This window comes from Prionailurus viverrinus, chromosome A2, assembly GCF_022837055.1.
Source record: "Prionailurus viverrinus isolate Anna chromosome A2, UM_Priviv_1.0, whole genome shotgun sequence".
Classification (NCBI taxonomy): domain Eukaryota; kingdom Metazoa; phylum Chordata; class Mammalia; order Carnivora; family Felidae; genus Prionailurus; species Prionailurus viverrinus.
In genome coordinates, this window is record NC_062562.1 from 101,072,435 (window position 1) to 101,333,306 (window position 260,872).

General features: G+C 39.3%; 2 protein-coding genes and 1 long non-coding RNA gene across 21 annotated transcripts; 2 read left to right on the top strand and 1 right to left on the bottom strand.

Moving 5' to 3' along the window:
- Nucleotides 1–28,993: 28,993 nt before the first annotated feature.
- ASNS (asparagine synthetase (glutamine-hydrolyzing)) lies at nucleotides 28,994–189,450 on the bottom strand. Of its 16 annotated transcripts, XM_047825348.1 has the most exons (24): nucleotides 188,661–189,450; nucleotides 188,450–188,515; nucleotides 184,855–184,956; nucleotides 167,452–167,564; nucleotides 164,064–164,140; nucleotides 159,656–159,726; nucleotides 114,442–114,729; nucleotides 68,563–68,752; nucleotides 59,586–59,714; nucleotides 53,034–53,205; nucleotides 50,662–52,098; nucleotides 47,166–47,241; nucleotides 45,507–45,604; nucleotides 42,300–42,571; nucleotides 38,228–38,465; nucleotides 37,127–37,312; nucleotides 36,765–36,866; nucleotides 35,981–36,108; nucleotides 34,799–34,925; nucleotides 32,224–32,330; nucleotides 31,670–31,770; nucleotides 30,301–30,382; nucleotides 30,058–30,213; nucleotides 28,994–29,339 (listed from the first exon to the last, which is right to left on the bottom strand). In XM_047825348.1, the coding sequence occupies exons 14-24, from the start codon at nucleotides 42,546–42,548 to the stop codon at nucleotides 29,130–29,132; spliced, it is 1,686 nt and encodes a 561-aa protein (XP_047681304.1). In that variant the 5' UTR covers nucleotides 42,549–42,571; nucleotides 45,507–45,604; nucleotides 47,166–47,241; nucleotides 50,662–52,098; nucleotides 53,034–53,205; nucleotides 59,586–59,714; nucleotides 68,563–68,752; nucleotides 114,442–114,729; nucleotides 159,656–159,726; nucleotides 164,064–164,140; nucleotides 167,452–167,564; nucleotides 184,855–184,956; nucleotides 188,450–188,515; nucleotides 188,661–189,450; the 3' UTR covers nucleotides 28,994–29,129. The 16 variants fall into 16 exon arrangements, with proteins under 16 accessions (XP_047681304.1, XP_047681312.1, XP_047681241.1 ...); XM_047825356.1 differs by lacking the exons at nucleotides 159,656–159,726; nucleotides 164,064–164,140; nucleotides 167,452–167,564; nucleotides 184,855–184,956 and adding an exon at nucleotides 116,538–116,681 and having other exon boundaries at nucleotides 188,665–189,450; XM_047825285.1 differs by lacking the exons at nucleotides 159,656–159,726; nucleotides 164,064–164,140; nucleotides 167,452–167,564; nucleotides 184,855–184,956 and adding an exon at nucleotides 116,538–116,681.
- On the top strand, nucleotides 45,456–53,043 carry LOC125147935 (uncharacterized). The gene is made up of 3 exons (XR_007145348.1): nucleotides 45,456–45,541; nucleotides 46,016–46,108; nucleotides 52,958–53,043. It is a non-coding gene; the product is annotated as an uncharacterized LOC125147935 (long non-coding RNA).
- Nucleotides 189,451–189,667: 217 nt separating the features above from the next.
- C1GALT1 (core 1 synthase, glycoprotein-N-acetylgalactosamine 3-beta-galactosyltransferase 1) lies at nucleotides 189,668–230,582 on the top strand. Of its 4 annotated transcripts, XM_047825425.1 has the most exons (5): nucleotides 189,668–189,920; nucleotides 215,587–215,823; nucleotides 219,241–219,908; nucleotides 226,784–227,006; nucleotides 229,218–230,582. In XM_047825425.1, the coding sequence occupies exons 1-4, from the start codon at nucleotides 189,914–189,916 to the stop codon at nucleotides 226,973–226,975; spliced, it is 1,104 nt and encodes a 367-aa protein (XP_047681381.1). In that variant the 5' UTR covers nucleotides 189,668–189,913; the 3' UTR covers nucleotides 226,976–227,006; nucleotides 229,218–230,582. The 4 variants fall into 4 exon arrangements, with proteins under 4 accessions (XP_047681381.1, XP_047681371.1, XP_047681403.1 ...); XM_047825415.1 differs by having other exon boundaries at nucleotides 226,784–230,582; XM_047825447.1 differs by having other exon boundaries at nucleotides 215,750–215,823; nucleotides 226,784–230,582.
- The last annotated feature ends 30,290 nt before the right edge of the window (nucleotides 230,583–260,872 follow it).

The window sequence follows — 260,872 nt, forward strand, 5'->3', positions numbered from 1 at the left end:
CGTGTTTAAAGGAAACCCAACACAAGTTTACCAAGTTTACAGTCAGTGTGTTGCTGGAGAATAAAATGGCAGTTTTCTCAGATGAGTATCACTTTTGTACAGCTCATTGGAGACTTGTAGATATCAGTGTGGCAAAATACAGCATTGCTGTTAGCACTGCATCCAGCTCATCTTCTTAATCAGATGGGCACACCACATTCCCCAGCTGCTGTGAAAACTGGCCACTAACAGCTCATAGCTGCAGCCTTCTGCACAGAATTGCCTTCAGCTGATGGAGCTCCCTCACCTGAAAGTGCCTAGAAGGTTTTGCCTTCCTTCCAGGGTATCAGACGCCAAGGGCTTACTGATGCAGGCAGACAACAGTCTGGCCCCCTTGTCTCAAGGTGGGATAACTTTGTGGTGCCATTCACTTTCCCCATGGGACCAATCTGAAACTAGACATTAGGAGAAAATTTGTCTTTGTTTAGCTTTCCTCCTGTGCTAATCTCTGCTTTCCTCACTTCTTGATATGTGCCAGAACTGTGGAAATTTGGAATTGCTTAGGCATGAAATGTAAGGCATGCATTTAGGCTAATCATGTCAGCACTTCTCACGTGCTGGGCAATGGGAATTTGAACTTTACCTACTATAACCATGGTCTTAAGATGTCTGATTGTCCAGACCATCAGCAAAAAAAAATGTAGAACATACTATGTGGATATATTTAATTATAAGTGTAACAATATGTCATACATTTTGCAAATGATGTAAAAGAACAGAAATTTTAAAGAGAAAGTTTTTAGATAGAAGTTTTCTTTTCCTTGTACCCCAATAGATCATCTTGTACCCTACTTTCAGATGGCATGCACTTCTTTGGGGACCATGGAGGCAGAGAGGAAGGTTGGTCAACTTTGCATTTCAGACCTGTGATCCCATTACGGTTCTCCTCTCTAGGCCAATGATGTGTAGCTGTTTGCTGAATGAGTCTTCAATGCCAGCTATTGAGGAAGGAGGGAACAGAGATTATAGGACTACTCTAGTCCCTCTTCTAATTGGCACCTTGCCTGAGACACACACACATGCACACACACACACACGTGCCCACACGCACAAAGTCAAGCAGCTCTTGACCAGAATCTCCAGTGACAAAATGTGAACAGTAGAGATGTAGGAGATGAGGATGGAAAAATCAGTTTCCTTGCCTCCCATCTGCTGAAACACATATCCTCTCTAGGTTTTCCATCCCTTCCACATTAAGGAAGCACTGATTTAACTAAAGCACTGATGTGACCTTCTGGCTGTGACCATGTGGACATCCCCGAGGCCATTGAAAAACACCCTGTTTGCATTCACTTTCTGTGCCTCCTGTTCCTCTTTTCTCCCCACCACCTCCAGGTCTTCCCAATGCCTCCATTTTGCTAAACTGCTACTCTTTTCTCAAAAAGTAAGCAAGTCCCAAACTTCTCTTGGGTCATATACACTTTGACAGTCCCCTATTCTGTGGGAGAAGATATTTGCAAACAACATATCAAATAAAGGGTTAGTATCCAAAATCTATAAATAACTTATCAAACTCAACACCCAAAAAACCAAATAATCCAGTGAAGAAATGGGCAAAAGACGTGAATAGACACTTCTCCAAAGAAGACGTCCAGATGGCCAACAGACACACGAAAAAATGCTCCACATCACTCATCATCAGGGAAATAGAAATTAAAACCACAATGAGATACCACCTTATACCTGTCAGAATCGCTAACATCAACAACTCAGGCAATAAGAGATGTTGGCGAGGATGCAGAGAAAGATGATCTCTTTTGCATTGTTGATGGGAATGCAAGCTGGTGCAGCCACTCTGGAGGACAGTCTGGAGGTTCCTCAAAAAGCTAAAAATAGAACTACCCTATGACCCAGCAATTACACTACTAGGTATTTATTCAAGGGACACTGTCTCCTATTCTGTGTGTGACTCTGTCCTAGCCATCCTCACTCCTCTGCTTGATTTTGCCACTGAGCAGAGGGTTATGGGAAGCCTTTGAACTTAAGAGGGAGCAGAGAGGAGGATTGTTCAGGCAATCCTATTCTTATTAATGTCTGCTTTTGGTTTTCTCTGGTTATCCCCTAGAATCTGGAAAAGAAAGGCTCAGACATCTCTCACAAGCATGAATCTCCTCTTCATAGTGCCACAGGTTTCAAGGAGGAAATGGTCATTTCCACACATAACATCACTTTTACCTAACTAAAATGTATGGGGATTGGGACGAGAGTCCACATGGAGGCCCTCATACCATATATCTACATGATCAAAAGTTATAAATCAAATAGTTACAACTCCAAAGCATACTCTGTCTGCCTACCTTGAGGAATACCCCATTGTAATGTCACAACTGAACAACTGAGTGACTCGTGTGTGCCTGCCAGTCATCGTGGTCCTAGGCGGTGCTGTCTGTGTCTTTCTCACACCTTGGGTTATGCTGGAAAGCCAACTTCTACCATCAGCCTGACATTGATATACATCATGCCTGTTGCTACTTCCTAATTCTGTGACTCACTAGGGCTGGTAGTGAGGAAAGGCACTCTTCCCAACTCAGACCCACAGCTGAGACAGGGAATAAGAGAGAAAGCAGGTGGGGGCAACATAAGTTGTGCTTTGGTCACAGAGTTGGTGCTGACAGCAGAGGACATATGGAGATGCCCAATAGTTAGGTGGGAGCTTGAGACGTGACATTTTTAGCATTATCATGTGAAAAGTCATACCATCTGCTGAGCCTCTAAGTCTAGGAGCAAATAACAATGGATGGACAAGAGAATGAGATTGACTCTTCCTTTTACTCTAGCCAGTTATTCCATGGAATGAAAATGTTTTCATGTCTCTACAAAGTAGAGACATGGTAGATGTCTTTTGAATGAGCACAAAATGATAAGCAAATCAATCAACAGTGTGTGAGGAGTGTGCTATTTCCATCATCCCAAAGCAGGCTCTATACCATGTTTAAAACTGAAGAGCTGTGATGTCTGACCATTGGGAATTTAAAATTTATAGGTAGAGGCAACAGAAACAAGACACCCATATATGACAGGTCAGATATTCATCGAACCTTTATTCTCTACTGAGTAGGGGAGGAAAAACTTCCTTCTACCCTTCTAGGTTCTGTGACTGGCCTAGAAATTAATCTGATAGATGAACAGAGAAAAACATACAGATTTTATTCTACTTGTACTAGACAGTCTCCACAGGAAAATGAAGACCCGTAGAGCAGAAAGGCCCAAGTACTTACATACTAGGTTGAACAAAGAGTAGTAATTGTGAAAAAGAAACAAAGATGTAATGGTCAGATTAAAGGAAGACAAGAGTTATTTTAGCAAAGTCTGTGTAGATTTCTATCATCCTCAACTCTTCTGTCTCTAGTAATCAGAATATTTCTTCCCTCCTGGCATAGAGAGGACGTCTTTCACATAGGAGTTTTATCTCCTGCTTTCAGAAAGAAAAGGGGAAGGTCAGAGTGTTTTTGCACCTGGTGTTTTTCAAGTGCATTTAGCTCAAGATAATCCTTATGTTAAAATGGCATATTTTGGGGTGGGATGATCTGACACCCCTCTTCCCTCCCTTTGACTCTTCCCCAAGGAGTTTCACAGTCCAGAAGCTGAGCTGGTAGATTGTTTCATATCTCACTGAACTGGTCTCACAGTCCTGAGAATAGATCAATTCAGTTAAACAGCTGTATCTTATTTAAGAAGGCCCATCTAATGAGGCCTGGATATGGTATGAGTAATCAGGCATTTTATGAGGGGCATTTCTATGTAAACAAAGGCAAAGGTTAGTGATTAGAAAAAACTATAACCTCAGTTTTGATTTCAGAGGGCAGTACGTCGAGAAGATTTTTAGATCTTGGGCTCAAAACCTCTTTAGATGGTCGAATGAGGATAGGCAGTGGCAATCTGATGAATTTTCTTTGGTTTGCAGTTTGCGTGTTTCTGGTGATGGCATCAGGTGTTCTCCTGAACCTTCTGAGTGGCCTACACAGCAGCAGGTTTGAAGGTTGTTCATATGTGATCTGTTGTGGTGATTTCTTTGAAGTTCATATCAAGTCACCCAGCTGAAGTTTGCAGACTTTGGAAAAAAGGCATCAAGCGCTATCAAGTCAGGAGAATAGGAGAAAAACTGGAAATGTTACCTACTGACAAAATGCACAAAATGGCGGGAGACCATTTACAGAGAGGAAGAAAAGCTCAAAGTTGGTGAACAGTGCACCATTCAGCAACCCACAGTGTAGCCGGATTCTTGCACAGAGAGTCGTGACAATGAGGCTTTTCTTTCCAGGAAGCAACTTTATTCCTGCCTGCACCACTCAGTTGGGTTCATACCTGAAGAACTGAGCCCCGAATGCCACGTGACATAGTTTTTTTTTTTTTAGTATTTTTTACTTCTTTGTCTCCCATATATGGTAACATACAAACATGCGGTCTGATGAAGTGGTCTCATGTTTCAAGGTGGTGAGGGATGTTGTCACAGACGCACACACATATAACCAGGTTGCCTTGAGGTTTGTTTTTTGTTTTTTTTTCCCTTAGGGAGGGACCCTACCACCACAAGTGTATGCTATAGTTTTTATTGAAACACAGAATATTTGCCCTATAATCACTCCCATTTTTATCAGAGATAATGCAAGACCAATTTGTTTGCAACATAAGTCTAGTCTCCTTAAAGTTGGCCTGATGATTCATATAAGTGCAGCAAAAATAGTGATTTATCTGTCAGGTAAGCTCTTTTTAAGTCTGCTTTATTGGAACTTTAAATGCGGAAGCTCAGATTGGACTTTTAAAAGACTTTTTGAGGCTAAGAAGCTACATCAGCAACATGCCACCAGACTTCACTTTCATTATTTACAGATTGGGGTGAATTCTCGAGGCTTGCAAGGTATCTTGAGGTGCCTGGGCCTGCCAGGAAGTGATGATCTTTACAAACCCATAAGGCTGGAAACCATGTAAGTCAGGTCCAAGTCCAGTATTCCAAGAGGGTTTTGTAAGCATTGCCTCCATAAAGTCAAAATTAGTTTCTTAAATCTGTCTGGTCATATCTGATTCTATGCACATTGTTTTCAAATATGACATTCCCATCAAAGCCTTGGTAATAACAACTGATGTTTCCAATTGTGTCCTGTTATAAAGAAAACAGATTCTTATTGAACGTATGCAAATTACTCTATTTTCATGAAAATAAGATTATTCAATAAGAGTCTCTGAATTCTAGAGGGATCAGCTAGGAAGAAAACTAAATGCTGCATTTTGTTTACAAAGGTATAATCTACTAAATTGGTGCAAGTTACAGATAGCTTAAGTGAAAAGAGAAGAAAAGGTTTCCTGGAATCTGAAACGAAACACTAAAGAACCAGCAGTGTTTCAAGCAAAAAGTCCTAGAAGTTAGAATCATCTTCATCAGTTCACCTAGTCCCATGTCATCAACCCTTGTTCTGCCTGTTCTTGGGTTAGCAACTTTATGAATTCATCAGTCTCTCTTTAATTTTTTAAAGTTTATTTATTTATTTTGAGGGAGAGACAGAGTGAGCAGGGGAGGAGCAGAGAGAAAGAGAGAGAATCTCAAGCAGGCTGTGCACCGTCAGCTCAAACTCACAAACTGTGAGATCGTGACCTGAGCGGAAATCAAGAGTCAGACGCTCAACTGGCTGAGCTACCCAGGCGCCCTTGAATTTATCAGTTTCTTTATTAGAGTTCTGGAAGTTCTTATCCAGTTCAGCGGTATGATTTTGAAGTTAGCAGAAGTCTGGACACTACTGTACTCGTCAGATTCTTTTCCATGAATTTCTGTGAAGGTGGAGCTTTTTTGCCTGTAGCTGACTGCAAAAGCGTTCAGAAAAGCATCTGACTAAAACAAAAGCTTTGGATGACAAGACTCAAAAATAGCCATGGTTAAAGATCTGGTGAGAGTTCATTATAATGCAGTTGGCAAATAAATATGGTTATTTCTTTGGCATACAACATTCTCAGATAATAATTGGAATTATGATTGATTACAGAGAGTAAGGGCTTCGACATATTTCTAGGAATTTGGATATGATTCAGTTTGTATACAACATAATTTCGGAAACATTTATATTGGTAACATGCCCACACAAATATAATCTGAAGATTTAACATTACTTCATATTTGACAATGTTTCTCATGTATTTTAACATATTAAATAAACCTAATTAGTTTAGTATTTCTCTTTTTTACAAGGTCAGAGAACAAATTCTTTTGAGATTTTCCAGGGACCCTCTGGGCAATCTCAAAGTCAGTTTGAAGTAAAAAAAAAGATTTTACTTAAAATTTGATTTGGGAAGTTTGTCAAAATGCCAAAGGTTTGAACGCTTGACCAAATAAGATCACAGATCACCGTGAAATAATACTTAGTTGTCTATTTAACCAAAGTAATGGGAAAAGATTTCAAAGATAAATATAGAAGATTACATGATTGTAAAGAAAACCTTAGCTCTTTTACTGTTGAGAAGATTCCTTTCTCTCCAGTAATCAGAGACCTGATAAAGACGATATGAAACACAGGAAATTATTTTGATAAAACAGATTCTGTGTTTTCTAGGCAGATTATTCAACAGGTAAAGAAAGTTCTTTTACAATAATCCAGGAAAACTTTGTTCTTTTAACTGAGAAAGGAAATTAAATTCTAGTGTTGCATAGGCACAGTGTTGATATTGAAGCTCATTTTTCTCTTTTATTTAAAAAAAGGTTTTTTTTAATGTTTATTTTTGAGACACAGAGCACAAGCAGGGGAGGGGCAGAGAGAGAGGGAAACACAGAATCTGAAGCAGGCCTCAGACCCTGAGCTGTCAGTACAGAGCCTGTCGCAGGGCTCGAACCCATGAACCTTCCCTTACCACAAACATATCTTATTTTTCTTGAAATTTGCAGTTTTTCCCTAGCTTCATTATTCCTAGTAGTTTTATTTACATATATTTATTAGAATTCTTAACCCTTAGTAACCCTAATTTCCAGTGAAAATGAGGAATGAAGCATTTGTGAACTATTTCTTACATACCAACATTCTATATTAGATTATCAAATTTGTGAATAAACCATTCATAATTTCCAGAGGCATATGCTTCCTCATAGTAGAAGTTTTCAGTGAGGCAAAAAACATGTTTACTGACAGACCCAAATATCTTTCCTCTTTCAAATAAGAAGCTAAAGGTAGGTAAACTTAGTTTAGCAATTAATATTTCAGTATTTTATCTTTTTTGGAAACGATCTAGATATTCAGTGAACATCCATCATTTAATTTAACTTAGTATAACTATAAGGTTTCAAGTTACTAAAAATGTTTGAGAAAATATTTTTAAGTAAACACATTGTGAAACATAATTATTATTGAAAAGTTCACTTACAAACCTTACCCTACTTACATTTATTTAACTTACTTGTTTTTAACCATTTTGCTTGGGTTACTCATGAAAGTTTCATAAGACATTAAAGTTAGTCATGATCTTGAGTTAATTTTCTTATTGACAAATGAAGCACGTATCAGGAAAAATGAGAGAAGCAAAGAACCTAAAAATTAAAATACACAACTGCTCTGCATTGGGCGCCTGAGTGGTTTAGTCAGTTAAGCGCCCGACATCAGCTCAGGTCATGATCTCATAGGTACGTGGTTCAAGCCCCGAGTCGGGCTCTGTGCTGACAGCTCAAAGTCTGGATCCTGTGTCGGATTCCGTGTCTCCCTCTCCCTCTGCCCCTCCGCTGCTCATGCTGTCTCTCTCAAAAATGAATAAACATTTAAAAAAATTTTTTAAATAATAAAATCTACAGCTGTCCCCAACCTTTTTTTTTTTTTTTTAACTGCTGTGCTTGGTATACACCAAACAATTTATTTTTATTGTACATGTTGTTCTTAGGTTGAAAATTTAAACTTCTGGAGGCACCTGGGTGGCTCCGTTGGTTAAGCCTCTGACTCTTGACTTTGGCTCATGTCATGATCTCACAGTTGCTGGGTTCTAGCCCCAAATCAGGCTCTGTGCTGACAGTACGGAGCCTGCTTGGGATTCTGTCTCCCTCTATCTCTTCCCTCCTTGTGGTTGCTCTCTCTTTCTCTCTCTCTTAAAATTAAAAAATAAACTTATGAAGAAAATTTAAACTTCTGTAAGTTAAACATCTAGTAGAGATAACATAAGCTTATTTAACTGATGAACCCTGGTAGAAACAGTTGTATGTCTGTATTATATTTGATGTTGACAACTCTAAAGACACCTGTTTTTATTAAACCAACAAACTTCAACTAGCTTTTATTTACTGAAGACTATCCCAGACCACATGAACCTGAAAACCATTCGGGCTAGTTTCTGTATTTCTGAGAGTTTTTAAAAAATAGTTAATTTATATAAACACTATTTTTAAAACCAGTTAAAGCAGAGCTCTTTTTTGAATTTTGGCAATAACAGGTAGAGGTATTATGTACATATACATACATTTGTATACACATATACATATATATGTAATAGACATACGTAAACATATAGACAGATGCAAATAGAGATCTTATAGTTTTCATTTTAAATCTTAGCCACGAGTTAGTAAATTCTGTGTGTGTATTTATACCTAACTTACAAGAATTGATCTCATCTTTGCATTATTACCGTGATGATGATAACTATTAATTTGAATTCTGTTTTTTAGACAGAACAAGTTAAGGTTACCTGCCCAATGATGGCTAAAGCTTCTTACCAGTATTTATGGGGAAGACTTTTAAGATTTTTATTTGCCTTTGATAGGTAGTTTTACAGAGGCTGTGGACTAAATTTGGGGTGGGGAACCCTGTGGAAATACCAAATAGCAGTTTGGGTTTTTTAGAAGACTCTTTCCCCCTTTTTTCTTTTTGTCCCAGAGCTTATGTTAGCCACGAGTTATCTTCTGGAATATTTATATTTACATCTCCAAGGGTTTGAGAAAGGATGTAGGTTTTCTCTTAGAAGGAATTCAGAGGCACATTTGCCTATTATCAGAAACCTAGGGTTATTATTACCATTTAATTTTTTTCTTTAAGTGTAGGGTAGTCCACTGACTTGTGTGTGTCAGAGGCAGGAGGGATAAAATATGCAAAGGCCTGGAGTCGGTGGGGTTTGGTTAGAGTCAGGGACATAAGTTCGCCCTTCTGCATGTTTCGCCCCCACTTTTGTGCATTTACATAGGTTTCACGCTTACTTGAGTGTCTTTTACATTTCTTAATTTTTGTTCTAAATCAGATCTCTACCACCTAATCTTGTCAAGGGAGTCTTGAATCAGCCAAGGCATTCTCTTGTATCTTTTTCTTTATTTTCCCCCTTTCTCAATCTGATCTTCCCATAGGTATTAACAGGATATTTGTTTGTGTCTAAAATTCCTTTTAGGTCTAAAAGCCAAAGTCTTCAAAGGTATATGTATTTCAATGTTACTCGAAAGCAATAAGCTTTCCTGTGACTTAACTGTGGACACAGGAGACTTCCTTAAAGAATGAGCAAAAGATGCAGCCCCATCCAGAACTGCTGTTAAAAACAGCTTAAGAAAATAAAGAACTTCATTGTCACAGGCAGTAAGACTAGTGTTTGTGAAAACTTATCTCTGGTTCTCCCATGAATGTGACAGTCTGGTCACAGACCTCCCAATCTGTGATCCTATGTAGGCAATACTAGGATGAGACCTTGTAAGAGCTAACAAGGCAACTAAGATTGAGAGGATAAAGGCCCCTTATGGACCGAGACCCTTCACTTAAGACAAACTTCCCTGAGAACTGGAATGGTCAGGCAAAGAGACTTCTGCCTGTCATTTTGTGTTCAGGGTCCCTAACCAGCTAGCTAACCACCTGATACAAGCCCTATGACCTGTGCCACCCAGCTGATGGAAACCAGAGAGAATATTCTCATTAGTCACAAAACCAAGCTCCTAGGGCATTCCAATTCTGACATCAATTCCAGCATGATGGTTTTCTCCCCATATAGCCAAGCAATTCTCTAATTCTTTGTAGACACTGACCAGGTGTCCCCCAAATTTCACGCAACTCTGACACTTTCCACCTGAAGGATAGCATCCGATTCCACTGTGTAAGAGCTCAGTCCCACAAGACTTCCCCCCACTTCAGATTCCAGTTCCAAATTCAGATTGTCACCTGTACTCTGATCAGCTATAAATCAGACCCCATGACTCCCTCCTTGAGTTTGATTAAGTTGGTAGAATGGCTCATAGAACCCAGGAAACCAGTTTATTTACTAGATTACCAGTTTATTACAGAGGATATTAATGGATATGAATCAACTGCCAGATAAAGAAATATATAGGACAAGTTCCCAAACTCAGAAGCTTCTGTCCCCATGGAGTTTGGGGCACAACACATGGATGCATTCTGGTTCACCAATCTGGAAACTGTCTGAACCCTGTCTTTTTGGATTTTTCTAGAGGCATCACTACATAGGCACAGTTGATTAAATCATGGACCATGGGCAATTGATTCAACCTCCAGCCCTGTTCCCTTCCCTTGGTGTGGGGGAGGGGTAGGACTGAAAGTTCCCACCCTCTAATCACGTGGAGGCAACCAGCCTCCATCCTTAGGTGTGTTTTCTGAAAGTCCCCTCACTAACATAAACTCAGTTGTGCTTGAAAGGAGTTTGCTATAAATATCAAGATCCCTTTATTGCTCTTACTAGGAAATTTCAAGGGTTTTAGGACATCTGTGACAAAAACACAGTCAAAGAGCAAATATATGTTTATTACAAATCATATTATCACAGACATAAGAACAAGGCAAAAGGAGAATCTCATGATATTCTTCTTTATGACAAATGACACAAAAGCCAGCAGCAAAGGAAAATAATGACTATTTCTGGAAAGCTAAATATCAATAATCAGTGGGTAGGTAGCCCAAACCAAATTCCCAAGAGCCATAATCCAAAGATTAATTCCCAGAACTATTTTTCTCCTGTCAATCTGAATTTGGAAAGGAAGAGGCAAGGAGAAGGTTAACTTCCTCTTTTGCAGAGATACAGGAGACTGACATGGCAAGAATTCTTACCTTCTGCCAGTTTATTTAGGTCCTAGAATCTCTGGCAGCCCTAGCCCCCAGAGTCAGCAGGGTTCCAGCCAATGCTATCCCCTCTTGTCCCCAGAACTGTAGAAGAGGAAAAACTTCCTTCTACTCTTCTACCCACAGGTTCTGTGCTGGCCTAGGAAATAAACTGACATAAGACAGATGAACGAGAGGAAAACAGACAAATTTTATCTTATGTACACATAGCAGTTTTCACAGGAAAATGAAGACCCAGAAAGCAGAAAGACCCCAATGCTTATAAACTAGGTTGAACAAAGAGTAGTAATTATGAAAGAGGAACAAAGATGTAATGGGGAGACTAACAGATCATTTTAACAAACTGTTTGCACAGATATCTCTGGACCTCAACTCTCTCTCTCTCATGATAAAAATGTTTCTTTCCTCCAAGTACAAGGAGGGAAGCTTCTATCCTGGAGTATCCTCTCCTGCTTTCAGGAAGAAAAAGGAGAGGTCAGTGTGTGTCCTTCTTATACCTACTGTTTCTCAAGTACCTTAGCTCAAAATAACCCTTGTGCCAAAGCGACATATTTTGAGGTTGCTTGTCCTGTCACTCATCAGTAACACATTGTCACAGGTCTTTAACATAGACTTTAATATTGAAGGCATGACTCAATGAGTAAAATGAAACTGAAAAAAAAAAATTCCTTCTTGTAGTTAACAATGTGCTGGGCTTTGTATTAAGAAAAGTAGTCAGATGGGGTGCCTGGATGGTTCGGTTGGGCATCTGACTTCGGTTCAGATCATGATCTCATAGTCTGTGAGTATGAGCCCCACATCAGGCTCTGTGCTGACAGCTCAGACCCTGGAGCCTACTTCAGATTCTGTGTCTCCCTCTCTCTTTGTCCCTCCCCTGCTTGTGCTCTCTCTTTCTCTCAAAAATAAATAAGCATTAAAAAAAAAAAATAGAGGGCCACTGATCTTTGTGTTGAGGTGTTTTATATAGATTATATATTTATTTATAAATAAATATAAATATATAAATAAACAAATAAAACAAGTAAATATAAATATATATTTATATTTAATATATATTTAGTTATCTTATATAGATGAGTTATATTGTATAGATTAGATCTAGAATCTATATAGATTATATAGATTAATTTATACAAGATTAATATTAGTATATGGGACATGTCTTGTTTGGCTTGAAATTATTAAACATTTTAATCTACATTTAAAAATCGAGATTTTTCACCCATTTTATTGAGATATAATTGACATGTAACATATTTATCATTGTACAATTGTAATTAAGTTGTACAGTATACAATTATGTACCACTGTATATTATATTTATAGTATACAACATAATTATAGTCACCATGCTATACATCATATCCCTGGAGCTTCATTTTATAACTGGAAGTTTGTACCTTTTGACCACCTTCATTCATTTCCTCCACCCCCCCTCCCACCTCCTGCCTTTGGCAACTACCAATCTGTTCTGTTTCTATGAATTCAATTTTCATTAGATTCCACATGTAAATGAGATCATACAGCATTTTTTATTTCTGTTTTGTTTCAGTTAACATAGTGCCTTCAAAGTCCATCCATGTTGTCAAAAATAATAGAATTTCCTTCTTTCTTGTGGATGAATATATTCCATTGTATATATATAAACACCACAGTTTCTTTTGCATTTATCTATTGTTAGACTCTTAGGTTGTTTCCATGTCTTGGCTATTGTAAATAATGCTATAATGACCATGGGAGTGAAGATACTTCTTCCAGACAGTGATTTTGTTTCTATTATATGTATTAAACCAGAGGTAGAATTGCTGGATTATGGTAGTTCTATTTTTAAGTTTTTGATAAACCTCCACAGTTTTCCACAGTGGTTGCAACAATTTACATTCCCAACAACATTGCATACAAGAGTTCCTTTTTTTCCACATCTTCATCAGCACTTAGTATCTCATCTTTTGATGATAGCCATTCTAAGAGGTGTGAGGTGATAACTTATTATAGTTTTGCTTTGCATTTCCTTAATGATTAGTGATATTCAACACTTTTTCAAGTACCTGTTGGGGCCATTTGTATATCTTCTTTGGAAAACCCTATTCAGATCCTCTGCCCAATTTTTCATCAGATTGCTTGCTATTGAGTTGTATGAATTCCTTATATATTTTAGATATTAATCCCTTATCAGGCAAATGACTTGTAAATACTTTCTCCCATTACACAGATTGACTTTTAATTTTGTTGATAGTTTCCTTTGCTGTGCAGAAGACTTTTAGTTTGATACATTCCTAGTTGTTTGTTGCTGCTATTGTTGTCTCTGCTTTGGGTATCTTACCCAAGAAATCTTTGCCAAAATCGATGTCAAGAATTTTCTTTTTGTTTATTTTTCTAGGAGTTTTATGGTTTCAGGTCTTACATTTAAGTCTTTGGTCCATTTCAAGTTAATTTTTGTGAGTGGTATAAGACACTCTTCATTCTTTTGTATGTGGATATCCAGTTTTCCCAGCACCATTTATTGAAGAAACTATTCTTTACTCATTTTGTGTTCTTGACTTCCTCATCAAAACTTAGTTGATTATATATGCATGGGTTTATGTGTAATCTATTTGTTCCACTGGTCTACATGCCTGTTTTTATGCCAGTACCATACTGTTTTGATCACTTTACCTTCGTAAGATAGTTTGAATTCAGAAAGTGTGATGCATCCAACCTTGTTTTTTCTCAAGATCCCAATGGCTGTTCAGAGTCTTTGATGAATCCAAAAAAAATTTATGAAAGTTTTCTCTATTTCTGTGAAAAATACCATTGGGGTTTTGACTTGGATTGCATTGAATTTGTAGATCACTTTGGATAGTGTGGACATTTTCACAATATTAATTTGTCCAAACTAAGAACATGGGTTATGTTTTCATTTATTTGTGTCTTCTTCAATCTCTTTCATCATGGTGTTCTGTGTACAGGTCTTTCACATTGTTACTTACATTTATTCCTAAGTGCTTTATTGTTTTTAATGCTATTGTAAATGGAATTGGTTTCTTAATTATTCTTTTAGATTGTTTGATTTGGCATATGCAAATGCAACTGATTTGGATAAGGTAATCAGTGTGCCATTTGCTTGTCACCTATTTTCCGTTCTGCACCATTACCTCCATCCTTCAGAGGATGGACATTAGTTCCACAGTGCACCTTCTGCTTAGTCTAATGTGGATAACTGGAAATAAGCAAAATAATCGTCTGGTGATTTTTGCAAGATAGGACAATTTTCCTGAAATTCTCCGTAGTGAATTAATGATGGAGAAAAGCTCTTGAAGGCCTAGCAATGCATGTCTTTTGATCTATGCCACGATTTTCAGGTCAGTGTACTAGGAATTCTTTTAGGAACAGACCTGAGATTGTAGAATAAAATTGGATACCAAAATAAAATTCTATCACATTAAAAAAAAAATGCAACCAATTTCTGTATGCTGGTTTTGTATACTACAACTTTGTTAAATTTATTTATTCTAACTAAATGTATTCTATTTATTTATTTAGTGAAGTCTTTAGGGTTTTATATACATAAGCATGCCATCTGCAGAGACTTATTTTTCTTTCTGATATGTATGCTTTTATTTATATTTCTTGCCTAATTGCTGTGGCTAGAATTTTCAGTACTATGTTAAATAGAAATGGTGAAAGTGGGCATCCTTGCCTTATTCCTAATCTAGAGGAAAGGATTTTCATTTTTCACTGTTGAGCATGATGTTAGCTGTGTGCTTATTGTATATGGCCTTTATTATGCCGAGGAACATTACTTCTTACTCATCTTGCTGAGTGTTTTTATCATAAAGTTATGTTATATTTTGTCAACTATTTTTCTGCATTTATTGAAATGCTCATATGGCTTTTATCCTTCAGTTTCTAATGTGGCCTCAACCACATTGATTGATTTGAGGATGTTGAATTTTCTTGGCATTCCAGGGATAATTCCCACTTAATCATGGTGAATGATCATTTTAATGTGTTGTTGAATGAAGTTTGCTGATATTTTCTTGAGGAATTTTGCATCTATGTTCATCAGTGATATCAGCCAGTAACTATCTTTTCTTGTATCAGTCTTATCTGGCTTTGGTATGAGGGTAATGCTGGCCTTGTAAAATGAGTTTGGGAGGGCTTTCTTCTCTTCAATTTTTTGGAAGAATTTGAAAAGGGTTGATGTTAATTATTCTTTAAATGTTTGGTAGAATTTATCAGTGAAACCACCCAGGCCTCAGCTTTTCTTTCTTGGGAAGTTTTGGTTACTGATTCAATATCCTTATTAGTAATTTGTTCAGACTTTCTATTTCTTCATTATACAGTCTTGATAGATTGTATGTTTCTAAGAAGTTATCCACTTATTCTAGGGTATCCAGTTTGATAGTGTATAATTATTTATAGTAGTTTCTCATAATCCTTCGTAATTTTGTGGTATCAGTTGTAACATATTCTCCTTCATTTCTGGTTTTGAGTCCTCTCTCTTTTGTTTTGAGCTGATCTAGCTAAAGGTTTGTTAACTTTTTTGACTTTCAGAAAACCAGCTCTTACTTTCATTGCCATTTTTTGGTCTCTGTTTCATGTTTTTATGCTCTTATCTTTGTTATTTTCTTCCTTCTGCTAACATTAAGCTTAGTTTATTCTTCTTTTATTTAGTTTCTTAAAGTATAAGGTTTTTTATTTGAGATCTTTATTGTTTCTCAGTGTAGTTGGTCATTACTATAAACTTCCCTCTTAGGAATACTTTTGCAGTATCTTATAGGTTTTGATATATTGTGCCTCCATTTTCATTTGTTTTTGGGTTTTTGTTGATTTCCATTTTGATTTCTTCTTTGACTCATTAGTGGTGTGATAACATGTTAAATCTCACACATCCATGAATTTTCTAGCTTCTGTCCTACTATTGATTTCTACTTTCATACCATTGTCATAAGAGAAGATACTTGATATGGTATCAATTCTAATTTTATTAAGAATTGTTTTGTAGCCTATCACGTAATCTATTCTGGAAAATGTTCTGTGTGCACTTGAGAATAACGTGTCTTTTACTGCTATTGGATGAAATGTTCTGGTATATGTCTGTTAGGTCCATTTGATCTAAAGTGTCATTCAAATCCACTATTTTTTTAAAGTTTACTTATTTATTTAGAGAGGGAAGGAGAGAGAGACAGAGAGAGAGAGTGAGCACAAACAGAGGAGAGGCAGAGAGAGAGAATCTAAGCAGGCTCACACTTATCAGCACAGAGCCTGCATGGGGCTCAATCCCACAAAATGTAAGATCATGACCTGAGCTGAAATTAAGAGTTGGACACTTAACCAATTGAACCACCAAGGCACCCCCACATCCACTATTTCTTTATTGATTTCCTGTCTGGCTGATCTATCCATTGTTGAAAATAGAGTATTGAAGTGCCTTATTATTATTTCATTGCTGTTTTATCCTTCAGATCTATTAATAGTTGTTTTATATAATTTGACACTCTAATATTGGGTGCCTATATGTTTACAATTATTATATATTCCTGATGAACTGACTTCTTTATCATTATATCATGACCTTTTTTGACTCCTGTTAGTTTTTGACCTAAAGTCTAATTTTTTTTGAGTAGCCTCCACACTTTGTGAGGAGCCCAACACAGGGCTTGAACTCATGACCCTGAGATGAGATCAACAGTCAGATGCTTAACTGACTGAGCCACTCAGATACCCCAACCTATTGTCTATTTTAAGTGTATTATATGTATATTTACCTCTGCTTTCATATGATTTCCATTTGCATGGAATACCTTTTTCAGTCCTTTCACTTTGAGCTACTGAATGTCCTGAAAGCTTAAGGGAGTCTGTTATAGACAGCATATAATTCATTCAGGCACTCTGTCTTTTAATTGGAGAATTTAATCCATTTATATTTAGAATAATTGTTGATAGGTAAGAACTTTTCATTGCCATTTTGTTAATTGCTTTCTGAGCATTTTGTAGTTCCTTTGTTCCTTTCTTCCTATCTTGCTGTTTTTCTTTGTGAGTTGATGATTATTTGTACTAGTATGCTTTGGCTCTTTTTCTTTACCATTTGTGTCTCTTACAGGTTTTTGCTCTATGGTCACCATGAAGCTTTTATAATATATCTTATAGTAACAACCATCCATTTTAAGCTAATAACTTTAGTTGCATTAAAAATTTCACTTATTTACATGCCCCCACAATTTACGTTGATGTACCAATTTGTATCTTTTTATATTGTGTATCTATTTATATAAAATTGTAATAATAGTTATTTTTAATACCTGTGTCTCTTAACCCATATTTTAGAGTTTGAAGTGATTTACACACCACCACTGCAGTATTAGAGTATTTTAAATTTGACTATATATTTGCCTTTACCAGTGAATTTTATGTTTTCATATATTTTCATGCTGCTATTTAGTGTCCTTTCATTTCAGCTTGAAGCCCCTCTAGTATTTTTTTGTATGGAAGGTCTGTTGGTGATTACCTCAGCTTTAATTTGTTTGGAATTGTGTTTATCTCTCCTTCATTTCTGAATGACAACTTTGCTGGGCCTTTGATAACAAGTTTTTTTTTCTTTGAGCATTTTGAATATATCATTTCACTCTTTCCTGGCCTGTCAGATTTCTGCAGATAAATCCGCTGATTGCCTTACCAGGATACCCTTGTATTTAATAATTCTTTTTTCTCTTGCTCTTTTCAAAATCCTGTCCTTGATATTTGAGCGCTTAATTATAATGTGTCTTGGTGAATATATATTTGTGTTTAGTCTGTTTGGAGATCTTTGACCTTCATGTACCTAGATGACCATATTGCTTTCTATATTTGGGTAATTCAGCCATTTTTTTTTTTCTTTAAACATGGTTTCTGTCCCTTTCTCCCTCTCTCCTTTAAGATTCTGATAATCTGGACATTGCTTTACTTGCTGGTTTCCCATAATACATGTAGGCTTTCTTCATTCTTTTCCTTCTAATTTCTTGAATTTCTTCCAACTAAGTAATATCAAGAGATCTGTCTTCAAAGTCACAGATCCTTTTTCTGCCTAATTGTGCCTGCTGTTGAAGGTCTCTATTGCATTTTTTTTCATCACATTTGTTGTATTCTTCAGCTCCAGAATTTGTTTTGTTTTGCTTTAATAATTTCTGTCTCTTTGTTTCTATCTCATTTTGTTCATATATTGTTTTCCTGAGTTCACTGAGTTATCTATGTTCTCATGAATCTCGCCGAGGTGTCTTAAAATAATTATTTTGAATTCTTTTTCAGATAACTCACAGATCTCCATTTTGGGGAGATCAGGTCAGTAACTGGAAAATTGTGTTCCTTTGGTAGTGTTATGTTTCCTTGCTTTTTTTATCTTTCTGATGGCTTTGCATTGATACCTGTGCATTTGATGGTGCAGTTATTTCCTCTAGCCTTTTCACACTGTCTTTGGTGGGAAAAGACTTTCACTTGGAGGTGGCTATGAGGGTGTTGGCTGGGTGGGATGCAGTGTTTTTGGTTCCTGAGAAGGCATAGGGGGTATAGTCTTCATGCAGTTCCTCAGCTGAGAATAGCATTGGTCAGACTACAGAAATCTTCTGTGGCCAATACTGGAGAGGTCCTACAGGTGTCAGTGGCAGAGTGGAGAATTACGAGATCTGCAGAAGCAAAAGCTCCTGGGGTCTTTCTCTTCTTCTTCTTTTTTTCCCCCTGGAAGGGCATTCTAGTCAAGGGGATCCCTCTCGGCACCTGGACTGTCATGTTGGCACCCAGAGCACTATCAGAACCAGAGCCCTGGGATCAGGCAACATGGAACTTCCATAGCACCTCAGTCACAGAGCACAGGTGTACTTGTTATAGTTGTGGCACAGGTGGCTAAGGTGTGGCACATGTTGATCTCGCATGAAACCAGGACTTGGGACTCGGGGACTCACTGCAGTCATTCTGGCCAAAGGACGATGGGATGCGGTAGCAGCATGTGTCTTGGGATGACAAGGTGCAGCAGTGGCTTGGAGTGCACTTGCAGTAGCAGTGCAGCCTGGAGATAATGGGTCAAAGTCTCAACTCTGGTCCCAGGGACAGTCAAAGGACAGCATCACAAAAAACCTGGTGGTTATTTACTGTAGCCACATATTGAAGCCTGGGGAGTTGAGCTCAGAGCAGTGGCAGCACAGCTCTTGCAATGAGAGTTCAGAGCCAGAACCTGGGACCTAGGGGGTGGGGTTCAGGGCAACAGAAGCACCCCTGGAAATTAAGGGTCATAACCATGACCTGGGACCCTGGTGGTGAGGCTCAGGAAGGCAGTGGCCCAGTCCCAACAAGGAAGGTTCAGAGCCATGGACTGGGATGGGGCACAGGTCTCAGGACAGCAGCCGCACCACTGGCAGTGTCAGTTGGATTGCACCCTAGGTTGGGAAGATGGGGTTCACAACTTTGGTAGCCCATTTCCAGAAATGAAGGTCCAGAGCCATGACCTGGGACTGGGGGGTGGGGGTGGGGTGTGGAGGTAGCCTCAGGGCAATAATGTAAGTAACAGTATGACTTGGGACCCAGGGGGTGGGGCTGAGAGCAACAGAAGTTGCTCTGGTAATGATGGGACAAAGCCACAGCCTGGGTTCAGGAGTGGGATGCAAAGCAATAGCAGTTCTGGTCCTCTATATGGTGTGGTGCTATGGCTCCCCAATCCTGGGAGTAAATGCAGTAGAGTGGAGGGCGGATTCTAGGCAGCTCTCTTAGCTGGGATCAGCATTGGTGAAGACTCTGGGAGACTTTTTGTAGCTTAGTGATGAGGCTTGCTGGGGTTCTCTCTTCTCTTCAGTGGGGTAAAATTCTTCTGAAAGGATCTTTCCAGGTGTCAAGCTGCTCTTAACTATGACACAGGTAATATGCTTCCTGTACTTTACTATGCAGCCACATTTTTATTTTAATTTTATTTTTATTTATTTTATTTTATTTATATCTGTGCAGAGTTTTGGCTGCTGTTTTGTAGTCCAGAGCTTTCCCTGAACTATTTTGTTTGTTTTACCGTGTGTGTGTGTGTGTGTGTGTGTGTGTGTGTAAGGGAAGACAATAATTGAACCCTCTTAACCTCCATCTTCCTGATGTCACCTCTTGTCTTGAACTATGAACAGTTGAATTGCAATGTTTCTTGAGGTGGGTCTTTTTCAGTTCATCCCATTTGGAAGTTGGGGCTTCCTAGATCTGGATGTCTGTTCCTTTCCACAATTTGGAGGAGTCGTCAGACATTATTTCCTTGAATAAGCTTTTTTCCCTTTCTGTCTTTCTCTCCGCCTTCTGGGACCCCTATAATATGAATATTGGTCCACTTGATGATGTCCTAAGCTATTTTCCCTCCTTTTCATCCTTTATTTTCTTGTTGCTCCTCTGATTATATAAATCCTACTACCCTGACTTCCAGTTTGCTAATCCTTTCTTCCACTTCATATAGTCTATTGTTGGTCCTTTCTATTAAATTTTTCACTGTAAAATTCTTCAGCTCTGTGATTTGTTTGGTACTTGTATTTTCTCTTTGTTGAGGTAGAAAATTTTCACTTTTTCGTGTGTTGTTCTCCTCACCTCAGTGTATTTATGACCATTATTCTTAACTATTTATTAGGGAAATTACTTAGATAAGTAATTTGGTTTGGTTCTGTTATTTCATTTGGTTCTGTTCCTGGAGTTTTGTTCTTTTGTTGGGATCATATTTCTCAGTTGCTTAATTTTCTTGGCTTTCTATGTTAATTTTTAAATTATTTTGATATATTTTAGAGACAATGAGCAGGAGACAGGGGCAGAGAGAGAGAGCAAGCATCCTAAGCAGGCCCCACACTCAGAGTGGAGCCCAACACAAAGCTCCATCCCTTGACCCTGGGATCCTGACTGAGCTGAAATCAAGAGTCAGTGGCTCAACCGACTGAGCTACCCAGGCACCTCTCTGTGTTGATTTCTGTGCATTAGCTATAACATCTCCCTCTCCTAGTCTTAGAGTGTTCTCATGTAGGAGATGATCCTTCTTCACCAGCCCAGACTAAGCTCTTGGTTGTTTCTCAAACTTTTGGGATTGTCCAAACAGACTTCTTTGCTCTTTGTGGCTCCTAGTAGTTGCGGGAATGCTAAGAAGGGAAAGATCTCAGCACCTAGCTGTAGGCTGATTAGAAGTTAGTCCCTCAGGCAGCATCCTATAAAATATGCAAATATACCTCTTTCAGGGGAAGACTGGGAAATCTGCTTCTGCACTGAGGGGGCCAGGCAGTAATGGCTGGGTTAAGACATTTCTTTTTTATAGTTCCATTGAATCTGTGCATATAAGCCCCACTGGCCACGAGATCCAGGCAATCAAAGGGTGCATCATCGAGGTAACAGTGGCAAAAGCCAGGGCACCATACAAGTGCACAAGTTCTTTTCAAGTAGACATTGGCCACCTGGAGCAGGTCAGAGGGAGAAGGGGAGATGGCCTTCTCCATAGCATCCTCTTTAGATAAGTGCTAAATTAGGGGCACCGACCTTCAGCCTGTAGCTTTTTTTAAGATATGCAAATATACCTCTTTTAGGAAAAGACTGGGAGTTGAGTGTCTGCTTTTTTGTGTGCTGAGCCCTGTGGGGATAGCCTTGATGAGTCTTAACAAGCTCTTTAAAAACTGCTTAATTTCCTATAATCTTGTGGGTCTCAGGGACACAAGACCTGTTGACTTTCAGAGCTAGGTGGAAATCTTAAAAGTTGAGGGGCTAGATGTTGGGCCCAAAGCCTCTACCTCTCAAGAAAAAACAGTTGTGAGTTGCTTCTCAATTTATGTCACTGTGCTGGGGTGGGGTTTATGACAATAGCATGTGTCAGCCTTTCCTACCATTTCAGTGTGGGTTTTTGTCCCTCTTATTTGACTGACATGTAGGAGTCCCTCAGCTAGTTTCTGGCTTTCTTTGAGAGGGACTCATTCTTTGTATAACAATAGATTCAGTGGGAGGTGAGTTCACAACCCTTCTGTGTCACCACCTTAGATCAAAACTGCCAACATCAAAGAGATTTAAAAAATTTTTTTAATGTTTATTTATTTTTGAGAGAGAGAGAGAGAGAGAGAGAGAGCGAGCGAGCATGAGGAGGGAAGGTTGAGAGAGAGAGGAAGACAGAATCCGGAGCAGGTTCCAGGCTCCAAGCTGTCAGCACAGAGCCTAATGCGGGGCTCCAACTACAGAACGGTGAGATCGTGACCTGAGCCAAAGTTGGACGCTTACCCGACTGATCCACCCAGGCCTCCTGAGAGATTTAAAAACTAATACTTAAAAATCTAGATTTCTGGGGCACCTGGGTGCCTCAGTCCATTAAACATCTGACTTTGGCTCAGGCCATGATCTCACAGTTCATGAGTTCGAGCCCTGCATTGGGCTCTCTGCTGTCAGCGCAGAGCCCACATCAGATACTCTGTCTCCTCTCTCTCTGTCCCTCCTCCCCATGCATTTTCTCTCTCTCTCTCTTTCTTTCTCTCCCATAAATATTTTTTTAAAAATCTAGATTTCTGGATTCTTTTCTAGAAAAAAACAGTAATATTGCCCAAAGCATTGAAGGGTTGCACGTGAGGAACAGCTGTGCCCTATACACGAGCCTAGTCTTTCTTTGCCATTGGGCACAGCAATCCAGTCCCTGCCCAGGCTGGCTTCACCATTAGCACCTGCCTGACTCCTTAGCTATTGTTTTCACTTATACTGAGATATAATTGACACACAACATTGTATAAGTTTAACCACGTATGGCATAATGGTCTGACATACATGTATTGAAAATGATTACCACAGTAAGGTTAGTTAACATCCATCATCTTATAGAGTTACAAAGAAAACAATTCTTTGTGATGACAACTTTGAGGTTCTACTTTCTTAGCAACTTGTCCTCTCAGCTGCTGAGTGCATAATTTTGGTGATGGGGTATGACAGACATATCACGTGGTACAATATGACAAAGATGTTTACAAGGTTATTACCTGGGGGGTGTGGTTTTATTCTATGACCACGATAGTGCTAATCACAAATGTGCACGCACACCAATATATATAGTTCAGAGTTAAAACTGAACAAAAAACAACCCCCCCCACCCACCCCAATCTTGTGGAACATTATTTGGCAGAGTATTATCTTGCTCCACCTTGTGGTCATTTGAGAGACACACAACCTAGACCCAGCCCTGAGCCCAGTTAAACAGAATGGGGCCTCATCTAGGGGTAATGTAATAGGATTGAGATACTATTGTGTTTGGTGAGTTTTAGCAAAGATCCCAAACCAAGAGTTTGTAAACTTTGATCTGATCAGTTGATGCGTACCCCTAGAAACCCTGCCACTTTACCCAGTCGTGAATCCTTCTTTTCAACTGTGTTTTCGTCTCACTCCCTGAAACAGATAAACACAAATCCAGGGTTCTTCCCTAACTTTCCACTTTGAAAATCCTTGCTCCAGAATTTCTAACATTCTCACTAATACCTCTACTGGTGTAAAAGTATTAAGTATAAAGTTAGTGAACAGAAGTTACTATTTTGTTAGTAAGAACTAAAGAAAGAATCTCCATAGAAGTCACTGTATGAGGGCTCACCAAGTTTCTAGAAGTTATCTACCCACAAATACAAATCATTTGTTAATCTAGAACTCTTTTTTGTCGTATTCATTATAACTGACAGATAATTCCATTGGCCATGAGTTCACCATCTCTTTCAATGTCTAGGCCGCCTGTACATTCCATTTTATTTTTTTTTTTTGGTTCATTAAATAGGGATGACAGGTTCATTAAATAGGATTCATTAAATAGGATTCATAGGGTTCATTAAATAGGATTATTTTAGAGACCACACCAGGTCTCTAAAATAAGTGTCTGGCTGACAGTAAGTTATCAGTACATGTTAGTGTTCAGTACAGGTTTGTTTTTTGGTTGACTTAGAATAAACTGAAATGAGTCAGGGGTAGCGACAGTGGGCAATTATGAAAAAGACGGTTTACGTGTGGATTTGATTGCATTCAAAAGGCAAATAAAAACAGATTTGGCGTTGTCCACATTCCCTCTTATCTTTCAGAGCATAAAAGATCTTTTCTTTTAAGGACATACTTTTTACAAGTGTGTTTAGGGATGATCGATCAAAGGAGGGATATGAAAGATTCAGAAGAAAATACAGGTACTCATACTGGCCTGTACAACAGTCATATGCTATTAGCCAATTAAAACTGCTCACTAATTAGAACTGAGGCGCTTCCCCGCTAGGATTTATTCTATGAAAGCAACATATTATCTAATTTGGCATAAAATAATCTGTTCCCACCACTAAGCTGGAGAAATGTGTTCAAATTGCCTGGAGAGAAAAATTAGTGTCTTGTGACTGCCACCTTGTGGTTTTATGGATTATATTCGTCCTCAGAAATCAAACAAACATTTTACACTGCAACAACCAATTTCTAAAGTATACCAACAGTGTAAGTATAGTTTTCTTCTAGATTAAAAATTCTCCAAGTTGCAGAAGGGACTATGAACTAATTTCTGGGCCTCCTTGTACTGGCTAGCTAGGGTTGAAATCAGGTAAGAATTCACATGAGATCTAAGTCCTATAGGCTCTCAATCACATAAAATCTAAATTATGTAAATGATATGTGCTTATATGTGTTCATTAAACACTTAAATTTTTTTAAATATTTGGAGAGAGAGAGAGAGAGAGAGAGAAAGAGAGAGAGAGAGAACGAACACACAAGGGGCAGAGAGAGAGAGGAGAGAGAGAATCCCAAGCAGGCTCCATGTTGAGCATGAGATCATGACCTGAGCCAAAATCAAGAGTCAGACGCTTAACCCACTGAGCCACGGAGGCACCCCTAAACATTTTTAAAATTAACAAAATTGTCTCATGCTTAAATTAGATGTGCTAAATAACATAAGAACTAGCTACAAAATGAATATATAATCTCACGAAAAATACAGAATTACCGGAAAAACATTGGAATTATTTTTTCCATTCAAATAATTCTATAATCTTGTGAAAGGTAATACAGAGTAGGGATTAAGTACAACCCTGGAACCTGGGATCTAGAATCCCACTTTGATTACTTGTTAGTTATATGAACTTGGGTATATGACAGAATACCTGTGTATCACTTTACTCATCCATAAAATGTGGATGAGCTCCATAGTGCAGCCCTCACAGGAATGTTGTCAAGATTGATTGTAGCTTTTAGAGCAGTATTGGTCAGACTCAGGAAGAGGGATCAATATTCTGGGTGACCATGATTACGATGGCATGAGTCAAATTAGTTTTATTGCTCGACATCAGCCTTCCCCCTTCAAAGTATTCCCCATCTCTCACTTCATGCTCAGGCACTGATTTCCTCAGCTCTTTCACTCTTGCCTGATTGCTGAGGGGCAATTTTCTGCTGCACACCCAAGATGAGGGTCCTCAAAATAACCGGTGAGCAGGGTGTCAGAATTGCTACTGATTAAAGTTTGCTGTATGCCTCTCATTCTATCCTTTTCGAAAAGCAGTACGTGTTTTGTTGTCATTCTGCTCCTGCCCTATTATATATTGCACAGGTGGGGAGGAGATAACTTTTCTTGTCAGTTCACAAAAGGGGTCACCTGAAACAGACTCCCGTATCAGTACATCACCCAGAAATCTTCAACTCTGGGCTTATGGCCATGGCAAAGTGGAATTGGGGGGTTGTCACTCTTGAAAAGGGGAGGAGTATATTTTGTACGTAGGGGAGAGAGGTGAATAGTTGGTGACTGGAGGGTGGATTTGAGGGGTCATTGGTACTGTTCTCTACATATTTCATCTTCCTTTCTGGTACATGCAGCTTTCACGTTAAGAGTGGTCACATGACTTGCTTTGGCCCATAAAATAGAAGAAAAAGTAATATGTCACTTCAGGGTGGGAGCTCTAAGTTTTGGCACATGGTTGACCATTTTCTCCATCCCCTGCCTTGCTGGTCATGGAAGCATGTGTCAGGATCAGGCTTTCATCAGCTTCGGTCCCAGAGTGATTACAACCTTTTCAATGATGAGCTGAGCTCTGTAGACCCAGAGGAACATACAGTGTGATCAAGAAATGGCTTCAGTTGTGGTAATACACTAAAAATTTGGAATTTTCTCCTGGTCCTCTCACCGATCCCATTCTAGAAAATGCTTAGGATCGCTGTCATCTCCTGGGAGCTAACTTAACTCAAGGTGACAGGGGGTCCTTCTCTTAGTCCAAGTTACAGCAGAGACCAGGCCTGTAGTTTCATGCTGACAGGGGAAGGGATAGTCAGGAAAGAACGACACAAAGGCTCTGGAGCCAATCTGTCAGGTCACTTGGAATTCTACTTAGTAATTCAGCTGAATGACCTTGAACAACTGATTTAACCTGTATAAGATAGGGGTCATAGGGCTTAGCTGTTCCAGTTACTGTACCTGTGTAAGAAACCACGTAAAAGGTAATGGTGTCCATTTACTATACTCAAGGAATTTTGAATCAGGAGTTTAGACATAGCACAGCAGGGACAGTTTATCTATGCTGGCTGTGACTGGGGCCCCAGCTGAAGACTCCAAGTAGGCACTGGAACTGTCTGGAAGTTTATTCACACATCCGGTGATGGATGCTGACTGTTGACTGAGACCTTTGCTAGAGAAGTCAGCCCTAATTCTTACACGTGGCCTCTCCTTGTGACCTGGGCTTCCTTACCACATGCATCGAGAGAAAAGGAAGCACAAGCTGAATCACCTTTTGCAACCTAGCGTCTGCAAATCACAGTGTCACTTCTACTGGATTCACCTTGTCAAGGCAATCTTGAAATCCTGCCCAGACACAAGAAGAGGGGAAATAGACTGCCTCTTCAGAGTAGCAGCTAGGGTCTGGACGAGTCCGTGGGACCATTTTTAGAAAACAGTATCTGCCATACTTCCTCAGAGTGAGGGTAAACCCACTGAATGAGTTAATGCAACAAAGTACTTAGAACATTCGGTACATAATGCTGGGTGTTAGTGTCTGATCCACTGTACAGGTTTAAAACCATGTGGAACTGCCTTCCTGTGGCCAGCTTTCCCCTCTCATGGGGACCCAGCCCAAGGATCTGTTATCTCAGACTACAGACCACACTACAGCAACCCCAAGACAGGAGGAATTGAGGGGCATGCGTTGACCCCATGGCCTCACTCAACAAGATATTCACACAACAGTCTGACATCAGAAGGCTCACGGTTCTCTGACCGTTTCCTTGTAAAGGGTTCCAGAAACTTTGCAGCCTATTTAACCGAGATCAACAGTTGCATATGTGTAATTGTGCCTTTAAAGCAAGATACTTGCAAGAAAATGTTAAAACTATTTGAAGCAGTGGTAGTATTTAGGTGGTTAATTTTTCTTTTACTGTGGAACATATCCTGTCCCAAACTATAAGGTTCCTTTTTTAGTTATGTCTGAAGGCAAGGTAAAATAAACCTCTGAAGGGGTGTATCATCGCATAGGGTACGTGGAAGAGGATGAAAAGCCAGGACAACATCAGCTAAAAATCTTTTAGTTTATGGTGGGGGACCGAATGATCTGTTAGCAGTGCTGTGTGGATTGGAAACCACAGGCCTCTTTAGCACTGAGTCACCAAGATCAGAGTAGGCCAGGAAAACAGGCTTGGCCAGTACGGAGCTGTGGAGTCACGTGTGTATATGCTTCAGTGGCTACCATTTCTTTAAACTTCTAGAATTTCAGTTGCAAAAGAAGAGGTTAATTTTATACCATGTGCCAAGAACCTCTGATAGATCTCATGTGCTGCTTGCCATTTACCAAGTTGCTGTAGTTAGGGTTGACCTGCAGGACTGAATTCACTGCTATGAACTTGGCTGAGCTGAGTACATCTACTGTTGAACTCTTGAGTGGTACCTGAGTATGCCAGCTCTGATAGTCACTCAAGTTAAACAGCTCATACCCTCAAAAACTAACAGTTGTGATTTATAATCCTACCATGCACGCTGCCCAACCACCACCACCTAGTTTCTCGTGCCTTCTCGGTGTCACCTAGGTTGGCTGGATGAGGCTATACCATGACTAGGTTTGCCTGGAACCAAGTCATGCCAAGTTGAGGCCCTTCAAGCACCTACAAATACAGGATTATCATTGAATCTTCCAATATTAACTCACAGCATTGCCTCGGCTGTCTAGAGACATTTTACATTTTTCAGTGAGGGCCTCTAGCCTCAGACGGTCCCTATCTTCTAACTTCCTAGCTGAAATCCAGCCCACTCATTCTTCCCATCAAACATTCATATGTTGACTGCACAGGAACAGTTTCCTCTTCAAAACTTCCTACTACATTCATCTTTATAGGGTATTTCAAAATGTGGTCCCTACACAACCAATGCATTCAAACAAGAATCTTGTTCATTGACTGCTTCCTTGTTCTACTTTCTCTTTTCCCTCTTGGGTTTAGAATGCTTCTTCCTTTTATCAGAAATGCTTGGCTTGAGTTGTTTCTGTAGAACAGGGCTCTATAAACTATGGCCCACTGGCCAAATCCAGCCCGTTTCTATAAACTCTGAGCAGAGCACAGCCCTGGCCACTTGATCGCATACTGTCTATGGCTGCTTTTACACAGTTCCAACAGAGGTCTGCAAGGCCTATGATACTTACTGACTGCCCCTAACAATCTGCTGATCTCAGATCTAGAACAGTAGTTCCAGAAGAGGGGTTGGCTCCACCAGAAAAATGAAAATATGAATTACTGTCTTACAAGAGAGAGCTGTCAGGGATGTCCACGACGGACTCAGCACCACAGAGCCTGCCTCGCCAGCTGCTGTGAATACAGAAAGAACAGAGAGGGAAGCTATGAAAAGGCCACGCTAAGAGGAGGCAAGGACTCCTGCAAATGACAGGCTGCTTCCTCCTTTCCTAAGCTCACTCTCTACCTTCCTGGGATACAGTAAAAGCTGCTCAGTTGCTAGCTCCCTCTAAGGAAGGGGCTGTATGAATATAAATGACTATAGCACTGTGTCAGATTCAAGACTTTTATTTTTTTCCATGCCCAACAAGCCGGAATGGTTGATGCTCACTGCTCCCCCTCCTGCCCCCAAGCCCCCTACTCATCACAGGAGGAATGTTTCCTTTCACTGGATAGCTCAGATGGTGCCTAGGCTTTGGCGGCTGACTTGTAATGGGCCAGAGTGCGGGCAGAAGGGTCCGTGGCATTGATCCACTTGGGCATCCAGTAATGGGTCAGCCAGTCTGCCCGGCCTGGGTAGTGGCGTTCAAAGATTTGACGGTAGTAATAGCCTTCCTTAGTTTTAGGAGTATTGAAGGGAAATTTTTGGGCTGCAGTCGCCATCATTGTATCATCAACCTGTAAGAATATAAATTCAAAATGGCTTTGTTAAATGGCATAGAAACACTTGTATTTAATGTGGCTTCCCAACAACAAAAGATATAAAAAGGCATGACTGTAAGTTGTGCAAGAGACCCTTTGAATCACCCATCACTTAGAAAATGCTAAAATACAATAATAGACACAGCTGCAGCAACTTTCAAGGAACATTTCTGCAAATAATTTTAATACATGGTGGCTCTGAGTGTTTTATGACTAATAATGTCTGGCACCTGGCAGGTGTTAAATGTTAAATGAAGGTCAGTGATGATTGGTAAGTCTCTTCTCTTGCTCTTTGAATTTTAGATGCTACTATATAATCCTTCATGCTACTTAAATCTTATGAAATTCTTTTTTTGTTTGTTTGCTTATTTTGAGAGACAGAGCACATGAGCAGGGGAGAGGCAGAGAGAGAGAAGACAGAATCCCAAGCAGGTTCTGCACTGTCGGGACAAAGCCTGATGCGGGGCTTGAACTCACAAACCATGAGATCATGACCTGCACTGAAACCAAGAGTCAGATCCTTAACTGACTGAGCCACCCAGGTGCCCCAAATCTTATGAAATTCTTATAAAACTCTTGTTTACAGGGAATTTCTCCTACAGCCACAAAACATTTAAATGAAATACAAAATGAACAGTGATTGTTCATCATCCAAATTGTCCTATGCCAGAAAATATTTTTAAAGACCTTATACCTGATGTTCAACATATTCCTGTAAAATCCTAAACCAGGAATTCTTAACCGAGGTTATTCCATCACTGAATGCTTCTTTTGGCCGCCAGAGAATGTCTTTAGGTATTAGATTGGAGTCCTCAAATGTCTCTCTCAGGAGATGTTTTTCTATCCCATTCTGACATGAAAACAAAGGAATGGCAGTAAAAATTCCAAATACATTTAATAGCAATAGACAGTTTTCATCATGCATCGATTCACCTACCTTGGGAGTTCTCATATCTGGGGGCAGAGACAAGTAATAGGAAGAAAATCGATGATCCAGGAAAGGGACACGCAATTCAAGGCTTAAAGGGGAAAAGAAAAATCCAAATCAAAATGGATATTTAGTGCCTGTCCTTTTAGATTCTCCTTGAGAGTTTCTTAGCAATTCAACTAGCCTCTACGTAATGTTAAGGCTAAAAGTCATTTTTAGGGTCCTCCTGACTGTCCTTTACTACTGCATGAGTAGCAAAAATCTTCATTCCCAACAAGATGTATTACCTCATCTAGAGAGTGAAACAAACGGACAATAATTTTACTTTCCCTTCTGTAAACAATTAAATGCACATCTCAAAGAGCAGAAAATGGTAAGAAACATGAGTGATCTGATCATTAAGAAAGTACTTGTCCTATACCTTTCTGACTCAAAGTTTTTTCTTGGTGAGGCCATCTCTTGTCCTATGGAAAACTAAAGAATTCAGAATTGTTTACTACTAAATGATTTACATACAACATGCAGTATATACCCCTGTTCCACAGTGTTTCATCAAAGGCCACGTCGTGTTTCCTGAATCCTGGTAACTCTGGTTAAGGCAAATGGATAATAACCATGGATTCAGTTCCTTCCCCACACCGTATCTATTTTCTAATCTAAGTGTGATTTCGTAGACGCAACTAAAATATTTAATGTAGTTTATCACCTACAGTAAGAGTTCTGAATTCTCCAACGTGACTAGCTAAAAAGTGAAAACTTCAGGCAACCAGAAATAGAGAAACCTGTTTATAATCTAATCAAACCTCCCGGCTCTTCATTGCCCTGTGCCCGTGCAGGGTCACCACAGTATCAAACAGGTGTGGTAGGCACTCAACACTTGTTACAGGGGCTGTGTCAGTTTTAACTTCTCTTAAAAAGTCTTAAAAAGAGCAGCACCTGCCTTCCCTTTTGGTTGTTCTGATGGTAGCAGAGTGTGGCTGTGCTTTAAAGACGAAGTCCATCTAAAACAACCTACAGTCTCCTCACCAATGCCAGAACAGTGCTTTGAGACAAGCTTCGTTTTCTCTATCGAAGTCGTACTTTGTGGGGCACCTGGGTGGCCCAGGGGGTTAAGTGTCTGACTCCTGATTTCGGCTCAGGTCATGATCTCACGGCTGTGAGATCGAGCCCCAAGTTGGGCTCTGTGCTGGCCGTGGAGCCTGCTTAAGATTCTCTTTCTCCCCCCTGCTCACGTGTGCATGTAAACTCATGCTCTCTTTCAAAAAACAAAAAGTCATACTTTGCACAAACGTATAATCAACTGAAAAAAGTAATTGGCCATTGAGCTTTTTGATTTTTGAGGCTGTCTTAACGATTGCTTCTCAAACTACCGAGTTACCCGTGGGCAGCAGTAGTGCGATCTGCCCGGAGAACGTCGAACAAGTAGAGTTCCTTCAGAAGCCTCTCGCTCTCCTCCTCGGCTTTTTCAGGAGAAGGAGCCTGTTTTATAAACAGGTGGAGTTACAAATACACCAACAGCTTTGCTTGTGCACACAGAACAATGTTCATTTCTCTTTCCCGTATTCCAGCTCTAGTGGGAGTAAGACAGAAAGCTAAACAAAGTTTGGGGAAGGGGGGTCCCTACTTGCTAAAACAGGCCTTCCTGCACACCAAACAGGTAGCTGTCAGGCGATAAAATGGACGCCCGGGGCAGTAACCAGGCTGCCACAGGGGATTCAGAAAAGTCAGACTCCCGATTCTCCTTCACCAGTTCTGAAAAATGGAGATTATCTCACATTAAGACTTCTTCCCCCCCCCCCAAAGAAATACAAAGCAGACACTATCAGTTTTCGTCACATACGTCACAAGATACTCGAGTGTTAAGACAGACGAGAGCAAACAAACCACTTTTCTTCACCCAGCACCAATATCCCTCCATGTCAGAAAACTTACCTTGTGAAAATATATGTAACCCTGCGTAAGCTCATCTGAACCTTCTCCAGAGAAGATCACCACACTATCTGTGTTCTTCCGAATATACTTGGAGACTAAGTACATACCTTAGTAGACAGACAGAAATTGTTGATGTCAACATAACTGGCCACCAAAAATGTCTCGTATTTAGCTTTTGGAAACAATGATGTTTTACTTAGACTTGAACTCTGTATTAATAATGTTCCCAAAATAATGACCTTTTATCTATAAGCTAATTCTTATATACTTTACCCAGAAGTTGTACTGTTGCAATGAAACAGCCCAAAATCATTCCACAATTTTACCTATTTATTAAAAAAATTTTAATGTTTGTTTATTTTTGAGATGGGCAGAGAGAGAGAGAGGGAGACACAGAATCTGAAACAGGCTCCAGGTTCCAAGCTGTCAGCACAGAGCCCAATGCAGGGCTCACACCCAAGAATCAAAAGATCATGACCTAAGCCAAAGTCAGACGCTCAACCGACTGAGCCACAGCCACTGTGCCCCTTATTCCACAATTTTATATATGGGTTTTAAAATTGTAATGCTTTTAGACCAAGAATATCCACCTTAGAACTCTGACAAACTGAACAATGACAAATATCTAAAACAAATTCATAACTTTCATACCAATATTATCATACAAAAATAATAAAAGTTGGGAGTTTTGGTAGTTTAGGCTTTTCTTTCCTAACACCAAATTTCACAGGTGGTTAAGAATACTATGTAAATTACTAAAAGAGAGCCATTGGTTCTGGCTGCAAATCTACGTAAACCAGTATTTGTTCTTTATCATTTTTTTCATGATCACCGATCTAGGAAGACTTTTTAGACATTTTTTCCTAATTGCCTTCTCAATGAAATATGAGTACTGGATATACTATAAATCTATTTATATAGTGTGGCCCTTTGGAAGCCCACAGGCCACTGTATACAGAAAATTCTTTTTTACACTCCAAGAACCAATTTAGTTCTCTTGTGGGCAATATCACCCCTGTGGTAATATTCTCATGCCCTAAACTTTGCAATGGAGTCTTCTCAGATAGATTCTGAGTCTCTTAAAAGAGAGACATATCTCAGCCAGTAGCACATTAGAGGCTCAACGACACTGGAGTATACTTCTGATCTTGCCATATATCCACAGGACAAAACTAGCATTGCTTGCTGGGCAGTAATAGTTATTGATTGATAAGTCATATGATAGAATAGTTACCAAAGTATATATGAGTATTCCTTACATAAATTAGTTACAACACAGACCTATTTCCTTATACAGCCCAAGAAACTATATGCAGAGAAATTGGGGAGTGAGGAGTGCAGAAATGTGCATCTATTCTTTGGAGAAATATAAATACAGATCTTCCTCGACTTACATCCTGATAAACCCACTTAAGTTGAAAACATCATCAAATCCACCTAACCTACTGAACATCATAGCTTAGCCTAGCCTACCCCAAATGTACTCAGAACACTGACATTAGCCTACTGTTGGGCAGGATCACAGACCACAAAGCCTACTTGGTAATGAATGGTGCACTGAGCATCTTATGTAATTTACTGACCCTGTACTAAGAGTGAAAACCAGAATGGGTGTGGGTACAGAATGGTTATAAGTGTTTCAGTTGTTCAACCTTGTGCTCACTTGGCTGACTGGGAACTGCAGCTCAAATGCCCAGTATCGAGAGAGAGAGAGAGAGAGAGAGACGGACAGAGAGAAAGAGAGAATCCTTTGCATGGCGTTAGCCCAGGAAAAGATCCAAATTCAAAAGTCAAAGTAAGGGTTCTGCTGAATGTGTATTGCTTTCACACCCTCATAAAGTCGAAAATTGTTTAGGTCAAACCATGGTAAGTAAAGGACTGTCTGTAGGGACACCACAAATGGGGGAGTTTATGTGTTTATTTCCTCTCACTCCAAAAGAGATTGGGGGAGGGGTGCCTGGGTGGCTCAGTCAGTTAAATGTCCAACATCGGCTCTGGTCATGACCTCACAGTTTGTGAGTTCAAGCCCCACGCTGGGCTCTGTGCTGACAGCTCAGGGCCTGGAGCCTGCTTCGGATTCTGTGTCTCCTCCTCTCTCTGCCCCTCCCCTGCTCACACTCTGTGTTTGTCTCTCAAAAAATGAATAAACATTAAAAAATAAATAAAAAAAAAAGATTGGGGGAATTCTTAAATGGTCTGGTCTTAAAATAGTGCTGACCTAAGAATTTTATTTGCATTCATTCTTAAGTATTGTTTTTTAAACTGTTGTTCGAAATAATCTTTTATACCTTATACTCTTTTCAGGATTAAAAATCTTTTAGAGGCGCGCCTGGGTGGCTCGGTCGGTTGAGCATCCGACTTTGGCTCAGGTCACGATCTTACGGCTCATGAGTTCGAGCCCCGCGTTGGGCTCTGTGCTGACAGCTTGGAGCCTGGAGCCTGCTTTGGATTCTGTGTCTCCCTCTCTCTCTGCCCGTCCCTCGCTTGCACTCAGTCTCTCTCTATCTCTCTTAAAATAAATAAACATTAAAAAAAATAAAAAAAAAAATCTTTTAGATACTGTAAAATACCTTACCTACTGAAGCACGTACTGTTGTAATATCATAAGTTTCCAAGGAAAATATGACTTCATCCAGGACCTGAATGCCTTCCTCAGAATTAAAGAGGACTTCATGGTGTTCACTTCCAATGTGATTTGCCACCTGATTATTTAAGAAATATCCATATACTTGTTATAAGCACTGCCCTTGAAAATGAAACATGAATACTGTCATGTCACAACACGTTATAAGTTAATAATAGTGAAAAACAAATCAGGCAAAATATGAGGAAATGATTCTCTAGTCACCACATACACAGCCCAGTTAGGTTTCCTGGCCTCCCCCAGTCTCTGCCCTGACTTGACCAAGAGGTAGACAGCCCATCAGCTCTTCCCACTCCAAGACTTCAACCTAACTGTCCACAGGCTTCCAGTGAGTTGTGTCCCCCCCACCCCCCACTTAAGTTACCTCACCCACTTCCTCCCTCTCTAGTCCAACATGGCCCCACTCTAACCTCGGCCCCCTATTGGCCCTCCATCAATGGTTTATGTTACATTCAGGATGTTATTCCTAAGGGAAATGCCTTCCCCTCATTCTTTTTTCTGTGGCTGTTTTGGATTCTTTTAGCCTTGATCAACTTGCTTTGACACTGCACTCATCCATTCCCTGTAAATTCTGCCAGAGTAGGAACAAAGTCTCCCAAACACGGAATATGTATGTACAAGGTCCTCTCTGCCCATAATCCTAAACACGGTGCTTTATAAGAAATGAAAACAGCTAACATTTACAAAGTACTTACTACAGGCTATGCTCTATCCTATGCACTTCATGAATTCTATCATTTTCACCTTGACATTATCCCATAGTAGATACTGTCATTCCCATTACATAAGTGAGGAATCGTATGTTGGAGGCAGGATTTGAGACCAGCAGTCTGCTCCAAAGCATGCAGTCACAACCACTGTACCATTACTTTCAAAACGACAGAATTATTATCACAGGGTTTTTATGAGGATTGCATGAGCCTTAGTAGAAGTACCCAGAGGACAGTGTATGACACACTTGATACTCAACAACGCATTTCATTTTATTTTAATACATTTAACTTAAAACAATTACCTGAGTCAATACAGCATAAGTATAGAATCATTAATTAGTGGCTAGATTTTTATCCTTATGTCTGTCCCAATTACATAATGGGCAGGACGGTGTCTTACCTTTCTAGCAGCGAGTAAATCAGTACTGTCTTCCATGCCAATTGCAAATGTCTGGAGAGGGTACTGTACTTGAGCCTCTTTTAGCTGCTTCAACAGGGTGGCAGCAACCAAACTGGAATCTAAGCCCCCTATGAGCAAGACAGGAAGTACACTGGCTATACGCCATGCTTACGAGAAACAGATATGATTTACAATCCCATGAAGCACCAAGATTAGAGTTTTGCTATTTAAAATCCCCAACTTTTAGGGGCGCCTGGGTGGCTTAGGCAGTTACGCGTCCAACTCCTGATTTCGGCTCAGGTCATGATCTCACGAGTTGTGAGATTGAGCCTGTGCTTTGGGCTCTGTGCTTGACAGCATGGAGGCTGCTTGGGATTCTCTCTCTACCCCTCTCTCTGCCCCTCCCCCACTTGCACACGCTATCTCTCAAAATAAAATTAAAAAAAAAAAATTTAAAAATCCCCAAGTTTTATAAACCGAAAATCAACATTATGAAAAATCTAACACATAACCTGACATAATGATTACAGTACTTGAATTGGTCAAAAGTCACCATACACAATTCTAAAAAATGTTTATTAGCTCACTCATACCAATAATTAGAATGTAACCTGAAGCTGCTCTATTGCCATGAATATTAAATGCAGCTTACAGAAAACATTTTTGTCCTATAATGGAGGGAAAATTAAATCATAAATATTTTATAGTCAAAATCTCAGGGATAGCTACAAATCATTCACTTAAATATGTGCTAAATATAATTGGGCTTTTTAATAGACTTCACCCGATAAAAGGCAGCCAATCCTTCTGTCTGTCATTAAGCGTTTCTTTATGGCGTTGTCAAAAAGGATCCGGAGGTTGTTCTTCACAGTTTCTAGCTCAAAACCTATAAACACGTAAAGCAAGTCAACAGTTCCAGAAAATCTTGGGCTGAATTATTTACTGAAACAAGGCAGACAATCATCTATCAATCACGATGACACCTGCTCCAGGGTGGAATTTGCCAAATCCCCATGTGCCACCTCCAAATTAAATAGGAAAGAGCTCTTCTGATTTGAACCATTCCAATGACAAGAAAGTAGCACTTTTTTTTTCCCTTTGGGAGAGACAGGCGGAGGATAGGCGGGTGGGCGTTTGCTTCGTTACCTGGGAAGAGTTTCTCCACATTGTCATAGAGCGCATGCAGGGGCTCATCTCTACAGTGATGATATTTGACCATTTCCACTGATGCAACTTTGCCATTCGGCTTTAAATCCAAAACTTCATAGTGTCCTGGGAGAAAAGGCTCCACTTTTAAAAAAGGAGTTGTGGAGTGCTTCAAGTTAACAAGACCTACAAATTCAAAACGATAATTTTACTCAAGATACAATTCACCATTACTTACTATCCTCTCAATTCCTGTTTATACCCCCTTTTTGATATAAACACATGTCCATTATATAAGCAAAATAGGGAAGAATGAACCCAAATGCTACCACCTACTTACTAGAGAGAGAACAGTGGTACAGAGATGTACCCTAAGGTTACACTGATTTCTAGTAGTTCAAAGTAATAAAAAGATCCCCAACATTCAATTTCTTCTCCCTGGCTGGAATTTCAGATCAAGAAAATCTATTTTCTATAAGAAAAGACACATTAAGCAAGAAGATGGACTTGAAATTGCTACTGTTATGATACCCTGGCAGTCATTTCTTTGTCATCCCTGAGGTATGTTAAGAAAACAGCCATGATTCCTGGTCCTTGAACAAGCAAAATGATCCACTATGAGGTAATGGCAGAACTAGTTATTATATACTGTGTGTTAAACAGTATAATCTAAATTTCTTCAAAAGTTTTCACAGGGAGTAAACAACCTGGCATCACCATGATCTCTGATTAAAAACCAGTGTCTTATTGTAAATGGGAACAGCCTATCTAAATGTTCATTACAACTCACAATTTGAGTTTGTCAGCCCAGTCATCTTCTGTGTCAGACTGAATTCAAAGATCAGATCGGACCCAGATTCCTGCCTAGCAAGCAGACCTCAAGAGAGCCACACAACCCCTATGGGGGATGAGGATTAATTAAAAAGTTTCAAGCAGGGAGGACCATCAACAGATTAGTTTTTGATACGCTATTCTAAAAGCATTGAGAAACAGTCACTCGAAAACTTCTGGACTGCCCAGCATAGGATTTGCAAATATGATCAAGAGGAAAACACAAAACCAGAGTAATAACGAATACCTACAGACAAATTCTATCATTACCTTTAGCTTCTGAACACACAGCCAAAAATCCATCTTCCGTCATGGCTTTAAACAAAGGCCTGACGCCATAAGTATCTCTGCCCAGGAACACTTTCTTATTGGCAGTATCCAGCAAAATAAATGCAAACACCCCATCCAACATGCAAACTGTTTGCTCAATTCCTCCTTTGTCGTAAAGATGAAGGATTATCTCACCATCCACTTTGGTCTGGTATTCAAATTCAAAATGGTGTTGCATCTTGTAAAAGCAATAGCAAAATAAAAATGTTAATGTTACAGTCCTTGTGCATCCATTAATAACTTTTGTTGCAAAGTTGCTTCATTTCTACGTTCTATAATCACGTACCTTAGTTATTTAGAAGAATCATGGCATTATCAAAATACAACTCGTTTGAACTCACAATTCTGCTCATTCTTTACAGCATAAAGCTAAACGTGCACATTTTAGTTGCCTTCTGATAAATGAAAAGCAGAGGCAATGTAGCAAAAACAGTCATACATATCAGGAAGGATAGGAATGCCCATTATACATGTCCTATAATACATGTATGTTTACAGCTGTATGTCAGTTAAGCAAAGAGGTTGCAATGATACTAAAAATGAGTCTTCCCCAACTGTAATATTTTGGTTTGGGAATATAGGATCAGCTGAGGTTTTTCCATTTCAGTCTCAAAGACCTGCCTATGAAAATGGAAAGTAAAAGGACACACACAGTTGGTACTATTCCCTGACGAATGGCTCCATCACAATGATGAAGATACACGGTCCAGATAAAGCTGATGGCCCCCGGGGGAAGCCTAGAATATTCAGTCTTCCCACCATTGCAGTGGCATTAAACTACTTCTCACTGATAGAGAAAATGACAGGAGAGCTTTAGTAGTCCACATGCCCCAAGGGCTCAGCAAAGTGACCATTATGACCACTCAGCACAGAGGGTGAGGGCCTGATTACATTACACCGGGCTCTGGCTCTCCATCACCACTGGCCAACTGTGAGGGGGAGAAATCCTTGGAGTTGCTCTTTCTTTGTGCTTACTCCTATTTTTGGCTGACCATGGAGAGAGAAAAGGTTCCTATAAACAAAATCACGGGGAAATCCTGGTTAAGTTTAAACATTCAGAACATGTTTTTAAAATTCACAAAGTAAATCTATATGTCTGTATATGGATGACCTATAAACATGCTTCACAATCACACTCGCTCTATCACTTGTGAAACTTCTGTCTATAAGCACTCACAGAATGACCCAAACCATGGGCTCTGGCTGCCTTGAGTGACTATAAAGCCACTTCCTGTTGACCTCTCCCTCCTCTGAGAGAGATCAGGGGAGATCCTGTCACTAGCAGGTGGGGTTTGGAAGCAGTCTTTTGCTTGCCTTTTTGCACTTATGTATTGGAAGAATAAATATACCCTCCAAAGCATTCAGTGATTTCAGTAAGCAACAGCTTCCCAAATCTATCCTCCACTACTGTCATCACTGCTCTTTGGCTAAACCTTGCAGGTAACTTACTGGTTAATGATTCCCAAGTTCCACTTTGCACTCTCCTGAAACCACACTTAGGTAAAAGCTGCACTTAGAGGGCATCTGGGTGGTTCAGTCAGTTAAGTGTCCAACTTTTGATTTCAGCTCAAGTCATGATCTCAGAGTTTGTGAGTTCGAGCCCCACATTGGTCTCTGCACTGACACTGCAGAGCCTGCTTGGAATTCTCTCTCTCTCTCTACCCCTCCCTCCCCTCTCAAAATAAATAAACTTAAAAAAAAAAGCTGTACTTAGATAAAAGTCCCTGTATCCTGCCACCATCCAGAAATCACACTGCCACTTGACCTGCTGGTTGCAAACCCCTGATGATCCCTGTAGAGAGAGAGCCTCCTCTCTGCCCCAGCCTTTACTCAGATTCCTCCTCTCCTTCATTTATTCTTCCTCCACACCCAGCACATCTCTAGCTGGATTTTATTAGAGGTAAATTTTTTTTCACCCAAAAAAAAAAAAAAAAAAAGGAGGGGCTTTGGAGCTTATGTTGTAGTGTCCTTTATACAGATGTAAAATGGCCATCCTCCTCATCAACAGATTTCTGGCTGCTCACGCAACAGAAGCTTAGATGATTGGTAGATGCAATGGAATTTCTATGCTTTTGAAAATACAATATATTTGGTAATTTAGAATAAAAATACTTGTGAAATATTTGCTATTTTGTAACTTTTCAACAAAATATATAAAAGCAGCAATGTTGTTCAAGTTACACAAGGTATGTCCTATCTGATTTAAGGTGAAAGGTTAATATTGCCATAATACAACCTAGCATTCTCGTGTGTATGGCACTAACTTGGCTTGGTAAGAAAGAAGTCTTACCTCCTGTAAGTACCTCCTGTACTCTCACTAGCTTGAAATTCCATTCTTACTTTTCGTGTTCACCATTTCATCTCCAAGCACCTAGAAAAATCATGCCTATATACTCTTAATAAATGTCTGAAAGGAATCTGCTGAATAACCATAAAAACTTTTCAAATGAGAAGCCTATTATTAAAAGTAATCTTATGAGGAGATGACACACAATGGTAAAAGCTATTGTCCAGAGATAAAAATATCCTAATGGTGGCTAGAATATAAATACCTCCCCATGAATGACAGATGTATATCAAGACTCAAAAAATACCAAGGAACCTAACAACTAAATGTATGAAGTATGAATGCTATCAGGCTTCAACAAAACAAAGCAGCTATAAAGACATTTTTGTGACACTTGCAGAAATTTAATTTGAACTCAATATTAGATGATCTTATTGATTCTTGGGTTTAATAGTATTGGTATTAGGTAGAGGATGGCCCTAATTTTTAAGAGATAAGTGCTTGCATATTTAGGAGTAAAGTGTCACGATATCTGCAGTATACTCTAAAATGATTCAGCCCAAAATTAAATGCCTAGGTGTATATACAGAAAGAGAACAATAGAGCAAATACGGCAAAACATTAACAATTAAATAACCTAGGTTCTATTCTATTTTTTTTTGGTTTGTTCTTCTTTTTTGTTCTTTTTTATATGTTTTAAATTTTCAAAATTACAAGTTGGGGAGGAGGGTGGCAAACAAAAAATAACTTGGAAATTTTGCATTAAAAAATTTATGAAACACTAGCCAAATAATTCCAGATTGGAAGGTTCTTAGCCAGTTTGGCTCCCTGGGGTCAGAATTTCCACCCCCTCACCACTCTCATCCTGAGTAAGCTTTCACCAGATTAGAAAGCTGTTCCAATTTTAATGCTGCTAAAAAAATCACTCCTTTCACTCTTCTGTCCTGTGGCTCTGTTTAAGTGCAGTCAGTACACAGTAGCAATAAATGTCATAAGGGCAGCATTATATAAAAGCTACCAGTATGATTACCTCCAAACTATTAAATTCCATACCTGCCCTAAAGTCCTCCGGTCTCCCCACTCTTAGAATGATATTCCAACTCCTTGCCAAGTCCTGCTTGATCTGGTCGTGCCCTGCCCACCTACCTACCCCTTGATCACGTCTGACAATCCCAGGGCTGCTTCCTACCTCGGGGCTTCTACACATGCTATTCCCCCAGTATGAAATGCTGTTACCAGCCCCACTAGTTGATCATTATCCATTAGGTCTCAGTTCAAGTGTCAGTTCCTCAAGAGACCTTCTCTGACCACCCTTGCTGACATTGGATCTCCCATATTATTTTTTTTGTGTGTGTGTCCAGAATATCTATCCTATGTACAAGGATTTTTTGTCTTTTTTTATTTTTAATGGAATAAACTCCATCAGAGTGCAGACCTATGTCTCATACTTACTACTGTATCCCCAGTACCAAACACAGGCTCTAACTAATATTCAAATTCATGACAGGAAAAAAAATTCTAAGAGTTAAAGAATTATAATCTTCATTTTGTCTTTTTTTTGGGACCAGGCCATTTGAACTCCTTGTTCTTTAGAATTGGAGCAAATGAGGTAATGAACATGGAAACTGTGTGAAAAGTAAAAAGCTTTATACAAAATATATAAAATTATTACAACCAACTAGCCCTGAGGTTTAATCACATCCAGATATCTTCTGGTTTATTTACCTTCTTGTGGTTGTAGATTTCACCGTTGTAACAAAGCCACAAATAAGGATATTTCTTCACTCGGATTGGCTGCATTCCAAACAGCTGGTCAACCACTGCCAACCGATGAAATCCAAAGCAGCAGTTGGTGTATCCATTGACATTCTCAAAGCGAAATGCATCTGGACCCCTGTGTGCAATCTTCATAGCACTCAGGCACTGAACAGAAAGGCAGTCATCACTGCCAAAGAGGGCCCAAATCCCACACATGGTGCAATGGAGCTAGGGGCTCTCTATGGAGAGAAAAGCAGACCAGTTGAATATTCAATATCCAAGTCTGTATTAAATCTTGATTCCAAAAACTGGCATAAACTACTTCAAAGACTGATATTTAAACCATCTGATCTATAGCATTAGGCTGGCAGGCACACAGGAGTTGAGACTGATTTAATTGATTTACAAGTATTCAGAAAAGATGCATGACCTTCACATCCAGCCAGCTAAAGCAGTTAGCACCCCGTCAATGCCTGCATCTCTCTCACCTTGGACCTTGGCTCACCTGAGCCAGGGTAGTCAGGCCACATTCTAGGTTTACTTCCAAGATACAGATACACATGCAGGCTGGCTCCAACCTAGTGAGAGATCCCTGTCCCATTCTCTCCATCCCAGAATGTCAGAAGCCCTCAAAAATCCAATAGACTCCCCAGATTACTACTACAGTCCCCTCTCGGGACTCCTGACAATTAAATGTCCTCTCTTTACCTGTACTAACTGCACATAGAGTATAGCAGGTAAGAAAGATCACACATACTGCTCGTGTAATGTTAAGATACATAGCTATTACAAGCATTTCACAACTTCTAGTTTACCTCTAAATGATTTATTCAAATGTGATAAAAGAAATTCTAAAGAGACAAAAGGCATGTTATCTGACATTAGATACCCTGGATCGATTACAAAAAAAAATTTTTAAGTTGACAGACATACATAATGTTCACCATCAAAATGTCCTTAATGACAAAAATGTCCTCAAATACTTTTGTCTCAAAGCTGCTTTGGTCCATAAGAAAGCAAAATAGGTGGGATATAAACAGCAAGAACATCTCTGAAAAACAACCTGGCCATCCCTACAGGCCAAGAAGCAAACAAATAATTCCTGTGAATGTTACTTTGCAATTTTATATTCTCAATTGTGAAATAAAGGCTTTTTATTTAGATGCTGCCAACTCAAAACAGCTATTTTACCAAAATAACTTGGAACTATTTGGGTTTTTTTAAATGCAAATTTGCAGTGGATGCCTAATTTGAAACAAAAATCATATATAAATATATATAATATAAATATATATAATATATATAATATAAATATACTATATAAAATATACATAGAATACATATGTTGTTTCAAGTTACATCAATCACTTTGAGCAATCCTCTGAGGACATGCACAGCTAAATGAACCAAACCTTTGTTTGGCCTTTTAATGAGACCATATCAAATTAATAAAAAATGATAGTGATTCCAACAACTTGGAAATGAAGTAGCACATGTCCTATGCAGTCCCTTCCATGAACCTGGCAAATAGCCTCTAATGAGATATTTGAGATTTAGGGGGAAATTCACTTAGATTGAGGTGAGACGACTACTGATAAGCCATCTATCTTTGACTCCATACCAATGAAAAATGGGCTGAGACAGTACTTTGAAAATCACAAGAGGTCGTCATTAGTGAATCATTTCCCTAAGTCTTCCTAATGCTGCTTAGTGAATCCCATTATTAAGCCTGTTATAGGAAACACACACTAAGCACTAAATCAGAGGGGAAAGACGGGCAACACACTTCTCCAGCAGGAAATAGCAAGTTAAAACTGTTATCTATTTTTGTTGGAATCAGTCTCACTTGCAAAGGTCCTATTTGCAATGCTTTTTCCAACTGCTGTTACCGCTCCCAGTAATTTTCCCTATTTCCTCATAAACTTCTAGGGCAGTGCTGTCCAGTAGAAATATGAGCTACATATGTAATTTTCAATATGCTGGTGGCTCCATTAAAAAAGTCATGAGAAAATGGGAAGTTTTTAAATCTATTTTAACACAATGTACTAAAAGATAGTATTTTGACAGGTAATCAGGCATAAAAGTTATCGACAAGATATCTTATATTGCTTTTCTCTACTGAAGTTAACATCTGGCATATTTTATACTTACCCAGACCTTGATTCGGACTAGTCTGCCTTCGAAGTTCTCAAAACAGTTACATGTGTACTGAATTTGTGCTGATCCAATGCATTTAATTTCTATGCTATTTACCAACCACTTCAATTTCACCATCTCGTTTTATTTTTACCTTAAGATATCAGCAACCAACTCCTGGACAGGTTCAAGACCTAAATTACTTCTAAGTAATCTTATAGGAACGTGGCCAATCAATGGGGAAAAAAAAGAGTTAGGAGTCCTGTTAAATTGTTACTCAAGTACCCAGGAAGAAGAAATAATGTAGGCCAAGGGTCCAGAAGAAAACTGTCCTTTTATTCAAAATAGTAACATTAATCTGAAACCAGCCCTACAGAACAGACAGATATCCACTGAGAAAGGCATGTTCATTCATTTGCTTTTTCGCATACCGTGCCGCCTGTCGCCCTGAACAGTTGTCTTCTAGGCAGGATTTGCTCATTAAGTCACTTGTTGAGACTTGCAGTCTGGCTGGGGGGTGGGGCAGGGAGAGGGAGATGGTGGGACCAGTGGTGAGGGGCTAAGTACAGACCCTTAGGCTTGGACCTACAGCCTTGAGACCAGGACCAAGCGATTGTGTGTCCCGAAACTCCGACTGCACCCCAGCCACGTGCACCCTCTGGCCAGTCCGCAGCAGGGCCCCCGGACTGCAAAATTTTCCACAGGCTTCGATGCAATGTAATTTTTAAAAACAGTAAGATTTACAAGGGCCAACGTGGGCTGCAACCCGGCCTCCCCTCTGCCTTCCACTTGATCCCAACCTCTGCAGGGCCAGACTGGGGTCTTTACCCCGCAGCTGGCTCCCAGGTGCGCAACAATCGGCCCCGCCCCCTTTACGGGTGGGAGCCGCAGAGCCCTCCGGCGCCCGGATCAGCCTCTGCCCACCAGTGTGCTAGCCAGACTGCCGCGCATCCTCCTCCTTCTCCTTCCCCTCCCCCTTCCGGAGCGGCCCAGGGTACCCTGGAAGGACTCTGCACCCCGCAGCAGGGCCTGGCTTACCTGGGATCCACTGGGTGGAGTGACCAAGGTGCCAGGTAGGGGCTGCAGCTGGCGGGCGGGGCCGCCGGGCGTCTTCTCACTTTATACTGGCCTAGCTCCTGTAATGCGTGCGGGAAGTTTCATCATGTTTGTGAGGACCAACCAGCGCGTAGGGGCGTGGCCCACAATGCGAGACCTTGGAGGCAAGGAGAGGGGAGGGCGGAGGAGGAGCAGAGAACTAGAGGAGGAATTGCTGCGTTCCTGCTCCTTAAAGTGTTAGTGCACCTGCTGAAGGATTGCCTCAGAGGTCTAGCCAGGTGCCCCACTGACACTGAGGGTTATCTTACCCGCTGTTCTGACAATTAGGGGGCCTTCTGCACTTGGTTTGTTCTTGGGGAAATCAACACCAAATTGATGGCCGTGTCCCCCCTACAGCACATCTCCCTGCAGATCCTTAACTGCAAAATTTTTAGGAGTACAGGTATCCCCCGCTTTTCGAAAGTTCATGTTATGCCACTTTGCTTTTACAGAAGACCCACATTAGACCCTCATGTGGTACTAATTCAGTTAGTTTTTGCTAACTGAAAGAAATCCGAAGAGGATGTTTGCTTTTAGGGGAAAAGGTGAGAAATGAAAATAGCGTTCTGTATTGATTTCGTAGCTGGCCATTTAAGGAGGCAGCAAGCGAGTGGCACTGCCAAGTTCCTTCCCCAGGACTACACTCTGTGTCGAGGCGCCATGGCTTTGAACACTGTCTCTGAGTATCTGCGCTTTGTCTGTATTTTGTGCATGCATTAGCAGGATGTGCCCTAGGTATCAGAAAGGCCTAGCAGAGGTTATTTTTTGCGTCTGAGAAAACTCAGATTTTTCATGTAAATTAATGGTAACTGCTTCTTCATTTTATGTCATTTCAGCTTATGAAATGTTTCCTAGGAACACTCTACTTTGAAATAACAGGGAAACCTGTACTTTAGTTTCTCCGTAACTACAAAGAGAGCATCTAGTACATAAGATGGATACAGAAATATTTGCTCTATTAATAAATAATGGGGCAGGTAGGAAGAGCTGGAAGGATACGATCTTTTTATTAACTACAAGGTAGATTTCATTATGTCTTCTACCTCAGACATAACTAAATTTCTCCCATCTCTGGATCTATAGCTCGGTGTATTTGTGTTCTGTGTTGGATCATCATCAAACTTTGTGATGTGGTTATATTCTCCTTCGACTAGATTGGCATCTTCCTGGTTGTGTTGACTTCACCTTTTGAGCCTCACTATCAGCTCAGTGGATACCACTAGCTAGATTCTCAAAACCTGCATTCAATTCAATTCAATTCCTCATCACATTTTGTTGTTGACCAATTTCACTTTCAGGCAGGAAAGGATGGAGTTCCAGTCTGAATTTTACCACTAACCACTTCTATGACCATGGGCATGTTTTATAATCTCTTTAGGTTTACCTCTTTGAAAAGAAAGTGGAGATTACCAGGGGTCCTTCCAGCCTTGAAATTGTAAGCACTAAAGTGATGAGAGTTCTTAGAGCCATAGCACCCAAGGAGGAAAATGTTTTTTCCATCCCCATAATATCAATCTGTCTTGCTGAAGCTCAGAATAATTTTTCAATGTGTATATTTTTAGATTAGGCCCAGTTAGAAGTAAATTGCCCAAATTCACTCACCTGATACTTATAGATCCAGGATGTGAAATCAGGTTTGTCTGGGTCCACAGGGCATCCTCTTTTGATCAAATTCTGCCTGTAGAATAGATAGACAAGAAGAGCCAGCTGGGTCATACCAGAGATACTGACAGAGAGCAAGGAGCTGGCATAGCCTCTCTTATTTTTGCTAAACATGAAAGATTTGCATTCAGGATTAAATAAATTTTATTCTCCAGATTTCATCCCCGTTCCTATATTGGAGCATTACCCTAAAATTTGTATTATCTGCACTAAGAGTTTGAAAGGGGAGACTCTCCATTTGAATTTTTTTAATGTTTATTTATTTTTAAGAGAGAGACAGAGCACTATGAGCAGGAGAAGGGAGGAGAGAGAGGGAGACACAGAATCCAAAGCAGGCCCCAGATTCAGAGCCTGATGCGGGGCTTAACTCATGAATGGTGAGATCGTGACCTGAGCTGAAGTCAGATGCTTAACCAACTCAGGTGCCACTCAGGTGCCCCTGAGACTCTCCACTTTAAAGGCATTGTTGAACTGGTACCACTAGGTTCTTCAGTTTGTTACAGGGAAAGACTTGTCCTCAGAAACCAATTTTTTCCTTTTTTTTTTTTTCATTTTAATTCCAGTTAGTTAACCTACAGTGTTATATTTGTTTCAGGTATATAATATAATGATTCAACACTACCGTATATCACTCTGTGCTCATCATGACAAGTGCACTCCTTCATCTCCCTCACCTACTTCAACTATCTTCCCATCCACCTTCCCTCTGGTAACCACCAAATTGTCCTCTATAATTAGGAATCTGTTTGGGGGCACCTGGATGGTTCAGTCAGTTAAGCATCTGACTCCTGATTTTGGCTCAGGTCATGATCTTGCAGTTTGTAGGATCGAGCCCCATGTCGGGCTCCGCACTGACAATGTGGAGCCTGCTTGGGATACTTTCTCTCCATCTCTCTCTCTCTCTGCCCCTCCCCTACCAATGCTCTGTCTCTCTCAAAATAAATAAATAAATGTAAAAAGAATTTTTTAAAGAATCTGTTTCTTGTTTTGTCTTATTTTCTTCTCTTTGCTCATTTGTGTTCTTAAAATTCCACATATGATTTAAATCATATGGTATTTGTCTTTCTCTGACTTATTTTGCTTAGCATTATTCTAACTCCATCTGTGTTGGTGCAGATGGCAACATTTCACTTTTTTATGGCTGAATAGTAATCCATTATATATCAACATCTTCCTTATCCATTCATCAGTTGATGGACACATGGGCTGCTTCCATATCTTGGCTATTGTAAACAATGCTGCTATAAACATAGGAGTGCATGTGTTTCTTTGAGTTAATGCTCTTATATTTTTGAGTAACTACTCAGTAATGTATTGCTGGATCATAAGGTAGTTCCGTTTTTAACATTTTGAGGAACCTCCATACTGTTCTACACAGTGGCTGCACCAGTTTGCATTCCAACCAACAGTGCACGAGTGTTCCATTTTTTCCACATCCTCACCAACACCTTTATTTCTTGTGTTGTTGATTTTAGCCATTCTGACAGGTGTGAGGTACTATCTCACTCTAATTTTGATTTGCATTTCCCTGATGGTAAGTAATGGTGAGCATCTTTTCATGTGTCTGTGGCCATATGGATGTCTTCTTTGGAGAACTGTCTGTTCATGTCTTCTGCCCATTTTTATCAGATTATTTGTTTTTTGGCATTATATAATTTCTTTACATATTTTGCATACTAACCCTTTACTAAATATGTCATTTGCAAATATCTTCTCCCATTCTGTAGGATGGCTTTTAATTTTGTTGATTGTTTCCTTTGTTGTGCAGAAGTTTTTTATTTTGATGTAGTCCCAATAGTTCATTTTGCTTTTGTTTCCCTTGCCTCAGGAGACCTATCTTGAAAGAAGTTGCTATGGCTGATATCAAAGAAGTTACTGCTTGTGTTCTTGTCTAGGATTTTTATGGTTTCATGTCTCACATTTAGGTCTTTAGTCCATTTTAAATTTATTTTTGTATATGGTGTAAGAAACTGGTCTAGGTTCATTCCTCTGCATGTTGTTATCCAGTTTTCCCATCACCATTTGTTAAGAGACTGTCCTTTTCCCACTGAATATTCTTTCCTGCTATGTTTAAGATTAGTTTATTATATAGTTGTGGGTCCGTTTCTGGGTTTTATATTGTTTTCCATTGATCTATATGTCCATTTTTGTGCCAATACCATACTGCCTTGATCACTACAGCTTTGAAATATAACTTGAAGTCCAGAATTGTGATCCCTCTAGCTTTGCTTTTCTTTTTCAAGACTGCTTTGGCTATTTGGGGTCTTTTGTGGTTCCATACAAATTGTACGATTTTTTGTTCTAGCTCTGTGAAAAATGCTGCTGGTATTTTGATAAGATTGTATTAAATGTGTAGATTGCTTTGGGTAGTATAGACATTTTAACAATATTTGTTCTTCCTATCCAGGAGAATGGAATGTCTTTCCATTTCTTTGTGTTGTCTTCAATTTTATCAGTGTTTTATAGTGTTCAGAACACAGGTCTTTTACATCTTTGGTTAGGTTTATTCCTATGTATCTTACTATTTTGTTTCATTTTTTTTTAACGTTTATTTATTTTTGAGACAGAGGGAGACAGAGCATGAACGGGGGAGGGTCAGAGAGAGAGAGAGACACAGAATTGGAAGCAGGCTCCAGTCTCTGAACCATCAGCCCAGAGCCTGACACGGGGCTCGAACTCACGGACCATGAGATCGTGACCTGAGCTGAAGTGGACGCTTAACCGACTAAGCCACCCAGGCGCCCTTCTTACTATTTTAAGTACAAGATTCCTTTTAGAATCACAAAAAAAAAGGCTCCCTTGACCTCACCCCACCAAATAGTGTGTTTTTAGTATTCCTTTGATAGAGAAAACATAGCACCATGATAAAAATAAAACAAAACACCCAAGAAGTTATCAAGGCTTCATACCACTCTTAAATAAATTTCTATTTTACTGGTCACATCAGCACCAAGATAAATAAATAGTAAAATGTGTAAGACATACTAAGAACAGACTACAGTCAATGCTCGTAGACTACACAGGTTCAATATCCCCCTAAGTTACATTCCCAACTAGTTTACAAACTGCCAAGAATATAAATTCCACACAGAACATGTAGTGAACACTTAGTAATTGATAGGCAAAAGCAAAGATGACAGCTGACTCAGTTCAAAGGTTCCTTAGTGCCCTAAAGTCTTTAGCAAACTGACTTTGCTGCATCCTAATCTACATAAAATGTCTGAAACCTGAGAACAACCTAGGAAAGGAGATCTTCTATCCACATTGTACAGATGTAAAACAAAGACTCAGATAAGTTGAAGGATTTAGCCAGTCTGAATTAAGTCATCACAACTGCACATAATCATAAACTGAATCATAATCATAATCATATAAAACCCAGAGACGATTTCCCTTACCCCCTACCCCCACGATTTATGTAGTAAAAGACAGATACCTGATATGTTACGTAGTGTTGGTTGTACTGAGTATCTTCCACTTGTCCCTCCAGAGTCACTCCATCCTTCCTCCCTTCACTTTGTGTCCTGGCTCCCTTGCCCTCCTCTTGTCATGGAAGTGTCCAAAGGGAGACGCAGAGGTTAGAAGGGAGAGGTCTCAGGGTGTTTCTTCCCCAGGCTCCTGCACCCCCACAGAACTCCTCTCCTAAAGCCCACAGCTCCTGCCACATGGCCTTCTCTACAGCACAGTCTCCTCAGATTCCAGGAACTGATCCTTCCTCTTCCCCTTTAGGCTTAGCCCGAGGCACCAAACCATCTTGCTTTTCTTGAATCCTGTCCACACTTCTGTAATTAGTGTCAATTCGAGTGTGACATCTGCTTCCCATCAGAACCCTGCCCAATACATTGATCTAGGATATAACAGAGGACGCAACGGATTTAACTAGAGTAGAAAATGATTCATATGTTCTCTTAATTATTAGACACAAATGAAAACTAAATTATGTGGCCTATTTTCCCACATCTTACCCACCCCTCTATTGAAACCTCACTCTAAAAGCAGCCCGGAAGCATTTAACATTCTGTGACCTGAGTCACTGAGGAATCAAATAAAATCTTCCTCTGTCAAGTAAAACCTTTAGGCTGGTTCCCCATCCCAAAAGTATAATTGACAACACAAGATTGCATTTGTTCAGCCCTGAGAGCATTAGTTAAAGTCTTTAAAATTCTTTTAAATACTAAATTCATTTTTCTCAATGTTTTTTTTTTTGTAGATTGATCCATTTTCTAGAATTAAAAAAAATATATAGTAATAAAATAACCAGCCACATAATGATAGCTACCCTTTGGGATTCATTGATTTTAAAATGTACATAATAATAAAAAAGCTTCATTGATATTAAAACACTATAAAATGAAGTCGCATTTTATTCAACCCAATGTACCTTTGTAAAAGTTTGTTGATGAGTTTGACATATTTATGGTCTATGGAAAATGCTATCAAACCATTCAGATTTGCCAACCCCTGTCATAACTCCAAAGCTACCCAGGAGACCATGACTCACATGTTAGGTAACAGTGACTTAGGATTCCAACGAATTTATAAGCCCATCCTCTCACCCGCCAAAACAGAAAATGTTTCCAAAGCAGGCCACATGGTTAGCCCTTAACCTAAACACCAGATGAATTATCAGCAATAGTGTCACCTTTAGATCCCAGTAACCAGAACCATTGAGCTTTTCACTGGACATGAACTTACCCACTCAGGGAGGAGTTTAGGATGCCACCATGGGGGAGCTCTCAAGGCACAGGACGGAGTCGGAGTGAGACAAAAAATAGCTGGAGCCTCCATTTGATCTCTTGTTCTGTCCCATAAATGTTAGCCACAGGTCTTCTCAGCAGCTTATGATTCCATTTCTCTGCTGTTCTACCTATTTCTTATGATTTTTTAAAATCAGGTGTTGAAATGCAATTTGAGATAGGACTTCTGATCTTTACTTCTATATCCTCTACTTTTCTTCTCATGTCATTGAAATTTCCCTGGTACCTACATTTAACTCAGCAGGTTAAACAGTAATATGGAGGGGCACCTGGGTGGCTCAGTCGGTTAAGCATCCGACTTCAGCTCAGGTCATGATCTCATGGTTTGTGGGTTCAAGCCCCACATCAGGCTTTGTGCTGACAGCTTAGAGCTTGGAGCCTGCTTCGGATTCTGTGTCTCCCTCTCTCTCTGCCCCTCCCTCACTTATGCTCTGTGTCTCTCTATCTCAAAAATAAATAAACATTAAAAAAAAAACCAACAGTAATATGGAAAATTCTGAAAATTCCAGATTCCAGAAAAATTAGATACTTTTGCATTTGTTACCTAGGATCTGTTACTTAGCCTTAGTGCAACAAAAGAGGGAATATTAACATGGGTTATGTGCATATGTGTTTTGTGGAACCAGACTTCATAAAACTGGGAATGAACTATATTTCAACAAACCATTTGTGTAGTCCTAAATACAAGAAGAGTGGTATAAAAAGGAATAAGAAAAGACTGGAAAAGCTGAAAGAAAAATGGGAGTCTCTCCTCTGAAAGATGAAAAACTTACTGGGAAGTTCCACTAATTTAGAATCAGAATAATAATTGCTTTAAAGAAGAATAGAGTGAAATGAGCATAAATAACACTATTCAAAGTTGACCTTGCACAGCAGATGACATGGGAGCACAGACTGATATTTAAGATCATAATATTAACAGTTATTTATTGAGTACCTTCTAGATGCAATTTTAATTTTTTTTCTATTCTGTAGGCTAACCATGGGAAAGAACAATTATTCTTATCTTTTGACTGTCAAAGAAGAGTCTCAAGAATATAAAGTAACATACCCAACACCAAACAGTTATCAGCTGGCTGAGCCACGGGCCTCAAACGTAGCATGACGACATGAGAGCTTCCATGTCTGTTCCAGAAGTTGCTCAGCAAGCAGACCAGGTAGAGAGAGCCCCTCGAAGAAATGGCAGTGAGACATGAAAGGTCCCAGCGTGTCCCTAAAAACAGCTAGAGAAAGTACAGTTGATCCTTGAACAGCACTGGTTTATAATGTGTGGATCCAACTATAAATGAATTTTTTACAATACAGTACATAAATGTATTTTCTCTTCCTTATGATTTCCTTAACATTTTCTTCAGTAAAAGGCGAAAAGATTTATACGATCTGAGGAGAAACCAGAGTATTAACATTTTCTTTTATCAAGCTTACTTTATTGTAAGAATACAGTATAAAACACATATAACATAAAAACTATGTGCTAATCAAATACTTATGCTATTGGTGAGGTCAACAGCTGGCTACTAGTAGGTAAGTTTTCGTGGAGTTAAAACTTACACCGGATTTTCAACTACATGGGGCAGTCGATGGAGCCCCTAAGGCCCACATTATTCAAGAGTCGGCAGTACATAGAACAAGTGGGTAAAGCCAATGAAGAGGAAGAGATTCCATTTGAAGAGAGCAAGAAGAGTAAATGGAGAAGGGCAGCCACAGGAAATGGGCAGAATGCATGCATTTGGAGAAGAAAGATTACTTTTAATTTAGGACAGGAGAGGGGGAAAGAATGGTAGTGGGATATAGGTAAGCCTAGAGGAAAAGGAAAGAGAAACAGAGAGAAAACAAACAAGACACATTAAGTATATCAATGATGATAAGTAAGTGCTTTAGAGGAAAACAGAGAGAGAAGAAAAGGAATGGGGGGATTACAATTTTTAGAAGAATTTGTGCTTACAGGCCTCCTTTTTCTCTAAGAAATAGAAGGTATATTGACTGTGGTACTGAAACCCTTGGGAAGCTGTGAGGGTGAACTTTGAAATACCAGACAGATGTCAACAAAAGTTGATAAGGGGAAAAAACAAGAGATGGTTGGGAAACGTGGAGGTCCAGTACAGGAGGACATGAACGTGACTGGGGCAATGAGGGAGCGCGTATTCTCCAACCACATGGGACAATCCAAGATTTAGGGTCCAGACATGGAGGGGAATGGATCCAGGCTCTGGGTTTGGCAGAGCACGTGTAGAACACAGGTAAGCTGGCATGGGAACGTGCACCAAGTGTGCCTCAGCAGAGACAGCACTTTCAGTAAACTATGTTATTGTTCAAAAATATTCAGCACTCCTCGCCAGGGGGAGAATTATACCATCTCTAGCCTGCCGACATCTGGTTTAGCCATGTGACTTGCTATCGCCAGTGATATATGAGCAGAAGTGACAGGTGTCTCTTGTGAACAGAAACTTTAGGAGCCATGGTTATGGTTCACCATGTCCTCCTTGCCCTCTGCCATGAGTCTGGCAGTGCTCTGGAGGCAGGTGGCTCCACCAACCCAGAATGAAACATGAGAGGGACTACAGCCCACCCATGATCAGTCTGTAGTTTTCTGGTTACAAGGGTCTGAGATTAGGTGGTCATTTGTAACTGCAGTATAACCTAGTCTAACTTCAAGAGTAGAGTTTGAACGCTTTAAATTAGAATGGAAAGAAGTCAAGTTAGAAGTTACTTAATTTATTAAAAGACTAAAAGGGGCTAATGGATTAGAGGCTTGGTTGTAGGCTAAGGAAGTATACGAATAGAAGAAATAGATGAACAGGGTATGTTTATGGGAAAGGAATATGTAATTTTTTTTAACGTTTATTTATTTTTGAGACAGAGAGAGACAGAGCATGAACAGGGGAGAGGCAGAGAGAGAGGGAGACACAGAATCTGAAATGGGCTCCAGGCTCTGAGCTGTCAGCACAGAGCCCGACACGGGGCTCAAACTCACAGGCTGTGAGATCATGACCGAAGTTGGACGCTTAACCGACTGAGCCACCCAGGCGCCCCAGGAATGTATAATTTTAAAGTGCTAAATAAAATAGTGAATGTAAGATGACCTACCCCAGGTCCCTTAACACAATAAGCATTAAGTAAGCAAAGGTCCTCCCCAAACAGAATTTTCCTGTGCCTTACCAGGCTAAGTCCTATCCAGTCAAGAGGTTTACGAGGCTAGGAATTAGCAGCCCTGGAATAAAAGACCCCCCCAAAACAGTCATATAGCAAGTCCTGAAGCTTGACAAAAACATCCATTCTTCTCCAAACACATCTCCTACTGCATTGCACCCCAGACCACTGGTCTCCTTTTTCTTAAACACAACAGGCAGAGGTGAATAGGGTTTTCAGCTGCTGAAAGTTGGGCTTGGGACTAGAAACCAGATTTATCCCTTTTCCTTCCTGTGGAAGTTATGCATACTGAGGTTGTCAGGGCAGAAAAGCATGGTTTCATTTCTTCATTAAACTAACAATATATAAGGAGAATCTACGATATCGGGACATGGAGCTTACAGTCACAGGGGAAATCAACAAGATACCTAAGTGCGATACACAGAGAAGGGTAAATAACTGCTACGGAGAAAACTAGAGCAGAAAAGGAAGCACACCATACTGCGCCCCTGTTGTTGCATTATATAGTATCACTCTACGACATTCGTCTTGTTTGGTTTGCACATTTAGTAAAATATTACAAGCATCTCTCCAGGATGAAGCTGAGCCAGAATTCACATCTCTTAATGAAAGGTACCCAGTAAAGAGTCATCCGATAGTCCCTGAGGCTTGTCCGATATGCTCAATTCTTCCACCACATTCAGCCCTTACTACTCTAAACCATGCCCACCCAATAGGGAAGAGTTTGCTGGATTCCAGCCATGAACACAGCATTGCGGCAGCTGAAGACCCATTACACTCCTACTCCAATTGTGGCCACCGTGAAAGGACCCAACCCAATGCTTCAAAGCAAGGTCTTTAACACCCTAGTGGAGACCAGTGTTTCCCACAATGATGCAGGTACAAATGATATTCGCTACTACATCTACAGCCCAGAAAGGTGACAACAAAAATTATTAGCACTTGAAGTTGCTATTGTGGCTGGGAAGCAGGACCATTAAGAAACTAACACCTAATAACAACTACACTGAGACTATCCAGACCAATTGTGGCAGATCAAATGACAATAGTAGTTGCTGCTCATGAGGACCTTTTAGGCCACCTTTTCAAAGTAACTTATTTTTACCTACTGCTAAGTATCCAGGCAGACACTGTGGCTTGGATGCTGGACTACCAGGGAAGCCCCACTCTCAGGAAATGCTCCAGACTGAGCCTATCTCAGCCATCAGGCCCCAGCACAGGCAGAAAAATGCACCTTCCCGTGGCATCTGGCCACGATCCAAGACATCTGGTGGGAACACATAGGTTTCCACTTATGTGGAAAGGGGATAATTGGGGCAAGAAAGTAACACCCTAAAATATAGGCTTACCTATGAGGTCACCTCTGTCCATTTGTGTCTCTGAACATAGTATGCAAAAGACTTGGTGTAGTGGGTTGAATGGTGGCACCCTAAATATCTCCTTAAATCCCAGAACCTGTGAATGTGACCTTTTCTGGGAAAAGGGCCTTTGCAGATGTACATAAGTTAAGGACCTTGACACATGATCATCTTAGATTATCCATGTGGGCCTTAAATCAAATGACAAGCCTTCTTATAAAAGACACAGAGGGGAAAAACAGAGGACAAGGCCATGTGAAGATGGAGACTGAGATGGCAGTTATACAGCTACAAACCAAGGAACACCCGGAGCCACTAGAAGATGGAAGAGGCAAGAAAGGATTCTCCCCTAGAGACTTGGAGGCAGTTCGGTCCTGCCAACATGCTGACATCAGATTTCTGGTCTCCAGAACCACGAGAGAATAAATTTCTGTTATTTTAAGGCATCCAGTATATGGTAATACATTTTATCAGCCCTTAGGAAATTAATACACTCGGTAACTTTAACTTGACCCTACTCTTGATGTCTGCCTCCAAGGTAAGGAGAAGCCAGGCAGCAGGACCATTCCCAATCCTAAATTCCTCTGTAATTAACATTGTCTCTACTTCAGGTGTGCTCCCTACCACATTCAAAGTAAGTTGTCTGTCTCCCTGCACCCACCCCCACTCACCCTACAACTACCCAAATTTGGAGCAAAGTACCTGATCATGAAAGAGGGTCTCCATCTTCATGGACTATTTAACCAATTAATCTCCAATCTTCCATTCTAACACATGCTCCAACTTGGCAAGACACCATTCAAAACTATTCATGCAACTGTTCTCCCACTTTCCCTCCCACCTGTGCCCAGACACATGCAGGTGATTCAGCAGGTGCCCTTCTGATGCACCCCCTCCAGACACCATGGTTCTTCCACTTGCTCAGCCTCCAGAGATATGTCATACAGCAAATTGCTCTCTTCCTCCTACAGAATAGCCATTTCCCTAAAAATTATCATTTCTCCCTCTACCTTCTCAAAGCTCCACTCCTTTTGACACAGTCCAGTCCGGAGCTAAGCACAATGCCTGGCACATAGACAGCACTCAATAAATACTTGCTGATTGAATGATTAAGATGGCTTTGGAACATCCAGGAAGATATTCTAGAGACTAACCACTGCATGAAAGAATGTTTTAAAGACTTTCCCACTGGCATTGCTGTCATTGGCCTCCTTAATACACTTGACAACTCTCTTTAGCTTGACCTTATCCTTTTTTTTTTTTAATTTTTTTTTTCAACGTTTATTTATTTTTGGGACAGAGAGAGAGCATGAACGGGGGAAGGGCAGAGAGAGGGAGACACAGAATCGGAAACAGGCTCCAGGCTCTGAGCCATCAGCCCAGAGCCCGACGCGGGGCTCGAACTCACGGACCGCAAGATCGTGACCTGGCTGAAGTCGGACGCTTAACCGACTGCGCCACCCAGGCGCCCCAGCTTGACCTTATCCTTAAAGGCTGTCACCTAGTGATGGTGAAAGCCTGTTATGGCCTCTTCCCATTGGTCACACAGGTACATGTTGTAACTTGCTTCTAGTGAATCCTTTCTGCCAAAGAGAGAGGAGTCCATGAGGTGAACAAGCAAAGATTCAAGCACAGCCCCTACCTTATACTTAGTCTTCTGCCCCATTTCTTCTTCCTCCATTTTGGCCTCCCTGCTTACATATCTTAGGTTCAGAAACTCAGAACTGTTTTTATTTAATGTTTGAACCAGCTTCTCCACCTAATGTTGCTTTCACAAGCTCTCATGCTGTGCCGTGGAAGAGAGCATCTGGATAATGCAATCCTACAGAAACAATATAGAATTCCAGCTACAACACCTTCAAGCTGTGTGACCTTGAGCGAGTTCTTTCTTTCACCTGCCAAATGGGAAAAAAGTATGAACTTTGCAGGTTCGTTAGGAGGTTTAGAAATATTAAGAGGATTAGGGAACCGGCAAAGTAGCTGGAACACAATAAAAGTTCAAAATATGTCAGCCATTGTTACTATTGGATCTACCTTGATACTCACATTGTAGATCACAGAAAAGAAGAGTGGCAGAGCCCTGGGCAGCCTTGCCCACTCTTCCAGCCATGAAGAGATGAACAGGACACTTCAACTATCCCCAGATATTTCTATAATTCTACCTCACTAGACTGGGAGTGGAAATAACTGAAATCATGAGACAAGTTTGAAAAAAACTAGTTTGAAACATAGTTTAAAAAAATAACTTTCTCAGCCTTTAATTGTATCTGTTAGAAATGTAACTTTCTAGTTTTACTTATCAGATGTTATTCAAAATGCTTTGTAAAAATACATCAGTTGCACAACATTGTGAAAGTGCTAAGCAGCACTGAACTGTACACTTTAAAACGGTGAATTTTATGTGAATTTAACCAAAAAATTAATTTTTTTTAAAAAGTGGGTGGCTCAGTCGGTCGAGCTTCCGACTTCAGCTCAGGTCATGATCTCACGTTTGTGAGTTCCGGCCCCGCATCAGGCTCTGTGCTGACAGCTCGGAGCCTGGAGCCTGCTTCCGATTCTGTGTCTCCCTCTCTCTACCCCTCCCCCACCCATGCTCTGTCTCTCTCTGCCTCTCAAAAATAAACTAATTAAAAAAATAAATAATAAATAGAGGCAGAAACTGCTGTTGTCTTCAACATCAGAATGTTGACCTGGAGATTACTTTAACCAACACAGATTCCAATTTTGTAGGTCAAGGTGGGCATCAACACCTTTTAAAAACCCCGATAGTGATTCAGATGATCCAGAATTGAGAAGCATTTTAGCCATATTAAAATATCTCAGAGTAGACAAAGGAGATGAATACAGTAGAAATTGCACTTTTTACAAAAAGACAATTATCTGGATAACATGGTATGGTTCTGGGGACATTCTTTCTATAATTTGCATTACTGGGGTTCCAATAAAGTTTGAACAACGCATTTACCCACGTAAATCACACTTTCCTGTGGATTTTCATTCATTTCAATTTTAGGAAGAAACATCTGCTTGGAGCAAACAAAAGGTAGGAGCAAACATAGGAGCCATGAGGGGAGGAAAAATAATCCCTGTGGCACCTCTTGGATTCTCTTCATCCAGTTCCATTCAAAAGGGTCCCAAAGCACAGTCCAATGTCCCGTTGTGTCTTGATGGGAGGTGGGCAGTGGGGACATGTGTTTCTTCAGTTCATCAGAGTGCTGCGAGATCTGGAGAAGAGAGGGGTACAGAGGCAGCAAGGGTACTGCAGGCAGCACTCAGCTTCCTCAACCTTCCTTTCATCTTCCCCCACGTCATTCCCTGCCCACCTCCATGTCTGTGTGTCTGGCAAATGAATGCAGACTGGACATTTCTGAAAGTGGTTGCTGCTACCAGGAAGATTCCACAAGAGGCTGAGACAAAGGGGAGTGGATGGCAGGAAGGGACGGTAAAGGGAGGAAACTATTAAAGCTACATCTGTGAGACGGACAGAAAAAAATAACTCTAGATTTAAAAAACAAACAAAAACAAAAAAGTGACTGGCTTCTTTATTTCTCAGATTGGGGGAAGGAACCTCATCCCTGCTATTAAGAGGCTGCCCAATTTGCTGTTATGTAAAAGAAGGTGCTTCTGTATTGTTTGCATTTCTTTTAGGGACATGATTACTACTTGGTATTACTATCCTCTTCCACCATTTCATTTCTCCCTCATCCTTTAATTGTAAACTTTCTGACTTTTCAGATCAACTCAAATAGTACCTGGCAGACTTGTTATTGCATGAATACTTATTGAATTATGAAACGGTGAGTTGGAGTGGAATAAATGAGAAGACTAGAATGTTCTCTTTTCACTGTAACAGGTTTGAAGCATTCCTTGTGGTGCATAGGAAAATGAATCCTCATACATTATGTTCTTACATTTCATGTAAGAGAAATGTTTCCCACTTTTCTCAGAGCTGATGTCCCAGCCTTATGATAATGATAATTGAGTTGGGGCAGGAGTCTGGTACCAACCAAGTTGTGATGTCTGTTCCCAGATATACAAATAGTTTATGATGTGTCTCTTGCTAATTCATATAATCTTCTTGGGTTTCCACATTTGTAAAAAATGGGGCTGAAATACATAAATTTCCTGGTCCCTTCTAGTAAATGGATGTGACATAATGTCAGAAGAGAAATTAACACTTAATGATCTTTGGCCCCAAGCATCCTCTCATTGACATTGCAGATAGGATTTTCCTCCATTTAAAGATAATTGAGAATCAGAGATAAGATAGGCCTTGCTCATGATCACACAGTTATCCAGGAATATATCCAGGGTTTGAACCCAAGTGGATCCGAACCCAGATTCTATTCCCTGCCACTCCACATGACTTCTTACCTGGGAGACTGAACTGTATGAGTATAATCATTTTTATTTCAGGACACAAAAAGTCCACGTCATGCTACATTAAAACAGAGTATATTAGGCACCTGGGTGGCTCAGGCAGTTAAGGATCGAGCTCTTGATTTCAGCTCAGATCGTGACCTCATGGTTTGGGAGTTCAAGCCCAGAATGGAGCTCTGTGCTGACAGGGCAGAGCCTGCTTGGGATTCTCTGTCTCCTCCTCTCTCTCTGCTCCTCCCCCACTTTCTCTCTCAAAAAATATTTTTTTTAAAAAAAGAAAGAAAATACAGTATATAATTAAGTATAATTTTTTCCAGTCTTCACTGGAATTTTTTAAATTGGAAGCTTACAAAGGAGCAGATACATTTTATTATTATTTTAAATGAGCTATTAAGAACATAGAATTCATCCCATTCCTGTTTCAAAATGATCCTGGTGTTAGTATCCTCTTCCCCTCCCCATCCTTATGTATGCACCTCCACTCTGTCACTCATGTTACTCAAGTTTATTATATAAAATTAATGTCCCCTGGTGCAGGGTCTACAGCCAGAGAATAACCAGAGAATATTAGTTAAAACCAGAGCTTTTACATGAAAATAACCTAGTTGGCATGTAGTTATGAATGTCTTTTTTTCATGTCGAAAAACTGAGCAGACTCATGTGACAATAGCTGTACATTTAATTTCCCCACCGATTGAGAAGAGTAAGTGATTAGCCACTTAAATGTAGTAAAAGTTCTGAAACCCATTTTGTTTTCTTCAGCATAACAGCATCTACACATACCTTAAAATACAATTCTTCCCATATGTTCATGTTGTCTCTGATAGGCAAGGCAGGCAAGGCCAGAGTGATAAGGAGAATGGAAAGGACAGTGGAGGTGATGAGGGCTACAAGTTTTTTAAGTGGAACAGAATGATCAGATGGACTTTTTCAAAAGCTAACCTTGCCAGCTGTAATGAGAACCAACTACAGTGGGAGCCCAGCAGCAGGAAGGAGAGGTCAACAGCACTGGGGTACAGAGACACCCCTACAGTTACCTGGAGATGAGAACAAGGGACATGGACAGGAGGGTGAGAGAAGGGCAAATCCAGAACATTGCAGACTGGGGGGATGGGCTGAAGGAGAAACCATGATAAGAAATAAGGAATATCAGAGGATATTAAAATAGAGACATTTGGGAAGTAGGGTAGGGGTTGAAATGAGGGGCACAGAATACTGAGTTTAGTTTAACATCTATTAAGATAGACATGCCTGAGCTACATACATTAGGTATTTGGACAGATGTACCAATCTCAAACTAAGGAGATCTCAGAGTTTTAAAAGACAATAAAACACTGTAGTTATAACATCAGCTTTCAGTTGGTTAAGCATATGACTTCGGCCCAGGTCATGATCTCATGGTTCATGAGTTCAGGCCCTGCGTCGGACTCTGTGCTGACAGCTCGGAGCCTGGAGCCTGCTTTGGATTTTGTGTCTCCCTCTCTCTCTGCCCCTCCCCACCTCTCAAAAATAAAAAAAAAATAAAAAAAATCAGCTTTAGAGTCAAATAGACAATGGATTCATTAAAAGCTCTGCCATGACTAATTCTGTGGGATTGGACAAGATTTGGAGACTTTCTGAGCATTAACTTCCTCATTTGAAAATGATTACTCATTTTCAAATGATTTGGAAAATACTCAAATGATTACTTGATGTGGACTTAATGAGACAAGGCAGATACATCAATGAGCAAAGTGCCTGGCATATAGTAGTAATTGTTCCATAAATGTTATTGAACCATGAATAAAGGTAGGAATTGAAGTCAGAGGTTTGGAGCTGATAACCCTGAAAGTATAGGAGGGAAGATCATTAAAGGCAGGGCCTTGGGGATGCCAACTCTTGAGGGTCAGGCATAGCAGGGGCAGGCAAAAACAGACTGAGAAGACGTAGAAGCAGAAAGGATAATCAGGAGAGTGCTGTGGCCTGGAAGCCAGTGGGAGTGGGCAACAGGAGAATGAATCAGAATCATTGTATTAAGCACTTACGGATCAGAAAATTAACCATTACATCTGTTAATGAGGATATCTTTGTTCTGACCTGAACAAAGGGTACTTTGATGAGAGAACAAGTAGAAGCAGTACATAGAGATAGCATTCAGCTTTCCTACAAGTTTGAAAGCTTAATTATTAGAAATATATAATTCTAAGATAGAGAATATAATCTAGTTTAAAAACATGAAGGGGTTAATTAATAGTATTAACACAGCTGAAATGGATCTCTTCAGGATCTTTCCCCTCAGCTTGTGATCTTTGTTGTTTCTCTCATCTTAGCAAAAACCACCACCACCACCACCAACAACACATTCTTGACTCTATGACTGTACCTCTTTCTCTACCTCTTGCTCCATTTCTTTACCTTTGATAGTGAAACTCTTCTAGTAGTCAATCTAAATTCCCCATTTTGAATTTTTTTTCTGTACTCTCCTGAACTCGCCCCTAGAGGATTTTCTCTCCCACCTTCTACCAAAATTACCAGTAACCCCCACATGGCAAAATCCAAAGGTTGTTTCTCAGCTCTCATCTCAGTTGACCTATCAGCAACACTTGATACGGTTAATCAGTCTCCGCTTTAAACATTTGGCCTTTAGGACACAAATTCTCTTGATTTTCCTCTTTTTCTGCTAGCCGTTCTATCTGCTTTGCTGGCTCCTTACTATAATGTTAATATTGGAAAGCCCTACAGCTCAGTCCTGGACTATTATTATTATTATTATTATTATTTTAAATTTACACTCACCACTCAATCTAATCTAGTATCATGACCTAAAAAAATTGACATGATCCACAACTTTAAATCTTAACCTTGGATTGCTCCAGCAATTCCAGAATACTATATCAATCTTCATTTCAACATATCTACTTGAAGTTATTTTAAAAACTATAAATTTTTGAAATTCCCATCAACTAAATGAATGCTTATTAAAATTTTCAACTCTGTGGAGCTCTTTGCTAACATCAAAAAATTAAACCATTCACATGAGAGTAGTTGTAATTGGGTACCACTGATAACAAAATTTATAATGCAACCACCTACTGTTCACTTGGTCCCACTTTAAATTTATATTTTATCATAACATTTACTTGAAAATTATTTTTATAGATTTATCAGTTACATTATTTTCAATGTACAGACAATGAGGCAGCAACATCCAGGTTCACCAATTCCTTGCTATAAAATCCCCCAAACTATCCAGGCTCTATGCTCCACAAATTGAAAAACACAACTGGAGGAGTGCCTGGGTGGCTCAGTTGGTTAGGTGTCCCACTTCAGCTCAGGTAATTATCTCACAGTCTGCAGGTTCAAGCCCCACATAGGGTTCTGTACTGTCATAACAGCTCAGAGCCTGGAGTCTGCTTTGCATCCTCTTTTTCTCCTCTCTCTCTGCCCCTCCACAGCTTGTGCACTCTCTCTCTCAAAAACTAAATAAGAATTTAAAAATTAAAAAAAAAACACAACTGGCTTCCTAATGAATTTATTTGCATACAAAAATGATTATGCCTTCAAGGCAGAGCCCACGATTTAACTTTTGCATAGGTTAACACTCAGACTCCTCATTTCTGTTCAATATATTACTTCCCAAGCAAAAATTCAGAATGGCAAAGACATGAACCCTCATGTTAAGCCCTCCAGTTATCAGTCTTCCCTCATGTTTCCTAAAGGGACTGCATGCACCTCTTCACATCCTAAACAAGTTCAAAAGGTTGAACTGCAGAAAGTAAAATTTGAGGATACTCAATACACTGTAAAATTGTCATGATGTTTTGCTTTGTGATATTTTGACAAGCTATTAAACCTCATTTCTCTTTGTGCAAAAAAAAAAAAAAAGAACTATTAACATGGTCCCCAAAAGACACTTCTTAGAAAAAATAATATGGCAGTGCAACATAGGATGCAACTGAAGTATAAGAAACTAAAAGCAAGAAGTATTTTTTTTAAAAGTCTAAAAGCAACGAGACTAGTTAGGAGGTGAAAGAGGATAGAATTAATGGTAGAGATATACAGACATCTCTGAGGTAAATTCTGTAGGACTTGGAGACAAACAGATAAGGAGAAAGAGTAAGCAGGATTCTAGAACGACTTCCAAATATCCATTTGTGTGTCATTGGTGATAGATTAACAATATGAGAAATAAAGTAAGGGGAAATTTGAAAGAATGTAGGTTCAGGTTTGTTCAAGTTAAAGTTTCTGGGAGGCATCTAGGTAATAATCCATTAAGTGGCAATTTGAACATAAGGATTGAGCTCTCACTACCTGGTATGCATCCATAGCATGCATCAAAAGCATTTGCCAAGATTTTTTTTTCAGGAAGAAAAAGGAGGGACAGAAGCATCTATCTGTATCTATATCTATATCTATATCTATATCTATATCTATATCTATATCTATATCTATATCTATATCTATCTGTATCTATATCTATATCTATATCTGTATCTATTAATGTTCATTTATTTTTGAGAGAGAAAGAGAGACAGACTGCACGAGCAGGAGAGGGGCAAAGAGAGGGGGAGAGATACAGAATCTCAAACAGGCTCCAGGCTCTGAGCTGTCAGCACAGAATCCTACGCAGGGCTCGAACTCTGAATGGCAAGATCAGGACCTGAGCGGAAGTCAGATGCTTAACCGACTCAGCCACCCAGGCTCCCCAAGGCATCTATATTTAAAATAATTTTCAATCATGTCTCTCTAGTGCCCCAAAGGTATGAAACCCTGGTTTCAGGTTCAAGTCAGACATTGAGATTCACAATGAACTGAGCAGCATATGTTAAGTTTAAAACAATGGTATTGCAGTGAGATCTGGTATCTTGTCCCAGATGTGATTTGAACAAGGTATGCAACTTTTTCATCCTCATGCCAAACAGGAATACTGATTTTAAGATTGTTATAAGAATTAAATGAGGTCAAATATAGTGAGATAAACACAGTTACCAGCATATAATAATGTCCCCTCCCCATGGTATATTTGGAAAATCATAGGAATATTTGGAGAATGGAATCGATCATCCTGAAAAAGCAGAAGAGGTAGGAATTAAAGGCCAGGCCTTGCAAATGCCAACATTTTAGGAATAACAAGAGAATGATTTAAGCAAATACACTATAAAAGTATAGACAAACAAAGAAAAACTGAGAGCTTTCCCCCTAAGGTCAGGAACATGACAAGGATGTCCACTGTCACCACTGTTATTCAACACAATGTTGGAAGTCCACACACAATGTTGTGTGTCAGCAATCAGACAACACATATAAATAAAAGGCATCCAAATCAGCAAGGAGGAAGTCAAACTTTCACTCTTCACAGATGACATGATACTCTATGTGGAAAACCCAAGACTCCACCAAAAAACTGCTAGAACTGATCCATGAATTCAGCAGAGTTGCAGGATATAAAATCAATGTACAGAAATTGGTTGCATTTACATACACCAATAATGAAGCAGCAGAAAGAGAAATCAAGCAATCAATCCCATTTATAACTGCACCAAAAACCATAAAATATCTAGGAATAAGCCTAACCCAAGAGGTGAAAAATCTATACATTGAAAACTATAGAAAACTTAGGAAAGAAATTAAAGAAGACACCAAAAAATGGAAAAGATTCCATGCTCCTGCATAGGAAGAACAAATATCATTAAAATGTCGATACTACCCAAAGCAATCTATATACTCAATACAACCCCTATCAAAATAACACAAGCATTCCTCACAGAGCTAGAACAAACAATCCTAAAATTTGTATGGAATCAGAAAAGACCTCGAATAGCCAAAGCAATCCTGAAAAAGAAAACCAAAGCTGTAGACATCACAATTCTGGACTTCAAGCTATATCACAAAGCTATAATTATCAAGACAGTATGGTACTGGCACAAAAACAGACACATAGATCAATGAAACAGAATAGAGAACCCAAAAATGGACCCACAAAGGTAAACTAATCTTTGACAAAGCAGGAAAGAATATCCAATGGAAAAAATTCAAAAAAGTCAAAAAATTATATAGTTTAAATGGTTAAACTTTATGGTACATAAATTATTTTTCAATAAATAATGCTTTTACCAAAAAACAAAAACCATGGAGTTATAGTACTGGAGATTATGTGAAAATACAGCTTCCTTGTCATTGTTCCTGCAACGGTGATATTCCTTCCCTACTCTTCTCCCCTGAAGTTGCAAAAACAAATAGCTTCTTTATCCTAGAGGGCAGAAAGAATATATCCTGTGGCATCTCCATGAAACCGAGTGAAGACCTCAAGGAAACATCTATGCTCCTCAGGGAGACTTAGGACAAGTAATATCAGGACTTGGGCATGTACTTGGTACACCACCAAGCCAATACCCCTGTGGAAGGCCCCTCCCACTCTGCTTCTAATCACATCCCTCTCCCTCAAGTGTCTCTGGAAGTGATAGTCAATATCTATACTCCCTAGATAGATTCATAAACATATAGATATACATGTCTGGATGACAAGCTACAAAGTGGGGAAGTTGATTATGAAGAAAAAAAACCATGCATAATAAACAGAACTTCTTGACATATATCCTGACAGATAAAATCTCAAGGTTTCCTTAGGCTACTGCTCTGGGGATAAACATTGTGATTCTTTTATAGAGTGAGTACGTTTTCCTTTCCTAGACAAATACTGTAAATTATTTTTAAATCTTAAATATTTTATTAGATAAATAGCATAACTTCCTTCATTTATAGCAAGTCCCCTTTAAAAAGTCTTCTTCAAGTTTGTCAACTTGGGACTACAAGCTCTGCCCTCTATCAATCCTCCCTCTACCCCATCCCCCCATATCACACAGTCCGGTTGTATCACAATGACCTGGATTTCTGCTTAAAGTTGTACATGTTGTGATATGCAAAAGACTTAAGGTAGAAAGGAAAGAAAATAAACCATATGTATGTTAGTGGAGGGGAAGAATGTGGAAGGGTAGAAGCTAATATAGTCTCGAATAGCTGGATGATTTGAGGTAGTATGTCAGAGGGTGCTAATCACCTAAATCATGTGTTTGTGGAGAATTACATGATTTGTGTAGATACATATATGTAAAATTTTAACGACTTTATGGCATATGGCAAATTTACTAAGTTGTTGCTAGGTATTGAGGAAAGGGAGACGGAAGGGTAGGGACTGGCAGGGCCTCCATCTACCCTAAGTTGCTCTCAGCCTTCCTTCTGCTCCTGCCTGCTTGTCCCGATATTTCACTGCTGTTGGGGACATTACCTCATTTCTTCAAAGGACAGACCAGGTCTCCAAATGAGGTAGGGCCTCCGTTGCAGCTGTCAGGCTAACTACTGAGAAGAAAAAGGGTCTGAGGAAGGAAGCAACAGTTGGCAGGAAGGATGAGGGGAGGGGAGAAAAGCCTGCAGCTGTGTCTTTGGGCCAAACTGTCAGAATGCAAATGAAAATCAGAATAATAAAAATCCAGGGCTTATCTGGATCTTTTTTCCAAATATCTGCCTCAGCCGCTACTTGGAAGTTGCCTGGTGTGTTGCTCTATGAAACAGGGAACTTCTGCTATTGTTTACATCTCTTTGGAAAGTAATTATAAATTCTTATTTTTATTCGACTTGCAGTCTTATTCCCCACACCCCTTAACTGTAAATTGTTTGACTCATTTCTTTTTCCACAGATGATGTCAAACACAATACCTGAAAAGAGACACTTTGTTCCAGACATATTTGCTGAATTGATGATGGGTGAGATCAGTTGGAATTACTCTTCCGCAGGTTTCCCAAAGCTGTCTTTTTAATCCCCAGGCAAGTCCCTTCCTCTGTGTTCCCAAGCTCTTCTCACTTCCATCATAGTTGTGTTCCCAAGCTCTTCTCACTTCCATCATAGCTGTCATTCAATAATAAATAGTATTAAGTATTCAGTTGTGTTGATGTCTAATACCTAGATTGCACCCTAGACTGAAAGAATTCTGAAATTCTGAATTTAAAGCTCTGGGTGAGGTCCAGTCATGAATAAGTTTTAAGACTTCTCCCAGGTGAAATACAAATCAAAGACACACTGAGATACCACTGGTCAGAGTGGCTAAAATGAACAACTCAAGAAACAGATGTTGGCAAGAATGTGGAGAAACGGGAACCCTCTTGCACTGTTGGTGGGAATGAAAACTGGTGCAGCTGATCTGGAAAACAGCGTGGAGGTTCCTCAAAAAATTAAAAATAGAACTACCCTACGACCCAGCAATAGCACTACTAGGAATTTACCCAAGGGATACAGGAGTGCTAATGCATACGGGCACATGTACCCCAATGTTTATAGCAGCGCTTTCAACAGTAGCCAAATTATGGAAAGATCCCAAAAGTCCATCAACTGATAAATGAATAAAGAAGATGTGGTTTTTAAATACAATGGAATACTATTTGTCAATGAGAAATAATGAAATCCTGCCATCTGCAGCAGTGTGGATGGAACTGGAAGGTATTATGCTGAGTGAAATAAGTCAGAGAAGGACAGATATATGTTTTCACTCATATGTGGATCTTATGAAACTTATCAGAAGTCCATGCGGGAAGGAAAGGGGAAAAATAGTTACAGAGAGGGAGGGAGGCAAACCACAAGAGACTCTTAAATACAGAGAACAAGCTGAGGGTGGATGGGAGGGAGAGGGAGAGGGAAAATGGGTGATGGGCATTGAGGAGGGCACTTGTTAGGATGAGCACTGGGTGTTGTATATAAGCCAATTTGGCAATAAATTATATTTGAAAAAAAAAAGACTTCTCCCAGGTGATTCTAGCATGCAGGCAGTGTTATGAATTTGTAGGAGCCATTTCAGATAGAGGAAATATTTGTATCCATCACTGTACCCAGCAGCAACAGCTGAGTGCCTAGGATTAAGAAGATCCTCACTTCTTTGTTTCATTCAATCCAGTTAATATCTCATTAGCATTTGATTGAAGATCAGTTTGCCATCACTAGGCATGGACAATCCTAGGCTAGAAGAAGACTTCTCAGCCTATTCTCAATTATATAGCAATTTCATAAGGTGATCAAGAGATCTCACATGGCCTCTTGGTATTTTCACATTTATGAAATATGGGTCTAGGCTAATTAGGGGTTAAATTTCCTCCAGCCTTAGAGTTTTAAGTACTAAATGGATGTGAGCTATTTGGGTACATAGTACCATAGAAAGAGAAATCAAGATTTATTACTCTTTTTAAGTTCAACTCTATCTTATTTAAACTCCCAATAACAAAGTAGACTTTTTTCCTATATTGAAGATAAGGAAACTAAAGTGTAGTATTTGGTGACTTTGTATTTAAGTTTTAACCCAAACATGTCCAACTCCAGAGCCTAATCTTCTCTCTGACCACACAGGGCCTTTGTACCAGGGAAATGACCTAAATAAGCTCTTTGCTCTGGAGATGCTGTCAAATCAACAGGTGGCTACACTGGGATAGAAAACAATGTCCATCAATCCCCTGCTTTCAATATAGGACACAACTGAAGACCAAACAACATTGATACAGTATTATAACTAAATATCATTTTTTCCCTTTTTATTTCATTCCCATTTCTATATTGAAGCCTACCATTAGGGATGGATACATTTAAAATTTTCTTTATAATAAGCTATTAAGAATGAAAATTAAATTCTTCCCTACTTTGTTAAGATCTTAGGGCTTATAACCCCATGCACACCTAGGTTCACACCCCAAAAAATTATTCCATTATTCAGCCCAGGAATGACTTTCACTACAAGGTCCACAACCTTGGAACTACAATAGCTAATCATGTTCATTAAAAATTTTAAGCTCCTGAGGCGCCTGGGTGGCGCAGTCGGTTGAGCGTCCGACTTCAACCAGGTCACGATCTCGCGGTCCGTGAGTTCGAGCCCCGCATCAGGCTCTGGGCTGATGGCTCAGAGCCTGGAGCCTGTTTCTGATTCTGTGTCTCCCTCTCTCTCTGCCCCTCCCCCGTTCATGCTCTCTCTCTGTCCCCAAGAAAATAAATAAACGTTGAAAAAAAAAATTTAAGCTCCAAAATCCCATAGAAAGGTTTTATGAAATGATGATCAATCAAAAAGAAGAACCAATCAGCAGATATCAGCCTTTTTCACTTCTGAGACACTCTTAAGTATCCTATATGAAAGTAGTTGTATGTTTAATATTTCATTGATTGAGATATTCACAATGATAAAAATCCACTATATCTTTAGCAATACCTTGAAATTATTTTGTATGTTTTTCCTCATGTGCATACATTTAAGAAAGCAATCATTCACATACATGTGAGATAAATCTGATCAGAAAATACAGGTGGGGTCAATTGTGAAGGACCTTGGATGAATTCTATGGATATTAGTAGGCAACAAGGACTCAAGAAGCCAAGAGAGATTTTTAAGCAAAGTGACAGAATCACATTGATTGGAAAGTTGGGGCACCTGGGTGACTCAGTCAGTTAAGCACCCAACTTCAGCTCAGGACATGATCTCACAGTTTGTGGGTTCAAGTCCCGCATCGGGCTTTGTGCTGACAGCTCAGAGCCTGGAGCCTGTTTTGAATTCTGTGTCTCCCTCTCTCTCTGCTCTTCCTTCGTTTATTCTCTGTCTCTCAAAGATAAATGAAAGTTCAAACAAGTTAAGAAAGAAAAGTATCTGTTAACTGCGCAGGACTACCGGACTGTGTAAAGACCAGCCCAGAAAATCAATTAGGAGGCAGGAGATGTCACCAACATAGATTTGCCATGACATCTGTGAACTAAGTGCTGCTAGAAATAAAGAACAATTTGATAGGGGATAGTGGAGAGGGCAGAGTCCAGGATATTTCCAGATTTGGACACCATATGAAAGATCAAATCATAAAGCAAAATAAAGACAACAAAAAGAAGGGGTTTTGTCTTGTTGGGTTTGGGGGGAAGGATAGAATTAGAATGAACGTGAATTTTGAAAGACAGTAGACTTCAGTTGTTATGATACTTTAGGATTCATATGGGTCTGTGTTCAAAATCAAGGTCTGCCATTTGCTAACTATGTGAGCTTGAGCAAAATCGTTAAACATGAATCTGTTCCCTCATTTAAAAAATAGGGATAGTGATACGATACCACAGTATAAATAAAGTGATGTAACATATACATAGGGCTTAGAAATGTGCTGGTGCATAACAATCTTACAATCAATTTAAGTACAATTATTATTATATAGATTTTCAAACCATCAGAAATGTCTGGGAGTTGAAGCCACGCAAGTTCAACTGGAGAAGCGATTTTCTACCCTAAGAGAAAAATCAAAGCAGGACTCTATGGATATCAAGACTAGAGAAGTAGTCAAATGAGAGGGAAAAGTGAGAGAACCTCAGGAAGGCTGGTGACCTGAAGCCAACAAAGTAAGAGTTTTAACAAGCAAGGCAAGAGGTGAATATCATTCCAATTTTACTGAGTCTTGGGGACAGGCACTAAAAATCTACCTTGGATTTGTCAGTGGGTCAGTATCAGTGTCCTGAAAAACATCACTGTGAAAAGAGACATGAGGGTAGCAGCAGTATACAGGAGGTGACTTTTTATCAATTTATAAGATAAGAAATTATAAGATAAATCCCAAACAGGAAGACCCTAATGCAAAGTAAGGAATGATCTGGTTCAAAAACAAAAAGGCAGAGAATCATTCTACATACCTTTTTTCTTTCCCCTCTCAGATCTACTCCATTAATAAATTATGTTAGTTAATACTATCGAAATAAATCCCAAGTCTCTATACCCCTTCTCTGGTTTATGTCCAGGCTGGGTATTATCACCTTCCTGAACTACTAGTCTCTTAATTAGTGTCCTGGTTTCATTTCACTCCTCTGAGAAACAATTCTCTGTAGAGTTATCCAAGGAATCTTGTAAGTGTGAATTAGATAATATTCCCGGGCTTCAAACCATCCATTGTTTCCCACTGCATTTAAAATATAATCCCTGCTATTTACCCTGGGTCTAGGAGGCTCAAGTGAATAGACCCCCAACAATCTCTTGTACTTCATCTTCCTTTATATCCCCCACCTTGGGTACCAAATCTAGCACAATGGCCACCTTACTTTCCTCTGGCAATGCAATTCATTCCCATCTTAAACCCTTTGCCCTTGCTGTTCCCTCTCTCTGGAGTGTTTTTTCTCAGGATCTTCCCATTCCTCCTGTTATTCTCATCTCAGCTACTATGTCATCTCCTTGGTGAGGCCTTTGACGACCTTGTCAATCGAAGTAACTCTTCTTCCCTCCTACAGTCAATTTCCATCTCTTAGCCTTTGCAGGTCTACAGCTATGTGAATTATCTTCCCAGACCAGTAGGTACCAATTCCCGGATTCTCCATTTCTCCTGGACACAGTAACACTCTGGCAGCCAGCCCACTTAAGCCCTCCCCAAATAACCTTCTGATGCACCAAAGAATGGTATAAAAGCCATGTCTAGTAGGAGCCCAGGCAATCAGAGTGGGAAACCCTGGCTGTCTTCCTTCCCAGTGTCTATATTGGAGACTAATATGCTTTTCTCCCAGCAAACCTGAGGAAGCCACAGTTGTGCCACGTCCAGGATGGGTATTCAAGCCAAACAGGTAAAGGCCTAGTCATGACAGCCGTCTGTCTCTGGCACTCTTGCTAACCAGCCACTCACTCCAAGTTTAGAACTATGGTGTTGACCAAATGTCTCCCCAGCTTGATTCTCAGAGTAAGCTCTCTGGGCAGAGAAGCCATACTGTATAGTAGAGAGGATGCAGGGTTAAATAAGCTACATTAACCCTCTTCTGTAAAATAGCTACACTGATGGGTTTTGTTGAGAATTTGAAAATAATGTTTATAACACACAAAATGCAGTCCCCAGAATCAGATAGAAGTTTGATAAATGGCCATTACTATAACCAAATAAGATTTACTATTTACTCTTTGAATGTATACGTTTCAGTGGCGGATCAGTCTTTGTATCTAGATCTCAAAGACCTGGAGACACCCTAGCTTCCCTCCACCCCACTTCGGACTTGAGACAACTTCAGACCAGACACTTTCCTGCTCCCCAGAGAGGTCACCCACTGTTCTGCCTCATAGAACTGTATGTGGATGAGGGATATAAAAAGAAGGGCAGTTACTAAGAAGATTATAAAACAAAACTTGTAAAAATATTTCTATCATCCCTTACCAAGGTAATTTGTAAATTTTAGGTAATGGACCTACAACTTGGAAGTGAAGGAAAAAAATTCTTTATTCTCTTGGGGTCATAGTTCTGGCTAAGGATGAATAGGACTTGAAAACCATAAAACAGCAGATTCTGGAATCTTAGTCCACAGACAGTGAGTTCATAGCTCTGGAGAGAAACCCAGATATGGGTATGTTTCACATTTTCCCTGATGACACATATGGGTATTTAAAGTATAAATCGCTACAGATCTACTCTCAGAACATTTAGGAGTAAGGGCTTGGAAAGCACCTGAAAAATGACAGCAGTTGCTCAAGAGGATAGATTTTGCACACTCTCTCCTTTTTGTTTCCATACATTTCATTACAACACTGTTTATAAGCTACATTTAGAGAATATTTTAATTGTTGTTTACAGAAAAAACAAAGCCTTCTGAATGTACACCAGGTAGCAAGAGAGATGGTGCCTGGACAGAAATGGTGAGGGAGAGGTGATGGATACAGACAAAGAAATGGCATCCCAAGGGAGCCTTCAATCCTGCTACCATGGCCTGCAGCTCTGCCCAGTTGGAGACAACAGCCAAGCATTCATCCTGGTACCTGTTGAGGAAGTGCCATGGGGTGTAGATTCTGCAAGGGCAAGTGTGTTCCTCATTGACACTGAGAAGTGCAGGCACTGAGAAGTCTAGATCAGGCGGAATTTAGGGATGACTACTCACTGCTTCTCCTTCTGGAACTCCCATCTCATTTAAGCTGCCTACTAAGCAAAATCAACGTTTTTTATTAAGGTGAGGATATGGAAAAATTAGAACCCTCAGACATTGGTGGGAGTGTGAAATGGTTTAGCCCCCGTGGAAAACATTTTGGCAGTTCCTCAAAAAGTTAAAAAGGAGTTACCACGTGACCCAGGAATACACCCAAAAGAATTTGAAAACATGTACTCAAAGTAGTACGTATACAAGAACGTTGGTAGCAACACTTGATAACAGCCAGAAGGTGGAAACAGATCAAAAGTCCTTCAGTGGATGAATGAACAAACAAAACTGGGGTATACACATACAATAGAATGTATGTATGTAAATACAAATTTAGGCATAAAAAGAAATGAAGTACTAATACATGTTACAACATAAACGAACTTCAAAAACATGCTAAGTGAACAAAGCCAGACACAAAGGTCACATATTTATAATTCCATTTATATGAAATATTCTAAATAGGTAAATCCATAGAGACAGAATGCATGCAGACTGATGATTTTCAGGGAATGGGTAATGCAGAGAATGGGGAGAAACTAATTAAAGATAAAGGGTAAGGGGTTTTACTTTGGAATGATGTAAGTATTTTAGAACCAGATAGGAATGGTGGTTGCAGTGCAAATACTGTGAAGAAAAAAACTTTTAATTTTAAAAAACAAATGGAAGTCCACATCACCGTAATGGCTGTGGGGAAGAAACAGGATGAAAATACAAAACCTTATAGCAAGTATGAATTGCAAGATATTTGATTGATTAATTTGGCTATTATAAATATAATGATAATTTGTAAAGAATCAGTATTTAGTTTACAAACAAAACTGTTAACTTTTCTGTAGAGTTAACATGCAATTTAAAATGTTTTTGCAGGTTTCTGGACAAAATTGTACTCACTCTCTCACCTCTGAATCCTGTATTTGACAAAACAAGAGGACACCAAACCCAGAAGATGGTTCAGTAAGGATGGAAACATGTCGGGGGAGAGGGATTTTACAAGGATAAAAACGACTGCCATTCGAGAGAAGTTATGTGATTTTCGAAGTACCCATAACCAGAAGAAGTTCACTAAAAATTTCAACTTTGGTTTTTCCAAATCTGGAATCCATTCTCCTACCACAAGAATTTTCTAAAATGGTAGAAGACTAGTATTTTACCTATAACACTACTAACCTAGAAGAACTGAGTAAAGACAGAATGGATTTAACTAGGATGACAAAATAAATATCCTCTCTTTTAAACATTAAATATAAAACAAAAGGAAATCATATATGCCTATCTTTTCCAGAGTGAACTCCATTCACAATTTAGAGATCCATTATACAGGCTGGGAGAGTTTATCAAACTTTTTCTTTTTTTTAAATATTTATGTATGTATGTATGTATGTATATATTTATTTATTTTAAATATATGAAATTTATTGTCAAATTGGTTTCCATATAACACCCAGTGCTCATCCCAAAAGATGCCCTCTTCAATACCCATCACCCACCCTCCCCTCCCTCCCACACCCCCATCAGCCCTGAGCCAAAGAAGATCCAGAATAAAATCCTCCCCTTCCAAGATAAGGCTTGGGCCAGTTGTCATCTCTCAGATTTACCCTATAGGAGATGTATACTCTTGGCCTAAATGAACGCATCTTGGCTTAGCCCAGAAAATATTATAGTAATTAAGACGTTTTAAGATGTTGATATAGTTTGCAAATAAGTCTACTAGATCAATGCTTCTTAGCCATTCCAGTTTATGGATTACTTTTCTAACATTACAAAATTATGTGGATGCTTTCCAGGCACACATCATAGTAACTATTCTCTTGGTAATCATTGCTGACAATATATATGAAAGAATGACTTTAGAAACACTTCAAAGTAAATTCCTATCTTATTGATCACAAAGTTACACAACTGTTATCGGAGATTATTCAGTCTGCAAACAAAACTACAAGACCATTAACTCTGAGAGTCCACGGCCTACTGATTAGAAAACACTAAACTAGATTCCCAACTTAGGTCTGAGCCTCTGGACCCTGGGCCACATTATGGCTTTCACGGGCCCTGCACAATTTTGCCTTTGTGAATCCTTTCTCTATAAAAAATGTTAAAATTTATATTTTATAATTGAAAGGTTATACAGAAAAATATATTAATATTATATGTTAAAATATTTCTTGACCTAAATGTTCATTTTTTCCTTCTTATTTTAAAAGAAATAAAAACATGTTCATTGTGGGTCCTCAGCACTTTCCCTAATAGAGAAGCCAGCAATGCCCAGGTGTAAGCACTTCAGGGTGGTGTATATACCAAGTACTCACTAATTATTCAGTTGCTTGTTCATCAATAACTCAAATGATAGTGCTATTTTTCTCCTATCTTCAATCTGTAGTCTAAAAGGACTTCTTTGCAGTATTTGAAATGCAAGTTTGAGACAGCAAAATTCTCTCATTCATTCCCATCCTGTCAGATGTCTCCCACGATTCCTTAGGTGTACTGCTTCCAAACCATAATTCAACAGGATAAAAAACAGGATGAAAAATTCAAGAAGAGAATTTCCAACTTTCAGATAGAGTATTATATGGCCATGCTCATTTGCAGTCCTTTGAGACCAGCTAGTGCTATACCCTTTGGTCTAATGTGTATCCTATATAAATCCACAGAGGAATTCTTGACATAGGGCATCCATATATGCATTTTTGACTTAAGAAAAGTGTCTCTAGAAGTAGGGGAAGGAGGGCTGGAATGTGAACCGCTAAGAAGCAGGAGACCAATGAGGAGCAGAAGAGGATGATGCAGCTGTGGAGATGTCCAGGGCAAGCTCAGCAGGACATGGTACAAACCGAGCAGAAGGTGAGGTGGTGGTGGGGAGGGGGAGGAATCAGCCTGGGATGGTGCCCGAGCACCAGTTAGCCATTTATAACCATGCGGCTTCAAATTCACCCCAAGCCTGCTCTGTGAAATGGACCTGGGCCCTTTAAGTATTTTTCCTTTGCCGATTGGCACAATGTTAAGCTTTGTCAGTAGAGGGCACAGGAGGAAAGGATTTTGTTTCCCTGTTCTGATGAAATGTGTGTGTGTGTTCATATGTGTCTTTTCCCAGCACCTGCTCCTGTGTCATGCACAGCTTCCCCATGGCTGGTGGCCAGCAGCCAGCAGCTTCCCCAGTTATCCCCTTCAGAAGGTTTGGCAGAATGCCTCTGGTGAGACACCTCCCTTATCAACAGCTCTCCTTGGCACATTAGAGGGCTGATTTCTGGCAAGTTCCACCAGCACTGCACCACAATGATTTCTCTGCCATCCAGTGAACTGGCCATGCCCAGTCCCACATAGTCTGGGTCTCATGCTAAAAGGGGTGGGGACTTCTTTGTGCACTCTGTGTCAGCCCTGGGGACAGTGGCTGCTTCTTATATCTGCTATAGCAATTCCTTTTTCTTCTTCCAAGACTATCTTTTGATACTTCTATTCCTTTTTCTAGATAATAGTTTTTATATTAATCCTACCCATCCCTGTGTTGTTTCTCTTTCCTGATTGGGCCCAAACTAATATACTTGGTTTTTAAATTCGTAAGGATTGTGATATTATTAATAAATGGGAAAAGAAGGAAAAGAAGAGGTTTAGAAGGAAAATAATTTGCTCTCTTTTGTACAGATTTAAGTAAGCCTTTTGACAGACATTCAGGACATAGTCAAGAACAGCGTTTTACATTATTTGGTGCTTTTCCAAAATACGTAAGTCCTAACACCACCCACTGAGATGTCTGAGATGGAGTACTAGCTTAGGGCACAGACACCTGTATTTTTTTTTAATTTCCACAGATGATTCTTATTTGCAATTACACTACTTGGCTGTATAGAATGCTAATTAAGAAAAAAGTTTTGGGGGCGCCTGGGTGGCGCAGTCGGTTGGGCGTCCGACTTCAGCCAGGTCACGATCTCGCGGTCCGGGAGTTCGAGCCCCGCGTCGGGCTCTGGGCTGACGGCTCGGAGCCTGGAGCCTGTTTCCGATTCTGTGTCTCCCTCTCTCTCTGCCCCTCCCCCGTTCATGCTCTGTCTCTCTCTGTCCCAAAAATAAATAAACGTTGAAAAAAAAATTAAAAAAAAAAATCAATCCCATTTACAATTATACCAAAAACCATAAAATACCTAGGAATAAATCTAACCAAAGAGGTGAAAAATCTATACACTGAAAACTATAGAAGGCTTAGGAAAGAAATTGAAGAAGACACACACAAACAATGGAAAAATATTCCATGCTCCTGGATTGGAAGAACAAATATTGCTAAAATGTCAACACTACCTAAAGCAATCTACATATTTAATGCAATCCCTATCAAAATAACACTAGCATTCCTCCCAGAGCTAGAACAAACAATCCTAAAATTTGTATGGAACCAGAAAAGACTCTGAATAGCCAAAGCAATCTTGAAAAAGAAAACCCAAACAGGAGGATCAAAATCCCAGACTTCAAGCTGTATTACAAAGCTGTCATCATCAAGACGGTATGGTACTGGCACAAGAACAGACACTCAGATCAATGGAACAGAATAGAACACCCATAAATGAACCCACAAACGTATGGCCAACTAATTTTGACAAAGCAAGAAAGAATACGTGATGGAATACAGTCTCTTCAAGTGGTGCTGGGAAAACTGGACAGCAACATGCAGAAAAATGAGTATCTGGACCACTTTCTTACACCATATACAAAAATAAACTCAGAATGGATGAAGCACCTAAATGTGAGACAGGAAGCCATCAAAATCCTCGAGGAGAAAGCAAGCAAAAACCTCTCTGACCTTGGCTGCAGCAACTTGTTACACAACATGTCTTCGGAGGCAAGGGAAACAAATGCAAAAATGAACTATTCGGACCTCATCAAAATAAAAAGCTTCTGCACAGAGAAAGAAACAATCAGCAAAACAAAAAGGCAACAACTGGAATGGGAGAAGATATTTGCAAATGACATATCAGATAAAGGGTTAGTATCCAAAATCTATAAAGAACTTATCAAACTCAACACCCAAAAAACAAATAATCCAGTGAAGAAATGGGCAAAAGACATGAATACACACTTCTCCGAAGACGACATCCAGATGGCCAACTGACACATGAATAAATGCTCCACATCACTCATCATCAGGGAAATACAAATCAAAACCACCATGAGATATCACCTCACACCTGTCAGAATGGCTAACATTAACGACTCAAGCAACAACAGATGTTGGCGAAGATGCGGAGAAACAGGATCTCTTGCACTGCTGGTGGGAATGCAAGCTGGTGCAGCTACTCTGGAAAACAGTACGGAGGTTCCTCAAAAAAATTAAAAATAGAGCTACCCTATGACCCAGCAATTACACTACTAGGTTTTTATCCAAGGGATACAGGTATGCTGTTTTGAAGGGGCACATGCACCCCAGTGTTTATAGCAGCATTATCAACAATAGCCAAAGTATGGTAAGAGCCCAGATGTCCATCAATGGATGAATGGATAAAAAAATGTATGTATATACTACATACACACACACACACACACACACACACACACACACACACACACACACTGGAGTATTATTCGGCAATCAAAAAGAATGAAATCTTGCCATTTGCAACTATGTGGACTGAGCTAGAGGGTATTATGCTAAGCGAAATTAGTCAGAGAAAGACAAATATCCTATGCCTTCATTCATATGAGGACTTTAAGAGACAAAATAGATGAACATAAGGGAAGGGAAGCAAAAATAATATAAAAATAGGGAAGGGACAAAAACATAAGAGACTCTTAAATATGGAGAACATACAGAGGGTTACTGGAGGGATTGTGGGAGGGGGAGGGGCTAAATGGGTAAGGGGCATTAAGGAATCTACTCCTGAAATCATTGTTGCACTATATGCTAACTAACTTGGATGTAAAATAAAAAAATAAAAATAAAAATTAATTAAAAAAATAATAAAGTCCTGTATAGCTCCCCCCTCCCCCCACCACCAAGAAAACATAGCCTGTATTTGAAAAGTAGGAGGAAGATTAGCAAAGACATTGTAGGGAAAAAAGAAATTCTGTACCCTTTTAGTTTCTTTTAATAAGATCTGTGAATTAAACTGATAAAGGATGGATTAACAGAAGAAAGGGCATACAAATTCTGTCTGATGTTGATTTTTACACTTACACAGAGGCCTTCATAAAAAATGAGTGAAGACCCAAAGAAACATTTAGACCTGAGCTCTCATATTCCATTTCAACAAAGGGTGATAAATTCTATAGACCTAACTATGTGGGGGACACTAATGGAAGTTAAGGATTACTTAGTAAAGGTTTGTTTATTCAGACTCTACCTACAGTGGTAAAGTCTATTCTTCTCTCCTTGATATGAAAGAGGGAGACATCTTCATTAAGGGATATTTCTGCTCTGTTTTTAGGCAGGTAGAAGAAAGGTAAAAAGCTCTCTGATCTCTGCTCTTTCTCAATCATCTTCAGCTCAAAATAATCATTATGCCAAAGTGGCATATTCTCATCCTCTTCAACATGAAAGGAGGACAAGTCAGAGAGGCAAGAAGAAAATCAGGAGAGGGTAGAGCAAGAAGCCAAAGAAATAACATGATAGAACAACCAGGGAGCTGGTTACCATCTTTAAGGAGTATTGGGAGTAAAAGTTGACCCGTGGATTTGGCAATAAGGAAGTCACTGATGACCTGACCTGCTGTAGTAGAGGCAGTACCTCTGAAATCCTGGAGCTCAGAATGCCTGATTAGTAAAATCACAATGTAATTCTAACAAGCACAGCATTGTCAAAACTAAGTGAGAAGAAAAGATATCACTCTAGTTCACTGATGGTCTTTAAGTATATAAAGGAAGATGAAATGGTGAACATGAAAACTATGAATCTGCTCAAGGAAACAAAATTTATTTGTACAGCATAATCCTAGGCTTCTGAGGACTCTGAGTTACCAACTCAGGTGTCCAAACCCTCTGAATATCAATGCTCTAAAAATAGTTACCTCTATGTGTGATCAGTTGAAACCATTAACGATTAAAATACCAAGTTCTTTTTTTTTTAAGGTTTATTTATTTTTGAGACACAGAGAGACAGAGCATGAACTGGGGAGGGTCAGAGAGAGAGAGAGGGAGACACAGAATCTGAAACAGGCTCCAGGCTCTGAGCTGTCAGCACAAAGCCTGACACGGGGCTTGAACTCACGAACTGCGAGATCATGACCTGAGCTGAAGTCGGACGCTTAACCGACTGAGCCACCCAGGCGCCCCTAAAATAACAAGTTCTTAAGTCATCAAGCTCATTGCTTAAAATGCAATGTCACAACTTTATATAATTTGTCTTCTTGTGTACTTTTACAACTGGGAAAGAATTCTTGTCCGAAAGAGTAGAAATATTTTTTACTTTTAAAAGTGTATGTTTGATTCTGTTTTAACTCAGGCCATTATGAGTTTGATCACCATGAGTCTATCTATCTAGATCTTACCACTTCTGGGAATGTTGGAAAACTTCACTTGTGGGTGGAAAAGCTGAGGTTCAAAGCCCAGCCTGACATGACTGGAAAATAAAATATTCCCATGAGATTATCTGATGGTGAGGCTGTCCACCTGCCTAGTCACCTCCATTATATTTTGTCATTCCCTTTAAACAGGAAAAGACACTAAAACATATTATAGCAGTGATACAGACTGAGGAAGTAAACACAGCATGCAAATGCTTTTCTTCCTCAAAGTTCACTGGGCAAGAACTGGAAAAACACAGATGATAGCCTACTGTGAGGTTATAGTCAAAGTCAGGCTTAGAGGACGGACCATGTGAAAAGTGAGAGTTGCTCGTTAAAGGCAGAGGTGACAATGCAACAAGAACCTTCAGGGAGGGGAGATGAAGAAATAAGGTGGCAGTTATAATGCAGTATCCAGGACAAGGGGTTGATCTCTAAGAAGATGGCCTGTTCTTTCAGAATAGGAAAGAAGAGGTAAGAATGGGTACAGTTATAAGTAAACCTAGAGAAGAGTAAGAGAGAAGTTGGAAGAGCTTGTACTTCAAAGACTCCATTTTTTTCCCTAAGAAATATGCTAAGAGTGAGAGGGTTGAGGGAGGGGCTTACAAATATTGGAAAGGCTGGAAATGATTCATTTTTAGTGGTGCAAATACTTGCCAGCCTGGATCAGAAGTGAAGAAAGCAGGTAACTGGTTAATACAGATTAGTTTGGTCCAAAGTATAGCAAAGATAGAAGGATAAAAAGCTAAGGGAAATAAGACTTTTGGCGAAAGAGTCATTAATATGATGGAATGTAGATTTGGGGCTGAGAAGGGAAATATGTTAACCATAAAGAGATTTGCAGAGAAGGAGAATATGGAGGGGCAGAAAAAGTAGACAAATTTAAAAACTAGCAATATTAGGGGTGATAAGGCAATAAATGTATATAAAAATGGAAGATGATGGTGGAAGCATGGATTATAACATTAAAGGGATCCATGGAGCCAATGCTAGGGTCTCATATCAGTGAGTCAATCAAACTTCCCAGAAGATGGGGCAGTAGGAGGAACTCAAGTTCACCTCTTTCCCTGGTTATTCCTAGACAACACTGATATCATTGTAAATAACCCAGAGAATGACCCGAAGACTGGCACTACAGACTGCCCACAGCTAAATGTAGAGAAGAGGCAGAGACACTATCAGGAAACAAACTGACCTACAAGAGTATCTTTGGAAGGTACAGTATGGATGTGGAGAAGGGAGAGGAATAGATCCCACACCAGGCATTCCAAGCATGGGGGATCTGCATGGGGAAGAGGAGTCCCCATAAATTTGGCTTTGAAAACCAAAGGGGCTTAACTTCCTGAGTTCTTACAATAAGTGCGGTTTAAAACCTGGAACTTTAAAAATCAGCAGGCTCAGTTCTGGGAGAGCCTGAAGGTGACAGAAAATTGAGTCCCAGCCCTTAAAGAGACAGCATAACAAACAGCCCCACTGAGATACAGAGTAGAAGTAGCAGTTTGAAAAACATCTGGGGTATATGGGAAAAGAAAACAGTTACATACAAAGGAAACCCCATAGGGCAATCAGCTGATTTTTCAGCAGAAACTCTGCATACCAGAGGGAGTGGCATAATATAATCAGAGTGATGAAAGGGAAAATCTGCAACCAAGAATACTCTAACCAGTAAGGTTATCATTCAGAATAGAAAAAGAGATAAAGCCTCTCCAGACAAACAAAAGTTAAAAAAAACTCATCACCATGAAGCCAGACATACAAGAAATGTTAAAGGGTACTCTTTGGATGGAAAGAAAAAACCATAAGCAGGAATAAGAAAATAGGAAGCACAAAAGCAGAAAAACTAAGTATATCTATAAAACTCAGTGAAGAGGGGTGCCTGGGTGGCTCAGTCGGTTAAGTATCTGACTTTGGCTCAGATTATCATTTCACAATTTGGAAATTTGAGCCCTGCGTTGGGCTCTGCACTGACAGCTTGGAGCCTCGACCCTATTTTGGATTCTCTGTCTCCCTCTCTTTCTGACCCTCCCCACTTGCGCTCTCTCTCTCTCTCTCTCAAAAATAAAATAAACATTAAAAAAAGTCAGTGAAGGGGTGCCTAGATGGCTCAGTCGGTTAAGCATCCAGCTCTTGGTTTCAGCTCAGGTCATGATCACAGTTTCATAAGTTCGAGCCCCGCATCCAGTTCTGCTCTCACAGCATGGAGCCTGCTTGGGATTCTCCGTCTTCATCTCTCTCTGCCCCTCACCCATGCATGCTGTCTCTCTCAAAATAAATAAACTTTAAGAAATTACTAAAATTAGTGAAGAGATTCATGAAATAAAAGGATCTAAAGTATGATATCATATACCTAAAATACAAGTGCAAGAGGAGTAAAAATTTAGTGCTTTTAGATTGGGTTCAAACTTCAGTGATCATCAACTTAATATAGACTCCTATATGCATAAAATTTATGTATACACCTAATTATAGTCACAAATAAAAAGTCAGTAATAGATATGCAAAAAATAATGAGAAAGGAATCCTAATATATCAGTAAAGAATGCCAGCAAACTGTGGGAGAAGAGAACAACAAAGAAAAAGAGAAGAACTACACAAACAATAACAACAAGTAACTAAATAGCAGTAAGTATATACCGATCAATAATTAATTTGAATATACATGGACTAAAAGCTCCAATCAATTGGGGTACCGGGGTGACTCAATCAATTGAGGGTCCGACTCTTGGTTTTGGCTCAGGTCATGATCTCACAGTTCCTGGGTTTGAGCCCCATATTAGAGAGAATCTCTCTCTCTCCCTCCCTCTCCCCCCCTCTCTGCCCCTACCCTATGCATGCTCTCTCTCTCTCTCTCTCTCTCTCTCTCTCTCAAAATAAATACAAATAAGCTTATTAAAAAAAAAGACACACAGTGACTGAGTACATTTAAAAAGCAAGGGGTGCCTGGGTGACTCAGTCAAATTTCCAATTCTTGATTTCAGCTCAGGTCATAATTTCATAGTCTGGAGATCAAGCCCCAAGTCCATTCCCAGCATCAAACCTGCCTAAGATTCTTTCTCTCCCTTATTTTCAGAAAAAGAAAAAAAAAAGTAAGACCTGTCCATATGTTGCATACAAGAGACTCATTTCAGACCTAGAGACACATGCAGATTGAAAGTGAAGAGATGGAGAAGGATTTATCATGCAAATGGATGTGAAAAGAAAGCCAGAGTAGCAATACCTATATCAGACAAAATAGACTTAAAAACAAAGACTGTAACAAGAGGCAAGGACAGTACATAATGCACCCAACATGAAAGCACCAAAAACATAAAGCAGCTAATAATAAACATAAAGGAAATAGTCAACAGTAATACAATAATCGAGGTGACTTTAACACCCCAGTTACATCAATGAGTATCTCATCCAAACAGAAAATTGATATGGAAACAGTGGCTTTGAATGACCAGATGTTCATTGGACCAGATGGACCTAACAGATATATTCACAACATTCCATCCTAAAACAGCAAAATACACATTATTCTCAAGTACACATGGAACATTCTCCAGAATGGATCATATATTAGGCCACAAATCAAGTCTTAATACATGAAAAAAGATGAAAAAGGTCATACCATGCATCTTTTTCTGACTACAGTGCTATGAAACCAGAAATCAATCACAAAAAAAATCTGGAAAGAACGCAACTACATGGAAGTTCCGTATCATGCTACTAAACAAGGAATGGGTCAATCAACAAATCAAGGAGAAAATAAAAAATTGCTTACAGACAGTGAAAATGATAACACAACAGTCCAAAATCTTTGGGATGCAGCAAAAGCTGTTCTAAAAGGGAAGTTTATAGCAATACAGGCCTACCTCAAGAAGCAAGAAAAGTCTCAAATATACAATCTAACCTTACACCTAAAGGAGTTAGAAAAAGAACAACAAACTAAACCCCAAACAGTATAAAAAAGGAAATATTAAAAATTAGAACAAATATAAATGAAATAAAAACTAAAAGAACAGTAGCACAAATCAATGACACCAGGAGCTGATTCCGTGAAACAGATCAACAAAATTGATAAACCTTTAGCTAGACTCCTAAAGAAAGAGGATGCCAATAAAATCAGGAAAAAAATGAAAGAGAAGAAATAACAACTGGCAAGACAGAAATACAAAGAATTATAAGAGAATATTATGAAAAATTATATGCTAACAAATTGAACAGCCTAGAAGAATGCGTGAATTCCTAGAAACCTATAACCTCCCAAAATTGAATCAGGAAGAAACAGAAAATTTGAACAGACCAAGTATCAGCAATGATGATGTATTAGTAATCAAAAAATTCCCAAGAAACAAAATTCCAGGACCAGGTGGCTTCACAGGTAAATTCTACCAAACATTTAAAGAAGAGTTAATACCTATTCTTCTCAAAATATTCCAAAAAATAAGAGAGTAAGGCAAATTTCCAAATTCATTCCACGAAGCCTGCATTACCCAGACACCAAAACTAAAGACATTACACAAAAAGGGAACTACAGGCCAGTATCTCTGATGAACATAGATATCAAAATACTATCAAACTGAATCCAACAATGCATTAAAAAAATTATTCGTGACAATAAAGTGGAATTTATTCCTGGGATACAAGGATAGTTCAATATTCGCAAATCAATTACATGACACATCATATCAATAAGAGAAAGGATTAAAACCATGTGATCATATAAACAGATGTAGAAAAAGCATTTGACCAAGTACAACATCCATTCATGATAAAAACCTCAACAAAGTAGGTGTAGAGGGAATGTACCTTAACATAATAAAGCGCTTATATGAAAAACCCACAGCTAATATCATATTCCATAGAGAAGAACTGAGAGCTTTCCCCCTAATATCAGAAACAAGGATGTCCTTGCTTACCACTTTTATTCAACACAGTACTGGAAGTTCTAGCCACAGAAATCAGACAACAAAAAGAAATAAAAGGCATCCAAATTGCTAAAGAAGAAGTAAGATTTCCACTACTTGCAGATGACACGATACTCTATACAGAGAACCCTAAAGACTCCACCAAGAAACTGCTAGAACTGATGAATGAATTCAGTAAGGTCATAGGATACAAAACCAATGTTTTCCAGACACTAACAAGAATAGAAATGAAGCAACAGGAATAGAAATTAAGAAAATGATCCCATTTATAATTGCATTAAAAATTATAAAACACCTAGGAATAAGCTTAACAAAGGAGATGAAAGACCTATAGTTTGTAAACTATAAAACACTGACGAAAGAAATTGAAGATGACACAAATGGTTATCCCATGCTCACAGACTGGAAGAACAAATATCATTAAAATGCCCATTCTGCTGAAAGCAATCCATACATTTAAGGCAATCCCTATCAAACTACCAACAGCAGTTTTCACAGAACTGGAACAAATAATCCTAAAATTTGTTTTGAACCACAAAAGACTCCATGTAGCCAAAACAATCTGGAAGAAGAAGAATAAAACTGGAGGTATTCTAATTCCAGATTTTCAATTATACTACAAAATTGTAGTAATCAAAACTGTATGCTACTGGCACAAATATAGACACATATATCAGTAAAATAGAATAGAAATCCCAGAAACAAAACCCCTAATTATATGGTCAATTAGTCTTCAACAAAAGAGGCAAGGATATTTAATGGGAAAGACATCTCTCCAACAAAGGGTGTTGGGAAAACTGGACAGCAACATGTGAAAGAAAGAAACTGGACCACTTTCTTACACCATACACAAAAATAAACTCAAAATGATTAAACACTTAAATGTGCCACCTGAAACCATAAAAATCCTAGAAGAGAGCACAAGCAGTAATTTTTCTGACATAGGCTGTAGCATCATCTTTTTTTATATATGTCTCCTGAGTCAGGGGAAGCAAAAGCAGAAGCATACCTTTGGGACTGCATGAAAATAAAAAGCTTCTGCACAGCGAAGGAAACAATCAACAAAACAAAAAGGCAACCTACTTAATGGGAGAAGATAGTTGCCAATGACATATCTAAAAAGGTCTAGTATCCAAAATATATAAAAACAAGTCTACAACCCAACACAAAAACAAAAAAACAAAAACCACAAATAATCTGCTTAAAAGTGGGCAGAAGACATGAGCAGATATTTCTCCAAAGAAGACATCCAGATGGCCAACATAAACATGAAAATATACTAAACATCACTCATCATCAGGGAAATGTAAATTAAAACTATCATACGATTTCACCTCACACCTGTCAGAATGGCTAAAATCAGAAACACAAGAAACAACAAATGTTGGTAAGTATATGGAGAAAAAAGAATCCTTGTGCATTGTTGGTAGAAATGCAAACTGGTGCAGCCATTATGGAAGACGGTATGGAGGTTACTCAAAAAATTAAAAATAAAACTATGCTACAATCCATTAATTACACTACTGGTATTCACCCCCAAAATAAAAAAAAAACAATTCAAAAGGATATAATGCACCCCTAGGTTTATTACAACATTATTTACAATAGCCAAATTATGGAAGCAGCCCAAGCATCCATCAATAGATGAATGAATAAAGTGTGGTGTGTGTACACACACACACACACACACACACACACACACACACACACACACTGATATATTAGCCATTAAAAGAATGAAATCTTGACGTTTACAATGACATGGATAGAGCTATAGAGTGTAATGCTAAGCAAAATAAGTCAGTCAGAGAAAGACAAATGGCATATAATTTCACTCATATGTGGAATTTAAGAAAGAAAACAAATGAACAAATGGGAAAAAAAGAGACAAACCAAGACACAGACTCTTCCTGTTAGAGAACAAACTGGTGGTTACCAGAGGGGAGGTGGGTGGGGGGATGGGTGGAAGAGGTGAAGGGGATTAAGTACTCTTATGTACACTTGATAAGTACACTTATCATGATGAGCATTGCATAATGTATAGAATTGTTGATTTAGTATACTGTGAACCTGAAACTAAGATTGTATGTTAACTATACTGGAATTAAAATTAAAAAAAAAAACTCATGAAAATAAATAAGCTACATACTGGGGAAAAGTAGTGATGGAAATGGGCATGTTAAGCTAGTTATGTGAGTCAGGCTCTCAGAAAAGACCTGCAATTCTGAATCACTGAGGAATTTTGGCTGCTAGTTTCTCACTTCCCCCAGAGAAGAAGGAGGGACTGCCTTTTTCTACCATTTAGTAATTGCCTAGCTTAATCTTCTGCAAATGTCAGTATCTTTTGTATTTGTTTCTATCTCTTTTGAGGATACTCATTCATTCAACAACTACTTATTCAGACCCCACCATGTGTCCAGAACTGTTCTGAGCCTTGGGGACACAATGAACACATGAAAAGCTCTGCCCACTGGAGCCAACATGCTAATAAGGAAATTGTCACCTATTCTGGTAGTAATTCCCCTTATCTCACCACCAGCCCCTCTTGGTTGTTAACTGTTTGACGCATTATTTGCCTTCTTTTCCTCTGACCAAATTAAACACAGTATCTGGAAAAGATTTGTTCCTTAAACATTTGTCGAAGTGATGAATAACTCCAAAGGAACAGCTAGAACAGTAGAGCACTTCCAGTATGCACACAATGGGTTGAGTGGAGCTTTCTCTTTTGTCTCCAGGCAAAATTAATACCTCCCTTCCTCTGTAGTCTCAAGCTTTTATTTCAGCTGCTATTCCAGCCCAACTGTAGCAAGATTTGATTTAGTTAATACCTTTGCCTCCACCCCATTAGGAGTATCTTCTAATAGAGAAACTAACTGAAGTACCACTGTATTCACCAGCACTAAGAGCCAAATTTATTCAGTTAACGTCAATGTTGACTTTTCATTATATTTAATTGCTAGATAACCTCTCTACCCATTGAATAGAAACTACAGCTAGGAAATTAGGGAAGACCCTGGGCTCAAGCCCCAGTCACATAGGTGACTTAGGATGTGACCATAAGAAACTTGCATTCCCTCCTGAGATTTCCATATTTGCCAAACTTTGAGTCCTAATTAATACACTGTTAAGATCCCTTCTAGCCCAAGAATTCTAAGCATTGAATAGGTGTGAGCTAGTAAAATATGGCATTCTTAAGTGGAAAAATACTACTTGTTAATCTTAAAAAGACCAAATTTATAGAAACCCCATATTGTCTCATTTTAAGTATTTTATTCCTTTTAAAAATTATTTTTAGTGAGGGACTTGAGGTTCAAAGATACAACCTATCCAAAATCACAGGGTTGCTCACTGTTTATCCAACATTTGAACCCAAATCTATTTGATTCCAAGCCCAACGTATCATCTATGTAGTATGAGACTGACTTACATAGATGGTTTCACTAGGATAAAAACTGGTTTCGTCATCCCTTTTTTACTACAGGACATAATAGAAGAACAAATTGTCAGGTATTAACAGTATTAAATTATCACTAAAATATTATCACTAAATATTTTTTTCCTGAGTCCTGCTCCATTCACTTACTGGAAGTTATAGGTGCTAGAGACATTTTAAAATTCTTTAAATTTTGCTATTGAGAATGAACTCAGTTCCTACTAATGAAGGGCACTTGACCTGGCATTACCTCCTTCCCCACCTAATGCCTCCACATACTCACACACAAATCCAAATTATTATGCAAAATGATCTGTCTTTGGCCTCAGGATTTGCTGCCATGGAATAATGGTAGCTGAGGAAGTTCTCTAAGCTCTGAAACCAAAAGAAGTTTTTTTCTCTTGGGGTGCTTGCCTTAGGAGTTGACACAGAAGTCTGGCTACTCTGAAACGATCAATGCTAGACAGATTTCATGTAGAGGACACATCAAGATAGAACTGCCCAAGAAACCCCAGATATGGTTGCCCTACCTATTTGAGTCTTCCTAGCATCAACTGCCAGATATGTGAGTAAATGAACCTTCAGAGGATTTCAGCCTCAGCCTTCAAGCTGCCCCAGACAACATCACATAGAGCAAGCATGCGCACTGCACACATTGCATATTTATGAGCAAAACAGATATTAAACTAGTAAATTTCAGGATGATTTGTTATGCAGCCATGCTAATTACAGCAATACTTGTGCCTCTGAACAGACCCTGCTGCACTGTATCTAAGAAACTTTTTTTCTAGAGTCTAAATGCCTGAGGCACCTACATTACAAAGATATTCCCAGGCATCCAAAGTTCTGCCGCTCTTATCTTGACTCCTGATCGCCTTTGGGACCCACTGATCCTTATTGCAGCTATCACCCAGCCACACTCACTCCAGCATTTCTCCTACTTTGTCTATTTCAGAACTCATTACCACAACATGTACATGAAAGATATTTTCTATCCTTAAGTTCTAACCAACCACCCAATCTTCACTGTTCAACCTCAATGTCTATTCCAGTTTTGGAGGGCAGTTCAAATATGCTCTTATCAAATCACATAATAGTCCAGACAGATTCTCTACTGGTATACCTCCAAAATCAAATATCACTGGTTCATCTACTCAGGTTCCATGGACTCTCCAGAGAAAAACATTGCTGTGTCCAATGTAGACCTCCCTGCTTCCACCAATGCTGGTGACTACCCGATTCATCCTCTGTGAATCCTTCAGGTCCCCATTACTCCTAGACCTGTTGTCATTCAGCCAGTTTAGAGACAAAACCTCTCACGTCTCTACTTGCCTTCACCTCTAAAATTTTAGAAAAAGCAATCTATACAGGTCTCTGCTTCATCATTCCTTTTTTACTGCTGAAAGTGGTACTTAGTTCAAAGGGTACAGCTAAGTAGAGAGGTGAGGTCTAGGCAAGGCTGACTGGACAGCCACCCAAACATGGCCTCAGGGAATGTGTTATTTCTTAAAGATATCACAATCTGAAATTTGGATCTTTGCTTATGCATCCAAAAATCACATTTTTCCAGAACAGAGTTGATATGATCCATAAGAAGGCTTGTGGTAGTCAAAATAACTCTGCTAAGTAAACTGGAATTCCAGTATCATAATTTACAGTAAGAAATCATACCTGCTTTGTGAACCAGAATGCTTGTGCCCATAAGATTTACTATTGCTTTTTTCCACTCAATTGACAGCAGAAGTCAAATTTTTATATCCTTTTACATCAATCCTAAAAGACACTTTCCCCCCAAATTTAACCTCTCCAAAATCAGAATGCTTCTTACAATTAACTGTTTTACAGACACTGTCAGCCAGATGGCAGTCATGACATAGTGGATTTAAAACCTTCTGTTGATCTGGCAGTTCCTCACAAAGTTATATATAAAATTATCATTCCCCAACAATTTCACTTCTAGATAAATATCCAAGAGGCTCAAAAACACAATACGTGTCTACAAAATAACTGGTACGTGAATGTTCATAGCATCATTATTCATACAAATCAAAAAACTGAAAACCGACCCAGCAATTGCACTACTAGGTATTTATCCAAGGGATACAGGTGTGCTGTTTCAAAAGGACACATGCACCCCAATGTTTATAGCAGCGCTATCAACAATAGCCAAAGTATGGAAAGAGCCTCAATGTCCATCGATGGATGAATGGATGTGGTATATACATACAATGGAGTATTACTCAGAAATCAAAAAGAATGAAATCTTGCCATTTGCAAATATGTGGAAGGAACTCGAGGGTATTATGCTAAGTGAAATTAGTCAGAGAAAGACAAAGATCATATGACTTCAGTCATATGAGGACTTTAAGAGACAAAACAGATGAACATAAAGGAATGGAAACAAAAATAATATGAAAACAAGGAGGGGGACAAAGCTCAAGAGACTCATAAATATGGAGAACAAACAGAGGGTTACTGGAGGGGGCATGGGAGAGGGGAATGGGCTAAAAGGGTAAGGGGCATTAAGGAATCTACTCCTGAAATGATTATTGTACTATATGCTAACTAATTTGGATGCAAATTAAAAAAATAAAATTAATTAAAAAAAAACCTGAAAACAGCCACATATCCCTCAACTAATGCATGGATAAACAAATTGTGTTACATCTATGTGAGGAAATAGTATTCAGCCATAAAAAGCAATGAAGTACAGACTCATGTTACAACACAGATGAAGAGTAAAAACATGAATGAAAGAAGCCAGACACAAAAGATTATAAATTGTATGATCTCATTTACTCATTTACATGAAATGTCCAGAATAGACAAACCCATAGAGACATAGACATAGTGGGTTAGTGGTCGCCAGGGGTTGGGAAAAGTGGGTACTGGGAAGTGACTGGTAATGGTATTGGGGTTTCTCCTTGGGGTGATGAAAATGTTCTGGAGTTAGATGGTGACAGTTGCACAATGTTGTACATTGACCAAAAAAATCAGCAAACTGTGTACTTCTAGAGGGTAAATATTATATGTGAATCTTATCATAATAAAAAGGGGGAGGTTAACAACAAAAATCTTTATAAAAAATAGGAAAAAAACAAGATTAAGAAAGTGCCATCATCAACGTGTCTGAGATTCAACGATACGCAATATGTGACAAAACACGTTTGCCAAGAGCTGCAAGGCCACTGAATGAGATGGATATTAAAGTGACCAAGGACTTCAAGGCATCACAAGTAAAGAGTAAAGGTACATCTGCCTTCATTTCTGTATCAGAGGTTAGTAAACTACCGCCTTTGAGCCAAATCTGACCCCTACCTAATTTTGTATAGCCTACAAATTAAGGGTGGTTTTTACATTTTTACATGGTTGAAAAATAACAAAAGAAGGTTAGTGTTTAATTACAAATTAAAATTATGTGAAATTCAAATTTGTATCCATAAATAAAGTTTTGCAGGATCACAGCCTTGCCCATTTTGTAGGACAATGGCAGATTTAAATAGCTATGGCAAGGACTATTGGGTAAGTGATTTTGCTAATAACAGCATCCTGGGTCCAGAGCAATGCATCTTCTCCAGACAGGTGTTTCTCTGATGACTACTCCAACTTCTCCTAAACTCATTAGCCCAGTAAGTTGGGCTACAGTAACATTTCCCCATCCTGTCCAATTAAGATTGCATTGTTTCTATGTTTCCTATTGATTTTAATATTTAAACTCTTAAAGTCTAGGGGTACCTTTCTGCTGCCTGTGTAATCTCTTCCCTGAGGACAGTGAGTAGCAGACACCATCAGTGCCCTCTCATGTTCTTCAGACCTTTTGGTGGGCTCTTCATTACTTCAACTGCTGGTAGCTGCCTCTTGGTGACTGAGAACTTTTATTTCAAAAACACAATAGGCCTTCCTGCCTAAGCTTCTGGCAGGTATAAAGTGCAGAGGAACCCCTAGTAATCCTCAACTATAACTCTTGGAAGTTGGCATATACATACTATCTAATCCCTTGGGCATGTATTTTCCATCATTTCCAAGAAGGTCCTTGTAGGATGAAGCCCTTGTCTCACACTAATATTAAGGTGGCACACTTAATAACACCTTTCATTAGTTTTCTTCCCCATTTCACTTCTCCTTGTTAGTCTCTTCTTCCAAGAGAATCCAGGTTGACTTTCCAACTAAAATCACCCCTCCTGCAGCCCTTTCAGGCTCATAACCTGTGGGGAGTTGTACATACGGAGTCCCCAGAAATGTCCAGTCTTTCAACAAGGGCCACGATGGGTATTGACTAGAAGAAAGTTTGCTCTCTCCCCAAGAGGGGTTAGGAATACACCTTTGCATTAAGAATATAACCAAGCTTTTCTTACGTCTCTACTTATGCCATCAGGGGGATAGTTTCCTGTTATCTGAAGCTCTAGCTCATATTGCCTCAGTTTAGGTCCATATGTACAGCTGCCTAATGCACGTCATTGGGTTGTAGTCAATCTTTATGCATGTGTGTGTATGTAGGTATGTATATACACTTATATATATCTCAATACTATATATATTTATATATATATACACACACACAGAACGAGTATATACAAAATCCAACTCAATTATCTATATCTCGCCCTTTTCCAACCCCTCCCTCATAAATAAATAAAAAGCCTCTTTCTCTGATATTCCTTATTCCTTTCATGGTCTCGTCTTCCAACACAGGTTTCAAGTTTAGAAATACTCTTGGGGCACCTGATTGGCTCAGTTGGTTAAACGTCTGGCTCAGGTCATGATCTCACAGTTCTTGGGTTCGAGCCCCATGTCAGGGTCTGTGATGACAGCTCAGAGCCTGGAACCTGCTTCTGATCCTCTATCTCCCTCTCTCTCTACCCCTCCCCACTCATGCTGTGTCTCTCTGTCTCAAAAATGAACAAACATTTTTTTAAAAAGTTTTTTAATAAAAAAAATACTCTTGACCATGTCCTCTCTGGCATGACCCACATCCAACTGGTTACCCAGCCTCCAGTGCTAGGGCCAGAGTTATCTCTGCATCACTGTGGCTCTTGACATCATCTTCTGCCTTTTAGCTGACCTTCTACTACTGGTGTCTCTACTGCCAAAATGATCTTTCAGAAAAACAATCAACTGAATTTTGCCACTTTGCTTTGAAGATTCTTTGACTCTATTTTTCCTACAGAATAAATTTCAGTCTTCTTGTAGGTCTCCTAAGGCCCTTAACAATTGGTCCAAATCCCTTTAAGTTAGTTATTTTTCACACACATGAGTGATTACTTTTCAGATGGATATAGGTGCTATTGAGATGAAAAAAATATAAACTCATTTTAAAGCTTTACTGAAACTCATACTGGTTTTATTTATGTATTTTTCAATCAATGGAATACAAAAAAGTAGAGCTATTATCATGGGGAGTTGCAATTTTCTGATGTTAAAAAGGGATTCTCATACTTTTAAAGTTGGAAGCTGACTGGATTTATATTTCTAAAATACTCTTCCAACTTTCAGCACTTATTCATGCTAAGTAACTTTTTAAGGCAGGGTCATTCCAGTGATAAAGACTTTGAGAACAGTGGTGTGTCAGTGGGCTGAAAAATAAGCTTAGTTTTGGATTAGTGTGTGCACGTATGTATATAGTGTAGGTGGCAGTGGGTGGTGTGAAAGAGATTAGCCCAGGGCTTATATAAATAGGGCAGGATGTTCTTCCTTTTTCACAATTCAATTAAAACAACTCTGGCTTCTTTGGTAGACTTCAATAAGGGAAGTAGAGGAAAGTCCTATCAATAATAGCCTAATTTATAACAATTTAGTCTTCCATAATATCCTCTCATAAAAAAAGGTCTTCCACTCTACTGAAGCCACTAGTCTTTCAGGCAGCATCACCAGAACACCACCTTATATCAGACAGTATCCCATTATAGAATCTATGGTCACTGGAGGAAGCAAACCCTGGATTCAAATGTATTCAGTGTTAAATCCTTGGAACACTCTTGGATCTCTGTGAACTTGAACAAATCACTCTAAGTCTCAATTTCTTTATCTATTATATGAGTAGCAGATACATTGTATGACACTGTGAAGACTTTAAGAGAAATTAAGTTGCTCTTGCAGGTATTAATGTATTTTTTTTTCTTTCTCTATTACTATTATTAAAATCACTATGCCCCTGAATACCTCATATGTTTAAAGCTTCAAACTCAGTGTCTGGAAAGAACCTTGGAGCTTATTTAGATCACTTCACTTACTCTTCAGATATGGAAACCAAAAAAGATCATATAGGTTGCCTCTCATTACATCATGAACTAGTTAGTAATATTTAGAATAACCATAAAAGCAAATGGGGGGTGGGGGAAGCTAATGAGGGTTGCTGAAAACCATCAACATCAACAGAGGTAAAAAACAAAAACAAAAACAAAAACTCACAAATGTGCATGAGGGAAGGGTTTTGTTTTGCTTTGTTTTGTTTTTTCCCCAAATCTACTTGACAGTGAGAATCAGAAATGAAAAGCAAATACCAAAGATCCCCCTGCTCCTACACTTACTGTTGGGAAACAATTCTCCATAGGTTTCTCATGTTTTGCTTATCTTGCAAACAGAGGCACATACTGCCTTTGTACTCAGCAACCTTTTTGACAATTTTTGTATAGTGAATAGTCTTGGGAAATAAATACAGTGTCTCCCTCCAGAGCAAAGGGAGGTTTTGCTTACTGCCAATTATAAAAGATGCAGGTTCTCTAAGCTCAGGGTTCCTCTCTGTAATGCCACCAACTCATTGCATATGCAGCTGTCACCCAGCCCTCTTCATATTGTCCTGTGGGAACCATTACAAGAAAGCCAGTAGTCTGGCTATTGCTAATATTGTAATTCAATTCTTTGTCTCTGACCCAGGCATCCCATTTCTTCTGCCAGCATCCATGAAACTGTCAGGCTAACTTGTTAGTTTCCAAATAGTGGGGAAAAATCTCAGACCTTCCACAGTTCTTGACATTTGCTAAGTATTATTAGCTATCAAAGCTGCCTTTAAATCCTTGAAGCAGAAACCTTATATAACAAGCTCCCCTGATGGCTTCATGCAGACCACTAGCAATTGAAGCAGATTCAGAAAGAGCAATAATAACCACTTATTTAGTGTATGTCACATCTCCCCCCCCCCCACCTTAAATCTCTTCTAGCAGCTCTGTTCTTTAATCTCCCAGCTTCTGAGCACTTTGCTGCTAACTGCTCTCACCTGAGACCTTCAGAGGCTACCCTCGGGCACCAGAGCTACCTTGCCTGTACAGAGTATAAGAAGTAGCTGGGAGTTGACATTTCTCCCTATGAGGCTTAATGACAGACTGAAATAGGAATAGAGGAGCTCTGCTCCTTTTCTTCAAGGCCAGACAAACTCTGGAGGCATAATTTACAATTCAGAACTTCCTGTGGGAACAGGCTAAGCCTGGGCCTTGCTCTGAAATGCCCCCTTTGGCCTAGCTCTTTCCCTCTCCTGTCCTGCTTCCCCATTCTTACTCGTTTCTCTTTGGAACATAGCATTAATAAATAAATGACAGATAATTGGCCTGGGGTCTTTTTCAAAGAGAACCTGAGTAATCAAAGATAACCAGTGATTCTCAAGCCTGGTTGTACATTGGATTCAACTGGGGAACTTTTTTTTTTTAAGTTTATTTATTTTGAGAGAGAGAACATAAGTCTGGGAAAGCGGCAGAGAGGGAGAGAAAGAGAGAAAGAGAGAAAGAGAGAGAGAGAGAGAGAGAGAATTCCATGAAGGTTCCTCACTGTCAGCACAAAGCCCAATGCAGGGCTTAAACCCACAAACCATGAGATCATGACCTGAGAGGAAACCAAGAGTTGGACTCTTAACCAACTGAGCCACCCAGGCATCCCAACTAGGGAACTTTTTAAAAATTATATTATCCCAGCCTAGGACAATTAAATCAGAATCTCAGGCAGTAGGGCCAAGATATGTATAATTATGCCCAGATGGTACTAATGTTCAGCCCTGGTTTAGGCCATTTGAGTGCCATCATCTTTAGGTAGTTTAATTTCACCATTTGCTATATTCCCAGCATTCAAACAGGCCTAGCAGAAATCCTAGCTAGGATATTGCCCAGCCCGGGAAATCTTTCAGTCTGGCGACTTGGCAGCAACATGGCCCCACTTAGGCAGAAGAATGCTTTTCCTGGGCAGTCTGGAGATGGCGAGAGCCTAGGGAAAGTTATAAACAGCTGGCAAGCAAGAGCAGGCCACTAGTACTCCCCACCACCCTGAAAAGACCACTGCCATTTATGTATGGCTCCAAATCCAGCTTACTGGGATATTTGGTGACACCACATCTATAATGAGTCCCATCTCAACAGTACCCCTTGACCCTTACCTCCAAGCTTAAGGGTGTTGTGATGGTTATATTTTATGTATCAACTTGCCTAGGCCACAATATCTAGCTGTTTGGTCAAACATTGATCTAGATGTTGCTCTGAAAGAATTTTGTAGATGTGATTAATTTCTACCATCAGCTGACTTAAGAAGATTACATGTGACAATGTGAGCAGGCCTCATTCAATTAACTGAAGACCTTAAAAGGGAAAACTGACTCTTCCTGGAGAATTCCATGTCAAGAAATATAGCATAGAGATCCTACCTAGGTTTCCAGCATACTAACTGGCCCTACAGATTTCATACTTGTCAGCTCCACATAATCCACAAGCTAATTGTTTAGACTAAATCTCTTTACACACACACACACACACACACACACACACTCCTATTCTATTTCTCTGGAGAACCCTGACTGATAACAGGTGTAATTCACCATTCCCAGTCTCAAGGGTTCCTGGAAAATGTGATATGGCTTTCATTTTAATCACTTCCTAAGGGATATTCAACTAATTGAATTTGACCTAACCAGCTTCCTAACCTTCCACTTTCAGCTGACAAGTATATCTCCCTAATTATCTGTCCATCCAGTGCCCAAATACAGCCAGGTGTTCTGCACACTCTTTTTAGACAGGTAGCCAGTTCCATGACTTGGCTACCTATCCAGTCCCCAAGCTTAGAGCCAATCACCACCTTCTTTCACACATAACACCATGTACCCCCAAACTACACTTTCCCCTTTACCATCTCTCAGGTTTCCATTCCTTCTGGAAACACTGTCACAATCCAATGCTTTGCATACTTCCTGGCATATAGAGGTGCTGCATAAAAGTCTAATGAAGGAAAGGTAATCACTTAGCAAGCTTAGAAGCAACAAGAGGACTTTTGAGAAATCTGATGGGGCCAAGGAAAGTTAGAAAGTCCATGCCAAGTGTAGACCACTGGCATTTCAGTGGAATGCTATACTGTGAGGGTCAACTTTCTCTACCTGAGTGTACTCATTGGAGTGCAGGTCAAGATTCTATCATCTCTACCAAAGGGAGGGGGGGTCTTAAATGGGAGCAGGTAAATGGCCAAGTACAACTCTATCTTGTCCTGACAATCATCCTGTCCACCTCCTGTCCCACTGTTCTAGCCTCCTCAATGCCAGCCTTATCTTTGACCTATATACTCAAGCATCCTAGATTTTACCCTATGTTTGGCTAGTGCTCTCCACTCAGTTCCATGTTCTCACAAACTGTCATATTGAGAATCTGGACTTTAGAATCAGAGATATTAATTTTTAAATCCTGGCATTATTACTTACAAGCTGGGTGACATTAAGTCCAAGCACCTTTACCTGTCAGGTGAAAACCATGTAACAACCCTCCATGACTGTTGTGGGGTGTAGATGCACTCAGAGCACGAGTGAGATCTAACAGTACATTTGGCACATAGTGGGTGTTTTTAAATGTTGGCAATTATCATTTTTGAGTTAAAGTTAATATTTGACATCCAGACATCACCACAATTATTTACAGAAAGAAAGAAAGAAAAGATCTAACACCTGGACCAGGATGCCCTATCCATACCTCCAGACATGAGGAGAATCTGAGCAGAAAACTCCCAACTACTCCCATAAGTTTCCCATGAACTCAAGGGTAAGATCAAAAACTGTTAAAATTTTTTTATATTTTGAAATTTCAATTTTCTTCATCATTTACAATCTTTAAGCTTAACTTTTTTCTTTTAATTTTTTAAGTTTATTTATTTTGAGAGAGAGAGAGACAGATAGACGGAATCCCAAGCAGGCTCCTCACCATTGAGCAGGGCTCAAACTCACAAACTGTGAGATAATGACCTCAGCCGAAACCAAGAGCCAGATGCTTAACCAACTGAGCCACCCAGGCACCCCTAAGCTTTATTTTTCTACATGTGAAAGGAGTTGCCTTGTCAGCCTTCCATAATGGTAGCTCCCAAAAAATAAGTTTTCAAGGAAAACTACAAAATTGAATTAATTCCTGTGATTCTCAGCTCTAACTACACATCATAAGAAACACCTGTCCAGCTTTACAAAACATGCTCAGACTTGCTCTCCAACCAAAAGAGTTCTGCTATGGGTCTGTTTGTGGCCTGGATGATCACATCTTTTGAAAGCCCCCTTTAAGACTCTGCTCACCAACCAAGGTTGAGCACCCCTGGCCTACTCTGATTACAAATAAGTCAAAATTGTACAGAAGATATGATGCAAAATCAGAAGCAGACCTGTGCCAACAGGGCTGTGGGCAGCCATTGGCTGTTTCAGCCATCTTTCTGCCCCCCTCCTCCATGTTCTGTTTGTCCATATATATGAGTGTAGACTGAAGTCCCCAGTCTCCTCCTTCTTGTGGGGAGCCAGTGGGGCTTCAAAGGGTGAAGCCTCTACTGCTGCTTGGCAGATGCTACCTCAGATCAGAAGCCCCGAGGCAGGGAGGGTGGTGGGGGGGACGAGATAGGAGGCAGATGTGTGTAGAGTGGAACAAAGGGCAGAGAAGCCCGGAGAGGGCAAGGAGTAAAGCTGTACCTATGTGCCTGGCTGTCAGCAAAGCAATGTGACTGAACAGAGATGTTCCCACAGACAAAACCGAGCCCCATCCCAGCTGTTCAGGGAGGGCTTGCCTAGTTTCCTGCACTGAAAATAATGCTGCTTCTGTTTGGTTCATATCTCTTTTAGAGAAAATTATCGCCTAGCATTGTTTTTGTTTTCCTCTGTGTCTTATTCCTGTCCCCACTCTGTGCACATTATTTGGTAGGTTATTTCTCCTCCTATTCTCAAATCTAGCATCATAACACAGTAGTTGACTGACACAGATTTATCGCAGATTTGTGTTGAATTAATGAATGGTGAGCTGGTAGGCTGCCCTCCCCCACCCCCCAACACTGCCACGGACATTAGATGCCAATTCTATGTTGTTCCACACAAAATTCATCCCTCTTTCCTCCGGGTCCACAGCACTTGACATTTCACTTACAATTATTTCTGCTTATCCTGCCCTACAGATCTTGGGTTACATCTATGTTTCTACCAGGCTCTGAGCACCTCAGGTAAGGGGATTGCTTTACCCTACCAGCTCCCAAGGCAGCACTGGCATTGCGTAGGCTCTTGAATGTTTGCTCCATTCAAGATAATTTTCTATCAGTGTTATTTGTCCGGTGTCTGATTTCTTCATCGCTAAGAATGAAATCGATGCTAAAAAGGGAAAAAGCACAGAGTAGGGTCTTGGACTTATAACTCCTTTTTGATGTAACTGCAGATAACCTGCTAAGACCTCTTTGTGTTTCCATATCTATAAACCAAATGGACTAAATCAGCTCTAAGGATAGTTCTAGTCAGAGACTGAAGCACCAAACATAAAGAAGGTATTGGGAGGCATAATGCAGTAAAAAGGTAAATGAACCTGGATAAGTTTCCTGCAGACCAACTTGACTTCATATAAACCTCACTACAACTTCAAAGTTTTTATTTTATTCCCCTTTGAAGGGAAAAAAAAAATGGAGTCTCAGAGCTTTGATTTGTGGAAGGTCAGACAGTATGCCTAGGATCTGAATCCAAATGTTTGAATCCACAGCCCACCCCTCTCTAACCTTCACAGACACTACTTCTCCAGTGGGAGACTGGCCACACAAGACAGTGTGCTAGAGGATGCTGCTGAAAAACTAGTGGCTTCTTGAGAATGAAAATAGCTATACTCCCTCTTTGACCACAGGACACAAAGTCAGAGTTTCATAGCATGACATTACAGTATTAAATGATGTATTTTTCCTTCCTCTGCCTTTATTCCCTGATTGTAGTCTATTAAAAGAGTGAGGGGCATTTTAAAAGTATTTTATTTGAATTAAGAAAGAATAAAGTAATACCCTGCTTTTTATGGATCTCTGGGCTAATATCGTTCCATCATCCTATCATGCAAACCTCCTCTGTTCCTCTCCACAAATATACATTAAAAAATTCATCAGGGGTGCCTGGGTGGCTCAGTCAGTCGAGCGTCCGACTTCGGCTCAGGTCATGATCTCGCAGTTTGTGAGTTCGAGCCCCACGTTGGGCTCTGTGCTGACAGCTCAGAGCCTGGGGCCTGCTTCAGATTCTGTGTCTCTCTCTCTTTCTCTGCCCCTCCCCCGTTCATGTTCTGTCTGTCTCAGAAATAAATAAAAACATTAAAAAATTTTTTTAAAAACCAAATTTATCAGCTATACCCTTGAACTTAAGAGTCCATAGCCCACTAATAGCTTTGGCTAAGAAAGTTACTTGAAATAATTAAATTCTAAAACCTGGAAGAAATATTTCATGAAAATATGATCTAGTTGGTTCCCAGTATTTACATTAGAAGAATCCTTTTCCTACCAAACATAAAATTACAACTCCACATGATAGTAGTTGTGCTTTTTAGTACCCATTGATTGAGAAAGTGTGTGATAAAAAAATCAAAATGAATTCAAGTTTTGAAATGCTTGTATATTCTGCACCTCTATGGCGTCTCTATCCATATGAAAAATAATCACTTGTGTATGTCTGAAAAATAGCTGACTACAAGACAGGCTAGATCAATTGTCAAGGGCCTTGAGGGGCATACCAAGGAGACTAAAATTTATTCTGGAGGCAAAAGGGTATCAAAAGAGGTTTTAAAGCAAACTGACAGGACTGGATTGATTTTTTTTTTCCTGAAAATAATTTTGGCGGCAGTGTAAAAAGCCAACTGTTAAATGGAAAGAACAGTGGCAGGAGTCCAGGAAGGAGGTAGGAGAGAGTATCAGGAACCACAGTGAAACAGAGATACCTCTGACCCCAGTCCTGGAGGACATGGGGAGCAATCAGATGAAGTAGTATGGGAGATTGAGTGCCCAAAGAGGCTTCCAGCTTCAGAAACTTTCACAGACTGTTACCTTGAAAAGAATGGGAATGCCTGAGGAGGTATGTATACTTTGGATGAGGCTGGAGTGGTGGAATGATATGTGAGACTGGTAATACTGACATGGATTTATAGATATTAAGTTTGAAATTCAGGTGGTATCTCTCAGCATGCCAGGGGATATATAAGTCTGACAATGAGGAGATTGGAGCTGGATCTTTAGTTGGCAGTAAACCTTAGTTGTTATGACAATAGCTTACAAGTTAGACAGGCCTTGGTTCCAACCCACACACTAACAGACTCAATCAAAATTCCTAAATTTTACCAAGTCTCAGTTTCCCCATTTGAAAATGAAGATCCTTAATACCTGCTTCAAGGGTTACTTACAAAAGATTATAGTTTTTTTTAAATTAAAGGTTTATATTAATAAAATGAATGGCATAGGGTAGTTACTCAAAAAATAGCAGGTGCTTTTATGCAGATTACAAGCCACCAGAGTATTGGTACCATCCCCTGAGATAGTGGAACATATCCCTCTTGAAGAGCAAAAGAAAAATAAAAGGCAGGGCCTTGAGGATGAAATGCTAGAGAAACAACTGAAGGAAGGGCAGGCAACAAAAGCTGAGAAGGAAAGAAATGAATCAGAAAAAGAGGATGATCTGGCAGTCACTGGAAAAAAGAGCTTCAACAAGCAAGAGGTGGGTTTGATTTCTGAAAGTGAGAACTACGCATTAATCTTGACTTGATAAGGGAGCAAGAGGCCTGAAGTATGATGTGAGGATAATGGCCACCTACTGAGGCAGTATTCAGGCACTCTAGGACTATGAAAAGCTATTTATCAAAATCAATACATAGGTCTAAGACAGAGAACATAATCCAGATTAAAAAGCAGAGCATAACTGGGGCACCAGGGTGGTTGAATTGGTTGCCCACTTGACTCTTGATTTTAGCTCAGGACATGATCCCAGGGTGGTGGGACTGAGCACCACATGGGGCTCCACACTCAGTGTGGAGCCTGGTTGGGATTCTCTCTCTCTCTCTCTCTGCCCCTCTCCCCTGCTTGCACTCAAGTGGCCTCTCACTCTCTCTTGCTGTCTCTAAAAATTTTAAAAAAGCGTAACCAACATTACTGACATTGATAAAAACATTAATGCACATATGTAACCCACTTGTAGCAGATAGTATCTGTTAAAGTTTCCACTACAGATGCAAGAAAACATGTCCTCGTGTTTTCTGTCTGTGGCAGCCAAGATTGAATGTTGGAAAACAGGAATTACAAAAACAGTGACAGGGAGGTAGATCATTTCTTATAACTCAGAAATAAGCTTGTAAAGAGAAAAGAGCCTGTTTTACTCCAAAAAAGGAACAGAAACTTTTGAGTTAAAAAAAAAAAAGTATTCCAGGGGCACCTGGGTGGCTCAGTCAGTTAAGAGTCCGACTTCAGAAAAAAAGAGGAAGATGGCAGCGTAGGAGGACACTGGGCTCACCGTGTCCTGCTGGTCACTTAGATTCAACCTACACCTGCCTAAATAACCCAGAAAACCGCCAGAAGACTAGCAGAACAGAGTCTCCGGAGCCAAGCCAAACGAGAGGCCCACGGAAGAGGGTAGGAAGGGCGGAGAGGCGGTGCGCGCTACTCGCACTGGCGGGAGGGAGCCGGGGAGGAGGGGCGGCCCCCTGGCCAAGCAGAGACCCTGAGTCTGGCTTGCAAAAGTGGAGGGGCCCGACCGAGTGTGTTCTGACAGCAAGCGGGACTTGACATCTGGAAGTTTATAAGCAAACAGCTCTGCTCGGAGAGCGGAAGGCTGGAGGACAAGGGGAGGGAGAGTTGTTGAGCCCCGGATGACAGAGCTCAGCTTGGCGGGAAACAAAGGCACTCGCCAGTGCCATCTCCCTCGCCCATCCCCCAGCCAAAATCCCAAAGGGAACCGGTTCCTGCCAGGGAACTTGCTTGCACCGCGCAAACACCCAAAGCTGTGCTTCTGCAGATCCATCCCTCTGGCGGGTCTGACTTCCTCCCAGTGCCACAGGGGCCTCCCAAAGCGCACCTGCAAAGGAAAAGCGAGCTGAGCCTGCCCCTCCCGCCCCTGTGCACCTTGCCGATCCACCCCAGCTAATACGCCAGATCCCCAGCACCACAAGCCTGGCAGTGTGCAAGCAGCCCAAACGGGCCACACCACCCCACAGTGAATCCTGCTCCTAGGAGAGGGGGAGAGAAGGCACACACCAGTCTGACTGTGGCCCCAGCGGTGGGCTGGGGGCAGACATCAGGTCTGACTGCAGCCCCGCCCACCATCGCAAGTTATTCAAGACAGCACAGGAGAAGTTCCCTGCAGGTCCTCACCACTCCAGGGACTATCCAAAATGACCAAACGGAAGAATTCCCCTCAAAAGAATCTCCAGGATATAACAACAGCTAACGAACTGATCAAAAGGATTTAAACAATATAACAGAAAGTGAATTTAGAAAAATAGTCATAAAATTAATTGCTGGGCTTGAAAACAGTATAGAGGACAGCAGAGAATCTCTTGCTACAGAGATCAAGGGACTAAGGAATAGTCAGGAGGAGCTAAAAAATGCTATAAACAAGCTGCAAAATAAAATGGAAACGACCACGGCTCGGATTGAAGAGGCAGAGGAGAGAATAGGTGAACTAGAAGATAAAGTTATGGAAAAAGAGGAAGCTGAGAAAAAGATAAAAAAAAATCCAGGAGTATGAGAGGAAAATTAGAGAACTAAGTGATGCACTAAAGAGAAATAATATACACATAATTGGTATTCCAGAGGAGGAAGAGAGAGGGAAAGGTGCTGAAGGTGCACTTGAAGAAATAATAGCTGAGAAATTCCCTGAACTGGGGAAGGAAAAAGGCATTGAAATCCAAGAGGCACAGAGAACTCCCTTCAGACGTAACTTGAATCGATCTTCTGCATGACATATCATAGTGAAACTGGCAAAATACAAGGATAAAGAGAAAATTCTGAAAGCAGCAAGGGATAAACGTGCCCTAACATATAAAGGGAGACCTATAAGACTCGTGACCGATCTCTCTACTGAAACTTGGCAGGCCAGAAAGGATTGGCAGGAGATCTTCAATGTGATGAACGGAAAAAATATGTAGCTGAGAATCCTTTATCCAGCAAGTCTGTCATTTAGAATAGAAGGAGAGATCAAGGTCTTCCCAAACAAACAAAAACTGAAGGAATTTGTCACCACTAAACCAGCCCTACAAGAGATCCTAAGGGGGACCCTGTGAGACAAAGTCCCAGAGACATCACTACAAGCATAAAACATACAGACATCACAATGACGCTAAACCCATATCTTACTATAATAACACTGAATGTAAATGGACTAAATGCGCCAACCAAAAGACATAGGGTATCAGAATGTGTAAAAAAACAAGACCCATCTATTTGCTGTCTACAAGAGACTCATTTTAGACCTGAGGACACCTTCAGATTGAGAGTGAGGGGATGGAGAACTATTTACCATGCTACTGGAAGTCAAAAGAAAGCTGGAGTAGCCATACTTATATCAGACAAACTAGACTTTAAATTAAAGGCTGTAACAAGAGATGAAGAAGGACATTATATAATAGTTACAGGGTCTATCCATCAGGAAGAGCTAACAATTATAAATGTCTATGCGCCGAATACCGGAGCCCCCAAATATATAAAACAATTACTCATAAACATAAGCAACCTTATTGATAAGAATGTGGTAATTGCAGGGGACTTTAACACTCCACTTACAGAAATGGATAGATCATCTAGACACACGGTTGATAAAGAAACAAGGGCCCTGAATGAGACATTGGATCAGATGGACTTGACAGATAAATTTAGAACTCTGCATCCGAAAGCCACAGAATATACTTTCTTCTCGAGTGCACATGGAACATTCTCCAAGACAGATCATATACTGGGTCACAAAACAGCCCTTCATAAGTATACAAGAATTGAGATCATACCATGCATACTTTCAGACCACAATGTTATGAAGCTTGAAATCAACCACAGGAAAAAGTCTGGAAAACCTCCAAAAGTATGGAGGTTAAAGAACACCCTACTAAAGAATGAGTGAGTCAACCAGGCAATTAGAGAAGAAATTAAAAAATATATGGAAACAAACGAAAATGAAAATACAACAATCCAAACGCTTTGGGATGCAGCGAAGGCAGTCCTGAGAGGAAAATACATTACAATCCAGCCCTATCTCAAGAAACAAGAAAAATCCCAAATCAAAATCTAACAGCACACCTAAAGGAAATAGAAGCAGAACAGCAAAGGCAGCCTAAACCCAGCAGAAGAAGAGAAATAATAAAGATCAGAGCAGAAATAAACAATATAGAATCTAAAAAAACTGTAGAGCAGATCAACGAAACCAAGAGTTGGTTTTTTGAAAAAATAAACAAAATTGATAAACCTCTAGCCAGGCTTCTCAAAAAGAAAAGGGAGATGACCCAAATAGATAAAATCATGAATGAAAATGGAATTATTACAACCAATCCCTCAGAGATACAAGCAATTATCAGGGAATACTATGAAAAATTATATGCCAACAAATTGGACAAGCTGGAAGAAATGGACAAATTCCTAAACACCCACACACTTCCAAAACTCAATCAGGAGGAAATAGAAAGCTTAAACAGACCCATAACCAGCGAAGAAATTGAATCAGTTATCAAAAATCTCCCAACAAATAAGAGTCCAGGACCAGATGGCTTCCAAGGGGAGTTCTACCAGACGTTTAAAGCAGAGATAATGCCTATCCTTCTCAAGCTATTCCAAGAAATAGAAAGGGAAGGAACACTTCCAGACTCATTCTATGAAGCCAGTATTACTTTGATTCCTAAACCAGACAGAGACCCAGTAAAAAAAGAGAACAACAGGCCAATATCCCTGATGAATATGGATGCAAAAATTCTCAATAAGATACTAGCAAATCGAATTCAACGGCATATAAAAAGAATTATTCACCATGATCAAGTGGGATTCATTCCTGGGATGCAGGGCTGGTTCAACATTCGCAAATCAATCAACGTGATACATCACATTAACAAAAAAAAAAGAGAAGAACCATATGATCCTGTCAATCGATGCAGAAAAGGCCTTTGACAAAATCCAGCACCCTTTCTTAATAAAAACCCTTGAGAAAGTCGGGATAGAAGGAACATACTTAAAGATCATCAAAGCCATTTATGAAAAGCCCACAGCTAACATCATCCTCAGTGGGGAAAAACTGAGAGCTTTTCCCTGAGATCAGGAACATGACAGGGATGTCCACTCTCACTGCTGTTGTTTAACATAGTGTTGGAAGTTCTAGCATCAGCAATCAGACAACAAAAGGAAATCAAAGGCATCCAAATTGGCAAAGATGAAGTAAAGCTTTCGCTTTTTGCAGATGACATGATATTATACATGGAAAATCCAATAGACTCCACCAAAAGTCTGCTAGAACTGATACATGAATTCAGCAAAGTTGCAGGATACAAAATCAATGTACAGAAATCAGTTGCATTCTTATACGCTAACAACGAAGCAACAGAAAGACATTCACAATTGCACCAAGAAGCATAAAATACCTAGGGATAAATCTAACCAAAGATGTAAAAGATCTGTATGCTGAAAACTATAGAAAGCTTATGAAGGAAATTGAAGAAGATATAAAGAAATGGAAAAAACATTCTGTGCTCATGGATTGGAAGAATAATTATTGTCAAAATGTCAATACTACCCAAAGCTATCTACACATTCAATGCAATCCCAATCAAAATTGCACCAGCATTCTTCTCGAAACTAGAACAAGCCATCCTAAAATTCATATGGAACCACAAAAGGCCCCAAATAGCCAAAGTAATTTTGAAGAAGAAGCCCAAAGCAGGAAGCATCACAATCCCAGACTTTACCCTTTGTCATCATCAAGACAGCATGGTATTGGCACAAAAACAGACACATAGACCAATGGAATAGAATAGAAACCCCAGAACTAGACCCACAAACGTATGGCCAACTCATCTTTGACAAAGCAGGAAAGAACATCCAATGGAGAAAACACAGTCTCTTTAACAAATGGTGCTGGGAGAACTGGACAGCAACATGCAGAAGATTGAAACTAGACCACTTTCTCACACCATTCACAAAAATAAACTCAAAATGGATAAAGGACCTGAATGTGAGACAGGAAACCATCAAAACCCTAGAGAGGAGAAAGCAGGAAAAGACCTCTCTGACCTCAGCCGTAGCAATCTCTTACTCGACACATCCCCAAAGGCAAGGGAATTAAAAGCAAAAATGAACTACTGGGACCTTATGAAGATAAAAAGCTTCTGCACAGCAAAGGAAACAACCAACAAAACTAAAAGGCAACCAACGGAATGGGAAAAGATATTTGCAAATGACATATCAGACAATTGGCTAGTATCCAAAATCTATAAAGAGCTCACCAAACTCCACACCCGAAAAACAATAACCCAGTGAAGAAATGGGCAGAAAACATGAATAGACACTTCTCTAAAGAAGACAGCTGAATGGCCAACAGGCACATGAAGAGATGCTCAACGTCACTCCTCATCAGGTAAATACACATCAAAACCACACTCAGATGTCACCTCACGCCAGTCAGAGTGGCCAAAATGAACAAATCAGGAGGCTATAGATGCTGGCGAGGATGTGGAGAAACGAGAACCCTCTTGCACTGTTGGTGGGAATGCAAACTGGTGCAGCCACTCTGGAAAAGTGTGGAGGTTCCTCAAAAAATTAAAGATAGACCTACCCTATGACCCAGCAATAGCACTGCTAGGGATTTACCCAAGGGATACAGGAGTACTGATGCATAGGGGAACTTGTACCCCAACGTTTATAGCAGCACTCTCAACAATAGCCAAATAATGGAAATAGCCTAAATGTGCATCAACTGATGAATGGATAAAGAAATTGTGGTTTATATACACAATGGAGTACTACGTGGCAATGAGAAAGAATGAAATATGACCCTTTGTAGCAACACGGATGGAACTGGAGAGTGTTATCCTAAGTGAAATAAGCCATACAGAGAAAGACAGATACCATATGGTTTCACTTTTATGTGGATCCTGAGAAACTTAACAGAAACTCATGGAGGAGGGGAAGAAAAAAAAAAGAGGTTAGAGTGGGAGAGAGCCAAAGCATAAGAGACTGTTAAAAACTGAGAACAAACTGAGGGTTGATGGGGGGTGGGAGGGAAAGGAGGGTGGGTGATGGGTATTGAGGAGGGCACCTTTTGGGATGAGCACTGGGTGTTCTATGGAAACCAATTTGACAATAAATTTCATATAATGAAAAAAAAAAAAAGAGTCCAACTTCAGGTCAGGTCATGATCTTACGGTTGGTGAATTTGGCCCCGCGTCGGGCTTTGTGCTGACAGCTCAGAGCCTGGAGCCTGTTTCAGATTCTGTCTCCCTCTTCCTCTGCCCCTCCCCTGCTCACATTCTGTCTTTGAAAAATGAATAAACCTTAAAAAAATAATCAATAAGAAAAAGTATTCCAACAAAAATTAACAGGTAATTCTGCATCCTTAATCTACCAAATCCAATCCATCAACAACTGCTGTCAGCTCTAGTCTCAGAATCAAGCTCAAATACAACCCCGTCTATGGTAGCTTTCTACTGTGTTAATTAAGCTAAATTGGAACTTTATTTCCCAGAATTCCCTTCCTGTGTAGTGGTGGGTTATAGTGGGATGTAAGAAAAGCTTGCATGAAATTTCAACTTCCAAAAAAAGCAGCAGCTATTAAGATCTAGCGGTCAGTGCAGGGTACCCGGTGGCAGTTCACTTGTATTGCTACAAATGTGTTGGCTCACCTTGTAGGCAGGGGGCAGTAGTGTGCCCTTGGCTTCTCCAGCTCCCTCTGTATATCCTCCTTCAGCTTCTCCAAGTCCTGGGTCAGGTGCTGGAGGGGGTGGGGGAGGGGAGCATGGTCCTGTACATGATCAAGCTGGAGGCACAAGTGGTTCCAGTTCATCACCACTCTCCCCTGATTCACACTCAGCTTTTCTTCCCAATTCCTGGACCTACTGACTGCATGGACCTCAGGCCTACCACTAGGCATACCGGACACAGCTTTCTATAGACTTCTTCATCACCTCCCACAATTGTGGAAGATCTAAATCCAGCAAGATCATGTATTTCATATCACTCTTATTGAACTCTGACTGATACAGAATTGATGCTGTATCAGTTATGGTTCCAGGGGAACAGAACCTTAAGGATGGCACTCTAAATTAGTTTGGGGCTATCTGGAATTGATTTTCTGATATAATTAGAGAGGCAATAGTAGAGGAGACACTGGTAGTTTATGACATGCAAGAGAGTACTTGAAGTATCACCTGTAGACACCTGTAATCAAGTGTCAATAAAAGGGAAGGATTTGAGTGAACTAATTGTTACCAAAGATTTCACCAAGAATAAAAAAGTAGTTTGGGATTGAGTGGCTGCTACTAAGTGCACTGAAGAACACGAGGAAAGAAATTGATGAGCTTAAGGATATATCATTGTCCTCAAAGATAGAGATATCCTGTTCTAGAGTCAAGATTTCTGAAAAGCAAACCTGAAATTCAATTCTGTGGGGAGCTGAATTACAACGCAAATTGAATTCTGAACTTTGCAGGGTTTCTCATGTTAAGGTCAGAACATAGATTGAGTAGGAATAGGACTTAAAATTGAGGATAGGAACATATGAGCAGAATCCAATAAAGCTGAGGACGTTGAACCCCTAAATTCTACTGATCCTCCTTTGCCAACAGAAGCAGCCCTTCCACCTCTGAAGAGATTGGTCTTCCCTAGTAGGAAGAAGCTATAACATCTTCTCCTAAAGGAATTACCTTGCAGGAAACCACTGTTCTTCCTCAAGAACTACCCTCATGCCTCTCATTTCCTCTATACCTGTTCAAGTCCCAGAAGGTCCCAGGAGGGAAGCTATAAAGTATAACTCATAAGAAGTTCAATGCACACACACACACACACACACGCAAGATTTTGTCAATTAATATTGACAGAACCTCAGTATTGTGCATGAGGATGGATCCTAAGTTGTACTGGATCAGAGAAGAAATATAATGTTGGACCTCCTGAAATCAGTTGTTTTTGGTGCACTAGGCTGAGTTTCTGGAATAAATGTGTTGGCTCTAGGGGCTGTGAATGTCTTGGAAAGTTTGGTTGGTTGGTTACTAAAACCTGGAGTTAGAGACACTCTGTCCTAAATGGATTTGAAGTTTCATAACCGTCTTGGTATACTGATGAAAGGATCCTAAGGATTAGGGAAAATGATATCCTTAAGGAGATTTATTATGTAATACCCTCTATGTTCCTCAGAATAGCCCAGAGGATACACCTTTTACTAAGGCTTTAAGAAACACATTAGGGAAAGAAGCCTAGCATAAATCAAGAACTCTGTGGTGGCTCTTGTCTAAATGTTAGAAATGAAAGGAAGTAATGCTGCCATCAAACTGGGGTCCCTGATTTCAATGGGAATGATGAGATCCTGGGGTGGCAGGGGTTTGTTTGTTTGTTTTTTTAATAACAAAAGATGAGGAAGATGTTACCAAAACAGACAGCAAAACCGAAAGTCATCACCAAAGTCTGACCCATAGGACATCCAATAGTTGATCATGATGTTCCTAGAACAGAAATAAATATCCCCCTACTAATGTCTTGTTGATTTGTAGAAGCAGTGTGGTGAAAAGAAGTCATACCTTACTTAGCAATAAAGAATTGTGGACCCTCAGCCAACTGCCAGATGTAAATCAGTTCAAAGACCCAAAGCACCTTGAATGAAAGGAAGGCAGAGTCCCCTTGAGGAACAATCCTACTAACTAACCAAAAACTTACACTGCAATTCCTCCTCCCAGCTCTGGTTGAGCTGTTTTTGACCTGGGACAATCTAACCCTCTAGATCATAGCTGTTAACATCTGGAGACATTTTGGGTGGTCACAACTGGGAAGGTGCTACAGGAATTGAATGAGTAGAGGCCAGGGATGCTACGAAACATCCTGCAATGTATAGGATAGTCCCCACAACAGAGAAGTAATTATGGAGCCCAAAGTATCAAGAGTGCTAAGGCTGAGAAACCCTGCTTTTTCCAAGAGAACTGCAACGCCTGTTTCAACAAGCACAAAGTGGGCCAATACTGAACACTAAGCTTGGATTTGGCACATATAGTAAATCTGAGAGTCACAACACAGATCGAAGAGTGATGTGAGAACAGTGTTCAGATACTCCTAGGGCTCTGAAAGTTTAATTATCCAAAGCATTATATAATTGTGTGTGTGTGAGAGAGGGAAATCTGGATTAAAAATAGAAAGGATAGGGGTGCGTGGGTGGCTCAGTTGGTTAAGCATCCAACTTTGGCTCAGGTCATGATCTTGTGGTTTGTGAGTTTGAGCCCTGTGTTGGGTTCTGACAGCTCAGAGCCTGGAGCCTGCTTCAGATTCTGTGTCTCTTGGTGCTCTGTCTCTTTCTCTCTCTCAAAAATAAATAAACATTAAAAAAAAATTTTAAAGGATATAATTAACCATATTAACAGGTTTTTTAAAGCCTGGTTTAAATTAAAAATGCCAAGGAATCCTCTTCTGACTTACCAAATCCAGTTCCATCAGCAACTGTGGTCCAAAAAATCAGTCAAAATACAACTCTTCTGGTCTCTTCTGCTACCCACCCTAGATGAAGCCACCATCATGTTTCTCCTGGAAAGCCACTTTAGCAACTTCTTTAGTTCCTCCCTTGTTCCTGGGGATTCCACTCTTGATATGCTGCTGCCAAGTGACCTTCTTAAAATGTAGATTACTTGCAATGCTCCTGTGCAGCACAGAGTCCAGGTGAGGATGTGGGCCATAATATGGTAAGTGAAGTTGCGATCTTTTTCCTACCTTGAAGGGAAGCCGAGAGGTATAAGTAAAACAAAACAAAACAAAACAAAACAAAAAAACACTGATCTTGTTTTTTCCCGGCTTGACAGAGCATATATGGAAGGTCTCCCTGCTTCCATTCCTGGTCCAGTCCCACTTCCATACACACATTCACAGACTACCCCTCAGAGCAGCAGAGTGATCTATTCAGACCATAAATCAGGTCACTCAGCATAAAACATCCACCCACAAGAGCCTACCTGAGCAGGCTCCTAATCTATATAGTCCTGAGTTGGGCCTGAGGGTCTTAAAGTTGTCAGTCTCTCCAGGTGATTCTAATTGTTGCCAGTGCTGAGAACCACTAGCCTAAAGTTGTGCTTCTCAAAAATCTAATGTGCATACAAATCACCTGGGAGTCTTGTGAACTTCACTTCCTGACTCCGTAGGGCTGAAGTGGGGCCAGAGATGAGGCCAGAGATGCCGCAGTTCTAACAAGCTCCCAGGTGGTGCTAATGCTGCCGTTTGAGGACCACACTTTGCATAACCAGACCCTAGCAGGGTAAATCAGTGCTAAACTGCCTTGCTCATAAGCACTTGCAATCCTATTTTTCACCCTCTACCAGTCCTCCAGTTTCCTAACCTCCTAGACCCACTAATAACTCTGCAGCTAGCTAGCTCAGGAATGCCCAACAGGATCTTCAGGACAGACTTGTGGACAAAAGAATGACATAATGATGGTGCTCACTATAAGCAGGCCCAGATTATTTGAATGGGAAACGCTGTATTTCTTCCCAAGGTACAGTAAGGCTTTCTTCCAGGTAAAATTATGCAAAATTCAGCCCTGTCATGTCCCACTGGAAAATGGATTTTCAGTGACAGGCTAAAACCTAATTATCGTACCCTCCTCTCTCTAATATGTAGCTACAGCAGTGTTTCTTAAATTTTATCACCTCCCTAAACAGCATTATGAGACTTTTCCCCCCTAATCACAACCCCCTTCTCCATTAAATGTTAATACCACAACTCCTTCACCTGTCAAATAGCAGGGAAAAAACACCTCCAGGGCTATCAGGAGGGTTGGGACAATTAACATCCAGAAGAGAACCTGGCTCCCATTTGGGGCCTCTGTAGTGAGAGACTGTCTTAAAAGATGGTTGCCCTGGTGATGTCCCTTGAGGAATAGGTGGCTTCCCTGGGAAGGGAAATAGTTTCCAGTCTCCTTTTTTTTTTTTTTTTTTAATTTCAGGATTCAGCTGAGGACCAAGTTATATTATATTACAGTACAAACTTATTACTAAAGGATTATCATTACTTTTTCTTGACTTTGATCCCTTTCCAAATTAGATCCTACCATCAGTGCCAAAGACCTCTTAAGATTCTACCACGTAAGAAAAAAATTCTTTAAAATATTTAGTATTTCAACAAATTAAAAAAATAAGTATTTTATAAATAAATAAGTTTTAGCCATTTTCATCATTTAACCTTATTTCTTTAAAAGGAGAAAGGTAATGGCTTATGATTTTCCTATCATATTAGGAAATCAGCACACAAAAAGAAATTAAATCACTACACAAGAAGAAATTTTAAATTTAAGTTCTATCGGAAGTGCATCTGACATTGTCATGGTTCTCAATCCTGACTGGTCCTCAAAATCACCTGTAGGGAATCTTAAAAAGAAAGATGGTTTTTAGGGGCCACAGCAAATGTGCTGCTAAGAACATCTTGTATTCATCTTTTTGGGGGTATAGATATAGATAGATATAGATATAGATATAGATATAGATATAAATATAGATATAGATATTTGTAGATACTCTCAAATAGCTTACCAAAGTGGTTATACAAATTAACAATCACATCAGCAGTGTCTGAGAATCCCCATTGCTCCATATCTTCACCATCTGTTGGTATTCTGTTCTTTCTATTTCAACCATTTCAGTGATTTTTTTTAGTTTGCATATCCTGAAACACAACTGAAGTTGAATGTATGTTTATTGGTCATTTTGTATATTTTCTATTGATATGTGTCAAGTATTTTTTAATTGAGTTGGATTCTCTGACTTATTAATATGTTATAATATGTATCATATTCAAGGCACAAGTTCTTTGTTTTATATATATATATATATATAGAGAGAGAGAGAGAGAGAGAGAGAGAGAGAGAGAGGAAATATTTTCCTTTACATCTTACTCTTTTAGTGGTGACTTCTGTTGAACAGAAGTTCTTAATATATCTCAGTTATCAGTTGTTAACCATCTAGATGCCCATCAATAGTAAAGTGAAAAAATAAATTGTAGTTTACTTACAGAATGAAATACTATATAGCAATAATAATGAACAAATCACAACTGTCTGCAATAATATGGATAAATCTCATATAAGTTGAGAGACCTAGCCTCAACAATCAGACAACAAAAGAAATAAAAGGCATATAAATTGGAAGGAAGAAGTCAAACTTTCACTCTTGGCAGACAACATAATACTCTACATGGAAAACCTGAAAGACTCCATCAGAAACTGCTAGAACTGATACATGAATTCAACAGAGTCGCAGGATATAAAATCAATGTACAGGAATCAGTTGCATTTCTATATACCAATAATGAAGCAGCAGAAAGAAAAATCAAGGAATTGATCTCATTAACAACTGCACCAAAAACCATAAGATACCTAGGAATAAATCTAGCCAAAGAGGTAAAAGATCTGTACACTGAGAACTATAAAAAGCTTATGAAATAAATTGAAGAAGACACCAAAAAAAGGAAAAACATTTCATTTTCCTGGATAGGAAGAACAAATATTGTTAAAATGTTGATACCACCCAAAGCAATCTACACATGCAATGCAATATCTATCAAAATAACACCAGCATTGTTCACAGAGCTAGAACAAACAATTTTAAAACTTGTATGGAGGGGCACCTGGGTGGCTCAGTCAGTTAAGCGGCCAACTTCGGCTCAGGTCACGAACTCACAGTCCGTGAGTTCGAGCCCCGTGTCGGGCTCTGTGCTGACCGCTCAGAGCCTGGAGCCTGTTTCCGATTCTGTGTCTCCCTCTCTCTCTGCCCCTCCCCCGTTCATGCTCTGTCTCTCTCTGTCTCAAAAATAAATAAACGTTAAAAAAAAAATTAAAAAAAAAAACTTGTATGGAACCAGAAAAGACCCCCAAATAGCCAAAGTAATGTTGAAAGAGAAAACCAAAGCTGAAGGCATCATAATTCCAGACTTCAAGCTGTATCCCAAAGCTGTAATCATCAAGACACTATGGTACTTTCACAAAAACACATAGATCAATGGAATAGAATAGAGAACCCAGAAATAGACCCACAAATGTATGGCCAACTCACCTTCAACAAAGGAGGAAAGAATATCCAATGGGAAAAAGACAGTCTCTTCAGCAAATGTTGTTGGGAAAACTGGACAGCAACATGCAGAAGAATGAACCTGGACCACTTTCTTATATCATACATAAAAATAAACTCAAATTGGATGAAAGACCTAAATGTAAGATAGGAAACCATCAAAATCCTAGAGGAGAAAATTGGCAGCAACCTCTTTGGACTCGGCCTTAGCAACTTCTCACTAGACATGTCTCTGGAGGAAGGGAAACAAAAGCAAAAATGAACTATCGTGACCTCATCAAGATGAAAAGCTCCTGCACAGCGAAGGAAACAATCAACAAAACTAAAAGGCCAAATACATAATGGGATAAGATATATGCAAATGACATATCAGATAAAGGGTTAGTATCCAAAATCTATAAAGAACTAATCAAACTCAACTCCCAAAAACCCCCAAATAATCCAATGAAAAAATGGGCAGAAGACATGATTGGACACTTTTCCAAAGAAGACATCCACATGGCCAACAAACACATGAAAAGTTCTCAACATCACTCATCATCAGGGAAATACAAATCAAAACCACAATGAGATACCACTTCACACCTGTCAGAATGGCTAAAATTAACAACTCAGGCAACAACAGATGTTGGTGAGGATGCAGGGAAAGGGGAACCCTTTTGCACCGCTGGCAGGAATGCAAACTGGTGCACCCACTCTGGAAAACAGTATGGAGGTTCCTCAAGAGATTAAAAATAGAACTACCCTATGATCCAGCAATTGCACTACTAGGTATTTATCCGAGGGATACAGGGATGCTGTTTCAAAGGGGCACATGCACCACAATGTTTATAGCGGTGCTATCCACAATAGCCAAATTATGGAAAGAGTCCATCAACTGACGAATGGGTAAAGAAGATGTGGTGTATACACACACACACACACACACACACACACACACACACTCACACACACAATGGAATATTACTCAGCGATCAAAAAGAATGAAATCTTGCCATCTACAATAATGTGGATGGAACCAGAGTGTATTATGCTAAGTGAAACAAGTCAGTCAGAGAAAGACAAATATAATATGATTTCCCTCATATGTGGAATTTAAGAAACAAAACAAATGAACATAGGGGAAGAGAAGGAAAAATAAGAAAAAAAGAGAGAGGGAGGCAAACCTTAAGAGACTCTTTTTTTTTTTAATTTTTTTTTCAACGTTTATTTATTTTTGGAACAGAGAGAGACAGAGCATGAACGGGGGAGGGGCAGAGAGAGAGGGAGACACAGAATCGGAAACAGGCTCCAGGCTCTGAGCCATCAGCCCAGAGCCTGAGGCGGGGCTCGAACTCACGGACCGCGAGATCGTGACCTGGCTGAAGTCAGATGCTTAACCGACTGCGCCACCCAGGCGCCCCAAGAGACTCTTAAATACAGAGCACAAACTGAGGGTTGCTGGAGGGGAGGTGGGCATGAGGATGGGCTAAATTGGTGATGGGCATTAAGGAGGGCACTTTTTATGATGCATACTGGGTGTCATTAGGAAGTGATGAATCACTAAATTCTACTCCGGAAACCATTACTACACTATACGTTAACTAAGTTGGATTTAAAGTTTTTTTTAAAAAGTGGGGCACCTGGGTGGCTTCGTCAGTTAAGCATCCAACTCTTGGTTTTGGCTCAGGTAATGATCTCACTGTTTTGTGGGTTTGAGCCCCACATTGGACTCCTCTGCGCTGACAGTGCGGATCCTGTTTGGGATTCTCTGTCTCCTTCTCTCTCTGCTCCTCCTCCATTTGTGCTGTCTCTGTCTCTCTCAAAATAAATAAATAAACTAAAAAAATTTTTAAAAAGAAAAAAATTTAAAAAATGTCGAGGGAAAGTAGGTACAAAAGTATACGCTGTTTTAATTCTGTTTGTTTTTTGTTTTTTTAGCTCTCCAAACTACGTTAATCCATGATGTTAGAAGTGAGGATGTTGACAACTTCTGCTGGGCAGTAGTAACTGGAAAGGGGTTCAAATGGCTCTCTTGAGATGCTGGGGATAATCTGTTTCTTAATCTGTAGCTTGTTCAGTTTGTAAAAATTTATCTAGGTTCACATTTATTATATGTTTACTTCAATAAAAAGTTAACAAAAATAGAGGTACATAAGCCTTAGCCCCATCCCGGGAGGGCCCAGGAGTCCATGCTTCCTTGTGATTCAGATGGGCAGCCAGGGCTGAGAACTTTTCTTTCTTTCGTTTTTTTTTTTCCTTAAGTTTATTTATTTACCTTGAGAGAGAGAGAGAGGGAGAAAGAACAAGCTGGGGAGGGGCAGGGAGAGAGAGGGAGACAGAGGATCCAAAGCAGGCTCTGTGCTGATAGTGGACAGCCTGAAACGGCACTTGATCTCAGGAACTGAGAGATCATGACCTGAGCCAAATTCAGATGCTTAACTAACTAAGCTACCCAGGCACCTCAGGGCTGAGGACTTTTGAACAACACTCTGATTACAAATATACACAGATATAAGGGCTGGGAGCCTCATTCCTGAAAAAAAATGTCTGTAGTTTATTGGACACAGTAACATGGTGGGATTATGGAGTTGTCCTTTTCCTTAATCATTCTCACTTTGTATTCTTAAAATGTTGTTTTGTGCAAATATTAAAATCCTGTGACTTATACTTCTCTGTCCTCTCACTCATTTTTTTCATTGTTGTTGTTGATTATCTGCAAAGACGTACTTGCTTGTAGGTCCAGAAATGTGGCAAGAGGGAAGAGAGACAGAAGCCAGGAGGAAGTGAAAAGATAAACACGATCCTCATGGCACTAGCTTTCTCCATCTTTTGTACCTCTGGTTAGTTCCAACCCATAGCCAAGCATCCTCCTCAGACCAAGTATGGGAGGACAGTGGTGATGTACAACTCTTAGGAGGGCAGGGCCCAAAATGTATGGGGCTCTACAAATTACTGGAGCAGAGTGAGGTCCTGAAGGACGGGAGACACAGAGGCAGCCACAGCTGCTGGGCACAGCTTTCTCCTTGGCTTTCTCTCTGCCCTTTCATGCCCTGTTGGGCAGTTTGAATGCAGGCTAGTCATTTCATCATTTTTTTTGCAAGGGCCTGTGAAAAGGGGAGTGGACTCTGATGCTGCTAGGCAGATTCTAATTTAGACTAGAGGCTGGAGAATGGGGCAAGAGACATGAGAGGGATGACGTGTTAACACTGCATTTGTGAGCCTGGAAAGAAATGTGACTCGGGGTAATGGAGATATTGGCTAATGGGCTCAGTTTTTCATTCCCAGGCATTTGGTGGTTGACTGGTGTTTTCCTCCTGTAATAAGCCCTCCTTGTTATTCCCAGGCCAAACAAATCCCTCCTTCTCTGTGCTTCTGCTGCACTTGGCACTTCTGTACATCCCAGCTCACCTGCCCTGTGCTTAGTGGGTTGAGATCCGTGACTTGCTCTAGACCACTGGTTCTCTGAGCGTGATTCCTGGAGCATTTTTAGACATGCAGAATATCGGAACCCAGCCCAAACCCACTGAATCAGAAACTCTGGGTATTGGATGCAGGGTCCGGAGATCTGGAGAAACAAGCCAGCCATGTGATCCTAATGCAGGCTGAAGTGTGGCTTTCAGGCTCTAGGAATGGGACTTCCTTTTCAGAAGAGCACCTGTGAAGTATATCCTGAGGGACTTGGAAATCAACTAAATGTAGGAAGGCAGAGAAACAGTAAAAGACAAAGACGTTCCTAGTTTGGGCAACTGGGTTGGTTGTACCATGAAACCAAATAAAGAATACAAGGAAAGGAGATATTTTAGTCTGTTCCTTTTTGTTTGTTCGTGGGGTTCCCAGAAGGTAAAGAGTAGGTGATAAGTTTGCTTCATGCCCATTTCAGATGTGTGAGTTACACACATGTGTTGTTCACAAGGTGGCTCAAAGTATAGATCTGGAAATGTGAGGTCTGAGCTGGGACTCCAGACAGCAGTAGGCACTGGCTTTAAAAACAGTTGCAGAGCTGCATGGGCCTGGATTTCAGTCCAAGCCCTGCCACTTCTCATTCTTTGAGCTTGGGCAGGTCTTAACACCTTCCAGAACCTTCGCTCCTTCATCTGACAATTAGAAAAGTCACACCTGCCCCCACAGAGTCAGGGAAGAATTAAATGAGATAACGTTTTTAACTCAATTAGCAAAGTCCCTGGCTTATAGAAACAGCTGGTGCTATTATTTTATAGGTTTGCGAGACGCAGAATAGAGATGGGAAATGCAGACGGCAGGGTGGATCTAATGACCCAGGTTGTGCAAGAGCGAAGAAACAAGACTGAGCACTGGGAGGGCAGCTCGGGAGCAGGCAGAGGCTGAGGAGAAGGTGATGAGGGAAGCTGATGGGTGGTGAACATATCCTCCCCTGGGTGGGATATGTGTGACATTCCTGGGATACTCCTGGAGGCTGAAGAACAAAGGGAAGGGGAAAACAATCTCTGATAGAGATCCACTCATGCAGGACATTAGTTCCCATCCGTATACAAATATCTTAGTAAATCACAAGAAAAAAGCACTTTTATCAATAGCCTAATCTCTAGAAACCTATATAGTCAGTTTCCTGGAGCCCCAAGATCACCCCCCCTCTCCACAGTGATGTGGGAAACAAAAGCAAGAAGGAAATGGCAGATAAAATTAAATTTCCTTATAACCTGCAGCCCATTGACAAATACTTAAGGCAGGCAGAGTAAAACATTTCTCCAGGAACTCCCTACTGTCTTAATGTTAATACTTTGCTAGAGAGAAAACTAACCTTAGCTCAACAATAGGTAGGCCTCTAGTAATCTGTGAGTCTTCTTTAGCATATAAAAATCCCAGTGGAAACTTCCCTTAATTTTACCTCCCCCAACTCCCAAGTATATAACTAGTCTCTCCTCATGGTTCCCTGGCATTTCTTTCTGCCCGCGGGTCCTTCCCTGTGCTTTCATAAAATCACCTTTTTTGCCCAACAGACATCTCAAGAATTCTTGCTTAGCTGTCAGCTCCAAACCCCAACATCACTCCAAAAACCCATCATATTTGAGTGCCCAAATACAGGGCTTTGAGTCTTTTCATCTGGACTCTAAGCAGTGCAAAGTTCATGAGTGCTTTCTCTTTTCTTCCTTTACTCTCATTTCAGGGCTTTTCAAGGAGTACGGTCTTATTGGAACATTTCCATGTCAATTGCTCAGACTGCAATCCTCTAGCCCATGACTACTCTACAGGGAGGGGAAAGCCTGCCTTTTGGCTGGAAGTTAGTACCCTGGCCAGAATAGTAATAAGATCCAGAAAGTTGACGCCTTCTCTTTATTCCTGTCCTTACACAAAGTTGTCTATCTTGGGCACGGGACAGCCACTTAAGTCACCAGAACAACTACCAATCTTAAGACTCCTGTATGAGGATCCTCCTCATTGGTCTAATGTGATCCCCTTCACATCTCTGGTCTGGCCACTTCTGGCCAGAAGACCTCCTCTCGGAGCCAGCTGAAACCAGTACCCGATTGAATTAAAACCCAATGGGGGCGGGGAGCCTGCATGGCTCAGTCAGTTAAGTGTTCAACTTCAGCTCAGGTCATGATCTCAAAGTCCTTGAGTTCAGAGTCCCGCATCAGGCTCTGGGCTGATAGCTCAGAGCCTGAAGTCTGCTTTGGTTTCTGTGTCTCCATCTCTCTCTGCCCCTCCTCCACTCACCCTCTGTCTTTCTCTCTCTCTCTCTCAAAAATAAATAAACATAACAACAACAACAACAACCAAGGACTGTTTCCTAGGAAGTTGGCTCTAAGGACTACATGTGTTGGAATGTTGCTTAGATCATGATGGGATTTCTAACTTTACTGTTTTCCATCATTGTCCTCAACTAAAGAATTGGGTAGTTTTGCAAAACTTTTCCAGTGTTTCACATGGGTTAAAAACGGCAGCATGGCGGCCAATGGCGCAGCACAGCAAGGCCTTCTCAGCAAGGCAAACTTGGTCCATAAGTCAGTACCTACTGTAGTCTAGAATGCAATGCAGAAGGCGGGGGGGGGAGGGGCGGGGGTTGGGTCAGCCTCCCTTCTACAGGGGCCTTTAATGGCAGCAGTGATCAGAGCAATTTTTTTCCAAGGATGCCTTGGGTCGCTTTGACACCTCAGGAACCCTTGATATATCCTGTGCAAGGGATGCCACCCAGCAGTCAGGGTGTAGGGGATTTTCTTGGTAATGGACTTTCTCTCTTCAGTCCCCAAGTACTCTCTCTTGGGATGATTTGTTAACCCACTGGAAAGAATTCGAATTGCAAAATTTGGGAAAGGACTGATCTTCTGTAACACTGCATAGCTTCAATAGGATCTGGCAGTTAGATCTCTTCTGCAGAAAACAGGGCAAATAGACAAAGGTACCCTAGGTTCAGGCCTTTATGACTCTAAATCAGTACCCAGACCTAAGGGGCCTCTTATTATCTAAATAGGCCTCCTCCGAATAAACCCAAATTGCTGGAGGAAGCACAGGCCATGCCTGAAAAAGGGGACATTGATTCTTTCTCTCTTACTGTTCCTAATAGTGGGGACTTTTCCCTCATTCATTTCCGGGGGTTAATGGCTATAATTGGAGCCAACTGTGGTTAGTCCACATCCTGGGGACTTTAAGGAATATTCCCAAGCAGAGCAGCTGCTATAACTCCCTTTGTTTCAGGGAAATTCCCTGCCTTCTCCTGCCTGACATGGACTGTATATTTCCACTTTGAAAAAAAAAAAAGGCATCTGCTCATCTGTTCCAGCTGACAAGGTTTAGAACCACAAACCCTCTTTCTCTACCTGTTGGGAGCATCTCGCCTCTTCTGCCTCCTACTATTTCTACACCATCTTGGGTATAGCCTACAAACTGGTTCCTATACCTTCCTTGGTGTCTCAGGCATCACTGGCTCCACCCACCTTCGATGTCAAGGAGTGAAGACCACCCACTTGGACCGCCCACTTGAGATTTCCCTACTGGTCTCCCAGGTAAAAGTTTATAATGGAGAACAGATTGTCTTAAGTAGATGCAAGTGGAACGTATTCTGTGTTTAAGCTGATTTTAGTTTGCTGGTTTAATTAAGATAGACCTGTCTTCAAAGTTATCGGCTCCAAACCCCACCATCACTACAAAATCCCATCAAAGGTAAAGGTTGAGAGGCAGGAAGAGGCTCAAGAGAGAGTGGGTGGAGGGAGTACACAGACAACTGCATGTGTTGCAGGGCTGGGACAAAGTCTTAGCCATTTTATTTGGCACTAAGAAAGTCAGTGGTGACCCGGAAACAGCAACGTCGACAGAGCCGGTGAAGTTAGACGCAGAACCCACCAGTAGCATCAAGCAATCTTAAATGCTCTAAGTTTGGTCATTAAAATGAATCCATAATTGGAAGAGAGAAAGGGAATGTAATCCCCCTTAAAAATGGGGAAAGCCTAATAGCCTTTGGAATGGAATAAGTTTGTTCAAATCAAAAAGGATGTAGGCATCATCCTTGGTTCCTTTCTTTCCTTCACATCTCACGTCTAAGTCTTCGGTTACTTCTGTTGGACCTATCCCCCAAATAAATCTGGAATCCATTCACTTCTCTGCTTCCCTGCTGCTACCCTACTCCAACATCCTCATCTACCCTTCTCCTGCTATCTTTATCTCCCTCCCAGGCAACTGCAAGGGCTATAACTGGTCTCCCTGCTGTCTCTCTTGCCTCTCCAGATTGCCTTTCCACTCTGCCCTCTTCACAGCAGCCTGAGATCTTTTCACACGTAAATCACTCACCATAGTCTCTTGCTCCTAACTCTCCAGTGGCTTCTCACCACACTCAGCAAACAATCCAAACTACTTACCTTAGTGGGCAAAGACCCCCCTGAGCTGTTTTTGCTTCTCCTCTGACCCGGTACTGACCGATAGCCACGAGCCACACGTGGCTCTTGAGTCTTTGAAATGCTAGTGATAGTTACAAAATACATACTTAAAAAAATATTTATATTTATATTCATGGAGCCACATGTGGCTAGTGTGATTGAAGAGCTGAATTTTAGATTTTATTTAATTTATAGAACTTAAATAGCACATGTGGCTAGTGGTTAACATAGTGTAGAGCACAGAGGTAGAATATTGATGTCATCACAGAAAGTTCTACTGGATGGCGCTGCTCTGGCTTTATCACCCACTATGTTCCCCCTTGCTTACTGGACTTCAGCATCACTGGCCCACCTTCTGTTCCTCACCCAGATTAAGCTCCTTCCCACCGAATATTTTTGCAGATTGTTCTCTCCATCTAGACTTTGTGGCTCTTTGATCTTCATATGACAGCCTATCTCAGCTTTGATGTTACCTCCTCAGAAAGGCTTTCCCTTTCCACACAAATGGTCTCTCTACTGTGTTAGCCTCAAAGCACTTCGGGCCAGTTTAAAAACATTTTCTAGATGGGTTGTCTATTTGTTTATTGGCATATGCCCCTTTTGGCATGTTATTTTCCCCAAGGGCAGGGATCTTGACTCTCTAATGCAGATGGAGGACCCAAACTTGAACAGGTAGAATTTCTACTTCTCTAGAACAAGAGAACATGAAGTGAGCATGGGTTCTTTCCTTGGAAGAAGAAAAATGCATCAAATATCATATCTCATGATCTCTAAGCTCTCTAAAAATTAAAAGCCAAAGTCATCTGCTGAAAGTGAGCCTCCTGGGAATGAAGCAATTTGAGAATCTGGGAAATCTAGTGAGGAAGTGCTGAAAAGGACTTAACTAGCTACAACCAAGGGGGACACTGAGCATCACTGAGGATCCAGAAGAACATGGAAGGTATAAGCAGTTTGCAGTACCATCTGTCGTATGATTTTTCTCCAAAACAGGAACAGCCCAGATGTGCTTATCACATTTAATCCTTGTAACAACCTCTGAGATACATGCTGAAGTATCCCTTCTTTACAGATCATTAAACGAAAAGAGAAGTTAAACAACCTATCTAAGACCAGGAAGCTAATAAGTAGAGGAGCTAGAATTTGAGCCCTGGAATTCAGAACCCAGGGCCAGAGCTCTCAGCCACAATTCCCTCCTTTATTACAGTCACACAGAGTAGGTATTTCATTAAAAATGTAACAAATGTCCATTACAGGGTTCTGAGGCTTCCCATTCTTTCCAAAATGGCACACCAGGCATAAGAACCTAGATGAGATAGATGACTTAACAATATTTGCATAAGTTTATATAAACCAAAACTTTTGCACACAAAAAATACCCATTATGCAAGAATGCATACACACAGACATTAGATGTTGTAGAATGACTACATACAGGGAAATTTGGAATAAACAGGAAACTGATCAATAGGCAGGGTTCCTATTAATAAATCAATAAAACAAGAGAAGGGCCTTGCGTGGACATACAGTGACATTGTACCATGAGCTGAGAAATGGAATTCAGCACTCTGCTCCCAAGATCAGGTAGCCATGGGATTGCTCTGCCCATTTCTCCTGATGTGAGGACCAGGGTCAGATGCTTTCCTTCCCCCACATAGGTCTCCCACCATTCTAAACTCACAGGACTTGGGGTAAAATAGGGAAGATTTCAATGCCTACAGAACTACTTATAAATATGTATTTTTTTTACTCTTCTTAGCTTTTGTCACTCAAAAATGTGAATACTTAATTTTAGGTGAGGCAAAAAGTGTGTCTTCAAATCAAAAGCCTCTAAGTATTAATGTTATATACTTTTGTGGTTCTTATCCTTAGAAATGACTCTCAAATATGCTTCCATATACAGTATTAGGAATCCACAACTCTGCAGCATGGCCCCGTGATCTGGAGTGTGTGTGTGTGTGTGTGTGTGTGTGTGTGTGTGTCTTTTAAAAGTAACTTCCAGGGGCGCCTGGGTGGCTCAGTCGGTTAAGCGCCGACTTTGGCTCAGGTTCATGGGTTTGAGCCACTCACCAGCTCTATGCTGACAGCTTGGAGCCTGGAGCCTGCTTCGAATTCTGTCTCTCTCTCTCTCTCTCTGTTCCTCCCCCATTCATGCTCTGTCTTTCTCTCTCCTTCAAAAATAAATAAAAACATTAAAATTTTTTTTAAAAAATGCAACTTCCAGGGGCGCCTGGGTGGCTCAGTCGGTTAAGCATCCAACTTCGGCTCAGGTCATGATCTCGAGGTTCGTGGGTTCCAACCTGTGTTGGGCTCTGCACTGACAGTGTGGAGCCTGCTTCTGATTATGTGTCTTCCTCTCTCTCTGCCCCTCCGCCTGCTTGTGCTCTATCTGTCTCTCTCATTCTCTCTCTCTCAAAAATAAATAAACATGGAAAAAAAAAGAAAAAAGAAAGCAACTTCCAGATGACTGCCATGACCAGCCACTCTTGGGAAGAACTGCACTGCCACTCAGTAAATACCAGTTTTCTAGCCAGACACAGAAGAAAGGGACGTTCCAGGCACCAACAAGGACACTATAGCATTGGAAAGCCCTGTGGGGCTCTGGAAAATGCATCTGCTAGAGCTGGGGTTTGTGGAGATCAGTGGTAGGCTGATGCAACGGGGCCTGACTCTAGAGGTTCCAGGGAGCAAACTGAGAGCCCTGCACCTCACTCTGAAGGTCTGCCCAGGTTTTTAAGCAGGAGGTGACATGATCAGACGTGGTGGTTGTTAGCATAACTGGTAGCCATGTGGAGTGGACTGCAGGGTGGCCGGACTGGTACACGTGCCAAGTAAAAAGAGAAGAGGGAAGGCAGCAGCATGGCCTTTCTGCCTAATAGACGAGGGGGGTTAAGGATGATTCTGATATTTCTATCATTAGAGATGGAGTGGAAGGTGGTTCTAGTTAACGTTGAGTCTGCCGCCTAACTTACAAGTAGTACATAGATACAATCAGGAGGGACCAGGCAGCTGAGCCACCCTAGAAATAAATCCTCTTACCTTTTTGAGTCATGTAAACAAGAATGTTTGTGTTTAAACTATTGTGTTCATTTAATCTTGACTCTACCCCTAAAGTAGAAGCCTGGGAGGCATAACTATTACAGTTTACATATTCCAAATGATGTGCCCAAGCAGCTCGGCTTACTTGGTGTCTTATGTTTGATAATCTAATTTAGACTTCTGGCTCCCAGAGCCTGTCTGGCCTCCCTGTAATTGTTTAGCAAATCTGCCACCTCTTTAAGCCTTTGGTGCATTTGGTAAATATCACTGACCTACCAGACTGCATTGTTTGTCATGCTGATTTTGAGCATCCGTGTCCCTTTATGTCTTAGTATCTTTTCCCTTCTGCTCAGATCATTCCCATTTCACCTGCCTTGTTAGACTCTTTCATTTTCTCTCTGCTTCAGTCTTGCTGGATGATTATAAAAGCAACAGTTAGAATTTCTTATATAAAGTACAGTTCTAGTAAGCATGTTACAGTTCAGCTTAGATCCTCCGCAGCAGTGGCTGAGGAAGTCTCAGTGAGAGACTGTGCAATAATCCAGCAAAGAGACGATGAGGTTACGGACGAGGAGGGGTCAGAGAAATGAGAAAAAGGGAAGAGGCCAAAGAATTCACATGGAAACTGCAGATAAATTTGTTGAGGGGAGAGACAAAGGATATGTAAAAGATTAGGGATCATGATCCATGAAAAAAGAGGTAACAAAACATAAGATTAAAACATAACCACTGGGACCCAAGATGTAAGTAGGTAAAGCAGGTATTCTCTACCCCCCATCCCCACCCATTCTAGTGTGACAGAAACAGGCAGCATCCCTGAAAACTTAGAAAGATTTGAAAAGAAACAGCTTTGTGGGCCTGGATGTCTCAGTTGGTTAGGTGTCCAGCTCTCGATTTCAGCTCAGGTCATGATGTCACAGTTTGTAGGTTCAAGCCCCACATCAGATCCTGCACTGATGGCACAGAGCCTGCTTGGGATTCTCTCTCTCTGCCCGTCCCTGGTTTGTGTTCGCTCTCTTCCTCTCTCTCAAAATAAATAAGCAAAACTTAAGAAAGAAAGAAAGAAAGAAAGAAAGAAAGAAAGAAAGAAAGAAAGTATTTCCTAACAGTAGCAATTTGGCCTATGTTAACTTCTGTAAAGAACTGCAGCCGCTGTAGTGACACATACCAGACTCCAGATAAGCTGCCCCCTGCTCTTACCTTTAGGGTCTCAAACTGCCTGCCTTCCCCCACTGCTAAGACATCTACCTCCCTGTTGCTTGCACCCCTTGTGGTTTCTAAAGACAACTCCTCTCCCTTTCACATCCTCAAACTCGTTCATAATTGAACTTCTCTTAAACTTTTTCAGAATACTGTATCATGTTAACTCATTTTTTTGAGAGTTTCCCATGTGCTGCGCAAAGCATGTTACAGAACTTTTCTTATTTAGTAAACACAACTTAGAGGGATGGGCTGTTGAACAAGATGGGACCATATTCGTGGGTTAGTACTTGGCAAAGGTATATGCCCACCATTAGAGAGGGCTTTGAACAGTCGTAGAGACTGGGTGCTTTATTTAGTAAACATTGTATAAGAACTTTGTCAGAGAACTAAGTTCACAGAATTGAGAGCAGGTGACCTTGACTATAAATGTAGAAAACATAAATCTTTTAAACATCAGATAGGATCTGAATTTTTCAGGAATGCAGTCACATATTTTGCTATTATGACAGGTTGACAGGAAACCACCAGTCCTCCGAAGGAAGTTAAGCAATTTAATGATCAAATAAGAGGTAAAAGGACAAGCCAACTAGGAAGTCCACGACAGGGCTTTGAGAAAATGCTCTCTAGTTGATCACAGCTATGTGAGTTTGGAGGTTGTTTCATTGCTTTCCTATAGCTCACTCTATACATCTCTCAAATGACAAGAACAGGACAAACCAATAGAGTATTAATTTGCATTATATGCAAAACAAAACAAAACAAAAAACAAAAAACAAAAAAAAACAAAGTCTGGAATATGGCAACGGAAGAAGGAAAATGAAGTCAATGAGGGTTAATGTCATTAGGGTTAACATCAGATTCACAGAATTGTGTCCAAATGTAGCATTGTTTTCTGCCACATTTTATTAAAAAGGTCTTAATGTATGTATCCATTTCCCCACCTAGGTAATGGGCGCTCACAGACATACACTGCTTTCTATGTAATCGTTGTATCCCTAGCAACTGATGGTGTACCCAGCACAGAAAAGACTCTCAAAATGTATCTGATAAATGAATGTGGTTTATTTCCTTGACAAAATGATAATGAAAGGAATTTCCCAGCTAGAAAAAAAAAATTCATTCGAAGAATCATCACCATAGAGACTTAAAGAAATAGGGGTCTGTAAACTGTGTTCCTATCTCTTTAAACAGAGTGGGCCCACACAAATATCCTACTACATTTTGCCTGTAAGATCCAGTTGCAGGGAAAATTATTCCAGGAAATTTCCTTGGTGCATGCCTCACTCATATGCATATCCACTACTTCTGCTGCCATGCTTGGGCTTTCCAGACTCAGGGTTCAGCACCTCTGACTTTGATAGATGGATGCTTTGGGCTCCTTCAGGTTTGATGACACGAAATGTCCCCTCTGGTTCACAAAACCTCTGCTTTCCACCTGGCTCTTGTTTCTACTTGCTCCCTAAATGATTATGATTTTATTAGACTCCAGAAATACCCTCAGGATAATCACATCACCCCTCAGAGTGCTAAGTGAAAATGGCAGTGAATACACCACGAATTGAATTAATAGAGATACCTGTCATCACTTGGGTAAATGACACTCTTCAGTGGTTCTCTGTCTTGGCTGTTCCTGGAAATCACTTGGGGAAATCTAAAACCATTGACTCCTGGTTCCCACTCCCATGGATCCTAATGTGACTGGGCTGTGGTGTGGTGTGGGTATTAGAATTTTTTAAAGACTCCAGAGGCACCTGGGTGGCTCAGTCAATGAAGCATCCAACTCTTGATTTTGGATCAGGTCATGACCTCATGGTTTGTGGGTTCAAGCTCTGAGTCGGGCACTGCACTGACAGCTCAGAGGCTGCTTGGGATTCTTTCTCTGCCCCTCCCTAACCCATGCTTGCTCTCTCTCTCTCTCTCTCTCAAAATAAATAAATAAGCATGTTTTAAAAAGTAACTGTTTAAATGCTCCAGGTGATACCTATGTAAAATTTTCAAATCATTGCTTTGGGTTGAAAACCAAACTGGTATCGTTTTTCCCCCATATCGCAGAGAATAGACATTACTAAATGACAATGAAACAGTTTCTTAGCTTTGTATTCTATTCTCTTGTCTGAGTATACCATAATACATATACGTGTATATATATTATATACACGTATATGTATATATATATATGTATATAATATATATGTATATATATTTCTAGATGAATGCAGATTGATTTAAATGACATATTTAAAGTTACCCTGCAAGAAAAAATGAGCTATATTGGGTGGATAGGTTTCAGAGTTCTTAAAAAAACCAAAAAATTCCAAAATATTAATACCATAAGGATTGATCTTCCATCTAAAGTGAGAACTAGGGTTGAATGTTTTCCTCACTCCCTATTTTCACTGAACACTGAAAGCTGCCAATCCCCTCAGGATGTGGGCCGATTCGCCCCGACCCCACAAAGTTAAGAATTGGCATTCCCGGGGCACCTGGGTGGCTCAGCCAGTTAAGTGTCTGACTCCAGCTCAGGTCATGATCTCATGGTTTGTGAGTTTGAGCCCCGTGTTGGGCTCTGTGCTGCCAGTTCAGATCCTGGAGCCTGCTTCGGATTCTGTGTCTCATTTTCTCTCTGCTCCTCCCCCACTTGTGCTCTGCCTCTCTCTGTCTCTCAAAAATAAATGTAAAAAAAATTTTTTTAAAAAGAAAAGAATTGGCATTCTTTAGGTGGACCCTCCCACCTGCTGGTCACTTGCCCAGGCACTGGCTGTTTTTAGAGATGCTAGTCTGGAGAGACATGGGTCTTAGCTCTTAATTGAGGGGACAAATGCCAGCCTTTAGGTGTGACTCATGCCTAAGATAAGCAAAGGGAGACCAGGAGCATGCAGGTCTCCTTCATTAGCTGTTCTTTAAAGAGCTGGTGAGAATGCTCCCCTTCCAGACTCAACAGCTGAGGAATTGTGCCAACTCAGCTTCTGTTTCTAAGGCTTCAGAGATAAGGGCATCATCTCACCCTGAGTGCTGGCATCTTCAGCCTTACTCCTGTGTGCTGTTTGCCCTCTCTCTGGACATAAGGGCCAGCTCATACTTGGTACCAAAAGCAAATTTTCAATTTCTGGGAGAAAAGGGAGGGTTTATTAAGTTGAGCAGAGTTGTTAACAAATGAAACAACATAGTATAATGAAAATTATACTATGTGTAGTTTTTTTATTTTTTATTTTAATTAATTAATTAATTAATTAATTGAAAAAATTTTTTCTTTAATATTTATTTATTTTTTGAGAGACAGAGACAGAGCATTAGCAGGGGAGGGGCAGAGAGAGGAGGAGTCACAGATTCCAAAGCAGGCTCCAGGTTCAGAGCTGTCAGCACAGAGCCTGACTCGGGACTTGAATTCACGAACTGTGAGATCATGACCTGAGCCGAAGTCAGACGCTTAACCAACTGAGCTACCCAGGTGCCCCACTATGGGTAGTTTAAATAAGCCACACATATTTGTCTTCTTGTATTAGGCCCAGTGTTCTAGCTCTCTTACCACACTGCTCAGAATCCCCCACCCGGACAGTCCGGTCCGAGGCCTGTCTCAGGATGGCACTGGGAGAAGAGTGGTCACTAACTGCTCACTACTTGCATCATCCCTAACAGAGATTCCAAGTGGATTCTGCCACAGCCCAATTCGCACAGCCCCCACAGGGTGTGGCACTGTCATTTAGACTCTTCTCCAAGGACACATTTGGACAGATGTGATCGCCTGTCGACTTGCTGGTGGAAGAGAGAAGGAATAGGAAATCCATTATTGGTTGCAGCTACAACTTGAACAGAATGAGATGGACAAAGAGAAGCAGGCAGGCAGAGAAGGCCCATATATTCTCCACTGACGGGACTCTCCCAGAAGAGCAAGTGGAAGCTCAAGGCCGGGCTTGCGTGGATTAAGGAGAGGGTTAGCATAAAGAGCAACTCCTCCTCAGTATCTTAAACAACAGGCCCCAGCCTGCCTTGTCTGTGGAGGCAGAGACGAACGGGTCTCCTTGGCAACAGAGGCACTTGCTCAGCAGGACTAGCAGGCAGGCGTCTGCAAGCCTGGAAGGAGAGCTACTGCGCCTGCCTTTCTTGTCAATGCTCACACGGTCCAGACCTGCATCCTCCCCCTCCTCTTCATTGCCCTCATCTAACGCCTCCGGGCCATGCCCTGTCATTGAGAAAAATCCCCTCCACTCCAAAACCTGAGAGATTTCAACCCCTATGAAGACAGCCAGTGAGCAGTTTCGCTTCCCAATTCCTGAATCTCCTTTGCTGCATTGCACTTTGGTCCCCTGAAGTCCCCAGATCTTATCCTGGATCTGAACATCCTAGAAATGCCCCAACACAGAAATTCTAAACTCCAACTGTCCATGTGCAGGTCGCCTCCCACCCTGTCTGCTTTTTCTATCTTCATACCCACAGTGTTTGTTCCCCCAAACTCTCTAATCCTTGACAGTTCCTTCCTTGCAGGTTAGCGGGACCCTCTTGGCCTCTCCTCTCCACCACTCGGCCCCTTTGCTCTAAATTACCATCTTTCCAGGAAAAGCAACACCCGTGATCAGTGCTACCAGCTGCCCTTCTCTGGTGCTAAACTCTGACACTGCTCCAGCCTGTGCACAAGGGTACACAGTGACTATGGAATCGCTTGCGGTTTCTGCCCTCTGCCGAGCCCTGAGCACCGTTTATCAGCCTGTTTGTTTTTGACAAGCTTCTCCATCCCATCTTCTTAGCTGCTCTCAGTTGATGGCTTCACTTCTGCCTTTATCCACAAAACTGGCAGCAGCAGCAGCATGGTCAATGTCCTACCCCATTTCACCTGTGCACACTTCAGACTTGCTCTCCAGCTCTGCCCGTGTCTCAGTGGGCAAGGTCTCCCCCTCTCTCCACCAGCCCTGAGGGCCTTGCCCCATCTCCTACCTGCGCCCCCTGGAAGTGGCTTCATCCGTTTCTTCTTGTTTGTCTTTACTTTCAACATTCCCCTCTCCGCTGGCTCCTGCTCTTGTGCCTACAGACCTGCTCATGTTCCTCTCCATCTAACATTCCTAACATGCTTGGACCCAGCATATACCCTCGGGGATTTGGTGAGCTGTGGCCCACAGGAAGCCTACATTCCTGAATAAAATTTGCCTGGAATATAACCACGCTCATATGTTTATGTATTGTCTACAGCTGCTTTTGTGCTACGACAGCAGAGTAGTTAAGTTGTGATAGAGATCATACCGCCCATGGAAAAAAAAAAATCTGCTCTATGGCCCTTTACAGGAAGAATTGTTCGCCCCTCCACATTCACCACCCTTTTCCTTCCTCACCACTCCTTAATCCACAGCCATTGTGATCTTATTTCTGTGCCTTACCATCTTCATAATCTTTCCTTACTTGGGTCACTCAGATGACTCCTCATTTCCTAATTCTCCTAATTCAAAGGCAGGGGAGACTTTTTCATTCTTCTTCTTCTTTTTCTTCTTCTTTTTTTAAGAGTTTATTTATATTGAGAGAGAGAAAGAGGGAGAACAAGCAAAGGAGGGTCAGAAAGAGAGAATCCCAAGCAGGCTCTGTGGAGTCAGGAGCCCAGAGCGTGGAGCGCAGAGCCTAATGAGGGGCTTGATCCGAAGACCATGAGATCATGACCTCTTGCAGAAAGCAAGAGTCGGAAGCTTAACCTACTGAGCCACCACATACTCCTCTCATTCTTTATGCATTCCTCTGCCACACTGGACATTTGTCAATTATACCCTTCTTGAAATTCTACAGAAAGTTTCCAAATTCAAATGCCCAGAGGAGCTAGGCAGACCATGTCAATGAATGAAGAAGGCCTCACTGAGATATGAGTATGTGGGGACCTGGAGACCTGTCCCCATAGCAAAAGAGCAGCCCCATCCGCTATTGTGGGTCCCATAATAAGAAACTTTTCCAATGTTTCAAGGGAGGCTAGAAACACAGATTTTATGCAACATCTCTCAACTTTAAAATGTTGGCAACTATTTTAAAAAATATTATAAACCACGATGAACCAAAGAAAACAAAACTTTTGGCCAACTTGTCCTAAAAGCTATGGATTCCAAGTCTATGATGGAAGTTCCCTGGTTCTCTTGGAGAATCTCTGATTTTTGCTGCTAGAGACAGCAAAGGATTTAGCTCTGTGAGATAAACTGCTTCTACCTTCCCAGGAGTTCATCCCCAGCCCATGGGGCTTTTTCTTGCTACACAGTCTCTCCAGGTGAAATCCCAAATTTATATCTTACTCTCTAACCTATGCCCCTGCTTCTGACTCTCATTTCCAGTACCTGCGGGACTTCTCCACCTGGAAATCCCACATCAAAATCCACATCAGCCCTCCACTATCCTCAACCCCTACCTTTTGCCAAACCAACACCTATTTATAATTTAAGACTCTGTTTCCCCCCACCCCATGAAGACTGCCCTCCCTTCTATCATTCCATGGAAGGATTGGGGTCCCTTTCTCTATGCCTTTATAATATTTTTTATAACTACACTTTCTACACAATATTATAATTATCTGTCTTTATGTGTCTCTTACCCTCCTAGAGTATGGCCTTTCAGTGGGCAGGGACTGTGTTTCATTATCTCTGTATTTCCAGCCTCTAACAGAGGGTAGGCATTTAATCATTTCCTTATAAATGTTCGGAAAATTAATATATGCACAAATAAATAAGAGAAAGATTCACTTAAAATTACATTGCCAAATTTTTGACGTCTACAGAACACTTTTTACTGTGTTATTTTATTTTATGGTATCTTTGGTACATAATTAGCATGGCTGTTAACATTTTAGAATGTATCAGAAAAAAAATGTAATTTCCTCTTATGATTGTTAATAAGCATTTGTTTTCATGCTCCAGTAAAACTTTATTATGTCCAGCAATATAAAATGGCAAAACTTAATAAATGGAAGTCAGTGAATAAAGTAGGATTTGCCAAATAAATATATCATTAAGGAAAGCAGAGTGAGAACACATATCTTCTAATAAGTGTGAGATATAGTAGGAGAATTTACTACTGTACAGAACAGAAAAAGTAGTTATTTGATCTTCAAATCTTGTGATGTGGAATGATAGTTAACAATGAAACAAGTTTCTGGGGCGTCTGGGTGGTTCAGTTGGTTAAGTGTCGGACTTTGGCTCAGGTCATGATCTCAGGGTTTGTGAGTTAGAGCCTGACCTTGGGCTCTGTGCTGACAGCTCAGAGCCTGGAGCCTGCTTCGGATTCTGTGTCTCCCTCTCTCTCTGCCCCTCCCCTGCTCTCACTCTGCCTCTCTATCTCTGTCAAAAATAAATAAACATTAAATTTAAAAAAACCAAACCAACAACAATGAAACAAGTTTCTCTCAAGAAAACCAGGGCAGTGATTCCAGCCTTCTGGAGGGACTTACAATGCCCTATCATGTATTTGATATTGTGGCATACTTTTAAGAATCCTGTGAGCTTTATTTCTGGGGTGAGGTTGTGGGAGAGAGCAGGGTGAAAATGTTGAATTAACATTAGTTTTATTTTTGTCCATGGTTAATTGCCTGGAACTCCCCTTCATTACCACTTGCAGATTAACATTAAGATAAAGTTCTCTTTCCACCAATAGGTGGCAGTATTGCTTTGGCACAAACAGTAACATTGACACACTATCATTTTTAAAAGACTTCCTAGATCTGTTGTATCTTTATTTCATTCCTAAACTCTAGGCCTCAGAGTGCCCAGTACAAATAACAATGGAATAAATATGGCACTAGCATGATATTTGAAGAAAATTGAAGAAGGCTTACCAAAATCACCCCTTCATTCATAGCCTTGCTTTTGAAAGAAATGCACACTAATTTCTCTCCTCCCAAGAAGGCTTCTTTCCCATCAGGTAAACCTAGAGTGATGATTAAGGCAGAAAAAACAGGTTCCATGTTGCAAGCAGTAAATTTGCTTCTCTGAGAACCTCCAGGTTGGGTTATATCCAATTCACTAATCTAGTCCCCAGCCTGGCAAGAACCTACTCTGAATATGTACTCACATAAGTCTCATTGATTGTTAGGATAGGACTGGAGTCAGACTCACCAATTTGTTGATTCTCTCTTAATTATTTTTAAATTTATGCACATATATATGCCCATGTAACCATCACACCGATAAGAGATTAGAACATTTCCAACATCTCAGAAGGTTCCCTAGGCCCTCTTAATTTTTTAGAATTGGGAAAACATTTTATTTCTCAACTAGTGTGTTTAGAACAAAAAGAAAGAAATATGTCATGTGACAGAAAAGTTTGGGAGAAGAATTGGCCTATTTTATACATTGGTCAGGGTCTCTGCGTAGGCTTGAATGGGAACTCTGTGACAGATGCTTGGTGGGGGGGGGGGGTTGCTCAATGCAACAACGGGATGGAAGATCCCAAGTTATAGTGAGGAGGTAGGGCAACTGGAACTCTTGAGTATCAATGGTAGTTGATAAATAGGTACAATCACTGGGGACAACGGTTTGGTAGTATCTACATATGCATACCCTATGACCCCAAACTCCACTCCCACGTACATATGCAACAAAAAATGCAAACGTACTTTCACCAAAAGACATTTACTAGAATGTTCCAAGAGCAAATGGCGGTAGAATGCATCAGTGTTCATGATCATGCTATAGTCACACAATGTAACACCATAGAACTAAGATATGTAAACCATCCACAAATACATAGAACAATATGGGTGAATCTCGCCAACATAATAGCAGGGGAAAGAAGCCAGATACAAAAAGTACATATGTTATGATTCCACTTTTATGAAGCTCAGTATTAATGTATCTTCTGAAGTATGGATTGCAGTTACCCCGGGGTAGGAGTAAGGTTGGGAGAAACATGCTGGTAATATTCTGATTCTTGGTTACACAGTGTGTTTCGTTTGTGAAACTTCTTCAGCCCGTACATTTATATATATATATATATATATATATATATATATATATATATATATATTTTTTTTTTTTTTTTTTTTTTTTTTTTTGAGAGAGAGCAATTTGGGGAGGGGCAGAGAGAGAGAGAGGGGTAGGAAGAGAGTCTTAAGCAGGCTCCATGCCCAGTGCAGAACTCTTTGCAGGGCTCTGTAAGAGCACGACCTGAGCTGAAATCAAGAGTCGGAGGCTTGGGGCGCCTGGGTGGCACAGTCGGTTAAGCGTCCCACTTCAGCCAGGTCACGATCTCGCGGTCCGTGAGTTCGAGCCCCGCGTCAGGCTCTGGGCTGATGGCTCAGAACCTGGAGCCTGTTTCCGATTCTGTGTCTCCCTCTCTCTCTCTGACCCTCCCCTGTTCATGCTCTGTCTCTCTCTGTCCCAAAAATAAATAAACGTTGAAAAAAAAATTTTTTTAAAAAGAGTCATAGGCTTAACCGACTGAGTCACCCAGGTGTCCCTTTATATTTACAGGTAAGTATGCTAAGTATGAAAGGAAGTAGATACAAATTATATGTCAATTAAAGTTTTAAAAATTAAACTTTTTAAATTATAAATTATATATAATAAGTAATAAAGTAAATAATAAATATAATATAATAAATAAATTATATATAATAAATTATACTCTAGCCAAGTATAGATACAAGTCACTGCTACATGGAATGACAGCACAAGTGGATGAAGGAACTCGCATTTCAGTTAGACCCTCATAGATGGGCCAGCCTCCCTAGGTGGAGGTGGAGAATGGGCATTCTATAAACAAGCAGTGTATAAAAAAGCAAAGGCGTAGAAGGTGGGTAGAGTAAGGAACATTCGGAAAAAGACAAAATTGACCAAAGAATAAGGTTCATATGAAAAAGAAGCAGGAGAAAGATCTCAAAACTAGACTTAAAGAGTCTAAAGAATTCAGTCTTTATTTATTGGGCAACCTGGAACTAGTGAAGTCTTTGTTTTATTTTAAGTGAGAAGCAAATGATCAAATCTCTACTTTGGGAAGAATGATGTGCAGGACGCAGTGGAGGAAGGAGCCTACAGATTGGGCGGGGGTCACGTACAAGTGTATAAACCTCCATAATCTGGCCCCTGCCTTCCCACCCCTTCAACCCAGTCCTTCACCTAGACCCACCCAGCTACAAGCCAGTCATCTAACCACTTGCAGGTCGTCGACCAAACCAAGCCCTCCTGGCTTGGGACATGAGGCTCCACGCCCTGGGAAGACCCTTTCTCTGCTCCCTCATTAGGCTTACACTGGAAAAGAGCCTTCTCCCTTCCAGCAGCATACCAAGAAGCTTTTTCACAAAATCAAAGTCTAAAAGTTCAAAACTTGTCTTCAGAACCAAAGAGTATGTACATAAACCAAATAAGGAACATAGGATACAAGCAGTTTCTATGCTTAAATCACCTGCAAATTCTGAAGGAAAAAAAAATCTATTGATTTTTAACATATTAATTGATAACAGCCAAGCTTCAATCAGTAGTTTCTTAGCACTTCTGAGTCTTATTATTCCCAGTAGTGTAACTGGGGTCTTGATAACCACAGAAACTGGTAGTAATGTCCATAATATAAATCACCAGGGATCACCCCAGAATATAACTGCAGCCCAATTTTGTTTCGGTGTACAACGTGCTGTGACTCCCCCTTGCCACACTACCAACCAGAAAAATGCACCTTGCTTATTGGCAAGAAATTAGAAATTGGGTATTGAGTCACTGGATTTACCCGAATGGGTTCAAATTGTGAAATGTTTGAAGAAAATGTATAAGGGCAAGAGAAAATCATCTGGACATTTGCCAAGGTTCAAAAGGAAATAGGAAAACTTAAATAATTCATATCCTGTACACTTACTAAGCAAAACACACCATTAAGCATTAAGGGCAGTCCTTTACAAATGCAAATATTGGCTACAGAGACACACATGCCAGGCAGAGGAAAATGTGAGGCCCAGATATGTGTGTGAGTGTGTGTGTGTGTGTGTGGGGGGGGGGGGGGGTTCGGTTCCAGGACCCAATTCTGGTCAAGAGGAAGAATGGAAGCCAGCTGATGCTTCTTGGAACAGGACAGGCAGCAGTGAGCTGCTGGCTGAATGAAATGAAGGGGCAGGAAGGGAATTGTTCATCTTAGGAAAAAGGTCTTAACTGAAGATCAGGACATTAAAAGCTTTAAAAGACTCACACCCAGCCCCTATCCTTAGATTCCATCTGTCTAGGTAGGGTCCCAGATATGGGAATTTTCCAGGTGATTCTAAGGTGTAGCAAAGATCAAGAACCACTGCGAAAGCAGGAAGGCAAGAGACTCACACCTGTGGGATGAGTTCAGGTTCCAGTACTTCCTTGATGAGAGCTCATTCTCTGTTACTCACTCACCCCGCCCCTTTCCACCCACTCTACCTCACCTCACCTCACCTCACCTCACCTCACCTCACCTCACCTCACCTCACCCACACTCACCCTACAACCACCAGCTGGGTTTTGACCTCTCTCAAGTCAGGTCCCTGGAAGTTTCCATCTTTCTCTCCCTAACCCCCAACCCTCATCCAGCACACCTTTCTCAATCAATCACCAGTTCTGTCTTTTTCTGCATCTTGATTCTCAAATCTGCGCTTTCTTCTCTTCCCCATCTCTTTAGTTTCTACCTTATTCTGGGCATTATTTGTTCAACAAGTGCCTACTACTCTTTAAGTGTAGGAATTTACACTATTTTGGTGAGTGAAGCATGCCCCTGCCCTGAAAGTTTTACAGTACAATGGAGGAGAAAAAACATAAACAAGTACGTGAACACATTAATTTAAGATTATAAATGTAAGTAGTGAGGAGGAAACAAGCAGGATGTGGTGGAGAATAGGGGAGGAAGAGGGAATCTGATTAGACAGGGAGGGCAGGGAGGCCTTCCAGGAGTCACCTAATTTCCTTCTAAACTCTCAGCATCACACATAATCCCTTTCTCATTCTCTTCCAATCCACCTCCTGAACAACCACCAGAGGGATTTTTGTAAAAGTCCAGTCACTTTCATAGGGCTCCCCAGCCTCTTGAGACCTGGCTCCCAGCCACCAACCCAGGATCACATGCCCCTGGGGCTCCGACTGCTTCAGGCCACCAGCATATACACCACTGCCCTGCCTACAATGCCCTTTTCAGGTCCTCTGTCTGGCTTATTCTTATTTGACTTTCAGAACATATCTTATGTTGCCTCCTATGAGAAGCCTCATTGGACCCTCCCTAGTTTGAGGGGCACTGTCACTTTTCTAGGGTTCCAGGGCATTCCATATTTACACAAAGGACAGCTCTTGCCGTTCTGTGATGTGACTACAATTTTCCTGGTCTGCTCCTCTTCTGACTTGGAGCATCTTCAGGACAGAGTCTGTATCTTGTTCCTCTCAGTTTTTCATGCCTGGCACAGCGCTGGGCACAGTAAGGCACAGCAAAATTGAGTGTACGCCTGGAAGGCCCTTTGAATACTTTTAGCCTTTTAGCTGATCCTGGTAGGTCTTAGAGAAAAATAGGGTGACCGACTGTCCCAGTTTGCTTTACAAGTACCAAAGCCAGGAGTCAAAGCCATCTTCTATCAACAAAGCCCTTGTGTCTTTCCCATAATGATGTCACAATTTCTCTACATTGTTTTAAAAGTCACTGAACTATCTAAATCACATAGCTAATTAATACATGGTCACATTATAAAACTTTGAAAAATACACATAAATGAAAAGAAAAAAAAAGTCACTCAAATGTCATCTCTAACCACAATCACTATTAACCTCATGCTCGGTAACTCTCCAGACATTTTCCCACACAAAGCACCATAAACAAACATGTCCAGATTGTGATCAGGCTTATAGGTGTGTGTGCACAGGCACTGTTCTCTCCTACACAGTTTCAAGGCCATGACTGCCTTTTTTTTTACTCAAAAGAGAATATTCCTCCAAACAGTTCAAAAACTGTGGTTCAAAAACAGTTGCTGGTTGGTTGCTTTTTTTTTTTTTTTTAACATTTCAACAGTCGCTTAGAACAGGACATGTTGCTTTTTGTCCATGGGTTCTATGCCTTTCTTATATCCTCAGATTTTTCGAGGTCCAAGCCACTGCAGTCTTTCTATCTGGGGTTCTCCATCCTGCTCCAGTGACAGCGGGGTGCACTGCAACCTGCTGCTCCCCAGTCATCCTGCGACTTCACTTCCCTGCTCCCTGTGCCCCACACCCCCCTCTCTTAGATCACTTTCTCTTATTGGTGAAATCCATCCTCAAGTAATTTTTTTAAAAAACTTGGAAAGAAAAATTATAATCCTTAAATATTTGAAAATCACCCCTTCCCCCACCCTTTCACCAACTTCATTAATAGTTTGGCTGAGCACAGCAAGCTAGATCTAAAATTATTTCCCCCAGAATTTTGAAAGCCTCCATATTTTTCTTAGCATCTCATGATGCTAAGTTTGATGCAATTAATAGTAATTGTCCTTGTAAATCTTCTGTTTTCTGTCTCTTTCTCTCTTAGATTTTAAGGTGTGGGAGTTGTGTTTATGTGTGTAACTGCTGGGTGAAAGGAAATGTATGTTTTACTGAGACAGGCAGAATCATGCTCCCCACACCCTCAAAGATTCTATGCTCTAATCCTCAGAACCTATGAATCTTTTCTTTCCCATAGCAAAAGACAGTTGGCATACATGATTAAATTTACCGACTTGGGGCTGGGGAGATTATTCTGGATTATCTGGGTGGACCCAACCTAATCATGTGAGTTTTCAAAAGCTCTCTTTTCTGACTGGATCAGAGCTGACACAAGATAAGGAAGAGATGTGAAGTATGAGAGAGATTTAAGCTGTCACTGCTGGCTTTGAAGATGGAAGAAGGGGACCATGAGCCAAAGATTGCAGGTGGACTCTAGGAACTGGGTCTGCCCCCAGCTGACAGCCAGCGAGAAAATGAGGAGCTCAGATTTAACATCTGCAAGGAACTGAATCTGCCAACAAGGGGAATAAGCTAGAAACAGATTGTCCCCTAGAGTCTCCAGAAAGGGACACAGCCCTGATGAGGCCTTGATTTTAATCAAGACCCATATTAGACCATGACCTTCAGAATTTAAGTTAATAAATGTGTGTGTGTGTGTATGTGTGTGTATTTTAAATATGTATTGTTGAAAGCCACTGAAGTTTGTGGTAATTTGTTACAGCAGCAAAAGAAAACCAATACATTTATATTTTGATAAATGCTGCCAAAATTTCATCCCAAAAGGCTGGATTTACTTATATGTATACCAATAGTTGTTGAGCAAACTTTCTCAAAACCTTCACTAATATGGGATATTTTTAATAACTTAATTTTTCAAAGCTGATCCTAAAAAATACTTCATTTTGTTTTCATCAGCTGTCTTCTAATTTTTTAAACAAGGTCAAGCACCTTTTATGTATTTGTTAAACATGTTTTGCTTTGTTTGAAATTATACTTTTTTATCCCTCGATTTCTAACATTTCAAATAGTTATGACCATGTGTATAAAAATGTATCCTGTTAGATATTTGCTAGGTCCTTTTAATTTAATAATTTGGATCTCCTTTCTGCTCTAGAAGCTACATTGCATATTAAACCATGTGCAGAATCTTCTAGCTTCCTAATTCAAAGTATCCTGGTCTTTATCTTATCATATCGCTGCGCAGAATGAAGGACTACATGTCTTACCTTTCCTTGCAACTATGTTTGACAGAAGAGATGTAAGTAGAATTATGGGAGAGCTGCTTAAAAATAGTTGCCACAGCTTGGAAGAACTTTTCTTTTACTCTTTCTTTCTTTCTTTCTTTCTTTCTTTCTTTCTTTCTTTCTTTCTTTCCCCTTTTGGCTTTGCTCCTTTTTTGGACTGGATTCAGACAAAATGGCTGCAGTTCCAGCAGCCATCCTGGACTATAACATGGCCTTGACAATGGAAACCATTTACTAGATAGAATTGGAAGGTAACAGCCTGGTTACTTTCCTGGTGACTCACCGAAGTCACCAAACCAATTCAGAAATACCTACTTGTTTTATGTGAATGAGAGACTTCTGTCTTGTCAATCTCTGATTCTTCTATTACTTCCTATTATATAATGCAGCTAAATCTGACCGTAATACAGAATCCCAGCATTGATCTGTTATGTCTTTTATCTCTTATATTCCCCATCTCTCTCTTCCTGTTCTATTTTCTAGGTGAGTTTCTTGACTTCATCTTTAAATCTTACTATTTTTTTTTAATTTCTGCAATTACAGTTTTATTTTCCAAGAGTTATTCTTCTTCTTCACAGCACACACTTTTGTTTTATATATGCCATAGCTTTTACATCTCAGAAGCTACCAATTGGAAAGTATCTCCTATTTTGAAGTATACTTCTGGTCTCTGAATTCTTTTTCTTTCTTTCTTTCTTTCTTCCTTTCTTTCTTTCTTTCTTTCTCTTTTCTTTCCTTTCCCCCTTCCTTCTCTCCCTTCTTCCTTTCTTCCCTTCTTTCTTCTGTTAATTTATCTTGAGTTTTCCTTTTCATATTGGAGAATTTCATCTGATATCTATTAATTCTTGGTTGCTGTTCACATTAAGAATGAGGCAATAATGAGACAAATTAACATCATATGCCTCCTGATAAGATACACTCAGAAAAACACCTACTTCTGTGGTATTCGGCCAAAAGTGTATAACCTGAATTTAATCACAAGGAAACAGTAGACAAACCTAAACTCACTGATATTCTACAATATAATTGAAGAGTAGTCTTAAATGTCAATATCACGAAACACAAATAGTGTTTGGTGATTGGTTCCCATTAAAAAAGATAAGAAGAGACTTGGCAACTGAATGCAACATGATCTGGAAATTTCTCTTGCTAAAAAGAATATGTTAAACAATAACTGGCAAAATATGAATAAGATCTACAATTAGATAATTATATTATATCAATGTTAATTTTCTGATTTTTGATAATTTTTCTTTGTGTAAGAGCATGTTTAAAAAATATATATACACTTAAGTATTTAAGTATAATGAGGCATCATGTCTACAACTGACTCTCAAATGGTTCAGCAAAAAATAAAATACACACACACACATACACACACACACACACCTGTTTGTTAAGAAAGAGAAAAGGATAAAATAAATATGTTAAAATGTTAGTATTACAGGAATTTAGGCATAGTGTATATGGAAATTCTTTGCACTTCTCCAACTTTTCTATAAATCTAAAATTATGCCAAAATAAGAATAAAATAAGATTGTGCCAAAATAAGGGGAAAAAAAGCTTTTTAAAAAAAGAGAATATGGTGTTTTCACTCATATGTGGAATTTGAGGAACTTAACAGAAGACCATGGGGGAAGAGAGGTAAAAATAAGTTACAAACAGAGAGGGAGGCAAACCACAAGAGACTCTTAAATAGAGAGAACAAACTGAGGGTTGATGGGGGTGGGGGGGAACAGGAAAAATGGGTGTTGGGCATTGAGGAGGGCATTTGTTGGAATGGGCTCTGGGTGTTGTATGTAAGTGATGAATCACGGGAATCTATTCCCAAAGCCAAGACTACACCATATACACTATATGTTAGCTAACTTGACTATAAATTATTTTTAAAATTAATTAATTAATTAAAAGAACAAACAAAAATCAAAAAGAGAATATGGCAGTAGAAAGACCCTCTGGGAACTGCATGCACATGGGCTGGTTGATGGTAGGCTTCAACAGAGTTCAGGCAGGCATGAAGCCAGCTATAACCCTGGGAACCTTTATATGCCAGAATAAGGAGGCATTTACCCTGGGAGTGTTTTCTGTAGTCATCTGCTCAATTTCTTCCTAGGCAGTTTCTTAAGATTATTTAAACTTTCCGATTTTTGCCCAGGGCTAAAGGGCTGTCTGCAGATTCTTTCAGTCCATTGTCTCAGGCCCATCCCCTATTGTACTGTATTGTATTTGCTATGTCAAAATCTAGGGCCTGCCTGGGGCTCAGTCAGCTGGAGGGGAGTTCTTGGCTAGACTTCCTCCACTCTGCTTCATCAAACAAAACTCATTAATCTGTTTTGTATCTTCCAGAAATTTGTTGAAATCTTTTGTCTACCAATAAACCTTCTTACTCCCTCTTACTCCTTTCATTGTGTTATTTTGTTTTCATTTTTTATATATTTTTATTCCTGAGCATACGCTTCCTCAGCCATCTTAAGCTAGAATTCTTTAGACAATTTAATGTTAATTTTAATCTGTAACTTATTACTCAAGGAACACATTCTTTTCCTACTTTTATTTTTTTTTCTTTGGCATATCTGACAATCCTTCAGCTTTCTAATATTCCATGTTATCATAAGCTTTCTCAGCTTACTATAGCTCATACTGAATTTTTAGACCTTTGTACTCTTTTGCCATACTATTTATTTCACTATTCACTTAGTGAAGTTATATTATTTATTTTCATAGGTATTATCTTCTATAGCTTCGCTTTATAAATTTGGGCTTGTTAAGGCCACCCTCAATTTATTCCTTTCTTTATACTTTATCTGAAGTAAGAATATGCCCAGAAGAATAGGGTAGCCCAGCACATCACATACTACCTTTCCTCCTCCCAGCCTTGGCTGATTAAACCAGGTATCTCCCCCAAATGGGCAGCCAACCCATTGATTGATCAGAGACCTTTGATTGGTGTGGCTTGACTAGAACAGATACCTAGACTAATCAGATTCCCTCCATTATGAGTTCAAATTATAAAATACAGAGATTGTTGCTGGTCATTGGTGGGCATTGAAATGGCAAAGTCATGTCAACTTCGTGGTTGAGGCAGCCATTTGGAAGATGATGGGTAAACAAATGAAACTTATCTTCAGAGAGATGAAAATGATATAAATGTGGAAAAGAGGCTGAGATTGAGAAAGAATTTATCTTGGTTCTGAAGAGCTGTCTGATTTGTGTGAGGCCCAATTGCACAGAATCTGTGAAATATCTGTAACAGTGAAACAAAATTTCCTTCCTAATAATGAAGGTAATTTGAGTGGGTATTTATTTCTTGCAACCAAAAAATAAAAAAACCTTAACTTTATTATCTTCATTTCCTGGGGTTTGTTTCTTAAAACACAAAGAACTATCTATTAACAAAGCTATGCATAAAAATATACATCTATATCAATCAGTACACAAATTAAAATGTCATAAGAATTAGGAGGTTTTTTTTTTAATCCTCTGATAGAATGTAGGATCTTTTTCCCCAATCCTTGACTCTTTAGTCAATTTAATCTAATCGCACCACTAGAGTAAAAATTTCTTGGGGGCGATTTCAGTTTTGTTGTTTCAAAAGTCAAGGACTAGACTTGAATTTTCCATTGTGAACTCTCCTATAAGATTTCCTGCCAAAAACACATTAAGGAAACCTAATGCTTCCACTGCTCCCTTCGTTTGTCCTTCATCTTTCTCCAGAAGTCTTAAGAAAAAGACTCAATGACTTCAATGTGTTTCCATATTTGCTACTGTGAATTCATGTCTTACTCCAGTACTATCCTCTCTCTGCATCTTGATCTTTGAAGCTAGAATTTCTCCTTGGTTTTATATCAAATGGATCAGATATATCATGGGTTTTGGAATGAATATAGAGAGTTATAAGAATATCCAGCCAGAAAAAAACTATTTAACTATACTTGAGTCCTAATTTTAAAAGAGTTATAAAAGAATTCTACAACAGTCTTTTTTCCCACATTCTGCTCTCATTTTTTTAATTTATTCTAAATATTTGAGTGGCAAACAGTTGATTTTATGATATTACTGATGAACTACAAGCATAAAGACAAAAGAAAACAAGCATACGTGGAATAAGTGAGTCAGTCACAATAAATCATTAGGCTTTTGTTTCTCTTTCTTTCTTTCTTTCTTTCTTTCTTTTTTTCTTTCTTTTTGGGGGGGTGGGGGGTTTGGAATATGTTCAACAGTGAATCCTCCAGCTTTGCTTTGCTTTTTCAGGATTACTTTGGCTCTTTGGGGTCTTTTGTGTTTCCATACAAATTTTAGGATTGTTTGTTCTACCTGTGTAAAAAATGCTGGTGTAAAAAAATAATTTTTTATTATTAAATATAATTTATTGTCAAATTGGTTTCCATACAATACCCAGTGCTCATCCCAACAGGTACCTTCCTCAATGCCCATCACCCACTTTCCCCTCTCCCCCACCCCCCATCAACCCTCTACAATAGTCTTCTAAAGTGAGCTCCTGAATTCAGGAACCATGTTCTTTAATCTCTTCTACATTCCCTCCAAAAAAAAAAAAAAAAAGATTCAGAACTATGTAACTTTCAGCTATCCAATTAATGTAGTTGAATTGAATCATTTCAATTACCAGAAGAAAATTTTATTAAACTTTAGTGCCAAGTTTCAAAATGAAAATACATTTAAAACAAACTTAGGAAATAATATTAAAATTTTTAAATTGCAAAAGTCAGCAGTTAAGAGTAATGTTCCAAAATAAGCACTGCCCATCTTTGGTGAATAAGCAGTTTATTTTGGCAAGTGCAGAAGTTTGTCTTGGGTGGAATCATAATGATCCATGCCATTGCCGTTCTCTTCCAGGCCACTTAGAGATTTGCTTCTATTCAGCTATCTGATTGCTAGAACTAAAAAAAAAAAAAAAAAAAATGCTTCATACCATCTTCAAACAATTTTTTTCCACTTTAGTTTGTTCATAAAAGAAAATTCTGAAGAAGAATGACAAAATTGGAAAAATAAATTATCCAGAGTTCCACCATCCAAACAGATTTGCTCTTAATATATTATTCTAGTTACTTTCTACTCATAGACCAAAGAAATATATGTTAATCACTTTTTGCATAGGATAATAAGCTAATCTACATGGCATGCTGAGGAATTTATGATCTAAATTGTAATGTACCATTTGTCCATGAATTCTCCAAGATTTACTCTTGTGCTCTAGGTCAAAGTTGCCCTGCTGGAGGAAATGCTTTGGCCCCAATGACAGTATATTCAGGTTCATGAGCACTGAGAAAGGAGAAGGAAGCATTAAAAAACACTTCTTCTCAAACTTGACCATGCATAGGAATCATTTGTTGATCTTGTTAAAATGTAGAGTCACTCAGCATTTATAACAAGCTCCCAGGTGATGCAGGAGTTTCCTAGGGCACAAACACAGTTTTAGTAGCAAAATCCTAGTAAAACTGGAACATAAGAGAATTTGATAGAAGAAATCTTTGCCTTCACACATCTATCTACCATTAAGCTATTGCTACATCTCTGACCCATTTCTGGGAAGACATGGGACTATTTCTCATACTTGGAAAGTTTCCCACAGGCTGAGGGTGGAGTAGGACTTATTTATTGCAATAACAAGTGAAAATATTGAGCAACTATACTGAGTCTGTCCTCTGCATGGGAGGCCATGCAGAATTCACAAAGTTTCTGTGAAGTTTGTGGCAATATCTATGACATCTCGACATAGGGGCTCCTAGGAAAAGGGTACCTTCCCCATCCCACTTGCAGTTGAATGTGGTCATGTTACCAACTTCCAGCCAATGGGATCTAAGCAGAAATATATATGCAAGCCATGTTTTGACGGTGACAATTACGTTAAATTATTTTATTTGTCCTAGTTAGGATAAACTGCAACCCAGGTGCTGTCAGCTAGAAGTTTAACTGAAAGTGTACACCCTGATATTCCAGTCAAAAAACCCATATCCTACAAGGGAGTACTCTAAGTGTTTCTGTCATCAATATCTGGATCAACACCAGACTCACTGCTAATGTTCACAGTGAATTTCAGAAATGGGGTTTTAAGGGTGAAATTAGCAGTCTGCCAACTAGTATAATGAATGTGAAAAAGGAACTCTCACTGGTTAACTTAAAGATATGTATGACATAACATTGACTAAAATCTTCTAGAAACACTTCCCACTCGTGGATGAATAGAGTAAGAGAATCCAGTGAGGCCTGCAGCCCATACTTTTAGGAATGGTACCTGAGGCTTGATCTCTAATGACCCTGGGTCAAGCCTTTGGTTTTGGGCTACCTGGGGTATTCCTGTTTTTGGAATGTTGTCATGCTTGCCTCGATTGGATTTTTTACTCCAGGTAAGACTGGAGGTTGGAAGAGATTGGAATTGAGACCTCACTGAATTGAAAGAGCAGATACTATATTCTTATGCTTGCTTACAAATAAATGTTTTATTAATAAATATTCACTTTTGTGGCAGAATCTGTTCTGAGACTTGGTTAGCACCTAGGAGCAAGGTTGGAGAAGTACTTTGAATCTATTGTTCTCTACCAAAAAACCCTACGAATTGTGTGGGACCTCATTGGCTTGTGTCAGCTCACAGTAAAGAGAAAGAGGGATAGAAAGAACTGGATTTCCTGAAATCCATGGAGCAAACATAAAACTCTGGACCTTTCTCCTCCAGATGTGTTTTCATCTCAGAGAGAAATAGATGTCCAAACTGTGTCAGACATTATTATCTTATATTTTTTGTTACTCATAGCAGAATCTACCCTGATAGTCCTGTATGCCCCCGTCATCATCCCAGGAAAAACCATTCCACGAACAGCTTTTGAGATTTCACCTCCCTCTCCTCATTCTTATTCTCTTCTTCTGTATTTAGGATTCTCTTCACTGCCACCCTCCTTCCTCTACTTTCAGATACTTTGGAATCCCCTTCAATCCCTTCTAATCAGAAATATCTGCTCTCCCAAGGAAGGCTCATCTATGACATTGCTGCCTCGATGGGGACTTAATCATCCCCCCCTTACTATTTCAAGGAAGAAAGTTTATAACTTAACTATGTTCTAATGACAGATATATCACAAGTCAGGCATTTTACCCTTAGACTTCACATCTTAGCATAGATAATTTTAAAAATAAAAATGATCAATGGTTCAGGATCAAATATAACCCAAAGCCTATATAACATGGTATGGAACTTCTGGCCATTTTGTATTTATTTTCTTCATCTCATCCTTTGCATTCATTTCACAGATTTTTTTAAAGTGGTTTTTCAAGATTACAAATACCTCAAGACGATATAATGTTCAAGATTACATAACATGGCCTTGACAGTTAGTATACCTTTCAGGCTTATTATCGTTCTTTATCCTTCTCTTCATGCTTCCTTTCCCACTTCTTCAATAACACAGAAAATGGAAATAAAAAAAAAAGGCTTCACATTCCTAAGACGTCTCTTTTTGCACAGCAGAGTACCATAATTTGGATTTTTGGAGATTTCCTCTTTATGCAAAGTGCAGTCCATAAAGAAAGCAGTAGAGTGTAATGATTTAGCATATGTTCTAGAGTCAGTCTGAGTTCAAATCCTGCCATTAGCTATGTGCCCTTAGGCAGGTAACTTTATTACTCTGGGCCTTAGTTTCCTCATCTAAAACATGTAAATAATAATAATGCCTCCCTCCCAGGATTGTTGTAAGGACTAAAGAAGATAATCAATGTAAAGAATTTAGTATAGTGTTTGCCATGCAGTAAACATTTAATAGCATTCACTTATTCAACAAATAATTATTCAATATGTGCTATAAATAAAGTACTGCTTAACATTGTAGGGAATTAGAAACTGAGGTGGACAGTGTTTCTTCCCTTAAGAAATTTATAGTCCAGTGGGAGAAATAAAAGAACAAAGTGTATGACTACAATAGAAATGGATAATGCTAACATATTCAGATAAATTATTTATTTCACTATATTAAAGATAGTTGCAAATTCTTTGTTATTCTTGATCTGGCGTCCAATTCCTTCCCTTTGAATCTAGGTTGGCCTTTGGAACTTACTTAACTAACCATGTAACAGAAGTGATGTTCCAGGACTTTCACCCAGGTCTGCTGTAGAACATTTGCTCTGAGGGAAGCCAGCCATCACACAAGAAGTCCACGTATGTGGAATCGTCACGCTGTAAGGAAGTCCAAGATATCTATATGGCAAATCTGCATAGAAAGAGCACTAGACCTGACTGTTCCAGCCATCCCAGCCCAGGAATCAAAGTGAATAAACTGTCCTCGCAGCATCTTGGCACCTCCAGGAAATGTAATGTGGAGAAGAACTGAGAACCCAAATAACAGCCGAGATTGAGTCCTCAGATAAGTCGAGCCATCCCAGCCAACTAACTCAGTAGGACTTTAGATAAGCCATGTAAACCATCCTTACTACAGGCTACTTATTTCAAATGGGGTTATGATAGCTGTCTTTCTTATGTCTTGATGTATACTGGAATAAAGAAAATAGTATATGCAGAAAAGAGTTAGCAGAGTAGACCTGAGACTGCTAGTCTTTGAAAGGTTTACTTGCAAAAGTGGCCCTTGGCTGGCATTGGGGAACATGGCTGCGAAACAGTTCCCTACACAGACATAAAACTTTCCCTAAATGACAAGGTGGCTCCCTATGGCTAGACTGCTTCTACAAACAGTCTGGCTTATGCTGAACATGTGCTTTCCTTCTAGGAGCCTGGGATTTGGGTATGTGATGAGCAAAGGGTGCCTATGTGACCACCTTTGATAAAAACCTTGAGCACCAAGTCACTAATGAGCTGCCCCAGTAGACAACACTTTGCATGTGTTATCACCGCTCATTGCTGAAGGAATTAAGCCACCCCACTGAGAGAGGCTCTTCCAACCTGGAACCTGATATTTCCTCCAACTTCACCTGATGCATCTTTTCCTTTTTTGATTTCACTTCGTATGTTTTCACTGGTAATAAATTTTAACCATGAGCACAAATAGATGCTAAGTTCTGTGAGACCCTTTCTATCAAACCACTGGACCTGGGGGGTGATCTTGGGGACCCTCGATGTACAACACTTAAAAAATTGTGAAAGATCTTGGGGAGTTCTTCGACTTTTTTTTTTCTTAAAAGGAGGTCCCTCTTAATTTTCTCATGTTCTTGCTCTCACCCCTCCTTCCCAGAATATGCATATTGAACTTCCTTGTCACCTAAAGCCAAGTGGCATGGGGACATCAAGACACTATTGGAGATTACACTTAGTTCTTCAGGACTTGAGCAGCTGTGTAACTGCCATCTGGCAAACATATATAACATATATAACAAGCAATCATGCCTGCATTTTATTCTTTACCCAGTTGTGTTTGCCTTGTGGGTATAGTATAGGAGCTTTTACTTTACTGGGCTAAAGATACTGAAATTCTTTTTTAAATATTTACCATAAGACCAAACTGGCGATAGGAAGTATTTTCTTTGCAATTAGATAGCAAGACTTCATAAATGCATGGCTATCCAAAAAAGAACTGGCACCACAGCATCAGCAAGAGTTCACATCCACCTCATAAAACCTGTGCAGCACATCCTGCCGTACAGCATATCCGTCTCACACTGTGTAATACGCATGACTTACTTTCAGATGGTTTTCCTGATAAACTTTGTGATTTTACTTTGACAGGGCTGAATATCATTTTTTAAATCTCAGAGAATGACAAGAGCTTACCTACTATGGCAAGCAAAGTCCTTGGATTTGGCTCTAGAAATCAACTGAGCACAGTATATTTTAGGAATTCATGCAATAAGCCAGTAACTGAATATTGTGTGCTAAGCACTTTAAATCATGCTGTGGACACAAGACTGAGACTTAGGAGACCAAGTCCTAACCCAATCTGTTCTAAAGATACGATTTTGATAAATAATTTATTCTTAGTGGATCTCTATCACATCAGCTGTAAAAGGAAAGCATTCACATGAACCATTTTTTTCAATCTCAAACATTCTATGATTCAACGGTAATATAAAGTATGGGAAGATAAGTGCCAAATAAGAGGGTACACGGTTATTTTGTAGGAGGGAGAGGTTCTTGGGGGTGAGAATGAGAAAATTTAATTGGCCAGAAAAGAAAGAGAAGGGCACTTCTTTCAGAGGAAGGAGCTTAGATAAAGGTGTGGAGACAGAAACATTTCAATATAAAGATAATAATAGCTAACCATTGTTGAGTATTTACTAAGGTAATATATATTACCTTATTTAACTTGTGTAGCAATCCTAGGTATTGTTATTATTTCTGTTTTACAGAAGAGAAAACTGAAGCACAGAAAAATTCAGAATTTTCACAAGGTCACGTAGTGAATGGTAGAATCCAGGTGTGAAGCAATCTGATACTCTAGAGAATAATTCTAATTGTCATTACAGCAGTCATGTGTGAAAGTCAGCAATAAAACTCTTCTCCCAAGCACTGTAGTTTAGATACAATTGACTGGAAAACCAGCATAAACAGGAAACAACAGGCCATCATCAAGAAGAATCATGATGGTTACCTTTCATGGAGTGCCATTTGTGTGCTTTTCATTTATTAGCTCTAACCTTTGCAGATGTTTTTTGTTTTTATTTTTGTTTTAAATTACCATTTTACAGTTAAGAAATTTGAGCCCAGCAAGTTCAACTTGTTAGGTCAAGAGCTGTTAGGTGGGAGAGTTGGGATCCAACCCTGCGTTTGTCTGGCTTCATAGTATTCTACTATGCCGTGCTGGATACTTGGTAAGAAAAAAATAAAAAAACACAACTATTTGTAAATATTAAAAACAGCTGTTTCCTACTGCATGCTTTTATTTACATGACATTCTAGAACAGAGAAAAGTAGTCTATAGAGACAGAAAGCAGATCAGTGGTTGCTTGGACAAAGGGGAATGAGGGGGCTGACTAAAAAGAAATACAAAGGAAATTGTTTTGAAAGATGGAAAAATTTTATGTTTTGATTATGGGGTTGACTATGTTTGCACTATATTTGTCAAAATTCATTGAACTGTATGCTTAAAATAGGTGCGGTTTATTACATGCAAATTATACTTCAATAAAGTTGATTTTTTAAAAATCCAACTGAATCCAGTATTTGGTCCTCTAGCTAGAAGCTGGGGCCACTGGCATTGTATGTCTTTTCATAGGCCTGGAGCATCATGGTGGATGTGAAATACCACCTCTTAGCAACCATTCTGAATTCTTCTGTGGTTTCTTCTTATACTGCAAAGGCTCAAAAGCTCCAAAGCACATTTCTCTGACTCTTTCACAGCTAATGTTCAGATTGTGAGTTAAATACACTCAAGAGACTTGAAAAGAAGGGGCGAGATCAGGGCCACCTGCCTGTCATTTGTTGCTCCTGGCAAGTAAGACCATGCAGACATTGGAGTTCTTTTGCAACCACATCCTAAATGTTCACTGTCTAGCTCCATGAGGGTTAGAAGTTAGTGACTGCAAGGGTGACAGTGTTTTCACGATCCTCAGATTGCAATGACAGCAGTGTCTGCAAGATTCAAAAGTTTCCCCAAAAGACTCTTGACTGTATTCACTTACGACTGTGGCAGGGGCAAGAGCTCCCCTAGGAAACCAGATGAATAGTTATCTCCTGGGAGTTATTTCTGGCGTTTCGGTTTAGATGCTGCTCCTCCAGCTCGCCAATGATTCTGCAAGCACCTAACTGCTTGTATTAAATCTCTTTTCTGCTTAAAATTTGCTGGAATGGTTTCTATTCCCCTGGAACTACACACTGACATCGCTATGAAAGATGGTGTGGGTTTCTTCAGTCATAATGGAAACTAAAATAATTAGCAGCAGCATCAGAGTAACAGCAACTTTTTCTGAGTACTTTCTCTCAGAACTCACGGGGGTCCACGCAGAGGATGGTTTTATTCTTTTCTCTATCCTACTCAAACTCTGTGGGTAGATTCATCCACTCCTCCATGAATGAAATTAAAGTCTTACTTTTTCAGTCACTCGCAGATCATAAAAATCCTCCAATTCATTGCAGTCCTCCAAATCAACTCATTTCAGTCCTTGAAATGTCCAGTCTAGGGCCATTAGCATATAACCCAATGCCTCATCTAGTTTAAAGCTTATTTATGCCCTCAGCTTGAGCTTCCTTTGGGCTGGAAGGCCTGTCATTTTGGGGGAGAGAATACGGTTGGTTTCTGCTCCATTTCTGTGTAAAATATTTCTTCCCCATGTCCCTTCCCCTAACTAGGCTGCTTCAGGATCTTCTGCGGTTGGAATGTGGTCAGGAAGAGGTAAAACTAGTCCCTAAAAAAGTCTCTAAACTGGTCTGAATATAATCTGGCATTTGAGCCCTCTGGGTATGGCAGATTTCCAACGCCGCTACTTTCTCTGCTGGCTTGCTGACATTGCTTCCTCCAAGAAATCCCACCACAGCCTTCCAGCCTCCAACCCGCATCTTTCCAGACTGCACAGTAATGAGTCCTCCTCAGTTTCTGTATATGATGGTATACTCCAACTTCTTTTTGCTGAGGTCCAGTTTGGCACAAAGCCTTCTTGGGCAGCCTTTTCAAACTCCATCCTGCCAGCCCACCGGGCACACGAGAAAACTCCCCAGCTCGTTGCTCTGCTCTCAGTGAGGAGGATCTGGGCCCCTGCAGCCACCAGGCAGGCAACATTACCCAGAGCCTTCCACATTTAATTTCCCAAGGCACAAGTCAAACATCAGTTCCTACTTCCCCTGAAGCTCCGAAGGGTCCTTGTCACCTGACTTGAGGTGAGAGGGAATCACTCCTCTCCCCTCCCACATGAGGAGTAGGAGAACAACTCTCAAAACAAAACAAAACAAAACCAAAACAAAACAGAATTCTCTTGTCAGCCGTGGCTCCATTATCAGTAGAAGATGGGTGATTGCATATGCCAGCCCAAGTCGTTTCATACTGTATGAGCATGTCTCACATAGGTGGTTTAGCAACTCAGTTTAGAATGTGGAGGTACTTTGTTTTTGGTCTTGAAGCCATGAAACTTTGGTCATTAAGGCCAAAATTGAGACAGAATGTTATTTGATTATCACAACAACCCTAAAAAGTAATGATTAATGCTCCCATTTTAGAGACAAAGAAACTGAGGTTCAAACGGCAGAAAATGAGATTCCAGCACAAATGAGTATGACTTTAAGGCTTTTGCTGTTAACCACTATGATTATATGTTTGACAATGCAAACACTGATAACTGTTTTGGGTTAGATTATGTCCCCCCAGATTCATTTTTTTTAAATGTTTATTTTATTTTTGACCATGGGGGAGGGGCAGAGACAGAGGGGGCAGAGGATCTGAAACTCTGATCCTGAAGCTCAGGCTCCACGCTGAGAGCAGCAAGCCAGATGTGGGGCTTGAACTCACAAACCTTGAGATCATGACCCGAGTCGAAGTGGGACACTCAACCAACTGAGCCACCCAAGCACCACCACCCCCAATTTAAATATAGAGAAGTCTTAACTTCTGGTACCTCGAAATGTGACCTTATTTGGACATAGGGTTGTTGGCGGTGTAATTCATTCAAAGAGGTCATATTGGAGTAGGGTAGGCCTCTACTCCAAAATGACTGGTGTGAAAAGGAGAAAATCTGGATACAAACACGCACACAGGGAGAAAGCCATGTTTAGATGAATTAAGCTCCCATAAGCCAAGGGACTACAAGGAGCTAGGAGAGAGGCCTAGAACAATCCTCCTCTGGTGCCTTCAAAGGGAACATGGCCCTGCTAATACCTTGATCATGGATTATAAGCCACCAGGCTGTGCAGCAATAAATTCCTGTTTTTCAAGCCATTCAATTTGTAGTACTTTGGGTTTAAAAAAAAATTTTTTTAATGTTTATTTATTTTTGAGTGAGAGAGAGAGAGACAGAGACAGAGAGCATGAGTGGGGGAGGGGCAGAGAGAGAGGGAGACACAGAATCCGAAGCAGGCTCCAGTCTCTGAGCTGTCAGCACAGAGCCAGATGCAGGGCTCCAACCCATGAGCGGTGAGATCATGACCTGAGCCGAAGTCGGACGCTCAGCTGACTGAGCCACCTAAGCACCCCTTTGTGGTCCTTTGTTATGGCAGTCCTAGAAAACTAATAAAAGAACTATATGACAGTCATGGAAGTATTGAAATTCTAGTTGAAATAAGCACTGTATGAGAAAATCACGCTGCTAAGAGAAGAAAAGGTATTAGAAGAGCCAGAACGGGGCCTGGTATTTGCTCATCTTGGATGACAGAAAATTGGATTGGTCATTAGGAGCCTTTGAACAGGTAAGTAGAAAGTAGAAAGTTAAGTAGAAAGCTTCCAAACAAATTTCACTTCCCTAAGAACGGGGAAGGATTACAATATTTACCTTGAAAAATTTTAAGAAAACAAATCGCAAGCCAGAATTTTGCATAATTGTTTCTGGGAAAGCCTGAAGAAATTTGAAAGTGGGCCAGCAGGAAGTTTTACCTGTAACTGAATGCACAGAACAGGGAGCAAGTGAAAGGGCAACACAGTATAAGCTTATATTTAATATTTCATGTTCATGATGGTTTTGAGAATAGGAGTGCTAAGATACTAGAATATCTTAATAAAATTTGTGTAGACATTGATAGGACCTCCAAACATATAAACAATTGTAAAGATTTTCAAATTGTAATTCGTGCAGAATGTGAAGACACATTTGCATATCCTAAACAACACACACACACACACACACACACACACACACACACACACACACTCTTGTTTTAGAAAGTTTAGGTTTTAGATTTTAATTTCCAAAAGTGTGGGTGCAAGTAGCATAGGTATGCAATGAAATATTAATTAAAATATCTCAAATATCAATGGCTTGTCACAATAAATTTTTTTTCCCCCACTCACATTGCAGTCTGGTGTGGATCGGGTGGCTCTCTGCAGCTTGTAGCTATGCCATCTGGAATGCCTGGCCTATGCTGAAGGGAAGGGGAAGGATAGAAAAGGCACATGAGCTCTTAAGTGCCTTGGTCCAGAAGAGAAACACACCATTTCTGCTTGCAGATCATTGGCCAGAACAGGTCACATGGCCCAACCTAACTGTAACTGAGGCTGTGTAATGTAGAACACCTGGAATATTTTGGGAACACTAATTATCTCTGCATTAAAACTATACAGGGAGTCAGTGTATAAAATGCACTAACCCCAAAAGTGAGATGTTTGTAAGATGATAAATCCAATGAGAAACTAATCTCATTAATCTTAATGAGGGGTACTTCCTATCTATATGCAAATTACTATGGCCTGTCTTGACTGCTCAGATTTAGTGGTGCTCAAGAGCCCCTCATTACTTCTGAGAGTCCCCAGAGGGGTGCCATACATGGGACCCCTCCCCCACCCCAAACTAAACTGCTCCACATATGAAACAAAAAGGAAGCAGGGGGGTTGGGAGCAATCTGTGAATGGGAGACAGCAGTGAGAGTTGGAAGAAAAGGGAAAAGATTGAAGAGGAGGTCTAAGCAGAGGGATGGAGGTCCAGGCAGATGGAGGCTGGAAGGAAGCCTGGAGGAAAGGGTGACTAGTGTACATCCCCCATGTCAGGATAATGACGCCTAATATTCAAGTTTAAATCATTTTCAGTTCTTTCCTGAGCTGTAGTCCTGTCTGTTGGCCTAAATAATACTAAAAGACTACTATCCCAGAGAAGGAGCCTGGCCTTCAGGATTAAGGAGGGTTGGAATAACTATGGAGACCTTGGTCCCAATTTGCTAGTGCAAACCCACTATCTGGATCCATATTTTACAAAAACTCACTTCTTAGACCCTGTGCCCCGATTTTGTTTCTCAAAAAATACTGTCACTGTGGAAATCATCCCTGCAGGAAAATGGAAAAGAGGATTTTTCTGGGCAGGGGTAAGGCCCCACAGAGAGCAGACGACAGCACAGATTTGGAAGCGGGTCCAGGCAGCATATTTTCATAGCTTTTGCCAGCAATGTTCAACAAGGGAAAGAAAAAAAAAAGCTTTCTATATTTGCATTGAATTGTATTTGCATAAGTAAATCCTAGAGGGATACCAAAAAAAGTTAATGAAATAGATACTGGGGGTGGGAAAAGGGGGGAAATAGGGCAGACAGGCACAGGGGTAGGAGTGAGAATTTTCACTATGCACCCTTCTATATAATTTGATTTTTAAACCATGTGAATATATTATCTATTCAAAACTGTAAACACAACTGGGGTGGGGGGGGAGTCTTCCAACTACCACAGCCTGTGTCCAAGCTGCTTTGAGAGAACAAAAGAATTGAAGCAGAATCTATCAAGAGTAAAGCAGTGTAGAAGTAGCCACAGGAAGAATGACCCTGTCAGCACAAGCAGGAAATGGGAGTGAGAGATAACTAAGGAAGCTGGGAGCCTCTGACTCAATTCCTCAGTCCTTAAAGCTCCAGAGATATTTGGGGGGGGCAGGACCCAAGGAAGAGGACGGTGATGGTGGGCTTTCCCTACAATGTGGAATGCAAGGTAGACACTATCAATTTGAATATAAGAGGAAAGGGTGGCCCAAGAAGGGGAAGACTTGGGGACATCCAGGTGGCAGACATTTGGATTACACCAGCATGACATTCAAGGCTCTTGACAATTTGACCTGATCCTTTCTTGGTCTCACTTCTTTACTGAAGCACTTCTCTCATTAAGGACCAGTCCAGGCTAAGTGTTAGTGTTTTATTCATCTAGGATTGAATAAAAAAATTAAGACTCTCAGAGTCTGGTTGATAAAAACAACAAGGTGTTATACTGATGCTCTGCTGGGAAAGTGCACAGTTTCAGTGGGGCCACAAGTGAGGAGTGGACAGCTGTGCCTGGAGGAGACCAGGTAATGAGGCTTCATAGTCAAGGCAAACCTTGAGTTAAGTCCTGGAGGGTGAATGGTATGTCAGGGGGTGGGGAAGGCAAGGAGGGTGTCCCTGGCATAGCACTCTGTGCATAAGCTTGGAGGGATGACACAAGAAGAGGTTTCAAATCTGTGCTGTGCAAGGAACTCCACATGGCAAAAAGGTAAATAAAGAAGGTGCAGAGAGATACAGCTAGAGAAGCAAAAGAGGCTTTGCATGCCATGGACTTTATCCTAATGACAGCAAGGTGTTAGTAAGGATGAACCAAAGACCCCACAGACATCTGATAGCACCGACTTCAGTAGTGAGAGCTGACTGGATCCACTGGAGTGATGTGAGGCCAGAAGCTGGTGAGATGCATCAGAAGATCACCACCATAGAAAGAAGCAAATTGGAGAAAGCAGGAAAAGAGGCATTTACCTCCTACCTGACCATTCTGCAGTGACCATGCCCCTGTGAGGCCTTGAGCAAGTTACTTAACATCTCTGAAGTGTAGCTTTGTCATGTGCCAAACTACCTGCCATACAGGGTTACCATGGGAGTGAAATAAAATAAAACAACATATGTAAAGTACCTGACACATATAAAGTACTTGATTAATGGTAAAAATTATTATTCCCCAACACACCATTAGCCAAAGACCTCAATACCCTCACTTCTGGGAAGCCATGGTGCATTGTGGGTGTTTCAGTTACCTATTGCTGCATAGATAAATTACCCCGAAACATAGTGGCTTAAAATAACCACCATGAATCTGTAGTTGTCTGGGTGGTTCTGTTAGTCTTACTGGGGCTCCCTCATAGGGCTGCATTCAGCTGGTGGCTAGGCTATGCTAGAAAGTCTAAGGTGGTGGCTCTACCCACAAGCCTGAGGCTTTGGCAGAAATGACTGGAAGGCTGGGACTTAACTTTCTCCACATGGTCTCTCATTATTCCATTATCTAATCCAAGCTTTATATATAGTGGCTGACTTCCAAGACAGTGAAAATGGAAGCTGCAAACCTTCTTATGTTCCAGGAATTTATTGCTATGAAACAAACCATCCCCAAACAACCCAACCATTTATTTGATTTATTTGCTTATGATTCTGCAACTTGGGCAGATTGGAAATTTAACTCTGCTCTACATGGTATTGGCTGGGGCAGCTCAAAAAAAGCTACAAGATACAGGGTGCCAGCCTTCACTCACATGACTGACACCCAGCTGAGGTGACTGAAATGGTGGCAGACTGGGTGGGCTTCTCTCTCCACTCCCTGTCTCTTCAATCAGTAATCTAGCCTCAGCTTCCTTACATGGAAGCCACATCCCAAGGAATCTGCAAGGCCTCATAGGGTCAGTGTGCCCAAGTCATGCCACATCATTTTCACCACATTCTATTGGTCCAAGCCAGGTACGTGACTAGTCCAAATTCAAGGTAAAAGAAGTAGATTCCACTTCTTAGTTGGAAGACTGGAAAAGTAATATTGCAAAAAGGTGAAAGGAATGGGAGGGATTGGCCCTCTGGAAATGATCTACTTGAGTCAGAAAGGACTGGTGTGGGAGGGAGATCCTTATTCCACCACTCATTAACCATTTTCTCTCAAATTTAGTGAACTGAGATGACCACCCAATATCTGGATTGACTTTTTAAATATGGCATATCCCCCCTTGTGAGTACACTCTGTCATGATCCACCACTAGATGTGAACACGGGAAGGGAAAGACTCTATGGTAATCATCCCTCTACCTTCAGAATTTAGCACCATGCCTGGCACTTTGTAACAGGGGACAGTGCTCAGTAAGTACGTGTGTTGAACTAATCAATATAAGTAATAAATAAGTAAATAAGTAAATAAACAAACAAGCAACCAACCACTGATACTAGCTTTTTATCAGGCACTTCTCGTATACCAAGAACTGTTCCAACCACTTCACGTGTATTGATGATTTGTTTAAATATTAAAACCCTATGGAATAGGCACTATTATCCACTGCTTTCAGGTCAGGAATCTGAGGCACAAAAAGCTACCTAATTCACCCAAGGTTACACAGCTAGTGTGTGGTGGCTCCAGATCTGGATCCACTCGACCTGGCTCCAGAGCCTGGCTCTAAACCACCAGGCTCTGCTGTCTTTGTAAAAGTGTAAACACTTGGAATGAAGTGTTTGAAGACAGGACTGAAAACTGAAGAAATAATGGACTTGGAAAGGGATCATTACCCGAGGCATGAAGCACTGTAGAAGCATTATAGCATGCTGGTGAACAGTAGAGAGTCTTGAGTCAGGCAGATAATCGATTTCAAGGGCAGCTCCACCAAGTACTACTCTATTACTTTGGGTGGGATACTCTCCAAGTCTGTTTTCTCATTTGAAAAAGAAGTCTAAGAATAATACCTATCTCATAGGACGGTGGTGAGACTCCAAGGACGTAGGGAAAGTACAGTCCTTACCTCAGTGTTCCTATATAATGAAGCCTCCGTGAATATTCCCATAGACAGGAACAGGGAAATGAAATGGTAAGGGAATGCTTAAAAGAAAAAAAAAATTAGGGTCAGATGCAGAGTATAAACTCTCTCCCCCCAAATTTTTTTCTTAGACTTGTTCTTAATACAAAGAAATGTAAGAAGTTGAAAAAGGAAAAAGAATTAAAAGTCTTCATTAGAAAGTCAAGAGAAGTATGAGCATTAAAAATGTCATTCTTTGAATCAAGAATGCTATGTTGACCTTATCAAGAAAGTTTCTCAAGGGCTATTATAAGCCAAAAGAAAAGGTTAGGTAAAATAGTAAAGCACTATAAATATCAAGAGTCCAGAGGACTACCAAAGGAGCAAAACCCAAAAATTATTGATCTCTATAAGGAAAAGAAGGAAAACTCCAGCATGCTAAAAAGCTAACACCATTTTTCAGAATTAAGTTTCAAGAATACTATAAAGAAAATCAATATGTAAATGCCAAGTGATGAAAAGTTTACAACCTATTGACACAGGTTTTATTAAAAGAAGATCATGCTAGCTTAGTTGAATAAGTCTGTGATTGCTATCTGATGAAAGAAAGTCACGGACACGGTCACTGGGGTTGTCTAAATAATTTTTTGAGGGCACATCAATGAAGCCTTTATTCAAAAATTAGCAGACAACTGCTATAGAAATAGAAAATGATGCATCTTACATTTCACTGGCACGGATGACAGTTGAGAAAAACCTCCAACCCACTGTGGCTTGCCCTTCTTTGCCCTTCCTTGCTGCCCTCCAGGAGGGCAGTGGGAAGAAGAATCTAACTGACAACGGTGGTGGGGGGGGGAGGCGGTGGGTGGAAACTTCTGGAGGCTACTCCTTCCTTGTTTTTATCACACACAACGACCACCACAAAGGGGTTGTTTTTCAGGCAGAAACTAGACATATTTTTGAATCAATTTATAAATACGAATTGAGGTAGAAGATTATAGAACTGCCTCAGATCTTTCATAAGAAGATTTTCATAAAAGAATTGGCTCTGTAAGGCTCTGGAAGACTAGAGACTTTACAAGGTGTACAGTTTTTCTTTTTTCCTTCACATATTCATTATGCAGCTCCATTGACTATAAATGAGGCAGCACTATAAGCACTTTTTGGAAAAGAGGCAGAAAAGACAGTATTTATTTTAGGTATAAAAGCATAAGACTATTTTAGAAAGAGAAAATAAAATAATATACAAGTCTGCTTGACTTTCATGGACTAAAACAACGGGATTCCCTCAGTAATTTATTCAGCAAATATTTGTCAAATACAGAATATGTGCCAGGCACTGTTCTACACTGGGGAGACAGTAATAAATAAGACAAAGTTTCCACTCTCTTGGGCCTTGCATCATGAGAAAGTAAAACAAACAATAAACAAAGAGACATATAAAAAGTGATTAGGGGTGCCTGTCCAGGTCAGTGGGAAGAACATGCGACTCTCGACCTCAGGGCTCATGAGTTCGAGCCCCATGGTGGGTATACAGATTACTAAAAACAAATAAATAAACTTAAAAAAAAACTTTTTAAGAAAGTGATTGAGTTCTAGGAAGACAGATAATTCAGGGGGAAAAACAGGAGCGAAGAGGTTATGAACCTTTTTAGGTTTTGTCCTCTCCCTTTCAAAAGTCTAACCCCAGACCAAGATCCTGGCATATTGTAATCTTTGTTGAATGACTACCAGAGCCATCAGCCATCCCTGGTGAGCAAAAGTCCCCAGGGTATTTGCTGATGAGCATGCTAGAGTCACCTGGGAGGAGCCCCATGACAGGTCACAGGGACCAGGGGGGTTGAAGAACCTACAAAGGAGACATAAAACTTCTGGGGTCTTTTTCATGCAGTTCCTGCCTGATGAAGACATCCTTCTACCTCCATAAGTGACCCCAAGAACACAGAGCAGGGCAGGCTTCCTCATCTGGCCACCACATGGGGCTTGAAGCACCATTTCTTTCATTGTGCACAAATCCTGACACTTCCTGGGCCTCAGCTAATCCCCAGAACACCCCACCCCCTCTCCTTTAGACTCTTAGCCATAAAAGACCTCCTATTTCTCTAAGAACAGAATTACACTACTTTTGAGAAAGGGTCCAGAACTTAGAAAAGCCGGTTTATCCTTCCTGAGAAGTATAAGAGGCCAGAATTTGTAAGCGTTGAAGGACAAAGAGTTTCTTTTGCTGTCTCCCAACAGTGTGAGTGTATGTCTGAGTGACTGTGTGTCCATTCCTTTCCTCCAAGCACCTGCCCCTGTCTTCTTGAGTGGGTCGCCACCTTGCTAATTCTATTATTTGAACATGGGGGAAATTGAAATGGTGCTGGAAGTCATAGTGATGTAATTCAATCAGCATTTTTCATATAAACAAAAACGAGAGAAGATTTGGTTTTCGACCAAGGGCCTAACAGGAAGACCATGTTTATTTTAATCAATTATAAGTTATAGAGCTATGTCATAGGAATGTATACACCTAAAGAGAAATTTATAATAGTAAATCTAATATGTTGGTTTCTTGAACTTTTGTGTTAAAGGCTATAATATAAATGGACTTTTTACCAATTAATCAACTGTTTTCATTTTTAAAAATAGATACTATTATTAAAATTGCTCATTGCACTACAACATATTTTTAATTGATGTTTCTTCTGAGAGAAATATGGAGACAGAAGTATCACATTTATTATTATTAACAAGAAAACTATAGGCTCAAAATGGCTTCACTTAGGTTAAGGCCCCGAGTCAGTAAACAGGGCTTAATACCTAATCTAATTGCAATTTCAACCTCTCCCAGAAGGATGAGTCTTATCCAGGTCATCTGTCTGGGCTTTCTCCATCCCCTCTGCCCAAAGGAACATGAGGTAATCGGCATAATAAGCTCCCTTGTCCTTCCCTCTAAGGGAAGGTGATCTAGCCTGAAACAATCCTGTCTTTTCTTTTGCTTATAACTTTCTTGCTCCACCCTCCTTCCTATGAAAACCTTACATTTTGTAGAACTCCTCTGAGAACCCCTCTGCTTGCTAGATGGGATGCTGCCCGATTCATGAATTGTTTAATAAAGCCAATTACATCTTCAAATTTACTCAGTTGAATTTTGTTTTTTAACATTGTAAAGGACAAAATGAGTCGACTGAATTGTCACACTCAGCAAAGGTGGAACTTGGCCAACCAAGAAACAAGGGCATTTCCATGTTCAGGAACCAATACAACTTAATTAAAGATAATCGAACAAGCTAATGGTTATGTTAAGTAATAAATAAATCAGAAAGTGAGTCAAGGTCAAGTGCATAGAAACAAATGGTTCCAAGAAAAGCAATTGCATAAGGAGGAATACAAAATGAGATAATGGGCTCACCTATGTAATAGTAATATATTATTAGCTGGAAAACGATCATCTCTGCTTTTCAAATATGGTAGTAAAGCAAATTTGAACTCACTATTATTCATAACTCTGTTGCAACTTCTGAACTGCAATAGTGAAAGAGAAAGAAGAAAACAAAGGTGTAAATCTAAACTCAAGCAAATTTAAATCTATAAAATATAGGTGGAAACTAACATTTGAGGGTATCTACTTTATATCAGACATATCCATTATACTATTTCATCCTCAAAACTGAGGGGGGCACTAACGTTGGTCAGTAACTTCTTGATTTTACATATGCTAAAATGGTCCACAGAGAGGTCTTGTAATTGATCTAAACAATAAAACTCACAAATAGTACAGGGATTTGAACCCAGGTCTGCCTAATTCCAAAACCCTTGTTTATCCTGCTCCATGGACCCAGCCTCTTTTCTGATCCCAATTAAATAGGTCCTGGTAAGTGAGATGTAAGCAAGAGTTCTGGGAACCTGGGTGTGGAGTAGAACAGGACTGAACTTTGGGCTGCAGAGCCAAGAGCCAAAGGATATCAGATAACAACAACAACAATAATGATAATAATATACCAGACACTGAGCCAGAATAAAGAGCCTAGAAGACAGCCCAAAAATCTATCAAAAGATACCAACCAGTGTTTCAAGAGGTACTGGACTCTTGTTGGACATTCTGCCTTTCAAAACAACCCCTGGGAAAAAAAGGAAATCTTTAATACGTAGAGGTGTGGGATGGTGTAGAAGGAAAAGCCACCATTACCTGTAGGATTAGACAGTGACACAACCCAGATAACCACAGAAACTCATGGATGGGAGAGAATTGGGGCCTTGACATCTCTCATATGAGATAACAGTAGTGGTAATAATAAGAATACCAACAACAAAAAAATAAAAAAACAATAACAACAACAACAGCAGCAACAACCAAAAGAATAATAATAAAAAAAAAAAGAATACCAACAACAGTAGCTAACGTAATAGAGGGACAGGCCCAAGTGAGGGTTACAGAACCTTCCTATCCACTGTATTGGGCATTATAAGCAAAGCATCCAGACCTACAAGCATTTTAAGGGGCTGCAAAATGGTTTGATGCCTGAAAAAGAAAAGAAAGTATTGGGCCTATGATACAAAAGAAGAAAAAAATGAAAAATATTGAATTAACTAAAGGTGAGGTCAAGTCAAGCAGTCAATTGCTGCTAAACCTTCATTTGGTTCTATGGGAATATCTCTGGTGAGAAATGGCTGCCTTTTAATATGTTTGGTATGATATGGGGTGGAATTAACAAAGGAAGAGGGTCTGAGTGGTGCTCCTGTAACCCCGCCTCCAAGATGCCAGCTGGGGCTGCTCTCTGTAGCTTCTCCAGACTTCTTCAGCCCTAGGCCATATACAAGAGGCCTCTTTCTTCCCCAGAGGCACATCTGATTATGGCATCTCCATAAGAGGCCTGATTGAAATGGCCAAACATGTCCATCAACTGATGAATGGATAAAGAAATTGTGGTTTATATACACAATGGAATATTACGTGGCAATGAGAAAAAATGAAATATGGCCTTTCGTAGCAACGTGGATGGATCTGGAGAGTGTGATGCTAAGTGAAATAAGCCATACAGAGAAAGACAGATACCATATGGTTTCACTCTTATGTGGATCCTGAGAAACTTCACAGGAACCCATGGGGGAGGGGAAGGAAAAAAAAAAAAGAGGTTAGAATGGGAGAGAGCCAAAGCATAAGAGACTTAAAAACTGAGAACAAACTGAGGGTTGATGGGGGGTGGGAGGGAGGAGAGGGTGGGTGATGGGTATTGAGGAGGGCACCTTTTGGGATGAGCACTGGGTGTTGTATGGAAACCAATTTGTCAATAAATTTCATAAAAAAAAAAAAAAAAAAGAAATGGCCAAACATAATTACCTCCAGTTTATTACTCATAGCTACTTTCCCCTCAGCATATAGCTATTGTCTTGCTTCCTCTCTTTTTCCCTACCCAAGGAAAAAAATCTCACTGACTCCAGGTTTCAGGAGGACCTAAGGAACTGTAACTAATCACCCTGGCAAGTTTAAGATTTATGTCAACCAAATATAAAGGGAGAACATAAATTAAGTTACACTACTGATAAATGACACTGGATGAACAATACTCAGGAAAATAAAATACAAGGTAAACATTATAATTTATATTTCTATTGATATAAGATCCATTTTAAAGTATTTAAAAGACTTTTCCTGTGTTTACCTCTATATTTATTGATGATGAAAGATGATTATGATATGACTGATACACCATGAAAAAGACTATAAAACAATATGATCTGTTGATTCTAGTTTTGTTTTAGACACCATTGTACATTTGTTAAAAAGAATAAAAGTCTAAAAAAGGGAAGACAAAAATGTTTGTATCTGATAACAGCTTTTTCTGGGTGTTGGGATTATAAGTAAGGATTTTTTTCTAATTTTTCTATAAGAAACATATTGTTGCTATAAACTTTAAGTTAATGAAAGGAAAAGTTATGGCCTAGTCTTCAAGAAACATTTTACTATGGGATGCAGACAAGAGGCTTAATTCACATTGGGGGAAAAATGAATAATGCTACTTAAAGGTTTATATTTTGTCAGCAAATGAGTTTCTAAAGAGAAATTCAGTAAGCTTCAGAAAACTCTGGTTCCGTTTCTGGGCTCATCTATGGGCTATCTGTGCATCTTGGGCAAAACACTCTGAGACAGTTTATTCATCTTCATCTAAAATTTCCTGAGAACTAACATTCTCTGACTTCATATTTCTACCTCTCAGGTAACTAGCAATATGGATGCCTCTTTCCTTTTCCCTACCAGGTATATCCTGAAATTAATAAACTTATTCCTTAAACCATGTATCTATACATCTATCCATTTGTTCAACTAACATTATTGGCAAGCTACATGCTCCTGAAATTTAGCTGAAGCATCTCTTATGATTTCTTGATTGCTTGCATCTTATTTTCTAGGTAGATCTTCCAGGGAAAAATATTCCATGAGTTCTTGCATGTTCACAACTGCTTTGTTTTTGTGTACTTTATACTTAAAAGCAAATTTGCATGTGTATAAAATCACCATTTCATGTTTTCTTTCCTTGAGTATCTTAAATACGCTGCTCTATTATCTTATACTGTTGGATAAATCTGATGAAAATGTGATTTTTTTTTCTTTATATATAACTTTGTCTTTATACCTGGATCTCCAGAGAGTGTTTTCTTTATTGTCTAGTTTTACAAGACTATGTCTTAGTGTTTACAATTCTGGGTTCATTCTCCAAGATTAATGGAGTGATCTTTCAATATAGATGTTCCAATTTTTTTTAAGAAAACATTCTTGTATTATGGAATTTTGCATTTGTCTTGTTCTATTACTTTCATTTACTTCCTTCAACATATATTACACTTATGTTGGATCTTCTTTCCTATCTTCTATTAGCTCTCATTTTTCTCTTGAATTCTTTCTTTTTCTCTCTTTCCCTTTCTTTCTTTCCCTTTCTTTCTCTTTTTCCTCCTTTGTAAACTATATTTCTCAATTTCTATTTCCGACAATGGTGGATTAGTTTGTCTCGGAACAATGCAATAGTATTTGAAGAATCCTCACTCAGGCAATGAGGATTTATGGGAACTTGCTCCAGAAAATAAGGGAATCTGAGAATAGCAGCTGAATAGATGAGAATTTGAGCAAAACTTTTCACAGATTTAAGGGGCTTGGAGAAAATTAAAGTTCAGAGCCATGCAGTAAAAAGGGGGAACCTATAGATTTCAATTGGGACAAAAAAGGGACACATTTTGTAAGTAAGGGTAAGCTGGAAAGACAGCAGCCCTCACAGTGACTTGAGCCCAGTTCTGAATCCTATCAATTCCCAATTGATGGTTAGTTGCCTCATTTCTCAGTTTCCTAATTATAATTTATGCTGTTCTTTTATAATTTTTGTTTTCTTAAGTTCTTTCAGATAATTCTATTATTTAGTTTTCATCTGGTGTTTGTTGTATATTTTCTAGAATATATTAATTACCCACTATTTCATCATTTAGCCCATTTTAAAAATTAACAGTAAATTTAGTGCTTGACAATATCATTTTCTGTTGTTCAAGTATAAACAAATCTAAGTGTTCCATGTCTTTAGAAAGTGATTCCCTTGTAGGGAACGGAGATGCACTATGGTAGTTTTCCTACCTTCACAGCTTGAGAGCTTTTTCCTCTATTGTTATTACAAAGAATATAGGTAGGTAGGTAAAGATACAAATAAAGATATTAATAGCCTCTCTGCGTAGTCATACCCACTTCTGAGATCTGCCATCTTTGGAATCCTACCTTCCCCCAAAGTGTTTGATCCTTTTCTCCCATTTGCCCTAAGAGTTCCTGTCTTGCTCAGTTTGAATTCTCTTCACAGGAGCATTTTCCTTAGGACAGGAATTTTGTTAGATATTTTCTGAGTTCTTTGAGCATTTAAGCCACAGCAGTACCTTCTGATCTCTCCATAGTGCCTGAGTGTGTAGCTGTGCTCTTACTATTCCATGGGCACCCATAACTGGAACCTGGAATCTTCTCCTTCTCACTGTTATTCTCACAATATTCAACTTGCTGAAAATTCCATTCCACAAGGGACTCTCTCTCCTTTGGAGTATATCTTGGCAATTGCTGTACAGGTTTTCATTTACTATCTGAAACTATGAAAGCTTTCATAAACCAAAATGACATAAAGTGAGGAAGTAATTAGCATCGCTTATCTGGAAAACTTTTTAGAGTTTCCAGACCCCAAAAAATAACCTCTCTTAGGCTTTTCTGATACCTTTAAGGCACATCTTGCTAATGAATGCACAAAATAATTTGAGATAAAGCACAGATGCTCATGGATACAATTCAAAGCTATGGCAGCTTGATACTGAGGTACTAAGTATAGTTCCCTGGGAAGGAGCTTGGGGGTACCACTCTCACTGCTCTGGGTTCTCACTTTATCTATAAACACTGATTGCTATTTTTGCTTTTCATTTTTTTTTTCATAAAAGTGAAAATCCTAAATAGATAAATACTTAAAAAAAAATAAAAACAAACTATGCATCATGAACTTGCCCTGACCTGAAGTCAAGATGGGCTTGTTTTTAAATCATGATACTATCAATCAAGCAAACATAGTCACTGATCCTTCTTTATTGCAGTGTTTTGCCTGGCTTCTAAGATTATAGTTACTTCCTAAGTAGTTTCTCCTCAACTTTGTTAAGTGTTTATTTAGCTTCCCTAGAAGTATTCTTTTGAAATATAATCAGCCTCTATCTCAGAGTTGTCCATATTCTGACATTGCTTTCATTTTCCTCACCAACTTCTCTTCAAATATGGCTTCCTTCATTACTAACCTCAGATAGAGTATGTACATATACATTCTGAACAACTTATTGAACAATTTATTCAATCAATGGGATTCTTCTTCCTTTAAAATCAGACTTTCATTTAAGAATTTCTTTATGCTACAATTATTGTATTTTTTCCTCCTAGGCATGTTTCAAATTGTTCTTTATATTTCAGGAGCTTCAGTCAGAATGTCTCTTTTAATGTTCAGAGGACTTACTAAATCAAAAATGGTTTCCTCAAGTTAATATTGTATTAACTTGGCAGTAATTCTTTCCAAATGAAAATTGGCACATTCAAGCCTGTTACCCTCACACTGCTAGAACTGCCATATTCCTCTGATGAATAGAGGAAAATTACTATATTTCTCTGCAGTTTTGTAGACTCCGTCTATTCTTCAGAATTTATTTAAATGCCCCCTTCCTTTTCTCTAAAGAAATGAAATGAAATGGGGAATAGGAATGGGGAGAGTGGCCTCAAGCCTCCAAGGAACCACTGCAGGGGTTCTGTAGTTGACTGGTTTAATTCAATCAACACTCTAACCTTCCATGAATATGTCCGATGCCCTAAGTTTTGTGTTGAACAGAAAAGATAAGTAAGAAATTAACCTCCAAGGGGGTATTAGAGTTAGATGTGGGTTAGGATCCTTATCTATATCTACTAACAGTTGACTTTAGTTAGCTATTTGATTTCTCTGAGCCTCAATTTCCTTATCTCAGTGTAAATCTACATGATACAGCTGTTGTGAAAATTTAACATATGTATAAAATCTTATATTATACATCCTTTATGTATTATACACACACATATATTTGTATATATGTGTACACATACATAATTTTTATAGCTGCTGTGTCAGGTAGGAATTTTATATATAGTTATGTATGTGGGAGGCAGCGCTCCATAAACGTTTGTTCTTTTTGGAGAATGTTACAATCTACTTGTAGTTTGATAACATTTCTTCCCCTTTTACCTCTCCCACACAAAACATAGCCTGTTGATTTTCTTAACAAAATGAATTAAAATTGATTAAGTTTTACGAGGTTTTAAGATTCCTCCGATCTCAAATTGTGTGACATTTGTGAAATGTATTGAAATGACCAGCAAGATTCTTGATCTGAAGTCAAAATCTTAAGGGGTTCAGGGGGTTTTTGAACTGTCTGAAATTGCATGCAAAATTGCCTAAGTCCGTGACTTAGGCATTTTTGGAAGGAGGCAGTTCATTGCTATCACCAGATTTTTAATGGGACTGAGAAACAAACAATATGTCAAGAATCATAAGGGAGTTATAAAATCACAGCTGGGACTCGCAGTAGATGGTATATACTTCAGGAGTCAGACACTGCCTATGCAATTTCCTTTTATAATGCTTAGCAAAGAGCCGGAAAGAGTTAAGAACTTAAACTTTTCTCTTAATGACAGTAATAATGACATGCCTTTCTCTACTAGGAAAGACAGATATAAAAACAAGAACTGAAAAAATAAAAAGCAAGAGACTGAAAGCAGACAGACCAAACACCGAGGGCAGTGAAAGACCAGGAAGCAAAGAAAAGGAAGAAAAAAACAATCCCTCCAACAGGGAGGGATTTCCCATCCCCAACAGGAAAACAGAAGAAGAGGGAAAGGGGGAGGAGGAAGAGGAAAGAAATAGATGGGAAGAGAAATAGAAATGCAAAGCAGAAAGTGATCTTTTTGTCAGACTGTGGTTAGTCTGTTCCCTTCCCTACTGCCCCTCCCCTCCACCAATAATCTCTCCAAGCCTCCCTAGAGATCCAGTAGAAAAAGAAGGCTCACAGATTGAATGAAGGTGCATGAAATTATAATTTTAGTTCAGTTTGATCATAATGCCTTTTACAAGCCACCGTTTTACCTGAATTTTCTTTATCTGCAACATCTAGATAGTTAATGTTAGAAAACTAGAAAAAGTTCCCTGTCTCCATGTGAGCTGTATACCCAAAATTCATTTTAAGGTGATTCAATTCGAAGTATGCATTTTTCAACAGAAACAGTGTTAAAACACTATCAAAACAGTTTACAAAATGTATTTAACATACAGCAGAAGAAAAGGGAATTGGCCTTTTAGTCATCAGCTGGGTAAACTGGAGTATAACATCTTATTTCGGTTCTCACACTCTAGGGAGCTTTGTATTTGAAAGGTCGGGCCTATGCCAGCCGACTCTATCTTGTTCTGTGTCCTTCACCTTGACCACACCTCCTCCCCTCGACTCCATCTTGTTCTTCACCTTGACCACACCTCCTCCCCTTGAGTAAATCCTCCCTCACCTGCCGGACCCTTCCCCAGGACCCCTCCCCAGCCAATCGGCTGAGGCCATAGCCATTACCTCACCAACTGCCCCCAGGCCCCAATAAAACCTTTGTCCTTTTGAAACTCGCTCTCTTTCCCTGGTATCTCACCGCTGAGTCGGTGCAGGTAGGGGATTGAGCTCGAGCTAGCTCGAATAAAGGCTCTTTGCTTTTGCATCGGACTCGGCTCCCTAGTGGTCTTTGGGGATCACGAAATCTGGGCATAACAGTATTCACCCATGTTGCTAAATTGGGGGGATATGTCTGCACTTAAAAGATAAAAGGCAGTAACACTATAAAAGGCAATTGGTACATGAGAAGCAAAACTAGCTAAATGTCCTGATCCCTCTTCTTTCCTTCAGCTCCTTCCTGCCCCACATGTGTGTCTTTCTTGCCCCCGTTATCTTTCTACATCTTATACTGGGCACAAATTCCACTCTCCTCATAGGACTGGAGTTCTGATTCTCCTGAACTCGGGAATTTTCTTTCTTTTTGTTTTTAAATGCTTATTTATTTTGAGAGAGAGAGAGAAAAAGAGAGAGAGAATGTGGGCGTGCGTGCACTAGCAGGGGAAAGGCAGAGAAGGAGAGGGGGAGAGGGAGAGAGGGAGAGGGAGGAAATCCCAAGCAGGCTCTGTGCTGGCTGCGCACAGCCTGACACGGGAGTGGGGGTGGGGGGGGTGCTCAATCTCACAAACCAACCAAGAGATCTTCATCTGAGTCAAAATCAAGAGTTTGCCACTTAACCGGTTGAGCCACCCGGCGCCCCTGGAAGTTTCTATTGTTTCTGTATATCACCCTCACCTTTCATTTAGATATTCCAGGCTTCAACCAGAAAGTGTTACTTCCTTACTCAGCTTCCACCTTCCACCCTCATCTCCAAGCCCCTGCCATTTTCTTCCATCATTTATATCCTTGACAGAAGTCCAGTGTATAAGGGAGTAAGTACTGTTACCTTGGTTGACAATGTTCTAGTACTTATATTAAATGGTTGAAGTAGGGTAGGGAGAGAGACAAAAATGCTACCCTGTTTTCTATGAGAAAGTTTAAGATCAGACTCCTTTTCTTAGGCAGAAAGTAAAAAGATGGATGTAGAGAGAGATATTTAGAAAAGGAGGAAAATAAAGATGGTCTTACGTGTCTCCTAGCCTGGATCCACTCAATAAGAGAAGACAAGTCCAACTCAAAGTAGAGGTAAGGCTTGACTCTAAAGAGGTTCTAGAGGATGGCCATATAAGCAACGCATTCCAGAGACAAAAGATTAAATAGAGGGTGCGAGCCTAAGGACATGGCCAAAGATGTGAGGTAGCTGCAGGAATTGTATCAGAGAAACCAGTTCCTGAGAGAACAGTATTAACAGGTGACAGAGGGAGAGCTAAATTCTTCCCTTTGGTTTGGGTAGAACTGCCTCTGTGTATAAATACACTAATCAGCAGAAGAAATTAGTATTGAGAGAAAAATAATGAGCCATAATATACAATCAATTTAAATAGAGTTTAAGGAACAGTAAGGCTAGGGCTAAATACAGGAAAGCCACTTCTATTTCTACAATAATTTAATCATCACTGACTACTTCTACACTGACAGGTATTTTGTACAGACAATGGTATAACAGATTGAGAGTCTGAATTATTTGCAAGTAGACTATTAGTCAAGAAGACTTAGAACTAGAATTCTATTGACATGCAGCCACCCTCAACAGACAGAGATTCAAATTCCCAGAAATAGTTGCTTCTATTTTTGGAGGGTCATCCTAATCCATAGACTCACGAGGCTCTAACCACTGGGGGAAAAAAAGGACTCAAATCACTTATCTCAACTTCTTTTATTTAGAGATAATTGCTACCCCCTCCCTTTTTTTAAAGTTTATTTATTTTGAGAGAGACAGAGACAGCACAAGCAGGGGAGGAACAGAGAGAGGGAGAGGGAAAGAATTCCAAGCAGGCTTTGAGCTGCCAACTGCGGAGCCTGATGTGGGGTTCAAACCCATAAGCCCTGAGACCATAGCCTGAGCCGAAACCAAGAGTCAGACACTCAACCAGCTGAGCCACTCAGGTGCCCCTAGAGATAATTGACCCTTGGATGAAGATCATTTATGTGCATTTCAGTATAGAAATCTGTACAGTAAATATCTTTGTTTTCCAATTAATATTTGCTTCTAGGGGACTAAAAATGTGGCAATAAATTGAAATATTTGTTGAAAAGATATTTCCTTTAAAAGTTTTTAGCCAATCCACTTATGTCATTATTATACTTGTTCATTAAAATAGCTACCATTTATCGAATACTTGAATATGGTAGGCCCTGTGTGAACATCCTCTCATTCAACTAACCCAATCACTATGAAAGATAGGCATCATTACCTCTCTTTTATAGGTGAGAATCATGAGGCTCAAAAAACAGCTAGTAAATAACAGAGCAAGGATGAGAACACATTTTGTCTAATATCTACTACTCTATCAGGTTGTGTCACCATGGAAACATTAGAAAAACACATCAGAAAAAAAAAAGCAAAACTGTCTCTAGTATGTGATCTTTCAAGTGTTTTATTATTTTTTTTAATGTTTATTTATTTTTGAGAGAGAGAGAGAGAGACAGAGTGTGATCAGGGAAGGGCACAGAGAGAGAGAGACACAGAATCCGAAGCAGGCTCCAGGCTCTGAGCTGTTAGCACAGAGCCCCAAGTGGGGCTTGAACTCACAAACCCTGAGACCATGACCTGAGCTGAAGTCGGACGCTTAACTGACTGAACCACCCAGGCACCCCCTCAAGTGTTCTTAAAATATGTGCGCAAGTGAATATTTTACTGAGGTTTACAGGAAAATATGGTCATAAAGAGGGCTGACATGCTGCAAGTATTTCAAAATTCTATCTATAATTAAATATGAAAAATTTAAAAACCAGTAATTGTCCAAGTCAACATTGAACAGCATGGTGAAATGATTATGGGCTCATTTGTGGACAGAGAACAAGACCAACAGGTTGCACTGGGTCTATTTGTCTTCATTTCTCACGTGGAACGCTGATGTCAATGCAGGAACTAACTCTAGGTAGGCAGGAGTCACTCAAAATTGTATCACCTATTGACCTTAGACACTTAAAAAAGGAGCTTGGATTTCAAGGGGGTTGAGAAAAAACTCTCCTCTTGCTTTAGGTTTTATCATGGATGGGGGGAGGGGGCTCCCCAGGTAATAGACTCTGAAATAGACATCAGCATGCATAAAATCTATTAGGAACTGCTTTTGAGATCAATGTCTGTGAGAGAGAAGAGAAGGAAGCAGGACTGTGCAGAGGAAGAAGTTGTGTGGTCTTTCTATGGTAGACTGTATTCTTGCAATGGCTCTAGGGAATATTACAGGTTGAGGGTGGGAGGCTGGGTTTCCACACCCTCACGTTGATCAGTCATTGCATGTGGGTGCCCTGAGAGGAGTCGTGACCTTGAGTTAAGGCAGGTGTTTGCACCTGAGGCAGTTTCCTGAGAGGGCTGGGGTTGGCTGCTGGCAGCACTTCCAATAGCTAGGGGAATAAATTTTTCAGCCCTGAAGGGGGATCAGAGCAAAGCAATTACAGCATCCATCTCAGGTTTGCTGCCTTTGATCACATGTCCAGTATCACTTTTATTATTTAAAGTATCTGGGGTAAGTCATCATAAAATGTCCCAAGAATTCCCAAGCCTGGTGAAGATTAACCTTGCCTTTAGACTTGAGACCTTCAGTAAAAGGACAAAATGGTGTCAGTTAGTTAGAACTTAGGCTTGTGTTTTTCTGTGAGCAAGGCAAGAAATCCCGGTAGTCAGTGAGAGAAAACGGCCAGATAACTGAAAAACAGAAGGCAGGTTAGGAAGTAGCTCAGACCAGGTTGTGCCCATCTGTCTGTGTGAGAGGATGCTAATCCTTGTACAAGCAGATCTGGGGCTATATAAAGCTCTTTTGTGGGCTGGATTTAGCCCAAACATTGTAGTTTGCTGACATTTGATTTTTAAAATTAGCATTAAAAACCCAGGTACAGGAATCTGTTTGGTTTCATTTGCATTCAGTACCATAAGATCCGTGTGACCTTGGGCCATATCCTAAAGCTCCCTATGTCTCAATATCCTTATCTATTAAGTGGGTATAATAATAGTGCTGGCCTTACAGGGTTTAGAATAGTAGAGGATCCAAGTTAAACATCCAGCAGGTAGTATGGCACTTAACAGGTATTCAGTAAGCAATTTTTGGAACTGTTATAGTTGTTATATCTGTTCTCATACTGAGCTAACTGAATATTTTCTGTCAAAGCCACTATTAGCCCAAATTTTGGAGGCAATAGAATAAGAGAATAGTTTGAGTTGTCAAAATTGTAAAGCAAAAAAAAAAAAAAAAAATGTAAAGCAATAATCAAGAAAAAGGTTGTATCAAGATTCTTTATACTATTCTTTCAACTTTCCTGTAAAATCTGAAATTATGTTTAAAAAAACAAACAAACAACCCAAAGCTCTTTGACTTACCCTGCTGGGATTGTTTGGGATAGAAGCATGCATCTGGGAGCCTTGACACTGCTCGGTTTTATGTAATTATACCTTTTTAATTTAGCCCTTAATTTTTGTGAAAACAATCACTCTATTTCAGCTATGGTATGAGAATAAGAAAAATAACGTGTGTCCATATTTGGATTAGAGAGAAAAGGGGAACATCGTGTCCATGGAGTCCTGATAAGATACAAGCAGGGAAAATTGCAGTGAGAAGTCTCCTATAATGAGGTGAAAATGCGGGAAGAAAGACTCCAGAAAGACACATACTGCTATATTTGTTCTCATTTCCTTCTGGAGATATTTCTTTCTTGGAGAAAATGGATATTTATAAGCACCGACTGTATGCCAGGAACAGTAGTAGGTGTTTCACATGTTTTCTCACTAACAACAATCTTGTAGGGGGGGAAATACTATTGCCATTTTACAGTGAGAAAAACTGAGGGTCAAAGAGAATAATTAGGTTTCCCAGGACCACACAGTAAGCAAGGGTGTAGCATGGATTTAGGGTCAGAAACAGTTGGGGTTAAATGTCCATCAGCAAGTGAACGGATAAGTAAATTGTGGTATATCCTTATAATGGAGCACGACTCAGCAATAACAAGGAATGAACTACTGAACAAATCAACATGGTTTAGTTTCAAAGTAATTGTACTGAATGAAAAAAGCCAGATAAAACACACATTGTGTTCTTCCTATAAATTCTATTTATAGAATTCTAGCAACTGAAAACGAATCTATAGTGCAGGTCAGGTCAATGGTTGCTTAGAGATGAGGTGGAGTGGGAAGTGGCAGGAGAACATCTGGGAAACCAGTTTCTTTATCAGTTGATAACACCTCAGAGGGTTGGTGTGAAGATGAAAAGAAACTAATGACTGAAGTGTTTACTATAGTGCCTAATATGACAGCAAGCATCAGAAATTATATAAATCCTAAACTCTGAGTTCTTCCTTCTTAGAGCTTTCTCCACTTCAAGTAGTAATGCTAGTCATGGTTACTTTTATTTATAGCTATACTTCAAACACATTGATCTTAAGCCGAAACACAAGATCTTTCTGTGAAACTAAACCATGACAAATTTTATGATTTGAGTTCAGGGACACCATCTCCTGCTGGGGGACCAGGCCAGAATCTTCTACATAAAAGCTGTTTTGTCTTAGAGCCGACAGTTTTTCCAACTTGTTGCCATTGTGCCCTTTGGCTCCAGAATTTTTCTTTAGTTCCTTTTCATAATTCTTTTTCTTTACTGATATTCTAATTTTGTTCATACATTGTTTTCCTCATTTCCTTTAGTTCTTTGTCCATTTTTTCCTATTAGTTCTTGGAGCAGATTTAAGACAGCTGTTTTAAAATCTTTGTCTAGTAATTCCTCACAGATGGTTTTGTTCCTTTGAATTTGCTATACTTTGCTCGTATGTCTTGCAATGTTTTCGGTTAGACTAAACATTTGACTATTATAATGCAGTAACTAGAAGTCAGGTTCTTCCCCTTTCACAAGGTTCACTATGTTTTTGGTTGTTGAAGGCTGTAGCAGCCAGTTGATTTAAATGCCCTTCCCAAACTATTATTGTAGACTGTATTCCTTGCCATTTTGGTCACTGAAGTCTCTGTTCCTTGGCTTATGTTCAGCTAGTGTTGTAACAGAAATATCCTTGAATGCTTTGCAGATTGAATCTGAGCCAGGGCCCTCCATCAATTTACCAGATTTCACTGTACCAAGGGATCAGCCCAAGATGAAAGCATAGGGTCTTCTCGGGTGAATTCAGAGTATGTCTTGCCCTGAGCGTGCACATGGCTTTCTAAATCCACTCCCCCACCCCCCCAACCCCTTCATATACATAGTTGCTTTTGAGCATCCTAATTTCCCAAAGAAACTTTACCTAGTTTTTGCCTTGGGCAGTCTGTTGTATGTTTCAACTGTAATCTCTGTCTCCAGTGTCTGATGATGTTAATTCAGTGTCCAGTGTTTTCAAGCTTTTTCACCTGAGTTCTGAGTTAGGCAAAACAGGGCAGAATACTTTGCATCAGAGGCTGTCCCACATTAGTCTGCTCAGGATGCCATAACAAAATACCACAGCCTTGATGGCCTAGACACCAGAAATGTATTTCTCACAGTTCTGGAGTATATAAAGTCCAAAATCAAAGTACCAGCCAATTCACTTTCTGGTGAGGATTCTTTCTGGTTTGCAGATAGCTGCCTTCTGTGTCCTCACATGATAGAGAGAATGAGCTCTGGTGTCTATTCTTATAAGGGCACTAGCTTTACTGGATGAGGGTCTCACCCTCATGGCCTCATTTAACTTTTATCACTTCTTTACAAGCCCTACAATCACACTGAGGGTTAAGGCCCGAACATATGAATTTTGGGACATACAATTCTGAACAAGGTCAGTTTGCTCCCTTCAGAACCAGGGAAACAGTGGCACACTGGGAACACGGGTAGCTGCTATTTTTTTAGTGCTACACGTTAAGACTCTGCCTCTTTATGATTTCCGTGGCATTATGACTGCTGCCTTAAGACTATTGCCCCTTTAAAAGTATTGATATTGTAAGACTCTCCTCATACAGGGGAAAGAGTAGGGGAAAGACAAAATGACCACAAACTCTTCCTACTGTTTTGAGGTGAATTTTTCTTGATACAGTGCTCACTGAGACTTTAAAAAAAATTCTTTTTTCATGTTTATTATTTTTGAGAGACAGAGCATGAGAGGGAAAGGGGCAGAGACAGAGAGGGAGACACAGAATCTGAAGCAGGGTCCAGGCTCTGAGCTGTCAGCACAGAGCCCAACGTGGGGCTTGAACCCACAAGCTGTGAGATGATGACCTGAGCTGAAGTCGGAGGCTTAACCAACTGAGCCACCTGGCCCTACAGTGCTCACTGAAACTTTTAACTGTTTTCTAGAGTTCTCACAAGATTGGGTCTGACCATTTCTGCTTATTTTTTGATGTTTCTGTGGGAGAGTGAGATTTTGGAACTTCCTACTCTGCCATTATGTTCTTCTTATGCAAAACACTGTAATTTTTGCATTTTTTCATAAGCCTTATGTTATTCTTCAGACCAAAGTTTTCACAATGCTTTTCACTTCTTATTAATGAAAAGAACTATTTAGATCTCTCTTTTTTTTTATTTATTTTTTTTATTTTTAAAAAAAAATTTTTTTTTTCAACGTTTATTTATTTTTGGGACAGAGAGAGACACAGCATGAACGGGGGAGGGGCAGAGAGAGAGGGAGACACAGAATCGGAAACAGGCTCCAGGCTCTGAGCCATCAGCCCAGAGCCCGACGCGGGGCTCGAACTCATGGACCGCGAGATCGTGACCTGGCTGAAGTCGGACGCTTAACCGACTGCGCCACCCAGGCGCCCCTATTTAGATCTCTCTTAACCAAAATGAGATTTATTAGAAATGTATTTTAAAGAATGGAAAAATTATCCATTTAAACTAACAACAAGAAACAAAGTATAATTTAAGATAAGAATACAGTGTAGGGATCCACAGAACTCCAGAGCAGTCAGGCCACTTGCAGTATGATGGCCAGAGGAAATCTGCACAAAGCTAGAAAGTGACTGTCTCCCCTTTCACTCCCTGTCTTCCCAGAGAAGATCAGGTAACCACAGATCAGGGTTACTACCCTTTTCAGATAGTCTGCTTCATTTCTCTCTCTCTCCAGAGTAGATTTCCCTTATCTTGGATTTACATGTCTGGGTTACAAGTCCCTCTCTGGATTATAGTTTTAGTGTTCGACAGACAGAAATGAAGACTTCTCTCCCAATTCCAAATTCTCAAAACAGGGAATCTGATTGATTCAGATTTCTCTGAGGATCAAAGTCTATCCAATCAGCTATGACCAGAATAGAGGAAGTGTCCTCTCACATAAACAGGACTATGGGGCTTCAAGCTGTAGATGAGAATTGGAGCAAAAGAGATGAGGAAGAGGGTCCTTCTCAATGGATGAGCAGAAACCCAACAAAGTATCTATCACAATCCGTTTTTAGATTTGTACACATTTAAATACAACTTAAAAGAAATGAGAACAAAAGTGTGCCACAATATGCAGCTAAAATGTGTAAGACATTAGTTCTTTACAATAAAAGAAGTAGTATACACACTTATAATTTACTGCTTAGGGATTTTAAACTAAAGCTAGCTTCACCTATTCCATTTACAACAAATGTGTCCTGCTTTTGTTGAACCACGAGGGAAAACAATTAAGGAATATTCTGATTCTTATCCCAGGGAACTTGAGGAACACAGGGTAAGTAATCCCAGAGAGCCTAATCTCATAAATTGAGAATCTTTCCCTAGATGACACAAGTTACTCAGTGCAACAGTGGCAGTCTCTGCTTTCAAACTAATATGCTGTGAGTTATGCTGAGTCCTCTTCCCATGAGGTTAAAAGTATTTCCTAAATTTTCTTTTTTCTCTTTATCACCTCCTCTGCTCCATTCTTCACCTTTATCCCCTTTACGTGTCAATCAATTTAGAAAATAACTCTAACGTTGTAGCTGTCTCAAAATCTTGGCAGGTTTTGTGAAGATGTAGCTGTGAGAAATAAAAACTGTTTGGAAATGCTCTTTTAGTTTCCATAGGATGAAAATACTTTATCCTGGCAGGTATTTTCTTTCCTTTCCTTTTTTTTTTTTTTAAGATTTATTTTATTTTTTTTTTAAGTTTATTTACTTATTTTGAGAGAGAGAGAGAGAGAGAGAGAGCAAGCAGGGTAGGAGCAGAGAAAGGGGGTAGAGAGTGAATCCCAAGCAGGCTCTGCACTGTTGGCCCAGAGCCCAATGAGGGGCTCAGTCTCACAAATTATGAGCTCATGACCTGAGTGGAAATCAAGAATCGGGTACTTAACCAACTGAGCCTCCCAAATCCCCCCCCCCCCACCCGCCCCAGGTAGTTTCAATATGAAACAAGAAGCCCTGTTGAAAAGCACACTCTCACCAGAAAAGACAGCTCTGTCCTTTTTTTTTTTCTAGAGTTCTCCTTCCTATTCAAGTTAATAAAGATGGTAAGTAGTAGGGGTCACCTACAACTACAAATAACCTGATGTCTAGTTAAGCCGGTAGTTTCAACTGATTTAGAGTCATACTGAAGACCAGAAAGGAAGAAAGAATAATACAACAAAACACCCGGAATTTAAATAATTCATCCACTACGTAACGAGGACTTGAATCTTACACTAAAGCTCTATTTTACTCATCTCACATATTTACCTCTGGGGTCATCCACACCACCAAACTGTGCATTGTCAACAACTGCATAACCTCTGATGCTCCACTGTATAAAGACTTTCCTGTGTGCCCAAGTCTTCCTCACTGAAAGAGCAAGATGTATATTCTATCATTTATTTTCTTGCTGTTGGGTGCAATTTCGCTCTAGGATAAATTCTTAGACTCAGACCAAATTATTGGTTAAATGTATGTTTATTACTAAGTATGCTTAACTACCACTGTTACCACAAAGAGGGGCACACACCCAACTGCAATTACAAATTAATTCATGAAAAGAAAAAGGAGGCAGTCATAATTATGTATTCTTTTTAAAGTGCAATAAATTTTCAACAGGCTAATAAAATGAGATCTGACATATAATAACCTACCATCCCGCCATACTCTTAAATCTTACTGCTTACTATGAATGATGCTAATATTTTATAAATGTACACAGTAAAATCAGTAATAAGTTATCACCTCTTGAAAGAAAAGTCTTCATGGTGTACACACCTAAAATATTTAATGCATAATTGCTTAAAAATAAAATAGGATAGACCTCATGAGCCTAATGTAATTAAAAGAATGTCAATGCTTTTCAATTACACTGTCACATATAATGTGATTAATCACCTTTTGAGGCATGTTGGGATTATTTTCCCCAATTCATGGATAGGGAAATTGAGATTTAGAGAGTTTAGGTGACTTGCCATGGGCCTCTCAGCTAATCAGTGATAAAACTGGGAGCATTATCCAAGTCTCAAGGGTTCCACTGCTCTATTCACCACATGTTTCCTCCAGGGTTATCAATGTTTATATTGCAATAAGATTCACAAGTGATTTCTCTATGATCATGTCCAAAAACCTTATATAATACAGGTGTCAGGGATCAAAAATAATACCAGCATTTTATGTATCCCTTTAAAGTGAAAAAGATATATTCTTCTTCATCAAATTGCTTATTCATTCAAACAACAAATCATTAAACACCTATGTATGTGTCAGCCATTGTGCTAGGCTCTATTATACCCAGCTATATTAGTTATCTTTGCTCTATAACAATTTATCCCCAAATTTAATGGCTTAAAACAACAAACATATATTATCCTATAGTTTCTGTGGGCCAGGAATTTGGGAGCAGCTTAACTGAGTGGTTCTGGCTCAGGATCTCTCCTAAGGTCAGTAAAGATGTTGATGAAGGATGCAGTCATCTGAAGGCTTGACTAGGGTTGGAGCATGTGCTTCCAAGTTCACTTACATGGCTATCCTCAGGAGTCCTTGGTTCCTCAGTGGCTGTTGGCCAGAAACCTTAATTACTCATAATGTGGGCCTCTCTAAAGTTGCCTAAGAGTCTTGTGACTTGACAACCATCTTTCCCCAGCAAGCAATCCCAGAGAGAGAAGAAGAAAAAAGCTGGCATATGCTTTAAGATCTTCTCTAAGAAGTCTCACTACATCATTTCTACATTCTATTCATGAGAACAAGTCACTAAACATAGTCCAATCTCAAGGTGAGAGGAATTAAGTTCCACCTTTTGAAGGAAGAAGCATCAAAGAACTTGTGGACATATTTTAAAGCCACTATATCAGTGAATATAATTTAATTTACAGAAGTTAATCTAATTATTACAAAATGATTTGTTAACCTCATTATAACATGTAGATATTTATTTATTTATTTATTTATTTATTTATTTATTTATTTTCAACGTTTTTAATTTATTTTTGGGACAGAGAGAGACAGAGCATGAACGGGGGAGGGGCAGAGAGAGAGAGAGAGACACAGAATCGGAAACAGGTTCCAGGCTCCGAGCCATCAGCCCAGAGCCTGACGCGGGGTTCGAACTCACGGACCGCGAGATCGTGACCTGGCTGAAGTCAGACACTTAACCGACTGCGCCATCCAGGCGCCCCCCAATAACGTGTAGATATTTAAAGGAAACTAAGTGTATTAAAGAGTGGCTTCTTTATAGTTGTTGTTTATTTGTTCCCATTTTGTGTCCTTATTTTTATTTCACCCTGTTAAAAAATTCTACATACAGTGCCAAATAAATTATGACTTGTCCTATCGTGTTGTATCAATTGGAATTGTATTCAGTACTTATAACAGAAAACCCAAACAACAAAACCTTAAATAGGAGGGATTTATTTTCCCTCACATAACAACAAATCTAGAAATGGTCAGTCCAGAGCTAATAAGCTCACCCTCCAAAGCAATCACAACCCTGGTACCTCTGACTTCCTACACTATTAATACTGTGTGGGGCTTTGGTTATTATGGTTGAAATATGGATGCTCCACCTCCAGCATCATGTCACTGTTCCAGGTAAGACAACAAAAATAGGTACAGGTCCAATGGTTAAAAGGACATTTCTTCCATAAACTTTGGGCCTCTCCTAGCAATATCAATTTGCATTTTATTGAAAGGTCACATGGCCCGTCATGGCTTATAGAAATCTGGAGAAGTAAATACTTTTAATTAGACACACTGTCACCCTGAAAAAAAATCAGAGTTCTGCTAGTAAGGAAGAAAGTATTTTGGTTTAAACAACTAGCAGTGTCTACCACACTGCTCCAAGGAGCCTCAACACACATTATCCTGCTCCAACGAGCTTTGACACACATTATTGAAACACCACACCAGACAAACAAACATACTGTCCAAGATTTATCTGTTTCAAATGGGAGAATCTAGTCATTGTGAATCTCATATATAAAGCATATTTTTCAAAGTAACCACAATTTTCTTTTTTCTAGTTGATAACATTGAAGAATTGGCTGACATTAATGTCACTACTAGGAATCTGTCCAAGGAGATAATTATACAGTTGTGCAAAGGTACGTGCAAAAGGAAGTTCATCAGAGTTGTTCATAATATCAAAAATTTGGGTGAAAAAACCAAAATATCAATAGAATACTGGTTAGATAAATGATAGTACATGCAACTAACAGGCAACGCAACTTTTAAAAATGATGTTAATCATGATATATTGTTCAGTGAAAAAAGAACTGTATAAGATCCAGTTTATGAAATATTGTATTTTTATGTCTTTATGTGTTTTTCTTTATATCTGGAAGAATGTAACACACATTTTTAAAACTGCTTATCTGTGGGTTATTTTTTTTATTTGTTTGAATAACTATTTATAGTTTTCATACAAATAACAGCTATTTTCAAAAATACCCAATAGGATGGGAGGGGCTGACTTGATCTAGTTTTTGTCTTATCAATATTACTTCCTGCCAGTAATTTTCTTAGACATGCAATGGCTGAACTTATCTTTTTGGAATGGTTTCTTATCTTTGCTCAATGGAAAAAGCAAAGTTATTTCTTACTCATTAAAAATTTCAGTACAATTAAACATTTTTTTCAATAAAATTAAAATTAGGTAAGGTATCTTGAGTTTTTGTTTTGCTTTCTGTTTGGAACACTGCGACCTCTGGAAGGGTCTCCTTTTCCTGTTTCACAGTAGTTGTGGAAAGGAAGGGGGTAAGGCTGGGCAATTAACCATACACAGGTTGGGAAAGAGAGAAGAGAATACAGGTAAGGGTGGAAGGGAAAGAAGTCTGGACAGATGGGTGGGGAAAAGAGTACTAACCTGAACATCAGGATACTTGCACCTCTAAAATGGTCTATCAGTTTTTCTGACCTCAGTTTTTCTCATCTGAAAAATAAAAGGTTTAAATAAGAATCACTAGATGTGCTTCAATTCTTTTGTAAGATCTCTTTGGATCTATTAATGGCATATCATGGCAAACTCCAGTAGAGCTGAATCTAAACAAATTAAAGGAAAAAGAACAAGAACTTACATACATTGCTCCGTATTTCTCCCAGGCATGTTAAGTAACTTGCCAGGGTTGCACAGCAAATAGGAGGAACCAAGATTGCAGCCCAGAGCCTACACTCCTAAAGGCTATACTGAAAGGGACTTAAGAACTGACTGAGGAAGGCGTTTAAAGGAAGCAGGATAGCTTTCTTACCCTCAAGCTAAGGCCTTGTAGACAGAGGATGGTTAAAGCCAAGACCTTATCCCCACCTCCTGACTGCTGTGGGGGTTGTCTCAGTGGCTCACAGGCTCCTCCCTCTAATCCAAAAACAGCTTTCTGATTCAAAGTCCTTTGGCCAACGAAAAGAAAGATGAGTTTTACAAAGCGCTAAGGAAGCGCTTCCTGTTATTGCCTGGCAGCACTGAAGTAATGACAGAACCAAACCGCGTGTGCTACAGAAGGCTTTGTGGTACCACTATGTTTTCAACCCTTCCGGGTTCACACATCTGGTTACCCAGCACCCGTTTGCATATCTCATCTTGCCGTATTTCCTTTCATTAAGGACAGAGAGATACTGACTACAGAGAGTACGGGTTGGGTGGGTGGGTGAGTGGGGGACAGGAGAAAAAAGAACGGGAAGCAGGCTAGAGGCCAAAAGACTTCTGCAGGGTTAGAGCCTGTCCCTCACACAGAGGTCCCTCAGGTACCTCCAGCTTCAGTCCCTGCAGTTTCACTGCTTAGTCTCTCTCAAGGTCCGGAAGCTAGTGCAAAACCAGCACCAGGACCAGGAAGGAGAAGCCCAGCAGCGAGGAGCCGCAAGTGGGCAGCGACTACTGTTCATAGAAGACCCGACTTCCCAGACCCCTTCGCAGAAGGGCGGGGCGTGAGCTTGGCGGCCAATCTCCGCGTCCGCACGTCGCCATAACCCCGCCCCACCCTGCCCCCTCTCGCTCCGCCCTTCCCTGGGGCTGGTGCGGCGGCAGAGACGTCAGCGCTAAGAGACCCCTGGGTGGCGGCTGCGCCGTCGGCGGGCCGCGGCCTGGACGCGCTGCGGGGAGGGGCGGAGCGAGCGGGCGGGAGCGCGAGCTGGGTCCGCCTCGGCAGCCGCCGCTGCTGCCGCTGCCGCCGCCGCCGCCGCCGCCGCCGCCGCCGCCAGGGAATAATCTGGGCGGCAGCGGGCGGCCCCCGCTAGCGGCCACGAGCCACTTCTGCCGGTGCCGGGAGGAGCTAAGGTTGCCGGTCTCCTGTCGTCCCCCTCTCCGCCCCCCAGGAGGGGCGAGAGGGAGCCGCGGCTGATGTCAGGTACGGCCGGCGGAGGCGCCCTCAGGCTGCGGGTCCAAGGTCTCGGCTCCCTTCGTCCTCCCAGCGCGGAGTGTGCTTTTGGGGGAGCGTGGAGGGTGGAACCAAACCCGGGCGCAGCCAAACAGGTGTCTCGGGGTCGCCGCCGGGGCTGGGGACTTGGAGCTGCTGAGGGAGGCGCGGGGCACTTCCTCCTCCCGGCGCCACTGTGAACTGCCATTGGGGCAGCCTGCCCACCGGGCCGCTATTTTGTTGACGAGTAGCCTCCTCTTGGTGGTGGGTTCTTCCTTTCTGCCCTCTGGTGCCCCTCACCTCCTCTTCGCGCGCTGCCCGCCGTCGGGCGGCGGCAGTGAGACTCGAGCTGCGTCTCGGTCGCGGCGGGATCACTTAGCGGTCCTGCCCGCCGGGCGGTCCCCGCCCCGCCCCCCTGCTCCGACCTGTGGGTCCGGCTGGACTCGGGGCTCAGGTGTGGCCACCTTCTTCGAGAGCCGCCGGGCTGCCGGGCAGCGCGAGTGCCGGGCGAGCGAGCGTCTTCCCCAAGTGCCGGGGGGACTTCCTCGGGGCTTTCTTGGATCATCAGGTTTGTGGCTGATTTATTTTTTAAAATTTCACTGCCTCTGGCAAAGTGAGCTAGCCAGGTGTGTTTGGCTCACTTGCACGGTAGAGAAGGAGGCAAAGAGTTTATTTCTCCACCCCCGGCACCCCCTCGCGAGTGTGTGAGTAGTAGGTGCTGACAAGTTGGCCATACGCCTTCGAATTTGGATAAATTATATACTCTTAAAAGAAGAATGTAATTTGGGAGTGGGGATTTATTCTTCCCTAGCTCTTACTCTCCTCTTATTATTTTTTTTTAATAATAAACAAGGCACCACATGCTCTGGAAAAGTTGATTGGATTTATATCTAGTTTTCTAAATTCGTTATAGATATTGTAGTATATCTTTTTAACGCTTTTCGGGTTGGAAACTATTACGCTAACCATGACTTGACTTCAGTATGAATTAAAAAGTTAGTTATAAAGGTAGAACTTTAACACGTTAAAGTGAATAATTAGGCCAAAGTGACCTGGACAGAAATATGCTCATTTACTAAAAGTTAAGCAGAGAATATAGATAGCTTGGCCTGGGTGCCAGGAACAAGTGTTGTGCACAAGTTCAACTTGTTTAATTCTGGTGTAGGTTTAGACAGTGGGAACTTGAATATTTAGGAGATATTTAAACAACTTTCCATACCCTTATCAGATAAATGTCAAGTGAGCCTTATGCACATGATGCTGTGTGTTCTGAGTATTGAATATAGTAAACTATACTTATTTTGTTTTCCACTAGCTAGTATATATTGATGTGCAATTTAAGTGAATATAAAGTTTTAAGTTACCAAACAGTTAACTCTTTTCACCATATGTTAAGTAAAACAGTGATTTAGTAAGGAAAGTATGACTCATTTAAAATCTTCGTAGGAAAGGAGCATGGTTTTTAAGTACTGGTGGAGAACTATTAAAAATCTCTCTCAAATATGTCTGTAATTTGTGTTTTTCTGTATCTTCTTATTTAGGCCTCAGCGTTTAAACAATATTTTGTGGTTAATATTCATAGATAGGATAGATACAGTTTTTCTTAAATATGCTTTTTTTTGGTATAGATTATACTAGTCTGTATTTCTGAGTAAATTTAATATCCAGAAATTCTTAGAATTTTATCACAAACTTGTTTAGTGGTACATATAATGAATTAATTTTCACCCAGTCATAGAAATACAAAAGTGTGTCATTTAGGCATATGCTGTTTACTATTTGTATATTGATTTTTGCTCCCTAAGATAAAAATTGCATTTTACAGCTTATAGATTTTGTAAACCATGGTAATTTAAAATAGAGCCTTTGTGTGATGAAATTATTGATTGGAATTCTTGTGACATTGTAGCTGTAAACAAATGTTAAATGGAAAAGGGACAACTTGGTGAAATTCATTTCACATTCATTTAAAATTTTAAGCTTCCTAATACAACCATATTACTTTTAGAACATTTGTTGAGATTTGAATAAAGACGCTAGTGTACAAACTATAATAAGGTGGGAAGAAAAGTATGACAAAATTTTTTTGCTCCAAATTCATTACGATTAAGGTCATTCTTTTAAAAGAAGGAAGGAAGAGAAGAAAGAAAAGGAATATTGTTCTACAAAAAAGAAGTTAGCATTTTATCTTAAAATCTAAATGTATATCGGGGCGCCTGGGTGGCTTGGTCGGTTAAGTGTCCGACTTCGGCTCAGGTCATGATCTCACGGTCTGTGAGTTCGAGCCCCGCGTCGGTCTCTGTGCTGACAGCCCAGAGCCTGGAGCCTGTCTCAGATTCTGTGTCTCCCTCTCTCTCTGTTCCTCCCCTGTTCATGCTCTGTCTCTGTCTCAAAAATAAAATAAAATGTTAAAAAAAAATTAAAAAAAAATCTAAATGTGTATCTAATGTGTACTTAAATTTTCACTTTGCAACTAATTCGAATGGCCAAGGAGAAAATACATACCAAAATCTATAATGTGTGAATAAAAGAAGTGTCCCTTGGAGAAAAATATATAAAGAAGTTGATATTTGTTAAATAGAGATGCCTGTAAGAAAGTAGGAGAAACCAAAAAATCTGAATAATTTATCTAGAACCTGTAGTATGAGCTGCCTTGCACATTGAAGGCACATATTAAAGGCAGGAAAAAGCAATATTAGGTTGGCGAGATTCTGAAATGGGAAACCTGGCTAGTTTACAACTAAAGCTATGCACGAAAACATTTGAACTGGTGGAAATTAGATACAGCCAAATTTGAAATTATATATGGTTTGGTGTAGTAATTTGCATTCTTGGTCCTTGTATTATTTTCCTAGGGGTGCCATAACAAAGTGTGGCAAATTGAGTGATTTAAAACAATAGAAATTCATCATCTCAGTTCTTCAGGCTAGAAGTCTGAAATCAAATGTTGGCAGAGCCATGGTCTCTAGATTGTAGGGGAGAATCTGTTCATGTCTCTGAGCTTCTTCTGTCACTGGCAGTCCTTCGTATTCCTTGACTTGCCACTATATCACTCCCCTCCATTCTTTCTGTGTCTGTATCTCTTCATATGGCATTCTCCCTTTTTTTATAAGGATACCAGTCATATTGGGTTAGGGTCCACCTTGATGACTTCATCTTAACTTGATTACATCTGCAAAGACCCCATTTCCAAATAGGTCACATTTATCTTTTACAGTGTTCAATAAATTTTTAGCACCATAGGGCAGACCAAATCATAGGGTGTGGTGAGAACAGAGTAGGGACATCTAAATTTACTTATTTATCATTTACTTATCTCACTACTGATTCAGAACCAGGTTGTAGAGGGAAAACAAACAGACAAAAATCTCTGTCCTGGAGGAGCTTATATTCTAAAATGTTGGTTCTCAAAATGTCCCTGGATCTGCAGCATCAGCATCATCTGGGAACTTGTTAACAATGCAGATTTTCAGGCTCAACGCCCCCCCCCCCTCCCGCCCCCACCAGACCTCTTGATTCAGAAACTGTTTTAAAAAGACTTTCAGATGATTCTGATGCAGACTCAGATTTGAGAATCAATGAACAAGATGGAGAAAAGAGACAATAAACAAGGTAAGTAAAATGTGTAATATATTAGACGTTAGTAGGTGCTGTGGGTAAGAATAGGGAAAACCCCCTGAGAAGTAAAGGCCTGAAGGAGTTGGGGAGTGAGCCATGTGACTATGTAGATGAGTTGTGTTCCCAACAGAACAGCAGGGGCAGAGACCCTCATGTGTTTGAGGAACAGCAAGGAGTCCAGAGAGAACACAGCAAGGGAAACAGTAGGTTGAGTTTATGAAATTTGTTTGTTTGTTTTTGAACTGTAGAAACCAAATACTAGGAGGAGATATCAGAGAAAGAAGAGTGAGGATAGGATGGCAGACCGTTCAGGTTCATCTTACTGGTTTTGGCTTTGTCTCTGAGTGAGACTGAGAAGACCCTGAAGGATTTTGAGCAAATGACTAATGTCTTTTTAAAGGGATCACACTGGTGAAATGGACTGGTAAAAATGGATTGAAGAAAGAAGGCTATAAAGGGAAAAGTTGATTAGGATCCAGTTATACTAGTTGAGAGAGAAAGATGGAGGGTGAGGAGAAGGAAGAAAAGGAATGGTAGGGTGGTAGGACTAGGGTGGTAGCAGTGGAGAGGTTAGAAGAGAGGTACAAGATGAAAAACATATAGGACTGCAGTGAAAAATAAGGTTTTTTCCTCCCTAGTTACTTCAGTCACTGAGTTGCCTGCCTCAGAGTTAACTGATGTTACAACTAGTCTTTATATATTCTTCTTTAGATATTTTATATATATATATGATAAACAGGTTTTAACAGGTTAGTAGAGTGGTTCTTAACTGGAGCTAATTTTGTTGCTTGGGACAGTTGGCAATGTCTGGAGACCTTTTTAGTTGTCCCAGCCAGGGGGAGTGCTACTAGTGTCTGGTGAGTGGAGGCCACAGATAATTCTAAACATCTTACAGTGAACAGGACAGCCACCACAAGAGAGAATTATCCAGCTCAAGGTGTCAGTTGTGCCAATAAAAAACACCGGCTTGATGGGACTTAGAGAGGTTGAGGCACAGATAGTGAAGGGAAGACAGTATTGTGTAGACAGAGGAGACAATAGGAATAGAGGAGCCCACTGCATTGGGATGTTTAGTGAACTGTATAGGTAGTTCAGGATTACTGAAGAATAAATTATATGGCATGGGGTATTGAAATATGAGCCTGGAAATCTGGATAGAGTCTAGATCAAGGAGAGCCTATATATATCATGTAAATTAAAGATGCTTAGTTTTTGTCTTATAGGCAGTGGGGCTCCATGGAGAATTCATGGAGTGACTTGGTCAGCTTTTCATTTTAGATAGATCATTCTGGGGGCACGTAGGTGGTTCAGTAGATTAAGCATCTGACTCTTGATTTCCGCTCAGGTCATGGGTTCCATGCTGGGCATGGAGCCTGCTTAGGATGCCCTCTCTCTCTCTCTCTCTCTCTGTCTCTGTCTCTCTGTCTCTCTCTCTCTCTCTGTTTCTTTGTCTCTGTCCGTTGTGCTGCGCACTCTCGAAAAAATATAAAAATAAATCTTTATCTTACACAGTTTTAATGACTGAAGTTGTGTTATGGGAGAAAATAGTTTTGAAAGGGTGAAGTGGACATCATCTCTGTTGTAAAGTAAAAGATGCACATACGTATAAGCTGATATAGACATTACCCTTTTTGCAAGATACACAGAGAGATGGGAAAGAAAATGTACTCTTTTCTGTGTAGACATGAAATTTAATCTATGGTTTTAGTTTGGGTTTTTTCATTTGTTTTCTTTACATTTCTCTTATTTAAAAAGTAGCCACTACACATTACTGGCAAAAAAAATCATGATCTGCCAAATGTGCAAAGATTTTCCTTAGCACATGTAGATCATTGTTTTTCACAGCTGCAGAGTATTCTGTGGTATGGATGTACCTTGTTTGTTTATTTAACTAGTTCCTTATCAACAAGCAAACATCTTACAGCAATGGCTGCCATGACCATTTTTGCAGATGACTTTGTTTTTGTCCATAAGAGAAATTTAAAAAAAAAAAATTTTTAAGCTTATTGATTTATTTTGAGAAAGAGAGTGCAAGTGGGGGAGAGGCAGAGAGAGAAAGGGAGAGAGAGAATCCTAAGCGGGCTCTGCACTGTCACTGCAGAGCCCAGTGGCAGGGCTGGAACTCACGAACTGTGGGATCATGACCTGAGCCAAAGTTGGACGCTTAACCAACTGAGCCACCAAGGTGCCCCCATAAGAGAAATTTCTGATGATGAAATGGTGGGTCAGGTCATACTCATTTAAAAATTTTAAAATATATTGCCAAATTGTCCTTCCAAAAGACAGTAAATATGTGTATTGTGAGAAAGAATGCAGGAGTGCCAGTTTTCTCTACCATGTCATTACTGTGTGTTACTAAACATTTTTACCAGTATGATAGGTTAAAGTACAATCTCTGCATTTGATTTAGTTTTCTTTAATGTGAATTTTTTTTTCTTAGAGAGAGAGAGCCAGGGGGTGGGGAGTGGTGGGGAGAGGAAGGGGGAGAGGGAGAGAATCTCAAGCAGGTTCCACACTTAGTGTAGAGCCTGATGCAGGGCTTGATTCCATGATACTGTGATCATGACTTGAACCGAAATCAAGAGTTGGATGCTCAACCTACTGAGTCACCCAGGTATTCCTCTTTAATGTGGAATTTGAATATCCTCGACCATTGTATTTTCTTCTCTGCAAATCCTTTGTTTTCTTTATCTGTTATTTTATTTTATTTTTTAATTTTTTAAATGTTTATTTTTGAGAGAGACAGAGACAGAGTGGGGGAGGGGCAGAGAGAGAGGGAGGCACAGAATCTGAAGCAGGCTGCAGGCTCTGAGCTGTCAGCACAGAGCCTATGTAGGGCTCGAACTCACGAACTATGAGATCATCACCTGAGCAGAAGTTGGACGCTCACCCAGCTGAGCCACCCAGGTGCCTGTTTTAAATTTATCTGTTTTTATATTAATCTTTTGGTTTTTTTGTTTTGATGCTTCTTGGCAATTTTGCTGTACAGTTTTTTTTTTTTCAACGTTTTATATAGGAACATGTCTTTGAACCAGCAGTTTCATTGCCAGAAATTTAATCAATAGCTTCTGAGTTTTGAGAAGATCTCAATTCATGGTACAAAAATGATAAAGTGGGGTGCCTTGGGTGACTCAGTCGGTTAAATGTCGTACTTTGGCTCAGGTCATGATCTCATGGCTTGTGTGTTTGAGCCCTGCTTTGGGCTCTGTGCTGACAGCTGAGAGCCTGGAACCTGCTTCAGATTCTGTGTCTCCCTCTCTCTCCACCCCTCCCCCCCCCACAAAAATAAACATTAAACGAAGTTTTTAAAAAATGTAAATGATGTTTTCTTCTAGTTTTGTTTTAATTTCATTTTTTTAGAATATTGAAATTTTAGAAACATTTGGAATTTGAAAGAAAGTAGGTATCAGCTGGCTGCTTTTTATCTTTTTCCTGAAAGATTATTTCAGTATCATTACTTGATTTAAGCCATCTTTTTCTTGATTTAAAATAGTATGTATATTATGTATTAAATTTCCATACATAGTTGGGTTTTTTTTGTTTTTTTTTTTTTTTAAATAAACCCTTTATTTTGATCCAGTAAAGACCACCAGGGTTATATATCTTTAGGCTGACAAAGGTTAATTAACTTGCATCTGTGAGGGAGACCACACACCAGAAGAACTGTCAGCATTTTACTAAATAAAGAAGGAATAGGGTTATTATAGGATTTTGGACAAGGGTGGAGTTTAGATAAAATTTAAATGAAGCAATATTTGATAAGTTTGAAGTACAGCAAGGCTGTGATGTCAGGGGGTTAATTAACATCAGGCTGGGCTGAGAAGCAAACTCAAAGTCCTATTTCCTTAGAGACTACACAGTTAAGATAAATGTGGAATGTTGTGTCTGGGATACCCTATCTGAAATTCTGAGTTGGAAATTAAGCCTGTTGCTGTTTGATTAATGATCTATCATCCATACAAGAATGGGATGTTCCAGTGTCACTCATATACTTTCAGATAGCTTAGTTCTGACAGTGTGGTTGTAAAGAAAAGAAGTCTCTCAGCACTATGTCTGTAGTACTAATTAATAAGCATTAAAAATTTATTTTCTTTACAGATTCATAGATAAATTGATATGTCTGCTCAGCATGAATATCAAATTGTTTTAATTACTATATCACTGTTTATTGTAGGTAATATATTTTAATCTCTGGTGGGATTCATCTACTCTCCATCCTGCAGTGTTCCTTTCAGGAACTTCCCAGTTATACTCATATATTTATTTTTCAAACATTAAGAATAACTTTTTACCACAAAAATCTTGTATTTTAAGTGACTCCATTAAGTTTAGTCTGACCCCACACCCCTTTCCAGAATTTCCCCGGTATATTCTCATGCTTATTTTTACAAAGCTTTTAAATGTTTCTTACCGAGTTATTTAACTTTTTTAAATCATCTTGTATTTTAGTTTGGATGATGTTACATACATAGATTAATTTGGAGAAAATCGGCATTGTTATCGATTCTTTTTTTTCCAATGTTTTATTGTGATAAAATACACATACAATTTAACATTTTAACCATTTTTAAGTGTATGTTTCAGTGGTGTTAAGTACATTGATATTGTTGTGCAACCATTACTACCATCTATCTCCAGAACTCTTTTCATCTTGCAAAACTGAAACTCTATACCCATTAAACAAGAACTTTCCATTCCCCCCAGTCTCTGGCAACCACCATTCTTCTTTCTATCTCTCTGGTTTTAATTGAGTGTCTCCTGTAAATAGAATTATATAGTATTTGTCTTTTTGTGGCTGGCTTATTTCATTCAGCATAATGTCAAAAGTTCGTCCATGTTATAACATGCGTCAAAATGTCCTTTCTTTTTAGGACTGAATAATATTCCGTTGTATGCACATAACACATTTTGCTTATCCATTTATCCATCGATGGACACTTGGATTACTTCCACATTTAAGCTATTGTGAATAATGCTGCTATAAACACAGGTATACAGATATCTCTTTGAGACTCTGCTCCCAGTGCTTTGGGTCATAAACCCAGAAGTGGAAGTACTGGATCCTGCGGTAATTCTAACTTTTTAATTTTTTGTGTAACTATCATACTGTTTTCCATAGTGGCTGTACATTTTACCTTACAGTGCACACGTGTTTGCACTTCTCCACATCCTCACCAACACTTGTTATTTTAATAGTGGCCATCCTATTGTATCTCATTGTAGTTTTGTTGGCATTTTCCTGATGATCAGTGACGTTGAGCATCTTTTTCATCCTCAGCATGCTCATGCTTATCTGCCATTTATGTGTCTTGTTTGGAGAAATGTCTGTTCAAGTCCTTTGCCCATTTGGTTGGTTTTGTTGTTATGTTTTAGCAGTTCTCTAATGTATTCTGGATATTAATCCTCCATCAGATAGATGACTTAGAGATATTTCTCCCATTCTGTGGGTTGCCTTTTTACTTTGTTGATAATGTCTTTTTTTTTTTTTTAAGTTTTTATTTATTTATTTTGAGAGAGAGGTAGACTACCAGGGGTGTATATCGTTAGGCTGACAAAGGTGACAAACTGTGAGATGGTGACCTGAGCCGAAGTCAGATGCTCAACTGACTGAGCCACCCAGGTGCCCCTGTTGATAGTGTCTTTTGATACACAGTATTTTAAAACTTTCATGAAGGCCAGTTTGACTACTTGTCTTTTGTTGCATGTGCCTTTGATGTCCTATCCAAGAAATTGTTCCCAATTCCAATATCATTTTTTCTTCTAAGAGTTTTATAGTTTTAGGTCTTATGTTTAGGTCGTTTATCTATTTTGAGTTGATTTTTGTATATGGTGTTAGGTAAGGGTCTGGTTTCATTCTTCAGCATGTAGATATCCTGTTTTCTGAGCACCTTTTTTGAAAGACTGCCCTCTGTTCTTGTATGGACTTGGTCCATTTGTTGAAAATCTTTTAACCATAAATGCATGGGTTTATTTCTGGGCTCTCTATTTTATTCCATTGGTCTATATGTCTTATCTTTATGCCAGTGCCACTGTTTTGATTATTGTAGCTTGAGTATGCAAAAAAAATATTTATGTTCTCATGGAACAGTAACAAAAAGGTATTGTCACTTTTGATTTTCTGAATCTGAAATTGTGGGAATATTTTTAAAAATAGAATTATAGCTTGAAACAATACAATTTGATTTTAACTTGGTTGTGAACTGTTATATAATTTTTGGAATGTTTATTGTTTCTTATCTTTACATGCTTTTTCAGGATTCATAAAATTCCACGGTCCTTTCTAGCACTAAGGTTGTGTAACCATGCTCAAAATACGTCAGGGTCATTAGGTGACAGCTGTGTGTTAATTTTCTATTTCTATAATCTTAATAAATTAGTACTAGAAAATGCTTTTAGTGTCTCTGTCTCAGAATTAATATGTAATTCTATTATAGTTAATTTGAGTTTAGATACGTCAAAGGAAAGAATATCGTTCATATTGTATGTCTGTTTTATGCCTTTAGGTTTCAAATGATGGATCCGTATATGATTTTTTTATTTAGTAAATTAGATGGTATATAGATTTCTGTTTGCAGAAATCATTTCACCTGTATTCCTCCCTTCAGTAAGACAAACATGCAAACATTTGAATGCCTTTTGTAAGCCAGAGAGTGTGTTAGGTGCTAGAGATGTAGAGATAAGAACCTATCCATTTTTCTTAAGGACCTCTTAGTCTAGTGGGAAAGAAATGCACATTCTATTATGCAGTATGATATATACATAGTAGGAGGTGTGAATAAAGGAACAAGGAGACATTTGAGGGAAAGCAGTTAATTTGACCATGGGCATTAGGGAAAAGTGATCATGGAAAGTACCAAAACTAAGAAACCTTGAAAGAATTTGGCATCTATCCAGTAGACAAAATCGAGGAAGGCACACCATGCAAAAAGAATAGAATGGCTGAAGCCAACCATATGAAAGGTCATGGCAAATGGGAGAATGGCTGACTGCTCTTTTCAGATAAGGGAGTATGAGAAATAAGAGAGCAGGAAGATAAACTAGAGCCAGTCTTCTGTACCACGTAAGAAGTATGGACTTCATCCTGTGGCATTGGAAAATACATGTTTTTTAAACAAGACTGCTGTATGAAGCCTCTATGAAGTTGTTGGTTAAGAGAAGTTAAAAGACCTGAGCACGGAAAAAAATGATCAAGACCTGGAGAGAGAAAAGTGTCTTTTTGGAGTAAAATAGATGTGGAGATATAATCAGATTTGGGGGTTTGGGAGAAGAATAAAGAGGTAGATGCTTTGCTCCCTTATTTCAAGCCAGCTAATGTTTATTGCACTATCATCTTGTGGGAAGCATCATAGTTGGTAACTCTGAGAGGAAAGATACTATTTTGTGCCTTCTGGTAGTTTACATTCTGTGAACAGGAGAAAATATATCCTTAGCTCCTAGGACAGTATTTGACACATTAAAAGGTACTCAGTCATTAACACTTTTCAAAGATTACATAAAACCTCACAATCAAATTAAAGTTGTATAAATCTCAAGCGGTAATTCTATTTTTAAAAAATGTTTTCTCCAGTCCCAGGTTCAGATGATTAAAAGGTGAGAATGTCTTAGTGCTGTGTTACACTCTTTATATAAAAATGAAGACAAGGAGAAGGGGAAAGAGTGCCATACAGATTTCCTTTCACTGATGATCCTTAGTGGCTAACACTCAGACTGGAATTTCCAAGTCTGGGTATACCTACCAGTAACCTATCAGTAAAGAGAATGAACCTAAACTAGAGGGAAAGAGCACTGAACTAAAAGGGGAAAGGAAAAGGTTTGCCTTCTCGGCCTTAAACATTACTGTTTGTATCAAAAAGGGAGGCTGAATATAGCATGGTCCATTTTGGGTTCTGTTCACCCAGAAATCAAAACTCTCAAGCGTCCATCCTATTTTTCATGATCCAGCAAGCTACCACCCACCATTCAACATTTTTTGGAGAAAATTTTTTTTATCAGAATAATGTAGCAGTTCTCAAAGTGTGGTCCAGGGAAAGTGAGATCTCTTAGACCCTTTCAGGAAGACTATAAAATAAAAAATTGTGATACTAATATCAATATTTGCTTTTTTAATTCACTCTCGCGTAAATGTATAGTCAGATTTTTAAGAAGCTACATGTTATATGCTATTGCAAAAAATTAAATGCAGAAGGAGATATGGAATTCTAGATCCAGTGGTCTTCTATTAAACCAGGTACTGAGATTTATAAAAATTTAAAGCAATGCCACTCTTCTCTTTCATTTTTTTATAAAATACAATATTTTCCATAAAATGTTATTTATGTTAACAGGTAGTGCGTTTGCCATTATTACTTATGAATAAATGAATATTTAAAAACTTTTTATGTTTTAATTTCTAATAAAAATCTAATCAGTGAATATAACCCATAAAAACAAAAGCTATTTGAGGTCCTCACTAATTAAGTATTTAAAGGGATACAAGAGTATAATTTTTGATAGCTGCTTAAGTAATGTATACTCATTAAACTCAACTTGGAAACATGTGGGAAAAAAATCTTAGTTGCCCCTACTCCTAACACTGATATTAGAAGTTAGAATTAAAATTAGAAATGAGAAATTATTAACATTTTGGCATGTTTTTCTAGTCTTTTTTTTTAAGGATTTTTTTTAAAGCACAGAGTTGGAATAACATTGTATGTAAAACTCTGCATGCTTTTTTTCACTTGTGTTCTAACCGTGTTTCCATGTCATAATGCAGTCTTTAAAAAACATTTTAGTGATTGTAAAGCGATGTACTTTATATAATTTTTCCTTTTATTCTAACTTTTGACCATGAATCTTTCTTTCATTTAGCAAACACTTGAGAGTTTATGTGCAGGCACTGTTCATAAATGCTTTTTTATATTTTGTTAAGATGATTGCCTTAGATTAAAAGTTGAGTCAGTGAGCTACACTTTGAAGGCAAAGAGGGAATATACTAAAGAAAATCTTAACTTGTCTTTTGAGTGTTTTATATTATCAGGTCACATGGCAAATTCTCAAATGTATTAGGTATTTACACAACTCTTTTAGCCTGCATAGTATTGTGGAAAGACTAAGTGAATGAATGTAAAGAAGAGTCTCCTTTACATTGAGTAGTTAACTATTTTTATTTGCTAGATCATATTTTAGGGCAGTGTTATTTTTAATTTGTGATTCAGATGTACAAGTGACTGACTGTGCATATTTTCCCAGGTTCCAGACCTGCATCTTTTGACAGCTTGCTCAACATTTCTGAATCAGTGCCCTGCTGGCACTTTACGATAGATACAATATGATACACCAAATATTGATCTGACCAAAGTCTGTCATATTTTTAAAATATCTCTACTCATTACTCATACTTGTTGGATAGTTTAGGTATAAAATTCTAGGTTGGAAATGATTTCTCCTCAGAATTTTGAAGGATTTTCTCCATTGCTTTCTAGCTTTCAGTGTTGCTGTTTGAAAGTCCAAACCATTTCATTGTTGTTTCTTTGCCTCTTTCTCTGAAAGCTTACAGAATAGTTTGACCAAATTGCTCTGAAATTACATAATACTATATCTTTTTTGGGTCTGTTTTTATTCAGAGTGCTAGCTGTCATTGGATCCTTTCAGTCTGGGAACTTCCTTGAAATATTTAATTGTTGATACCTTCCCTTCTTTTTTATCTGCTCTTCTAAATTGATCTTATCAATTTTCTCTCTTGTTTTCCATCACTTTATTTTTTTGTTTGCTCACTTTTGGGGTGATTTCCTTAACTTTATCTTATGCCTGTTCTATTCAGTAGGTTTTTTATTTTCTTATATTTTAATTTATTTAAAATATTTCTTTTTGTCCTCATATTTTTTTTAAGCTACTGTCTTATTCTTATTTCAGAAATAGAATGCCATGACATTTTTTCTCCTAGGATATCAGTGATTGGGATTTTTTTTAGTTTTAATCTTATCATCTCTTCCAAGTTGTTTTAAATTTGACTTTGTTGGTGTTTTTTCTTTCATATTAAAGGCATTCCTTAAAATATCTGATGATTCTTAAGTGGTTATTCATATTTTAGAGTAGATACTAAAAAGCTAATTAAAATCTCTATATACATTTTTGGGGCTATACAGTATTCACTGTACAATGATTGGATTGGAATGATAGATTGCTGAACCTATTGGGGATTCCATAGAGCAAATTAAACCAAATGATTTTTAACTTTTCCAGTCCTAAAGTTCCTAGAGCAGATGATGCTAATGCTTTGTCTAAGGGCCCATGTCTTCTTCCTGTTCACAGGGTCCTGATGTATTTTCATTCCCATTATCTGTCTTCTAAGGTTTTTGTTGCAGGGCTGCCCTCACACTGCCAGGGCCTGCTTTGCCAATGTATAAGCTATGGAAGTGTCTGGGAAATTTATTTCCTAAAGAGAGCCCTTAACCAGTGATTAATTGGTTATAACTCAGGTGTGGCTTGCATTGCCTCCAGAACTGCCCTATGGGACTGAGCTAAAATCACCTTCCATGGGATTTTGCATGACCTCCTTCCCTTCCCTGTCCTATTTCCTTGTGTTTTTCCATGGAATAATTTCTCATAAACCTCATCTCATGGTTCCTTTTTTGAAGACCCAGCTTCAGATGGGTTAATGTTTGGGCTTCATTCCCTTTGATAATGTATTGTTTTGCAGTGAGATTAGACTGATTTTTTTTTTTAATGCTGTCTTTATTTTGGACTGTCTTTGTCAGATATTTATATATCAAACTTTTACATAAAAGAAGAATTGGTTCAGTTCTGCTTAACTTTTGGAATGATTCCTGTAGTACAGGCATACCTCAGAGATATTGTGAGTTCAGTTCCAGACCACTGCAATAAAGCAAATACCACAATGAAACAAGTCAGTTGAATTTTTGGTTCTCGGTGCATATAAAAGTTATGTTTACACTATAGTCTGTTAAGGGTGCAGTATCATATGTCTCAAAATGTACATACCTTAATTTACCTTATTGAAATACACTTTATTACTAAAAAAATGTTAATCATCATCTGAGCTTTCAGCGAGTCATAATCTTTTTGCTGGTGGAGGGTGTTGCCTCCCTGTTGATAGCTGCTGACTGATCAGGGTGGTGGTTGCTAAAGATTGGGGTGGCTGTGGCAATTTCTTAAAATAAACGATGAAGTTTGCCACATGCGTTGAATCTTCCTTCATGAACGATTTGTCTGTAGCATAGATACTATTTGATAGCATTTTACCACAGTACAACTTCTTTCAAAGTGGGAGTCAGTCCTCTCAAATCCTGCCAATGCTTTATCAACTAAGTTTATGTAATATTCTGAATCCTTTGTTGCCATGTCAACAATCTTTACAGGAGTAGATTCCATCTCAAGAAATGGCTTTCTTTGCTCATCCTCAAGAAGCAACTCCTCATCCATTCAAGTTTTTTCATGAGATTGCAGCAATTCAATTGCATCTTCAGGCTTCATTTTTAATTCTATTTATCATGCTGTTTCTAACATATCAGCAGGTACTTACTCCTTATTTTTATTTTGAGAGAGATAGAGAGCACATACAGAAGTGGAAGAGGGACAGAGAGAAAGGGAAAGAGAGAGAATCCCAAGCAGGCTCTGCACCATCAGTGCAGAGCCAGATGCGGGGCTTGAACTCATGAACTATGAGATCATGACCTGAGCTGGAGTCAGACACTTAACCGATTGAACCACCCAGACACCCCTCCTTTGAAATCTTGAACACTTCAAATTCATTCCCTAGGGCTGGAAACAGCTTCTTCCAAACTACCATACATGTTGATATTTTGACTTCTTCCCATGAACCATGAATGTTCATTAAGAACATTCTATAAATGTATAGATTTATAGTATAAATGATTATATATAATATAATCATTTATATATATATAATATAATATATATATTATATATATATATTATATATATATAATATATAATATATATATATAATATATATAATATAATATAGTATAAATGATTATATAGTATAAATGTATAAATGATTCTATAAATCATTTATAAATTCTATAAAATGTTGACTCCTTTTCAGAAGGTTTTTCATTTATTATACCCAGCTCTATCAGAGGAATCACTATGTATGGCAGCTATAGCCTTAGAAAATGTGTTTCTTAAATAATAAGACTGGAAAGTCGAAAATTACTCTTTGATCTATAGGCCACAGAATAGATGTTGTATTAGGAGACATGAAAACAACTTTAATCTTGTCCATCTGTACTAGAGCTCAGAGTAACCAAGTATGTTGTCAATGAGCAATAATATTTTGAAAGGAAATCTTTTGTTTTTTTGAGCAGTTGGTCTTAACAGTAGGCTCAAAATGTATTTTTTAATTATTTTTTTAATGTTTATTTTTGAGAGAGAGAGAGAGTGCAGGTAGGGGAGGTGCAGAGTGAGAGGGAGACACAGAATCGGAAGTAGGCTCCATGCTCTGAGCCATCAGCACAGAGCCCAACACGGGCTCAAACTCACAGAACACAAGATCATGACCTGAGCTGGAGTCGGACGTTTAACGGACTGAGCCATGCAGGCACCCCAGGCTCAAAATTTAAATAAACAATGTTGTAAACCGATACAATGTTACCCAGGCTTTGTTCTATTTCTAGAGCACAGGCAGAATAGATGGAGCATAATTCTTAAGGGGCTCAAGCATTTTCAGAATGTTAAATGAGCGTTGGCTTCAACTTAAAGCTACCAGCTGCATTAGCCGCTAACGAGAGAGTCATCCTGTCCTGTGATGCTTTGAAGCTGAGTCCAGTCTGGTTCTCAAAGTCCTGGATGGCATCTTCCAACAGAAGACCATTTTGTCTTCATTGAAAATCTGTTGTTTGGTGGAGCTATTTTCATTAATTATCTTAAATGGATTTCCCTGGATAACTCAGCTTCTACATCAGCACTTGCTGCTTCACTTTATACTGTTATCTTACAGAGATGGCTTCTTTCCCTTTAACCTCATGAACCAACCTCTGCCACCTTCAAACTTTTCTTGTGCAGTTCCTCATTTCTCTCAGCCTTCTTAAAATTGAATGGAGTTAGGGCCTTGCTCTAGGTTAGGCTTTGGCTTAAGGGAATGTTGTGGCTAGTTTGATATTCTATCTAGACCACTGAAGCATTCTCCATATCAGCAATAACTAAGCCAGCTATTTAGCTTGCTAATCACTCATGAGTTCACTAGAGTAACACTTTTTTCTGTGAGAATTTTTCCTTTGCATTCACAACCTAGCTTTTTGGCACAAGAAGCCTAACTTTGGGCCTATCTTGGCTTTCAACACACCTTCCTCACTAAGCTTGATCATTTCTAACTTTTAAAGTGAGAGATATGTGACTCTTCCTTTCACTTGAACATGAAGAGACCATTTTAGGCTTACTACTTGGCCTAATTTCAATATTGTTGTGTTTCAGGGAATAGAGAGGTCTTAGGGGGAGAGAAAGAGGAATGACCAGTTAGTGGAGCAGTCAGAACACACACATTTATCAATTAAGTTCACCGTCTTATATGGGTACAGTTCATGGCACCCCAAAACAATTAGAACAGTAACATCAAAGATCACTGATCAGAAATCACTATAACAAATATAATAATGAAAAAGTTTGAAATATTGTGACAACTGCCAAATTATGATGCAGAGGCATGAAGTGACATGCTGTTGGAAAAATAACACCAATAGATGTGCTGGACAAAGTTACTACAGGTCTTTAATTTGTAAAAAAAATGTATCTGCAAGGCACAATAAAGCAAAGTGCAGTAAAATGAGGTATGCCTGTATAAAAATTATGTTTTTTGAAAGATTTAAGTATTTTATCCAAGAAAAGCCTGGACCTCTTTGAAGTCTGGCTCTTTATTTCCTTTGTGGTTATTTGTCCATTTAGTTTTTATACCTTGAGTCAGTTTTGATAATTTACATTCTTAGAGAAATGTGTTTCATTTAAGTTTTCATGTTTAATAGCTATTTATTATATAAAATGTTCTCGTGTGCATGTGTGTGTGTTTGTGTGTGTGTGTGTGTGTTTTAATTTTATCTGTGAATGTGGATATAGTTTAAATCCTGATTGGACCAAACCAAGTGTAAAAAAGACATTTGTGAACTAATTGAGGCAATTTGATTATAGAAGACAGTTGTGGAAATTTGATTACATACTTGAGTTGGATGAGTCCAAAGAATTATTGTTAATTTTTTTAGGTGTTGATAATTTTGTTAGGCGTTTGATAATGGCTTTTTGCTTTATTAGTTTTATCTATTTTAAATTTTATTGATTTCTGTTATTATTTCACTCATTTTGCCTGCTTTAGGATTATTTTGTTTGTGATTCTTGAAGTGGGACCTGGCGTTAAATGATTTGAAACTTTTTCTCTTTTCTAATGTAAGCATTTAGTGCTTGCTATAAGTTTTCCTTAGCACTGCTTTAACTGTGTCCCTCTGTTTTTAAACTCTTTCATTGCTGCTTTTGTGTCCCTGTATAATTAACAATACTGTAAATTCCATGAAGGCAGAGAAAGATACTTTGTTTTAGCTTTTCCCAGTATTTAGCACATTGCCATATAATTGTAAATGATTTTTGAACGTCAAGACTTGCATATAGTAATTCAGATTGACCGCTCAATTTAACAATCTGGAATTGTAAAGAAACAAAATTAGTAGAAATGTTCTCAAAATGTTACAAGAAAACTGTAAGAGAATATGCAAGTAAAATTTTATTCTCTGTAACAGAAGCTTTAATTTTTTTTAGTGAAAAATGTATTGGAAGCAAGAAAGGGGTTAAGTCTCAGCAATAAGCCTTTTTGTTTAAGAATCCATATAAAGAAATATTTGAAATATTAGCAAGATTACTGTAGGAGAGCAGAAGCATGAAAATTTAGTCTGAAACCAGTTCCGATCTCTCAACTACTCTCTTAATATTTTCAGTCTTTCTTGGAGCCTATGGACTTTTCATTTTTTTGTATCTTTTTTACATCTCAAGATTTATGAATAGAGCAAAAATGGTTTCTTCTAGAATCTGCTGGTAACAATCTTCTTATCTTCCATTTAAAGATAATTTTAGAAAGAAAGGGGGAAGACTATGGAAATTTGATGGGTGACTATACACGCAAGTGTGGTATAAGTGGGAAAAAAACTATTAACTTTAAGTGAAATGCGAGTTAGAATCCTAACTTACCATGTAGGCTGTGTGGTTTGGGTCAATTTCATTAATTTTTCTGAAACTCATTTTCCTCATTTGTAATATGGAGATACTACTATCAAGTTTTCCAGTTGTTGTGAGGATCAGAGAAAATATATAAAAGTTTTAAACATATTTGCCTCATATAGTATATTTGTAAGCATTTATACAGTGTTGTCATTATATAAGATTCATCTCAATTTTTTAAGGGAAATCTTTTAGGGAAAATATCAAAAATCACTTTAATGTGGTTTGAAGAGACAACTACATGTTGAATATGTAAATATAGCAAATGAATACTATAAACTAGAAAAAATTATAAATAATAGAATGATAACCTTGGCAGAATATAGCATAAAGTACCAAAATTTAAAAACAACAAAAACACAGGGGCGCTTGGGTGGTTCATTCATTTAAACGTCCTACTCTTGGTTTTGGCTCTGGTCATGATCTGGTTTGTGGGATTGAGCACCACATCAGGCTTAGCACTGGCAGCACGGAACCTGCTTGGGACTTTCTCTCTCCCTCTCTCTCTCTGCCCCTTCCCCATTCGTGTCTTTCCCTCTCTCTAAAATAAAAATAAAGAGTAAAAATAAAAACAAGGGGCGCCTTGGTGGCTCAGTCGGTTGAGCATCCAACTTTGGCTCAGGTCATGATCTCACGGTCTGTGAGTTCAAGCCTTGCATCGGGCTCTGTGCTGACAGCTCGGAGGCTAGGGGCTGCTTCGGATTCTGTCTCCCTCTCTCTCTGCCCCTCCCCTGCTCATGCGCGCGCGCGCTCTCTCTCTGTCAAAAATAAATAAACATTAAAAAGAAAAAATTTAAAAAATAAAAAAAAAACACCAAAAGCCTTGCATTTTAGGGACTTTATTGTGAATTCCCTTGACTTTTTAAAATCCTGAAAATTAGAGGAAGACGTGATCTCATATAAAGGGTATTAAAGTCTTACTGAGAGGATATTAGTAACTGGTGGAATGATTACAAACCAAGCATAGGAGAAGAGGAGCATTTATCTACAAGGATTAAAGATTACTCTGCCCTCAGACTTTTCTGGCGTCGGTGTGAGGAGACTATGAACAATATTTACAAAGTTTGTACTTGATCAAGTTGTGCTTCTCTGCCCTCAGACTTTTCTGGCGTCGGTGTGAGGAGACTATGAACAATATTTACAAAGTTTGTACTTGATCAAGTTGTGCTTCATATATAAAGGCAGTAGTAGACAGTCTTAAGCCTGGAAGAATTTAGAAAATAACACCAATGAGCACTATTACCAAAATTACTTGCTGAAACCCAGCCAAAAAACATGACATTAATGAAGAACTCACATATAAAGGAGCTGTAATAAAAGGACTATTAATGAGCATGGAATCCAATTTAATACATATCCAAGATTAAGCAGTCATGGGAATTACTGTATAATTTATAGAATGTAAACTATGCAAAATTTTACAGAATAAAAATAGTTCACAAAAATTGAGTGTTTGGGGGAGTATATATAGGCTGATTTCCACATTTCTCACAGCAAGAAATTACTAGGTACTATCTAAAATTGAAATATGTAGTTTTCAAAAAGGGCCTCCAATTGCTTTATATTTTTCATAGTCTTTTTCTTATCTTTAGAAGAGTCGTAAGTTTTAGCTCTTTCAAAGTTCATTTAGAGTCATTTAATTTCCCTTTTTTTCCCCCAGTAAATTCAAGTAAATCTAACTTCATAGGTTAAATTTTTAAAATAGCGTGATTCACAGTTCTAGTTCTGTAAACCTATGGTAAAATGGTTAAGAATCTGAATTATTATTTTTTTTTTAATGTTTGTTTGTTTGAAGAGAAACAGTGCAAGCCAGAGAGGAGAGAGAGAGAATCCCAGGCAGGCTCTATGCTCAGTACAGTGTCTGACACAGGACTTGATCTCACAAGCCTGGGATCATGACTTGAGCCAAAATCAAGAGTCGGACACTTATCCAACTGAGCCACCCAGGTGCCCCAAGAATCTGAATTCTTGATAGACATTGTTAGTGTGAATGTGCAGATTACTAACCTTCTTTCTGAGTTTATCTGTAAAATGGGAATGACAGTCCCTTGTTTATGGTTTACAGTTAACTTGTGTAAATCTCTCGGTACGGGGCTCAACTGTTAGCTGTAGTTCTCTCCTCTTCATTCTCTGTTATTTATAAAGATGTTATACCTATCTGTAGTGATATTACCAGATATTAATGATAGCTGTTTCTGAGTGATGGGATTTGAGGTGATTTCTTTCTCTTTCAATGTAGTTCTATACCTACTGTTCTATATTGCTTGACTTATTTTTTACAATGAATAACACAAAGCTGTCCCTTAAAAAATACAGTAAAAATATAAGTTTTACTTGTCCCAGCACTTCTTTTGCATCTGAAATCTCCATTGTTGAGCCTGATAATCTGTATTTTTAAAATGTTCCTCAAGTGATTTTGATGATGTGTCAGGTTTAGAAAGCAGTTGACATTGAGAACTTCCCTGCACTTAATTTTAATTAACATATTATAGGCTCCTATAATGTGCAACTTAGTTGTGTAGTGTCTTCCAATCTGGTCTCCTTCCATACTCTTTGTTAAGAATCTAAAGAGGGAGGGGGAATGGGCTAAACAAGGAACGTTAAGGAATCTACTGCTGAGGTCATTGTTGCACTATATGCTAACTAACTTGGATGTAAATTTAGAAATTAATTAATTAAATTTAAAAAATGAAATGAAAAAAACAAAAAAGAAAAGAATCTGAAGAGTTGAGGGTGCAGATTTTTGCCAAAAATCGGAGTAGGGCTTGGGTACATTGTACCTATATGAGGTGGCTATTTTATCGCAGGAACAGGAAAATAAAATGGGTGTAAACGGAAATTTAGTCATAAGGCAGGAGTCTTTGAAATTGGAAGGGGATGGGATAAGAACAACAGGGGTGAGCCAACACGTTTTGGCTGATAATGCGCTGGAGGAAGATGGGGGAGAGGATGGCAGCCATCCAACGGCATCACAAAATATTTTTTAATTAAAAACAAATTTTTTAACATCCAGAAGTCAATTTTCCCTCTACTCACCCCAGAACAGGTATGTTGCTAAAAAGTGCCACCTCAGCTGAGAAAACCCTATCCATAAATATGTCACTAGTTTTCTACAAACAGTAAACCATCCCTGCTGCAAAAGTAGAGTTGTTCTGAAGCTCAGTGTCATGTGGAAAATGGTGGGGTAGCAGGTTAGTATTCATAGTTACTGGAGCTAGATGAGCACTTAATTAACTTCATATATCTGCTCTGATGATGGAAGAAATGGATTTTCTCTGGTCCTGCAGGCCTTTCCCCTTCTCAGTCACAGTGCTTTCTGTCTAAAGTGGTACTGAACACCACTGTGACTGTTGCTTTCTCCTCTAATACCAGGAGTAGTAAGACTACAGTAGTGCAAAATTCAATTGGACTGTGTCCTTCTGAGACTGTGAAGTGATTATATCTAGTATATAGTGAGGAAAGTCACAACCAGTACAAAAACAAAATCAAAACCAGTGTGCTAGAAGGCAAAGTGTCAGAGAATTAGAAGATGTGGTGTAAATTGCTTAGAGTGTGGCTCCTAAATGATTCAGTGTCTGCTAATGTTACCTTAATAGCTTTCCTTCAGGTTTATTGCTTCAGTCTTACTCTGACAATCTTTTTATATTTACCATAAAAAATCTAGAGTTAGGATACCTTTCATTCACTTCTCTTGGCTTCGTGTTTGTAGTTCATGGTACTTTCAAATTACTTTTGTTGGTAAAGTCTTGATAATGTATGCTCTTACTAAAGGGAGATTTCGAGATTCTTGAGTAGTTCTTTTTGGCTTTTTCCCCCCCTTGTATAATGACTCAGCAGTTCTATACATTAGTGCTCATCACAGTAAATGCACTCTTAATCCCTTTATCAATTTACCCATCCCCTACCCACCTCCCCTCTGCCAACCACCAGTTTTGTGTATTTAAGACTCTGGTTTTTATCTCTTTTTCTCTCTGCTTGTTTTGTTTCTTAAATTATACATATGCGTGAAATGATATGGTATTTGTCTTTCCTGACTTCATTTAGCGTTATACCCTCTAGATCCACCCATGTTATTGCAAATGGAAAGATCTCATTCTTTTCTATGGCTGAGGAATATTCCAGTGTTTTTGTGTGTGTGTGTGTGTGTGTGTGTGTGTGTGTATCACCCATCTTCTTTATCCATTCATCTATGGATGGACGCTTGGATTGTTTTTATATCTTGGGTATTATAAATAATGCTGTAGTAAGCATAGGGGTGCATATATCTTTTTGTATTAGTGTTTTTTTAATTTTCTTTGGATAAATATCCAGTACTGAAATTACTGAATCATATGGTAATTCTATTTTTAAATTCCTTGAGGAATCTCCATACTGTTTTCCACAGTGGCTGTATCAACAGTGTACAAGGCTTCCTTTTTCTTCACATCTTTGCCAAAACTTGTGTTTCTGGCCATTCTGACCGGTGTGAGGTGATATTTCATTGTAGTTTTGATTTGCATTTCCCTGATGATTAGTGATATTTAGCATCTTTTCATGTGTCTATTGGCTATTTGTATGTCTTCTTTGGAAAAATATCTGTTCAGGTCCTCTGCCTGTTTTTAATCAGATTACTCAGGATGTTTTGGTGTTGAGTTATAAGTTCTTTCTGTATTTCAGATAGTAACCCTTTATCGGATATATCATTTGCAAATAATCTTGAGGTTTTTAGAATTTCAAAAGAATCATTTAAACCAAGAGGGATATTTTCCCTGGGATTGTGGATTATACCTTTTGGGTGTAAGGATTTCACTAAAGACCAATCTAAATGGGGAAAAGAGGACAATAGCAAGAAAGAATTTGAGACTCCCTCTCAGGAAAAATAGCAACAAGATTGGATAAACTTATTTCTGCTTTTCCTCTGGGAAATTGGGTAGGGAAGTTGAGTGGGACATATATACTCTTCATCCAGGAAGGCCTACCTTTTTGAATTTAAGAATGCAGTTAAGGTAGAACAAAGGAAGTAAGTAAACAAGTGCCTGCCAGATGAACATAAGGGAAGGGAAGCACAAATAATATAAAACAGGGAGAGAGACAAAACATAAGAGACACTTAAATATGGAGAACAGAGGGTTGCTGGAGGGGTTGTGGGAGGGGGATGGGCTAAATGGGTAAAGGGCATTAAGGAATCTACTCTTGAAATCATTGTTGCACTATATGCTCACTAATGTGGATGTAAATTAAAATAAAATTAAAAAATAAATACAATAAAATAAACAAGTGCCTGCCAGTTTCATATGGGCAATTTACATCTCAAGGATTAGTGAACAACTTTGCTCACACTGCTTTTCCTTTATCTTCTGCTTTCCCCTTGGAATCATCCTTCTCAAATTTGAATTATTATTCTAGAGAGGACCTGTAATACGAGACATAAGATAAGCATGGTATAGCTCCATGGCTTGACAATTTTACTTATAGATTTGAGTATGAATACTTTTGTGTTGAATATATGTATATTAAGTATGTATTAAAAGGAATAAAGTAAAAGCTTATTTGAGCTATTTTTTATATAAGTTTTTTACTAAAGTAAATGTTAATATAGAAAAATGTGTAAATTTTTTTTTATGTTTTTTATTTATTTTTGAGACAGAGACAGAGCATGAGTAGGGGAGGGGCAGAGAGAGAGGGAGACACAGAATCCCAAGCAGGCTCCAGGCCCTGAGCTGGCAGCACAGAGCCCGATGTGGGGCTCGAACTCACAAACTGCTAGATCATGACCAGAGCCGAAGTCGGACGCCTAACCAACTGAGCCACCCAGGCGCTCCAATATAGAAAAATGTGTAAATCAAAAATGTACAGCTTGGTGAATATCTCAAAGATAACTATGTAGCTACTACTTTTATTTTGATATTAGCATACTTTCTTTTTGTAAGTGTTTGAATGATACATCTTTTTCCGTCCTTTTGCTCTTTCTGAATATATTTAATGTGTGTCTCTTATAAGCAGCATATAAATGGGTTTATTTTCTTTCTCTAGTCTGGCTGGCTATCTTTATCTTTTAATTAGAGTTTTCAGTCTTTTTACATTAATGTCATTGGTGATATATTTACATTAAAATCAGTCATAATACTATTTTTTCTTTTTATTTCATCTGTTCTTTATCCACTTCTCTTTTTTCCTTATATTTGATTATTATTTTATATTTCATTTTTTCTGTTTTAGTTATGTATTCTTTTTTTTTTAATGATTATACTAGTAATTACTTTATACATCTGTAGTCTTTTAAAATCTAACATTAATACTTCTACTACTTCTGGACAACAATAGGATTTTAGAACACAATCTCTGTGTCCTCCCCACAATTTTTATACAAGTTTTACCATTTGTTTCAATGATAGTAATATTTGTGAGATATTATGTTGTGTCATATTATATATATTTTTTATATAATATCTATAATGTATACCACATGATATGAACTACCAAAAGAGAAAAAAAAGATAAATTTAACTATTTCGACAGCAAAAAAGAAGAGTGTGGCAAGCAGGCTTGGGTTCACAAAGGATTCTAGTTGGGAGGAACAGGAAATTCTATGTGCAAATACTGACCTATTTACCCATGTTCCACTCTAACAATGATTCTCTAAGCTACTACTCATCTATTTTATTGAATTGTCCATAATGTGTGTTTTAGCAGCAAATAAAGAGATAAAAGTTAAATATTCTTAGAAATGTTCTCCTATATGGAAGGAATTAACTTTCCCATATGGCTAAAAGTTAATCAAGTTTTTTCCTTATAGTATGTATGCTTTATAATTTATAACATCTTGCTAATTTTTTTCTTACAGAAATAAACTTTCGGGAAATGGCCTCTAAATCTTGGCTGAATTTTTTAACCTTCCTTTGTGGATCTGCAATTGGATTTGTTTTATGTTCTCAGTTATTTAGTATTTTACTGGGAGAACAGGGTGATACCCAGCCTAATATTCTTCATAATGATCCTCATGCTAGGCATTCAGATGATAATGGACAGAATCATCTAGAAGGACAGATGAACTTCAATGCAGATTCTAGCCAACATAAAGGTATGGTTTGCTTTATTAAGGAGTAAACACAAACAGTAGTTTTCAGTCTGTGTAAGTGTTGTGAGACTTGGAAAAGGCAATTTATTTGAATTTTGTTACACACAATATCTTTTGATAAAAGTGAGCTTAATTCCTGATATTTAATGACAATTCTTGGTTTGCCTCAGCAGAAGGAAGTTGCTAAAACCCAGATTTATTTAGGGAGTACGGTATTAATTTTGAATTCATTTTTAAGTAGAGATAGTTCAGAAACTGTAATTTGGGAAAAGGCAGAACTTTCAGATTAGATTTGTTTTTGAAAATATTCATTTAGCCTAATTTTGTTATCATGGTTTCTATCTGTGTCTTTCGTTTTTGCCATTATCTGATTTTAGTCTTAGTTTTTACTTAGTCTTGTCTTATAGAAATTAAAGAGGTATATATAAATCTCAATTTATATATATTTTTCAATTTATATTTTTATCAGTAGCTAAAATAACTAATCTTTTCACCTTTTAAGAGGCATAAAAACTTAAGAGGAGGAAAGAACTAAGGATGTGTTATAATGACTTCATTTTCTCCTGGTCACCTGTTTCTAACAGGATGTTTTCAATTGTGTCCTCTGGTGCCCCTTTAAGTGTTGGTTTTCCCCATGTTTCTGTCCTTTGGCTGTTTCTTTTCTTGTGTGATATCATCAATTCCTATAATTTTAGTTCCCATCTATTCTTTACTGTCTTTGTCTTAGCCCAGTTCCTAACACTGAAAAGACATTAACATAATTCAAAGATCTCTGCAAGTGTGATTTATTTGACAAAAAAGAATACAGCAGCTTGAAAACAATTGGAATCCTGGGATGCAGAGGGTCCCCCAGTTAAGAATTGTTTCTTGTATCTTTTTGGCAATAAGATATTTCTTTCCTACCTCTCAGGCAGAAGCTGAGGGATGAAATACCACATCCTGGTTGAGTTATTATGAACTAGCAAGCACATGTATACTCTACAAATTATGTCATATTGTGTAAATGTTTATACAACTCTGATTCAGCTCTGAGTAGGTGCTCTGTGTTCTTATCATAGAGCAGTTAATCACCATCATAGAGCAATGAGCATTGCTCCAGATTGTCGAAGGATCAGTTGGAGCCATGCTTTTTCTACTAGTAGGCTGTATCAGGTCACTGCAGGCACATATATTAGGTACCTACTTGTCCTGCTTGGTGGTCCACATCTGTCTAAGCTAGAAACTATGAAGTCATGATAGATGTCTTCTTTCACTTACCAATCAATCCCATTTTCCGTAAGTTCTAACATTCTACTTCTTTACCATTTTTCAGATTTCTTCTCTCCATTCATTTCCCCTTGTACAGACCTTCAGTTGTACCCAGGTACCTACATCAACCAAACTTCACTCTACCTCTTGTCTTTTCTTATGGTGAGCTTCTACTCATTTAAAGACCTATTTTCTGCATCATCTGTTTCCTGATTTTGCTTTATCTCCCCTTCTTCTCTGTTCTGGCCAAGTTCCCATTCCACTATTCTATAGGATTTATCAGCCACAGCTGTCTTATTCCTCAGCACATTGAACAGAGCTCTGTTTGTACAGAGCTCTACTATAGCATCGCTGTTAGTGTGTGTCACATACTGGCTTGCATGCCAAGGTCTCCTGCAAGATTGTGAATTTTCTGTAGTAGGCCGTATGTCTTACTCATCTTTTCATCTCCTGTGCGAGCGCATGCCTACAACAAAGTAATTAATAAATGAATAACTAAAAAATGAGAAAGAATATTTCTACCAAATCCCAGCAGTGAGGAGAAGTTGTCTTGCTCAAAGTGAAACATTAGAAAGTCCTGCATCTACCAGTTTCCCTGTTCATCCAGTATTTTGTTTATCTATAGCCAGGAGTTTGGGACCCTCAAGTCCCAATGAAATATGAATGCTGTCTGAAAATAGGGTGATTTTGTTTTTTTTTGAATTGTGAATTATCGATATTCAGAGGGACAAGAGAATATTTTTAATGCATGCCCGATCTTGCCCAATGTTGTATTCCCTCTCAATTAGTTAAGTAGAAATTTATGCCTCCAGTTGTTAATTTTTCACAGGACTGAGCTTTTGTAACTCACTGGTTGGCCTTACCTTTAAGGACATGCTTCCTCAGGATTCTGCCTGTATTATTACCACAAAAAACTATGGTTTTGCAGGTCCATGCTGGTCCACAACCACATAAGTATTGAAATTGGGATTAAATAGTTGAAAGCTTTCATGGTAATTTAACAGAGTAATTTTTGTCTAAACTATAAGAATTAGTACTTACCCTTTGCAATATCTTTTTTAGTTTTTTTTTTTCTACTAATTCATTTTTTAGCATGTTTACAAAAGTATAGGTCTTTAACTATTGAAATAAAAATTGATCCTTCACCAAGCACTGGTATAGAATCTTAAAATTAGAGTCTCACTTTAAACCATTAATACTCAGAATGTGGTCCTGGCCTGACAGTGTGAATTATCTGTTACCAGTCTGCATCCAGATAAGGAGTTTGTATCAGGATGTAACTCAGTTAAGCTCGCTTTTTAGTTAGGTGGACTTTTTGTGGGGTATAGCAGGACTTCCTTGATGAAAGAAGTAATGTGTTGCTTTATATTCTGGCATAAGCTCCCTATCTCTTTACAAAGGAGTACTTTGAAAAACATTGCTCTAGATAGTCTTGGAAATACTACTGATACTCTATTCTGTTTCTGACTGATGGATTTGCATTTTGGAATGAAATATGGTACTATGAGAAGTAATCTCAACTCTCTATTAACCCTGTTTCTTCAAACTGAGATGGCCATGAAAGCCTTTTTTAAAGTCACGTCAGGGTACTTGTATAAATTCCTAACAGTGAACTCTTGTGGACTCCAAAATGAACTGCTACTTCAGTAGCATGTCTTTCCTGTCTTTTAGAAGCTTATTCAGAGCAGTGAGAAATTCCTTCAGTGTTCTGTTGTGAACCAGTAGAAGCTTTCTTTGTAGAATGAAGTGAAAAACAGAGACTAAGACTGTGCTTTATATGTATACAAATCTCTGAGAGAACTTGGAGATTAAAATGCAGATTCAGATTCAGTAGATCTGGGGTGGGGCCTGAGATTCTGCATTTCTAACTCCCAGATGTTGCTAATGCTGTTTGGTCAATAAACCACAGTTCAAATAGTAAGAATCGAAGTCATAGTGGCAGTTCTTATTAACGCCAATGAATCTCCTGGACAAGACTGACATGATACCAATAAATCAGAATGTCAATTCATATTAGGTTGAATTTTGCTTTCTTTCAGCTAAATTACTAATGCTAGAAAGGTAAATAGAAGGGGGCCTTTGAAATTGCATAAGAAAACGTTTTCTTCAATATAATTTATTTGCATTTTTACACCTATGTAGATATAACTCTAAAAATTTTTTGTTTAATAGATGAGAACACAGACATCGCTGAAAACCTCTATCAGAAGGTTAAAATTCTTTGCTGGGTTATGACAGGGCCTCAAAATCTAGAGAAAAAGGCCAAACACGTCAAAGCTACATGGGCCCAGCGTTGTAATAAAGTATTGTTTATGAGTTCAGAAGAAAATAAAGACTTCCCTGCTGTGGGACTAAAAACCAGAGAAGGCAGAGATCAACTATACTGGAAAACAATTAAAGCTTTTCAGTATGTTCATGATCATTATTTAGAAGATGCTGATTGGTTTATGAAAGCAGATGATGATACATATGTTATACTAGATAATTTGAGATGGCTTCTCTCAAAATACAACCCTGAAGAACCCATTTACTTTGGCAGAAGATTTAAGCCCTATGTAAAGCAGGGCTACATGAGTGGAGGAGCAGGATATGTACTGAGCAAAGAAGCCTTGAAAAGATTTGTTGATGCATTTAAAACAGACAAATGTACACATAGTTCCTCCATTGAAGACTTAGCACTGGGGAGATGCATGGAAATTATAAATGTAGAAGCGGGAGATTCCAGAGATACCACTGGAAAAGAAACTTTTCATCCCTTTGTACCAGAACACCACTTAATCAAGGGGTATCTACCTAGAACCTTTTGGTACTGGAATTACAACTATTATCCTCCTGTAGAGGTAAGTTTAGAAATTTTATTACTGTATAAATACTTAGACTGACTTTTATTTACTTAAAAAAAAAAAACCTAGCAAATAATGTGTTTCTTTGGTACCAATAACTAAGAATCTCCTTTACTCTTTTTATATAGAGTGGCGATGTATAATAAAATAGCTGAGAATATGAATGCCAGCAATAGTAATTCAATAAATATTGGTGCTATTATATGTCAGGCACTAAAAATACAGCGGTAAATATGGTCAAGTTCCAGTTCTCGTGAACCTTATAACATAACAGTGTATTATGAATCTTACATTCTGGATGCAGAGACATACAATAAACAGGCAGACTAGTAAAGATAAAATATGATATTAGGTAGTGATAAGTGCCCTGAAGTAAAGTAAAGCCAGGTAAGGGGATAGAGAGTGACCCAGAGTGTGATGGGGTATGCTAGTTTGGGTGATTATGAAAGGTGTCTCTAAGGGGTGACTTTTGAAAAGAAATCTGAGGGAGGTTAGAGAGCAGGCTGTGTGAAGATCTGGGTAAAGAGCCTTCAAGGTTTCAGGAATGGTGCATGAAAAGACTTTTGAGGTTCAGAAAGACCTAGGTTGAAATCTTCTCCCACTTAATAGTTGAATGACTTTGGATGGACAGAATTTTCCCAAGTTCTGAGCCTGAGTTGCCTCATTTGGAAAATGGACCTGATCTACCTGTCTCACTCAATTGTAATTACAGTGTATGCCTGTCACACAGTAAGCACTTAATAAGCCTTAGCTCTCATTTGGCATCTTAGAGAATTTTATTTAAAATACATTATTTTAGGGGCGCCTGGGTGGCGCAGTCGGTTAAGCGTCCGACTTCAGCCAGGTCACGATCTCGCGGTCTGGGAGTTCGAGCCCCGCGTCAGGCTCTGGGCTGATGGCTCAGAGCCTGGAGCCAGTTTCCGATTCTGTGTCTCCCTCTCTGTCTGCCCCTCCCCCGTTCATGCTCTGTCTCTCTCTGTCCCAAAAATAAATAAACGTTGAAAAAAAAAATAAATAAAAATAAAAAAATAAAATACATTATTTTATTAGATATCTCAGATGTATAGCTAAATATTTGAGAAGAATTAATATTTTGTACCCATTAACTAGCTTTACCAAATATTAATCTTTTGCCACATTTGCTTCCTTTTTTAGAACAAAAAAGGATATAGATACAGTTGAGGCCTGTGTACCCTCCCTAGTCCAGTTTTCTTATCTCCTTCCTCAGTGTTAACCACTATCATGAATTTAATGTTTGTCATTACCATGCATGGTTGTATCTTTTTTCCTACATATTTATGTATCCATAAATAATATATAGTATTGTTTTGTAGGTTTTTAAACAAATGGAATTATTCCATAAAAATCCTTGAACATTTGCTCTTTTCATACAACATTAAAATTTATCAACATTAATACCTGTATGTGCTTCATTAATTTAGGCTGCTGTGTAATCTAAAGTATGAGTATGTGGTAATTAATCCATTCGCCTGCTGGTAAACATTTAGAAATTTGTTTCCACGTTTTCACTGTTAGGAACATTGCAGCAGTGAATGACTGAAGGAGACCAGGAATCACAAACCTAGCCATTTTTTCAGTTCATATCTGTTATTGATTAATAATGCATGTAGGTAAGTCATTAGTACTCTCTGGCCTCTTTTTTCTGGCCCTAAGATACAAATAATACACCTCATGCTAGCATTCTCAGCTTCACAAGCCAGTTTTTTCAAATCATTATCTAGGACAGTGGTTCTCAACTGTGGGCTTTTTTGCCTCCCAGAGGACATTTGGCAAAGTCTGGAGACATTTTTTGTTGTTAGTTGGGAGGCTGCACTGGCATCTAATGGGTAGAAACCCACAAGATTGTAAACCCACTAGATGCTAAACATCTCACAATGCATAGGACAGCTCCCCACAATAAAGAATTATCTGGTCTAAAATGTCAGTAACACAGAGGTTAAGAAACCTTGACCTAGAACAACTGATCCAGTCTTTGGGTAATCAGCTTTGAAAACTTAGAAACAAATCACTACTGCTTCCGATGTCAACCACCAGTCTGTTCTTGGTAGTTAATAGCTATTCCTTACAGTAACAATAGCTTTTCCTTACAGTAACAATAGCTATTCCTTACAGTAATTCTGCATTTAATAGGTGACAAAACTGAGACTCCAGAAAGTCAAGTAATCTGTCTTTCCTGATAGTCTAGGCAATACTGCAAACCACTCTGATTCTAAAACTTGTAATTTCCATCATGAGCTCCCCTCCATGATTAATGGGATATGTGCCCCAAAGGGAAGAGCTGAGGAATGTTAAAATAAACACTCTGTTGTTGGGATGAAATTCCACTTTAATAAACAAACAGTTTAAAGTTTGATTCTGGGGTGCCTGGGTGGCTCAGTCAGTTAAGCTTCTGACTTCGGCTTAGATCATGATCTCACAGTTTGTGGGTTCAAGCCCGACATTGGATTCTCTGCTGTCAGTACAGAGCCCACTTAAGATCGTCTGTCCCCCTCTCTGTCTGCCCCTCCCCCACTTGTTCTCTTTCTCTCTCTCTCAAAATAAACTTAAAAAAATAAATTATTTTTTAAAAAGTTCATTTCTATGTATTGAGGCTGTTTGAAACCTTATGCTAGCACTTTATTGCTATTTTAGATGCAGCAATTTCCTAGACCATAAAACAGATGTATTCCCGGTCTGCTTTTTGATAGTCTATTTTTATTTTGTTCTAGTGAGTGCTTGCGTGCTTTTTTGATGTAAACTTTTCTTAGCATAATCTGACCATTCCAAGATTACTTGATCTCTTCCCTTCTTAATTCTGTCCTCCTTCCCATCCAAACTTAAAAACATTACAAATGCGTATAACAAAAACACCTAAATGCATATAAGATTTTACTAAGAGTGTCTCATATTGGTTACACATACAGTAACAGTAAAGGGACGTCCTAATTGTTATATGTTGTAACCAGTAAAATATCCTTCTTTCCCTTTAAGAGTGCTACCCACAATCCCCACCTACAAATAGGGTGTACCTAACAATATACTTTATATGAACAAAATAAATATTTCTATGATACATCTTTTATTTAAATTGTAGTTGTTTTTAAAATGGATGCAAAATTTGTTTTCTATAAAAATTTATTCAGTTACATAAAAGACTTGGAAGTACCAAAATTGACCCAACTTCCTAGTCCTGCCTCTTCTCTCCCAGGAAGTTACATACACACAATGTGAAATCAAACTTCTGTTATTACTCATCCATCGTTTAACAAATTTTCTTCTCCCTAAGTGAATTACGATTTTCAAAGTTATCCTAAATCTCATACATACACTTTTTCTTTGTAGTAATCACTAGAAACACATCGTGGAAAATTTTTATTTTAGTAAGTCAGTGTGAGATATTACAGTTGATCAAAGAGTTACGTTCTTAAGTTGGTTGTTTAGAACGTGTTCTTCACGCAATTCCCTTCTCCCACCACCTTCTCACTTCCCTAGAAGTAAGTTTCTCGGACTAAAGTCTGTTTCCTAGAAATCGCCTTCACCAGAGAATGTGTAATCAGTCTTAATATAGTGGATTTAAAAAATGTGTAAACAGACACACACACACACACACACACACGCACACACGTATATATCCCTGTGTGTGAAATTGCCTTTTTTGTAGGTCAGAAATGATCAAATAACAATTTATTCTCTTCTTCAGTTCTATTTGCATTAAGTGTATCATCTGAAACTTACTGATACATGGTTAAGGTAGAGAGCTCCTGATTTTTCCAAGTTGTTAACTGATTGTTCCCATACCATTTTTAAAAAAACATTTTTTAATGTTTATTTATTTTTGAAAGAGAGAGAAAGTGTGAGCGGGGGAGGGGCAGAGAGAGAGAGAGGGAGACACAGAATCTGAACCAGGCTCTAGGCTCTGAGCTATCAGCACAGAACCGGATGCGGGGCTCAAACTCACAGACTGCTAGATCATGACCTGAGCCAAAGTCGGATGCTTAACCGACTGGCCCACCCAGGTGCCCCTTTTCCAGTACCATTTTTTAACTGTCTTATTTTCATTGCTGATTTAAAATATCTCCTGTGTTGTATACTGTAGTGTTACTTACAGTAGAATTGGTGTCTGGTATTTCAGTTCTGTTCCACTGTCCTATTTGCTTTGGCCAAGCACCATATTGTTTTGAACCTTGTAACTTTACAGATTTTGAAGTTATTAATCTAAGATTGTATATTCCTGTGCTTTATATATCTCTCAGATTGTTTTGGTAATACTGTGCCTTTATCCTTATGCATTAATTTATTCATTTAGGGACAATGGATGTCTTTGCCTGGGATTTAAAATTTTATTTTCGGTCCTTTAGTAAAGCTTTATATTTTCTCCAGATTTTATTTCTTCTTAAGTATCTCCCTATGTTTTTAATTTTAAATGTTTATTTCTTTAGAGAGTGAGCATGGGAGAGGGGCAGAGAGAGAGAGAGAACTCCAAGCAAACTCCGCACTGTCAGCACAGAGCCCGACTAAGGGCTTGAATTCATGAACCATGAGATCATGACCTGAGCCAGTATCAACAGTTGGACACTTAACCAACTGAGCTGCCCAGGAGCCCTCTCCCTTTGTTTTTAATGTTTTTGTTACTACTCTACCTGGGCTCTTCTTAAAAACTTTTTGAATGTTATATATGAAAGCTGTTATTTCTTGAAAGCATCTTTAAAGTCTGGCTTTGTTCTGGATTTTCTATTTCTGGTGATTTTTTACTTGATTGTCTTGAATTTTGGTAGGGACCATAATTATATGCAAAGAACTATTTTGTTTCTAATAGTTATAGCTGTTTTCTTTTTATCACCTTATTGCTTATAAATCTTAATAACAGTATCCTGGCCATCTAGCAAAAAAACAATAATGCAATAGAGTAAAACATAATTAATGCAGTAAATATTATCAAAAATATTATTGCAGTATTTCAGGGTCACATAAAATTGCTGTCAGAAAGCATCAGCAATTTAAAATTAATTGCTATTAATTTAGTCCTTTAATATGCACTGGCCAGTATAGTAGTCACTAGCCAGGTATGACTGTTGAGTATTTGAAATATGGCTAGTCCAAATTGAGATGTGCTGTCAGTATAATAAAGTTCCTACCTGATTTCAAGGACTCAGCACAAATAAAAGAATGATTTAATAATTTTAAAATATTGATTGCATATTGAAAAAAGAATAATATGGATTTATTTAGTTAAAATATATTCAAATTAATTTCACTTTTTTACTTTTTTTTAATTAAAAACTTTTCTTTTAATTTTAGAGAGCATGTAAGGGAAAGGTACGGGGGAGGGGAGTGGGGAGAATCTTAAGCAGGCTTCACATTCTGCGCAGAGCCCGACGTGGGGCTCAATCCCACAACCCTGGGATCATGACCTGAGCCAAAATCAAGAGTTGGATGCTCAACTGACTGAGCCACCCAGGCACCCCTCACTTTTTTACTTTTTAAATATGGCTACCAGATTTTAAACTGCATTATGTGGTTCACATATATCTATTGGGCAGAGATGGTTTGATGATCACAAGTTCACTTACCTACTTACTTTTCAGATTTGTTCCTATCCTTACATTGCCTTCAAGGTGTAGGAAGTAGGCACCAAACAATTTTCCAGTGTCTATGTGATTGTCCAGAAACCTCACATATCCCGTGTTTGTTTCAAAGGAAAGTTCAGAGAGAAGGCCAGAGAAAATACAGTGGACAATTCCTTGATAATTTTTACTGCATTGTAAGCATGCAGTAAGTGAATTCAAACATGAATTATTAAATGTTCAGTATGAATCTTCACTGAGAACTTGCCAGAATATCTTACTTCTTGGTCCTTGCAAAGACATTAGATAGAGTGTGAAGTTTTGTTTGAGTCACCTGGGTGAAACATTCTGTAGATACCAGTTCTAACCCCAAAATAACCTTATGACTGTTTAATTCTGGGGTCAGTTTTGTGTTTTTTTCTGTGTTATGTTCTTGCTTTTTTTTTTCCTGTTTCTTTGTTGTATTTTTTTTTATTATTGTCATGTTTTTATCTTTTTTAAACCTGTTCTCATACCAACTCTGTTAGGAATCAGTCAGAGTTACATATCTGAGCAAATGTTTATGATCTACTTACTAGGGCCACCTAAATGTGATTATTCTATCAATAATGTCAACATTTATTGAGCATTTACTACAAGCTAAGCTGGTCCCAAGCATTTTACAATCATTATCTCCTTTAAGTAACTATCTTTTGCAGATGAAGAAATTGAAGCTAATAGAGAGATTAATTAACTTGCCCAAGGTCATACACCAATAGGCAGAATTTGACACTAGTAGACAAAATTTGGATTCAAACTTAGATTTGACTCAGCACTTCCTCTTAAATACTGTACTGTTTGGGTTGATGTGCAGATGAAGTATTAGGTTGCAGACACATAATGGGCAAGGCTTTGTAGTCACTGAAATTCTCCAAAGATGTTTTTCTGAGGTTGAGCCAAGCAAAAATTCATAGTGAGAACATAATGAAGAAAAAACAAAACTCAGAAATAGAGCTTTGTTCTTTATAGAGCTGCCTCTTTCATTTGAGGAAGTCTTAAGATTCTTTTCTGCAAAAGCACTATAGATTCTAAGAGAATATTATTTCAGTTAGATATATTTTAGCAGTTTTCATGTTTAGTTTTAAATCATTAAGAACTCTAAAAATTCTTGGTTTCTTCTACAGGTCTAATAAATTGGATGTCTGCTTTACCTTGCTAGCTTTAATGCTTGGATTCTGTTAAAATTAATATTTCCTCAATGAATATGTTAATATTGTATATTAACTGTGTACTGTTTAGTAATAATGCCTGTTTCCATTACTTTTTTAGGGTCCTGGTTGCTGTTCTGATCTTGCAGTTTCTTTTCACTATGTTGATCCTACAACTATGTATGAGTTAGAATACCTCGTTTATCATCTTCGTCCGTATGGTTATTTATATAGATATCAACCTGCCTTACCTGAGAATATACTAAAAGAAAGAAGTCGAGCATACAAAAATGAAGATCCAAAAGTAAAATGAGAACTCTTGAAAGAAAAACATAAATGAAGAGGTAAACTGTCTAGCATTGCACTGAAGAACTTCTGTATATCTGATACAGAACACTGGAGTCCCAGTGAGGAATTCTTTTGAAGTGAACATTCCATATTAGAAATCTTTCATACAAATGACTGTAAACTGAAGCTTTAAGTGAGCTGTGAAATCTGTTAAAATGTGTTTTGATACAGTAATATATATATATGAAAAACTTGTGTTTTTAAAATGGTGGCCAGGCAGAAGGACTAGAAACAAGATTTTTGTTGTCTGTTCTCGACCACATGTATTATTTTCACTGAGAAACTAGAACGTTTAAATTTTCTAAAACTATACTGCACATATTAGTAAAACACACACGATGCTAAAGGTCTGCCTTAAAGAAAAGTTTAGAAGGAAATATTGTTGCTTAATGTTATTTATAAACTCAAGACATGAGTTTATATTTGCAGCATGATATAAATGAACCAACCCCCCCAACACACACACACACACACACACACACACACACACACACGCAGTTTTTGTCTAATGAAAAATTTCCTGTGATTATAATTGGCAGTATTTCTTCCAGACGAGGTAAAGTAAGAATGGCACTTGTCCTAAAGTGCATTAATAAAACCACATTTTGAAATTATATGGGCCTTGACTGTATTATATACTTGGTTCTAATTAGTAGTTTATGTTTTACTGAGTCCCTGTTGTCTCTTTTCTAAATATGTTTATTCTTGAATACAATTTTAATTATTAATATTTATTTACTCAAAGCATTAATAGCATTCTATAAATATGCATTTTTAAATATTTTGTTCCCAAATTTACCCATTGTTAATCATGGGTAACTAATAAATAGTAAATTTAATGCTATTTGAGGATGCTTTTCTTAGATCAGTGCCACTCTCAGGAATTACTAAATGACATTTTTAATTGATTATTTAAAACTCATTCCAGCTACGTAATTATAGTTCCTTTCGTTATCATCCTGTTGAGAGATGAAAATTTGTTTGTGCCTTTCATAACTTGTTTAAAGCAGAGTTTAGACATTCATTTTTAGGCTCTGAGGTGGCTATTGGTTACACTGGCAAAATAATTTGAATGTAATGTTTTGACCAGAGTTAATTAAAAACATTAGAAAAACAGAGTGCTTAAACAAACTGAAATATGTCAGATACTAAAAGACCAAATACTTAATTCATGAATAACAGCCTGAATTTTGATGCAGACTTAATATTTTGGGATATTTTTTTTTTAATTTATTTTTTTTGCCAATGGATAATTCTAACAGCAGAATACACATTTAATACTGTCTTCAAAAATACATTCATAAATATTTCATTCTAACTTTAGTGACTAAGGAATTTCTGGAAGGAAAGAAAAGTATATCATAACAGAATATTTTGCAGACTATAAGATTATCTTAAATGTTGCAAATTTCACATGGCTGTCATGCCATTGACTCTGCTGCTTAGCTAAAGAGTTTATATTTATTGTGCCAAAACATGTCAAAATCATCTCTTTGGATGGTATTTTGAGAGGATGTTCATCGTAGTAGCAATTAGTGGTTATTATGGATTACTCTGTCCACAGAGTGAAAATTCACACCAGTTTTTACTTTAAATTGTTTTTTGTGGTTTTCACAGCAATATCATCTGCCAAAATTTCAAGTCATTCATTCTGTTGTCTAAACAACTCTTCACGTTGGTATGGATATGAATTTATTTGCAGTCCATATATGTTACTTTCTAAAAACCTTAACATTTACTCATGGGACATTAACATTGTGATGAATCCTGGGGTCTAGTCAGACCGCCTGGGTTTAAATTCCTGCTCTATCACTTCCTAGTTTTGTAACATTAAACAATTTACTTCATTTCTCTGTGCCTCAATTTCCTCATCCATAAATTAGGGACAGTAATACTACCTACCTCACAGGATTTTTATGAGGATTAAATGAGTGAATATATGTACAACTTTTAGAACGCTTGTCTGGCCCAGACTATGGAGCAATAAGTATAAGGTTTTATTATTCTGTTACCTTAGAGTGTAAATATTTGTTCTAAATGAATGAAAAATCTGCTTTAATCAAATATATTGAAATATTTCATACATTTCTTGTAACAAGTAATAGCTAGTTTTATCTAATGCCTATTGTATGCCATATAGTATGCTTAGATATTCTGTGTATATTAGTGTTAATCTTCACAAATTGATTGTTCTTCCTGTATTATAGATGAGAAAACTGAGGCTCAGAAAATTAAAGTAACTTTTCCACTGTCACTAAGCTAGCAAGTAACAGAGCTAGGACTTATGCTCAAAGCCTGTGTGTTCATCATGCCATATCAGCCTTGAGGTTAGTCATTTAACATTATTTCAATTTTTACTTATTAACATGAGTGATCTGATACATCAGCCAGTAATAGATTAACCAGCCCAGTTGTCAGAGTGGCTTTCAAATCGTGGTCTTACACTCTTCTTGTCTGGGAGCTTGTTAAAATGCAGATTTCCAAACCCCAATCCCAGAAATTCTGATTCTAGCATGGGGCCCATTAATATGCATTATTGCCATATTCTCTTGGTCACTGGTTCTCAAAGTGTTGGCCCTAGGTAGCAGTATTTGCATCATCTGGGAACTTGGAAATTCAGCCCCTCTGGGCCCACCCCAGACCTAAATCAGAAACTCCAGAGGTGGAGGCTAGCAGCTGTGTAAAGCCCTCCAAATGAGTTTTATTCATGCTAGTTTGGGAACCAAGACCTCGATAATTCTGATGCAAATAATGATTGGAATGCGCTGCAGATTTATTGCCCCAGAAGTAGGGTATCTTTCAAAGATTTAGATAAAGCATGTTTTAAATTGGTGTGGTCCCAGATCACACCATATAAAACGTAAGAGACTTTAAAGATAATTTAAAGGGTCCTTGGATCATTCATTTTGACAAAATTCTTTAGCTTCTTCAGACCGACCAATATCAGGGCCCACAAGAAAATATGTAATTTTCCAAGTTTAGTAATTTCACAATGGGGGCAGGAAGAGTTTAATAAGTACTAGTAAATACATACTAGTTCATTAAATAAGCATATCTAAGTGAGTGTCCTCACTTGTTAGTAAAAATTTTTTTCCAATTGTTAGTAAAAGCTTTTAAATGGAAGTGGCAAAATGCTATTTTATAATATGCAGAATGTTTTTTCTGCTAATTCATACTATCAAAATTTCATCACTTTTAAGAATCCATTTGACTGTCCTATATGACCTAATACAGCAAAAATTCTCCCAAGTATTTGACAGAGCACATAAAACCAGATTTCTTAGTGATGACTTACTATCTTTTAAATTAAGATCATTTGGATACATGGTTGTAGTGTGGTCTCAGAACATAAGGCTTTTGCTATCTTTATGTTTTCCAACAACAGTATACTTATATTCTCAAGTGGGAAGTTCATAGATGATACAAAGCAGATTTGTTTTCAAATATTTTAAATTTCAGAAAGAGGAATTTTTGTTACTGTAAGAAAATTCAAAATAAATGGCCAGTTTTTAGTATTTTTTGAAATACAGTAATTGCATTTGAGCATTAAATTTGTTAACTGGTTATTTTCATAATTGTCTCTTGAGATTAATTTTTCACTTCCGGGAACCTATCAAACTATTTATATTACCAGATTGAGGCTTGAAAAACAAAATGCTTCACTTTATTGATTAGATCAAGTCTATCCTTTTATTCTTCCTTTAAATTTTTAGCTCATTATACTATTTGTCTTTGACAATTTCTTCTTTGTATTTGTTGCTCTTTATTTCCTTTATAACTAATTTCCATTTTCTAACTACTCTTAATGCTGCCTTTGCAAGGTTAATTTGGCTGTAATTAGTGATTAGAATTTGTATCACTTATTAATAACTTTATACCTGTTAACTTCAGATTTCCCTATGAGATTGGAAGTTAAAAAAATCCAAGAAAAATGCCTACTGGCTCTCAGGATATTTGCCCTACTTAAAGTCTACAGTTCGACATTCTAGATACACAATTATTAAATAAAGTTATGTGGATTCCATTCCCTCTACTCCCTTTTCTCAAAAACAAACCAAAAAACTCTGATTTATTGTAGGCCTGACAGAAACATTCTTAAGAAATCTGGGGGACAACCTGTGGTTTATTTTATGCTAAATGTAACCTCTCGATTTAAAAATATGACTTATGTTTATACATTGGAGTTGAAATAGCAATTTTAACACAGATTAGAGTAAGAAATTTTACAAATTGTCTCTAGAAAAACCAGTTCTAAAACTAGTTTCAGAGGTAAATAGTGCTCTATTTCACCTCCATTTACCTCTGTAGTTTTTAGTTTTTATCAATTCATTTTAAATAACTTTGCAGGGCCCTACAAATTAATAATCCATATAAAGTATATGTTAGAGGGAAACTAATCTAACTGCTAAGCAGTGTGTTATATTACACAGTGAATATTTGTGTTTTGGAATTTAAAAATTATGTAAGGTGATAGTGTCATGAATGGCTTAAAAACGTGTGGTGACTTGCTTATTTTAAGTGATCCACTAACAAGTCAGAAAAATGTATTTTTAAATATGTTTTTTAAAGTGCCTTTTGAACATTTTTAAACAATGGATTTAAACAACCACATAAAATAAATTACCATGTTTAAAGCTGTTTTATCTGATTATTTTTAACTGATATAAGAGTTGTGGGAGAGACTAAGGGGTAGTTTTGGGGTTATTTTACCAAAAATATGAATTCGTTTATTTTTTTTGAATAATTTATTTTTTAATTTACATTCAAGTTAGCATATAGTACAACAATGATTTCAGGAGTAGATTCCTTAATGCCCCTTACCCATTTAGCCCATCCCCCCTCCCACAACCCCTCCAGCAACCCTCTGTTTGTTCTGCATATTTAAGAGTCTCTTATGTTTTGTCCCCCTCCCTGTTTTTATATTATTTTTGCTTCCCTTCCCTTATGTTCATCTGTTTTGTATCCTAAAGTCCTCATAGGACTGAAGTCATGATTTTTATCTTTCTCTGACTAATTTCACTTAGCATAATAACCCTCCAGTTGCATCCACGTACTTGCATATGGCAAGATTTCATTCTTTTTGATTGCCGAGTTATACTCCATTGAATATATATGCTAAATCTTCTTTATCCATTCATCCATCGATGAACATTTGGGCTCTTTCCATACTTTGGCTATTGTAGATAGTGCTGCTATAAACATTGGGGTGCATGTGCCCCTTCAAAACAGCACACCTGTATCCCTTGGATAAATACCTAGTAGTGCAATTGCTGGGTTGTAGGGTAGTTCTATTTTTCATTTTTTGAGGAACTTCCATACTCTTTCCCAGAGTGGCTGCACCAGTTTGCATTCCCACAAAAATATTAATTTAAATTATTTTTCCATAAAAATTCTTTAATTTGCATAGGCTTATGTAATTTTTACTGCAGTATATATTTGTCTTTAAAGCTACAAAATACTCCACCTCTGATTTTGAATAATAACCTTAAAAAAAGTAGAGGGGTACCTGGGTGGCTCAGTTGGTTAAGCGTCTGACTTCAGCTCAGTTCATGATCTCGTGTTTGAGCTCCACATCAGGCGCTGTGCTGACAGCTCACAGCCTGGAGCCTGCTTCGGATTCTGTGTCTCCCTCTCTCTCTGCCCTTCCCCAGCTCACACTCTGTCTGTCTGTCTGTCTGTCTGTCTCTCTCTCTCTCTCTCAGAAATAAACATTAAAAAAAAATTTTTTTTTTAATTAGAAACACTCTATTACCCAGGTAAGTGTGTGGGGGGGACAGGGGAGTACTTTTCTATCTCTTGGTGTATTTTGATCTGTCATGTACACTGAGGAATTCATTTATTCAGGTAATTATTTATTCAAATAATTATGCCTGGCATCTACTGGAAAAACAGTGGTGAGCAATATGAATGGATTCCTAGTCTCATATGTCTATAGGCAAACAAGTTAATAGATGAATGAACAAGATATTTCAGAGAATGGTATTAATCAAAGAAAATAGTAATTTGATAGAGCAATTTTCTGGGTTAGGGTCTCAAGGGTGTCAATAAAGAATTCTGAGGAGGTAATATTTGAGCTGAGATCTGAAAAACATTTTGTATACTTGTTATATTTATTAGGTTCTTTGCCCCTACTATGTAAAAAATTAATAATTTTTTCACCTTTGCTTAATTACGCTTTGGGTATAGGAAAAGGCTTGGTGAAATGCAGTCAATAGACCAAAAACTTTGTGGTTTTAAGCATATTTCATCCAGAGCTCAGGTCTATTTGTTGATATTAAATCAGTCTAGTACTTTTACAATATGAATAAAAATTTACCTACCTCTTCCTTAAACAGATGATTGCAGATGTTCATAAGGCCCTTGAGTCTAGCCTATCTATCTCAATTTTCAGTAACTTGCCACCCAGTATGTTCCTTATTAGTGCACACCGTTATTTGGATTCACCAACTTTAGAAAACCTGAGGAAATAAACATCGCTTCATATTGCTTTAGTAGTGGAGTTGTACAATTTAATATATTCAGTTGCCCCATGTTTTCTAATTAATTGTATTCAGTTGTATTGCTAATTGATAAGTCACTCAAGAAGAAATGTATTTACCTAAATACATACAGATTTACTACTACCTATTTTAAGTTTTCCAAAGGTGTAGTCCTGGAAAAGATACAGAATTATTGCTTAATTTATCTTCTTCTTACTAAAGGGAGGTGAAGGTAACTGTGCTTAGAATAATAGGACATAAAAGTTATTTAATGTTTATAAAAAGTAATTTTTACAAACCTATTTGCCTGGTTATAGAAGCAGGAAAAAAGGGAAATAATTGAATCACATATTTTCTTAATCTTAAACAGGTAGCCACCTATTTCTGAGATCTTTAAGTAATCATGGTATTTGGTGGTTTTTCCCATCTGAAAGTCTCATAATCTTTACCAGGTTAGATCTTCTCTCAGTGTCTTACTGTCTTTAACCCTCTTAGACCACTAAATCTTCAAATTTACCCATAGGAAAACTGGTGTTCCAAGGTCGAATGACTCAGAACAGTTGAAGCAGAACTGAGTGGTGAAACTGAACCTGAGTCTGAAGTTCTAAAACACATGAAGATCCAGTCTTCTTTATAATATACTGACTTAGAAAGTAGATGAAAAACTGCTGGGTGCAGTTAAGTAATTTAAGATCAACAAAGACCTCATTTAGGGCTAATTGATTACCTCATAATAATGTAAATTAGTGCTTATTAAAGAATATTAGAATTTTTGCTATACATTAAATAGTAGAAATTTATTTATCTTATTAATTCTGTAATCTTTTTTTATTTTTTTAATTTTTAGAGAGAGGGAGCACATGCGTGAGCAGGGGAGAGGAGCAGAGGGGAAAGAGAGAGAATCGTAAGCAGGCTCCAGGCTTAGTACAGAGCCTGATGCAGGGCTCAATCTCCTGACTGTGAGATCATGACCTGAGCCGAAATCAAGAATCAGACACTTAACCGACTGAGCTACTTAGGTGCCACACTAATTCAGTAGTCTTTACAAATGCTAAACTTACAGCATATTTCCTGAATTTATTCTTTGTAGATCACCGCATAGAATTATTTGAAACTCACTTGTCAGGATGTCTTTAAAAGGGGTTTCTTTTTTCTCCTTTGCACCCAAACTTCCTGTCACTACTAAAACTGAAATACATGACAAAAAGTAGAAGCTGTGAAAATGCAAAGCATTTACCGGAAAGCACAGTTATTTACATCAGTGAGATTATTATTTTTTTTTTCAACGTTTATTTATTTTTGGGACAGAGAGAGACAGAACATGAATGGGGGAGGGGCAGAGAGAGAGGGAGACACAGAATCGGAAACAGGCTCCAGGCTCTGAGCCATCAGCCCAGAGCCCGACGTGGGGCTCGAACTCATGGACCGCGAGATCGTGACCTGGGCTGAAGTCGGACGCTTAAGCGACTGAGCCACCCAGGCGCCCCTGGATTGATTTTTTTTTTTCAACGTTTTTATTTATTTTTGGGACAGAGAGAGACAGAGCATGAACGGGGGAGGGGCAGAGAGAGAGAGAGGGAGACACAGAATCGGAAACAGGCTCCAGGCTTTGAGCCATCAGCCCAGAACCTGACGCGGGGCTCGAACTCACAGACCTCGAGATTGTGACCTGGCTGAAGTCGGACGCTTAACCGACTGCGCCACCCAGGCGCCCCAGTGAGATTATTTTTTTTAAAGAAGTTAAAGTAGGTTGATTTCCTTTGACACCATTTTTCTTCAGACTTCCACCTTATGTGACAGGATGGTAGTGGTTGCCTCCCTAAGTTATTGTACTTTTTACACCTAAGAATTAAAAATTAGCCTCACTCCATGGCATATCATGTTAAACTCAAGAGTTGTTTTGTTTACTTACTCTTTCACCTCTCCCACAGGTGATTCTCCAAGCTTCTGTATACACAGTCAGCAAATATTTGATTTACTTTGTTAGCTTTAATACATGTCACAATCACACCCGGGAGGCCCAGGTGTGGCAATACAGACATCAAGTCTCCTAATAGCCTAATTCTAAACCAGTCAGGGCACACTGTCTTTCATATGAGAAAGAATGACAGAAACAATCTGACAAGTAACAATGGGGCTTCTAGAGCCAAGGGTGGCTGTGGTTAAATTAAATCTTCACTGTTCCTGATACTTCAGAGCTGTCTTTTAGGAATACTTGCCCTCCCCCATTAACAAAACAGGGAACAAAACTCCTCTAGGGACCCCACTCTTCATTTAGCTCAACAGTTTGGATAGAAAAGGGAGATGTGCTTTGAGGCCACACAAGTACAGTGACCCCATTTTCCACCTTATGCATTGCACACAGGAAAAGATATTTTGATTCACCACTTTTTTTCTTCTTTAGTAGTTTAGTCTTGAGTCAAGGTAACTAAAGAATAATTTTACTTATGTATTGTGATCCCACAGTTTCCTTACCACTGAATAAAATTTAGCTATACATTTGCACTCTGCTAAACGTGTAAGATGGGAGAAGGGTTACCATTAGAGAAATGGAAAAGATCAGCCGCCTTCTACATACCACCAGTCAGGTCTTTGGCAGACCTCTCACTTTTTACTACTTTAACAGAATAAGCACAATACCTTCCAGTGACAAGAGGACAATCACGCTCCTATCAATCACTGTGAAGGGAGGACTGGCCAGGCTGAGGGCAGCTTGAGCTAGGCTTTTGCCTTGAGAGGAGAAGCAGCTTCGGAGTGTTGTGTAGGTCAGGCCTTTGCCCTAGGGCTTGTTGTTTTCAGTCTCTCAGTATCCCTGCACTTTCCTTTTACTCTTCAAGTCCAATTCTTACCTTCATATGAATGACTTTTTACGCCCAGATACTTTGCTGGTCCTAGGGTTGCAGAGAGGAAAAGATAAAGTCTTGGCCCTGGGAATTCAGTGTTTAGGGAAGACTCCTTCAACTTAACTATAACAGAGCCAATGATAGTCTTCAAATATGTCAAACCAAAACAGGCAGTGAAGGCTAAGGGCTTAAAGAGCAAAACTCAAAGACAAGACACGCCTGTTCACTAAGATAAAGCTCTACCTGGTGCACTGTCCAAGGCAAATAAGGCTGCCTTTTGGAAGCTAATAAGCTTTTTATGAGATTAGAATTTGAGGAAGGTCACCCAGTAACTTTTGTAATGAAAAATTTTCTTGGTAGTATTTGCCCACTATTAAGCCCATCTATTGAGTTCTTGGTTTCATTTATCAAATATTTCAATTCTAGAATTTCTATTTGGTTATTTTGTATCATTTCCAGGCCTCTGTAAACATATTAAGTATAGACATTATAGAATCCATGTCTCCTACCCCCATTATCTGGACCACAACCTCCCCACCATGGGTCTATTTCTATTGTCACTTCTTTTGATAATTGAGTTACATTTTCCTGTCTTATTATTTAAAAAAAAAAAAATTTTTTTTTTAATGTTTATTTCTGAGAAAGAGAGAGACCGAGCTTGAGTGGGGCAGGGGCAGAGGGAGGGAGACACAGAATCCAAAGCAGGCTCTAGGCTCTGAGCCGTCAGCACAGAGCCCAACGCGGGGCTCGGAGTTGTGAACTGTGAGATCATGACCGGAGCCGAAGTCTAACACTTAACCGACTGAGCCACCCAGGTGCCCCGTTGTCTTATTACTTTTGATTGAATACTATCTTTGGCCGGAACATTACACTTGGTAGTCTTTTGAATAGGACAAATGAATCTCACCTTATAGAAACTATAAAATCTATGCTATCTAGAGTCCTGCAGTGGCAGTAGTGTATATTTAACTGTCAACCCAAGAACCTCACTGACCTACTAGTCAAGTGGAGAAGTTACGCAGAGAGGTCAGCCAAGCATTGCCCTCAGAGAACCAAATGAGGGAGGAGCCCACTCTGATTCCTGTGATGTGTATAATATCCACATTGCACTGACTAGTATTCAACCTAATAACAATCCCTTTGTTTTAGATGGGATCAAGGGTAAGCAAACCCGCATGGTCTTTAAAGGATAAACTTATATTTAGTGCCTTAGCAGTCATACTTCAGTGAGGGCTCCATGAACTCAAATTTACAGAACTGAGGGAGTTCTGAGGAGGTATCTTGCATTCCTTCAGCATTACTGAGTCATAGAAGCAAGCCATACACTCCACCATGCTTAGCAGACCTAAATTCATTTAAAGCTCCATTTGGAGAAACTTGCAAGTATTCATCTAGATAGTAGAGGCTAAGGGTTGGACTCTGCACTTGGGAACAGGTACTGCCTCAGCTCTAAAGGAGTTTCTAAAGTTAAACATATCCTTAGAAGTCTGCAGTTTCTCAAATTTTAAAGTCAAGTCTTTATATTTTAAGAAAAGACTCAAGGTCTGGGCTTTTCTTTCTGGAGTTGGAACCTTGATATTATATCCCTAAGAATTCCCTGAATAGTTCAGGGACTCGGACGCCCTCACCAACAAATCAATAGTAGTGTGACAATACTGCACTTGGAATAAGCACAGACATTTCAAAGATAATAACTTTGACTTTGTTAGCGCCACATGCCTAATATCATTTCAGTCTGATAGAGTAGGTTGGTATTACTCCTGTTCACCAATTCACCTGTCACCACCTGATCTTGATCGTAAAGTGGGGAGATACATTGAGAGCAAAAAATAAAATCAGTTCAATTTTATGAGCATTCCATTAAATGGCTTTTAAGAGACAATCTTACATGAAGAGATGTTAAGAATAAAAACAATTAGGGAAAGGTTGAATTACATATTTAGCTGAAAATTAGATGATGTTTTAGATTCACAGAGAGCAAGAATTATGTCTTATTTATCTTTTTATCTTACACAGAGATTTGCAGAGTAGGTCATTCATAAATATTTGTTCAACTAAAAGGATCTCAGACTGTGACTTCATTATTTAAACCTTATATCATAGCATATCTATGTGCCTTGGTCACAATCCAAGGGGTTTGGGCTAGATTTATCTTTGAAGACTCTTCTAGCCCAAAGCTAATCGACCTGTTGTGCCACCTTTCCTTACATTTTAATGTGTCCAGGAATCACCTAGTGTGCTACTTACAGTGCAGAATTCTAGGCCAAGTAGATCAGGAGTTGGGGCCCCAGGAATCTGAATATTTATTTATTTTTCTTTTTTATTTGAGAGAGCACAGTAGAGAAGGTCAGAGAGAGAATCTTAAGCAGGCTCCACATTTAGCACAGAGCTGAAGTGGGGCTTGATCCCATGATGCTAGGATCATGACCTTAGCCGAAATCAAGAGTTGGACACTCAACTAACTGAGCCAACGAGGTGCCCCAATCTGAATTTTTAAAATCAGTCCAGATAATTCCAACGCAAGCAATGTGGAACCTCACTTTAGAAGCATTGAATTGTATACTGACTTGCTTCCGGTGTTTGCTTGACATGTAGCAATTTTGTTAGTTATCACTGTAAAGAATATACAGTGTTTTTTAACCTGGGATGATTACCTCTAAAAATGTACATATTACATTTTTAAAAATCTTTTGAAGCCAAACTTTTACCCAAGATGAATATCACAGGAAACCAGAATCTTTCACACGTGTCTTACCCACAGATACCCTTCTGATTTCCAACTATACTTAAGAGCACGTTGTGCCCTAACTCTTTAGTGTTGGGTTAAGAAGTACTCTTTTCAAATTATCCCAATTTCCACAAAACCAAGGATATCAGAAGATGTAGAAAATGTCTATAGAATTATCTACTTTGGGGCATAAAATAGATACTTACATACATGAATCTGACATATGTCTTAACATCCAGACTGATTCTACTTTGTCCTATTCTTAGATACTATCCATTATTCTCTCTAGCTTAGCATCAGCATGTCAGTTCCAGCCAAATTAACACTTTACAACATCCAGACTGGAGGTCAGTGAGTCGAGGCTCTTGTTACTCTAAAAAGCCTATCCGTGTTCTAAGGAGTAGTGCTTCCATCAGGACTGCCACTTAAGGCTGTGTTCCCACCTGCCATTGCTGACCACTCTACAGAACAATTAAGAGATGAATTTGGGAGGGAATAATTTCCTGGAGTCATTTTTTGAAAGATGATGGAACATTCTTGTATGTTGTTAATGTTTGAAATGCCTCCATTATTTTGCAAGTGCCGTATCCTGGATAGCTAATTATGGCTAACAATCTACCCCTTGTCTTGACTGCACCCAAATCATTCTAGTACATCAGGGGAAGGAAATGAATTCAGTACACTTCTTGCCTCTCTGAATTTTTCACTATTCCATCATTAGCTTTTATAACTTTTTAGCAGACTAAATAGAGACTTGAAAGAAGAAATGTTGAAGCTCATGATGAAAAATTTTTAAATCCAATACGTTTTTTTCTTTGTTTTTTCTGGTCATATTTTATTTTATTTATTTATTTATTTATTTATTTATTTATTTATTTAGTCTGATTTTTTTTTTTTTAGAAAACCATCCTGATCTTCTATTTTCTTCAAATACCATCATAGCATAATTTATTTTATTTTATTTTTTTTATATATATGAAATTTATTGACCAATTGGTTTCCATACAACACCCAGTGCTCATCCCAAAAGGTGCCCTCCTCAATACCCATCACCCACCCTCCCCTCCCTCCCACCCCCCCATCAACCCTCAGTTTGTTCTCAGTTTTTAACAGTCTCTTGTGCTTTGGCTCTCTCCCACTCTAACCTCTTTTTTTTTTTTCCTTCCCCTCCCCCATGGGTTCCTGTTAAGTTTCTCAGGATCCACATAAGAGTGAAACCATATGGTATCTGTCTTTCTCTGTATGGCTTATTTCACTTAGCATCACACTCTCCAGTTCCATTCACGTTGCTACAAAAGGCCATATTTCATTTTTTTCTCATTGCCACGTAATATTCCATTGTGTATATAAACCACAATTTCTTTATCCATTCATCAGTTGATGGACATTTAGGCTCTTTCCATAATTTGGCTATTGTTGAGAGTGCTGCTATGAACATTGGGGTACAAGTGCCCCTATGCATCAGTACTCCTGTATCACTTGGATAAATTCCTAGCAGTGCTATTGCTGGGTCATAGGGTAGGTCTATTTTTAATTTTCTGAGGAACCTCCACACTGCTTTCCAGAGCGGCTGCACCAATTTGCATTCCCACCAACAGTGCAAGAGGGTTCCTGTTTCTCCACATCCTCTCCAGCATCTATAGTCTCCTGATTTGTTCACTTTGGCCACTCTGACTGGCGTGAGGTGATACCTGAGTGTGGTTTTGATTTGTATTTCCCTGATAAGGAGCAACGCTGAACATCTTTTCATGTGCCTGTTGGCCATCTGGATGTCTTCTTTAGAGAAGTGTCTATTCATGTTTTCTGCCCATTTCTTCACTGGGTTATTTGTTTTTCGGGTGTGGAGTTTGGTGAGCTCTTTATAGATTTTAGATACTAGCCCTTTGTCTGATATGTCATTTGCAAATATCTTTTCCCATTCCGTTGGTTGCCTTTTAGTTTTGTTGGTTGTTTCCTTTGCTGTGCAGAAGCTTTTTATCTTCATAAGGTCCCAGTAATTCACTTTTTCTTTAAATTCCCTTGCCTTTGGGGATGTGTCGAGTAAGAGATTGCTACGGCTGAGGTCAGAGAGGTCTTTTCCTGCTTTCTCCTCTAAGGTTTTGATGGTTTCCTGTCTCACATTCAGGTCCTTTATCCATTTTGAGTTTATTTTTGTGAATGGTGTCAGAAAGTGGTCTAGTTTCAACCTTCTGCATGTTGCTGTCCAGTTCTCCCAGCACCATTTGTTAAAGAGGCTGTCTTTTTTCCATTGTATGTTCTTTTCTGCTTTGTCAAAGATGAGTTGGCCCTACGTTTGTGGGTCTAGTTCTGGGGTTTCTATTCTATTCCATTGGTCTATGTGTCTGTTTTTGTGCCAATACCATGCTGTCTTGATGATGACAGCTTTGTAGTAGAGGCTAAAGTCTGGGATTGTGATGCCTCCTGCTTTGGTCTTCTTCTTCAAAATTCCTTTGGCTATTCGGGGCCTTTTGTGGTTCCATATGAATTTTAGGATGGCTTGTTCTAGTTTCGAGAAGAATGCTGGTGCAATTTTGATTGGGATTGCATTGAATGTGTAGATAGCTTTGGGTAGTATTGACATTTTGACAATATTTATTTTTCCAATCCATGAGCAGGGAATGTCTTTCCATTTCTTTAAATCTTCTTCAATTACCTTCATAAGCTTTCTATAGTTTTCAGCATACAGATCCTTTACATCTTTGGTTAGATTTATTCCTAGGTATTTTATGCTTCTTGGTGCAATTGTGAATGGGATCAGTTTCTTTATTTGTCTTTCTGTTGCTTCATTGTTAGTGTATAAGAATGCAACTGATTTCTGTACATTGATTTTGTATCCTGCAAATTTGCTGAATTCATGTATCAGTTCTAGCAGACTTTTGGTGGAGTCTATTGGATTTTCCATGTATAATACCATGTCATCTGCAAAAAGCAAAAGCTTGACTTCATCTTCGCCAATTTTGATGCCTTTGATTTCCTTTTGTTGTCTGATTGCTGATGCTAGAACTTCCAGCACTATGTTAAACAACAGCGGTGAGAGTGGGCATCCCTGTCGTGTTCCTGATCTCAGGGGAAAAGCTCTCAGTTTTTCCCCGTTGAGGATGATGTTAGCTGTGGGCTTTTCATAAATGGCTTTGATGATCTTTAAGTATGTTCCTTCTATCCCGACTTTCTCAAGGGTTTTTATTAAGAAAGGGTGCTGGATTTTGTCAAAGGCCTTTTCTGCATCGATTGACAGGATCATAAGGTTCTTCTCTTTTGTTTTGTTAATGTGATGTATCACGTTGATTGATTTGCGAATGTTGAACCAACCCTGCATCCCAGGAATGAATCCCACTTGATCATGGTGAATAATTCTTTTTATATGCCGTTGAATTCGATTTGCTAGTATCTTATTGAGAATTTTTGCATCCATATTCATCAGGGATATTGGCCTGTTGTTCTCTTTTTTTACTGGGTCTCTGTCTGGTTTAGGAATCAAAGTAATACTGGCTTCATAGAATGAGTCTGGAAGTGTTCCTTCCCTTTCTATTTCTTGGAATAGCTTGAGAAGGATAGGTTTTATCTCTGCTTTAAACGTCTGGTAGAACTCCCCTGGGAAGCCATTTGGTCCTGGACTCTTATTTGTTGGGAGATTTTTGATAACCGATTCAATTTCTTTGCTGGTTATGGGTCTGTTCAAGCTTTCTATTTCCTCCTGATTGAGTTTTGGAAGAGTGTGGGTGTTCAGGAATTTGTCCATTTCTTCCAGGTTTTCCAGTTTGTTGGCATATAATTTTTCATAGTATTCCCTGATAATTGTTTGTATCTCTAAGGGATTGGTTGTCATAATTCCATTTTCATTCATGATTTTATCTATTTGGGTCATCTCCCTTTTCTTTTTGAGAAGCCTGGCTAGAGGTTTGTCAATTTTGTTTATTTTTTCAAAAAACCAACTCTTGGTTTCGTTGATCTGCTCTACAGTTTTTTTAGATTCTATATTGTTTATTTCTGCTCTGATCTTTATTATTTCTCTTCTTCTGCTGGGTTTAGGCTGCCTTTGCTGTTCTGCTTCTATTTCCTTTAGGTGTGCTATTAGATTTTGTATTTGGGATTTTTCTTGTTTCTTGAGATAGGCCTGGATGGCAGTGTATTTTCCTCTCCAGACTGCCTTCGCTGCGTCCCAAAGCGTTTGGATTGTTGTATTTTCATTTTCGTTTGTTTCCATATATTTTTTAATTTCTTCTCTAATTGCCTGGTTGACCCACTCATTCGTTCGTAGGGTGTTCTTTAACCTCCATGCTTTTGGAGGTTTTCCAGACTTTTTTCTGTGGTTGATTTCAAGCTTCATAGCATTGTGGTCTGAAAGTATGCATGGTATAATTTCAATTCTTGTAAACTTATGAAGGGCTGTTTTGTGACCCAGTATATGATCTATCTTGGAGAATGTTCCATGTGCACTCGAGAAGAAAGTATATTCTGTTGCTTTGGGATGCAGAGTTCTAAATATATCTGTCAAGTCCATCTGATCCAATGTCTCATTCAGGGCCCTTGTTTCTTTATTGACCGTGTGTCTAGATGATCTATCCATTTCTGTAAGTGGGGTGTTAAAGTCCCCTGCAATTACCACATTCGTATCGATAAGGTTGCCTACGTTTATGAGCAATTGTTTTATATATTTGGGGGCTCTGGTATTCGGCGCATAGACATTTATAATTGTTAGCTCTTCCTGATGGATAGACCCTGTAACTATTATATAATGTCCTTCTTCATCTCTTGTTACAGCCTTTAATTTAAAGTCTAGTTTGTCTGATATAAGTATGGCTACTCCAGCTTTCTTTTGGCTTCCAGTGGCATGGTAAATAGTTCTCCATCCCCTCACTCTCAATCTAAAGGTGTCCTCAGGTCTAAAATGAGTCTCTTGTAGACAGCAAATAGATGGGTCTTGTTTTTTTATCCATTCTGATACCCTATGTCTTTTGGTTGGCGCATTTAATCCATTTACATTCAGTGTTATTATAGAAAGATACGGGTTTAGAGTCATTGTGATGTCTGTATGTTTTATGCTTGTAGTGATGTCTCTGGGACTTTGTCTCACAGGGTCCCCCTTAGGATCTCTTGTAGGGCTGGTTTAGTGGTGACAAATTCCTTCAGTTTTTGTTTGTTTGGGAAGACCTTGATCTCTCCTTCTATTCTAAATGACAGACTTGCTGGATAAAGGATTCTTGGCTGCATATTTTTTCTGTCTAGCACCCTGAAAATCTCGTGCCAATTCTTTCTGGCCTGCCAAGTTTCAAAAGAGAGATCAGTCACGAGTCTTATAGGTCTCCCTTTATATGTGAGGGCACGTTTACCCCTTGCTGCTTTCAGAATTTTCTCTCTATCCTTGTATTTTGCCAGTTTCACTATGATATGTCGTGCAGAAGATCGATTCAAGTTACGTCTGAAGGGAGTTCTCTGTGCCTCTTGGATTTCAATGCCTTTTTCCTTCCCCAGTTCAGGGAAGTTCTCAGCTATTATTTCTTCAAGTACCCCTTCAGCACCTTTCCCTCTCTCTTCCTCCTCTGGGATACGAATTATGCGTATATTATTTCTTTTTAGTGTATCACTTAGTTCTCTAATTTTCCCCTCATGCTCCTGGATTTTTTTATCTCTCTTTTTCTCAGCTTCCGCTTTTTCCATAACTTTATCTTCTAGTTCACCTCTGCCTCTTCAATCCGAGCCGTGGTGGTTTCCATTTTGTTTTGCATTTCATTTAAAGCGTTTTTCAGCTCCTCGGGACTGTTCCTTAGTCCCTTGATCTCTCTAGCAAGAGATTCTCTGCTGTCCTGTATACTGTTTTCAAGCCCAGCGATTAATTTTATGACTATTATTCTAAATTCACTTTCTGTTATATTATTTAAATCCTTTTTGATCAGCTCATTAGCTGTTGTTATTTCCTGGAGATTCTTCTGAGGGGAATTCTTCCGCTTGGTCATTTTGGATAGTCCCTGGTGTGGTGAGGACCTGCAGGGCACTTCCCCTATGCTGTGGTGTATAACTGGAGTTGGTGGGCGGGGCCGCAGTCAGCCCTGATGTCTGCCTCCAGCCCACCGCTGGGGCCACAGTCAGACTGGTGTGTGCCTTCTCTTCCCCTCTCCTAGGGGCGGGATTTACTGTGGGGTTGCGTGGCCCGTCTGGGCTACTTTCACACTGCCAGGCTTGTGATGCTGGGGATCTGGCGTATTAGCTGGGGTAGGTAGACAAGGTGCACGGGGGCAGGAGGGGCGGGCTTAGCTCGCTTCTCCTTAGGTGATCCACTTCAGGAGGGGCCCTGTGGCAGCAGGAGGGAGTCAGATCCGCTGCCAGAGGTTTGGCTCCACAGAAGCACAGAGTTGGGTGTTTGCGCGGAGCGAGCAATTTCCCTGGCAGGAACCGGTTCCCTTTGGGATTTTGGCTGGGGGATGGGCGGGGGAGATGGCGCTGGCGAGAGCCTTTGTTCCCCACCAAAGTGAGCTCTGTCATCCGGGGGCTCAGCAGCTCTCCCTCCCTTTGTCCTCCAGCCTTCCCGCTTTCTGAGCAGAGCTGTTAACTTATGACCTCCCAGACGCTAAGTCCCGCTTGCTGTCGGAACACAGTCCGTCAGGCCCCTCCGCTTTTGCAAGCCAGACTCGGGGACTCTGCTTGGCCGGCGAGCCGCCCCTCCGCCCCGGCTCCCTCCCGCCAGTCCGTGGAGCGCGCACCGCCTCGCCGCCCTTCCTACTCTCTTCCGTGGGCCTCTCGTCTGCGCTTGGCTCCGGTGACTCCGTTCTGCTAATCCTCTGGCGGTTTTCTGGGTTATTTAGGCAGGTGTAGGTGGAATCTAAGTGATCAGCAGGACGCGTGGTGAGCCCAGCGTCCTCCTACGCCGCCATCTTTTTCTGGTCATATTTTAAACTGCTAGATCACTTGCCCATTCTTTCTTTCTCAAGCTAAACAGAGAAACACACACCTGATGCGTGTACACAGGCACAAAGACACAGACACATCCACATCCTCAGGTTGATGGGACTTGTTAGAATCTGTTGCCAGCCTGAGACAAGCTTGCAGGAAAGTGGTTGGGAAGTGGCCTTGGGAATCACGCCTGTGGGGAATTAGAGGGAACAGCTTTGTGCAGAGGGGTGTGTTGAAATGCAAGGTAGCCCTTACAGAGGCCTACACCAGTCTCTCAGAGAAACTCTAGCACTGGAATGGCCCTTCAGTCTTTTCCTGCTTAGGGCAAAGCTGTCTGACCTTCATACACCAATATATACCCATCATTGGATGAGGACTGCCCAGGGAGGGGCATGATCTTGCACAAGGTCATTCTTTTCATCAGGGTCATTCCCTGAGAGAAACACGGCTGAGAGCCGTCAGCTGCCAATGTCCCCAGCAGTTGGGGAATGGATGCAACAGACTTGAAGGAAGGACTGGACCACACCCCATAGTGTCCACTACAGAACCACAGTAAAAATGTGGACATGAAACCTCACCTATGGCTGCTGTCGTTGGGCCTTTAGTTTTTGTTTTGTTTTGGTTTTTCAAGATTATCCAGACTTTTCCAGTGTCTCCACTCTTTATGCTTTGATTTTCAGTACTTTTAAGATTTCTCAAGGTAAACATTAAAAATCAGGCTAAAACAATACTTACGTAAGACTTCTAAAAAATGCTCTGGGTAACTACTAGGTAGTAGGATATGCTCCAAAACAGGAATTTTCTGAACCAATTTGGGCTTCAGAGAAAAGTCGGTTGAGTTTAGGAGGCAGGGAAGTTGGGGTCTGCCTGTGCTGTGTGATTGGAACGGTCATGAAATATCTCACCAGCTCTGAAATCGTTTCCATTTACAACTACCTGTGAACCTCCATGGTGCCTACCTGTCAGTGTCCTTCACTTGGCCCTTGGAATGAATTGTCTCCTCTTGTTATCTCTTTGTGTCTAATTGGAATTCCCAGGCTTGACTGCCCAATGCCTCCAACCCTTTGAGGTCAGGCCAGGCTACTGATTCTCCGTGTCCATGACCAGGGAGGGCATACATGTGAAGGTGACATTCCTATCCTGGTTTTTGCCTATATGCGAAGTAAGTTATGCCTAATATGGGAAATAATTTATACCTAATAAGCCTTCAATTAAAAACGTGGCAGGTACTAATACCTCACCTGGAGATTGCTAAATACTGGCTGATAACAAGATTGAAGGATGGGTAAGAGCCATTGGGATAAAGGGGTGCTTGAAATAGGGAAGTGGATGGGCAGATATGGTAGGCAGTATTTCTAAAGTTCCCCCTCCCCAAAGGTGTCCCATCCTAATTCCCCAGAATGCATGAATATGAGGAAATATCACTTCCATGATTCTGTTATTATAAAGCACAGTTTACATTAAAATAAAGGGATCATCCTGCATTATCCAGATGGGCCCCGTAGAATCACAGAAGCCTTTAAAAATGGAGAGCTCTTTCCAACTGGAGTAGAAAAGGAAGTCAGATTTGAAGCATGGAAGAACTTGATACACACTTGTTGCTTTGAAGATAAAGGGGACCATGTGAGAAAAAAATGAGAGTTGCTTCTAAAAGCAGAGAGAGAACCCCAGCTGACATCCAGCAAGAAAATGGGGCCTCAGTCCTACAGTTGCAAGGGACTGAATTGTGCCATCAACCTCACTGAGCTTGGAAGAATATTCATTACCCAAGCCTCCAGGTAGGAACCCAGCCCAGGCAACTCTCTAATCTCATCCTGAGACCCTGAGCATGGGACCCAGCCTAGTGTGCCCAGACTTCTTAACGTACAGAACTGTGAGATAAATTAAGTTGGTGTTTTAAGCTGCTGAGTTTGTGGTATTTGGTTTTTGCAACAGTAGAGAACTAGTGCAGTAACCAAGACTAACAAGTCTACTCACTATTTTGAAAAGCACTGTTGCTATGGGGAAAACTAGAGGTTTTTTTTGTTTTTTTGTTTTTGTTTTTTTTAAGATTCTACATATAAGTGATACCATACAGCATATTTCTTTGTCTGGTTTGTTTCACTTAGCATAATGCCCTCCAGGTTTGTCCATGTTGTTGCAAGTGGCAAGGTGTTCTTTTTTTTAATGACTAAATAATATTCCTATATATAATTATATATATTTACCCCTCTATATATTCCTATATATATGGATTTCAATATATATATTCCTATATTGTGTATATATGTACATAATATTGTATATGTATGTATATAATATGTGTATGACATTTTCTTTATCCATTCATCTGTCAACAGACACTGTGGTTGTTTCCATGTCTTGGCTATTGTGAATAGTGCTGCAATGAACATGAGTGTTTAGGTATCTCTTCAAGATGGTGATTTCAGTTCCTTTGCATACATACACGGATGGGAATGCTAGATCAAATGATAGTTTAATTTTTAATTTTTTGACGAGATGCCACATTATTTCCTTAATATCTGTACTATTTTACACTCTCCCTCAGGGGAGAGAGAGAGAGGGAGAGAGAGAACTATGCTAAATATGATGATGATGATGTGGGTGAGGTGATGGATGTGTTAATTATCTTGACCTTGGTAATCATTCTACAAGACATATGTGTATCAAATCATCACATTGTACCCTTTAAATATGTTTATATTTATCAAGTATTCCTCAATAAAGTTATAAATAAAAAAAAATTGTAGAAAAAGAAAGAAAAAGGAAACCAGAATCTTCCTCCAGAACCAGTCTAGCAGAAGAGGAGGAGGGTAGACTAAGATCCAAAACTTAATGTGCTGGCTTGAGCTTCGACTTTATATATACCAACCCATTTATTTCTAATACTTATCCTATGTGGCAGATACTGTTATATCCTAATATTATCACCATGGGCTGCCAACTGCTGTTCAGAGAAATTTACTGATAAGTCCACTGAATTCTTAATCCAAGCTGCACACCGGAATCACCTAATGAGCTTTAGAAAAAAAAAAAATCCAGATGTTCAGGCCTTACCCCTGACCCACTCAATCAGTTAAGTCCAGGTCTCTGACACTTTTTAAAGCCTCCTTGGATGCTTCTGATATAACCCATTGGTTTAAAGTGTGGTCTGTGGAATCTCCTCAGGGCCAGGGCAGACACTAGTGGTTGTCTCCTGACAGCTATTCCCTACTTCTCCGTTTACAACAGAACCCCAATTATGTTCAGGGAGTAATGTGCCTAGCCTGAGGTTGTTGTCTCAATTTGACACTCTGTGTTTCACTTTCCCAAATACCTTCCCATCTCTTTGTAGCTAGAGGCAACCTGTAACAGTCTGACCAAAAACATCTCAGGAGACTGCCAGGAATGGAGAATTTCTATGAAAGGTTTTTCTTCTAAAAAAAAAAGATGAAGGTGCACAAGGGGAGCTGTCTGGTACCATTCCTTGGGCATGGTAGTGAGAGGATGTGCTCCTGGGAGCAGCAGTAATTTGTGCATCTAAGCCTTAGATCTGAGACCTCTAAGGTAAAAAGCTAACATGCTGAGAAGTAAGGACAGAAAGAAAGCCTGAGGCTCTGATGACATCACTGAGCTGCACCAACCCTGGAGCAGTTATTAGGAGACTTGTTACTATGTGAGATAGTTAGATTATTGAGTATTTTGTTACTTTCAGTTAAAAGCATTTCTAACCACACACAGGACTGATTTAGAATGCAAATCAGAATTTCTGGTAATAGGGTCTAGAGTACTTGCATTTTGAACAACCACCCAATTCTTTGTGCACTGACATCTAAATACACTGATCTAGGATCACCTATCCAGAAAACGATGAAGCTACTTCTAACTGGCCCATGTTTTTTTCCACTTTACTGTGCTGCAAAGGAATGGAAAGACATCTATATTCCTTGCGTGTTACTACAGTCCTCATGGGAAAGTTGGTATTCTGTATATCAGAAAATAATAAGTAAGGAAATAACTGGAGAAAACATGCCCACAAGTTTTTATTTAAAAAAAAAAAAAAAAAGGTCTCGGGGCACCTGGGAGGTTCAGTCGATTCCTACTTCAGCTCAGGTCATGATCTCACAGTAAGTCCGAGCCTCCCGTTGAACTCTGTGCTAACAGCATGGAGTCTGGAGCCTGCTTCGGATTCTACATTTCCCTTTCTCTCTCTGCCCTTCCTCTGCTCACACTCTGTCTCTCTTTCTCTCAAAAATGAACAAACTTCAAAAAAATCTTTAAAAAGTCTGTAAAACCCATATTTGCATATAAACCAGGAAATACTGGGTATGGGGAGGGATGTAGAAGAGTGGGGAGAACCAAGACAAGGCTCACTTTCACATTCATTATAAAGGACCTGCTGAAGGGTAGTAGCTGCCAGGTCTCAGAAAATGTTCCCCATAATCAGGTTACATAACTTTTCGTAAATACATTAACTCCACATATCAGGGTGCACCCTAATAATCTAGATATCTAGAGACAATCTCCTTGTCTAAAAAAGCTTCAGATCTCTCATTTTGAGTATCTTTGTATCTTCATCATGACCCTTAGAGTTGTCTCTAATATTTCCCATTTGGAAATGATTTCCTGCATAGGGAGTTCCATGTGAGCTCCTGAAGAGAGTAGCCATCTCCCTTTTGTTTGCTGTCGTATCCATAGTTTAAAGCACAATGCTTTGAACATAGTAGGAGGTATTCACCCAGCATCACCTGCAAGATCCTGAAAGACCTGGCAGGCAGATGACTTCTTAGGAACTGGTATTTTGTGAGGCACTTGGAACATGTCATTCGATCACTCTCTCAGATGGGGCCCAACACTCAGAAAATCTTAGCACTGTTCTAAAGGTCACAGAGCTAAGCAGCCGCAGAGCCAGCTATCTGAGTTTATTCCTGTGTCCTTTCTTCAGGTTCATTCCTCACAAAGCCCAAATCACTCTCCTTTAAAATCAATCTCAAATATATGTCTCCTGTGGAGATTACATAGAAGAGCAAGGTAACTATTCACCCTCAACAAATAGCATTCTGCCACTTAAAAGAACTGTACATTGTGGGTTTCTCTCAAATAATTACTCTCAAATAAATTTAATGTCCTTGATATAGACACACATAACTCTTATACTGTACATTATATAAAGCATAATGACTGGTATATGGAAATTTAGTATCCATTCACCATGTTAGTACATCAAAGCACAAGTCTTTAGCTTTTTTTTTTTTTTAAGTTTATTTACTTATTCTGAGGGAGTGGGTAGAGAGAGAGGGAGACAGAGAATCCCAAGCAGGCTCTGCCCTGTCAGCACAGAGCCCTTCACAGGGCTCGAATTTATGAACCATGAGATCATGACCAGAGCCGAGACCACGAGTCGACGCTTAACCGACTGAGCCACCCAGGCACCCCTGAACTTTCAATTTTATTTGCAGTGAGTGAGACCCTAACTACCTAAAGCCATGAGATTAAACCATTTGTTTAATGAGTGAGCTTATTACTAAGTAGTGATCATGGGCCAACAAGGCATGAAGATTGAGCCATCAGGAAGTTTACAGAGAATTAAGGGAATAAAAACAGAAGGATGACATGAGACCTGTTTCTATACCAGATTAAAAGCATCCTTGTGTGTGTGTGTGCTCTTTAAATCCTAACTCTCAACAAGCCTGGATCTACACTGTTGGCTCAGCCAGGAAGAACACCTTGAGGCACAGAACAGGCTTACTTGGATGGCTGGAGACCTTAGAAATGCTGAGAAAAACCTGAGAAATGCTGAGAACATAGAAAGAGACACTGGATGTATTCCAAATAAGAGTTCCTCAAACGGCATTAGCTTTTGTTGGACAAGTGTGAAAGTTTTGTTAAACATAAATCAACTGTTTTGATTCAGGAAAGAAGTTTATCTCTATGCCAGCAAGTCTTCTCAGGTCTGCATGTCTGTTATTTGGGCTTTTGGGTGTGCCTGTTGGCGTTTCCAGAGATATTTGTGTTGGTGATACTCTATTGCATGAATACTTTCTAGGTAAAAATATAACTCCTTAAGTACTAGGTATGCTAAAACATAAGCCTAATTGCTAAGGAACTTACCAACCCTAAAATACCTACATTTTACTTCAAGGATAGCATTTTGGTTAGAAATGTGACCCAAAGTCACTTAATTCATGAGGTCTGAGAGGCATGTATGTTCCAACATGCCTTTATTAAGTGATTTTTAAAATATTTTCCCCTTTTGAAGAGTTAATACACATAAATGGTGCAAAAATCTAAAGGAAAAGAAAATACAGGAAAAATGGCACATCTCCCTTATCTTGCCTTGCTTTTAAAAATGATACGATGGGAAGAAGTACAGGGCAGTGGAAAGAACACACTCTTAAAAGGAGAATAAAACCGAATGGAGAGAGAATATTGAGTTAAAAAAATTTTTTTTAATGTTTATTTATTTTTGAGAGATAGAGTGTGAGCAGGGGAGGGGCAGGGAGAGAAAGGGAGACACAGGATCTGAAGCAGCTTCAGTCTCTGAGCTGTCAGCACAAAACCCAATGTGGGGCTCGAACCCACAAGATCATGACCTGAGCTGAAGTCGGTCGCTTAACCGACTGAGCCACCCAGGCGCCCTGAGAATATTAAGTGAGTTTTAATCCATAGTTTGGAAAAGAAATGGACAAAAGCGTAACTCAGTCTGCAGAGAAGACATTGCAGGAAAAAGTGAAAATAGATTCTATGTGTGACTTAATACCTAGTACTCGACACCAGGTGCCTGACATATTTCTTTGCTTACTCCACAATCACTTGCAAGTTAGGTTTAATTGTCCCAATTTATTATTCTTATGAATCCCAGCTCTGCCTCTTTCCACTGGGGAATATTAAGTTTATGAAAGGTTTTGAACCTCACTTTCTTCATCTATAAAATAAGAATAAGCAATGTCATGAGCATGCGTGGAAGTTCCTTAGCACAGTGTCCTGGACATGTGAAAACTTAATAATTCTTTTACCATTATGATTAAGTTGTGTGCTTGAACCAATCAGATCTATGCTGGAAAACAACAAATTATAGGGAATCCCAGTCTAGTTTCTTATATTTTCATTCTGAAGATCTAACTCTAAGCTAAGCCATCTCAGCCCTCATCCTATGTGACTGGAGTTTTATTTCTCAGGAGGGAAAATGGGGTCCAAGAATCTTACTTGCCACTATAAATGATTATATTATGATATCTTCTCAGTCAGTCTCCCTGAATCATGATCAAGTTACAAAGACGTCTACCTATATTATCAAAAAAAAAAAAAAAAAAAACAAACCAAAAACAAAACAACAACAACAACAAAAAACAAGGAAGGAAGGAAATGAAAAAGAAAACCAAGGCTGGAGACATTGCAGTCCTAGACTTCAAGCTCTATTACAAAGCTGTGATCATCAAGATAGTATGGTACTGGCACAAAAACAGACCCATAGATCAATGCAACAGAATAGAGAACCCAGAAATGAACCCACAAGTGTACGGTCAACTGATTTTTGACAAAGCAGGAATGAATATCCAATGGAATAAAGACAGTCTTTTCAGAAAATGATGTTGGGAAAACTGGACAGTGACATGCAGAAGAATGAACCTGGACCACTTTCTCACACCATACACAAAAATAAACTCAAAATGGATGAAAGACCTAAACATAAGACATGAAGCCATCAAAATCCTAGAGGAGAAAGCAGGCAAAACCTCCTTGACCTCAGCTACAGCAACTTCTTACTCAACATGTCTCTGGAGGCAAGGGAAATAAAGAAATGAGCAAAAGACATAAACAGACACTTTTCCAAAGAAGACATCCAGATGGCTAACAGGCACATGAGAAGATGCTCAACATCACTCATCATCAGGAAAATACAAATCAAAACCACAATGAGATACCACCTCACACCTGTCAGAATGATTAAAATTAACAACTCAGACAATAGCAGATGCTGGTGGAAATGCAAACTGGTGCAGCCACTCTGGAACAGTGTGGAGGTTACTTAAAAAATGAAAAATAGAACTACCATACAACCCAGCAACCTTACTACTAGGTATTTACCCAAAGGATACAGGTGTGCTGTTTCAAAGGGACACATGCACCCCAGTGTTTATAACAACACTATCAACAATAGCCAAAGTATGGAAAGAGCCCAAATGTCCATCAACCGATGAGTGGATAAAGAAGATGTGGTGTGTATATATATATATATATATATATATATATATATGTATATATATGTATATATATATATATATATATATACACACACACACACACATATATGGTATATAAAATGGTATTATATATATATGTGTGTGTGTATATATGTATATATGTGTGTATATATATGTATATATGTGTGTATATATATATATATAATGGAATATTACTGGTGATCAAAAAGAATGAAATCTTGCCATTTGCAACAATGTGGTTGTTGTTGATTGTATTATGCTGAGCAAAATTAGAGAAAAGACAAATACCATACGACTTCATTTATATGTGGAATTTAAGATACAAAACAGATGGACATAAGGGAAGGGAAGCAAAAATAAGATAAAAACAGGGTGGGGGACAAAATATAAGAGAATCTTAAATACAGAGACCAAACAGGGTTTCTGGAGGGGTGTTGGGTGGGGGGATGGGCTAAATGGGCAAGGGGCAGTAGGAGGACACTTTTTGGGATGAACACTGGGTGTTACATGTAGGGGATGAATCACTGGATTCCTTTCCTAAAATCATAATTGCACTATATGCTACTAATTGGATGTAAATTTTAATTAATTAATTTTTTTTTAAGTGGGGGAAAAAAGACCAAAAGGAAAGAAAGAAGGAAGGAAGGAAGGAAGGAAGGAAGGAAGGAAGGAAGATAAAATAAGCCCTCTGTCTCCACTTCTTATCTATGATCCCCTGATTTTATGATGGTATGAGCCTCATAGCTCCCCATGCTCTCCATTTTCTCAGGTAATATCAGTGCTAAGGGTTTCTAGCTTTCTGTAAGGTGATTCACTATTTTTTTTCTCAATAAACTGTTAACACATGACCACCCAGAGAGAGGAGAAAACTTTCCTAGGCTCTAGCTGTCTTCAAAGCCAGATGAAGGAGAAGCCAACTGGACACCTGACAGGGGCACCAGTCTATAAGGGGCACTGAAACATTTCTGAACATAATAAGATTAATAAAATCGTGTACACCAGAACTCACCTCAGGGGGAGTATGTATATAGGGAATACTTTGATAGACTGCTGAAAACAAGAGCTAAGGCCTCCAGGGGCATTGTGGAATAAACACCAGATGTTCACTGGATACCAAGTGTTGGTTAATTTAACTGAATGCTTACTGTTTTGCTCTTGGGGTATAAAGGACTGAGACTTGAGCTGGGTACTGCTCACCACCATCCCACCTCCTCTACCCTTTCTCCAAAAAACTCAGCCTCACCTATAAAGCAGTGTTTAAAAATACTTGGAGATAAAATTTAATAGGGTAACCAGGTACTCATAGATCTTGATTTTTAAAATACTTCCAAATACCACTCAGGACGTCATATACAGAACCTATACTATGTCTTGTTGTTGGATGTTGCATTTCAATCCTCTACACTAGTGGTCATTTATTGGAGCTCTTCCCTTTCTGGAAGAGGGAGATGTGCCTGATTTCACCATCAAGAACACAGATTTAGCCACCCCAGTGGGATTTGTCAACCCCACATCTTGCTAATGTCCAATTCACCAATGCACATAACTAAATCAAGCACAGCTCTCTGCTATTAATTAAAATATAAAAGCAAGATTGCCAGTAATAATGTGTGTGTGTTGGTGAGTTGACTCTATTATATAAAGCTGTTCTGTTGTGGCTTCATCTGTCTTGCCACGTTGAGGGGTATTTCTTGATGCACGTGTAGATAATGACGTGTCAGCAATATAGAAAAGTTTGCTTGAGTAGTTGGCCATTAACTCTTAATATGTTGATTGTGGTTTATTCCATAACAAAATTCCGTATCTTTGTTAGTTTTTTGCACCATGTTATAGAGACACAAAAAGAACCAGAACCACAAATCTCATTCAACTTTACTTGTTCACTGGAGAGGGATGGAACGCGACAACTGCAATGTGTATTGTGTACCTTGCTATTTCAGACATTGAAATTGAACCTTTTTTGAACCCTTTTTTTTAAATGTGGGAAGATACACTTCATCATTGTGCATGTATAAGGGAGTGATTTGATCATAGCAAAACCTTGAGGACCTGTGAGTCTGTGTGACTTGAGAAGCTTTGGATACAGGCATCCTATTAAGTATCAAATTCATATGCCAAGGAAAATGAGCTCCTGTAATGGATAAATTTCTGTGCATTGGAAATGTTTTTAGAAAGAAGTATTAAAAGGACATGTACCAAAGAAACTTCAGCATGTTCCCTTGTTCAGTGATAAGATTTGTTTTAAAATTTACATGGATATCTGGAAGTAAGTTATAGAAAATGGAAAATCTATCCTCCCTCTTAAAGTGGATATTAGTTTGACAAGCCATGTGATAATAATGGCTGTAGTCGGCTGTTGGTATTTTTGCGGTGTGTAAGAGAGTTTAAATGAATTCTTCTTTTGTGTACCTCATCAGTTAACTATGAAAGGAATCAATGTGTTCAGTCTCATCTAAGATTTCTTTTTGAATTATAAACCAACCCTTCATGTGTGTGGATCATTTTGCACTGATAGTACCCCCTGCTATGCTTGGTAAAATGTCAAGCTTTTCTGCCTATATACAGAAAGAAATAGCCATTTGTATAGTACACTGTCATCTAGTTGCTGCAAGATATTTGTTTACAAAAACAAAAAATGCCCAATCTTATTATAGTAACAAAGTCTCCACTGGGAGATAAAAATGAAATCTTTGCTTCTTCCATGATTTTTGCTAAGAAATTGGTAGCTGGCACATCATCTCTCTCTATGTAGAAGGAGGTGACTTCCAATGGCAGCATGTTTATTTTGGAATAGGGTAAAATTTTGGAAATCAGTAATGTATTTCTTTCTCTTGTCTCACTGAGAGGGCGACCTTCACCTAGTTGTGCTGAATGCCCATCTAATTGAAGGGGGGTGGGGGTACAGTGGTGGAGATTGGGATTTATAGTAAGAAAGAATGCAAAAAACATTATTTTATATTATTCAGATTCTGGCATAAGAAATAAGATGATGCAGAAAAATTTAAAAAGTACTTCCAAGTCAGGCTATTGCCTTGTGAGAAGATTTTTGCAAATACTCTTATTTCTCCTCTTTAACATCTCACAGTTCCAGCCTGGGTGATCCAGCTCATGTGGGCTAGAGAAGAAACTTTTGCTACCTGACAGCAAAGTTCCAAGAACTGCTGCTACATGGAAGAAGATACATCAGAAAATTAAAGACAACCCACACATTTTTCTTCCCAGGGTGGAAAGAGGGAAGTAGGATGAAGAAGGAAGACTACGAAAACAAAGTACAGGAATGATGTATGTCCCCTCCCACCCCAGCTAGATGAGTGAGGCAAACTGAGAGGTAGAGGGGGCAGAGGGATTCTTGCCCCATCTCGTCACTTGGAACTCTGAGAGGGATTGCCTTGCAGGCTGTTCTCTGTTCAAACTGGAGAGAACCCACATCATTTGGCTTTGCAGAAGGTCAAGAGGAGGCTATGGTTTCCCCAAGTGGCCTTGCCTCTCATGTGGTGTGTATATAGGATCCTGCAATTGCTGAGCCTGGGGTGGAGAGAGACCCAGTGGTTGTTGCTGTAATGGGGGTGGAGTGTTCTGTAGAGAGGGTTACAGAGTAAATCACCAGACCAGGGACTCAGAAGTGTCTGTAGCCCCTGAGAGACCAAAGTGGGGCTGAGTCTGTCAAGAGAAGATCGGATGACAGAGTGGCCATAGATCCCTCAGATAAGCTCTAACCATGTGAAGACCTTGGGGACTGCTCTAAAGGTTCCTAACCATTGGCATTGAAGAAGAGGTCCAGAAGTATATGAAAAATTGAAAACTTGTGTGGGGAATGGAGAGGAGCATGCTGATGATGCCAAACCAGCACCCATAGGGACTTTGGGGCACTCTAGCTGTTCAGTAGCCACAGAACTGAGCCACAAGTATCAGCTGAGCAAGAACCAACCAGGAGAAGTAGGTCCATCACCCCAAAGACTACTGTCCCAGGAGTCATGAAAACCACACCCATATATGCAGAAGTCATTTTGGAGAGAAATTGGTGGGGGACATGTGATAAAAGAGATCACAGAGGCTCTTCATTTTTTTGCCTTTTTCCCCTAAGCATTATTTGAAGGGATTGTTTCCTCTACAGATGTTGGTGAGGATGTGAAGAAATGGGAACCCTCTTGCACTGTTGGTGGGAATGCAAAATGGTGCAGCTACTCTGGAAAACAGTGTGGAGTTTCCTCAAAAAGTTAAAAGTAAAACTAGCCTATGACCCAGCAATAGCACTACTAGGAATTTACCCAAGGGATACAGGAGTGCTAATGCACACGGGCACATGTACCCCAATGTTTATAGCAGCGCTTTCAACAATAGCCAAATTATGGAAAGAGCCTAAATGTCCATCAACTGATGAATGGATAAAGAAGATGTGTATATATAAACAATGGAATACTACTTGGCAATGAGAAAGAATGGAATCATGTCATTTGCAGCAACATGGATGGAACTGGAAGGTAATATGCTGAGTGAAATAAGTCAATCAGAGTAGGACCGATATCATATGTTTTCACTCATATGTGGATCTTAAGAAACTTAACAGAAGGCCATGGGGGAAGGGAAGGGGAAAAAATACTTACAGAGAGGGAGGGAGACAAACCACAAGAGACTTTTAAATACAGAGAACAAACTGAGGGTTGATGGGGGTTGGGGAAGAGGGGAAAATGGGTGATGGGCATTTGAGGAGGGCACTTGTTGGGATGAGCACTGGGTGTTGTATGTAAGCCAATTTGACAAAAATTACATTCATAAAAATTTAAAAGAAATAAAGTGATTGTTTGAAAGATTTTAGCATAAAAAAAATGAAGGGATTGTTTCCTTTATTCATTTGAACTAAGATTTCACCCAGATAGGGCCAAAAGTTAATGATTTTTCTCCCCACTACCAGAAGTCAGGGGGGAAGCCCACAGTATTTATGGATAAAAATAAAGGAACAAATCTCTATTGTAACATAAGTTAAATCTGCAACTCTGTTATATTTGTTTTTGAAAGCCATGAGAAATATGTTTATTTACACCAAATTAATACTTTATTTGACAATTTATCTTTTTGAAGTTTATTTATTTATTTTGAGAGAGAGCTGGGGAGGGGTGGAGGGAGAAGGAGAGAGAGAGAGAATACCAAGCAGGCTTCCTGATGTCAGCACAGAGCCTGACATGGAGCTCAATCTCATGAACCATGAGATCATCACCTGAGCCAAAACCAAGAGTTGGACATTTAACCAACTGAGCCACCCACATGCCTCTTGACTATTTAAAAAATAGAAAGTTTATCCTTCACATAGCATATACAGCAACTGTACTCAAGCATGAAAATGAGCATAGTTAATCCCTCTAAATAGTGATCTAATAAGAACACGGTGTAGACAAGAAGAAATTATAGTAAAACCTTGGATTGCAAGTAAATTGTTCCGTGACTGTTCTGCAAGACAAACAAACATTTCTTATAAATTTGAACTTGATAAACAAGTGATGTCTTCCAATATGAGTAGTACATGACACCGAATGTCACATGATCACAGCTGAGCCAATGGTTCTTCTCTCTCTCCAATCTCTCACGGGATTGTGGGTGATCATCTCCCATGCTCAGATGCTCCACCACAGGCCACAGTGTTTGGCAGAAATCAGTGATTTTTCAGAACATTGGAAGGTGCCCACAACTGGCACTAATGTATTTTTTGTCACTTCAAAGCACCTATGGACAGTCCTTTGCTTTTTCATACAAGAGTAAGCTTAGGAATGCTTTGCTTCATTCTAGGTCAGGCTGCCTGCAGATATAGACCCTTTCGTCTGCTGCCTTATTGCCAGTTACATTAAGTACAATATATGACAAGAGTGTATTAATACTGTACTGTCGTCAACATCCGTGAAAGCATATACAATGGCTTCCATGCAGAAAAAGATTCCATTGAGCCAACAGATAGCAGTGATTCTGTTATGATAGTGAAAGTCATCCTACACAATAACCCTACTCTTGTCTCCCTCACACCAGCCATGGAGGTTTTCAAAGATAAGTGCAGGTTAATTTGTTTATTTTTCTTTACATTTTATATTGTCTTTATTATTTTGTATTATTACAGTAATCATTTTCATATGAATGTTTTTGGGTTATGGAACGAATCATCTGAGTTTTCATTATTTCTTATGGGGAAATTCGCTTTGATATACAAGTGCTTTGGATTACAAGCATGTTTCCGGAACGAATTATGCTCACAAACCAAGGTTTTACTCTATTTTCTTTTATAAGGAAATTTCTAGTTGAGACAAAGAATGTTGAAATGACTTTCCTTTTCTTGAACAAACAGTTTTAGAAAATGAAGAAATGACTATCACAACTAATGTGACAACATATTTGCAACAATTGAGTAACTTTTTTTCATGGTTTTTTTCCATTGAATATTTTGTGTAGAAAAAAGGAAACCAAAAAAAACCAAGGATATTTGGGGCCATTTAAGAAAAAAAGACCTCAATTCCATCAATGATAATCCTCTATATAAAAGATAAAAGATAATCTTATTGAATTATCACCCAATAAATATATTTTAGCAAAAAAAGGGGGGGATGCTTGGGTGGCACATTCGGTTGAACATCCAACTCTTGATTTCAACTCAAGTCATGATCCCAAGGTCGAGGGACTGAGCCCCACATTGGGCTCCACACTGAGTGCATAGCCTCTTAAGATTCTCTCTCTCTTCCT

Bases quoted from the DNA above. Each gene is read 5' to 3' on its own strand.
- ASNS (XM_047825391.1), bottom strand. From the start codon at position 42,548: ATGTGTGGGATTTGGGCCCTCTTTGGCAGTGATGACTGCCTTTCTGTT. The intron at 37,313-38,227 runs GTAATGATAGAA...TTGAATTTGTAG, and splicing joins TGTGTGTTCAGAAGCTAAAG to GTCTTGTTAACTTGAAGCAC. The intron at 36,109-36,764 runs GTGAAGTCTATT...TCTTGCTCATAG, and splicing joins GATTGGCTGCCTTTTATCGG to GGGGCTTAGATTCCAGTTTG.
- C1GALT1 (XM_047825415.1), top strand. The intron at 215,824-219,240 runs GTATGGTTTGCT...TTTGTTTAATAG, and splicing joins AGATTCTAGCCAACATAAAG to ATGAGAACACAGACATCGCT. The intron at 219,909-226,783 runs GTAAGTTTAGAA...TTACTTTTTTAG, and splicing joins ACTATTATCCTCCTGTAGAG to GGTCCTGGTTGCTGTTCTGA.